The 288,358-nt window shown below is 37.5% G+C and overlaps 4 protein-coding genes and 2 long non-coding RNA genes across 8 annotated transcripts; 3 read left to right on the top strand and 3 right to left on the bottom strand.

Annotated features, from left to right (window-relative positions):
* Positions 1–1,029: 1,029 nt before the first annotated feature.
* Positions 1,030–16,525, top strand: LOC134667041 (tetraspanin-2A). The gene is made up of 5 exons (XM_063524343.1): positions 1,030–1,230; positions 10,692–10,889; positions 12,037–12,213; positions 15,400–15,585; positions 16,419–16,525. Exons 1-5 carry the CDS (start codon positions 1,126–1,128, stop codon positions 16,497–16,499), a joined length of 747 nt encoding a protein of 248 aa, XP_063380413.1. The 5' UTR covers positions 1,030–1,125; the 3' UTR covers positions 16,500–16,525.
* Positions 16,526–93,445: 76,920 nt separating this feature from the next.
* Positions 93,446–275,364, top strand: LOC134666748 (protein O-mannosyl-transferase Tmtc3). 2 transcript variants are annotated; one of them, XM_063524015.1, is made up of 13 exons: positions 93,446–94,109; positions 214,076–214,212; positions 234,840–234,921; positions 247,738–247,837; positions 249,921–250,036; positions 250,285–250,502; positions 250,876–251,080; positions 251,590–251,853; positions 252,626–253,111; positions 254,303–254,489; positions 254,924–255,204; positions 273,251–273,415; positions 273,470–275,364. In XM_063524015.1, the coding sequence occupies exons 1-13, from the start codon at positions 93,807–93,809 to the stop codon at positions 273,533–273,535; spliced, it is 2,610 nt and encodes an 869-aa protein (XP_063380085.1). In that variant the 5' UTR covers positions 93,446–93,806; the 3' UTR covers positions 273,536–275,364. The 2 variants fall into 2 exon arrangements, with proteins under 2 accessions (XP_063380085.1, XP_063380084.1); XM_063524014.1 differs by having other exon boundaries at positions 273,251–275,364.
* On the bottom strand, positions 204,237–209,011 carry LOC134666668 (uncharacterized). Its single transcript, XM_063523895.1, has 2 exons — positions 208,772–209,011; positions 204,237–208,198 (listed from the first exon to the last, which is right to left on the bottom strand). Exons 1-2 carry the CDS (start codon positions 208,906–208,908, stop codon positions 204,457–204,459), a joined length of 3,879 nt encoding a protein of 1,292 aa, XP_063379965.1. The 5' UTR covers positions 208,909–209,011; the 3' UTR covers positions 204,237–204,456.
* LOC134666859 (uncharacterized) lies at positions 256,475–266,015 on the top strand. The gene is made up of 3 exons (XR_010098557.1): positions 256,475–256,964; positions 258,687–258,846; positions 261,923–266,015. It is a non-coding gene; the product is annotated as an uncharacterized LOC134666859 (long non-coding RNA).
* On the bottom strand, positions 266,026–268,661 carry LOC134666863 (uncharacterized). Its single transcript, XR_010098562.1, has 2 exons — positions 268,167–268,661; positions 266,026–267,111 (listed from the first exon to the last, which is right to left on the bottom strand). It is a non-coding gene; the product is annotated as an uncharacterized LOC134666863 (long non-coding RNA).
* A 234-nt stretch (positions 275,365–275,598) lies between the features above and the next one.
* On the bottom strand, positions 275,599–287,275 carry LOC134666775 (high mobility group protein DSP1-like). Of its 2 annotated transcripts, none has more exons than XM_063524059.1 (6): positions 286,562–287,275; positions 283,780–284,277; positions 282,811–283,035; positions 281,904–282,067; positions 281,210–281,384; positions 275,599–280,120 (listed from the first exon to the last, which is right to left on the bottom strand). In XM_063524059.1, the coding sequence occupies exons 1-6, from the start codon at positions 286,889–286,891 to the stop codon at positions 280,019–280,021; spliced, it is 1,494 nt and encodes a 497-aa protein (XP_063380129.1). In that variant the 5' UTR covers positions 286,892–287,275; the 3' UTR covers positions 275,599–280,018. The 2 variants fall into 2 exon arrangements, with proteins under 2 accessions (XP_063380129.1, XP_063380130.1); XM_063524060.1 differs by lacking the exon at positions 286,562–287,275 and adding an exon at positions 285,497–285,609.
* Positions 287,276–288,358: the final 1,083 nt, after the last annotated feature.

The following is a 288,358-nucleotide window of genomic DNA, read 5'->3' as shown; positions in this document are numbered from 1 at the left end:
CGTCGTCGAACCCGAGCCACCTGGCGGTGGACTTAAAACGGTGGTTGATATTTGATTGCACTATTTGCACTAGTAAGATTGTGCAATGCCCCGAACACCTTATTACCCGGTGCGGTGTCGCGGCGTAAATGTTTTTAAAGCTCAAACGCCTGGGATGCTCCCCACGAATGCTGAAATTTATGCCGTTGCAACCGTAGGATTTACGAGAACGCCTCGTGCGTGGGGATTTTCTAAAACGTCGTACATCTTCCTTATTTATGTGTACAGCTTATATCGGCCGCATCCATTTCCTATATAGTTTGAATCCGTTTATCGGATTTCGAACACGTTCCGGTCGAACCAGTATCGATGGACTTGATTTATATACGTGAACCCACATAAAACTACAAGGAAGGAATTGTTGATGATCCCAAAAATTAGAGCTGGTAGTCAGTGGCTATCTGGCAGTCAATGATCCGAAAACATAAAATGTACGTAACCTACTCTAGGGTGATGGCTATATGTAGTTATTAGCCTCTCCTTGGTAATTGGGCACTCCATAGTAAACCAGAAAAAAACAAGGCAGTAGAAGTTTTGTTAAGAGCAGCAAATACTATGGAGGAGCCACTATATGTTTGGAGCAAAATCAACTAAGTATTACTTTAAAACAGTTCCGACTATTACTTACGTGTGTACCTACATATTAATTCAAAGCTGACTCAGATCTCTATCGTGAGTCATTTTACTAGTTAATCACTACAAGTATTCAATTAATTATCTGAGGATAACACTAGTTAAGTAGGGGTAAACTCAGTGGGTACATCTTGCTTGCACCCTTTTGTTTATTTAAGGTACTTAATTCAAATATGTATCTTTATTTAAATACAATTTGAATACCTACGTTTCCAGTGCAGCATACACAATTCACCTGACTTATAATGAGCAAGGGTACTAATAAAGTAAGGTGTGGCAATTCGTTATACCTTATCTTTTCGTATTTTTTATCAGAGCAAACACAGATAACCTACCTAATGTAGCGCGTTATCTCGTAGATAACAAAATAGCTAGCCAGTTACAATACGATCGAGTTTGCGAATGGACAAAGTTATTGTTAAGAAATTTTAAAAAGTGTGGTGAATTAGTACAATGGCGGTTGGACAAGGTGAAGGCAAAGGCCCGGGAGTCGGCAAATTGGAGTCACAGATCTACTGCATCAAATATACACTCTTCTGCTTCAATGTCGTACTATGGGTATGTGTCATGCATCCTGTTGACCTCATGCTTCTTTTGTTTCAAGTGTTCACTTCCAATTAAGTATACGATTGCGCATTAAACTCAATCGTAGTCGGGTAGTACTAGGGTTTCTGCTCGAGAATTCCCGAGGCGAGAAATCTCGAGAAATTTGTCCTAAGTCGAGACGGGAAAAATATATTCAATGCCTCGAGAACTCGAGAAATAAATCTCTAGTGATAAGTAAAATAAAACACGCGTATAACATATGACGTGTCTATAATGTATTTCTTTAGGTAGTTAAATAAATATGAACAATGTTTTTCTTACATTTTCAGGTAGGGTAGGAACCTACTTAAAACATTTATTACCATCCAAATAAAAAACTACCGTGATCCGTCCCCTGTCGTTCTAGCTTTAACCGATTTTCATGTTTTGAAACTTTTGAACTACATATTCATGACATTCATGTAGTGTCTTTTTTATTGAAAAATGCTTTAAAAAAATTGTCGCTTTAAAAGTCAATAAATTTGACTTGAATATTGCTGCCTGATAAAATACCATATTGTGGTTTGTTTACATTTTGTTGAATACTTAAAGAAATACACTATAGCATAACACATCGCCGGTGCGCACGCGTACACCTATAGTTCTTTTTGTTGTTGTATTTTTGATTATTAAGTGCAATTTATGGTGACTAAAAATGTACCATATGTTTGATTATTGATCTCACCTACGATTTGTAAAAAAGCAAAAAAATCAAATAACATGGTGTTTTTTGGAGCTTTCAAAATTTCTCGAGATACTCGAGAAACTCGAGAAATCTTGGTCGAGAATTCCCGTGCCTCGAGAAATTAAAAAGGTCGAGAAACCAGAAACCCTAGGTAGTACATAATCCAGTATCTGATTGACAAGCATTCAAAATTATCTTGAAATTTACTTAAAAATTTCATTCAACCCAATCTATTTTATAGATATTAAACAAAACACTAGCTAGTGGTAGTACAAGGCTTTTTAGATCAGATACTATAACCAGTAGACTGAACTAGCCTATTAATTCTTAAGGTTTCTGTCTGTTTCTTAATAACTTTATAATCTTTTGTAGTTTTATAAGGTAATTTTTAGGTTTCTACAGAGCTTCTGTTTCATGGTGATTTTGATTAGTACGATATTAAAGCTACTATTGTCTTTACTACAACCTATACTACGTTTCATTTTAAAAGTATTATATAGCTTCAATTCAACAACAATGAAATAAAACATGTAACCAAAGAATTCTCGAGGAACCACAAAACATAAAACAAATATCGCGAAAAACTTCATTGCAAACCGAATAGTAAATGCTTGGAACAAATTACCCTCAGAAGTTGTGAACTCTACAAGTGTGAATCAATTTAAAAATAGACTCGATAAACTATCTAAACAGTGAAATCGTGCTAAGTGAACTAGGATTTAGACGCACCAGCATCAGCTGCCTGTCTAAAACGAAATAATAAATAATAAATAAATTGATTGTCGATCGAGGAATTGTGAAATTTCTCAGTATCTGGTTACATCCCATAAAATAATAATTATAATATAAGCCCGCAAGCTTAAAGCGATACTGAAATTAATATTAACAGCTCGAGTTGATATCATATTCCAATTAACTAAAAAAAAAAATTGCTGCGGTCTTGACGCCGGCGCTGTCACTATCAACTGCAGTTATGCCGCCACATTAAAGGATGATTCACGTTAGACCGGGCCGTGTCCGGGCCGAAGCTTCCGGCGCTTACTTTTCTATGACATGACAGGCGATCGGAACCACCGGGTCGGACACGGCCCCGTCTAACGTGAGTCATCCTTAATGCAGCTGCAGTTGACATCCGAATGTCATCTTAATGATTTATTTTTACAGGTAGGAAAATAATATGAATATCAACACGAGCTGTTTATTTAAGTATCTCCGTGTAATGTTATCTAGCGATAAGCCCATTGTCCCCTTTCCGAGTACCGTACTGTCATAGCTGATTCATACGTTATCCTAGGAATTTAAGAACATTGTATAGTATCCAAAGATAGTATCCGTTGTATATTTTTAAATCCGTATTTTTCTTTTCACGTATACTTAGTAGATATTTTACTTTCTGAAATTCAAGCGCATTGTAATATGCCTACTTGAATAAACTATTTTTTTATCTTTTATCTTTTTTATCTTTTATCAAGTGTGTGGTAAGTTTATTTTATTTCGCTAGGAACCCGGATCACAAGCAAATAGAGTTAGACCAAGATAAGTCTGCAACGATTTTGATAGCAAAGGCAGTGTTATTTATTTTTAAAGTCAAACATTTATGAAATTACGATTTATTTATAAGCAGTTTTAAAAATATATATTTGAAGATCAGATATTTCCCGCCAGACATTGTCTGTGGAAATATAGTATTTACAAATATGTGGTAGTAGGCCATCGGCCACCTCTTTGTTTCATATGTGTTTATTGCAAAACTTATCTAGATTTAGACCAAGAAAATTCTGCAGCGATTTTGATAGCCCACGCAGTGCAATTGTTAATTATACGTCATAATTTCATAGAAGTTTGACGTTTAAAATAACACTTGCACTGCGTGGGCTATCAAAATTGCTGCATACTTTTCTTGGTCTAACTCTAGTGACCTATGTATAGAGAAGCAATAAAATAACTACTTATAGATAGTTTGCAGACACAATTTTCCAATCTAGACCAGATTTAGCCCTGTCTGCAATGTTACTAATAAAGTGTTCGCTATTTACAATATCTACATACGCCGGCGCCGGCCGTATTACCTTTGGACTATTATTACATTATTATCTTTGGACGATTCTCCTGTAAAATTGTAATTGCATTGCACTTGCTTCAGAAGGTATACTGGAGGTATCGACATAATCAGCTCCATCGATGTCACTACTCAAAAAACACTAATATTTTAATCCTACACAATTATCGTTACAAGCTAAGCCAAATACAATATTGTACCAGTGTAGCAACTATATGAAACATATAAACAAACAAGTACCTATATCTAACAAATGAAACATTTTTAACTACTACCTTCATTATGGTCGGAAAAAGCCCAACAACGGGAGTTTTGGAAAACAAGGGGAGAGGCTTTTGTCCAGCAGTGGGCCTAGTGTCCCGTGCTAGTCAAGGGCTAATATAAGAAAAAAAATTACCTATTTAGTAGATGTGACGAAGAGTTATCGTACTTATCGTACACGAGATTACGGCTATAGGGCCTCATTACATATATATGAGGCTATTTATTATGCGTGACTATGAGGTTATGGGTGCGCATGGCGCGCGTCATGTTATATTAGAGTTCCTTCGTCCTATAAGAAAGAGCGGTTTATTCTTCGATCCTGACATCAATTGAAGTGATTTTGTAGGTACATACATAACAGTAGTCTTTGTCAATAGCAATTGTTAGCTGAACCCTTGACTGTTACTTTTGAATAAATTTTCTATCTTGGCGTAAATCCAAAACTCAATTATCGAAACCGACTCCGCTGTAACTCCGACAATTATTCTCATTTGCACTGGAACACCTTAACGAACGCTCAGGTGCGGTCTGAACGACACTCGGAGCTACGTTTTTGGCGTTGTATCGTCTCTCCAATTTACGAGCTATTAGGCGTGGTTGTTTACGTTGCTTAATGAGGAGTTAAATTTGTTCTGCGCTGCATCTCGGACTAGTGATGAGAGTCTTTTAACGCTTATAAATATGACTTGACTACATTTAAGACATTTTATTAGATATATCACACACCTACACATCATGCACACACACCTACTACACACACACCACCACACCTACATACCTACACACCTACACCTATACACACACCTACACTGCACCTACTTAATCTTTCTGGTTTGACCCATTGGTTGACTGGTAGAGAATGCCTTCAGGCATTAAGTCCGCCATTTGTACCTTCATGTATTGTGCAATAAAGATTAAAATAAATAAATAAATAAATGTCAGTGTCAAATGTGACGTTTCTTCAAACAAAAATGTCACTTTTGACACTAACACATCTAATTCATATCGATTCTAGATAGGGTTTGCACGACGGATCCGAAATGTATGGGAAGATCCGTGGATCCGGATCTAGATCCAGATAATTTCATACATTTTGGATCCGGATTGCAAACCCTAATTCTAGATCTATTAATTGACGTATCTTAAAGTTCGAATCGGGCAGTAACTTTACTAAGCTGCCATGAAAAACGTGACTTAACGACCAATAAACTTACTTTTGTCTCTATAGTCCTACCTAGATTTTTTTTTAAGCCCTGTTTCCCTCCTATAATAAAAATATTAGTAGGGAAGAATGTTGTTGATAATAGTTTTATCTTGTCTTAAATTTTAATGTCCTTGTATTTTACCCATTTCGAAAACATTTCCGATTTTCCCTGAAAGGTTAATATGAAGGGACATTTGTGATAAAATCAACCGGCATTTAAGGGCACGTGCCTATGCTCCCAATCTGATTTTGATGATTACGATGAGCTGTTTGTTTTATGTCACTGTATTTACTTAATAACCGCAACGTAGCCAAGTTGCGGGCCAGCCCGGAGATTTACCGGCCGCCACGTGCCGCTAATGTGCGCTGTTTGCTGCTAACTTCCCTCTTGGTAACTAATAACTAAGCTTACAAGTTTTGTGATGACCGGGCTCTCATCATGCGACTTATTATTAGGACAGGCATGTAACATGTATCGTTTTCAAATTCTAAGTGGATGTTGAAAGACCTACAATTTAATATATTAGAAATACTTAAAATATAACTAAGAAGCGCTGGTGGCCTAGCAGGTCGCAGGTTCAAACCCCTGCTCGTACCAATGAGTTTTTCCGAACTTCTGTACGACATATCATTTGATATTTACGAGTCGTTTTTCAGTGAAGGAAAACATCGTGAGGAAACCGGACTAATCCCAACAAGACCTAGTTTCCCCTCTGGGATGAAAGGTCAGATGGTAGTTTCTTTCGGAAAAATAATGCCTACGCCAACTCTCGGGATTAGTTGCCAAGCGGACCCTAGGCTCCCATGATCCGTATGCCATAGAAGATGACCGAAAACATAACTAAGGATTGCTATTGAAGCTGACACATGAGATTTAGTTAACCACGCTTTCTCCTTAATAAACATTTTAATCAATCGCGTCTCCATTTTTGCTAAACCGGCATGGACAAGCATTTATACGTCTTGAATATAAATAGCGTCAAAATAAAAGAGGTACTCAGCAATGAAAATAATATGCTGAACTCTCGAATCCCAGTTTATTCGCTGACTCTGAGCTCTCGGCGGTGGCGTCTCATTCCATTTGCGAAATTTATTTTTCCGCAATCTTCCCCGTAAACGCTGTTACGTTAAGTCGAGGGGCAGACCCGTAAAGAAGTCAGTTTTACCTATATGATTGCAATTTATATGAAATTGCCTTCTCACGGATTTATTTTCTATTTCGGATCCGGAATCGCGGTGATTTAGCATTCGCGTGAATCTGGAAGCCGATTGTCTTAACGCACCACGCTATTCGTGTTAAGGGAATTGTTTTAGGACTTAAAATGTAGGAACGAATCCGTTTGTCCCGAATTTACGTGGAATAGATAAAACCTACTATATAAGATATTCAAATCCCTTAAGTGCACGTTGTGGTTGAATTGCGGGAAAAACTCCCATTTTGAAACGTTGTAAAACTCTTTATTATTCCAGCTTCGCAGGTGTCTCGGAGGAGATACAGCGGGAAACGGGACTGACGGCTGTTGCCGAGAAACCGGGCCACTGCGACAGAAATAATAGTTTTTGCCACTCTAAATGTTTCAATTGAATGTGGCTAAAGAGCGAAAACTAAGTGTAATATTTTCTGTAAGAAAAGCACATAAGTACCTTTATTTATAAAATCCTTAATAGCGAAGCTTTTTATGCTGTGCAGGTAAGCTTGCGCTCTCACATTGTCGGGGTGCTTATCATCACACCTACTCAGTATATTTGGTACATTGTAATCATATTATTATGTCATATTCGTAGCTCCCTTAGAGCGTCTCTTGCATGGCAAACGACCGCGGTGGGAGTTTTTACGATGCTATAAATTTTTGAACATCCCAAAAAAAGTAAATAAAAGTCTTCCTTTTGGCTCCGAAAAGGAGCAAACGTAGTTACACCGAGGCGCCCAGACGCGATTCTAAATGTGTTTTTATGATAGATATATCTATATATTTATACGACGTTTACGCTCTCATTCTTATCAAATGCATTAATTTCGTCTGGTGTAGGTATATTCTGCATTGGCTCTTTGCCCCCCATTTTCACAGCGTATATCGGGGTGTGTACTGTTTAGTCAAGCATTAATGTCGAACACGGCACGGTAGCCCGAGCATTATATGATTTTTCCACAAACTGTGCAAACGTACAAGTCAACTTTCCGCATCATTTGGCGAGCACTAATGGATTGCGAACAGCGTTGTTGCCTCGCTTTTGTACACAAAGTATAACAAAACGTAATAAAACGTAGATATCAAGCCTCTGTTAATGTCAAAAACCTTTGATTAAATTATCAATGAGCATTATTGCTACTATAGTAAAATAAATCAGTAGCAGCAATATCTCCATCATTTCACGGTTATTTTGTTTGTATCGCCTAACTTTCGGAAGGCTCAGTTGAAATCGTTAGAACACAGATTTATGATTAAATTACTAACTTGGAAAGACGTCTCATCAGAGTTTCTGGAGCACAAATAATAAGCGAAACACAAAATAATATACAGACTTGAGACGAGAGAAACAAGATAAGACCATTGAAGAAGTGTGAATAAATACCTCGCATACTTCGCATAATTAATTAAAAATTCCTGTGCGATATTCCATTTTAATATTTAAATGTAGGTACATTACCTAAAACAAATTGCGAAGATATTAAAAAATAAGTAGGTGAGCAATAAGTTTTTATCTCTCTTGATTAGGGAGTTCACAGTGGAAAAATGATTTTACTACCTTTGGGTGGAAGGTAATAAGATTTAAAGTAGGTAACTTTTTTTTTATTGAAACTCAATATATACTTCTACCTCAAGGAATTTGCTTCTATATATTTTTTACTACGCCATTTAACATTCATGTATAGTGTAGGTCCCAAATGAAAAAAAAATACGACGAACAATAATTATAATTAAACACAAAAAACAGTTTTAAATATTTACTTGTTTTTAATCAGTTATGTATTTATTCTTTGTATGGAATTCATATTATTTCCACGTTGACTGTATACTACAATAAACCGAAATATATTTAAAATTAAAAAGTAAAACACTGCGCGGTTGATTTTAATTATAAAATATTTTGCGTACTTAAATATTAATTTATTCGTAATAAAAACGAGTGTTTATTTTTACCCTATCTTCACTGTCACCTTTAAACCTTGTCGGCAAACAATCTACTGAATATTACGCTTTGCCTCAACGTGGAAAAAAACAATAGAATTACGATTTTATTATTTACGACATGGCTCACAAATTACATGTAAAAGTTGAGTTTATCCATGCGACAACCAGTAACTCTTGCGCGAGATACATCAAGACAAATTTGTTTATGACTTTGTTGTTACCAATTTACCTATTTGCTCAAGTTGAGTGCGTCCCTCGAGTCGGGGAAAACAAAGGTCTGTTACGAAGAGGGAACTGACACGGGGTTAAATATTGTGAAACTTGCCAATGTTAGATGTCGTCTCGTTTGTCAATTTATACAGCTAGGATATTTCTGACAATGCTAAAGTGGCATAAGAACCAACTATTGTCAGAGTTTGAATATAAATACTTATGTCATAGTTAAACTAATAAATATAAACATTTGTCTTTTTTAAGGGTTCAAATTGAAAATAGCATATGTCCGCAAACGGGTAATTGCCCTTGTAAATAAAGAAATATCGTGTCAGTGTCACACATTGATATTTCCTAAAAAAAATATTTCAGAATTTAACAACAAAAGTAGTGGCACAAACTTTCCACTGAAATTATAGGTACGATAGGCCTTAATATACAGACAAGACGTAAAGACGGACGAACAGACAGGCGCGGTGAATCTATATACATACTATGTAATAGGAATGAAGGTAAAAAAAATCTTTATTGCACCACATAATTAAGAAAGCAAAATCAGAAACAAGGAATGCTGTTCAGCAACTAACCAAAGTCAAACCAATTTGTGTCAGATCAATTCGTGTCATACCAATTTGCTTTTTCAGAACGGGTTTTCCTGTATCCGTAGGTGTAAACGCAACAAAATAATCCGAAGGCAGCTCATTCCACTTTTATCTCCGACGATGTATCAGGGAGGCAAAAACAAGACTATTATAAGGGTCCCAAGGATGACTGGATCTGTTGCCGCCGAATAAAAGTCGCCGCACTCACGGCATTAATGAGATTATAAAACTTTTAGCCCCCGACATCACTATTGTTCGTGTTTTATCTTGGCTTTAGTTTTATTGCTTTTAGGGTCCCTCGTTTACTGTGCGTTTTACTATAGGTAGACTAAGAGCTTACCCCGGAAAATGATTATGATAACCAGAGACTGAAGTGTTAACCCACGGACAAAGTCATTGTTGAGTTTTGCGGGGCTACGACTATGACGGGGGTATTTTATTAATAAAAAAGAGAGCAACAAAATTACTCCAATTAGTTTTCTATACTATCCTAAATATTAGATCCGGGTGTCTGGTAGCTGTTTATCGGTGGAGGTCAGAGTGAAAGGCCAGCAATTTCATTCAGTTGGAAATGCATGAAAAGCGCCAAACATGTCTCATTTATAGACGGTAGGGCGTGTCGGGTGGCGGTTCCTATATATAAATGTTAGAATAAGTCACATTGTGCATACATTAGGCGAAGAATATAAATAACGTTAGATGTCCTTGCCTGGCCTTTGTTTCCCCCAACAGAAAAGCATGAAAATGTTATTCTCAAAACGCTCTCAGAACTCTATTACATACATCTGCATCCTTGATGTGGCCTGTATTCTTTGACCTCCACCGATAAACAGTTGCCAGATCCAGTATAACAAACTAACTGTAGGGACAGTTTCTTGCTCTCATTGTCTTACCATTTTCCGGGGCTAGCTCTCCGTCTATACTGGCTATAAATACGTGCATTGCGTTGTTGTGCTCGCCAAAATTGATTTTCACTCGAGCAATGTTTTGTTATTGGTAGTTGACGCTGCGTTTTATTACTACAGTGTATGAGCGCTAAAATAACCTTTTGTAGCTATTTTTTAATAAACTTCTACTTTGCACTCGATTTTATGGGTACGGGTATTAAACTCACAATGAAAACCGCTGACTTTGTATGAAATGAGTAATGACATAAACTCACTAAGAAATAAGATGAAAGCATATCATATACTTTTATTAAAATTGAATTGGCCTCTGTTTTAGTTGCTTTTGAGTGTATTACTATTCATGTTAAAATTATTCTACTTTTCAGTTGTTCGGCATTTCAATATTCGCACTATGCCTGTGGATCTGCATAGAACCTGGCTTTAACGAATGGATGCGAGTTTTGGAGCTTCAGAAATACTTCATTGGGATCTATATAATCTTGATTGGCTCGCTGGCTATCATGGTAGTTGCGTTCCTGGGATGCGGAGCGGCGCTTATGGAAAACATCTTGTTACTTTATGCGGTAAGTATTATAACAATAGTAGGTAAGTACATTACTATTAAGTCCGGAAATAGGGACTTACTAAGAAGGACCGAGGCCGAGCGAAGCCGAGGAAAGGCCGGTAATTCCTTTCGTGGTCGAACGTATAGTGCTTTTATCAAAATATGCGTGGAAATACGACACAAAAACCAATAACAACCTAATATTCAATGTACGGCGTGGGGTTTGAGGCGCGCTCACGGTCGCATACTTAGGACGGTAGGTAATAGGTACATATTTGCATTATTCATGGATATGAAGATTTTGAAGATTCTTACACCAATCGATTTATCTTCATTTTCCGAGTGTCACTAAAGACATGACAGTACAATCATACTTAGGTACTTTACTTTTTGGTACAATCTAAATAAGATAGCGACTATTAGATGACATACTGTAAAAATGAACAAAAATAAAATCGATGTAAGGTACAGGGGGGCAATTTAGACTTTGGGATAATTTAAACTAATCGAGATATCTTTCATGTTTTACATTATTAACTAGAGTGCCAAATATGTCCAGATAGCGAAAAAGATGTGTTTCTCGGTATCTGGACATATATGGCACAATTTGAGTGTTGTGTGTGACGCTAGTTAATTATGTAAAACTTGGATGATATTTCGATGAATTTAAATTACCCCGCAGTCTAAATTGCCTCTTTGCACCTTACTAGTTATGTCGAGTGGGGTATCATTTTATAGGGATTTCAAAATCATCTTTAGTTTTTTTGGTCATTTTTAATTTTGACTAACCATTAACAATCTAAATATAACGTCTAAGTAAACTTACAGTTCGTTGTCGGTTTTTCTTTAGTTATACTTGCTACTGATGTTTCTAGCGTGGCAGGCGAGGAATTTTTCGAATTTTGACGAACAAGCTACATACAACCTTACTGGACATGGACCTAAATAATCTTCACAACATCATTTTAAATAATATGTTATAGTCGCACCAATAAAAGTCTGCAGCGGATTTGATAGCCCACGCAGTGTAAGTGTTATTTATACGTCATAATTTCATAGAAGTTTGACGTTTAAAATGACACTTGCACTGCGTGGGCTATCAAAATCGCTGCAGACTTTTTACGGTCTAACTATATGATTTAAAACACACTCCTTTTTTCATTCAGTACATAGGATCACAAATCGGCGCATTCGTGTTCGGGCTGATCGGATCGTGCGTGGTGCTAGACTACTCCACATACGACTCTAGCATCCAGCCCCTCATCAATGACGTCATCGTGCGTCTCATGAACAACCCCCAGCACGAGGGCAGCAGGGAGATTCTGAGGATGGTGCAAGAAGGGGTAATAATCACGTCATCAGCCTGTGGGCATCATTGTACAAGTTAAGCGCGACCTAAGTCGTATTTCAGTAACGTCTAACCTTTACATTCCTGACAAAATGTATGGGATTTAACATTGACCGTCAGTTTTGTAACGATTGCTAACCGGCCGTGAAAGGTGTTTAATTAAGTGAAAATGCCCGTATACAAGTTATATTTAGGGTTCCGTACCCGAAGGGTAAAAACGGGACCCCATTACTAAGACTCCTCTGTCCTTCCGTCTGTCCATCTGTCTGTCACCAGTCTCTCAATTAACCATGATAGCTAATAGACAGTTGAAATTTTCACAGATGATGTATTTCTGTTGCCCCTGTAACAATGAATACTAAAAAACAGAATAAAATAAATACCGAAGCGGGGCTCCCGTACAACAAACATAAATTTTTGCCGTTTTTTGCGTAATGGCACGGAACCCTTCGTGCGCGAGTTCGCGCTTGGCTGGTTTTTTTTTACTTTTATTATGGGACCCACCGCATAATCGCAAAAATCCGCCATTGGCAAAATCATTCAATTGTATAGCGTAATCTTAGTAGGGGACGAATCGATACCTATTATTATTGTTTCCCTTACGTGTAGGATAGGTGTTTACAATCACAGTAGGTAGCTAGGATACAGAGGGCCTACCGCGAACCACGTTCGACGTGTTGCCTCTCTATCACACTTGTAAATTCGTACTTAAGTGTGGAAGGAAGGCAACACATCGAACGTGGTTCACGGTAGGCCCTCAGATTCTATACCTACTTGCAAAGCACAATGGGAATCAGATTATACCGATTATCGCACAATGGGAGTCAGAGTACACTCGTTATACTGGGTGTGACCTGTAACATGAGCAAATAATTAAAACATATATTGTAGTCCTCAAACGGTGACACTTTTGTTCAACAACTTTTAAAAATTATAAAGTATTAACACATTCACTGCCCCCGAAGCACATGTGCGTCCACCGTCATACAAGTTTATTTCTAGGCCACGCCCCCTGGCAGTGAATACGTTAAGACTCCATATTTTTCATACAAAATAAATATTATCTTCAATGGACGCCATCGCCACGCCATATCACTGTGATTGACGTTGCTTGTCAAGCCTTAAACATAACAAAATTCGCAATAAATTGCGTCTTTGAATAACCTTTAAAGTGTATTAAAAATCAAAGTACAAGTTATTTTCAAAAGTCGCTGTTGATCAGTATGAGGAGTACAGCCTACAGTTAAAATTTTTGCTCATATTACAGGCCACACCCGGTAGAAATTAATATATGTATATTATCCTTGTAAGGCCCAATGTACATTACAATGTACACTCTGTTTCTGTCTAATTCGAACCTTTCAAAACTAGATAAAGTAGCATTTCTTTCATTTCATTGTTTTCTAAAACAAACGAAAGTGATCCCAACGTATTATACAACAAGGGTCAAATTACAATTAGGAAAACTTTGTATGGTGGGCCTTACGAGGTTATTGTTAATGTATTTAACCTGTTCAGTTTTGTTTAACCCAGTTTTGTAGGTACCAATAAAATTTTACGGAGAACATTGCTCACCGCAGCTGCCATAATAGTTTTGTCGTATTGTTTTAGTTTACCATAGCCACAATATTTTCCCTTGAATCGATAACAAGCACCAGAGCGTTTGTTAGCAAATAAAATAGCGTTTATCCATCAGTCAAGAAATCCAACAACGCCGTGATTTTTCCAGTTCCACCAACATTGCCAGTTCTACTGTAAAAAAGCATCACAAAACCGTAACACCTAACGAAGCAAACAGCAAAACACGTTTTCCAAATGACAGACAGGGCGGGAAGTGCATAGAAATCCATGACGTTTGGCATAACCGAATGTTCTCGGGATAAATTTCATTCACATGCGCATACTTCTGGTCCTAGTCTCATTAGTGTTTGACGACTATTGAAGCATTTCACCATTGTTCTCCCATGTTCAACGAGTGTTATGTACTGATACTGATATTATAGTTATGGTATATAGAAGGCTACTCAAACGGTGTATGAAATTGTGTGAAAAATTAACGAATTTATAAAAACATTCAACTACGAGCCCCGATGCATATGTTTTCGTCAGGTGACCCCATTTTTTGAAGTTCTCGCGTTTGTTCAAAAATAATGTTTTTGTTTAAAAAATACTAATATTTAATGCTTATACTAATGTAATTTAATTTTATATGGTAATATTCTGCAATAACTAAATCCAAATACAAGAAATACCGTTTGTACTGAAAGAAAAAAAATAATGATTATTTATTTATTTTTTGACGGGTAGGATTACAACATATGTGAAAAGGGCTATTACCAGGGAAAGCAATAGGGCTCTGCCAATGTACTGAAAATTTTGTTTCGAGCCCATGCATGCAGCAGTGCTGTAAGAGAGGACAATATGATTTGGACAACGTTTTCGAAAACTCCTTTTTTTCAGCAATAAAAGTCTCATGCAATTTTATTATACGATCAAAATAAACTATATTAAACATTGCTATTATGGTTCCCATTACTGGGTCATTATATGTTCATGTGTAAAATTTATTAAAATAAACAAAATTGTTGCGCGGAACTAGACGAAATCATTTGCATCGGGGCTCGTATTATTACTACGTATAGAACCGGCACAGAGAACCAGTTTTTTTGCGCCATGGGTTGTCGGCCGACAACAAACTATGGAAGCGGAGCGTTAAGGTGACAGTCCATTTCCAACGACAGCTGCATTACTGTTCAGCTTCATTACGCGTTCAGTACCGGTAGTGCAGCTGCGGTTAGAAATGGAATGTTACCATTAATCTCGTGACCTAATCGCGTAAGTGCCATGAATTTCACGGGACTTACGACGTTTTGTTTGCGTTGTTGTGATTGTTGTGATTGTGATTGCGATTGTACAGGTTGTGATTGCGACAATTTAATTGAATTAATAGGTAACTACAATTTTACGTTAGCCCCTAACCTAACCTAATTCCTCCTCAATGACCACGACTGCGCTGACAAGAGTATCCAACTAAGAAGAACTGAACAGGCACCTTCTGGGCAAGCTCGCTCCATCGTAGGCCACGTCTACGCCTCGGCTAGTCTGTAGCCATGAGTAAGCTCATTCATAATAAAAAAAAGAAGAAGAAGAAAATAGCTAACTTAAAATACAAACGTTACAGATCGGCTGCTGCGGCTCTGACGGACCAGTGGACTACATAAATATGCGCAAGCCTCTGCCAGCAGAGTGCCGCGACTCGGTCACCGGCAACGCCTATTTCCACGGCTGCGTGGACGAACTCACCTGGTACCTGGAGGGCAAGACTGGCTGGCTGGCCGGCATCGTGCTAGCTTCTTGCATGGTTGCGGTAAGCTATCGGCTTCTCGGGGTTCCCTATCCACTCTCAATATGCTTTATGCAACTGTAGTTGCAAGCTGTCACCCTTATTTTCACATAATAGTAGAGGTCACTGAAAAATATCAATTATGTGAGTGGGTTTGCCAAAGAGGTACAAAAGGAACCCTTAAGGTGCGACTCTGTCCGTCTGTCTATCCGTCCGTCTGTCACATCGTTTAATATATAGAGAACTATTTAAGCTATCGATTTGACATTTGGAATAGTCATGAACAACGCTAGCCGAAACACATCGATAGTATTTTCTTTTTTTTGATGGGTCGGAATTCTATATGCATGGATACAGTCAGCACCAAAAGTAACGGATTTGATAATAGTAAATACTTTGCGTCTAAAGGTGACAGACCATTTCCAACGACAGCTGCACTACTGTTCATTTTACTATGGAAATTGGCAATGACAGCGACGCGTTCAGTACCGGTACGAGTAGTGCAGCTGCAGTTAGAAATGGAATCTTACCATAAAGTATAAAATGTTGTCCACAGGTGAGACTACTTTTGTTTTAAAATCTGAATAACCAAAACCTTATTTGCAGTTTTTAAATTTACCTCGCCTTTAGCACAGAAACACCTTTTTTCCCACAATACATTGTATTACCAAGAATTTATACTTGTTGTTTTAATAATTTCAACCTCTTAGTTTCCAGAATTACATTTTGGGTACCGCTCAAAGCCTTAATTTAAACAGACAAATATTTACTATTGGCAATGGAAGCCGTTAGATCGTAAAAAAAATCAAAAACCAAATGAATTAGATATTGATTTATTATATCTCCTCTTTTTACAGGTAGTGAACGCTGTTATGTCTCTGGTCCTGATTCAAGCAGTGAAAAAGGAAGAAGAGGAAGTATCAGCATATAAGAATTAGTGTGTAATTCAAACATGTAATATCACGCACATGTATCTTTTAAGTGAGTAAGTTGTCATACGTAGATGACGTAAAATTACATGACAACGTAAGGAACAAGCAGAGTAGAGGGCAATATCAACCCCCTTATTCATAAACCTTTACGAAAGTTGACAAGCCGATAATAATCGTTTGTCCCTTTCCGACGTATTGGTATGATGGATAGGGACAAACGACTATTATCGGCTTGTCAACTTTAGTAAACGTTTATGAATAAGGGGGCAAGTGTTTACTCTTATTATAGCTTTATTATATGTTATATTTTCATGAGCATACTCATGCGTTTCACTAGAGCTTAAGAGGGGGCTATTCAATATAGATTCAATGTAAAAATTGTAGTCTTTATATTGAATTTACGTTTTTATTAAGTGAAAATGCTATGAAAAAATTTACTCGGAGACTAGACTATATTTGTGACGGCAGACTTTAAGAAAAACGATAAACGGTTAAAGTTGGCTCGAAAGAAAAAATCAAGAAAACATGTCTATTTTTCATTTATTTTCAATTGTATACCGTAGCCAGTATGATTTTAGTATAAAGTAGCTCATGAAATAGCCGAGGGAAAGTAATATATTTTTAGAGATATTGAGGAAAAACGTCAAATCCCACGCGAACGCGAAATCTTCCGTCGTAAGTTTCGCGCGGCGCGCCTATACTTTGTTTCTTTCTAATTTCCTTTACGCCCCCTCTCAATTATAACAAAGAGAGAATTATGTAATTTTAACAAGTATGCGCCAATATTGTACTATCAATTTACCACCGTTTTATGTTCTAATTTCTAAGACTATAAGATTGTTTTTCATTATATTATAATTGGTAGAAAATAGTTACGTTCGTTTTATTACTCCTCTAGTTCAATTTACAAAATAAAGGTATTCGCAGAATGTGTTGAATTTCAAGAGGTCCGCTGGTGGTGGAGGCTTCAGTTTGTAATAATTAAGTGCGATACCCACAGTACAGTAGCTACCTATATATATATTTAGTTTACAAACTGTTCACGTGTCGAAGCACGTTCCCAAGAACTAAGATTAAAATTTACACGATACGATATAAATAAGTTTTAAGTTTTGTAAGATATTTGTCGCAGTAAGATAGATAAAGCCGTTATATAGTTATAACCCTAGGGATATAATTATTTGTTGTAACATACTTATACGAAAACGATTCATTACTATCTTACTAGGAATATTACTATAGTACGTCTTTAGTTTAGTAATATAGTTATAGTTATATTACTGGATTAAGTTTAGTAAAATAATGAAATAGTGAAATAATTGTAGGTAAGAGTGCGGCGGTGCGGCGGAGGTATAGTTATATCCCTAGGGATATAGTTATATGCCGTATAGTACGTATTATAATCATATTCCTAGTAAGATAGTAATATCGCGAGATTTGACAGAATTTCTACGAAAATAGTGTCACTCAGTAGAAATCTTGCGCCAGCTTTCGTGAATCGACCTGAACTTTTACGTAATATTGCTAAAAAGTATTGCAACTAATTGCAACCAACAAAGTTGATTTTGTAATCAAAATAAAAACGAATATACTTACTGTTTTCTTTGATTCCCTGGCAGATTTAAAACCATTTAACCACATTAGTTTAGTCAAATACCGTATTATAATCATATTCCTAGTAAGATCATCATCATCATCATCATCATATCAGCCCTTTATCGCCCACTGCTGAGCATAGGCCTCTCTTCTAGTACGCCACTTGTCCCGGTCCTGAGCTAATCTCATCCAGCAGTGACCCGCAATTTTCCGGATGTCGTCCACCCAACGAGCCAACGGACGCCAGGCGCTTCTTTCATTTGAAAGCGGCCACCATTCTGTTAACATTTTAGTCCACCTGCCATCACTCTGCCTAGCAACATGTCCTGCCCAATTCCATTTTAGTAAGATAGTAATATCTTACTAATGAAAAGAAGGAAAAAATGTAATGAGTTTAGGTCAATTTCGCCAAAAAAAATATGTTTGTTTGTTTGTTTTTTTTTAAATTTTTAGAATATATTTGTACATAAAAAGTAAATGTTATTGGTAAAATTGTCAGTTAAAATGGATTTTTACTTTTTTTCGTATAACTTAGTTTTTGCAAAGTAAGTAAGTAAATATTCTTTATTGCACCAATAATCATACATCTTATATACATGTAAAATTACAAAGAAATTTTAGTGGAACAATAGAACCCGGTAACAACAGGCGGTCTTATCGCTAAAAAGCGATCTCTTCCAGACAACCTTTGGGTAGCAGGAAATGTATAACTCAAACAAAAGTCAACAGGTAGTGCATGGAGTGAAATATGGAGACTAATAATAAACACAAACACACATTACATACTACTTATATAACTATTACAACAAAACCTAATACACAAATAAATATACAATATACATAATATATATTTTATACTTACATATATACAATATATAAAATGGCAACTTAAGGCAGAGATAAAAAGTATACTTTCAGCTGATTTTTGAAAATGGGGAGAGATTTAGCTAATCTTAATTCTACTGGCAAAGCATTCCACAACCGAACAGCCCGGAAGGTAAACGAGGTGTTATAAAATTTTGAAGTAGATGAAGGAGGAGCAAGAATATGAGTCCGAGAACATCGGATAGAAGAGAGATACTTGAAACGCTCTTTGAGATAAGGTGTTACCTACTTGTCACTTTTTGGCATCTATCAATAAGGATATTTATACTACGTCCCATATTAGCAACATCGCCATCAAAAAGGCGTTTTGCACTATGTAACAATAAAAACTTGTTTTTGTTTTAAGACTGCATCGAGCAAAATCAGCGAAAAAGGCAGTCACCGTTTAGTCGCTAGCGTTCACATCTGTTGATAATTTTTTTTATAATAAATGTCATTATTATCCCAAAGAGTGTGTTTACAACGAATCACCCTTGAAAATCTGAAATCTTTTACAATATAATAAATACACTTATGCAAAGTTGTACCTAAAATGAGATGAGCGAGTGTCAGCGTTTAGTAAAATTTATATAAAAAAATCGATGCTCAAGCTATAAAATCGAGTGATATCGAAAGCCAGATAACTGGACTACAACGAATCAGGCTTTTCCTATTTTTCCTCTTAAAGGCAACAGAGAAATTCAATCGTAAACGTAAACTTTCGTAAAATTTCCATACATCCGCCATATCTGTCAAATTCTCCTTTTAATCAGATGCCCGCTGGGGCTCAATGGAGGTGGACGCGTACTTCTTCGTTCCGGGTTGACATTTGGTTTTGGAATATATATTGACAGAAATTCATGTCCGTATACGAATGATGATACCAGTGAAAAACTGTGTTCAAAATAAATAGGGTAAATAAATAACGTCACACGGAGATCTAGACTCATTAAAACTTCGATTTATTTTTATTCACAAGTCATAATACTTATAAAATATAACAAATTATTTAATAAAATATATGAATACAACCAAATCAGTGCAATTAGCTTCTTCCTAATTCACTTGAAATCAAAAAGTTTGAAGATTTGTTATTTCTTATTGGAATAAATTTTCATTGTGCTGGTATTCATAATACGTCATTTTAAAAACATATATGACATAATGTCAATATACTAGATAGACAATTTATCAACAAAATTCTTCACATTTTAACGTAAACAATATAAATGATTAAAATTTTATTTATCAAGACGAAGCAATGTTGTTCACATAATTTCAGCAGTAAAATTCTTAGTTTCAACCAGTTTTGTTGCTATTCTAAGAGCTATCACGTGCTTTGAAAGTTAACTCAATGATATATCATCAAGAAATTGAAATTAAGACGACCTGCAGTCTCAGCGAGTTTTTGTGGCTATATTATCAGTTGAAAGAACGATATTTAAGGGTCTGGTTTACGAGTACCTATATTGGTTTCATGTGACACTTTTATATAAATGTATCTATCAAATAACAACGTGCTTTTATTTCATTCCTATTCGGTGCAAAACCATAACTCGCTAACAAAATGGAATTATCAGAAATGTTTTGGGTTTTTTCAGTGAACGTTTATATTTATGAGGTCGGCTTTGGCTATTGGTCATTTTTGTAATGCTTTGTAATACGGTAGGTGAGGTATCTATATCCCTAATTGTAATAACCTTTTTTTGAATGAATTACAATTTAATTATTTAGATTATAAAGTAGTCCACAAAAATACACATCCACTCGGTCCGCTTAAATAATGTAAGTGCCCTGTGTAAGTTTGTAAACATATGATTCGGTTAAATTGTGTTCTAATGTATGGGGAAGACAAACTAATTATAGCCAGCCTTTTATGAATGTAGTATGATACCTTAGGGTATAGTGCTTTACGCACACTAGCGTCCCTTTCCCTCCCCCTGCCGCAACCCCCCCCCCCCCCTTTTTGCATGAAATATGTCCCGGTTCACAGTTTTTTTTACATATTTTGAGGAAAGTATACATTTTAGGGAAAAAGTGTCAATGAAAGAAATAATCCTTAATAAATTATTAATAAAAAAGGTCATATTCATTTTTTTATATGATGCACCATCATCATCTCAGCCTATATACGTCCCACTGCTGGGCACAGGCCTCCTCTCGAGCGCGAGAGGGCTTGGGCTATAGTCCCCACGCTAGCCCAATGCGGATTGGGGACTTCACATACACCTTTGAATTTCTTCGCAGATGTATGCAGGTTTCCTCACGATGTTTTCCTTCACCGAAAAGCGACTGGTAAATATCAAATGATATTTCGTACATAAGTTCCGAAAAACTCATTGGTACGAGCCGGGGTTTGAACCCGCGACCTCCGGATTGCAAGTCGCACGCTCTTACCGCTAGGCCACCAGCGCTCAGCTGCCAATGATGCACCATATTCATGTATTAGCTTGTCAAAATTCGAAATAACTAGAGTTAGGAATTTTGGTGGCATTGGGTGAACATAGAGCAATGGAGTCGTTATTATATATTTTTTGATTGAATGAATGAATGAATAAATGATTGATAAATGATAAGATAAATCAATAATGCATAATAAAATTTATTAGTTACATACAACTTGTAGCCTAACTTGTATGTATAATTTATATTACAAACCTATTTCTTCTTTTTGGTTGACCAAAAAGTCCCGGCAACCAACTCTTGTATCATTGACGTTATGTTTCTGTCAAGTTCGACAAATCAGAAATATTTTCATTAATTTGTGAGAAGTAACGCAATTTCGTTTTATCTTCAACATAATTTACATAACGAAATAGAATGAGTTCTCCGCAAACTGAAACAATTCTGCGATGGATTGAACTATACCAAGAACTTACTTATAGCGAAGAGAGCAATTCTATCTTTTGTTCGGCATGTAACGTACGTCTCACGCAGATGAAAAAGTACAATATACTAAAACATATTAACAGCAATCACCATAGACTGAACTGCGGCGACCAAGATGGCTTTGTTTATGACTTGTGCATATTTCTGATTGCGTGCAATATTCCGTGGAATAGGGTAAATCACCCGGAGTTTCGGAAGTTTTTCGATAAATATATTTGCTGCAAATGCACAAATAACAAAAAGTTACCCGAACAAAGTCTTTTGAGAAAAGTATATTTGTCAAGAATATACGCGACTATAGTTAACAAAATAAGATTCACATTTTTCAATTGCAATTTATGGTTAACTATAGATGAAACACTTGACGCTCTTGGGAATCCTGTCGTAAATGTAATTGTGAAATCTTTGGAAGACAATTTACAAAAACCTTATTTGTTAGCTTGTAAAGTTGTGACCCTAGTTAATGCCAATACAATTGCTTCTATAGTTGACGAAAGTTTAAGGTTTTTATGGGAAGATAACTACACAGTTAATATAAATAAATTCTTGATCTTTTGCATAGACAGTGCCGCATATATGATTGCCGCTGGTAAAATTTTAAAGAAGACATATTTGAACGTTAAACATGTAACTTGTTTAGCTCACGGTCTACATAGAGTCGCGGAGCAAATTCGATCGGAAAACAGTTTAGTAAATACTTTGATATCAAATGTCAAAAAAATATTTTTGAAATCCCCTCATCGCTTCCGAACTTTTAGGCAATATGCTCCGAACATACCGTTACCACCAGAACCAGTGGTTACTAGATGGGGCACCTGGTTAGAAGCTAGTTTTTATTATGCTACCTACTTTGAAGATATAAAACGCATTGTAATGCGGTTAAATAGTAGGGATGCTATGGCAATCAGAGAGGTTCAAGCTTTATTTGGCCATAGAAATTTAAAAAACAAGTACACATATTCCAATCCATGAATCGTTCCTAATAACTGACATCGTAAGGAGTACATTGGCATTGCATGGAACTGAAACTGTACGAAATAAGTTAGAACTTGTATTAAATAGAAGTCCGGACTTTGACGTAGTGAGAGACATGGTTGATTTTGGCAATCATGCTCAAATTCTGAGGAATGCTACGTTAACATCGGTGGACGTAGAGAGATCTTTCTCGACACACAAATGGATTTTTCACAAGTTGAGAAATCGTATAACGCCAGGGAATATGGAACAAATTGCCATAGTGTATGCTTTTCATAATCTTGACAACCATTTCACATCAGACGAAGATAACATGCAAGATTTTGAAACTTTAATTCCAGTTGCAAGTTGTTGAAGGTCTTGAATACATAATCATTTTAGTTAAATAGTAAAATTTATTTACATGTAATATTTTGAAATCTACATAATATATGGCTTTATCATTCAGTTATTCATTAATTCAAATAAAAAAAATACAATGGCGACTCCACTGCACTACTTGTGCTAAAAATGCCACCAGAATCCTAACCCTAGAAATAACATAGTTTTTACTTAGGGTTCGAAACTCATTTATTATACACGGTGTAACATAAGGAAACCGAATAATTATAAGATTTTAACAGCGTATTCCTGATGATATTTAGAGACAAAAATGTCCTGTAACCTTTTTTGAAATCCGCCTAGTTACAGAGTAATACCAATTAAAAAAATATATTGTTCCATAGTGCAAAACGCCTTTTTGATGACGATGTTGCTACTATGGGATTTAGTCTAAATATCTTTATTGATAGATGTATAAAAGTGATAAGTAACACTTTGCAAAAACTAAGTTTTACGAAAAAAAAGTAATAATCCATTTTAAGTGACAAGTTCACCAATAGTATTTACTTTTTATGTACCTAGAAATACATTCAAAAAATTAAAAAAAAACAACCAAAATAATTTTTTTTTTTGCGAAATTGACCTAACTCATATTACATCTTTTCCTTCTTTTGACCTCGTGCATACATTTTAGGAAAAAAGTGTCAATGAAAGAAATAATCCTTTATTAAATTCTTAATAAAAAAAGGTTATATTCATTTTATAACACTTATTATACAAGGTGTTCTCAAGAAATGCGAAAGATTTTATTTCTGAGGTCAAAAGAAAGAAAATATTAATATGAGTTTAACTCAATTTCACCAAAAAAATTTTTTTTTGTTTTTTTTTTTTTCAATTTTTGAATATATTTACATACATACATAAAAAGTAAATGTTATTGGTTAACTTGTCAGTTAAAATGGATTTTTACTTTTTTTTTCGTAAAACTTAGTTTTTGCAAAGTGTTATTGTCACTTCTTGACATCTATCAATAAGGATATTTAGACTACGTCCCATAGTAGCAACATCGCCATCAAAAAGGCGTTATGTACTATGTTCGTTTTTTTTTAGCATTAGAAAGAACTCCACAGAAGCAAGCATGCAGTTTTTATCGGGACATATAATTTACTTCAAATTATTACCGCTAAAAGTGGCGATTTGGAACCACAAGGTTACTTCTGCGAAGTTCTTTCTAATGCTAAAAAAAATGAACTATATGTAACAATAAAAACTTGTTTTGTTTTTTAAATTGGTATCAACTTTGAAACTAGCCGAATTTCAAAATAGTTTATAGGACATTTTTGTCTCTAAATATGATCAGGAATACGCTGTTAAAATTATTCAGTTTCCTCATGTTACACCGTGTATAATAAATGAGTTTCGAACCCTGAGTAAAAACTATGTTATATCGAATTTTAACAAGCTAATACATGAATATGGTGCATCATATAAAAAAATTAATATGACCTTTTTTATTAAGAATTTATTAATAACTAGCTGTGCCCGCGGCTCCGCCCGCGTGGAATTCGGTCTGTTCTATTTCTCCCCCTCTCCCCTGGAGGCGGAACTTGATGTAAAGTTGACAGATGGATATGCTAGAGGACTGTAGTCCAGATAAAATATTTTACAATTAGGTACCACTAAATAAACCTACACTCCAAAATTAATAGCTTTTTTCGCCCTTATTCAAATTTTATACGTGATTTAAACGACAGAGTAGTAGGTGTATATCGGACGATACAGTAAGGTATACGCGCGCGAGCAAAAGCGAAGCGGCTTGCCTGGCTAAAGCGCCACTCACTGTGGTCTTCTTCAGACTCCTGACGAAAACCGTGTGCCCTTTGTAACCTCGATTGTTTTGGGGAAGGCATGGTAATGCGCAAAAAATGCGAGTCCCAAATCGTTTGACTCCGCAAACGACCAGTGCCGGATTAAGATATTTTGATGCCCTAAGCATTTCTAGACCATGGTGCCCCCTCTCCCTAGGGTCGTCAAGATTATATTGAATTTTTTTTTGGTCAATTGAGTGACGTTCATTGCCGCATTACAGCTGGATATGGAAATCAGTCACATCATTTTTGCACAAAAATTGACAGTGCTGCAATAGTAACGTTGCAACACAGTAATGCTGCTGCAGTTGCCACCCGAATATCACCTTTATCACATCTTAGAATGTTATTGAAAACGCGAGCGAAGCGAGCGCGAAAATTTTTCGATATAAAAACGCAATTTGATAGACAGTTGTACATTTTTACTTTTAGTATAGAAATCAGACACATCATTTTATCACGAAAATTGACAGTGCTGCAGCAGTAACGTTGCAACAGAGTACTATTTTCGATATAAAAAAACGCAATTTGATAGACAGTTGTACATTTTTACTTTTAGTCCCAACCAGGCGCGAATCCAGGATTTCATACAGAGGAGGAATGTGACAGTTTTCTATCAGCCTAGCTTCATACAGAAAAGATGCAAGAAAGCAGAGCTTGGAATTGACCAAGTGAATTGTATTGGCGAAATGTGAGCAAGGCAGAAGGCCCAGCTGCGAAAGAGGAAAGCTTGGATTTGGATCCACGCCCAAGTGTAATTAAGGCAGAAGATCAACTTTGCCGTAAGGGGGCATGCCTTGCATAAGACCTCACGCCGAACTGCAAAAGAGTGGCTTGAAATCGAATCTATGCATGTAATCACGACTCTTCTATTGCTCGCTCTTTGGCTTCACTCGAAAGCGCTACTTGATAGGATGCTTTTAGTTTTCGGCTTTCACGGGGCCCCTGAGACCTAACTGCCAAAGTGGTATCACTTTGACAGTTAGGTCTCAGGATCGCGGCTAAGTAGCAACTCGCCTTGGCCGACAAATCTGCCGTGCAAGAGAGCAAAATTCGCTATAAAATCGGTAACCTATGTCGAAAAAATCGGCTAGCCGCAAGCCCGAAAGCAAGATTTTTCCATGACTTTAAGGGCGTCCGCGTAAGGTCAAATCGAATGCCTACGTTGGAAATGTTCATACGTACCCTCACTCTCTTACTTTTAGTATGGAAATCAGTCACATCATTTTATGACGAAAACACTGTCATCGCAGCAGTAACGTTGCAACAGAGTAATGCTGTTGCAGTTGCCAACCGAATATCACCTTTATCATATCATAGAATGGTTTTGAAAACGCGAGCGAAGCGAGCGCGAAAATTTTTCGATATATAAACGCAATTTGATAGACAGTTGTACTTTTTTACTTTTAGTATGGAAATCAGTCACATCATTTTATCACGAAAATTGACAGTGCTGCAGCAGTAACGTTGCAACAGAGTAATGCTGCTGCAGTTGCCACCTGAATATCATCCTTATCATACCGCAGAATGTTATTGAAAACGCGAGCGAAGCGAGCCCGAAAATTTTTCGATATAAAAAACGCCATTTGATAGACAGTTGTACATTTTTAGGGTTCCGTACCCAAAGGGTAAAACGGGACCCTATTACTAAGATTCTGCTGTCCATCCGTCCGTCTGTCACCCGGCTGTATCTCACGAGCCGTGATAGCTAGACAGTTGAAATTTTCACAGATGATGTATTTCTGTTGCCGCTATAACAACAAATACTAAAAACTAAATAAAATAAAGATTTAAGTGGGGCTCCCATACAACAAACGTGATTTTAGACCGTAGTTAAGCAACGTCGGGCGGGGTCAAGTACTTGGATGGGTGACCCGTTTTATTTTTGCCTGTTTTTGCATTATAGTACGGAATCCTTCGTGCGCGAGTCCAACTCGCACTTGCCCGGTTTTTTTACTTTTATAGTTCGTTTTTTTTAGCATTAGAAAGAACTCCACAGAAGCAAGCGTGCAGTTTTTATCAGGCTCGTTATTTGTTAATAATTATTGAATTATCTAATGTAGCATGGTCAATACATATAATTTACCTCAAATTATTACCGCTAAAAGTGCCGGATTTGGAACCACAAGCTTACTTCTGCGAACTTCTTTCTAATGCTAAAAAAAACGGACTGTAGTCCCAACCAGGCGCGAAAAAGTTTGCCCCTCCTTCCTAAGTAGCGCCATAAGATTCAGGGGCAAACTTAAATCAAGCGAGTATTGTGGCTACCCCCCCCCCTTATATGGGTTGAATTTTTATAGCCTATAACCTGGCCGGAGATTTTCTCGACAGATTAGTAAAGTTTTCATCAAAATCCGTTCAGCCGTTTTCACGTGATGCGCGTTCAAATAAACAGACAAACAGATAAACAGATAAACAGACAAACAGACAAAAATTCTAAAAACTGTTGGAACGTGTTCTGTTATCGATTCTAAGTATCCCCAGCCAACTTTTTTTCAAATATCTTCCATGTACAGATAAGACTTTCGACCGTCTACAGCTTTATTATATGTATAGATTATTTCTTTCATTGACACTTTTTTCCTAAAATGTATACTATCCTCAAATAATGTAAAAAAACTGTGAACCGGGACATATTTCATGCAAAAAGGGGGGGTTACGTCAGGGGGAGAGGATGGGACGCTAGTATGCCTAAATCACCATACCCTAAGGTATCATGTTACATTCATAAAAGGCTGGATCTAATTAGTTTGTCTTCCCCATACATTAGAACACAATTTAACCGAATCATATGTTTACAAACCGCATACCATCGCCCACCACCACCCTGTTAACTGACAGTTCGTAAACCTTATTACAAAAGGCATAAGGTCCACCGATGAACAGTTAAGAGCGTCGCCGTTTGTACCTATCTTAATACAAAAGTCAACAACGAAAATAATTCATTATTCTAATACGTCACATACGTATGACATGACATGAACAAACAAGGAAAGCTATATATAAAAAGTGTTTTTTCTCTGTATTCTCACAAAAGAGTTTAAATTCCTCATTAACACTAAACTCGAAACAGCACCTTTAAAAAACATTAGGGGTCACTGACCTGTCTCAGTAAATTGAGGTAGTGTGCGTGAGCTGCGTTTGTGTGTAAAATGGGGTAATTTGACAGAATCTGAAAATTTACCCTCCTCTACGCCCTCTTAATTGGTATTATTAACTCTTAAACTAGCCGAATTTCAAAAAAGTTTATAGAACATTTTTGTTTCTAAATATTATCAGGAATACGCTGTTAAAATTATTCGATTTCCTCGTGTTACACCGTGTATAATAAATGAGTTTCGAACCCTAAGTACAAACTATGTTATTTCGAATTTTAACAAGCTAATACGTGAATATGGTGCATCATATAAAAAAAATGAATATGACCTTTTTTATTAAGAATTTATTAAGGATTATTTCTTTCATTGACACTTTTTTCCTAAAATGTATACTTTCCTCAAAAAATGTAAAAAACTGTGAACCGGGACATATTTCATGCAAAAAGGGGGGGTTGCGTCAGGGGGAGGGGAAGGGACGTTAGTGTGCGTAAAGCACCATACCCTAAGGTATCATACTACATTCATAAAAAGCTGGCTATAATTAGTTTGTCTTCCCCATACATTAGAACACAATTTAACCGAATCAATTCACTGGCTAGTGAGAGCGACGCTCGTGAGCTCTCAGGTGGCTGACGTAGCCTATTTTTGCGCTGAATGTACGACGTACGTCCACACAGTTTAAACAGGATCGTATAGTATAAAGGGCACCACGGTATAAGTAGTTATTGGGACTCCTCTCGGTGTCTCGGTGCACCTGACGTTTGGACAGACTTGATCTCTGGCCTATATCATAGGACCAACATAAGGTTTTTTGCGATTTTGGGGTTGGTCTCAGTAAAAGTTGATCAGTATTTAACCTATATATTCACCTCGGGTTCATAGAACAGCTTGTATATTACTATTTAATAAGACCTATTAACAACACAACGCGATCATTTCATAAAAACAAATCCTATTTAAATAACTCTATCGCGTAGGTACCTACAATATAATAAATGTGATTTCAAAAGCTTTTCATAGTTCTATATTCCCACATATGAACATTACCAAGGCCACGAAAACCAGACTCGTTTACTGCCTAATATTCCCCATTTTCCTTTATGCGTCGGAGACATGGACCCTTCGTGAAACCGAGAAGAAGAGAGTTGACGCGTTGGAGATGTGGTGCTGGAGACGGATGCTCGGAGTATCGTGGACAGAGTTTCGTACAAATGACTCCATATTAAAAGAACTTGGCATCAGACAGCGCCTATCAACCACAGTGGAGTCACGCATTCTGACCTTCTTCGGCCATATTTCTCGTCGTGGTAATGACTCCATAGAGCGCCTCGTAGTGCAGGGAAAGGTCGAAGGCACCAGGCCACGTGGTAGATCACCAATGAGATGGACAGACCAGATAAAGGCCGCAACTAAGTGCTCAGTTTACGAATGTACCCGGAAAGCTGCAGTCCGCGACGAATGGCGCCGTATTAGCAAGATCATCACTCATCGAGATTTACAATGATGACCACGACCACTCTGGCAAGAGTGTACCGACTAAGAAGAAGAAGAATATTCCCACATAAACAAAATAAACATAATATTGGGGGATTTATGTTTCATGATAAATGCTATTAGCATGAAACTTCATTTTAATGAGTAATACAAACGGAGTTAAAAGCTTTTTGCCTTGTTTAAACAATACGTCATTTTTGACTAGTCAACAAAGAGGGAAGGTTCAATAACCAACGATACTCGTAGTAAAAGCTACGTTATGGATGTTTATCTGCAGTATAGCCCAGCTCATTTTCCTGACTTTCAAAATATTTTATTTACCATAGTTGCCGTTAAAGAAAGTTTCTAGGATTTATACTTTTTGAATTATGTGTGGCCCAAATTGTAACTCTGACTAGATATGTTTTTCTATCGTATTGACGCTGTAGGGGTAGTACGGGCGACGTGCGAGACTTCTCTCCTTTTTATAGTAAAATCATTGCTCGTCAAAATTTGCACCCCGCATAGTTTTAAAACTATAATTTCTAAGAACATACATTTAAAGAACACTTTTAGAGATTAAATAAATGCTAAAAAATGCTCTTTATTACCAGCTTTTCGTTACTTCAATGTCTTCAACTGTTTTTCTAATACCAAGTGGGTAAAATCCCACGCGTCCTTTGTCGCCTGCAAGACTGTGCTGGACAAGCTCCTTCTAAAAACGCTGCTGCTAGAATATCAGGGCTAACACAGGTTGAACGTGCAGCAGGTATTCTTTATGCAGGTCAAAACCTGGAACATCTGGAAAGCTGCTGGATGTTACGGATATGAGGTAACACTCGATCAACATACAGCAAGTAGAGCATGCTCTATGCAGATCAACTTCTGCATGACCTGGAACACCTGGAGTATTGCTGAATGTATATTATTAAAGATAAAGCTTGCTGGACGTGCAAAGAAAATAATTTGATTTATGCAAATCAACTCGTGCAAGACGTGGCGCCTGCACTGCAAGGCTGTGCTGGGCAAGTTCCTTCTGGAAATCCTGCTGCACCACATGGCTAACAATTAAAAGCAGATTGGATACAAAATAAGCTACCCAAATTACTAATTCCACGCAGACGAAGTCGTGAATAAAACCTACTTAGTTGACATCTAAAAATACGTCAGAGAGACTTAATGTCTAATATCCTAGGTAGTAGGTATAAAAACTTAAGTACTATTTAAAGCGCTTTTGTAAAACCTTAATTTAGCAATCACAAGTAATAAGCATAGAAAATGAAGAAGTAAGTATGGCCCAGGACGCCGACCGACTACCTGGATGGGGACCATTTCCAAAGACATGAATACGACGGATTTAAAACCAGAAATGACACAGAAACGTCCAGAGTGGCGTTTTCGGACTAGGAGGGCCGACCCCAAGAGACATGGGAAATAGGCTCAGGAGAAGAAGAAGAAGATAGAAAATGAAGAAGTCCTTTAATTAAAATTAATGGATTTCGGTAAGTTACTTTAAATTAGATAAAAAACTGCTAATCTTATAAAGTGCTAAAACACTTTTGGGTGGGCGGGCCTTCATAAGGATAATTAATTTCACAGTTAATGGAAATCGCAAATTAAATGTCTGTTTTAGCCTTAACAAGGTAATCAAATTTAACATTATACCTACATATATATACCTACATAATAGTCAATGTGAACTACAGGGTATTATGGCAGGTGGTAGGTCCAAGAGGACCTACCTAGGAATAGGAAGTTTGGATACATAATATGACTGAGTTATTGCTTCTTAGCAAGTTTCCAATAGTAGTAGTATCTAAACAAATAGGTCTGTCTTTCTATTCAATTTATTATACATTAGGCTCAAGCGCCGGTTCTCGGATATCTACAACTACAGATGTACCTAGTGCATAATTTTTTTCCTTCGTATTTTCACGGAAACGTACGACTACGAACCTGTCTTGCTATTTCAGTTAGTCTTAGTACAAAAAGTACTGATAACCTCAGTACTGCCAGTCAAAAAGTACTGAGGTTAACTGAAGTAACATTTGTTCGAAACGTTAGAAACGGTCGTATTTATCATACGAACGTTTCTGAGAAAATACGATGGGGAACAATTACGCACTATATCTGTAGGTATACCTATATTATTGTATCAGTGAATGTGTTCCAGTAGGTATTCTGACATGACATTAATGTTCTCCTAACAGCCTCTGAGTGTTACATCGGGCTTGAAATACCCAAAAATTATGGACATGATTAACTAATATGCTAAGTAGCTGTCCCATTATGGAAACGGATTATAAATGCCAGTGTTTTGGGATAATAGAAAAATATTACATTATGAGGGTATACATATTACAAACCGCAAAATATTAGACACTGTAACTTTGGCATCCAAAGACTTCCTTTGTTTCATGTGCTGCCCGAATCTGTTTTACCTAAAGTTAGTTTACGTGCAGCACAATGAAAACAACGCTAACGACAAAACACAAAGTCTACACTCTGACTTTTCCGTTTGGGAATCCATTTCCGCGACGTAACAACGAACGGCACAGCGGAAGGCGCCCGTGGCTTGTATGAATTTTCCTTCATCGGCATGAGGACTAACGACCAACTAATCCCGACCTATCCCGCCCCTGCAAAACCATTCGCTTAAACTAATCTGAAGGGAAAAATAACACGCACGCAGAGTTCAAAGTATACCAGCGGCTTTGATAAAGAAACATATAAGTCAGATATCGGTTCATTTGCTACAGTAATAAGTTGTGATCCGTCGACGTCTGATAGGTTTTGTTATTGAAGGAAATATTGTCATTAGTCACAATACTTCTGTTTTCTGCAATGGAAATCATTTGTTACAATTCCTCTGACACGCGATCAGAAAAGTATCGGGAATATATGGGCTATTGAAAAATATACAGGTGCAATTAGTATCGAAGATTATTGTTTTTAGGGCAGCGTAGGTGCCCGAACTGTACCTAATGGAACCCCGTTAATATGTTGGCTTGTCAGTCTGTGTGTTCGTTAGCAGGTGGTATTTAATGTACGGTAATAGGCAGATAGTAGAAATTTACTTTTCACAAGTGTATTGTATATAACCGCTGCTTTCCTCCTCCTCCGTCCCTAACAGACCTCACTTCCTCCAAGCAGGTTCCACGCTGCTAATGCTGAGGATTCGGGCCTTGATCGAAGCGATTGTGAGGTTTCTCTACTTAATGCGATCTTTAGCTTGATGGTGGACTTGTGTCATCAACATCAGTAATTTTTTGGACACCTGGCCGGAACAGCGCGTGAAACTTGACGTTTATTATCACCTCTATTACTGTCAGTAGGTACCTTAACGTGGTAGACGATACTTATACATATATTCTGTGGATGATTATTCTTGTGAGTTTAACCAAAGCTTCTTCAGGATCGAGAGGTTACTGCGATGTACTATTCTGGGAATACTTTCTTCCCACCACCGAGTTTAGTGTCCAGTCCTCAAAAGTTAAGAAAAAATCTTTCTGTCAACGGGCATCGTTGAAAATATGGTATCCTAAGTAACTGCCAGCTGAAATCTTCATGAGTTTGTATTTTAATAAATACGAGGAACCTGATTTATGGATGTTATTTTTTAAACATCAAAGATACCGAACCCTTTGCGTGGTGTGAAACGCACTTGGCAGATTTTTTGTTTTCCAAATTTATGGACAGCGGCAATATTTAATATAAATAGTACGAACTAATTATCGCAGCCGAGAAGTTAATATAATCGGCAGTGTAATTAAATCGGCAATCAGTTGGATAGAAAGTAAGAAAAGCCGGATTCCCGGGCGTATTCCTCCACACATCCGGGCACGAGCTAATTTCCGGTGAGGAATGTTTATAGTCGACAATCGACTCAACGCAAACATACGCTCATTCTACTCACTAAATTGCAATATAGCTCACAATGAGGACTGCCGTTATTTACGTAGAGATAGAATTTATGGATTCCTTTTATAAAAACACAATTAGAATTTATACATTTTTATTTATTTTAGTCAAGTTATAAATAAACACAAACGGTAGAAGATTGTCGATTTTGGGCCCCATCGCATATATTTTAAATACTTATTATAAAATGCGCATTTTACTGCCGGACTAGATGTTATATTGGGTGTAAATTAAACGGAAAAACATAATAAAACTAACATTTCACGAGCAATTCCAATGACAGATAAATGATATCATTCCAATATGATTCAAATATCAGTTGTTAGATGTCAGTTGCACGTTTGAATTAATTAGCCTCTATCTGCCGTATTCGAACTTCAAGATATTCACAAGAGACGACACGTACTAGATCCATTCTAGATACGTTATAATTTAGATATAACCTAGTTCTCTTTTCCAGCGCAATTCGGGCAACCAATGTCACCTTTACGTTAAATAGAGTAAGATATTTATTAGGTGTGAATTGGATCTCTATGTCATATCCTGTGGAAATCGTTCAAGAGTACCTCCAGAATCGCGCAAATGTCAAATTTGACAGGTTAGATCTTAAACGTATCTTGTTGATGTCTAAAAGATATCTATTTCAAAATCCGAATCGAGCCCTAAATTCCGAATCGAGCCCTAAATTGCAAATTGCATTCCAATATGATTCAAATATCAGTTGTTAGATGTCAGTTGCACGTTTTAATTAATTACCCTATTGGACTAGGTGCATCTTACTACACATGTACTTAACGTTAATGTACAACAAGAAAATAATGTATAATATAATAGCCCTATACTTGTGAACCATTGCTTTGTACATATATAGCCCCTATAGTTTTGATGCTCTGCGCCGAGGGTGGAATTCCAACTGTCCAATTTATTTGTCCAATGTATAGGTATTTTGCCTCACATTTGGCTTAAATGAGAGCGTGAGACGCAATGACGTTGAACCAATATATTGGATAGATGGAATACCACCCGAACTTACTTAATAAGGACATGCTTCGTAACTTATAAGTCGTAAGCCTATATTTTCTAAGCTTCAGTCTTTGGCCCATCGGCGGAAAGTCGCCAGCCTGTCGGTATTCTACAGGTTGCACTTCGGGGAGTGTGCCCAAGAGCTACACGAGCTTATTCCACCGTCCCCATTCTACCATCGGACTTTTAGACGCACGGCCGGTTTCCATCCTTACTTGGTAGATATTCCACCAATTCGCACGAAGCGCTTTGCTTCTACTTTCCTTATGCGCACTGCCAAGGAATGGAATTCCTTGCCGGCGTCTATATTTCAACCTTCAAATCAAGAGTGAGCAGGCACCTTCTGGGCGAGCTCGCTCCATCGTAGGCCACGTCTACGCCTCGGCTAGTCTGTGGCCATGAGTAAGCCCAGTCATAATAAAAAAAAAATAGCCTATAGATAGGTCAGCAACCAACGGTCTAGTGCATTCAATAGCATTGCATGTGATTCGAGACGGCTCCGTGTAGCCATTAGATCAGTGAGGAATCCTATTAGTGCCCGTAAATCCTAATGGAAGCCAAGGCGCTGATAAATGGAGCCACAAACTGATAATAATGCCGGATACGGCCCTGGTACAGGAGTTACGGGTTTTTAATTACGTCACTGACATAGTTACAACCTAAGAAATTTATCAGTCAAATATTTATTGAAAGTCAAGTTAAATAAACTTTACAGTACACTATAGTGCGGGAAACAGCACTTTCCGTGCGTATGCACAGAATAAATAATAGTACTAGGTACAGAAGACTCACTCTCTAACAAAACGCATCTGTCACGATCAGCACAGATATGGCCGCTAGGTGGCGACAGCGCCACACGCGGCTTATGGCAAACCCCAAAATTGGGGTCGAACGAATGTACTTTTAGCTACCTGTAGCAAAGCGACGATATCGTGGAGTGAGCCACGCCTGGCGTATGTCAAGAGTTTAAAGGGTCATATGTACTCTAAAAGGCTGTACTTATACGTATAACGTTGCACGATAGAATAGAATAGAATAGTTTTTTATTCGTAAACACACAGACAATAGACATACATAGAAAAAACATAGTGAAAAATGAAGTGTCACAAAATGGCCCCATCTCTGCATGTTGCTGGCGACTTCCAGCGCTAATCTTCCGATGAATAAGTAATTCGCAACTCGTGTCGGTTTAAAACACTCCCTTCGGTCGTGTTTTAATCTATCGCCAATCATTTCGAATTTCGTCTTTCCGCACTTGTATCGTAAATAACTATTATATAAGTTTTGCTAGTTTTTCATTTTTTTGTTATACAAAATACTAATGAATAGATGACTGCATTACTTAGCAAAATTAAGTATTTAGTAGTTGCATAAAAGTATAGTCATGAGTGCCAATTAAACTATTGTACACAATTGCTACGGCATCAGTAGTGCCAAAACCAACCTTATTGCCTTTCATTTTGCCTTTCAGTCATATTTACCGCTCGTACCATCGCCCACACTGTTAACTTTCCAAAGTTGGATCTTATGCTTTTTGCAATAAGGTCCACCGACGTACAATTAAGAGTGTTGCTGTTTGTATTTACCACAAATCCCGTGTGAACAATGTCACATGTTCGTCACGATGTATATTTTCACGTATCATGTATACCGGGTGTGGCCTGTAACATGAGCAAATCATTAAATACATAGATTGTACTCCTCAAACGGTGACACTTTTGTTCTACTTTAAAAATTATGAAGTATTTTGACTCTCTATTTTTCATACAAAATAATATCATATCATATCTTCAATGGACGCCATCGCCACGCCATATTATTGTGATTAACGTTGCTTGTCACGCCTTAAACATAACAAATTCGCAATACATTGCGTCTTAGAATAAACTTTAGAGTGTATTAAAAATCAAACCACAAGTTATTTTTGAAAGTCGCTGAACAAATGTTGGTCAGTATCAGGAGTACAGCCTACAGTTTAATTTTTTGCTCATATTACAGGCCACATCCGGTATAGTGATATATAGTAGTGATAGCCGGAATATTTATGAATTATGCAGGCAATTCGAACGTACGCTGATATCAGAATGATGCCTGAATGATGTCATTTAGTTATTGTCCGTTTCGCTCGCGGCAATGCCGTGCTCACAACATATGCAGTAATCGCAGTTGAAAAGTCATGCGATTGCTTATCTTGTTCTCTTTGAATACTGAATGATGAAACGATACTCATAACATACAAACAAACAAGCGTTAACTATCAAACATTCATGTAAGCGTCTTTAATCTCTTTATTATTGGGAAATTACCATATCGACTTAGTTTGAAATGCACAATCAATAATTTAACTTTACCTAAATGATATACATAATGATTTAATAAGAAGGGCATCAATTACCCTACTTTCGGGAAATTACCCTATTCAAATTACTGGTCACACTCCAGTTTGACCAAGCACTGCACATACGATAAGCAGGGCAGATTATTACTGAGCGACCCGGATTAATAGTACTTATATTTATACTTTACATCATTATTACATCTTATAAAACAAAGTCCCCCGCCGCGTCTGTCCGTTTGTGCATATGTATGTTCGCGAGAAACTAAAAAACTACTGAACGGATTTTCATGCGGTTTTTACCTACCAATACAGTGATTCTTGAGGAAGGTTTAGGTGTAAGTATATTTTTTAAAGGTTTGTGTAACCCGTGCGAAGCCGGGGCGGGTCGCTAGTTCGCAATAAAACATCGCCTACCCCTTTAGGTTCCTCTCCCGTATTGTAATATACCTAATAATTATTAAATAAATAAATATCTATTTGCGGAAATTCTTACACAGGTGCTGAGACTCATCACTCACAGCACCGGGTCGACAAGTGATTTTTAGGGTTCCGTACCCAAAGGGTAAAACGGGACCCTATTACTAAGACTTCGCTGTCCGTCCGTCCGTCCGTCCGTCCGTCTGTCACCAGGCTGTATCTCACGAACCGTGATAGCTAGATAGTTGAAATTTTCACAGATGATGTATTTCTGTTGCCGCTATAACAACAAATACTAAAAACAGAATAAAATAAAGATTTAAATGGGGCTCCCATACAACAAACGTGATTTTTGACCAAAGTTAAGCAACGTCGGGAGTGGTCAGTACTTGGATGGGTGACCGTTTTTTTTTACACGACTGCCCAAACAAAAAGAGTGTAAGTTGTGTATTGTTTTCAGGGTTCATGTTTGTATGTGAGTTTCTTTATTCCACCATAACTTCTGAATGCCTTAACCGATTTAGATAAATGATATATCATTAGAATCCTTACGTCATCCCGACTAACATAGGCTATGTGACGTCATAATAAAATCAATATGGCGGACATAATACATGATATTGCGTGATGTTTAGAAAAAAAATCTTGCAAACCTATCGAGTGGGGCCTCAAAATGAAGAGCTTTGAAAGACGATTTAAATTATATAGGCAACATACGCGTTCAAGTCTTATTTTGGTAGAATAAGAATTCACAAAATGTGCTAAGAAAAATAAATCCTTCTATCTTATTTAGTGAGCTATCAAATGTAAGGGTTTTTACCGCTGATCATAAAAATATATATAAATCATATGGTATACCTAAGGTAAATACAGGAACTAAACACAAACATGTTCTAAATCGCGCTATTGAAATCTAAACGTGTGAAATTCTATTTAAGCGATGGGCTTCGAATAATTTCTGGCTTATTGGATTCTTATATTTCTTGTGAATAAAATTATCCTTGCCTACTAAACCTAATTAACCCGCCTGCGAAAAAAATTGGTTTTGTTTTAACACGTGCGTAGGTACTAAACTAATTTTCATAATAGTATCCTGCAATGTTCTGCCGAATATGCAAGAGTGATAGCGAAATTTCGATTTTCTTATTTCGCGGTAGAGCCCGAGATTGTGATGGAGTGTAGTAATGGTGCCCCCTAAGCAGAGTTTCGCGTAATATTCCCTATTGTAAGAAGTATCTATGTGACAATGTTTATACATATTATGTCTCTTCCTTCCTTCTCAAATGCTTCGAACCTTCCTTTATTCATTCCTAACCTAACTAGTAGTAGTAGACATTTGTCTTAATTCAAAAGCCGAAATGTGAGCTCCGCGTAGGGTCCAAGGGCCAGAGCGCGCGCTTTTCGCAACTTTCCCCTAAGTAATATCTTAATTGTGAAGGCCAAAGGCCGAGCTGCAAGAGTGTTGTGTTTGAAAGGCCAAAGGCCGAGCTGCAAGAGTGTTGTGTTCAAACACAGACCAAAAGAAGTGTCTAGATGCACAGTGCCAAAGTCCGCGCTGGGGTAGGGTCGAAGGCCAGGATCATCTGACAGGTGGAACTCACTTACTGCAATTTCCCCTAGTATAGTTGCAATCTCCCCTTTTATAGCAATAAAAAAGCCAATGGCCCGAATCGTCCGAAAAAGGTGCGTCTTTAGTAATCAAACAACAACAACATACCATAATATAGACAATAATACAAGTATCTAAATACGAAGGCCGAAGGTCGCGAACCTCGCGTAGGGCTGAATGCCCGAAGCGTCCGAGAGAGGCGTAGCTTTAGTATTTAAACACAGAACAATGCAATGTTACAAGTGTCTAATGCGAAGCCCGTAGACCGAACTCCGCGTAAAGCCGAAGGTCCGGAGCGTCGGACAGGTACATGCGCTATCCTCAATTTCCCCTAGTATCTTAATTGGGAAGGCGCGATTCCACGCGACGCCGAAGACTGACCTGCGGGAGTTTAGTACTCGTGGAACTCGGTCAGATATTTGAAGAAATTGTACCCGTGGGCCTTACGCAGAGCTCGGTCTTCATTCTACGTATTTTGACACATGTACAATGGTTCTGTGTTTCACCTCTAACGTCCCGCAGCATGGCTTTAAGCCTCGCGTAGAAGCGTGCTTCTCTTGAACGTTTTGGGCGTTCGGCCCTACGCAGAGCTCGGCCCTCAGCCATCTAGTCTGTCGGGGCTAATAGCTACCTATATTCGCCAGTTCATCATTTGTAAGTAGGTAGTAATTACTGCCACATAAAGATGTTAGCGTCGCGTAGACTGAATAATGAAATACAATCAGACGCATATGATTGTTGTTCGATTTGTTGCTAACAACGTGCTATTTAGCCTAGGGCCATGTGCGTCCTGCTAAAGTCGCATCGAAGGTAATCGAGTCAATAAGTAACTTTTTTAGTGGGAGTTAAAGTTATGAGTCTTTACTGTGGACCTTCAAACCCTCATGGACATGTTAAAACTTCTACTTCTTTTTAAGAAGCTATATGGGAAAATGTCAAATGTCCCATATCGTGAACACATCCACATATTATCCACAGAAAAGACGCCGGTATTCCGGAACTGTGAGTTTAATTAAAAGGTCCCAGTCCCAGGAGCTAATATCCACATAAAGAGAACTTTGTGGACGAACTAAATGCCCGGGTAATCTTTATAAATAATAGTTTTAGTTCGTTTTGTCACTAAAATGTGTAAAATAAAATAAATTAATTAAAAAATTAAAAACACGACTGCTGAATTTTAAAGCAAACTGAAAAGCTAAAAATAATGTTAATATGTTAGTTACATAAGGGGTCATGCACATTTATGACCGTGACTGTAGGTAGGTACGTGTGCATTTAGTTTCGATTGCAGTCGGGGGACCTTTTAAATGAAATAATGCAGTAGGTTAATGAAGGTCCCCTGACTGTAATCGAAACTAAATGCACACGTACCTACCTACAGTCACGGTCATAAATGTGCATGACCCCTTATGTAACTAACATATTAACATTATTTTTAGCTTTTCAGTTTGCTTTAAAATTCAGCAGTCGTGTTTTTAATTTTTTAATTAATTTATTTTTTTGCTTTTTTTTCAGTTTTTTTTTTGCATTATGGTACGGAACCCTTCGTGCGCGAGTCCGACTCGCACTTGCCCGGTTTTATTAAAAGCATTTTCAGGTTTTCGTTCCAAGTATCTTACCCATAAGTTAAGAAAGTTTAAATCCATTTGACTAAAGTATTAATTTCAATAGAAACCTCCGTAGCGCCGAGCTCGATTCCATAGAATTTGCAACATCATTCGTACCGTAAAATGGGGTTAGTAGGGATTACGAGGGCAGTTGAGTTATTAACGGGGTGAAGAGGGATGGTAGGGAGTGAGATGGTATTTTTAGACCAGAGTTATCACATTGTTACCTTAATACTTTATTCTTTTGAGAAGTCAAGCTATTGTAATATTGTGTAAATTCTAGCAATTATCCCATCTCACTCAATTCCTATCCCTCCTAACCCCGACTACAGGGTGAGCTGGGATTTCCTACTATTTTGTGTTAGACGTTGAATTTATGAAATTACACTACAGATTTCAAACAAAATTAAACTCAGACAAAACTAAAGTTGATACTACCGGAACTGTTACTACCTAATCTCTATGTAACTTAGTAATACCTACATAATATGTATGTTTAATTCTAAAGATTAAGTTTTTGAGATTTAATTCGAAAAGTGTGTAATACAATAAGTGTACTAATTTTATGATACTGACAACATATGTACCTATTAACAGTATAAGTGCCGGGGCTGGAGCTGTAAACTTGTACTTAGTGTTTACCTGAATAAAGAATAAAGAACAATTTTCAAGTAGGTATATAAATCAACGTGCCACATATAAAAATAAACTTTATCGCGGTTTGAACTTCGGATTTGTCCCAACTCACCCCATTTTACGGTAATACGAATCCGATTAGCCAGAATGAAATCTTCGGATCAATTTGCGGTTCAAGAGTTCTCGACACCGTGAAATTTATTCAAAAACTTCATTGGTCCTTTTACGACAGGGCCCTACAATTTTTAAAAGGTCGTTAGCCACATAGCCACTCTGCCCCGGTTAGCCGCGCCGGATTGCTCTTTGGTTCATATCATATTGCCTTTGCCTTTTTGATATCATTAGGCTATATTATTAATCCTTCAGTTTTTCTTTTTGTTCAGACACAAGTTTTGTTTGGGCGAGGCGAATCGGGATATTTTTTTTGACGGTAAATAATATGAGACTTCATAAACAACTATACTTAAATTATAAATCTCGATACCTATATATTACATTTACATACATGTAGCATAAAAAAATTAAGAAACATCCTATAACTTAATTCTCCTCAAAGTAGGCAAATTGGGTCAAACGAAATAGTAGGTAAATATATTTTGAGAACTACAATTGTTAGAGTAATTTGTGTCAGAGTTTTGTAAAACATTCCACTTTGTCGATTCTATAGTTTCCGAGAACTTTATTGAAGAATCAAACTCTCAATGTAGGTAATATTTAATTATCACATAGTCGGACCGCTACAGGATGAGTCACGCCATATCGGGCCGGACCTTCCGGCACTTCGTTTTCTATGGAAAGCACCACGTGATCACCGATTAGCCGTCATAGAAAATTACATGTCGGACCCTGCCCGGGCACCGCCCGGTCTAGCATGAGGCATCCTTTCAGCGGATCGCCACCACAGAATAAATAATAGTACTATGTACAGAAAACTCACTCTCTAACAAAACGCGTCTGTTTCGATTAGGACAGATATGGCCGCTAGGTGGCGGCAGCGCCACGCACGGCTTATGGCAAACCCCAAAATTGGGGTCGAACGGATGTACTTTTAGCTACCTGTAGCAAAGCGACGAAATCGCGGAGTGAGACACACCTGTCGCCACTAACTGCATCCAAAAACTCAGCCCATTTCTCAAGCTATAAACCACGTCTCATTTACTTACCATGTACAAGGTAGTGTCGAATTTATCGCTCGAACATTCACAGTGCAACAGTCAAGCGACCCGGTCGTAGGTTAGTAATTACAACTTTATTGTGTGCTCGACGGTGCTTAGCCGAGGATCCGTGTGCTCCGGTACGTATTAACCGGCGGCGTACTGCTGACTCGGAATAGTGTGGCGTGCAGGAAAATGGTACTCTGTAATAATTATATTGTGGCTGACATGTTTTATTACGGTTTCACTTTTACAGAGTATCTACGTAATGAATATAGAGTTAGATCAGAAGAATCTGCAACGATTTTGAATAATTTTTGATATCCCACGCAGTACAAGTGTTATTTATACGTCATAATTTCATAGAAGTTTGACGTTTCTAAATCTGTGCAGAATGTTCTTGGTCTAACTCTAGATATGCTTTAGTAGCTATTGGTGGAGATTTCACTCTAATATTATAAGAAAAATATTTAAAAAAAGCGTTGTGTGCGATGGCCAAGTCATTATATTTATATGTATCGAAATAATAAAGATATTTAACCGACTTGGTTTAACATTTGTGTAAAGGATGTTCAAAATTATTATTTCGTTCATTGAAAATGTATACTGAATGGAATGCTACAACTTTTAAACACTTGTTAAACTCTTTTTTCCTACGTACCATTTCTGTCAAAATGAAATGTATGTTTCATACCCATCACATATAAAAAAAATAGATTTCACTCTAATAACAAAAACATAAAAGCGTTGTGTGCGTAAAATAACTTCCCTAGTCAGTTTTAATGCACGCCAATGTACCTGCACCTGGATATTAATTAAAATTAGACGTCTCGCTTCTGCCAGTTCTGAGGAAGCTTGTCTTGAGTTTTCCCTGGTATATTTTTAAGCCACATGGTGTAAAGGTAGCGTAATGACTTTGTCAGATGTAATCAGACAGCGTAATGTGTCCGTAACGCATTGCATCTGGTTATTCTCCGTTGTTATCACCAATTTGTTACCAATGGTAACAGTTGGGTGACACGAGTTAAAAACGCCTATGTAACGAACTGCATGCACCAAAGAGTGATAAGTGTTAGAGGAAGACAGGGAAGGCCCTTGCCCAGCAATGGGATACAAAATAGGCTATTAAAAAAATAGGTACTAACTAAACTATATAGCCGCTCAATTTCATAAATATGAATTTTATAGTTTCGGCGTGCCTGTGCCATAATATATATGAATCATACACACTCTGTCATTGCAAAGTTTATCCTTAACAATAGGTAGCTTTTCGGACCAAATTTTGTAAAATCTTTCCCTTGACTCCCAATTTGAGGATTGTGTGCGAAAGGTACACAGCCTTTCGAAAACTTTAGATTTTCTGAAAGGCTGATCTGAGAGGACATGCCTACTAAAAGCCATGTAAATTCAGGAGTAAAGACATAAATAAATAACTCCTATTCTTGCTCATTCTAAGAGGAATAAAAGCACGAGTTTTAATATCATAAAAGCCAAGAATCTTTACAAAGTGATCCAGGCTTATTCAACATAAACTCGTTTCAACATTCAAATAGCATCGCTACAAACTGAAAAGTACCTAAAGTTACATAACGTATAAGCAAAGTTGTCTCTGTCGTTTCTTTGTCAGCCCAATCACATTAGCTCTTTATCTGCTACGAGTATCTCGAGTCAGCGGAGCAAACAACTTTCTGACACTACGCAAAAGGCTTAACATATCTGTGTTAGGGGTTCTGTTTTCCGTACAAAGAAAGGTGAGACTGAGACACATAAAGCCAATCGTTTCGTTCTAAAATGTACATAATGCAAAGTGCTAAGTATGTAAGAATTTTATGATCCCAATGATTTCAATTGTAACGTGACCCGATAATGGCAATAATTATGTGTACAAACACGAGAGTTAGTGTTACATTATAATCATGACAAATGTTTATTCTACATTGAATTCGAATTAAAGTAGTTTTGCGACTAAAGAAACAGAAATAGGCTTCTTTAAATCAATGAGTTAAATCCTGCCGCTCGAATAGACGAAGATTTATCACCACACTGAAGAGTAATGAAGCTGTATTGCACTCCTGCGTCGTTAATGTAGACGATAAATAACAATCCTGGCTAATATTTTACAGTGTCGGTTGAACAGGTCGAATCAAAAGCCATTAATGTCAGGTGAGCTTAATGCAAAGTTTCCCTAAAACACCTGCCTGCCTGGAAGATTTGAATTTAAATTTTCAATCTTTTTTGCTGAATCTCAAGTCAAAATAATTTATAAGATAAGTTAGATAAGATAAAAGATCTTTCATGTACAGACAACAACAGAAACTCATCAGTCATCATCATCATGACTAATTAATAATTACTAATTTATTGGTTTTATTCTTACATTCTTTATTATCCTTTTGTTTCCTTATTGGTATTGTATTTATCTGCATAATATAGAGGTATGTATGTAACATATACCTACATATAAACTGCAGGTACCTACTTTAAAGGTTCGTCGATTTATGAATTGAAAACTCGATAACACTCAGGTATAGGTACGTAGGTATAGGTTACATATTTAGATAAGGAAATCCTCGTTAACAAGAGTCTTAAGGCTACTTCCATGCATGCGAAGGACCACTAGAGCAAGACTAAACGAAGTAAGTACATTTAAAAGATTCGCAATAAGTATAAGGCAAACTAGAACAATTAACTCTGTCACCGTCATTGTCCGCTAAAGGTGACATTCATTTGTTTGTTACTGTACATTTACTGTAAACTACGAGTCTGTGAGGTATGCAATAAAGAGTATTGTATTATATTCCGATATCAACTGCAGCTGCAATACTGTTGCGGCAATAGGTACCTACTGCTACGGCCTTCTCTAGAACGATGTATCAATTTTCTTGCTAAAATGAGTGACTTTTTCAAAAGTGGACAAAGAATTACTGTTAAAATTAAAATGGTTGACGTTTTCCGCCGCATTGCTGCCGCGATTATGCCATTCAATGCGTCAACACAACAAAACAACTTTAAACAAGTTTTAAACACTTACCTAGCTTTAAACTTGTTAACAGTTGTTGTTTGTGTCAGTATTCAGTAATTAATATTCTATCGTGGTATGTTCAATAATTCTCCTTAAGTGTGTATAGTCAAATACTGTATCAGGAAATGAACAGCAAAAATACGCATCCATAATTATATCTTAAAAGTATTGAGGTGTAGGTATAGTCGGCCTCAAAGATATGTTTACAATTTTGCATCTTACTCCCTTGTAATAAGGCAAAAAACTGTAAACATATCTTTGACGTCGACTGTACATTTATTTAAATAACACAACTAAGAAAAAAGCATTTATTTTTATATGAACACAATACAGATACCTACTGTGCAAACCAGTAGAGGTTCTATAGAATTTCACAAATCAAACGTTTGTCGAAGAGCTTTCCGAGCCATGTATTCACTCCACAAAATCCGGTTGGGTTTCATGACAACAAAATAAATGCTTACCGATATAGCCGTCATCATGAACAGAGCTGTTACGAATTTCATACTCCATACCAATATAACTTGACTAAACTTTGTCACAAGAACGGGGAAATACAAAAGAAATCCAGTGACAAAAAATGCCAATGTGGAAAAAAGTACTTTTTGGCATATATACTTTTTACTGCTGCTTCCAGATTTTAATTTTCGCAACGAAATTAAAACTCTTATGTACATCACAAAATTAATAATTGTTTCAACTGTAGTTAAATATGCGGGAGGAAAATTAAGGTACACGAACAAGACCGTGACTATCACTGGAATTAACCAAGCAAATACGGTCGACACCCAGAACTTGTGTTTAAAACTATGGTTAAAAACTTTCACGAGATCCATGTAAAACGTGATAGTAGCCACTACCAGCCAGTGTATAAAAACGTTAATAATATACGTGAAAATTATTCCAAACACACTACCGACCTTTTTATCTGTAGTAAAGTACACGTGGAGTGGGCATGTCGTGTATATAAGGCAGCAGAAAATTATATTTTGAAATACGTAGTTCCTAAAATGCTGCCATTTAGGTATCAGGAACCATGATACCAGTCCCAAGATGAACGCTACTAGAGAGAGCACGGCTCCGCACCAACACAGCCCCAATATGACACGATTAATCACGAACAGGATTTCATATTCCATTTCACTGTGTGGATATCTTTCTGTGGTCGCAGTTATATTGTGTTCTTCGCTCGCGTTTGCAGACTCTGCCATTATTTTGTATCAGTTTTGGCACAGTAAAAGCATATTACCAATTATAAATTTGGTTAGGTACCTACTTTTAAATTTTTTTAATAATTGATATGTTATTTGTGTGTTATTCTTTACACATGACATGTCTGTGCCTCCAGTGTAAAAGGGTTAAACTCGAGTTTGTCCAAATTACAAATTTTGCCAGTACAAGGTTTATTACATGAAACTACATCTTTTGTGCTGACACCCACGGCCCTACGACTTCTAATTGCTGAGATATCGATTGTGCAAAAGGGTTTAAGTTTGCCAAAAATCTTAACCATTATGTTCAAAACGATTTATTTTTATATAATCTCGTTTAAAAAATTGGTACTTAAGAATCGTGTTACGAACGATAGTTAAAGTAAAGTTTAATCTTAATGAATAAACTACATTTCAAGAAACATTCGGTGTAAAGAAATCAAAATTCACTTAGATCTATTTCAACTACCGAGTCTAGTTCGTGAATGACGGTAAAACTTAATTTTTTTTATTATTCACAAACATTTTTTAAGACGTCATGATGTGTAAAGGGGTATAAATAATTTACTTTGACCGTTTTTCACCATCTAGTTTTGCTAAATTTAGTTAATGATTATGGTTAATGTTCACTTAGATTCCTTTCCATATAATTTTTTTTTGTTGGTCAATGTTGGGCAAAACGGTGGAAGTCAAATATCAAAAAGAAAGTCCTGTAGAAGAAAAGACATCTAAAAGGCTGATTATGAAATAATAGTGCAACAAAAACAAAAATTAAAAAAACAAAGATGGGGAAGTAAGACAAACAAGTACAACTGCCCTGTTGTCAGTACAACACTACTACAGTACTACAGTACAACATTACTCTGTTCAGTAACCATTCACAATTTCAACAGAGTAATTAAATATATTAAGTCACTCTTTAATTACATTGATATTATTCTCTTTGGTTTGTTTTTTGTACCATCAATCTAAAAAAAATGCAATATTTAGTTCCCAAAATGGTTTCTTTACACAACACAAAAGTTCAAAAAGATTTTAGCAACACTAGAGAAAGTGCAGTTTAACCTTTTCACACATTCATTATTTTTGTGAAAAGGGATATAAGTTGTTTTTGAAAGCCAATATTTCCGTTACTTTCACATAAGTCAGGTTAATTTAAATGACAAGTTATAATTCATGACTTAAACTATCTAAACTAAAAACAAAAACCTAATTTTTTTAGAAACAATGCAGAGAAAACACAGTTTGAAACGTTTTTCGGCCATACTGAAAAATTACATTTTTTGAGTTTAACCCTTTTACACTGGAGGCACAGATGTATCCTTGACGTTTAAAATGGGACTAAGTGTGTGCATAAGACACAGCGAAAAGGGTTATTCTTATTTTATTAGGTACCCTTTTTGTGTGACTTATAAGCAGTGATCGTAAATTTTCCAGCAATTTTGGTGCAGCAGAATGGTGTTAACGGAATTGGTATAGATAATTTCAACTGAAATGGTAAATTAAGGTTAATATTAACGTAATTAACTCTAATTAATCATTAGGGTTGACATTATTTATACCAATTCCGTTAACACCAATTCGTGCACCATTAATGCTGGAAAATGTACGATCACTGCTTATAAGACTAGCAATGTTATGTAAGAAAATCAGTATAGTGTATATTAATTGATCTTATTAAAACTTTAACGCACAATAAAATACTAATAGCGGACATTAAAAAATAATTTAGAGTTTAAGGATTCATCATCATCATTCATCATTTCAGTCTATATACGTCCCACTGCTGAGCACAGGCCTCCTCTCATGCGCGAGAGGGTTAGTATTTACTAAAAATAATACTTAATTTTAGAATTACCCTTAAACGCAAACTCGGGTTTTCCTGTTAATAAACCGTATTGGTAACTACGCTTCTTTCATCTTAAAACTGCAGTGTCACCGCGTAAATTTGAATTCTAAACCAATGTTAATAACGCACAAAATCATATAGATCTTAAATAAAGTATTGAAATAAATTTTCCTTGAACTTATTAGTTATTTCCAAGTATTACACCGTATAACATTCATTTATATATTACTGAGGAGCGAAGAAGACGAGTAAATTTTAGTCACCCAAGTCAAAAGTTCTTATAGAAGTTAGCGAAACATTTACACTGTCAAGGGCGTTGGTCAAGGGATGTAAATCATCACTGATTTGTTAAATATTTATGCATAGTACACTAAGACTATCAAATAAAATCGCTTTTAATCTCAGCTTGTCACACTGCTGCGGACGGATCTGTGCGCCGTTTCGATTTGTGAACGAAACATCGGAGCTGGTGTTGATCCGTATCCAATTTGCAGGCCGCCTATATGCTTAGTAAATTAGGCACATTAACATCAATTCCGCTAAGTAACAGCGAGGATGTTTAATTACTAAATATTGAATCCTAATATCCGACATTTAATTTTACGGTACGGTACCATTATTACTTTCGGGTGAACGTTAATCAAATTAACACATTTGATTACTCGGGTTGGTAATTAAATCTCTTTGGTATTCGAGTCCATCGTAAAACAAGCGGTAGCGCTACCGCCGAACAATTTAATAACATCGTAACGGCCGGTGGAAATGCTCGTCGTTGTATTTAATTAACCCCAGACCTTCGTCGACGTATTACAATTTTATTGCTTGTTATTGTTTAAAGCGAAGTAGCTATATTATGTATTATAATGTACAGGATTAAGCTATGGTTACAACCATTAAGCAAACTTCGTGAAGATGGGATTATGACGGAATATGGTCGTGTGTCTGTCTGTCTTGCGCCTTCGTGAAGGTCTGGCGTGCCTGGCGTGACATGCAACAGATAATGCTAATATAAACTTATGGCAAACGATGACCATCGCCCAAAAGAATTGGGCAGCCAAAAACTAGGTTTTCTATAGAATTAAGATGAATTTGACGTTCTGATAAAACTTTGCTAATATTGCAATACCATAAATCGGTATGAAAAGACATCCGTAACCGTAACAACCTACAGAAGGTCGGTTAATAATAACAGACCCGTACCTACAGGAAATAAGAACAAAGGTGCCTAAGCGACAGAGCGGAGCCGGAAGCCCTGTGTGCTGTAAACAAATACTTGTTACCGGCGTCTGTCAACTCTCTCGTGTTAATTTAATTGTGACTTGGAGCTACAAGGCTGAGGAAATGGTTTAAGAAGTAAGTACCTATTTTATACAATTGATATTTCTATTTTTTGGCCATGTACAACATACATACCTAATTACCGTGAGCCGTATTACCTACATGTACAATAGGCTATTTGACTAGTAGTCAAATCAGTTTCATTTTTCTAACTGTCAAAACGATTTTGCTACTATGGAATTTATATGAAATACTAGCATGTAACGTCGCAATCCAATTACCTACTCTTTATTGTTTTAAAATAGAAATCGTGTCTAAAAATACCTGCGCTCTACGTTTCATTATTAATATTCTGTTTTTTTATTTCATTCCTGGTGTAAAATCATTTATTTTAAATACAGTCAACACGTCGACAAGCATTAAAAATGTTCAGTTTGGGGCCTTCATGAATTTGTTCATGTTTCTGAACCAATCGAAAAAAAATAGTATACTAAAAGAAAACAGATTTTTTGGAATATTAAAACCTGTAATGACCTCAACTTTACTGTAATGGGTGTCATCGGACTTTTGGGATGATACCCTTGGATGGAAAGCATGAATATTATTCATGCGAAAATTTTCGTATCCTGTAAACTGGGATAGCGGGTACCTACGAGCATTATAGGCAGTGTTGGCAAAATATCAATTCGAATTGACGATTGACGATTGAGGATTGACCGATCAATTCGAATTGACGATTGACGATTGACGAAACTAATTCTAAATCTACTGATTGAAGATTGACGATTACTAATCGTTAATTCGAATTGACCGGTCAATCCTCAATCCTCAATCGTCAATTCGGATTGACGATTACTGTCTACTGTATGTACACCTAATGTCCTTTTTATTTAGGCCATTTTTTGAAACTGACCAAATGCGTTCCGAAGCGGTGTCCGAGTTTACCAAAGGTTCCGAAACATGTTTCTGACGGCATTATGAAGGATGTCCTTTTAGGAACATTTTCGGGACTTTCCTTGAAATTAACCGATAGCGTTCAAAATCGATATCTGAGGTGCCCAAAGGTTTCGAAACTTGTTTCCGAGGGAAATATTGAGAGATGCCCTTTTTTGGGACATTTCTAGAAATTACCCGATTGCGTTTAAAATCGATATCTGAGGTAGCCAGAGGTTTCTAAACATCTTTTCGACTGCAATATTGAAAGGTGTCCTCTTTCGGGACATTTTAGTGACATTTTTTGAAAGTGACTGCTTGCATTCAAAATCGATATCTAAGGTGAAAACAGCCTCCAGCATAAACAAGTTTTTTTGCCGTTCCTCTGTTTATCTTTATATCTACCTGTGTGGTGTGTTCTTATTATATTATAAATAAAATAATTAAAATAAATAAAGTAAAAGAAATAAATAATGTAAATAAAATAAATAAAATAAATAAAGTAAATAAAATAAATAAAATAAATAAAATAAATAAAATAAATAAAATAAATAAAATAAATAAAATAAATAAAATAAATAAAATAAATAAAATAAATAAAATAAATAAAATAAATAAAATAAATAAAATAAATAAAATAAATAAAATAAATAAAATAAATAAAATAAATAAAATAAATAAAATAAATAAAATAAATAAAATAAATAAAATAAATAAAATAAATAAAATAAATAAAATAAATAAAATAAATAAAATAAATAAAATAAATAAAATAAATAAAATAAATAAAATAAATAAAATAAATAAAATAAATAAAATAAATAAAATAAATAAAATAAATAAAATAAATAAAATAAATAAAATAAATAAAATAAATAAAATAAAAAAAATAAAAAAAATAAATAAAATAAATAAAATAAATAAAATAAATAAAATAAATAAAATAAATAAAATAAATAAAATAAATAAAATAAATAAAATAAATAAAATAAATAAAATAAATAAAATAAATAAAATAAATAAAATAAATAAAATAAATAAAATAAATAAAATAAATAAAATAAATAAAATAAATAAAATAAATAAAATAAATAAAATAAATAAAATAAATAAAATAAATAAAATAAATAAAATAAATAAAATAAATAAAATAAATAAAATAAATAAAATAAATAAAATAAATAAAATAAATAAAATAAATAAAATAAATAAAATAAATAAAATAAATAAAATAAATAAAATAAATAAAATAAATAAAATAAATAAAATAAATAAAATAAATAAAATAAATAAAATAAATAAAATAAATAAAATAAATAAAATAAATAAAATAAATAAAATAAATAAAATAAATAAAATAAATAAAATAAGTAAAATAAATAAAATAAATCAATACTGACATCAGGAACATGTTTTTGAACCTCTGGGAACCTCAGATATCGAATTTAAGTCCAGTAAGTAAGTCCCAAAAACTTACACCTTTGAAAAGTAATCTTAGGGACTATGGTTAATCTAGATTGAGAATTGATTTAATCCGAATTGAGGATTGATGCGTTAATTCAAATTGATTCAATCGGATTGACGCGTCAATCAGAATTGATTCAATTCGAATTGATCAATCCGGATTGATCAATTCGGATTGACGCGTCAATTCGATTGATCAATCCGGATTGATTTAGTTCAGATTGATGCCAACACTGATTATAGGATTATCTTCACATGGTCATTCCATTTAATTAGAGTACGAATATATTGCCATGGACTGTAAACACATTTAAGAGTAAAATGGTAAATCGAAAAGTCGTCTGTCATACGCTCCGGATAGAACTATAAATAAATCTCTCAGGTACCTACAACTAAAAAGGAATGGGGCCCAATTTCTTGGACATATTTTTATTTTATTTAGTATTAGTTTTATTTTATAGATAAGTTAGTTATAAACTTTTATTTATCTTTCGTCTTAAGTTAGGTTGTTTATAACATAAATAAGTTAGTTTATTTTTATTTTTAATGTTTGTTTCTACCTTATAAATAAAAAGTGGCGATTAAAAAAGGAATGTTTAACCAAAAACTTCAAAAATGTAAGGGATATTTCTTGTGTAGCGTAATGCTACAATACACTACAACTTAATCCTAATACATATTAATATTAAATTAGTACTTAGTCGATATTTACGAATAAATACTAGACGGTTAAACTAACAAGTCGAATTGGTTCTCTCTATAGATAATATTTTGTTTACAGCGCATTTTCACTATTCTACAAGAAAATGTCACATTAAGGATGACTCACGCTAGACCGGGCCGAGGCGTCCGACATGTCATTTTCTATGACGGCTGATCCATGATGCTCTCCATACAAAACGAAGCGCTGAAGGCTCCGACCCGGCCCCGGTCCGGTCTACCTTGAGTTCTCCCTTAAGAGCCAACAGGAGTGGTCATTTCTCCATACAAACGTACTCGACTGTTTCCTCCGTGGTGTTTGATGCTAGAGCAATTATTTTTTCAAATCAGATTAATATTGTCAATATCTGTGTCGGACCGTTTTGCTTTTTTCGATATTTTTTTAAGGCGCTAGAGCCCTTCAAAAATGGCCAAAATGGCCTAATTGACTATGCCGCAATGAGAGGCGTAGTAATCAAAACTGATATCACTTAACCAAAAAACCAAAACGGTCCGACACAGATAATTTCATAATTATTTAGATTTCCAAGTTTGGTTAGGATTGGTTAAGTTTTGGAGGAGGAGGAAACAGTCGAGTACGAAACCTCGATTTTTGAGATTTTTACGCAGGATTTTTCGCCTGTCCTTATCGCACTAGTTTCGGAGCCGCTTCCGTTAGCGAGACGGGTATATTTACCAAAAATATTTAAAACTCAGCTCCTGTTTCGTCTTAACCGCAATTGCCTCGGACTAGGTAAAGTACGAGTAATTTTATTAACGCGTAAGTAGGCAGGTTCCAGCGCGCGTTAACGCTTAAGTAACCAGTTCGATTTGCTGAACCGACAAAATCTGCAAAAGAAGCCGTATTGCGTAATATTCAGTGAAGTGGCTGAAGCCGATGAATGGGAAATCTTTCGGGAATCACTTAGCGCAGTTACGTAAGTGAAGGTCGATTAGCTTAATCGAATAAGACATGGAGCGGAGCCTTTGTAGGTAAAGCCAGATTAGTGCTGTGTCGTTGTAATGTAAATATTTCGAGTTTGAACTAGAAAAGTGTGCAACGATTTTGATAGCATATGCACTGCAAGCGTTATTTATACGTCATAATTTCATAGAAGATTGACGTGTAAAATAACAAAATCGTTGCAGACTTATCTAGCTATAATGATATATGTTTCCGGGATAAATTAATTTAATTCGTAACACACGGCCGTTGCGTCGTCGCCAGTTCTCGTCTTTTGAAAATGGTTTGACACGCTGCCGCGTATCTAGATATTTTTTTTTATACTTATTTTTTTATACCTACCCGAAAGTTAAGAATACTGATTTGGATCCTAATATCATGGGCGTACTAAGTACATGTCCAAACGATGGTTTTTAGATATGTATCAAAATTGTAGGTAAGTACCTTGTATCACTAATATTCTTAGTATTCGAGAGCAAAAAACAAATGAACACACTACTGAATCCGTAGTCAAAGAATCAGTTGAACAAATCCTGTGCTCCCGAGATTTTCCCATCCCTAATCTAGAATCAACATGTTCGAGTCTTCGTCCATTTGGTTTAGGTATAGGTGTAGACTGTACCCATTAGTTTATTTGGTTAATTAACCAAGATGGCATTTGTTTTTGGAGCTTCGAAGAAGGTTATCAATTGTCTGGGTAATAGTTATATCCTGTAATGTAAAATGGAGCCTCGGTATTCTACATTAAATACCCCGACAATATTAAAACTGTGACATCTGTGAAACCAAAGTCGTTAGCTAAGTAATAATGTAGGTACGTTAATTAATTATTTAAATAATAATGTACGTTATTTCCATGTACAGGTTTTATTAAAACGAAAAAAGGAATATTAAGAGCGCTCTTACAAGAAAAGTCGAAATAATGCAAAATTGATGATACTAGTCGACGAAATTCAGGACTTTGTGCTCATTATTAGAAACAATGAGTACTTGTTCCAGTAAAAGCGTCTTCTTATCTTTTTAAATATCGTTGTAAATATTAGAAATAGTACATTATTGTCGAGGCTCGGAAGTAGCTACTTGCAGGCTGAGGATTCGGTTTAAACGGACGACCTTGGGAGTCCGTTTAATTGAATCCGAAGCCAGCAAGTAGCCTTCCAGCCGAGTCATATATAGTGCTTTTCTCAAAAATGGTGCAAGAAACATAAATATCATAGAAATATTTTACAAAAACAACGTTCTTACGTATATATCTTCACAGAGAAAAGCCCTTGCCGCCTTTTTATTTTTTTTAATAAAAAATAGAAGTGTATTTTTCTGCCGAAAATACGCCAAACTATTTGAGACAGCTAAATAGTCGCGGTACTAATCATCTGTTTGGCTGTTTAATGGGCCTGTGCCTTCATTTGATATGGCCAATTGAACTTTTAAAAAGTTTGGAACTCGACAAATAATGGAATTTGTATGCAACATTGCAGTCCCAAAATCGAGACTGCAATGTTTTTAACTTTTTAATTTTTGACTGACCATAAACTCCGCGCTTCGCGACCTATTTTTTAGACGGCAAAGTCGACTTTGCCGTCCATTTTTGAGAAAAAGGACTTATTAAATTAGTAATGATTTTTTTTCTGATGGTCGTTTCCGAAAAACCCCGTGAAGCACTGAACGGCAAGCTCTTATTTGGAAATGTTGAGAAGTTAACTCTGCTAAACCTAGCTATTTTGTATTACTAATACCCTGTACTTTAGGCATATCAAACGATATTTTTCCTACATACCTTTGAGAAAGAGAAAATCAAAGTAAAACGAACTCAATTTTCTCTCCGAAACAAGTGTCAATTTCTACGAAAATCTACTTAGTATCGAAGTCATTTTCATACTCAAGCAATCTGCAACGTTTGCTAATACTGTTGGTATACATTAGTGTTTATGAAATTCTACTATAATTTTTTGGCAATTTTTTGAAAACTACTCTATATTACCGATGACGCGCGCTCGCCAGCTCAGTGCCGCGGCAGAGCTTGTACAGGTAGGACGTGTGTCGGTCGGCTCCGCACATTTTCAACGGCGACGACGAGGTTTTTTATCATTGTGTGCGGCGGGCGCCGTGTAAAACGCTATACTGTGTGCGTGTAAACCGCAACGAGAAACTTTGATCCTAGCACTGTTTTTATAGTATTATAATTTATAATGGTACAGTTTAATAAACTACCGGACCAGGTTTAAAAATATTTGAAACGACCTGACATTCTATATGTATTTATTTGACTCAAGATAGTACTCAGGGTCTGATGATGCAGCCGGAAGGTGGTCACCGGTACCAATCAACCATGCAACTAAACCACTTTGTGTTTAGGCTCGTTTTATTCATCTCAACAAGATCTTTGACTTAAGATAGTACTCAGGGTCTGATGATGGAGCCGGAAGGTGGTCACCAGTACCAATCAACCATGCAACTAAACCACTTCGTGTTTAGGCTCGTTTTATTCGTCTCAACAAGATCTTTGACACAAGATAGTACTCAGGGTCTGATGATGGAGCCGGAATGTGGTCACCGGTACTAATCAACCATGCAACTAAACCATTTCGTGTTTGGGCTCGTTTTATTCGTCTCAACAAGATCTTTGACACAAGATAGTATTCAGGGTCTGATGATGGAGCCGGAAGGTGGTCACCGGTACCAATCAACCATGCAACTAAACCACTTCGTGTTTGGGCTCGTTTGATTCGTCTCAACAAGATCTTTGACACAAGATAGTACTCAGGGTCTGATGATGGAGCCGCAAGGTGGTCACCGGTACCAATCAACCATGCAACTAAACCACTTCGTGTTTAGGCTCGTTTTTTTCGTCTTAACAAGATCTTTGACACAAAACAGTACTCAGGGTCTGATGATGGAGCCGGAAGGTGGTCACCGGTACCAATCAACCATGCAACTAAACCACTTCGTGTTTGGGCTCGTTTGATTCGGCTCAACAAGATCTTTGACTGAAGATAGTACTCAGGGTCTGATGATGGAGCCGGAAGGTGGTCACCAGTACCAATCAACCATGCAACTAAACCACTTCGTGTTTAGGCTCGTTTTATTCGTCTCAACAAGATCTTTGACACAAGATAGTACTCAGGGTCTGATGATGGAGCCGGAATGTGGTCACCGGTACTAATCAACCATGCAACTAAACCATTTCGTGTTTGGGCTCGTTTAATTCGTCTCAACAAGATCTTTGACACAAGATAGTACTCAGGGTCTGATGATGGAGCCGGAAGGTGGTCACCGGTACCAATCAACCATGCAACTAAACCACTTCGTGTTTGGGCTCGTTTGATTCGTCTCAACAAGATCTTTGACACAAGATAGTACTCAGGGTCTGATGATGGAGCCGGAAGGTGGTCACCGGTACCAATCAACCATGCAACTAAACCACTTCGTGTTTAGGCTCGTTTTATTTGTCTCAACAAGATCTTTGACACAAGATAGTACTCAGGGTCTGATGATGGAGCCGGAAGGTGGTCACCGGTACCAATCAACCGTGCAACGAAACCACTTCGTGTTTAGGTTCGTTTTATTCGTCTCAACAAGATCTTTGACACAAGATAGTACTCAGGGTCTGATGATGGAGCCGGAAGGTGGTCACCGGTACCAATCAACCATGCAACTAAACCACTTCGTGTTTGGGCTCGTTTGATTAGTCTCAACAAGATCTTTGACACTGAAGATACACAAGGTTTGATTATGGAGCTGAAAGGTGGCCACGGGTACCAGTCTATCATGTAACTGAACCACTTCGTGTTTAGGCACGTTTTATTCATCTCAACAAGATCTTTGACACAAGATAGTACTCAGGATCTGATGATGGAGCTCGAAGGTGGCGACGGGTACCTGTCTATCATGCAGTGTTGGCATCAATTTGAACTAAATCAATCCGGATTGATCAATCGAATTGACGCGTCAATCCGAATTGATCAATCCGAATTGATCAATCGAATTGACGCGTCAATCCGAATTGATCAATCCGAATTGATCAATCGAATTGACGCGTCAATCCGAGTTGATCAATTCGACTTGATTTAATTCTGATTGACGCGTCAATCCGATTGAATCAATTGGAATTAACGCATCAATCCTCAATTCGGATTAAATCAATTCTCAATCTAGATTAACCTAGGGTCCCTTTCCCTTCCCTAAGATTAGTTTTCAAAGGTGTCCTTTTTAGGGAGTTACTTACTGGACTTAAAGTCGATATCTGAGGTTCCCAGAGGTTCGAAAACATGTTCCTGATGTCAGTATTGACTGATGTCCCTTTTAGGGACATTTTTCGAAATTGGCCAATTACGTTCATATTCGTAATCGATGTCGACCATAGGTCCCGAAAAATGTTTCTGACGTCAGTATTGAAGGATGTCCCTTCCATGTCAGGACATTTTTTTAAATTGATCGTTGGCACTTTAAAACGATGTCTGCGATTTCCAAAGGTTCCGTAACATGTTTCCGACGGCAATACAGACGGAGTTTCCTTTTTTTCTGGACATTTATGGGACATTTCTTCCAATTAACCGATTGCGTTCAAAATCGATATCTGAGGTGCCCAAAGGTTTTGAAACATGTTTCTGACGGCAATACCGAGAAATGACCTTTTTTCAGCAGGGTGGCGTAATGCAGGTAGTAAAGTAAGTACGCGGCTAAAGTGTAGAATCTAAATATTGCCGTTGAAACCATATTTTGCACCTCAGATATCGATTTTGAATGCAATCAGTCACTTTCAAAGAATGTCACTAAAATGTCCCAAAACAGGACACCTTTCAATATTGCAGTTGAAAAAATGTTTAGAAACCTCTGTTTACCTCAGATATCGATTTTAAACGCAATCGGGTAATTTCTAGAAATGTCCCAAAAAAGGACATCTCTCAATATTTCCCTCGGAAACAAGTTTCGAAACCTTTGGGCATCTCAGATATCGATTTTGAACGCTATCGGTTAATTTCAAGGAAAGTCCCGAAAATGTTCCAAAAAGGACATCCTTTATATAGCCGTCGGAAACATGTTTCGGAACCTTTGGTAAACTCAGACACCGCTTTTGAACGCATTTGGTCAGTTTCACAAAAATGGCCTAAATAAAAAGCACATTAGGTAGGTACATACAAAGTAATCGTCAATCCGAATTGACGATTGAGGATTGACCGATCAATTCAAATTAACGATTAGTAATCGTCAATCTTCAATCAGTAGATTTAGAATTAGTTTCGTCAATCGTCAATTCGAATTGATTTTTTGCCAACACTGCTATCATGTAACTGAACCACTTCATGTTTGGGCTCGTTTGATTCGTCTCAACAAGATCTTTGACACAAGATAGTACTCAGGATCTGATGATGGAGCTCGAAGGTGGCGACGGGTACCTGTCTATCATGCAGTGTTGGCATCAATTTGAACTAAATCAATCCGGATTGATCAATCGAATTGACGCGTCAATCCGAATTGATCAATCCGAATTGATCAATCGAATTGACGCGTCAATCCGAATTGATCAATCCGAATTGATCAATCGAATTGACGCGTCAATCCGAGTTGATCAATTCGACTTGATTTAATTCTGATTGACGCGTCAATCCGATTGAATCAATTGGAATTAACGCATCAATCCTCAATTCGGATTAAATCAATTCTCAATCTAGATTAACCTAGGGTCCCTTTCCCTTCCCTAAGATTAGTTTTCAAAGGTGTCCTTTTTAGGGAGTTACTTACTGGACTTAAAGTCGATATCTGAGGTTCCCAGAGGTTCGAAAACATGTTCCTGATGTCAGTATTGACTGATGTCCCTTTTAGGGACATTTTTCGAAATTGGCCAATTACGTTCATATTCGTAATCGATGTCGACCATAGGTCCCGAAAAATGTTTCTGACGTCAGTATTGAAGGATGTCCCTTCCATGTCAGGACATTTTTTTAAATTGATCGTTGGCACTTTAAAACGATGTCTGCGATTTCCAAAGGTTCCGTAACATGTTTCCGACGGCAATACAGACGGAGTTTCCTTTTTTTCTGGACATTTATGGGACATTTCTTCCAATTAACCGATTGCGTTCAAAATCGATATCTGAGGTGCCCAAAGGTTTTGAAACATGTTTCTGACGGCAATACCGAGAAATGACCTTTTTTCAGCAGGGTGGCGTAATGCAGGTAGTAAAGTAAGTACGCGGCTAAAGTGTAGAATCTAAATATTGCCGTTGAAACCATATTTTGCACCTCAGATATCGATTTTGAATGCAATCAGTCACTTTCAAAGAATGTCACTAAAATGTCCCAAAACAGGACACCTTTCAATATTGCAGTTGAAAAAATGTTTAGAAACCTCTGTTTACCTCAGATATCGATTTTAAACGCAATCGGGTAATTTCTAGAAATGTCCCAAAAAAGGACATCTCTCAATATTTCCCTCGGAAACAAGTTTCGAAACCTTTGGGCATCTCAGATATCGATTTTGAACGCTATCGGTTAATTTCAAGGAAAGTCCCGAAAATGTTCCAAAAAGGACATCCTTTATATAGCCGTCGGAAACATGTTTCGGAACCTTTGGTAAACTCAGACACCGCTTTTGAACGCATTTGGTCAGTTTCACAAAAATGGCCTAAATAAAAAGCACATTAGGTAGGTACATACAAAGTAATCGTCAATCCGAATTGACGATTGAGGATTGACCGATCAATTCAAATTAACGATTAGTAATCGTCAATCTTCAATCAGTAGATTTAGAATTAGTTTCGTCAATCGTCAATTCGAATTGATTTTTTGCCAACACTGCTATCATGTAACTGAACCACTTCATGTTTGGGCTCGTTTGATTCGTCTCAACAAGACCTTGGACACAAGTTAGTACTCAGGGTCTGATGATGGAGCTGGACTGTGGCCACGGGTACCAGTCTACCATGTAACTGAACCACTTCGTGTTTGGGCTCGTTTGATTCGTCGCAACAAGATCTTTGACACAAGATACTACTCAGGGTCTGATGATGGAGCTCGAAGGTGGCGACGGGTACCAGTCTATCACATAACTGAACCACTTCGTGTTTGGGCTTCGTGTTTGGTTTATCACCTAGTGTCAAAGATCTTGACCCTGAGTACTTTCTTGTGTCAAAGATCTTGTTGAGACGAATCAAACGAGCCCAAACACGAAATTGTTTAGTTACATGAGAGACTGGTACCCGTGGCTACCTTCCAGCTCCATCATCAGACCCTGTGTATCTTCAGTGTCAAAGATCTTGTTGAGACGAATCAAACGAGCCCAAACACGAAGTGGTTTAGTTACATGATAGACTGGTACCCGTGGCCACCTTCCAGCTCCATCATCAGACCCTGTGTATCTTCAGTTTCTTGTAACTTGTTTCTTGTAAATAAGCGAGTACCTATAATTTCTTTCGAGTAATATACGTTCATAAGTACGAGTATGGGGCTATTCATAAATTACGTCGTTTCAAATGGGAGGAGGGGGGGGGGGGGTCTGGACATCGGATGATGGTAGCATGACGTAGGAGGAAACAGAGTCATCCGAAGCATGATTTATGGATGATTTGAGGGATGGGGGGGGTCAAAAATAGATGACGTAATTTATGAACAGCCCCTATGTACATTTGCACTGCATTTAGTATTTTCGTACTTACCAAATAACAGTTTTAGGACTTTATAAGTTAAGTACAGTTAGTGTTGTTATGGTTGGTTTCAATATGCTTCGCGAAGGATCAAGAATGTTTAATCCATCATTGTAGTGCGAGTGTGGTAGAAGGGATCGGAATACTGAGCTCGCACGGCCTGCCGCAGCGCGTAAAATACCTAAACTCGCTCAACCCCGAAATGTAATAGCACTCTTAACGAATTATACATTAGCGGTAACAGTAAATGTAGCTAAATATTAGTTCATTTTGGGATTTAAAAATTATTCAGAAAATAGAATAACCGAGTTGGACATTTTCTTAAAGGAAGAATTTATTTTTCGTTTTCAATGTTATGTCTTAATAGACATAACATTGAAAACGTTAATACGTAGGTCTCTCATTTGAATCTCCAATGCAACAACTTAGGGGATGGAATTCAAAATTCTTTTTTTAAAGATCGCTTATGCTAAAATAGGTATGAAAAATTCAGCTTTCTAAGTTAAAAGGTTTGTGCTGGGCGTTGATTTGAGGCATTCAGTCGCATTTTATTTTAATATAATAAGAAAAATAAATAAAAAAAGTTTTTTTTCGATTAAAGTTTTAAAGTTCGTCCTTACTTCAAGCTTGAAGCTTGACGTATCGCCTTCTGAAATGGACTCGAACTGCTGAAAGTTTTAGAATGATTGCACCGTTGGAAAAGTTTTAACGAGACGCTATTGACTCTGAGCGTGTCGCAAGATAAGCAACTTGTAAATCCTTATTTAAACAACAAAACTTTCAATAATGTGTCGCTAAACTATCAGAACTTTCAATGTGACTCGTGATCTTTTCCCCTTTGGCGCTAAACTTGGCTTGTAAGTTATGGCAATCATGTACTTATAAATACTTATTATCAACACGTACTTATTGTTCAATATGTGAATTTTTTTTGTTTGTTTTGTTTTTATCGTCTTTGTTTTCTTGTATGTGTGTGGCAATAAATAATTCTTATTCTTATTCTTATTCTTAAATGTAAATATTTTTTTAAACTGTTGACAGTTGAAACCTTTAGGTTTTTCACTAAAGCGGTACTTAATCGCGTATAAATAAGTTTGAAAATAACGCGTGATCTTTAAAACGACATTGTCTTTGTGGTACCAAAGAAGGACTCGGAGACTTAAATATTTAAGTCTGTGGAAGTCTGTGGTATATTTAAGTCTGTGGAAGGACTAGCATCTCTGACATCACCATCTATTAGTCGCAGCGCAAGTTTATCGATCTAGGTACCTGTACAGCTAAACCTCAAAGAAACAGATCAGACTTCGCCTCAAAAGTACTTTTTCTAAAAGGTAGCTTAACAAAAATAAGTCCCTCTATATCTGTATACAGGACTGTGACAGATACTTTAGACCGCAAGCTGTAGAGATATATCTCTATTTAGTTAAGAAATCCAGGATGGCAGGTAACTTTTGGAGTACTTGGTCTGGTTTAACATTGGAGGTAATTACGAGGTTTATTATGTGTTCTAACTATTGTGTTTATATAAAATTTGGCTAAGAATTGAACACTCTAGACAGGTGGTGTTGATATCATTCGACGTGACTATATTAAATATTTACAGGTGCCATGTAAGCACGAACGAATGACGCCGGAGTAAGGATAGTTTAAGTAAGAGTGGCGTTACTAAGTTGGCGGGATGTTTTACTAGAACACCGTACAGTGCGTACGTTGTTATTTATTTATTTATTTTAAACTTTATTGCACATACAAGAAGTACAACAGGCGGACTTAATGCCGTACGTGACGTGCGTGTTGTTCAGTACTAAGTTTTATTACTTTTCTTACCTATTCAGAGAAATGTAATTAATTATAATTCTATTAGTAAGTGGCCACCTGTGGTCATCACGTATAATTACGTCGGAGGGATGCTGACCTCCAGCGAATGTGGCCGCACATTTGCTGCAGATTGGCGACATCAGTCACCTGAGAGCGCACCAGCGATGCTCTCAGCTGTAGCATAGCAGTCGCTGTAGCCGAAAACGGAGGAGATGATGAAATTAGTAAGTGCCTACAGTTCAACGTCAATATTACCGGATATAACAACGCGCCTAAAATATCTGCCACCACCTAGCAAATAGTTCCATTTCAATATTTCTACACTTTGCGTCAAGATTATTTGTGACAATCGCATTATTCTGAAAATAGAAACGTACATGTTTTTATAAAGGTGACAGTCCATTTCCAACGACAGCTGCATTACTGTTCATTTTAGTATGAAAATTGACAATGACAGCGACGCGTTCAGTACCGGGTGTGCAGCTGCGGTTAGAAATGGAATGTTACCTTAAAGCTACTTGACGCGGGGTTTCATCCGCTACATTTAATGCTGACTGTACCTTAAATCATAGTATGTATCAATAATTTTGTCAGGCGAAGAAAGTCGCTGTCAGTAATTACTTGCGCAACAAGAGAGTAAAGTTTGTTTTTAATCCGAATGCTATTTTAAATCCCGGGCCAAATAATGATTCTAACTTACAAATCTTGAGCACGAGATATATTAATACATAATAACTAAAAGACTTGTATCCAGTATCACAAGGTTAAAAAAATAACAAGGTAAAACAGGATGAAAGGGATAATCCATCCTTTTTGTAAATATTAAAACGGCGTATTTGAAGTAAATCTAATCGGACAAAATAAAAAGGGTACGGTTTACAAAATTTTGCTATAGGGTGACTGCTATAGTTATCGGCCACTACATAGTAATTGGCCTTTCCTAACAAATCAGAAAGAAACAAGCTATTCGAAGCCTTATTGGGGATCACTGTACTGTTAATTTCTGAAATAAATATATATTTTGAATTTGAATTTATTGTTACGAGTGGCCAAAAACTATGTCATCATCATCATCATCATCTCAGCCATAAGACGTCCACTGCTGAACATAGGCCTCCCCCTTGGATCTCTATACGTGCCGGTTGGAAGCGACCCGCATCCAGCGTCTTCCGGCTACTATGTAGTGGCCAATAACTATTTATTTATTTATTTGTTTAAAGTTTATTGCACAAAAGAAAACTTATCGTACAAAAGGCGGACTTAATGCCAAAAGCATTCTCTACCAGTCAACCTTAACTATAGCAGTCACCCTTATTTTGTTCGTGATCAGTGTACACGGTATAGTGTGGTGAGCGACTGCGGGGCGGGGCGGGCGAGTATTAGGGGCGATTAGGACCAGTCGTCTGCCGAAGCCAAGCTGTAGCGCTACCTAAGTTCTAACGCGAAAAGGCTTTGCCAACCGACGGCGGGTTTTGATCAATATTCGGCGTGTGATTCGTAGCTAGGTAAGATTAGGGTACCTACTTTGTAGTATTATAGGTAAATGTGGTACCTGTGATCAAAATGGCGGAGGGTTTTATTTCCACTTTTAAATTAAAAAAACATGTTACACTTGCAGTTTTGAATGATTCACGGTTGGTTAATAATATATTGAGAGCTCGAAAACAATACAAAAGGTAATCACGGTCCATATGTTAGACGATGCAAGACTAAAGTCTATTTTTTTATTCGATAGACTAAAATGACATTTCATAGTATGAAATGACATTTTATCTTCATACTATGAAATGTCATTTTAGTCTACCGAATAAAAAAATAGACTTTAATGTTATTACACTTGCGAAGATACTATGCCAAGTATTCATTTAATAATACTTGATCGCACAAAGGAAAAACTTAGTGTACGAAAAAGGAACTAAATGCCATGAGGCATTCTCTACCAGTTAACCTTAGCACAAAGCAGAAAAGATTGTAGGCGGTGCATTATTACTATTATTAGAGAAACAAGATACTATAAAACCAAGACCGAAGTGATCCTATAAATCGCATAGATCCCATTAGTGATCCGTGAACAAAGTTTTGTACGGAAACTAATAAGATCATCGTACGTCACAAATTACATAATATTTCCCAAATACATACCATTCTCAAATAAATATACTTTTTATACGAATATGTACAAATAGGTGCAAATACAAAAGTGCTTTCCTAATGACAGTATTTGTTATTTTAATAGGTTACCTAAAAACAAAATATATGCACAACTTTTCCCCCTTTTCAATACGGCCACGATTATTTAATCCAAAAGATTACCGAAAAAAACACGCAATTTCAACGAAGACAAAACAACCCCATTGAAATACTGCTGAAATGAGAGCCTAACAAAAGCAGATATTTATCTCAAACAAATAAAACTCTATGACAGTTCACTACCTTATCAACACAACTTTATGGCTACTATTAAAGTCTTTGGGGCAACAATGGCCGACTCAGGGAAATATTTGTTTCAAAAAATTCGAGCCGCATAACGTTTAGAGAACAATGTTACATAAGCGAAGCAAAGGTAGGTAGGTATGAAAAGAATTCAGAAGTGCTGAGTGCAATTCCCTTATGGGGCGAGCGCTGAACATCGCAAATCGCCCATTCAGCACTTCAGCTGGTTTAGAATATTCAAACGGCAACATTATATTTTATGTCGCCGGCGTCGAGCAATAAGTTCGAATATTACCATAATGCTTTGCCGAACCCGAGTATGAATGCCTGAGCACGAGCATTGTTCGAACAGTTTTATTCTATTACACGACTAAAACTTTAAAGAGGACTGTCTGCCGACTGGGACAGCTATAAGCACTAAATCAAAACTTTACCGTTAGGGGCGCGTCCCACGTCGAGTAGTGTTCACGGAACACGCCTGGGAAATGGGTGGGCTTGCCCAATTGTCTATTTTCCATATCGCCCGCATTGAAGAACTGTATGGAGACCTGACTGGCTTAATTACGGCATGACCTACTTGTTTATAAGGGCATTTTCATTCTAACTTGTAATTTAAAGCCCGACTTAAGTCGTGTTTCAGGTAACGTCTAACCGTTACATTCCTGACAAAATGTATGGGATTTTACATTGACCATCAGTTTTGTACGATTGCTGACCGGCCGTTAAAATGGTACACAATTAAGTGAAAATGCCCATAGGTGCGCCGTGCGCCTAATTTTTGACAAAAACGCAATTTAGGGATAGTAATTTGGAAGACGAAAGACGATTACTTGAGACAAATTTTATTTACCTATTTTAACTTTAAAGGTGTACACACTTATAAAATAGCGCATGTGAATAATTAGGAAACTTGTTGGTGTGTCGGGCGACCTGCGAGCACGGACATATTTCGCCGAAAGGCTTATTAGCCATTTAGCGGGGAAATGCGGCCAGTGTCTTGCGGACATTAGGTTTCGTCGACGACTTAATATGACTTTAAATGAATAATAGTTAAGTTTATCAATTTGTACATTATAATTATAATAATGAACAGTTAATGTACCTACACTTTTTATCTGACTATATTAAGGCCTGATTCGAAACAAATTTGACAAATTCAGAGTGATTTTTCTTGGATATTTTCTAGCTTACTTTATATATACACTACGACATTATAATTATCAGAATCACAAAATTATTATACCAAAAAAATTTTTTTTAATCAATTCTAAGATGATCAAAAAAATCAAATAAACGCCGCCGTCTTTTTAATTAGGCGCCAAATTGCTGTCAAAAACTTGATAAGTATGGAAGAAACTTGCACATAACTAATTTCCAACATAACCTGTTACCTAATATTATACCAATACTGAAAGGTAATTTCATTGCAATATCCATGAAACAATGAGGATCTAGACATATCTTCAAATATCTGGCGTATCAGGAATTTCGTCGATGTGGTGTCAGTTACCGGGCATTGGTTACTTTTCGACAGAGAAATCGACACCAACATCACTAAAAGAAACGGTTCGCAGCTTTAGTTTAATAATGCGGATTTCCAATATTACTTTGATAATATTTGGAGATGATCCACGATGTTTATGAGGCAATCAGCATGCTTAAGCCAGTACCCTCGAAATCGGACCAAAAAACTTGATTCAACAAAGTCCCACAGTATTGACCTATTGAACGGTATGGAGTGGAGTGTCCAAGGAATTAGTTCGTTAAAACAACACCAAACAACAAAAACTATATGCAATATAATATTTCAAAATAAACATTGTTCTTGATAGGACTCAAACTAAGAAACTGTCAAAAAACACTGTCGGATGTATGATGGAGGGCATACAACAAAACTAACGACAGGAGCGGGAAGAAATGGAAAATGATGAATTTACTTATAAATAACAATTTTTAAACAAATTTTCAATAAATTATGGAAAAACAAATCTTGATTCAGCTAGCTTCAGTACCATTAATAGGGTTTTCAATTTGGCAGATTGAATTCGAATCAGGCCTTAGGTACATTGCGAAATTTTACGGGTCACGCGGGTTGCCAGACGCTGAAAAAACTCACTGTATTTTTAAAGAAATTAATTAAATAGAAGTCAGGGTTATTCCAAGGACTCAATGTCATTGTTTCCAAATGTAATTCATATAACTTTTAACAAGTTGGTGTCAAAGTATTCCTATGATTTATTATTAATATAAAAATAAGCTGAAATTAGACCTAAAAGCAAATTAAAACTAAGAAAAATAAATTAATAAGTTGGTTAGTAAAAATCGCGTTGATTTGAGAACCTCCTACTTCGGAATATAGATGTCGGTTAAAAACTATGATACTTCGACATTTGGAAGTCTTAAAAAAAGGAGTTAAAAAGTAAAATTGTTAAATTGGTTTTGTTGTTCCTTAACACGTTCGCGAACACTTAGTCACACCCGTTTGACACGTAAATTTTTATGGAAATTTTGGGACTGTTGACTGGACTACATAGCTATCCATTAGGGTTTGTGTATGACATTAAATTCTATGCAAGTCGATTGCTTTGCAATCGTCGTCAATATTTTTTTTTATAAGTTAGGGGAGGGGGGCCTAGAGCGAGCACCTTAAGAGGAACTGCGAAAAAAGTATGAAAAAAATATCAGTAACACTTAACTTGAATGCTGTTTAAAGCTGAATTTATCGTAGTTTAATTATGCATACTTCAATATACTGCAAATTTTAGGAAAACTAATAAAAATAACGAATTACGAAAACTTTACTTTTGCCTGCTTTGCCCGAGGCGGGGCCTAAAGCGGGCACAGGTTTTGACTAAGACTACTTTAGACTAGTCAAAACGTAAGAAATTTAACAATAAATGGTACGTCTTACCAAACATAGAACATTAAATTGTCACAGACTTGACAAAAATTCTTCTTCTTCTTAAAAACAAACTTTTCATCAAACAAACATTTATTTTATATTATATCTCTTGAAAATGAGTCACAGTAAAATGATTCAATAACAATATAGGTAAGTTGTGCAGTTTTCAAGTGCCTACAACTTGCAGTATGTGGGCACATGCTCACTTTGCCCTGCCCGCTTTGCCTTTTCGACCAAACCCACATTGTACTCAAACGTAACGTTCAAATATTTCGCGCACATTCAATCATTCATGAATATTTTACCTAAACAGAAAGCTAAATAACTGTCAATCCATACTACAATTAACGTTTTTCAACAACGTCCTCACAAATCCACAAAACACTCGATACATACCTTGTATTTTTCATATCTGAACTTATCAAATCGTAATTTTGGTCACTATGACGCGCACGGTCACTAACAGTGGCGGTGGCCAATTGTGGCAGACAGAGCATGGCGGGGCGGATCTCTCCACGCAGTTACACCGCTATTGCTGTTATATTTTCAAGGTGAGCACCAGTGCTCGCTTTGAGCAGTATGCTCGCTTTGGGCCCCCGTCCCCTAAGTATTATAGTGCTGATTGCGTCAATTACAACATAATTGTAAGAAGTCGTTTCACTGCAAACAAAGAGATATAATAACAATAACATTACACATAAATAATAATGAAACAAGTAAATAGGTAAAACCTAATACATCTCTAATAAAACACAAATACATTGTCTTGTATGGGGAATTGAGGACCTACCGTGAACCCCTTCTACCGTTCGACCCTCTGTTCTCTCTACCCTTCGAATATGCAAGAGCGATAGAGAGGCTGATAACTACATTTCGATTTTCGCAATAGGACCTTTGATCGCCAAGCCGTGCCAATTAATAATCGTGTCCGAAGCACGTCACACGCCAGTAGCGCGTCGTTAGGTTGATGTCCACCGTAAATCATATAATGCCAATGCTCTGTCTCACCATTCAACCATCAAAAACGATAATTACGTGTCTGTTATAGGCGCTATAGAAATAATTGGCCAAGCACGAAGTCAAGACTACGGTGTTCAGAGCACCGTACGACACATCCCTAGGTGGTTTTAAGTTTGGATACTAATACAAATTTATCCCATAAGTACATTTTATTGACTAGGAAATAAGAAGGTAATGTCTGGGAGCTCTGGGACCTTGGAGTTTGGACTTTTATTAAAGTCCTCTGGGCTAGTATAGGTAATGTAGAAGTTACAAAGCTTCTACCTTAGATATATTTTTAGAGATTAAAATTTTTTTTTACCACCTTGTCGGGTTGATTGTATATCCATACCAAATTACAGCTTTCTAACACTAACAATCAACCTCATCTTGGAGGTGAAAAGAGGAAAAATCGTAAGTCCCATTTCGGCCAACCGAAATCAAGAACGTTTATATAATATAGGCCTAATACCGTTTATCTAAAACGTTTGGTGAAAGCACATTTCTAGTAGAAACAAATTATTATGAATTTCTCTGTAATTTGTACAAACCATTTCGTAAACTGACATTCCGCTAAACTGTTGTTTTTACATCTTACTAGCATCCATAACATATTGAAGTATGATATTCTTCCACTTGTCTGAACATTTTCATTATTATTGATTCTTTTTTGTGAGAATGAAAGAGCATATAATCACTACGTTTTAAGAGTCGGCACTCTCGAACAATCCTCGAACCGAATTATGAACGTACATATCCCAACACACCAAATACAGGCTTAAAGATCTCGCATCCAGACCATAATTGTTAAAAAAAGAAAAACCACACAATACTAACACAAAAAAAACAACGCTAGGGCTCGACACTTCCAGTACCTACTGTTTATCGATATCGATAAATGTGCGATACGTGCTGCTGTATTTACCTACTGTACTACCTATTAATAAAATAAAAGAACATTATATATATATAAACAATTTTATTTTACATGATAAAAATAACATAGTTTATTATTCAAGTAGGCATATTACAATATGCTGAATTCGCGCGCATTCTTTTTTAATCTGGTCCCTTTTTATTGAAGGCACTGGATGGAGAATGATTTCCACAAATGAACTTGTTTCCATTCAGCTTTTGAATAGGTAAATAAATACGCCAAATCCTCATTTCCTTTTCCTCAGCTTTGCCCATAATCGACATCTGAAATAAAGAGATTATCGATAAAATTGGTCGTACACTATTCGTGTCATAGGTTACTTAGTTTTTTACTTAAAAATACTTTATTCACAAAATATTTTCGTTTTAATCATGGATTGTACACGACTAAAACTAATTAAATTAGTAACTGTTAACGACTCAAAGTAAAAAATGAAAATATTGCATACAAACATCAGTTTACCGACCTGTTCGGATCAAGTTGGAAATTTGGCCAAAAATGCGTCAGTAGTTAGTCTTCTTACACACCCACTACAAACTTCACATTTCCTTAAAGATTTGGCCCCCATTTAAATAACAGCTAAAGTTATTTTACCAATTACAATAAAAAATAACCACGTATTTTCACGTTCACGACAATTCAAATGACGTTTGACGTTTTATTACCAATCATACCAACCTAAAGAAAAGTAAGTATAATACGTCTATGTTAAAAGCAAGTATGGTATGTGCCACCAAAATGCAACAGCAGTCATTTTAATTCGATAAGATTATTTCTATGCCTCAATGTTGGTAACAAGGGCTTTCATAATTTATCAAAGTATGGGGTGTCGATGGGCTGGTGAGAATGGCTTTTCCTGCCACGGCACTTTGCCAATTATTGATTCTTTAAAACATCAAAATAGTTGACAATTTAATATACGTCAGAGTTGACAGGCAACTTCGAGCATGAAAAACTAAATCCGTCAAAAATACTGAGTATACATACAACCTCATAATCTTTGATATAGTCGCAATTGTTGTATTTTAAACTTGTAGACTGGGCAGGCACGACTCAAAAAGGAATAATATTACAATTAAGTCTGTGATTCGGCATTTCTCGGTTTTTGACGTTAGGCTTGTTTCTGACTCAAAATATAATTAACGTAAAGTATTAATCAATTTGCTCATGTTTCATATAAGTCACAGAAATAAGTACCTAATAATAAATGTCTAAGTTTTAGTACAAGTAGGGTAACTGCGTCAGGTTGCCGTCCAGTACCTGTTTCCGTCCACTTGGCGGAGTTGCTACAAAGAATTGCGTATAATTTGAATATAAACCTAACTTACCGGACAATTTTGGACTTATTGTACATCAGTTTTTAAAAGCAAAAATATTTTAGTAGAACTGGAATTCATGAGTACTAAATCTTAACTGACATGTTTGTCACTCAAACAAGTTTGATCAAGATCGGCTTACTTTATATTTCGTCAACTTTACCTTTGTTTCCAAAAACTGTGAATTGTGAATTTTAATTTTTTTTTCGTAACAGAACAGTATCTAGTTGCTGCTCTCACCGATCGGTTCAAAAATATACATACTTTATACAATTAATACATAAATGTAATGGTACTTAATGAAAAGGAATAGGTACTGTTTCGACGAATCAGATACTCTCATTCTACTACTTACTAAAATCTATAGGTAGATGACGCCATAGCTGTTAATAAATATTGAATGACTTTATTATCTCTATTCTATCGCTTTACTAACTCTATGTGCTCTAATGTGAAAAAAAAAACACAACGACAGTGAAGAACGGAATTCTTAATTTAAATTTGAACTGATAAACTCCAATAATAAATATGATTCTTACTGAGCACACTGCGATAGTCCATTGGTTGGAAAGCCCGTTCGAAATTTAAACTTATTTGCTTTATAATAAGGTTGCATTTTGCAGATCTTTTACTCTCTCATACTTATAGTAGGCTATTCAGAAAAGAAAAAGAAATATCTCACAAAAGTAAGTAAGTAGAATTAAACTTTGTATCAAAGACATAAGTCATAAATTTCAATGTCAAAGTTTTAAGTAAGGATCTTTCTTACTAAATTACTTCTTAATATGAATGACCAGTGTAAGCATCAGTTAGCTAGCCCTAAGCAACCAAAGATCAGGCTGCAGTTTAAAAACTAATAAAGTTAGAGTTAACCTGATAATTTTCCCGCCGTCTCCATACTCGTTTTAGTTGGTTATTGACTGGTCAGCTGCCTGTTAGCTATAGTTTTCCCGAAAATCGCCAGGACAGAGGTGAAAATTTTTGTATGAAAACTTGCAACTTTAAATGCATTTTTTATCGAAACTATTGCATTCTAAAATGAAGTCAAAAGCAGTCCATCGACTCAATTTTTTGCAAGCTTTCTAATGGTACCTCACACGATTCTTACAATTGAAAATAAAATTCAGCCTACCCCTCTTAATCCCTAAATTTCCCCCTAAAATCAGAAATAAGCAGTTTCGATTTATTCACAGTGTTAGTGATGGTACTTGCCATAACTATTCCAAATTTCAGGTACCTACATCAAACGGTCTTTGAGAAAAACGCATTTAACCGATTTGCAAGACCGAAGTGATCCCATAAGAGCACCGTGAACAAAGTTTTGTACGGTGCTCTAAAAAATTACTGCCGTGGGCGCTGTCTCTGATCAAGTTTATATCTCGTACTTTTGAGTCCCATGCCACGCTCATGACGATAAAAGTGACATTCCATTTCCAACTGCAGCTGCAATACTGTTCATTTTCTATGGAAATTGACAATGACAGCGACGCGTTTCCATAGTAAAATGAACAGTATTGCAGCTGCAGTTGGAAATGGAATGTCACTCTAATTATAATCTTTCACTTGCTTAAGACAGGCGTGGCTCACTCCGCGATTTCGATTAGATCGACTACTAGGACCTAGTACTAGTTATTATTTATTCTGTGCTTAGGACTCAAAATTAGCACTCGAACATACATCTAACTTTGCTGTCTTGTTGCAAAAATAACTATTCTCAGTGGTGTGCATCTTCACGGAGTTGGCAATCCGTTATTTGTTTACTTATAGTTTGAGCTTTGAACAATGTTCCTGGAAAATACGTATTTTTAGTTCGATGTAAAATATATCCGGTCTGCGAAGTTGCAAATAGATCTCGGGAACAAGACAGACGCCCGTTGAAGTTCTCCGGAACCTCGGATAAAATCTCTTATACTTAGATTTCCAAGTATATTTTTACGCTTGTTACTTGGGTAGTAGTGATACTAATCTAATACCGGACGTGGCCCGTAACACGAGCAAATAATTATATTTAAGAACTTTATTCTCAAAAAGAATTTACAAAATTTGCTTACTTGAGAATACAATTTTTATAATATACATGGTGTAACATGAGGAAACTGAATAATTTTAACCACGCATTTCTGAGGTCAAAAGAAGGAAAAAATGTAATATGAGTTTAGGTCAATTTCGCCAAAAAAAATTTATGTATCTTAGGACTAACGTGCAGACAATGTAAAATACGAGTAAATAAATAATACTCGTATACCGAAGTGTCAAAACTATTTGCATTTTGTAGCCATGACGAAATTGTGACCCAACAAGCGCTGAGTGTGAGTGGCGAGTTGAGGCAACGGCCTTAACAGCATTTAATACAAGATCTCAAACTGTTCTAGACCCTTTGAAGATCTCATTATAGTTTACAACTCGGTATTCCAAAGTTGTTGAATTAATAGAGTACTCTATCGGTTTCTGTGGACTGATGTTTGGGTCAGGTGGGGTACGAGTCGAGGGAGATTGTCAAGTGTTCTTCTCGCCCCGGTGTGTCTCTTATCAAACTATTTAATATATATTGCGTAAATACATAAGGTTTGTCTAAATACTTTATTTAAATGCTAGAGTTTTACGAAAACAAATAGCAGGTAATTTCTTAAAGCAAAATTATTATAAATGTGTTTTTATCTATTTATGGAGTAAGCACTCTAACTTATTTTTCTATGGTTTTGGTTTGTAAAATTTGCTTTCCTCGAATTCAAAATGAAAAGTAGACTACCTAATTAACTCATAGATGATATCTAGGTAACCGATTTCACCCGCATACAAGAGATGAAATCGGATTAGTTAAATTTGTAATACAATTGTTATTGTATTTTTGAAGAACTGAATGACATCAAATAATTACTTAAGCGAAGTACCTAATTATTTGATGTCATTCAGTTCTTTTTTTATTTATATTGATATATTATTGAGCCAATGTAATTACTTAATTTTACACAAAAGTTTTGCATTAAAGGCGGGTCATTTTCATACAGTTACTTTTTTGCAGCTTTATGGCGTATTTGATAACTCGATAAGTTATTAATATTTCTCAGTTATTAATTTTTCAAGGCCAATCACATTTAATTACATTATTCCCTTCAACTTGCTAAAATTTGCAGATTAATCATGCTGTGTTGTGTACAAAATTAAACAAAATAAAATTAACTAATAACTATGCACATTATTTACATATAGTACTGACGAAAAATATGACCATGGGTGATCAAAATAATACAGACAAAATAATAATAGGTAAGTATATGAAAACGTTTTAAACGTTCCCCAAATTCGCCAAAAAGCTGCCGAAACTTCAATATGGTAATTTACCAGCGCATATCCACCTTAAAGCGAAATACTTACTTATTCGAAAACAACAATATTTCTTTTTTATTACTGCTAAAAATAATATCAGAACAGAACAGTCATCAATTATGCCAAACATGGGATATTCCAATCAGATTGCGCAATTATCCGACAGTCACAGTCGTTACGGTGAAATTTTAATTTCGCTCACGATTTAGTATCTCAATTGATTCGATCTGAACATGCTATAAATACAGTAGAGAGGGGTAGAACTCGTACATATACGTATATTAGATACACCTTATTTATCGTATTCAAACATTCAAACGTGACTGTAATATGAACTGTATTCGGCTCAATGTAAAGTAGGTTTATAATAGTACGCAATTAGGATGAGATGCAGAATTAAGGAGGTAAATATATATCACATGTTGCTCGGTACGGTGTCGAGCTACACACAACTGTCGGTAGTGATTGATGGGCTGTATATTAAATAAACCGTCCCAATATAGCGTTTCAAACACATCGTTTTCTATTACAAAACAGAGATTGATCGATCGCCGTGGAAGAAACGAGTCACATCACGCAGAATACGTACAGTCTCCTTACAAGGTTTTCAGTAAGGCCCGTTGCCATCAATCAAGTGTTTTAAAAACCCATTACGCAATTTGAATGATGAGTACATCAAGGAGATATATTGTCGGTAACGCAAAGTTCTGGATTCTGGAATTTCCCTAACGACGCGGCAAGCGCTTGATGAGAAACTTCTGATTTGTAAGGTCGCGTCGCCCACTGTGGATCCAGAAAACAAAGAAATATTTCACTCGTGTAATGGATTGAAGTGAGCTTCAAACTTTTCACATTCAGCAAGTTTTCGAACAAATTTATCCCTTGAGAAGCGAGTGCTATACATCAAACTCAGAGCAATTTCAGACACTTGTTTCATGAGACGTTTACAAGTCGTTGAAATTAATCCTATTGTTATTACTGGGTTTCGGATCCCCGGCATACTCGTACTTAGTGTCAGCGGTTTGTTTGGGTTCCGCAGGTAACCACAGCGTTACCAATGAAATTCCCTTAAGTTTGTCCGGTCTCTCGTAGTAAATTGTCGACGAACTACTTAACTACTCGTATTACGTTTTGTACAAAATTCTATAAATCGAGCGGCCCTGAAGATAAATTGTTTTCTAGTAGGTCAACGGTCTGTGGAAGGGTCATTCTATTTCTCGATGCCTAAAATCGGTCTCGTACTTACCGATAGTAATACAACTATTACTGTTATTAAAAATGAGGCAATAAATATTTTTTCGTCATCTAAAACGTTTAAGGGAATCAAAATTGATACGGTGCTTGCCAACACCTATAACTATGAAATTTGACAAGTGATCTCACACTAATAGCGCAGGGAAAAATCTGAAAACTATAGATTTGTAAAAAATAAATTAAAACATAAGTTAAATTTGTACGGTACTCTCTCTCGGTGGGCGAGTCCGACTCGAATTTGTCCGGATTTTTCTACTTTATACAATACCTACATGCTATTTTTTTCGTGCATTTTATTCTCAAGTTTTTGGCAACACAGTTACGAACTTAAGTTTAATTTTTATACTTTTAGGTAAGTACCTAGTATACATTAGGTCTAAGATCTAAGATCTACCTTAATAGCCCAGAAACGAAGCAATCACGTACAATTTGTACGGTACAAATATTAATATTTGGGTAGGTAACATACAAGGAGAGTTCTGTGTCACTCCCAAATTATAGTGTCCTACTTTTACTAATTAAATACCTATACCTAAGAAAAGACGATAATTTTAAGAAAGAAATCAGAAACTATTTTACAATATCACTTTTATTTGTTATTGAACTATTATGACTTCGACTTAATATACATTTATTAGTTTCCGAGTAAAATGGCTTTGACATACGAATGGTTATACCGCGCTAAGGTGAGTGGACTTATTTATAAAGTAGCTTCAAGTCTTTCTAACTCCGAGGTAAACCGGTATTACAAGCATCTTCATGAGAATCATGAGTAGGTAAATACCTAACAAACTAATTCCACGTACCGCGCACTTATATCAACAACATAATACTTCGCAATGGGTTGAAGTTATAAAACTTTCAAAACAATAACTCGGGTGAAGTGAAGTGAAGTTAGAATAGTTGATCCCGAGGTGTCGCGGTCGCCCGTTGTTTTAATGGCAAAGTTTTGATTTATCGCCCCCCGACGGATCAGCTCTGATGCTTTTAATCAAATTGAATATTCGAATGGTTGACTTTAAAGTAAATGTTGTAGTGTTTGCCGCGAAACTACACAGTGCAAAAACTAGGACAGATTACGGAGGTACCTAGTTGACTATAGATGCGCCACTTTAAAAAAAATTAGAATTGGTCAAAGTAATAAACAAATTAGTTTTATAGGTGTAGTTCATAATAAAACATGCGTTGATGTTACAACTATGCTAGGTAATGATTGAAGGCTTTGAGATGTGGCCATGGAGAAGAATGGAGGGAATAAGTTGGACAAAGAGAAAGATGGGCGAGGAAGTATTGCGAATTGTTGGAGAGAAAATCTACTGAGGACCATTGAAAATAGACGAGGCAAAATGATAGGTCACTTGATAAGACACGACAGAAGAGAAAAAGCAAATCAGTTGTGACTCACAGTAGGGACCTAAATAGCTAAAGAACTTGGTTAAGGACCTCGAAAACTGGCGTCTTCTAAACCGACAAGTGTCAGGCTCTTACATTGTGATGATGATGATAAATTTTAATACGAAATGTAATGATAAAATTTCGTTGTGAGAAAACGTAAGCACCTTATTTTAACCACTTGCGTATATATCTGCTGCAGTAATGTGTAATCTATGGGCCAGGCCAGGCCCCGAGGACCGCTCCAACTTGATTATTTAGTATTTAGTGCACCGGCGGGGCCTTGTTGTTGCTGCTGCGGCTGCCCGGCATTAGAAGTTGCTGCGCCACTGCACTGGAAATTACGTAAATATAACTTTTTATAAGAAATTCTAATGTATAGGAGTTAGTATTAAATTCAAATTCAAAAGGTACATCCCATGAAGCTGTGATTTTTCGTGTAATTTTTTCTGACGTTTTTCAATTGAAATCTCCTGGTCGCTCGACCAACCTATCAATGAACGGTGATGGTGGATTGAAAACTGGCGAGAAACGGCACAGGACCGGTATCAGTGGTGAGCAGTCGTGTGGGAGACCAAGACACACTTTGGGTCGCTGCGCCAGAGGACTAATAGTAGTAGTATTATATCACTTTTCATAGAGGCATATCCTCTACACGAAAAATTTGCTCTTTGTATAAGGTATACGGGACAACAATTTAGTTGAGTCATCAGCAAATATACGCATAATAATAATAATGCAATGCAAATCGCATGCACCTGTCGAGTCCCAGTTGCCGCGACTGGGTCAGATTACCCCTTTCCGCACACAAATTGCTTTGCCAATTCAAAGTGTTTGAGCACCCCCTTGTAGTTGAGATAAGATTACAAAACTTGGCATATTTAGTCAACAGAACAAGTGTAACAAAATGAGAGAATGCCGCTTCTTCTAGCTAGAGTTTGAATTTTTCCCATACAAACGTGAACCACCCTGTGCCATATATGCTCTTAAATTGTGACAATAAAGATAAATTTTAAAATGTTTCCCTTATTCACAACACTAAAACAAAGAGGTAAGTGTTACGTTGTGAGAAAACGTAAGCGCCTTATTTTCAGCCATTTGCGTATCTATCTACTAATGTGTAATCTATGGGCCAGGCCAGGCCCCGAGGACCGCTCCGACTTGATTATTTAGTATTTAGTGCTCCGGTGGGGCCTTGTTGCTGCTGTGGCTGCCCGGCATTAGAAGTTGCTGCGCCACTGCACTGGAAATTACGTAAATATTGCTTTTTATAAGAAATTCAAATGTAGGTATACTAGTTCCCATTACTCCATTACTCAAGGCAGGATTGAAAAGACAAGAGAAGAAGGGAGACCTAGAATCACTTATCTCAGCCAAATAAAAAATAATGCGTCGTATGTGGAAATTAAAAGACTGGCACAAGAAAGAAATGATTGGCGATTGCTCCACCGACAAGAGCAAAGCTCTTAAGTTATGATGATGATGATGATGATGTATACTAGTTAGTATTATATTCACGTTTTTGGCATTGGGTACCTACCTATTAATGAACAAAATTACCTTTGTAGTTAGATTCAATACTGAACTTAACCCAAATGGAACATCCCATGAAGCTGCGTGATTTGTGGTGTAATTTTTTCTAACCTTTTCAAATTAAAATCTCCGGTCCAATTTCACCACGGCTACAATTGTCAGTGACATATGTCGAGCGACAATTATCAAGCGACAGGTGACATATTACAATTTTATAAAATATTTTCTATAGAAATACTTACAAACATGACAGGCAATTCGCTACAATTGTATGTATTACAGTTATGTTGTGAAACAAGAATTATTTTTTCTAGTCGACATATTTGTAGAATTGTCGGTGAATCTTGATAGAAAATGAGGTATATGTCTGAATTTCGTTACAATTGTAGTGTTTCTTGTGACAATTGTCATAAACTTAGCAAGAGAAATATCTGTTTTTTCCGATATTATAAAGTTTTTTTTTAATAATTCAATGATGGTGGCAAACAGGAATACGGCCCGCCCGATGGTAAGCGGTAACCGTATGGATGCCTGTGACGTCAGCAACAGTGATGTTTTACAATTGTCGCACCTGTCACCCTGGTGAAATTGGGGCGTCGGTCGACCAACCTATCAAATGGACGGTGGTGGTGGATTGAAAACTGGCGAGAAACGGCACAGGACCGGTATCAGTGGTGAGCAGTCGTGTTGGAGGCCAAGTAGTAGTATTAGTTTTAAATCTCTTTTCATAGATTCAGCTTCTCTACACGAAAAATTTGCTATTACCTATACGGGACATCAACATAGTCGTGCAATCAGCAAATATACGCATAATCATAATGCAATGCAAATCGCATGCACCTGTCGAGTCCCAGTTGCCGCGACTGGGTCAGATTACCCCTTTCCGCACACAAATTGCTTTGCCAATTGTACCACTAAGACCAGTATAGTTTGGCATCTGTCTCTGCCTCGACAATTCTCGGACGCCTTCGAAGTACACGCAGGAAGGGGGTCAAGTTAGGTTGGCGTTAGTATGTATCGCATCGAGCGAGTAAGTCCACATCCGTACGTGACGATGTTATTGCAATAGTTTATCTCCAGCTGACCATTGCCTGAGGCGTCCAGTATAAGTCTGACCTCAAATTATTAGTAGTTTCTAGTAATCTCGACACTGGTTTGGGAGAGCGAACACTCGACGCTGCTCGATCGATGTAGGAATACAAGGCTTGGAATGACTCGATACGTGCATAGCTTGCATACGTGAGTATATCGCTTGTTACTGAAACACGTTGCGAATAATTATTTTCATTTATTTTCCATTAGTGCCTCTTTGTGGCTGTTTTAATTATGTTTCAGTTTATTTAATATTGGTTTGTTAGCGTACGCTACGGGCTAATTGGGAATTATGTTGAAAATAAGAATTATTCTTTAATATGTATAATATCGATATACTGGACGGGTATATGGCCGCCTCACGCGACCATCGAGTGCGAAGATGGGTCACCCGCTGCCCACCGTCGGTCGCGGGCATACACCGGCGTGGCCGTGGGGTAATCCCCTCTAAATCGCCAAAGTTAATCACTGCTGATTTGCTGACCACTTGAACATGAAATCAAACACGAAATTAAGATGTCTTATTCGTGATTATGAGCAGCAGTACCTAAGAACTACTAACTTGTTTTATTATATTTTAACACAATACCACTTTTTTTACGTGAAGGCTATATCATAACGCACCCTGAAAGAACGACTCATAAATAACAAACCTGTGGACGCATACCTAATCATAATTCGTAATTATTTTCGGACCTGATTGTTTCATTATAATTTAATTTTGTGTCTGTTGTTGTTTGTCGTATAATGAATTCTTCGAATAGGAAATGTCCAAAGCAATTTTTCAATAACAAAATTATTATTATCTTTCAATTTAATAAAAATTGTTTAGGATTTAATTTCAAAGAAATATCGTTCGTTATAATTGTAAGTTTTCTGTGAATTGAATGATGTTATTTTAGAATTATACTTACCTACATAAAATCGCTACGATCTCATTCGTCATTTTGTGACTATTTTTATAACGTGGAAAGGGGCACTTGACATACAGGACTCCCAAAATCTTGCATAAACATTTATAACCTCGACCCGAAGCACAATAAAAGTAGCAAAAAACTCTAAATAAATGCTGACCGGAACAATTCAGGAATAAATTTAAACCCAGATAAAACTTCTAATTCAGTACGAACCGTCCTAAATCTACAAGGCGCCAATCACGCTCCTCCAGTGTATTTGGGATTGTTGAGGATAAAAAAATGGGTCCACCTGAGAGCCTGCAGGCGACGTGACGGTCTGTTTAGGCTCTTATGGCAGGGTTCCCATCAATCACGGCCGTTTTTCTGGCCGATCGGGCCCAAAGGACGAGAGATGCAGGCGACGTCCCTCGACGAACGTCCGAACACATTCCGTTTGGGATTCGCAAACGCGATAAACATACAGCGGTCTTGACGTTGTTTTGCGGTTTCTTTATGCGTAAAGTACCGCTCCGTGAAAGGTTCTGCTAAAGCGAAGATACCTTCGTCAATTTAACTGAAAAAGGCAGGATTTGTCCATGTGTGTGTGTAAAAACACATCTTTTCACATAGGTACTAATAGTGCACGCAACGAATATATTTCTATAAGATATTACAGAGGCTATGAAAAGAACTGTCGTGCTGATCTCCATACAACATCGTGTGTCATGTTAATTGCAGGTTTCAACCTTCGCCGCGCCTCGCATCGACGTTGATAAAATTCTTCGCCTGAGGGACTAGGAAAGTCAAGAGCGCTCTGCTCTAGATCTGGAATGTCATCCGATGGTCTGTGCCCTACCACACAAAGCGAGATGACATTCAGTGCCCATACATACGCCTTTGGACGTAGTTTAAGGCTACACCCGATAATAAATGTACAAGATAATAGTATATGCATTTATATTGTCGGGATTAAATGCTAAACTCAAAATAAATTTGGCTAATACAGACAAGGGCGTTGTGACAAAACATTGCCTTTATAATACGATAAAAGGTCCACTCAAAAAGGACTAACATTAACAATAGGTAGGTATACATTTGAAGTTGCCCCGTACTTAATTTATCCTAAAGGAGATTGCCAAAAAAGTAAAAACGAAGCACAGCGATTTTATGCGTACATTTTGTATTTAACTGACTTCTACCTACTTACGTGTATTTATTTTAGAATTCGTTTTCAGCGTATATATTAACATTTATTGAAGTAAAAATCATTGAAGCTGAAAAACTTCATCTGATATATAATTATTTCACTGATATAAATTATATTTCTCATCCTCAGAAATATTTATTTATCAAAGCAGCTGGCCTGCTTTTAATGTATAGTTTGGAACATTTTATATTGTTACTAAAAGGCGCGATTTTCAAAATGTTATACAGGGTGATTCATGAGACGTGAGCAGGACTAATCCTGCACACTCAGTAACTGATAATTGACCGATCACCGTCGTATTTAGGTGAAATAACCACAATTTTTCCTATTTTTTAACTTTTTGGTGAGGGCAAATTTAATTTTCTACAATCATGGTTACCCTGCAAGACCCAATTAATAACCATAAAACCTCTTTAACCGTAATGACAGCATTTGATTACGAAGAAATAAACTGTCAAACTTGAGTGAGATACGAGTTTTCAAAAGTAACCAGACCGTGATGACAGTGATGACAATCAATTTGACACAGAATACCAGTAGTTTAGTATTCTAATTGTAGGGTGACCATGCGTGTCGTAAATAAATTTATTAATTTTTTTTTCAACACGAGTAGAAAATTAACGTTAATCTCACTAATACTGATACGAAACAGTTGCTTATAATTTACAAAAGGCGCAGTCTTAGTCCTGCTCACGTCTCCTGAATCACCCTGTATACCTAATTACCTATTATGTCATTGGCATCTACCTACTTAAATAGTATAACTTCAACCTTGCGCCATTATTTCTCTAATTTGTCAGCGTTTTCTACAGACATAATTAATTGGCTTGCCAGACATTTAAAACGCCTACGACTGGTCAAGTGAAAAACGTTTCTTAGGTATTTTTTTTTTACTTTAAAATTTCATGACAAAGCATAAATGCAGAGATGGGGCCCGATTCGGATTTTCTCTATCTAGACATCTATTATAGATATATTTTAGACATCACCAAGATACGATAACGATATGTTTAAGATCTAACCTGTCAATTGCGCGATTATGGAGATACTCTTGAATGATTTCCACAGGATATCACTTAGAGATCTAATTCACATCTAAATTTTTCCGAATTGCGCTGCAAAAGAGAACTAGTTGATTTGATATATAAACTATAACGTATCTAGAATGGATCTAGTGCGTGTTGTCTCTTGTGAATATCTTGAAGTTCGAATACGGCAGATGGTCAATTGCTGTCAAGTCTAATAAGTAGTTATCGGTAACAACGTTTTAATTTAATTGCAGCGTAGTCGAGTTAAAGTAAAGGGAAGTAACAATTTTGAAGGAGGCGGTCAATAAAGGTTCTTATAAAGGTTCAGCTGAGTTTTACTTTGCAGGTTCCCTTCACTTGACAATGCTGCCATGAAATAATACAACCAGAGGCAACCAATTAATATAAATAAAGTTTGAACCCTATTTTTACTAGGTATATAAATATGGATCATGAAAGCTTCAGGATTATATTATAGTCATTATAGATATTTCATTGAATGTGATAATTATTAGGTATAAACTGTACACATTAGGTATAAACACTATATATAAACTGTATTCAGGCGTCAGCCTATAATTAGGTAACGATCAGAAAACGATGATCAGACCATTCAGACATCACCTTAATTAAGATTTACTATTGTTTATACGACAACGGTTTCACTCACTTGAATTTTTAGTCGCTATTGACGACATGTTTGGGGCCCGGCGATCAGTGCACGAGTTGCAGTCGCCGCGAGCACTCGAGCCTGAGGAAGGACCCCCGACGGGCCCGAAACATGTCGGCAATAGCGACTAAAAATTCAAGTGAGTGAAACCGTTGTCGTATAAACAATTTAAAATATGTCTCACGAAAGTTTAATATCGATTAAGATTTACTAATTAGAAAATGTATCTGGCGCAATCGGAAAATTTAAATTTGAAAAGAGCATTCGAAAGAATTACATTTTTTTAAATAGTAATTACTCTTCCGAAAGTTCTTTGTGGACCTGTTCCTTGAGATGTCTCCTTTCAAGGAAATAATTACCGCGATTGAACGAAGGCACCTTTTTAACCTTAAAGGATACAAAAGGATCTAATCCGCCGGTGAATCGTCTGTAATGGGGAAAATCGTTCAATTTGAAAAATAAATTTAATGTATTTTCGAAGGAACAGTAAGTATAGGTGTACCTTATCGTTAAATTAGTTAGTGCAAATATGATGGAAGATTTATCACAAAATGTTTGCGGTAGGTAAGGTTAACCGAGCAAAAGTTCGATTCGGTCTTCGTTTTCTATAGAAAACACCACGTGATCACCGATCAGCCGTCATAGAAAATGTCGAGCGCCACGGCCCGGGCACGCGTCGACGACGCGATGCGACGCGTCCCGGTCTAGCGTGAATCATCCTTAAAGGTCTCGCGTCAGGGGTCAAAATATTTTCAATAATGTTAATATCCAGAGGAAAATGAGGACTACGTTTATGTATGAAGACGATTTCGCGCTGCTACTCCTCTTTCATCTAATTATAATTATTATACAAGTATAATAATAATAAAATTATAACGAAGTAGCAGACAGTAATTAATTTTATAGCGGGCGTGGGTATAGTAATAGTCGGCACTGAAGTTAAAAGCAGTTTATTAAACTTAAAGTACACGGATTACGATACAACACAGTCCACTACACATTAAAATACTAAAACTGTTACAATTGAACAAATCTATGATCGGTCGTAGGGTCGGATACGCGCATACGTTTTTACACAAAGGTGTCGGCTACCGAACTAACTCGCGCGCAGCGCCCTCAGCGATCACGCGATACAACATGGCGGCACACGCGCCTATCAGAAGTTGACCCGCGGCTTAATCTGTTAAGAAGCGAGCCGGGGGTCGACCGCGATTGGTTGACTCTTAGGAAGACGCTCACAAGGCGTGATATCCCTTTCTAACGCACGCGTGGGCGTGCTGTCCCTGTCACACGCTATAATTTGTATTATGTTACAAATTAATTACCTCCTCAAACAAAACTTACTGTTGGATAATTAGGTCGTCGTTTAAAACTAGCTTTCCTGAGGCAATTTTTAATTAGATGAGAAGAACAGGCACCTTTAAGTGTAAAAGTATGCAACATAAACTTTCAGAGATGTGAAAAATACTTTATAAAAAGTATTTAAATACAAAATAAAAATACTTCCTTGATAATACTATTTCAAATGCAAAATACAAAATAGTTTTTGAATTTGTATTTAAATACAAAATACGAAATAGGTATTTTCAAAATACTTTTTAAAAATACAAATACTTTGCGATAAAAGGTACTTACTCTGACTGAGTAGTGAATTAAAAAGTATTACTCGGAATTTCCGAGTTGAAAAGACTCTCTTTATTCTTTGAAATCAATCCTCTATCTAAAGTGCAAATTTCTAGTTGTTTGCTCATATTAACCGGTAGGATAGGTATGGATGATGGTTTTTAACGGCCAACTTTTAAAGCATTAATTTGTAACGTTTTACAGCTAGTATAATGCCTCTCGTTAGCGTGATGAAAACGTTTCGTTTGTGTTTCACCAGGGCAGGAAAGTTTGTTCTCCTCTCTTGCCTTGAAACCCTCGCAACACTCAAAATTCCACTTTTTTAACCACTCGCTACGCTTGTGGTCATGTGCGACGTTACTAAACAGATTCAACAGTTCCATGTTAAAAGAATGAGAGAGTTGCCAGGATTGTAACATCAGAAGAGATTGTAACACCTTCCTACTATAAAGTATTTTGAAAATAGATAATTTTTAAGAAAAAAAAACCGAATTCTATGGGGCCCGGTGAAAGATTATGGTAGATGGTGCACTATGTAGAAAAGGAGGTAAAACGAGTACTTTCTAGTAGCATTTCGTTTCCGTAAGGGTCGTAGTTCTAGCCTAACCTAACCCACTTCTCTGATAGCAGTTCGGTTCTGTGAGGATCGCAGTTCGAACCTAATCAAACCCACTTTTCTAGTAGCATTTCGTTTCTGTAAGACTCGCAGTTCTAACCAAACCTAACCCACTTTTGTTCGGTTCTGTGAGGATCGCAGTTCAAACCTAACCTAACCCACTTAACGGCGCATGCGGTGCGGTGTACGGGAGTTTGAGCGGGAGGGGTTTGGCATCATCATACCCACATTTTATGGTAGGTAATCATAGTGGTTTATTTAGTTTAGGTATCATAGTGGTTTTCCGGGTCAAGGTCCGGGTCTCTGAGTCAGAGTCCGGGTCCGAGTCCCGGTCCGAGTCCGGGTCCGAGTCCGGGTCCGAGTCCGGGTCCGAGTCCGGGTCCGAGTCCGGGTCCGAGTCCGGATCCGAGTCCGGGTCCGAGTCCGGGTCCGAGTCCGAGTCCGAGTCCGGGTCCGAACCAGATCCGGGTATGAGTCCGGGTCCCAGTCCAAGTCAAAACCGAAATTCGAAATCACCAAACATGTACTATGCGTCGTTGAAGAGTTCTGTTCTGATCATCATCAGCAGTTCCACTTCATCAAATGCGACAGTTTTTAATGTAAATGCTTGATTTTATGATGAAAATACAAAAAATTCTATACGTATGCCTTTAAGATTTGAGGAGTTCCCTCGATTCCTTATGGATCCCAACATCAGAACTCGAGCTTGACAGAAATGTGGCTTAAAAACTAAACTTGCTTAGCAAACATAACGAAGAGGACAAATCGCCAAACGTGAACTATGCGTCGTTGAAGAGTTCCGTTCTGATCATCATCAGCAGTTCCACTTCATCAAATGCGACAGTTTTTAATGAAAATGCTTGATTTTCTGATGAAAATACAAAAATCTCTATACGCATGCCTTTAAAATTTGAGGAGTTCCCTCGATTTCTCATGGATCCCATCATCAGAACTCGAGCTTGACAGAAATGTGGCTTAAAAACTAAACTTGCTTAACAAACATAACGAAGAGGACAAATCGCCAAACGTGAACTATGCGTCGTTGAAGAGTTCTGTTCTGATCATCATCAGCAGTTCCACTTCATCAAATGCGACAGTTTTTAATGTAAATGCTTGATTTTATGATGAAAATACAAAAAATTCTATACGTATGCCTTTAAGATTTGAGGAGTTCCCTCGATTCCTTATGGATCCCATCATCAGAACTCGAGCTTGACAGAAATGTGGCTTAAAAACTAAACTTGCTTAACAAACATAACGAAGAGGACAAATCGCCAAACGTGAACTATGCGTCGTTGAAGAGTTCCGTTCTGATCATCATCAGCAGTTCCACTTCATCAAATGCGAGAGTTTTTAATGAAAATGCTTGATTTTCTGATGTAAATACAAAAATCTCTATACGCATGCCTTTAAGATTTGAAGAGTTCCCTCGATTCCTCATGGATCCCATCATCAGAACTCGAGCTTGATAAAAATGTGGCTTAAAAACTTAACTTGCTTAACAAACATAACGAAGAGGACAAATCGCCAAACGTGAACTATGCGTCATTGAAGAGTTCCGTTCTGATCATCATCAGCAGTTCCACTTCATCATATGTCACTTTTTTGGATGTATATGCTTGATTTGTTGATAAAAACCCAAAAATCACTATATGTATGCCTTTAAGATTTGAGGAGTTCCCTCGATTCCTCATGGATCCCATCATCAGAACTGGGTTTTGACAAAAACGGAACCAATCTGTATGCATATACATTCAATCAAAAAAAGAATTTTCAAAATCGGTCCAGTAATAAGGGAGATATGGAGTAACAAACATAAAAAATAAAAAAAATAAAAAAAATAAAAAACATAAAAAAAATAAAAAAAATAAACATACAACCGAATTGATAACCTCCTCCTTTGGGATTTGGAAGTCGGTTAAAAATAGGTCCCAAAAACTATTTCAAATAAAATACAAAATAGTTTTCTACAAAAGGTATTTAAATACAAAATACAAAATAGGTATTTTGCATTTTGTATTTGCATTTTAAATACAAGTATTTAAAATAAGTCACATCTCTGTAAACTTTTGCCGCAAGTGCTGACCCTACCTGCCCTAGTTTACAGGAAAGTACTTCTGAACACCTAAACAATATTTTCAAGATGCTTTTACTTGGCTTTCGCGCTTTGTGGTTTAATAATTTATTTATATGTATGTTTAAGTAGCCAATGATGACAATAAATGTATCTAAATAAAATAAATAAATGTGTTTCATTAATTCAAACGTAAAAAAATAATTAAATTAACTAAATAATACTAAAACTGTGTTTATCTATATCCCAGATACTAAAATGATAGCTCAATCGAAAAATGTAGGTACCTAAAGCCCAATCTCTGGTTTAAGCTTTTATAAGGTAGAGGGAATATATTTCCCACCTGATTTTGAACTTTATTTCAAAGTGATAGGGTTCAATTTTGCATAGTTCCTGAGACGATTATGCCTTATAAAGGGTTAATACAAGTATAAATTTACAAGTTTACGATTCAACATAACCAACATATAATATCTATCACATCGGGTAAGGTGGGGTAAGACGAAAATAGTTTATTTTACTCGGAGCAAGGCAAATAGTATAAGGATTCCATACAAGTGTTTGTCTTGCCCTGGTGATATTCTTACTCCACGTTTCCTTACATTTAACATGCTACATAAAAAATGCAGCATGTAAGTAATATAAAAGTATCCCGTGATAAACTGTTCCATCCCATGAAAAATCGTCATTTTTTTAAATAGATTCTCAACCTCTGAAATCTGCTGACACATCGCACTTTATTGGAAAAGCTGGCGAAAAGCGTCGAAGAAGGTATTATAAAAAGGCTCATGTTCAAAATCTTCATATTTATTATATAAAGTGTGTTATTTCTTAACTTGTATAACTTTTAAACGGTGGTTAGCATAGGACCTAAGAGTATATTGAGATAAGTATTGCTTAGACATATAATAAAAAAATTATATAAAAATAATTCGGCCCGCAATGTAAAGCAACACACAGGTTACGAGATAAAAGTTAGTATAAAAAGCTCGTAATGTCGATGACATGACATTACGAGATACGAGCTTCATGTTATGTTTCGTAATGTTTGCAGTAGGTACATTGTTGCTCGGTAAATTTTTTAATAATAATTACGGAGTCATAATTAAGTGTAACTTCAATAAACTTCTTAATTCATAATTACAATACCAATGGTAAGTTATAGGCACGAGTATGGTTTGATTTATTGCCCGTAGGCCTTATTGTATTTACACACTGTATAACCACACTAGCAGTTACCCAACTTGCCCGCGCTGGGATTGAATTTATAAAATAGTAGTTTTGGTTACGATACATGAATTTGAATAACCTACTCGTTTTATAGGTATTAATTTAGTAGAATTTATTGACTGTACGTTAATTATTTTAAGCCAGCCAGGACTTTGGTCTTTATAAACCCAATGTCCAAATTAGAATCCATCATCATCATCATCATCGCACATAAACGCGCTACAAAGCTCAACTAGACTAACTAGAGGCATACTAAGAGCCACCCCATGACCCCACACTTGGCCGTTATATTAAAATCGTTTGTCTTATTGTCATTTTGGATTATGTAGGTTGTAGGTACATATTTGTAAGAAAAGGGACAAAATATAAATTAACTGATTGATAGTACGGGTCATAAGGTGCAAATTTCACCAAAATTTGCACGTCTCATACATTGGATTGGGTGACACTACTTCCCGCACTATGAGGCTTATTAAGTTTTATGAATAAGGGAGTTATGAGACTTATGAGTTATGACTATACTATAGGTAGGTTACCTATATCTACATAAAACATATTAAAATATATCACGTTTTATTTATATATTTAAAAGCGAATAGGTATTTTACATAATATATAATATTTACTTTATACATTTTAATTTAAAAAAAAATCTTCTTTCATACTTTATAGAGCGTGATATTTCAGTAGCCAGATCCCAGTTTTTTTAACTTATTTTTTTATTGTTATAAATAAAAACTGTAGTAAAATTTACGAAAAAGTTTAACGCTTCTGAAAACAGAGCTTTTCCATTTACCGCAAACATTCAAATATAAATTCAACTTGAATGATTCCGCGAAGTCAGAATTTATCTTATAATAAAATTTGTGATTTAAAGCAAACGAACCCAATGAATGACAGCGAAAATCTTTTAACGGGGGCTTATTGACACGGAATCGAGAGCGGGCTCGACTAGACAGTATCAAGAGCGGAGGCAATACAAGTTGTTAACTGTTCGGAATTATACGAAACTATAGTTGCGGGCAACAGGGATCTTCGCGTAACAGAAGTCGAAGATTCCCGATCCGGTCGACACCCGGAGTCCCGACTCTCCCCGACTCCCCCGACCAAATGTCGTCATCAACATTCACTCTCCCCCCGCCCCGCCCCGACCCCTCCAGACATGCGCTCCCGAACACGTGGGGTCAACCTAATCAAATTACGGTGTACCCCTGCACTCAACTAACGGTGCTGATTGTAGTTTTATTTTATTTGATAGTGGACCGGTATTTCATTCATTTATCGAATGTTATTTTGCCGTTTGTCAATCACCTATCTAAGTCAACATGCAACGTGGTAGTTGTTCGCCATTCGATTGGATTTAATAGGAATTATTTATTTTTGTTTGATTAACAAATATCTGTGTTATTTGTTATTATTGCCAGCCATCACTTTGGCTAATAAACTAGCTAGAGGTACTAAAGGGGCCAACAGATTACCAGTACGCCGGACGATATCAGCCTGTCAGTTGTTCGAAGTTGTCAAATTTTGCGTTTAACTGACTGGCTGATATCGTCCGGCGAACCGGTAGTGGGCCCCTTTATAGTGGTGGTAACGTATCGTGATAGCAAGTTTTAAGGAATCTTAATAAAATAGTTTAGGTACTTATGGTATAGGTTTTAAAAGACTTCAAAAAAAGGAGGAGGTTATCAACTTGGCCTTTGTTAATTATGGACCAATGTACCTACTACCCTGATAATTACAGCATACTTATAAACTATCTGTTAGTAATAATCCCACCAAAAACATAAATGTAAAAAAGGAGAGCCAAGTTCAATACAAAAATTATGCTTGGCTGTGGAGCTCGCCGCAAAAAGAATGGAGATCTAAATGAGTGCCACTGCCAAGTTCTATGCAAAATCCAAATATGTATTTATAGGAACAAAATAACATTATAAACAAGTATTAAACTCTATTTCTTTGCTTTATTGGATACCTATAACAATTGCTGTTATTTAAAAAAATATGAGATCTTAAAGTAGGTTAGATTTGACTTGGCCAGTTTTCATTATATCAATCATTTTATATATATTGTAATTCTGATAAAACCTGGCCAAGCCAAATCTAACCTACTTTAAGATCTCATATTTTTTTAAATAACAGCAATTGTTATAGGTATCCAATAAAGCAAAGAAATAGAGTTTAATACTTGTTTATAATGTTATTTTGTTCCTATAAATACATATTTGGATTTTGCATAGAACTTGGCAGTGGCACTCATTTAGATCTCCATTCTTTTTGCGGCGAGCTCCACAGCCAAGCATAATTTTTGTATTGAACTTGGCTCTCCTTTTTTACATTTATGTTTTTGGTGGGATATCAATACTTTTTGTAAAGAAAACTAGGCAGGTATTGAGATTTAATGTTTTTTCTTGTGTTTCCGCTGTATGGTTTTTACTTCTGTTCTTTGTATAATTATGTGGTACCGCGCGCCGCCGACGACACACCGTTGGCCGGTTGTTTAGAGCGTATTAAAAGTTTTTTGTATGGGGACACCACTTATTTTTTGACTAAACTTTATTTTAATATAGCAAATATAATAATACATATATTGGGGTAGTTTCAAATATCTGCTTGTAACGGTTCCAACGCTACAATAAAAAAATATTATTTTGTATGGGGACCCCCCCTATTTTTTACCTTTTTTTTATTTTTAGATTTTTTCCTACGCTTACACACAATAACCGAGCTGGATTCCAAATTTCATCCTTCTAGGTCATCTGGAAGTAGGTTAGGTTTAGGTACTTATATCAGTCCCAATAAAAAATGGTTTTTTTGTATGGGGACCCCCCCTATTTTTAAACTTTATTTTATTTTTAGATTTTTTCCTACGGTTACACACAATAACCGAGCTGGATTCCAAATTTCATCCTTCTAGGTCATCTGGAAGTAGGTTAGGTTTAGGTACTTATATCAGTCCCAATAAAAAGTGGTTTTTTGTATGGGGACCCCCCCTATTTTTAAACTTTATTTTATTTTTAGATTTTTTCCTACGGTTACACACAGTAACCGAGCTGGATTCCAAATTTCATCCTTCTAGGTCATCTGGAAGTAGGTTAGGTTTAGGTACTTATATGTCAGTCCCAATAAAAAGTGGTTTTTTTGTATGGGGACCCCCCCTATTTTTTAACTTTATTTTATTTTTAGATTTTTTCCTACGGTTACACACAATAACCAAGCTGGATTCCAAATTTCATCCTGCTAGGTCATCTGGAAGTAGGTTAGGTTTAGGTACTATAAGTCATAAGTCAGTCTTAAAATTTACGACTTTTTGACCTTCATACCTTTATAACCGTTTGAGCTAGCTTCATGAAATTTGGGCTTCTAGATATCCTTATGGATATAATTAAACACACGTAGTTTTATGTGTTTACGTCAAAGATGTTTTGAGTTATAGAAGGGTCAAAAGTGGCACCAAGTGGTTCGTGTAATATTACACTCGGCGCTGGCTAGCCAGTTCCTTTGCTTGAACTTGGCTTGACACGCTGCCGCGTGTCTAGATAAAATAGGTACGTATTAGAAGTGTTATACTTCTAATTTCTATTAAGGAGTCGAACTCGTTATTATTGTTGTCTTGCGACAATTTTGCCGCCAGCCAGGCAGGGTGGCAGGGCCAACGGAGTTCACAGAGTTCGCGAGACGCATGCGCCATCTCAAAACGACCCGCAGTAAAACGACTGGTCACGTGACTCGTCGCAGCATTCGCTCGTCGCCTTTCGGCAGTTGTCGGCGGACCGGCCGGGCGAGCGAGCGTGTTCACGTCGGTCGCGTCGTTGCGATCACTTAAATGTCAAATCCAATGATTCCGAAAGTCAGTTTGACATGTGCACCGCGACATCGTAAATATTAATAATGTAGCGCGTTTAAAGTGCTGGTTACATTAGATCGGCTAATATTTAGCGTTTTCCAATGAGAATTCCCGTATAAACAGACTCGTTTTCGTTTGTCGTGTTTTGCCAATCCGCACCTAATGTGCCGCGGTGCGAACGTTTCAGATTCGGTTCGATGGACTATGGCAGGATCTGATGCTGCGGTGTTGTGGAGGTACTTAAGATAGGATGTCAAAGTGATTCACGATGGACCGCGTGAGTGGAGTGTGTCGGTTCGGCGGAGTGGTGTCTGCGGTGAGCAGGAGGAGCGGGCGCAGCCGCCGTCGGCTGGCGAGCTCGGCCCCGGCGCCCGACTGCAGGCCGGAGACCCCGCGCCGAGGGCTCGGCGCCGTGCTCATCCTCACCTGCATCGTCGTCTACCACAACTGCCTCTACTGCGGTTTCGTGTTCGATGATATCAATGCTATAAAAGAAAATAGAGACTTGAGACCTCAGACACCAATTTCCAACATCTTCCTGAACGACTTCTGGGGAACACCCATACATAAGGTAAGTACCTAGGTATTTTAAAGATTAATACTATTTGATTAATCTGACATTATCAAATCGTGCAAAAATTAATCACAATTAAGGCCAGTCCAGACGGGATGAGATCTTGGCGTCAACTTGGTGACAGAAAAGAAATTGGCGTCAGTATCCAATTTAATCATAATCACCTATTACTTGTATGTAGATAGATTATGGTGATAATTCAACGCTCTAAATAAATAAAAATCGCCCCAAACGCGAATACTAAGGTCATGAATTGGTATTCTTGCGTCCGCGCCTTCATATTTTTATCGGTAATATCGCTCATTCATAATCGGCGGTCGAAATCGGCGAACCAAATTGGCGTTTGAGCTCACACCATGGCCTTTACTAGGTAGGTACACCGATGGATTGAATTTGACACTAAGTTTAAATACAATTACACAGTAGACTGTCTTCAAAGTTCAGTCGAGACTTTCTTGTTCAAGGGCCCATTTCTTGAACGATATTAATTTAGTCTAATATTATTAGTGTGTTGTCATAACAACCCATACGATTTGACAGTTCGTGAACTAATAATATTGGACTAATATCGGTCGAGAATTGGGCCCCTGACCTACGAATAGACCACCAGGCTGGAGCCCATTTCTCGAACGGTATTAGACTAATATTATTAGTCCACGAACTGTCAAATCGTATGGGTTGCCATGACAACACACTAATAATATTAGACTAATATCGTTCGAGAAATGGGCCCCAGGTTGTAAAAAACAACTTTTTTTGCTTGTACCTAGTGTCCTTTATCTGTCCGTCTTCTGTCTGTAGCCATTTTAAAACTTTCAATTTCTTTTGTCAATATCTTTTTTTCTATTCCAGCACTTCTATCTGTCTGCCATTGATATCTAAATCAACTTCATTAGAAGCGCGGCGCTTGGGCGGGCCGACGCTACGGCTATAAAATAGGACCATAATAGCAGTGTTTTATTATGCATATTACCACAACCTGTTGTATTTTTAAAGGGGAAAAATTAGTGGTCATTTTTCCAACATATTTTTTTTTCTCAACATTTTCGTCTCTGGATTTTGGCCCTAGATGATTGTTTTGTAGATAATGAGTTCAATATTACCGATAGTACCTGTACCTGTCTCTGAACGTTGCTTTTTTGATATTCTTGTTTTTATAAGAACTAGGTTATTCAAACAGCGCTAAAAACAGCAAAATAAAACAGACGCCTAGCATACAAAATCGGCAACCATAAACGCAAAAATCAAACGGTTAGACATAGATAATTTCATACTTATTCCGTTTCCAAAATTTCATCACGATTGGTTAAATTTTGGAGGAGGAAAATGAAATGGAGGAGAAGAAAACCTCGATTACTGAGATTTTTATGCAGGATTTTTTGCCGACGCTTTAGTTGTCCTTATCGCACTTACTTGAGGAGCCGCCCCCGTCAGCGCGACGGAGATATTTGTTTACCTAAAATTATCAAACCTGTAAAGGGGCTCAGCTAATCTTTCTTCTTAAAGCTGACGTCTAGACAAAGATCTACAAACCAAATTGATTTAGTCTTGTACCTATAGGTTTATATATATCATCTTTAAGGTGTTGCTGCTGTTTTACAATACATTGTGCAACATGGGGCGTAAGTTGAATATTGCAAACGAGAGTAAATTAAATCGCGACGGCTTGCCAGAGCGATTTATAGACTCGAGTTTGCAATATTATTACGCCCCGAGTTACACACAATGTTTTTCATCACAGGTGCGATACAAAAATTAAGTATAAAGACAAAAAATTGTTAAGTATGGCACTAGAAACTTCATAACTCCCTAGGGAGAACGCATTTTCTATAACTCCCTCTAAACCTGCGTGCAATTCCACATTTACTGAGCGAGTGTGATGAAAAAATATTAACACGACTTTGTCTGTAGTTTCGGCCCTTGAACTTTAAGAGCCTTTATATGTACCTGCTGTACAAAATACTCATATTAGTAATAATTGTAGGACACATGTTTCAGGCCAGAAAACAAATACATATGCCGTGATTCCCACGAGACAGTTGCTTGTTGACCTTTTTGTTAACGAATAATTAGGCACCTAACAGGTAATAATAGGTATTTCAATTCTTACCGACTTAAAAAATTCTTAATAATTGAGAATCACAGAAGGTCACATTCGTCGAGATATTTTTTTTTTCATTAATACCTATGTAGATTACGAGAAATCTTTTTTAGTTATGAAAATATATATACTTCGGTACCTAATATGTTACGTAGCTTGTAATTTATACTAAGTACGATATCGCCTTATTAAACTTCTGTGATTCGCCCTTCGTGATTACACTATACTTCACTTGTAGTAGCACGCGAATGTGCTGCCATCGTACACAATTTAGAGTAACATTTTTTAAGAAAAAATATCTCACCTAAATTGGGGGTATTTCATACACGTTTTGTGTGGCGGCCATCGTGCACGTACTTTTTCTTTGCTAGTGAAATATTTTGTGTTTTAGCAAGTTTGTAATAGTGTTTAGTGTTTTTGGATAAAATGGGAAAACGCAAACATCGTGAGGAAGACGAGGAAGATTACTTGGAAAGGAAAATCCGAAGCCTCGAGAGGAAAAAATCGAAGATTCGTCGTAGGCGCCGTCACCGTAGTTATAGCCCCAGTACGTCCTCCTATACAGATAATGAATACGAATGTATGGACCAAGATATAGGCGAACCCGATCCCTTGCTAGAGGATTCGCAATATGAAGGTAAGTTATTCAGTTACCGTCGCCTAATCATTTGACGAAATATGTCTTATGTACATGGAGCTTTGTTTTATTACGTTGTGCAATGAGTATAGTCTGTAAGGCTATTACCGACCCTAATTTATACCTCAGTTCAATCCGTGAGGTTGAACGCTGTGTAAACGGGAAGCACATTATATTCCTAGAGTATAGTCCGAGAGGCTATGCCGGAATACATTATACTTAAAATACTTTGTTCCAATGAATGGAAATTGCTATCAGTCTAGACTACAGCCCGTGAGACTGTATCACGACTGTGTTTTACAAGTAATAATTAGAACTTTCGTATACCTTCGTACGTAGTTATTCTATACTTACTTGTACATCATTATGTACATTCACAAGCGAGCAAGTAGGCAGTTAAAACCCTACCCACAGATCATAATAACCCTACCCTACCAAATATCGGGCAACTCATAAAGTTTACCGAACCGCTTATACGGTCTGACCAATATAGGTGTTGATCTCTGATTGAAAACATTCAGTACCTAGATGAGGGTCAGCCTGAATATATGAACTTATATTTTTTTATTACTGAATATAAAGCAGTATTGTGAAGAGATCGACCGTAATGTTACAGAATCCCCATTGATCAACGACACCGTATACGACTTAACTGACGATGAGGCCGGAGCCTCAACGTCGGGTGGGCTGCTTGCTGCCGGCGGGTTACGATCGGTGGTCGTGCAGAATGGTAGCGCCGGGCCCCGCGCGGTGGACGCGCTGGCTCCCGCCCCCGCTCCCGCGCCCGCCCCCGCCGCCGCGCCCGCGGCCGCGTCCACGACGCCAGCCGCACCCGCGCCCGCGCCTACACCCGCAGCCGCAATCGCACGGGTTACTAATGAAACACTTGATGTACAAGAATCTGCGCCGATTATTCCCGCACTTGATCCCGGTTTATTATGTTTGTTGGGCGACGAGCCCGTAAAAGAAGAAACATTTGGTCCTTGCATTCACGATGATATCTCGACGAGATGGTCAGATATTTTGGTTAATGGAATGAAGGATGATATCAAGAATGAGATTTTAAAACGTTACGAAATTCCAGAGAATTTAAAATTAGCACAAGCCCCTATAATTAATCCCGAGATCAAGGCCGCGTGTAACGATAATGTTATAAGACGGGATAATATTCTAAGTGACAAACAAAAACTGCTCGCGACTATTATAACAGGAGTTGCCAATACATTATCGAACTTATTGACAACAGATTCCATTTCAGACAATAGCAAACATGTGACCATAAAGTCGCTCAGCGATACAGGACGACTCTTATGTCACTTACATTTCTCAGAGACTCAGAGCAGGCGTAATTTCTTAATGCCTAGTCTAAATAAGGAGATCAAGGACAACATTAAGGACTTGAAGCGCGACAATTTACTTTTTGGTAAGGACTTACAAGAAAGCCTGAAGTCAATAAAAGCAGTGACAAAAACCGGAGCAGAACTAAGGCCGACTGTCGCAAAGCCTAAATGGACGCCCAAGCATCAGCAGGCAGGACCGTCGACATCGAAGTCTTTAAACTGGAGGGGCCAGCCGTCGTCGGCGGTGCGGCCGCCGCCTCGCCAGACGTCAGCGAGGACGAGCTTCACGCGTGGTGGGCGCAGACCGCCGCCGCCGTCCCGCTCCCGCCGCACGAGCGACCGCGACCGCCGAGCGCCGCGGCCGCACGGCCGGAGTTCGCGCCGCTAATACCGGATGCCGATGTCCAACCTCAGGCTGGTAGACTTAAATTTTTTTATGAACAATGGTTAGGCATAACCAAGGATCCTACAATATTGTCTTGGGTCCGTGGTGTGCGTATTCCTATATCGGACTGTATATCTCAATCGAACATTCCTGTTAACAAACCCGAGTCCGTATCGCAGGAGACGAGTATGAACGAGGAGGTTGAAAAACTTATTAGTTGTGGTGCCATACAAGAATGTGAACCATGCCAGGGTCAATTCTTGTCGAGTATTTTTCTTATTAAGAAGAGTAATGGAAAAAATAGATTTATTCTAAATTTAAAGTCATTGAATAAGTTTATATATACCCCTCACTTCAAACTCGAAGATTATAGGACAGCAATGAGACTTTTATCAAAAAACGCTTATATGTGTACAATAGATTTGAAAGATGCGTATTTTGCTATAAATATCGATACAGAATATAGAAAATATTTACGTTTCCTTTGGCAAGGCAAAACATACGAATTCCAGGTGTGTCCCTTTGGGCTAAATATTGCTCCCTACATATTCACGAAGTTAATGCGTCCTGTTGTGCAATTCCTGCGCAATAAAGGTTTTTTATCAGTCATTTACTTAGACGACTTGTTACTTTTCGGTGACACATATTCTAACTGCTTACGTAATTTTAATGTAACAAAAGACTTGTTAGAATCATTAGGTTTCACAATAAATGTTGATAAATCGGTAGATACACCGAGTCGTACGGCAAATTTTCTTGGGTTTAACTTCAATTCTGCAGATTTTACAATTAACATTCCATGCGAGAAGCGACAAAGGATTAAAAACGAGCTTTTATACTTTAAATCCATTAAAAGATGTAAGCTTCGTAATTTCGCACACTTGATAGGATTATTAGTTTCCATTTGTCCAGCAGTACCGTACGGCTGGGTGTATACGAAGAGACTTGAAAGAACCAAGTTTCTTTATTTAAATAAAAATGATGATTATGATCAGTATATTAATATTCCAGATAGCTTAAATGCTGATTTAGATTGGTGGCTAGGTAACATAGACACTTGTAGCAATCCGATACGGTCAGGAAGTTATCAGTTAGAGATATTTTCCGATGCATCCCGTACAGGCTGGGGAGCACGTTGCTCTGATATGAGAGCCAGTGGTCAGTGGTCTACTGATGAACTTGATCAACACATTAACAGTCTAGAATTACATGCCGCGTTTTTTGGTTTAAAGATATTTGCTAAGGATTACAGAAACTGTGAGATTTTATTAAGAATAGACAATACCACTGCGATTTCATATATCAATCACATGGGTGGAGTTCGATTCCCACATCTGAGCGATTTAAGTCGACGAATATGGCAGTGGTGCGAGGACCGTGGCTTATATATATTTGCTTCGTATGTTAGTTCAGGAGACAACTATATAGCAGATGCAGAATCGCGCCGAAAGCATGCAGATATAGAGTGGGAGTTAGCTGATAGTGCCTTTCGGAAAATTTGTAATATGTTTAAGAGGATTCCAGAGATTGACCTTTTTGCTAGCCGAGTAAACAAAAAATGTCCCAAATTTGTTTCGTGGCATCGTGACCCTGACGCGTACAAGATCGATGCGTTTACTATATCCTGGTCGACGTATTATTTTTACGCTTTTCCACCATTTTGTCTAATACTCAGGGTGTTGCAAAAGATTATAATGGATAAGGCGGAGGGCATTGTTGTTGTGCCACTGTGGCCTACACAACCCTGGTTTCCCCTTTTTGAGAGATTGTTGATTTCTGAACGAATAGAATTCCTACCTAAACCAAATTTACTGTCCTCCCCTTACAGTGTCGAACACAAGATGCACAGGAGTCTTACCCTGGTTGCCGGAGTGTTGTCCGGGCGGCGTTCATGAGGCAAGGTACTCCTCCAGGTGCGGCAGATATCATGTTAGCGTCACTCACAGAAACTACTCTTAAACAGTATAATTGTTATTTAAAAAGATGGTATTTATTTTGTAATGATAAAAGTTACAATATTTTTGATGTCAGTACAGCAGAAATATTAGATTTTTTTATGTTACTTTTTAATCAAGGTAGTCAATTTGGCTCCATTAATACTGCGAAAGCAGCATTGTCACTAATACTGAATAGTAATGTTATAAATAATCCAACTATTAAACGATTTATGACGGGAGTATACAAACTCCGGGCTCCAAATCCACGATATGATTGGACTTGGGATCCTTCAATCGTTCTTAATTATTTAAGTTCTTGGTATCCAAACGAAAGTCTTTCTTACGAGCATCTTTCTAGGAAGTTAACAACTCTTTTGGCTTTAGTTACAGCACACCGTGTGCAAACCTTATCGTTGATTAAACTTAGCAATATTCATAAATGTAACCAAAAATATATTATTGACATTACGGATAAAATTAAGACATCAGCGGTTAATCGCTTGCAGCCAAAATTGAACCTGCCTTATTTTGATGAAAATCACTCCATTTGTCCTGCAAGGACTTTAGAATGTTATCTAGATATATCATCTGCCAAACGCTCAAGCGATTGTGATTTTCTTTTAATAAGTTTTAAGAAACCATTTAAAAAAGTTTGTTCACAGACCTTGAGTCGATGGATCAAAACCACGTTGCTAGAGAGTGGTATTGATACATCGATCTTTGGTTCTCATAGTACGAGACACGCAAGCACGTCAGCAGCCAACCGGCTCGGGGTGAATATAGAACTGATTAAAAAGACCGCTGGTTGGTCAGATAATTCCTTAACATTCGCTAGGTTCTATAATAGAGATGTTCTTGCGGACTCGTCTGAAGTGTTTGCTCGTACAATATTACAAAATGCTAACAATAACTGAGGAGTCTGTTGATTATACATAGTTAAACTAACAGAAGCTCTTGTTTTGTTTTATTTTTCATGTTACCAATATAACATACATGTTTCAATTCCTTTGCTATTTCGTGTCACTCTAAACATCTACAAGTGAAGTATAGTGTAATCACGAAGGGCGAATCACAGAAGTTTAATAGATAATCAAACGAACTTACCTGTAAGTGATGTTCGATGACTATTAAACGATGTGATTCGCCCGAGTGATTACAACCCTCCCTAACCCGTACTGGTGAAGCTCCAGATTCTACCCATTAGGACACGAAATAGCACACCTATTTGATGGCCTTCTTTGTAAGAAACGTGTATGAAATACCCCCAATTTAGGTGAGATATTTTTTCTTAAAAAATGTTACTCTAAATTGTGTACGATGGCAGCACATTCGCGTGCTACTACAAGTGAAGTATAGTGTAATCACTCGGGCGAATCACATCGTTTAATAGTCATCGAACATCACTTACAGGTAAGTTCGTTTGATTATCTATAAATCGTTAGTCTAATAAAGACTTCGAAGCATTAGAGGTGACAACTCAATGGATATTCGGTGGCTGACTCACTGTTGGATATTACAGCCTATTCCAGAGACTTAGGGGTCATCCATTAATTACGTCACACGTTGGGGGAGGGAGGGGGTCAAGAAAATGTGACATATTGTGACATGGGGGAGGAGGGAGACACAAACTTTGTGACGTCACTTTAACTTCATCAGTAACCGAAAATTTATTTAAATTATTTAGTTCGCTGTACATTTAAATAACAAGTTTTTAAAGCGAAAATAGTTTTTAATCGTTTAATTTTCTTTCCTAAGCAGTTTTGGGTTATAAAATTACTAATATTTATATCGTCAAAAATATTTTGATAAAATATTAATAATACTTAGGTATTTACTTAATTCGATTTGGCGATTTCGTAGAAAACATGTGACGTCACACTAGGGGGGGAGGGGTTTGCCAAATGTGACCAAGTGTGACAAGAGGGGGGAGGGGTTAAAAAACCTAGAAATTGGTGTGACGTAATTAATGGATGACCCCTTACCTGGATTAATTAAGAGTATGAATGGCAGGCGTTCGTGATGTCATCCTAGGGGCCGGGATTAAAGCGCATTGAGGACCCCCAAAGCACGTTGAGTTGAGCCTCTACTCACTATACTGGCAAATTGACACTGTGGTGAATCTATAGTGATTGGTAGGGGTAGCGCGTATTAACTATTATGTATTTAATATTAAGTAGATGCTGATACACCGCAATATCAGAAAAATCAAGGGAATTTTTACGGTTCAAATTTTTGCAACCTCATATCTAGACACGCGGCAGCGTGTCAAGCCAAGTTCAAGCAAAGGAACTGGCTAGCCAGCGCCGAGTGTAATATTACACGAACCACTTGGTGCCACTTTTGACCCTTATATAACTCAAAACATCTTTGACGTAAACACATAAAACTACGTGTGTTTAATTATATCCATAAGGATATCTAGAAGCCCAAATTTCATGAAGCTAGCTCAAACGGTTAGAAAGGTATGAATGTCAAAAAGTCGTAAATTTTAAGACTGACTTATGACTTATAGTACCTAAACCTAACCTACTTCCAGATGACCTAGAAGGATGAAATTTGGAATCCAGCTTGGTTATTGTGTGTAACCGTAGGAAAAAATCTAAAAATGAAATAAAGTTAAAAAATAGGGGGGGGTCCCCATACAAAAAAACCACTTTTTATTGGGACTGACATATAAGTACCTAAACCTAACCTACTTCCAGATGACCTAGAAGGATGAAATTTGGAATCCAGCTCGGTTATTGTGTGTAACCGTAGGAAAAAATCTAAAAATAAAATAAAGTTTAAAAATAGGGGGGGTCCCCATACAAAAAAACCATTTTTTATTGGGACTGATATAAGTACCTAAACCTAACCTACTCCCAGATGACCTAGAAGGATGAAATTTGGAATCCAGCTCAGTTATTGTGTGTAAGCGTAGGAAAAAATCTAAAAATAAAAAAAAGTTAAAAAATAGGGGGGGTCCCCATACAAAAAAACCATTTTTTATTGGGACTGATATAAGTACCTAAACCTAACCTACTTCCAGATGACCTAGAAGAATGAAATTTGGAATCCAGCTCGGTTATTGTGTGTAACCGTAGGAAAAAATCTAAAAATAAAATAAAGTTCAAAAATAGGGGGGGTCCCCATACAAAAAAACCATTTTTTATTGGGACTGATATAAGTACCTAAACCTAACCTACTTCCAGATGACCTAGAAGGATGAAATTTGGAATCCAGCTCGGTTATTGTGTGTAAGCGTAGGAAAAAATCTAAAAATAAAAAAAAAGTTAAAAAATAGGGGGGGTCCCCATACAAAAAATTTTTTTTTTATTGTAGCGTTGGAACCGTTACAAGCAGATATTTGAAACTACCCCAATATATGTATTATTATATTTGCTATATTAAAATAAAGTTTAGTCAAAAAATAAGTGGTGTCCCCATACAAAAAACTTTTAATACGCTCTAAACAACCGGCCAACGGTGTGTAGTCGGTGGCGCGCGGTACCACATAATTATACAAAGAACAGAAGTAAAAACCATACAGCGGAAACACAAGAAAAAACATTAAATCTCAATACCTGCCTAGTTTTCTTTACAAAAAGTATTGATATCCCACCAAAAACATAAATGTAAAAAAGGAGAGCCAAGTTCAATACAAAAATTATGCTTGGCTTTGGGGCTCGCCGCAAAAAGAATGGAGATCTAAATGAGTGCCACTGCCAAGTTCTATGCAAAATCCAAATATGTATTTATAGGAACAAAATAACATTATAAACAAGTATTAAACTTTATTTCTTTGCTTTATTGGATACCTATAACAATTGCTGTTATTTAAAAAAATATGAGATCTTAAAGTAGCTTAGATTTGGCTTGGCCAGGTTTTATCAGAATTACAATATATATAAAATGATTGATATAATGAAAACTGGCCAAGTCAAATCTAACCTACTTTAAGATCTCACATTTTTTTAAATAACAGCAATTGTTATAGGTATCCAAAAAAGCAAAGAAATAAAGTTTAATACTTGTTTATAATGTTATTTTGTTCCTATAAATACATATTTGGATTTTGCATAGAACTTGGCAGTGGCACTCATTTAGATCTCCATTCTTTTTGCGGCGAGCCCCAAAGCCAAGCATAATTTTTGTATTGAACTTGGCTCTCCTTTTTTACATTTATGTTTTTGGTGGTATGTATTTACGTAACCCAACCTGCAGAAGTGTAACTCAGCGGACTAAATAATAAAGTGACTAAGCCTTGAGCGACTAGTCGCTAAGTTAGTATTTTAGGTTTCTCGTCTTATTATAATTAAGAATTTTAACGTGGTTCTTAGCTACGTACTTCAACGTCATTAGGTAATAGCGCGTTTTGAAGTCGAATCCCTATACTCACAGTTTTTGCTGCTTATTATACTTTTAAGTACCTACAGATACGAGTAGAGCCAAATGTATCACAGCTCTTTTTTTAATTGCTGACCTCAGCATTTAGGCTTGGCCACACGCACAATATGCATACGCTATTGCTATAGAACCCTGTCAGCGCTGCGTGTGAATTCTCATTTCAATATATAAATTAAACTACTACAGTATTAAAGACTCACAGAGGAAACAAATACGAACAACTACGTGAAAGTCACCAATAATCTAATTTGGTTTTAATCCACCCATTGAGTATAATATAATACCCTGAGACGCTTTTCACGTCAGTTTGTATACAAAATTGACTCTTTTTCCGACGCAAACAAAGGGGATGATTTATGTACAGTCAGCAGCAAAAAGTAACATATGCGGGCGAGATATTCAAAATGATCCGCCCACGCTTTTAACTTTTGTTTACATCGGAGATTAATAAATAAAAAAAATTAAAAAGTCTCTTTATTTCTTTAATTATGCATCATTCCATAATCATAGTTTGGTGTACAATATTATAATTTGAATTTAAATGTCGGTGAAAGTACTTAACTCTAGTTTGATCGTTTGAAAACAATTCATGTCCCATACATCGGATATCAAAAGCGAATAAATGCGTCACAATAGCTAATCAATTTTGTAAAATTGTTTTTCAATCACGACCTTGACTGTGACTATTTTTTGAACGTTCTTTTTTGGTAATTTAAAACCCGTACGCTTTGCCAGTTTACCTTCCGCTTACAAAATGGCCGTTGGCGCGTTTGCTGTTCGCATCCATCAATGTCATGGAACAAGTTTTTCGCCACGTCCCAACTGAAGCTTCGGTATACAGTTTTTGTTGACTAACTTTTAGTACTTTCAGTACTGACAACGACCAGCGACAAGTTTTTTTATCGTGAAGCTAAGAGGCTGTTTTGTAGTGCAAGTTTCAAGCTCTCGATATAATATTATCAAGGAAGCAAGTTTGTCGGAAGTTCTTAAAGAAGGGGTAATAATTTTTAGTGCGCCAGACGCTGAATTCGTTGTAAGTTTCTATTCTGAACAAAGACTAAATATAAATAAATAATTGAATGGAATTTTTCATGATATGATGGGCAAAGCTTAAGCTTCGCCGTAGGTATAGGTACGTATAAAGCCATCGATGCAAAACCGCTTATCTGACGATGTAAGCTGTCCGTGCGAATATATCCAATATGTCGGATGTCGTCCAATAAATAATTCAGAAACGAAAAAAAAATATGATTAGGTATTCCACATGTTGAAACACAAAGGTCTCCTTACCCATTTTTTACATGGCGCGTCGCGTCTGTTTAGCGCGCTCAATCAATGTTTGGTGTGAATGTCGAAAGATATATATACCTACTTATTTCAACGATTCTCCCATTTTCGCGTTCGTGTCAAACTACGTTAATTGCTGAATTCGGCTCTGACGTTTCCCGGACGACAGAGTTGAATAATTTGAACGTTGTAACTAGGGTTTGCAATCCGGATCCGAAATGTATGAAATTATCCGGATCTGGATCCGGATCCGCGGATCTTCCCATACATTTCGGATCCGTCGTGCAAACCCTAGTTGTAACCAAGACTGTTAATAATGGAAAGAGTAAATAAGTACAAAGAGTTCGGGCGCTCGCGTGACCGGACTCTCACGTGAACTTCTAATTTCCACGACCTTTTCAAGAAATTCATTTGTACGCGAGTTATTTATGAGCCTTCGTAGACGTTACACCCCCCTATAAAGCGGTTTAAATTGTTTATTAACGTAATGAAAATAGCACATTCAACTACTAAATTCACTAAAAATATGGATGCGAGCCTCTTGTTTTATATTTGATATTTTAACAGATAATGATAAGTGAATGATATGGTAAGTAGGTGAATTTGTTGTTTCTTTTGATAATTTGGAATTATTTACAACGTTACACGTTCGTGACCTAGCGGTTTTAACTTGATTTGAACCAATTCCAATTTCCAATCAGTCGCTTTTTGGTAAAGGAAAACAGCGCAAGGAAACCAGACTAGTCCAAATAAGGCCTAGGCCTCAGCTCTGAGTTTGAAGATGACAGTATTTTAGTAGGTAGGTTCGGGCTACTCCAACTCCAACTCCAGTGAGCCGTGGCAAAAATATCGAGGCCCAGCACTAGGAAGATGATGATAATTATTGTTGACAAACACATGCGAAAGCTTACATTCGTATGACAATAACAATATTGTTACACAGGACCAAACATAAACTAAAAGACTACACGTAAGACAACTCAGCGCCTTATGACACTGGCTATTTGCGGACGAGTTGAAACCGAGGCAAGCGCACAGCAAGTTCACCGCGAGCGCGCAGTGAGTGCGCCGCGAACGCGTACCGCGTAACGATCTCGCCGCGAGGGCCTATATAAAGCCATCATTTCACTGTCTGCGAAAATCGACTCCACACTCGCATTCGCGGCTTCGCCCGCGATTCACGCGCATAGTCTGAAGGGGGCTTGACAAGTTCGTCGCGAGCGCGCAAAGCGTACTATGATACTGGGAGAATACGTTGCGCGCAAATCGCCAGAGCGCTCACAAGACGTCCTACGTTTCTCAGAAGGGACTTGCACATCATAAAATATTCCTTAATAATCCTTGGGTAGCCGAAAAATCCTATAAGATCAGGGAACCCCATTTAGGTTGTATATCAAATCCATTTGTCGATTCGTTCGTCCCTTTCCACTTTTATTCCGAGGCCGTTACGATTTTCTTTATAAACAAATGCGGTGGAGCAAACTGCAACATCTGTTAGATACCCATCGGTTTTACAGCGTTCGTAAATACAGAAGATTCACTTATTTTATATAATATTAGATCAAATAAACGTGCTTTGGATGCAAGGAGATCGTTATATGTATGATACGGGGTCAAAAAAAATTCACACGCAGTTTACACTATGCTCGTTCTTCTGCTGCAGTCTGCGTGTTGCCGGAAAAGTTGTCACTAATCTATATTAAATATATGTGTCCGCGGCCGGCAAAACGTCCCACTTTGTTGCTTGTCATAAAGACGCTTTGACAGGTTATTGACAGGTTATTCGTATAAAGATACAAGAAAATCTCGTCCTTATGGTAAGCCACTAAGTGGGATCTTTGACTACACTTCGGCACATATATCGATACTGCAGAATTAACCTTTTTTAAATAAACAAAACATTTCAATTTTGATTCGCCTATTTGACGACCTGTCTGGTCTTGTATACAAGACTATAGTGATCTTGTAATAGTGGTTTGGGTTCAAACCCTGGTAAAGGCATGGCATTTACTTGTGCGATGGAATCGGATATTTTTTCGTGAGTAATAGCCACTGAAGTGTTATATACATTAAATAACTTATTTATATATTATTTACAGTAGTCCCTCTGTGCCAGTATATCCGTGCTCCTATCGACCGGTCGCCGGAGTCTTGGGCCACCCTAGAGATCTCACGCCCGGTGCCGATAGCGATCTGGGTCAAGGGAACCGAACCGAACTTCACCAGAGGGTTCATAGATATATGGCATTGCGGTAATTAATAAACGTCATGACCATGGTTAAAATATAGGATAAATTCGCTGAGAACTGCGTTTCGTAGCACACTTATTTCCACGTATTGATGCGCGACACGCACACATATAAAACTGAAGGCGAGCGGTGAACCTGCTCGCTCAAACCCGATAACTGAGTAGACATGTATATGTCGCAGTCAAAAGTGTGAACTGGTCAAAAGAACTTTTAACCGACAAAAACAGGCAAAACTGCTTTTGACTGAGCATGTTGGTCAAAAGTAGTTTTACCTGAAAATCATTGGTTAATAGTAATTGTGACTGTTACTATCAGTCAAAAGTACTCGCAGAGATAGGTAGGTTAGGATTTTTTTTTTTTGCTACGCCCTAAAAACGAAACTGCTGCTAGAAATAGGTATGATTTTCAGGTAAAACTACTTTTGACCAACATGCTCAGTCAAAAGCAGTTTTGCCTGTTTTTGTCGGTTAAAAGTTCTTTTGACCAGTTCACACTTTTGACTGCAACATATACACACATGTATGCAAGATCGGCTTGTCATGAAGTTACAGTATTATCCTCGCAACGGTTTTTGGTGTGGGAATGATTTCCTGTAAGTGTTTATAACTTCGGTTATTGTAAAATAGTTACCAAACTATGAATAGTATGAATTAATATAGGTAAAACTATGTTGTTGTTAATTAAATATAAATAGGTAGTATGGTTCAAATGTAAAAACGGGACCCTATTACTAAGAATCTACTGGCTGTATCTCATGAACCGTGATAAAAAATTTCAAGTGTCTAAGAGACACTTGAAATTTTCACAAATGATGTATTTCTGTTACCGCTAATAACAAATACTAAAAACAGAATAAAATTAATATTCAAATGGGGCTCCCATACAACAAACGTGATTTTTTTGCCTTCTTTTTGCGTAATAGTACGGAACCGGAAAGGAACTTGTTTAAAGAATATGTCTAGTGTACCGTTGAGCAACTTTACTATACCTATTTGCAAGTTACCGCCATCGGAAATTTCATCGAGTAATTTGTAGCCAACACTAGCTATCCTTATCTTCGATATCCCGGGATTCGGGATGAACCGGGGCAGGACAAACAAACTGAGACATAAATCAACGTCAGCGCAAAGTTTATCGCATTCGAGGTCGCTCCTGGACGGCGTGGATCCCGTGTGTCGTTGCAATTACTTGGTACGCCGCCGCCGGTACGAATGAACGGTAAAGCTCTGAGGGCCTACCGCAAACCACTTTCGACGTGTTTCCTCTCTGTCGCTCATGTAGATTCGTACGTAAGTATGACAGAGAGGCAACACGTCGAACGTGGTTCGCGGTATGCCCTCTATTTTCAGAGGATAGCGGTGCCGTCATATTGTCATATAGCGGTCGTCTTCTACAAAATAATAAGGTAATATATGGATGTATTATATAGTAGTATTTTGTATCGAGACAGCCGCTATATGACGGCACCGCTATCCTAGGAAACCGTAGCTTAAGCTAATTCTATCTGTGCCATCGAGCGCAGTGGCCGCAGTGTACGAACCCGTCAGTCAGTATAGTACCAGGTACAAATATGTCAGTGTTTGCGCTGTCAGTGACTCGTGGTAAGGGTAAAGGTTTACACTTAATTGAAAGCGCTGAAATATGTTTGATCTTATTTTTTTCTGTATTCTTTCTTAAATTTTATTTGAAATCGAGAGTGCAACGATCTCGCCGCGAGGGCGCAACGATTTTGTTGCATACTGTCATACTAGAATAGGAGCGAAGTCTTTGCGTGCACGCGGCGAGATCGTTGCGCGCTCGCGGCGAGCTCGTTGCGCGCTAGCCTCGCTTTCAACTCACTCGCAAACCGCCGCCAGTGTGATAGGGCCTTATTACTTAATAATATGTGTATCTTTTGAACTTTGTTTGACATGCTGCCGCGTGTCTAGATATCGTAAACTCTACCATCTTTATCCTATAACGTCCTAGATAAATGATATCTATAATACTTATATATTGTACAAAAAGCCACCGGTCGTTACGGACGCAACGCCAGTTCGCACGTGAAAGCTTTTTTCAGTTCACAATGATTACTCTCTCATTGTTTAAACGCATGGCGCCATTGTGCCATGTTCAATCAAGTCGCAATGTTGGCTCTGGCAGTGTACAATGATATCTAATAGACAAGCTGCCGCGTGGCTAGATATCGTAAACTCTACCATCTTTATCCTAAAGCGTAACGTCCTAGATAAATGATATCTATAATACGTATATATTGTACAAAAAACCACCGGTCGTTACGGACGCAACGCCAGTTCGCACGTGAAAGCTTGTTTCAGTTCACAATGATTACTCTCGCATTGTTTAAACGCATGGCGCCATTGTGCCATGTTCAATCAAGTCGCAATGTTGGCTCTGGCTGTGTACACACGGAAGGTACTTATTGTTTAAACCTCTCCGCAGTTTTATTGTTCGCCCTGTTTACTTTTACCCATCGATTATATACGGCTGCCCGGCAAATAGACACTACGTATTTATGTGGAATATTTAAACTATGCATTGGGACAAATAGCTTTTGCAATATTGCGTTTGATGTTTTTTTGTGCCTTTTTTAAACGGTTTTGTTTTATAAATTGTATAGTTACGATCTGCAGTTTGCGTGTGGCATCGAATCTGATTTGACGAAGCCTGCGTTTTTCGTTCCTCTAAAGGCCTGTGCACACCGGCTTGCGTGTGCGTGACGTGCACGTGTGCGTGCGCTAAAATGTTGGAGCCGCTCACGCACACGTCACGCAAGCGGTGTGCCGCCTCTCATAAGGATCTGTATACTACAACGCCGCACGCGCACGTGCACGTCACGCAGCTGGTGTGCACAGGCCTTAAATGTGACGTTATTAATGAAAAGGGACCTTATTGTCGAAGACGCTTACGCCATTATTAACGATACTCCGATATAAACACATTGCCGCGCGACGCTTTGCAGCGTAAGCGCCATCGACAATAGGTCCCTTTTCATAGATAATGCCCCAAATTGGTCCTTCGCCTGCCTAGGTAAATTGTACACCCCTTTAAGGGATGATTTCCTGAAAAACTATTCTATTTACTTTCCCAAGAATCAGAAGATCTCTATATCACATTTAAATCGGTGCAGCGGCTTAAGGGTTAAGAGGCTACAAACAGACAGACACTTGCTTGGAGCATTCCACGGGCTGTCCCTGTCCATTTTATTTCCTGTGTTGCGACTTTTTTTTCGGCATTTAAAGCAGGCGATTATTTTTCTGTGTATATTTTTGACCATTTGTCATAAAAAAGGAAACTGTCATATCTGCAAATCTTCAGAAAATCGCGTTTATACGGGACAAACGGTAGACAATTTCATGGAATGCTCCATCGCATGTGTAATATGGACGGATACATGTTTAATATGGACATATGTCCACGATACAACACGTTAATTTTGAAATAAATAAGTAGGTAATTTTAATTACATACCTACCTATGGAACTGTGAATTAAAATTTAAACTAAAATGCAACCCCATAGAATGAATGTTCAATTTAATCGTCCCAAAAACGCCGTCCCAAAAATATATTCAGTATGATGCCTGGTTTTTAATACCAATTAAGTAGATAACGAATCAGAAAATATCTGAATATTATTTATTAATATCTAAATTTATACTAAAATGGTCATGTGCAACTCCCTTAATAGCCTTATAATATGTAGGTATCTCCGTTTTCGTGTATGTAGAAAACTAATATAATTATTTCAATCCTATTCAGCGATAAACTCCTTACGTTTACATGAATGAACTGAAGCTAGAAATCAATTGTTGAGCGCTTAAGCTAAATCGATCTAGCACTTAACCTGCACTTACTGGCTACGTAGTTAGTTAGTAATACGGAGAAGATGTGCTCTCTATTGTCTAGTATTGTTAGGTCTAGGGGGAGAGGGGACTTAGGGAGACAAGGCAAACAATGAATCACCTCTTTGAACTAAAAGTGGAATAATTCTATTCAGATTGGTTCAGTGTTCATTATAAAAAACTTTGTCATTTACATGTTCAAGTTGCCAATCGAAATTATCCTTGATAAAAATATGAGTGATGGCTTGAATGTTCGAATCGAGACAGTACAGTCAGCAGCAGACATTGCTTAGTGGGCGAGGTGTTCAAAATTACCTTGGCGCGCTCTTATTCTCTTAACAAAAAAGTCGCGTCAAGATCATTTTGAACACCTGGCCCGCTTAGCAACTTCTGCTGCTGACGTTCCTAAAGCGGGTAAGAGCGGCACTCATTTTATAAAGGAAATTGACAGTAACAGCGCCCGCGTCAGGGACGTAGCATTACTGACAAAACAGTAATACACCTGTACCTAAATAGTTAGAGTTAGGCCAAGAAAAGTCTGCAACAATTTCGATAGCACACGCAGTACAAGTGTTAAAGATCATTATTTCATAGAAGTTTGACGTTTAAAATAACACTTCCACTGCGTGGGCTATCAAAATCGCTGCAGACTTTTTTTGGTTTATCTCTAGTTGCCATCGGAACGTCACCTTTATAGTGCTTAAGCACTATAAAGATGGCGGCGGGTTCCGATGGCGTAATTAATTACGCATCCCCCTCGCTATTTCAACGATAGCATAAATCGGGGCATCTATGCGTTATTTGCCGCGGGTAGGATATTACAGGCATGCCAATATAGATGGGGTAAATCGTAGTTCTTGGCTCGGGCACAATAAAACAGGCGAGGGAGCCAAGGCGCGGTGCCAAGCAAGTTCCGAACCCGGCGCCCATGTCTCGACTAGGAGTATTTAAACAGGGCCTGTTCGTAGAAATCTCTAGGCCCGAGCTTGGCTAGTTTTTGCTGCAGGCGTATTATGGATGGCGTGATAAAATAGCTGTCACTTTTTAACGCGGGATAGAAAGTGACGTATACCGTTTTATCACGCTGTCACGCAGATAAGAACGACCATCATATCCGTGCTGGTCGTTTTATCTTGCCAATATTATAACGCTTTACAGGTAGACAAAAGACGCCCGTCAGCTTGTCAAACTTGTAGGATAAAGGAAACAGGCGTTAAGCCCCATTTAGACTAACTACAGACAAACTGCTAACTACAGAGTATAATGAATTTCAGTCGAACGACCAAATACCTACCGCAACGAATCGAAAATCGCATGCAAGTTCTTGACACGTCTAAATGGGGCTTTACACCAAGTTGTGTATTTTTGTTAAGGTTAGGTGGGGTAAGCGAAACTATGGGGCCATTGAAACACTTGTAGGGATAATAAGCAGTTAGAGATACTTAAAGATAAAAGCTAAATTTAAACGATAATACTAAAAATAAAACTAATTCTTAAATTTGTGTAATTAAATTAAAAAGTAGAAAGACTTTCCTCATACGGTTAGGGCCTGACTTGCCTAATAAAATTAAATTTACGGTGTATAAAATTACTTGTCCGGTACGTAAATTAATAAATGTATACCAAAAAAATATGAACATTTATTAAAACATTTATCACCGTTTAGAGTCGTCGAACGAGCCCAAACTAAATGAGTTAAAGTACCTACGTCAAAATTATCTTGCGAGATTTAAAAACAAACAAACAGATGATGGAACAGCCAATAAAATCTTTTTTCACCACACCAGCTCGGAAAGACTTACTTTGCACTTCAAAAACCGATAGCAAAGTTGCATTTTATTCACATGTGAGACAAAGTAATCAAATGCAAATTTTGAGTTGTTTACTTATGTTTGCTGGTAGAATTGACTTTTAAATGATGATTTTGGATGGTAAATATTTAATAACATGCATTTTGATTTGGTTTGATTTTGTTTGATTTACATTTAATATTTGCTTCGGGTTGGTGTGGTGAAAAATTTTGTGTTTCACTCGGGGGCAAATTTTGTTTAACCCTCGTGCTTTGAAACCCTCGCAACGCTCAAGATTCCATTTTTCGAACCACTCGCTACGCTCGTGGTTCAATTTTGGAATCTTTCGCTTGCTCGGGTATCAATATTAGCACGAGCGGTTTAAAATACGCAGATTATTAAAAGACAGAATGCTTGATTACAAAATCGTCATCTAGTCGCATACAGGAACGGTTACGAATAGGTAAATATGTCGTTTATTACAAGTGTCGCGTTGAACGAATTTACTGGAATTTCAAGAACTGGCGATGCAGCTGCGTTTTAGATTTATTGCCGCAATACTATCACGTCTCGTGAGAAGAGACGATAAAACCAAATGCTATCTTACTTCAGCACGAAAAATGGATAAACAAGGGTGGCCCTTCAAACGCTGTTAAAATATTCTTAAACTAGCGACAATATCGATAAGTAAAATTGAAAGAAAGTAAACGTACAATAAAATTACCTAAAATTACGGTATATTTAATGAAAGACTGTTTTCAATAGGGATATATGTACATTTATTGTGTACTTACGTTGTAGAGCAGTAAGTTATTTTTTACCCTGGAGAGTTAATATTTCCATGGATTAATAATTTTATTGATAAAAACAAAAAAAGAAATAAACACACATAATAAATGGTAATAAGAGTTGAAAAACCTACTTCCAAAACCTCATTATTTAAACGTAATATAATGACTACATAAGTATGTTATGCTTTTACGGTTATGGAACAAACGAATAATATATGTTCTTATGTTATGCCATTACGCTATTTGGTAGAGTAATTTGAAATGTTATAAAATTGATTATGGAGAGTTTTAAAACAGACATATATTATGTACCTACTACCTACATACGAGTACATACATAGTTGAATTTTGCAGAAGAAAATCATTAAATGCTGGTAAAAGTGTTGAACTTGTGAACCATATTTTTAGTAAGTATTGGACTATATTCGGGTGGGTTTACGGTAAAGTCAGATATATCCGAGCAGCCAAGGTTCTCACAAATATCTGCACGCCTCTATTGTCAATGCGTTAGAGTGTGTGTTCAGATGTTTTTGAGCACCTCGGCCGCTCCGATATATTTAATGGCGACTTCAGTAACACAATATCCTGGCGGTATATCTTTTTTTGGGACACTCAATTAATATTTCCCTTATTTTTTTTTTTTTTTTTTATTATGCATGGGTTTACTCATGGCCACAGACTAGCCGAGGCGTAGACGTGGCCTACGATGGAGCGAGCTCGCCCAGAAGGTGCCTGTTCACTCTTGATTTGAAGGTTGCCGGGTTATAAGAGCACGGAAATATAGACGCCGGCAAGGAATTCCATTCCTTGGCAGTGCGCATAAGGAAAGTAGAAGCAAAGCGCTTAGTGCGAATTGGCGGAATATCTACCAAGAACAATATAGAACAATTTGTTAAGAACAGTAACATAAGATAATAAAGAGCTAGATTTTAATGAGTGTTCTCAACAACAGTTAGCAGACCACCGCGCGTTTAATATTTTATTGTTTACCGACCACAAAATAATGGTTTGTGCTAGTTGTGAATAAATGAACATTCACATAATAAAACTTACAAACTTACAGATAAAAAATTTGGCCCAGATCGCCGTCAACGGGCAAGGTGCCCAGAAGGCTGGCCGTGTTTCCCCGCTGTATGGCGATACTACTTAATTTGCTGGGCAAAATAGTGGCCAGCCCTCTGGTCACCAGAAGCCTCTATAAGGCGCGCCGACAAGTCTCTGAGAAATCATGGACAAGAACACATAATACCTCTAGATAAAAACTGGATAGGTACTTAAATATTGAAAAAGGCCTTTTAGCGCAGTCCCATTGGCTGCGTGATTTAATTTACCTCCATTCCAAGCCTAAGTTTGGCAGTTTCACGGTACCTAGAACTGGCGCTCGTGATTTCGGCGAACAATGCTGAAAAGTATTCAAAACTTCCAAGTATTTACAATATTTTACCCAATTTTGTTTTATGAATATTTTATAATCGATACGTTAAACAAAAGCAGACAAAAGGCAGAAACAGGTACCGTGAACAGAATTTAAGCATTGTAACAAAAGTGAACTGGAGTCTTTCTTGAGCTTATTTATCTCTTTAGTGAAACAGTAGCCAGCACCACTGCAGTAGGTACTAACAGCGGTAGTAGGTACTAACAGCAGCAGTAGTTAGTAGTACATTACCATACAACACTTTTTTACAAACATCCGTTTATTCAGTTTTGGTTTTGTATAGTAAAGCAAATAATATTTAAAAAGCTCTCTTTAACTTCTTTTAATATCAGCCTGGTCTCATTCTTACTCTTCGTCGATCTCTAGTTTGACTCTAGTACCTGGTCTAAGCAGCTCGGACCTGTACCTACAATTTTTACTTATTATACAAAGCAACTTTTGCGCAGTTTGGTATATCACAACCTATTTTTAAAACTGCACGTTATTTATTTTAATACAGTCTGATGATAGCGGCTTTATATGGAGTGTCGATTAAACATTCATGATTTTGTTGTGAGGCTTTCCTATAAATCACGTTGTTGCAAAGAGAGGCATCGGAGATTGAAATAAAATAAATCTTTTATTTGTGTTGTTTCAGGTAATTTTCAGCCCGTCAACACGAAGCGAAGCAGAACTTTTTACAAAGAGAAATTATAATAAGTTTGCTATGCGCAACGATTTCTCCTGTCCTGAGGGCTTACCGCGACCGCGAACCATGTTCAACGTGTTGCCTCCCTGTCACACTTACGTACCAATCTACAAGAGCGACAGAGAGGCAACACTTCGAACGTGGATCGCGGTAGGCCCTTCTGCCCTCTGTCTTGGACGGTGACGGGACGAACAAATCACGTTATGTGCGTTAATTTAGTTACCGTCTACACATAATAACAAGCTATTCTTCTCTAATGGTATCAACGATTTGTTGAAACTTACGTTGTAAGTTTGAAATATTACTTAATCGTCTGACTTCAACTCGACTGCACCAACTCCATTAATCGTCTTTAAATGATCGTCAATCAGACATTAAAATCAAGTCTTTCTGAGACAAGTACTTACTCTTTAGAGAAAATCAAAATTCTACTAAATGCGCATGGCACAAAGTCCTTTTAACTAAAACTATCCCCTGACTTGTCAAAAACGTTAACGTTCCTCTTCGCCGATTTTAATTTGCTTTATAAAGCATTGCGAAACTACTATCAGCGCACTAGCTTAACTCGAGAACAGCTAGACAAGTACTAATGACTAAACATTAATCTATGTTGCTAGTTTCTTTAAACTGATACCGACCCACACCTCCACAGAGACTCCCCGAAGGTTCAGATTCAGAACAACATTTTCACTAACAAGAATTCCTATTTTGTCTAACTTTGTATCAAAATTCCTTTTGTGGCAAAGTTAAAGTGGGCGGCATTGTGTCACTGTCTCAGAACTGAGTTAGTACAATGAAAGGAACTTCAGTCCTTTTCAGTGGCACGTTCGAAAATTGCACATTTGGTGGCGACGGGCGTGGGTCGTCGGATCGAGCACTCGTCGCATCAGTCATTGTCAACAAAGTTTATCGCCTCGACTCACACCCGAACAGAATCGGCCAAATGTGTTTGTTGTGGTCTCAGAACGAACTAGCATTACTAGCAACCCACGCTACATGTCGACTTTGAGAAATAAAAATGCGATTTCCAACTTATGCACTTCCTTCGGGCGCAGCCGTTACACACATTTCCGAATGTTGGCGCGGGGCGCCGAGTCTATTTGCAAGCCTATTTCCTATGTTAATTTTATTACCATATTAAAAAGTTGCTACAAGCATTAACCTTTTTTGAAAATAATGTTAATTTCGCCAATAAGTCCAATAACCCGTGTCAACTTCAAGCGGATCCGACATCTTTCGAGTTTCGAGCCTCCATATATAACGTTAACCTAAATATACAAGAGGCATTATGTCATGTCTATACTAAATCTGGTATGTTGTATCAATAGGGTATCAGATATTAAGTGTCAATCAAAGGATACACAATATCAACTCTTATTAAATAGATATTGAAAGACTATTGACAAAAGAAAGTTGGAACCTGTTGCCAAAAGCTTGCGTTGCTATTTTGCGTTCCTAAGCCATGAGTATTCTTGAGTATATTTATTCTTATTGTTATAGTATAGGTAAATATAATGATTTTAATCTGTAGGTCTCTTTTGTTCGAATTCCCTTTGTCTTGATGAAACTCAACACTACTTAGTTATTTCCAATTACGCGTCGTAGAAAATAGTAGCTGGAGCTCTGGCAATGGCCGACCCAAAAAGTTTTGGGCACTCGGAATATTTACTGCCGAGCTTTAAACGACTCACTCAAACCGGTGCTAGCACTCAAGCGAGTTTAATTTAAGTATATGGATTTGACTTGTTCCAATAAATACTACAATTATATCCTCTAGCCGCCCAGACGTCCAAACGTGCCAAGGAATATGCAATTTTGATTTGTCAAAACAAAGATTCAAATTAGAATGGAACAGGAGACCTATAGCTCTCTGGGCGGCTAAAGGATATAGCATAATATTCGTTAATTGGCCGATAAGAAATAATGCAAGCGAGTAGCTCAAGACGTGTGACTAAAACGCAATTAGAGAGAGAGCTCTCGTTACAAAACCAAACAGACTTGCCCCATCCTTAAATTAATGCAGGGTTGCTAAGAGATTAAACGGATGATAGTAATCTGCTTCTAAATGCGGCCACGAATCCGTGTCGTGCTCTAATCCCAGAGATGGAGTGCTTGGCTGCCACCTCCTGTGCACCTAGGAGTCTTTATTGATGGCGAATGACGCTACAAACCAGCCTTAACCAGAATTAGTGGAGAATTTGCAGACAAAATCTGTTCGCTTCGCAGTTTCGTTTAAATTTTACTTGCGTTGATAACAACACTTATTCACAAATCGTCAACGTCAGGTGATACCCATAACCCATTTATCATCAAGTTCAGAGCCACAGAGAGTCTTAGTAGTACCAAAACAAGGTTGAAAAACAATCGAATTGGAATTAGTCCAAAACCACATAATCCCCTATCAGTTGATGAATGCGATAGGATGGAATCCATATCCCTTTACAGGAATATCAAATTACTGTGGTTCGAATAAAACCCGTGGAACGTGTACATTAATCATATTCCTGTAATCGTAGCCGGTTTCGGCTTCAGCTTTTGAATTTCCAATTCTTTCGTAATTGCAATAACAGGGTCAAAGTAAAATTTATTGACGAGCTATCAGCAAAATGTTCATTACTTAATATGACGTATTTTTGCAAGCCTTCGTTTTTCCTCATCCTAATAAAGGGGGACGCGCACCGCATTCGAACGACATTATTTGTACCACTCCCTCCCATTACAAAATAGATTACGTGGAGGCCACTTACAAACTTGTTATTGAACCAGCTTTGCACCTTCAAATTTATGTTTTATTATTAAACACGTAATTTTGGATGCCATAAAATTGAGTGAGAATAGTCTTAGGTAAATTAATTTCATCTCACGTCGTAATCGCTTTAATTTCTAGATTAAGAAATATACTTATAGTGAATTACAATGTCGTAGTAATTACTGAAATCAAGTAAATTCGTTTCACGGGAAACGCCAATTAGCAATGAGGCGGGTAAGTGGTAATTTCTTCAAACGCGAATCAGGCGTTGCGTGAGGCCTAAGGACCGTTTACATTAACGTCCAATGGAAACAATTTAATGGTTCGTACCTACCCTTCAATTTAACTGTCATAATTTTACATTTACACGTGATGTTACCTTCTAGATTTAACATTTATCAACAAAGCCTGTTGTTTCGTTACATAAACAAGACCGAAGTGATCCCATAAGTGTTCCGTGAACTAAGTTTTGTACGGAACACTAAAAAGCGAGAAATGTATGTTTACAATTCTAATCAATATTTATGTTCAAATAGACCCTATACGAGCAGTTCGGGGTCTGTTATGTTAGTAATAGAACGCGGACGTAAATATGTGCATTGTGCACACGATTAATAAGATAGTGTGTAGATATATTTGGGCCTTTATTCGTATTGGTAATTTGGACCATGATTTTATTTACTGTACCTAATTATCAAACCCCGAAAACATTTCCATTCTAATGGAATGGAATAGATTAGAATCACTTACCTGGTAAATTGATACCAAAGTCCTTGTAAATTCCAGCTAAAAACGTTTTTGTGCAAGCAAACTTAATTACTGACACTGTATACGCAACATCGCAAGCGCACAGAACTCAATTACGCCGTAATAGCCGGGTAAGTTAATACCTCCGCAGCATGCAAATGGCATTAAATATCGGTAGGAACACCAATTAAAGTCGTAAACTTTAATTGATATTCATGGACTCGTAATGGGGGATGTAGATTGTAACGCTGGAAAACTTTCCGAGCGAACTCTGTGTCTAATTGTGCTTCAAACTAGTGGGTAAACTTCTTTTACGAACATCGAGTTCGCAGTTTGAGTTGGATTTGGGTAAAAACAAGGGGTCAGCCCAACTTTTTCGCCAGGCTAAGATTTTTTTTGCCTTGCCTTCACATTTGAAATGCTATTTAATTTATCTGTCCACGCAGATGCATCGGTATAGGTAGGCTCACCGTCGAGCCGTCAGTTAAGTACCTACCTACCTAGTGATTAGTACGAGAAAAGTATGTCTGAAGATTTAGAAATTTAGTGGCCTGAGACGAACTACTACTACTGAAAGAGCGATATCCAATCACGCAAAATTCTGATTGAAATATGTATGAGGGAAAAATACGTCGACGCGTGGGCAGGCGTCGGCCGATGCGAGTCGAGCCGAACAACGACTTTTTCGCTCTTATTGCGCAGACATAAAGCTTTTTTCTTTCGGCTTTTGTCGATTCCGCGTTGGTATATCTGGGGAGACCGTCACGGTTACACTGGGCCATCCCAATTGTATGATCTGTTTTTGTTTTTCAAAGAACGAAGGGAGCTGGCAAAATTAATAAGCAAAAGACTCCATTAATTTAGCTAATTTCAAGACATTGAAATTTGAAATCTGCGAAACTTCTGAATAGACTGAACCTTCCATTGTTGTTGTTAAAGTTAGTAATTTCAGTTGTTCATCGGAACATAATGCTTAAAATATACAGTTAAGTGTGCAGCTGAATGATGGACTTTTACGCAATGCATGGAAAATCGTTCGGCCTGAGTAACTTTTTTTTACAGAACCGTTTGCGACCTAAAGCGGTGAAGGAAAATATTGTGAGGAGACCCGAATCCCAATAAGGCCTAGTTTTGTCTGTAGATCTTACTCCAATTCTTTGGATTATTAGTTAAGTACCTGTAGGCGAAGAAATTCAAAGGTGAAAGAAATTCAGATATGTCTAAAGAGAAATTCTAATGTCGAAAGAGCTTTTATTAGTATTGAATATTTTATTGGTAACAGTAAACTGCCTTAACTGCCTGCGACTTGGCAGTGTAAAACTCACGAATTGCACTCCGATTTTAAATATTTTACCCCCTTTTTTGCTATGGTTTCTTGGATGGTTCATTCATATAGGTACTTCTAAAAGGCGCTTAATATTTTTTAAACGTCTTTTGCTTAATTATAAGTTTCGGATAAAATTAAATAATACGAAATTATACGTTAATAGAGGGATATAATTCCGTACCTATTTGGCCCAATTACACTCTTGTGAATATTTTATATATGTAACATACTAACGTAGTAGGGTGACCTGTAGGTATTCGGTTCAACAGTCACAAAATAAGCTGTTATTATCCTTAATTAAAATGTTATTTACGTTTTGGAGAAAACGAGGGGAGGCCTTTGCCCAGCAGTGGGTCACCAAAGTAGGCTAATAAAAAAATGGGTAATGAAGAACACCATTTTTCATGGCCGAGGCATAAACATGTAAACAGAAAAGGAGGCCAATTCGAACTTAAATTTTGATATCAAAATTATGTACTTAATGTTTTTATAATACGCGCGTGCATTTCGCTCGAACTTGTTCGCTCATATATTAGCGCGAGCGGGACTGACGGACGTATGGTAAAAACTATCAATTTTTTTGACGTAGAAATGTAAGATCGAATCCGCCTCAATCACTTTCAATTAGGTTAAAGTTTAATTTCGCTTGGTAAGGAGGAAGTAAGAATCTAATTTAGGTACTTTATTTAATTTATTCACTTTACCTATTCTACTTTTAGCTTTTAGGCCACTTTACATCCAAGTATAAACCGTGATTTGACATTTAGCGTGCCGTCGTCGGCGCCGGCGTCGAATATAAACCTAATTCTATTAGCTAACGTGTGAACGAAATAATTGGATACCGATTTAGAAATATAGTAGAATGGGAGCAGGTGGGGTGAAATGGAATAGCCATTAAAGATCGTCGATGGCACTCAGCCGCTTTATCGGAAATAGACTTAGCGGTGACTTTTCGAGCCTCAGACTACATGAATATTTATGGGCCGTCGTTCTTTTCCGCCTTGCAGACAAACTTGACTTTCGCGACTGATGGAGTTCTTTCTATTCGCCGCCTTTTTTATCCAATTAGCAGTTTTGAAGTAATAAATTACATCATTTCATACCTTTAGGGTGCTTTGAGGAAGGCCTGATCATAAGTTGAGCAGCCCTGGGCAAGTTTTATAATACCTACTTAATAAGAGTAATAAGTCAGTTCAATTTAATCAACATGCCATCTGTCTTTAAAGCTGATATTGTATACCTATACAGTGAATCTTGTTGTAAAGAATGAGTTCATAACAGAATTATTTTAGATACACCGTTAGCTGCAAAGACATCTTATAGGTACCCAGTTCGAAACTAGTTTGTATTTAGGTTCAGGGGGTTCAGGTTTTGCAACGGACCAGTTATTTGGCCTACAATAAATTTGGCGTAACTACAAATTAAATAGGTAGTTACATATTAGGTGTACATATTTTCTACTTGTTTGAGGGAGTATATTTATTTATCTTGTCAAGGTTGCAGGCTTTCTAACACGGGCACGAGTTGCAGGCTTTATGTAAGTACTTGTAAAATGTTATTAATTATTACGATCTCAGCGTCGGTGTTGATAGTACCTTGCCGGTTATTAGGGGTCATCCATTAATTACATCACACGTTTAGGGGAGGGAGGGGGGTCAAGAAAATGTGACATATTGTGACATGGGGGAGGGGGGAGACGCCAACTTTGTGACGTCACTTTAACTTCATCAGTAACCGAAAATTTATTTGAATTATTTTATTCGCTGAACATTTAAATAACAAGTTTTTAAAACGATAATCGTGTTTATTCGTTTAATTTTCTTTCCTAAGCAGTTTTGGGTTATAAAATTACTAATATTTATATCGTCAAAAATATTAATAATACTTACGTACTTACTTTATTCAATTTGGCGATTTCGTAGAAAAAATGTGACGTCACACTAGGGGGGGAGGGGTTTGCCAAATGTGACCAAGTGTGACAAGGAGGGGGGGAGGGGTCAAAAAACCTAGAAATTCGTGTGACGTAATTAATGGATGATCCCTTATGAACAACTTTTAATTTCCTTCTTATTCTTGTATCCCTTTATTGATAAGCGACAAAGTGATAACTTTTATTTTTTAAATTTAGTGTTCATTTCGCCTGTCTCGGAAATAAAGGTCATTCCAGCTGGAAAGCCTATACGAAGCCTGAGCAAAGCCCTCTTCTCAACTGACCTGCTAACTAATACTTTAGCAAACAATTGTAGTACAAATTACACATGAAACTTGAACACTACGGCCAGTATCCAGTTTAACAAACGAAACTATATAACAGAACGTGTATGTGTTATTGCCAGAGCGTAATTTAATTGTTCTCTATACCTGCATGAGTAAATACTTGCATCGGAAAGCCGTATTATTGTGACGTGTATATCATACAAATTAGAAAAAGAAAACTCAATACAGTATACTTAATTACTTATTATATGATAATCATCATTACTTTTTTTTTGCTCTTTGTTGACGTTAAATCACTCGTGCGATTTGGCAGTGGCACATTACCATTATGGTAATAATTTTTTTTTTGTATTAATTTGTGCAATATGAAGTCTTCTCGTTCCTATTGCATTAAGTATTATAACACTGTTACGTGTACAGAGTTATAAAATAGTTTCACCTTCGTACCTGCTATTCGGTATCGCGCGCATTGAAACACGAGGAATACCTACCTTTCGCTGCGAAATTTGTCCCAGACAGTTGGGAAAAGGAACTGCGCAGCAGACTTATGTTAACTATTTTGAGAAAAATACGTCGCCTCTATTTCAGTCTTTTATTTCATCTTTTGTAATAATGTTAATGACACTATACAGCACTTTTTTAATATTGCGCACTTAAATATGTAGGTAATTAAATTGCTAAACCGACTCCGACTTTAACTTTTTTAAATTAAGTGACACTAATACCATCACCTCTCACACTTCTTAAACCTTATTGAAAAGGCATAAGGTCCACAGACGGCCAGTTAAATGTGTTTCATTTAGTGCCTAATATAGTTTAGATCTCTAAGCTGGGATCAAAATAATTGAATTTCGCGTCAATGTCAAGTTGCAGCTATATTCTGCGACTTGTCGCGTGCATTCGAAATGGTCGACCACTCACTGCTCGTAAAAAAATTGGAGTGCTACGGTGTTGAAGGCAGTCTTCTCCAAACAATAGCATCATTTCTACGTAACCGAACGCAATGTACTTATGTGCTTAATTCCAGATCTGGCTTTGAATCATTGCCAGGTTGTGCCGTTCCCAAAGGATCGACAATGGGAAATTACTTATTTCTATTACTGGTAAATGACATCACGGCGGCTAGTACTGACCCGGAATATGTAATGTTCGCCGATGATACATGTATAATAGTAAACGCCGATACTGTATCTAACTTAAAACACAAATTAAAAGAGGCAGTCGATAACATTACGTCATGGTTTAAGGCCAACGGGATGCTCCTCAACGTCGAAAAAACTCATATAATGCATTTTCAGCTGAGGAACTCTAAAAATGAGAAACTTAATATATTGTCAAACAATATACTCATACCCCAAGTCGAACAGGTAAAATACCTTGGGTTTTGTATTGACACAGGTCTCACGTGGTCGCCCCATATAGATGCCATCTGCGGCAAGCTAAGCTCAGCTTCTTATGCGCTATCGAGGCTAGCTCCTACCCTATCCGCTGATAACATTAAAAAGGCTTACTACGGCTACTTCCACTCCATCCTGATATATGGCATCGACCTGTGGGCAACAGCGGCTGATCGTGAAAAGGTGTTTAAAATCCAAAAGCGCGCCGTTCGAATAATTGCTAACAAACCGCACGATCATCCCGCTCGGAGCCTATTCAAAGAGCTGAAAATACTTACCCTACCTAGCGTATTCATTCTTGAAGCCTGTCTACACGTCCGGTACAACCTCGGGTCGTATCCAACTCGCGCCCAGCACCATGCCCCCGGCAGGAGCACGCGCGGTCAGCACCTTCTAGTCGTGCCGTCGCGGAGGCTAGCGAAGGTTCGAGGAACACTCGGTGTACTGGGGCCTAAAATTTACAACTGTCTTCCAGCTGACATACTAAACGCGCCCAGCGATACAGTTTTTAAAAACAAGCTTAAGAATCGGTTACTAGTTTTGGCTTGTTACACAATTGACGAATACTTTGAAATGATATCATTGGCCCACTCATAAATATTGTAGTACTTAGTCAATATTAAACTGGCAATGGTTGTGAAAATATCTTACAATTAAACTTAAACTGATAACTGTGTGTTAAGAAAGATATATAATTTAAAAATGTGACATATTAGTTATAATATATTTTTATGCCTGACATGTAAAATTCTATGACTTTTACCAATAAAATTCTGATTCTGATTCGGATTCTGAATGGATATCCAGCAAGCTTCAAAAATGTCAGTATGTCACCTTCCACCAGAACACATTCAATAAAATTATAGCTTGTCCAGCCTACTATTATTTTGGTCAATAAAAGCTTTATGACTACGCACATAGGAATATCTAAGTGGGAAATAACAATTACATCCGTGGCCATCAACTATACAATCACGTGAAGGGCTGTCACCGGTGAGCGGGCGTGACTGGTTGCATAAATGCAAACTAGCGTGGATAAAAAATTTCGCGACAGTAATTGAGAAGATACAACTTGCCCGACAACGTATGGTTCGACGTATGGCCCGGCTCCATCCAGTAAATCTTCAAGTTAATGTAATTAAAAAGGTGGTTCTTAACGTTTTAAGTCTACCCATCATAATTTACCTACCGGTAAGGCTAAGAAAAAGCATCGCTGTTTGGCCTAAACCTGTTTAGTAGACATTTCACCTGTAAGCCGTATTTGAGTTTTTTTTGAAAGCCAAGCCGATCAGTATATTATATTGGAAAGCCAAGTCTCCTCAATTTGTATGTAAATTTCCACATAAAGTGATAATTGCTCTTGAATACCTACACTAAAATATATTCAACAGGATCTCCGAGTTCGTTCTTGTTTGCCGTGTCAATGTTTTGTCTGTCTTACCCTTAACCTCTTGGAAACAGTTTAAAGGTGTTTGAAGATGCTAATTTGATTCCGTATCTAGTTAACGTCTTTATAAGACTCTGCATTGAACGTTCCAGAAACTTCACTATATCATTACTATTGACACGATGTTTGCCGCAAATTTGAAACTAAGTAATGTGTTAAATAGTTCGCTTCTTAGTTTATATAACTATGTAGGTATACAAGTACATATACTTACCTCCTAATTACAGTCAAGAGCAAAATTTGCCAATGTAATCATTTCTACATTTCTAGGAATTATATTATGTCCCGATGATATATGTATTCCGTTATTTCCATAGCGCACATACTGATTTTGAAAATTTGTTATGTTGCAACGTAACAAATTTTCAACAACATGTTGTTGATATGGCTTTGAAGATCGTCTTGGTGATTGGTGCGCATATATGCACGACTTTCATTGCATATTCGTATCAAATAGTAACAAATGGTTGAATCAGAATCGGCCTCCAGTAAAGGTATATTATAATATTTATTACGTAGGTACCTATCTGGCTCTATTAGCACTAAATACATTACCTTTACGTAATGACATATTATTAAAAGTTAAATGACAAGGAATGACATAGTTCATGTCATTCTTATAACCGACTGTTAGTCATGGATGTAAGTAAAATAAGGTCATTGCTGTTAGTGCTATAATTATACATAATTATAGTATACATACTGACAGTTGAAAAAGGCCTATGCGAGGTATAATCAAAAAATCCAACTGCCTCTTTTTTGTGTCCTCGCCAAAATCAAATACTCAGTCCATATTTACCGCCATACCTGACCTGCTAGCATGAGTTGCGTCCTCGCGCGCGACTCCATACATCTTGAATATCTTGATTCTTGTGCGACTTCAGGTATGGACTCGCGCGCGAGAACGTAATTCATGCTGGTCTGGTAGGTATAAAAATACAGCTGCCCAATCAATATGCTTCAAAAACACATTAGAACCTTAAAAGTCAAATAATGTAAAGTGACTAATGAAAATTCCGCACCCAAATCTGTATTTTTTGAATTCTTTCATCAGTAATTGTTTTAAATTTCCATTTGTACATTAAGAACTTATTAAGGTCCCGTGTTACCGCAAAAAGTGATCAGCATTTGTTAGGGATGTAAATTTATTCGTACGAACAAAGAACTCCGGTCTAGGGGAACACAAAAACTCTATGAGGTTAATGGTAGAGAAACGTGTCCTCGCTGGGTAATCAAGAATTTGCGAGACCCCGACTAATTTCCTGACATTTGTCAGAACCTTTTTGTACACTTAGGATAGTGTCGGTAGTTTTACAATCTCGGTGAGAATGGCGGGCTATTTGTAAACGAATCAGGAGAGACGCGAATCTAGGGCAATGTTTATGTACCAACTTATTACTTGTTGTGTGATACTCGCAAATAATGATGCTAGCAGAAGGAAATAATGTAGAGATTGATATCTATATCTAAGCAACTTGATTACTTGATTAGCTACTTACCATTGGATCTAATAATAATTTCACCTAAAATGACATCTATGTACCTGTTAATAAAATTAGAGTTCGATTGCAATATCCGGCTTTTGAAAAAACAATAAAGACCTGTCGAAAAAATGGGACTAATTTATTTTAATAGGATATTTCATTTAATTAAAATCGATTGAGAAATGACGGAGTTCTGAGGTAACAAACATGAAAAAAAACATAACCGAATTGAATCTCTGCTTTTATGAATTTTGAAAGCTTAAAAAAACTTTATGTTTACCCTATAATAGGATTAGATTATACTAACACACAACCTAAGCCTTTTAAAATAGTAGCGTTTTTTTGAGAATATCGAAAAAAAATTAGATTTTGTTGAGCTTAAAATAGAATTATTGTAATTCTTTCTATCCCCAAAAAATGCTTTAGAAAGTTTGTAATATACGCAGATGAATTCTCAGTCGAATGCTAGTATTTGCAAACGTGGAAGGTTTCTATTTTACTAGAACGTCGATTTTACTTTAGTTTCCTTTCCTTTCTTCCGTTCCTTTTTAGTGCCAGTTGCACCAACCACATTTGACAGACTGATAATCGTCAGCCGGCGCGCCCCGCGCCTTTACTATGAAACTATCCATACATAAAAATTTAGCGAACTCTTTAACGTTCGTAACAGTTTGGTGCAACCGACCCTTAGTGTAGTAAGATGTTTAATGACATAGTCTAAACAACATTAAATTAGTACCTATAAATACAGTATAATAAATCAAATAAAGGACCCAATCATAAAAAAAATGTTATGTCCAACAGTTCGGCCTGCGGCATGGACTTTACACTGGCGGCGTTACCTCTCTGTACCGCTAGGGCGATAATTATATGTTTATCTAAATTTTATTCCAAAAAAAATACAGTGACAAAGGCGGATTTAATGCTAAACCACATTCTCTACCAGTGAACCTTTAGGCCAAATAGAGAAGCATATTTGGTGCAGGGTATCTAAAGAACACTAAAACTTGACGCTTCAAATTAGTAGGCTTAAAATAATCTTCCCAACCCCATTGTTTTGGGTACGCTTTCCAACATTTTGCCTTGCCGTCAGCGAGGTCTGCCAATGACAGTGTAATAATAACTCGGCTCTTCGTATCTACTCCCAAATCGTTATTGATCCGTACCGGGATAACGTTTGCGGGTTTGAGATGGCAAAAAACAAAATATTTATCGCTGGAAGTAGGTATATTCAACATAGCAAAGGGTGAAAATATCAATCGCTATAAATACTGCAGTTAAATAAATAGAAAGCGTAGATGGTAAACAATACTCCTTGAAAACGCCTTACGATGACACACACACCGTCTCAAGTAAAAACTAAGTACCGTGCACTTACCGATTTGCTTCAGTGAAATTTTCCAATTGGTTTATTTTCTCATAACAGTTTTTTGCTAGTTTCTCAATTTGTCATAGTATTAGACTACATTACTACCACGAATGTAATCGATCGAATCGAATAATAGGTGCACAGCATGAGAATACAATAATAATATCACCCAATATTTAAACATTTCGTCTTAACATTAAATATTTCTTGGATATTATTGCGCGAGAGTATGGTAAATATATCACTTCTTTTGGGTGAGAGTTGTATCCACAGGAAAACTCCTCGAATCCTAGACACCTTCGCAAGAACAGGGGATCATCTCGCAGATATTTACTTGAAAAAGGTGCTGATTAGTAATAACAAGCTAGTTTTTTCTGCAGCAATAAAAGATCTCATCGTCTTATCACCGCCATACCACATGCTCATAAATATAGGTATTGTGTTTTCAAAGCATTGTTTATGTAAAGGTATCAAATTCTTTCTCTTTGTCGAAAATGTTATTATACATGCAAAAGATAATGATTTAATGATCCCCATTATGTCTTGTCTAACAATGAAAGTGATGCGGCATAGAATCCGCGCCAACATCTTCATTACGTTTCATAAACAAAGCATAAGCATGCATAAGCGAAGGTATCTCGCTTCGCAAAGGAGCCCCTATGTCATGTTGGTGTTTCCATTCGTAATGTTTTGTCTTTTGTTTCTTGCTAGCAACATCCGCTGTCTAAAGCCCAGCGTTTGCGGCACATGCAAATATTTACCTAGCCGAGGTTTCGCTTTGACGTTCCCACATAATTTCCTGACTTCGCGACCCACGTAAGTTTAAGTCAACGGATTTGGGCCATACCTACTTAAAAATATGTACGCGGCAGACCTTTTCACTCATTTCGATTTCATAACGTCTTCGCTTTGTTACGTATCGTTTATTAGCCTTTTTCAGCAGAAGTAGGTATTTAAAGTATAGATAATTACTTTTTCAATTTATTATCTGTTCAAAAAAATATTACAAATTATCTAGAGAATAATGGATAAATCTCTCAAGAACACGCAATACGTACCTACTTCGTAGATGCCAATATTGTATCTACTCAGGAACTATTTTCATTCATGTCCTGTCGAAGTTTCTCCACAAAATTTCTCATCAATATTCGACGTCCCCCTCGCAGTAAATAGACGAACATACTAAAACAAATGCCTTATAAACCGAACCTCTCACAGAGATGAATTTCTGGGTCAGGCCCTTGCCCCAGTAAAGTGATCAAATATCCCCGTGCTTATACTTATACGCAGAACGTAGGCAAACTCCATATACAATACGGCGAAATATGATGGATAATATGTATTTGCATGATAAACTGCCCCACATGGAATAAGGATGAGGGATAGAATTAAAAGTAATGCGAGACAAGGTTAATTGTGTAAAACAGTCCAATTTTTTTGAACTTCTTGAATTAGAACCGAAAAGAAGACTCATATTTTAAACTTCGAACAATCTAGTTAGACAAACCATAAAGATTTTAACTTTTTTTTAAATGTCCTGTACGGATATGATGGTCGTTCTTTTCTACGTCCATAATAAGCAGTGATCGGCACGACCCGTGACGCACCGCGGGATTCAAAGAGGAAATAATAATATGGACATGACATGATTCGCAAAAATTAAGAGTTATGTATTTGTAAATAGAAGTCAGAATATTTAATAAATTAATAAAATGTATCATTTTTCATTAAAGAAAAATAAACGTTGGTTTTATTTTATACTGCGTAAAATATTACGTGCACTCATATAAAATATGTACCTAAGTGTTAAAATATTAATCATTTGAAGTGGATAAAAACCCTTTTCCCTACCTGGCTACTACTACCTGGCATGTCAAAGGTCGCTATCGTGTTTTCTATTGTTTGCGTTTATGACCTATCCCGGGGAATATCCATATTAACATAATGATTGAGGTCATTGACACCATGCGGCACGGGTCGTGCCGATCACTGATAATAAGGCTGTGGTTTTTAATTCTTGATTTGAAACTGTTATAGTTATAGATTTGATATGACAGCTCAGCTGTCAACAATTTTAATACTATTCAGATTAAACTAAGAATCGGACTCCTGGTCTTTCAATTTATTTCACAGCATGTAGCTTCCACTCCGGTGCAAGAGACGAATAATGTATCTGCCCCTTGCAGCTGGTAGAGCACTCACGGCGCGGCGGTGTGAAAAATATACTATTTTCTAAACTAAATATAGCAGCGAATCAGTATCTACGGTTTTATAAATATTTTTGTATTGATTCTTACAGTGACTAGTTATCTGAAGGTTTTCCTCAGCTGTTGTGAGAGAAATGACAAAGTCTGCTCGTGCCCTATCGACACCCGGTATTCCTTTTTGTCTCCCAATGATTGATGGGTATTGTCGCCGTCGTCGCCTGCTGTCGCCTCTCAGATGACAGTATTGACGTGACGCGAGATTCTTTTCTTATCCGCAACTCTGTCTCTGTCGGCGCCTATAGATAATGCATTGGTTATTTTGTGATCAATTTTTCGTTGACATCCGCCGAGTGGAAGATATTAAATATCGAGAAAAAACCTAACACAAAATAGCTAGAGCTTTGTTATGGGTAACATTAATAAGATTTTATAAAAAAAGGAAACTCTGTACACTAATCAGTGAACCTATCCACACTTAAATAAGTACAGTATAAACAAACGTACTTTGGCGTTCTTTTAATAGATTAGCTTAGCGTATAAATATTGTATTTTTATTAAATAAAAAACCGTTTACATAGCTCAACAATGGCATTTTATTTAACTTGATTTGTTTCTTAATTTATCTGATTCGGTTTAATTGGCTATTCGGTAATTCACTAATATTAGTGCAGCCCTAGCTGTCAAGGTATGCATCGATGTCTATCTACTCAACTTGTGATTGCATTGGAATCCGGGAATACGCCAGTATTCTAGAATGGAGTCGGGGCTCTATTCTGGAACGCTGGCTTATTGATTGGAATCATGTTGTTTCGTGCATCTCATTTCCCTTTATTGGTATTAATTGTGTCAGAGCGTAGTATTGATACAAGATAGGTAGGGAGTAAGGGGAGTATATTGAAATGACTCATGATGAAGAATACGCCAATGTGTCTTTACGTAACGTTTCTTTGTTTAGAAAAACGTCAATTTACGTGCAAAACAAAGAGACCGCAACTTAAAATTGTTTTTGACGAATGAAAACTGTTTTACTTTTCGATAACAATGGAGGTTTGGTGTGATGTTGTAGCTGGGCGGCGTCAAACGATGCTTTGTGTGGCGTGAAATGGCTGGCACGTTCCGAACGCGAGCCAGCACCACAATCACGCCAACCTCGCTATTATTGAGTTAGGGCCGTTCAAAGGAACAAACGTACGAACGTAATGATATTAAAGTAATGTAAGTATTCAAATTTGCTCCCAAATTCTACAACTATGGTCACTATGCGACGTGCTATATTAATATAATGAAGTAAGTAATAAATATAAATCGGGCGAAGAAGTGAGTTGGTTTCGCTCTCCAATGGTTCTGTACCATTACGAATTTCATCTTTCTTTTTATGATTTGTTGTTATGGCAAATATTTTCTAAATTGTAACATAATCTTGTGTATTGAAATTGAATTACTCTTCTAAAAAATATCTACATAATACATAGTTAGATCATTATAATACCCTAACATCATTATAAATTATCTAATCTATTTATAGAACGCCATCAGCCGACTGCACCGAATGTCACTGCTGCGGTTTTGGTATATCAGAATGAATGGTATCACTAGGCGAGCCAAACACAATACAGCATTCCGAAATTTCAACCCTAAAACGAGGACTCGAGAGTATAATTTCAATTACCTAATTGGATAGCCGGCCTTTTGAACCGTGTGATATTAATATTGAGTAACAGTTATAGCAAAGCATCGCGGTTCAGCTCCCAACGAAAGCATTAATAGTGCAAACTCAGTGCTCATTTGAATAACTGTATCGTCGACAGGAAATATATCCCTAAGCTTTTAAACTAAAGGAAAACAGACGCAGCTGGGTCTGCGATTCTCAGTCCTATTTTATTTGCAACGCGGATTACGAGAGTCGACAAATAGATCTATGTAAATAGGGTACCTAGTAAACATATGTAATAAAGACTTCCATGGAACGTATGACCTATCCCAATAATAGTAAATAACTATACTAAAGAGTTCATTATGAATAGGACTAACAATAACTGTTTTGTAATCATTTTATTATTAGGTACTATTAATTACTGGGGACGGTCGGTGGCATAAAATGAAAAATGCTTGCGTTTTATAAATTGCTTAATCGCTAAATAAAAGCATCGCTCGCCAAACTACTACACTTAGTCGAGCATATTTATGGCTAATGTTGGTGACTAATAATAATTCGTTAGGACCCACCAAGTTGACCCAACCGGCAGTAAATCTATGAGGTGCAACGAGCAAACTTTGCGTTTTGGCTTAGGTACCTTCACCAAATTACCTATCAATACCAACAACATACGGTGAAATTCACGATTTCCTCTGGATTCATACCATTTTTTTAGGAAGAACATAACTATGTAGGTATTCGTAGATAAATAATAATACCTCCCGTTAATTACGAGTGTAGAAAAAAAATTAAGAAATTCCGTAGTGATACTACGCAAGCAATAGTGTCGTTGACTGTTCAAGAAAAGTACAGTCGGCGATAAAATCGTCTGCAGTCACTATCGTTAAATTAACCAGGTATTCTCGCAACATCTCCCTTATTGCACAAAGTAGGAATTTCTAATATAAAGTTCAAATTACTTGTTCACCTGAGTTTAAACGACTCTGCGCTCGTGAGAGTAGGTAATGTTACTCGATTGAAATTATAGACATAAATTGCTACTTGAAACTGCCGAACATTTGATAGTTCGCGTGATAAGCATTAATATGAAAATAATGTAGTCATTATTCTGCTAGAGGTTGGTTGCAAGTCTTTAATAGGAAAACTTTTTGCGCAGTCGAGCATTTGTGCCTCCGCCCATCGAAGGAATCCGGCCTTATTCGGTGCCTTGTAACATAAATATGATTATAAATTCTTGCCTAGAAGCCTACACAAAAATCTATACAGCCAATAAGTACCTAAGTATGTGGATTTTTTTGTTGTGGAAGCGCGTAAGTATTTTTGGAATAACATTTTTATTATATACATTACTTACTTAGTCTTGATGATGGTATAGTAATAAATGTGAATTGATAAAAACTATCCTGATGTCCTTTATCGGGCTTCAAACTATCTCCATACCTTCATCTTAATCGGTTCAGCGTTACAAGCGTGAAGAGCAAACAGACACACATTCGTATTATAATATTAGTTGGGATAGGGACTAGCTGTAGGCTTAAGGTGACAGTCCATTTCCAACGACAGCTGCATTACTGTTCATTTTACTATGGAAATTGACAATGACAGCGACGCGTTCAGTACCGGTATAGTGCAGCTGCAGTCAGAAATGGAATGTTACCATTAGTTTGTTTATTTTCAGTTATTATGTGTGCCTCACGCAGTCAGTCACATGCAGCAAAGCCTTCAATTCAATTAGTGCTATTACCGCTTCAGTACCATTCAAAGTCACGTCAATATAACTCTATATTCAAATAGGCCTAGCAACAAGCACTTCTAAATTGTCTAGTTTTACAAATATGTATCATCTTAAGACCTGTGCACACGGCTTGCGTGTGCGTGACGTGGACTTGCGCGTGCGCTAAAATGTTGGAGCCGCACACGTCACGCAAGCGGTGAGCCGTATCTCATTAAGGTCTGTATACTACAACGCGTCACGCACACGCGGCCGGTGTGCACACTTGCACAGGCCTTTCATCCTACACTTGTGACTAACTTATAATTTCAAATTCCTCATGATCCAAAATAGATGCCCAAAATATTTTAGGTGCGATCTAATAAAATCTAATTTAAATTCTTTTCATAATCTAATTTAAAGGGTTATGAAATTCCTATACCCAAATGTAAAATTATTAAGGCGATACACCTTTTCGTAAATATCACAGCAAAATATTATAAATATCTCCAGTTTCCTTTCACAAAATATTTACCGCAGAATCTGTCTCTGACTCGCTCGTAGCTTGTACGGAATAAATTCTTGTTGAAAATATTTGCTTTTCATAAATAATAAAAAGTTGGGACAAAGTCGAACTCGTTTGTCAAGTGGAAAAGTTTTATTTATTAACAGGTACAACACATGTCTATTATCCTAGTTGTTATAAACTATTAATTGCTTAAACGTGTTGAGATACTTGAAATATCTATATTATAATTCATTATCAATTCATTGATTGTGTTTTACATTAAATATATAATATGACGACCGGTCTGGCCTAGTGGGTAGTGACCCTGCCTACGAAGCCGATGGTCCTGGGTGCGAATCCCAGTAAGGGCATTTATTTGTATGATGATACAGATATTTGTTCCTGAGTCATGGGTGTTTTCTATGTATTTGTATATTATATATATCGTTGTCTGAGTACCCACAACACAAGCCTTCTTGAGCTTACTGTGGGACTTAGTCAATCTGTGTTAGACGTGTGCGCCGCGCCGGCGCGCCGCCGCCGCCGGGCTTTTTGACCACGCCGCCGCCGCCGATAAATGATCGGCGTGAAATCGGCGTGACCTTGAGTGTTGTTAATTAGCTATTCCAAGTTGGTTTTTGGATTACAATATGGATTTTTTGTATTATTTATGTTATAGTTATCAAATATACATCAATTATTAATTCAATGAGACTGGATAGCCAGTTTGCAAAAACTATTTGACATTTAAAGTAACTGAGTATACTTAGGATTATAATCCTAAGTATTTACCGTCAACGTTAACGAACAAACGAAGACTGTTGCTAGTGCTGCTTATACCTTGGACAGCTAGAAGAATAAACCCCTCCATTCTCATAGAGCTCTATATAACCACTCATCTCTTCCCAACATGCCATGGGTGAGCCCTTAGATTCTTCGGACATATTATCCAACGCACGTTTTCCATTCATTCGGCTTAAATTCATGTGAAGAAACACATGAATTTAAGCCGAATGAATAGCAAACGTGCTCGAGTTGGAGCATGTGTGAGATGGTCAAACGCTATGAAGAGGTCGGCTCGCAGCAGTCTGCACAGTTCAGTCCATACGGTTTATGACCGCACGGAATGGAGACAAATTACATGTGGTCGCGAGCCTCAGCAATGAGAAAACGAGAAAGAAGATACGTCGCAGTGAGCCTGGTGCTGCATAGCAGTCCACTATGTCTAGCAAATGTCAAGGATATTTGGAGTTCTCTTTTGTTAAAGTACGTCATTTTTAATAGGATAATAAGCCATGGAAAGCTTGAGAAAACGGAGAGTTACAGATCGGATCGAAGGTCATTGGAACCAGGTAACCTCTTAATGCAAGCCAGTTACTAGGGAAATCAAGTTATTATATCTATCCTATATTCATTTACAAACCCTATCTTACTCATAGCATATTCAAACTATACGTAGTTCACTGACCAGCAACCTGCATTGATCAAATTTTCAAGAAAAACAACAAATTAATGACTTTTCTTAAGAAAAGTGAAAATCAAGGTCACGCCGATTTCACGCCGAAAACACGCCGCCGCCGCCGATTTTTTGGCAAACGCCGCCGCCGATCATTTTTTAATCGGCGCACACGTCTAATCTGTGTAAGAATGTCCTATAATATTTATTTATTATACACAAAATAACCAAGGAATACGAACAATACCTATACATATATACATACCTTTATTTTTTTTGTGTACCTAATCGTATTTATATATTATGGCTCCTCTACACGATGGGCCAGCGCCGGCCACTCCAAGGGACGCATTTATGCGTTAGAGGGACCAAGTGATATTGCTATCTCATTCTACCGCATGTCTGCGTCCGGCCGGTTGGAATGGCCGGCGCTGGCCCATCGTGTATAGGAGCCATTAAATAAATAAATAAACAAAGATATAAACGCCTTATTAGCTGTTGAAGTCACAGGTTCAGAGAGATGTGACGGAACCACACAATTACACAGGTTTTACCCCGCACCAGAAACCATCCCAGACTTCGATCGTCGCAAAAGTTTACTTAATATTAAATTATTAAGATTAAATTGAATAACTAAATAAAAAATAGAAAATGTGTCTGATTGCTTAAAACTTCAAAACTTGTAATTATATTTTCGCGCTGAAAACAAAAGCATAAAACGTTGCTTATCATGAACAGTGGTACAACTAAAAATGAAATGCTATCGCATTTAATATTCTATCTTTTACTGGTAAGATTTAAAGTCGAATGGCATTTCATTTTGTTTTGTGTCACTATTCATGATAAGCGTCGAAAATAGAAATGAATTTAAAGAATGCCCTGTAGTATTCAGTCCGCCTTTTGTAGGTACGTTTGTATTTTATTTGTGCAATAAAGATTAAATAAATAGATCAAAGCAACGGAACCGGTGTAATAAATAAAACAATGAGCTAATCATCGTCATTATGAAGAAGCATGTGAAAACATTTTTCCAACTAATGTCGTGTCTTAAGAATAGTGAATGAGCGCACACTAACCCTAATGAAGGTAAAGGCTCTCTCGAAGGATTCCCTAATGGCGGCGATGATGGTGGTATAAAATCTAATGGGGCCTGAAATACATGCCCAGTTATTCATACAAAACAAATGTTTAGTCCAGAAAGAGCAGATCAGTTAGGAAACTTACCTACTTAATAATAAAGTGTTTCTACATGACATTATAGGATCACTCAAGTTAGACCGGGCCGTGTCCGGGCCGGAGCTACTGGCGCATCATTTTCTATGGAAAGCATCACGTGATCGCCTGTCATGTCATAGAAAAGTGAGCGCCGGAAGCTCCGGCCCGGACACGGCCCGGTCTAACGTGAGTCATCCTTAAAGCTCTCCAAAAGGCCTATACGTGTTGGAATACGTAGAGGCCCACGCCACGGCCCACGCATTTCTATTAAAAGAACAGGATTTGTAGGCCCGTGAAATCAAAGGAGATACAATAAAAGTGTTTAGATTATATTGAGCAACTCATCCGCATAACAAATCCTGACTGTCCATACCTATACTATTATTCGTAGGAACGCGCACAACACATTGCCGTGGACATTCAATTATAATACGAGTAAGGTGTATTCGGGTAATACCGAATGTCGGATAATTCCGAAATTCAGATGAAAATCACCCTTAATTCCATCATAATAAAAGTCTCATTTCGGAATTATCCGACAGTTTTCGACATTCGGAAATACCCGAGTAAACCTTCCATATTACATACGAGTATTTAGCTACATTTCTGCTAAGCATTTACCCCTTTTTAGGGTTCCGTACCCAAAGGCAAAAACGGGACCCTATTACTAAGACTTCGCTGTCCGTCGCCGTCTGTCCGTCTGTCCGCCCGTCTGTCACCAATTGAAATTCTCACAGATGATGTATTTCTGGCGCCGCTATAACAACAAATACTAAAAAAACTTAAAATAAATATTTAAGTGGTGCTCCCATATAACAAACGTGATTTTTTTGCCGTTTTTTGTGTAATGGTACGGAACCCTTCGTGCGCGAGTCCGACTTGCACTTGGCCGATTTTTATCAGCATGTTATTAACGGTTGGCATAAAGAAATGGAAGCGGTATGCTCTTATACGCTCTTTAAGCTTACGCTTTGATTACTTATAGTCCGTTTCTTTTAGCATTAGAAAGAACTTCGCAGAAGTTCACTTGTGGTTCTAAATTTGGCACATTTAGCGGTAACAATTTGAAGTAAATTATATGTATTAACCATGCTACATTAGATAATTCAATAATTATTACCAATTAACGAGCCTGATAAAAACTGCACGCTTACTTCTGCGGAGTTCTTTCTAATGCTAAAAAAAACGAACTATAGGGCCGCTGTAAGTAGGTACCGTAAAACACTAATAACATTGCCCTTTCAACATAACTTTGCCCACCGCGCCACAGTTCAGTAATACCAAAATAACTTAAAAGTAGTTACAGATACACTTTCTTCAGAAACTACTGTGTAAAACACTATAACATTGCCCTTTTAACATAAGTTTGCCCACCGCGTCACAGTTCAGTACCTAAAATCTAAATAACTTAAAAGTAGTTACAGATACACTTTCTTCAGAAACTACTGTGTAAAACACTATAACATAAGTAACTTAAAAGTAGTTACAGATAACTACTTTTAAGTTATTTCGGTTTTACTGAACTGTGACGCGGTGGGCAAACTTATGTTGAAAGGGCAATGTTTTAGTGTTTTACGGTACCATGCAACCTTTCAGTGTCCCCTGTTAAGAAAATAGTGCAACATTTCCAGTCGGTAACTGTTTAAAGGAGTTTAATGAGAGACCAACGTCGCCTCCGGTGCACAGAGCGCTTATCTAATTATCTAGCAGCTGGCTCTTTTCTAGCAGTTTGCAGAAAAATTAAACTTGAAATATAAGAAGCTTGCCCGCGTGTTTATTTGCTTAATGACCTCGATGTTACCTATAACTTTTTTGTATGCAGGGAGTGTGTCTCTGCATTTTTGTTTATATTTTATACTTCAACTTTCACAACATTAACTTACCATGTTTTGATTATTATGTATCAACCTTTTAATTAATGGCACACGCTGCATTTGCTCGTATAAGTAGTAGAACTAATTGACTTACTGTGGGTTACGTTATAGCGTAGCACTTTATACCAAAATTGGCCCGTTCAGTCAATTATCGGATCGAGGTCCAATCCAATCTATGAATATACACACAAATATTACACGCCTTTTACGCCGTATATTAGCATACTTAGCTACATCATTTACCTACTTTTAATGTCGCCGCTGTATCTGTGAATTTCCTTGATGAAATGAGTGACGTTCGCCGCCACATTACTGTCGCGATAAGAACGCTCAATACATCAAAAATTGTATCAAGGAACAGTAGGTACAGCACAGCGTCATAAATGTAACGGCTCGGCCACGATATTACGCGACTGGCGACGGTGGCGGCGGCAACCACAGGTTGGAGCGATCGGACCTTTCGTACCCGCCTATAGTTGCCGCCGCCACCGTCACCAGTCGCGCAATGTCCTGGCTGAGCCATAATACAGCTGCAATTGCCATCCTAAAGTTACCTTTAGGTATCGGATAAACCATGGGAAATCGCAACATAAGTGAGGCCGGCACTAAACACTTTAATAACCCAACGACACCAGAACACCCCATGCCTACAAACAATAAATCAAAACGTGTAAACCTTGTATTTTCTTACGTCCTTTCCCTTACAACCCGGCAGCTGAATGACTCTGTGCTACCAGGAAATCACTTAATCCTGGAAGTGGAGTCGACAAACAAACTCAGCCTCGCCGGATTCCCGACAAATGTCAATATCCCCCTTTTAAAACCAACCTCTTCGCCACGGAAATTGCACTTACAACTAAATACCACTGGCAACTTAAAAAGATGAACCAAGCCAAGCGTAGTTTGAATTTAATTCCATTAGCCATTGGCGATACCGCATCTCAAACTACCTCTTTCATTTAACTTTACGATATAAAAACTGGCCAGAAATGCGACTTTACAAATTGTCCGAACTTTTCGTAATAATATTAAACCGTGGGGACTCTGTGAGCAATACGCCGACTAAAGTTGCAGTAGATAGTTGCTAATGAACTTTTTGTTAAAAGAAGAATACAATGAAGTGGCACAGTCCGCAACTTGTTACTTAAACTCGCATATACAAGTTTTAAATTTGGCTACACTAAAAGCGATGAAATGCAATTTTCAAGATATTATTTTACACTCGTAAATGCTAAAACGGTCATAAACAAATCTAAAAAAATTATATATTTTTCCTTTTTATTGCATTTGACCGGCAATCCAAGGATGTTGGTTCAAGTCCCACGTTGGCCAGAGTTAATGATCCTTGAATATTTCATCGTGATTGACATCTGTATTTACAATTTAAATCCAATCTTCTGCCTAATTGTGATAATACCGCATGGGTTGCAATATTCTCGATCAAACTAAACCATCTCCAACTCGCAAACAGATCGATAAAATCCTTGACGTCTGTAATTGAAGCGTGCATTGGTTAATTGACCCCCGGGGTAAGGCTGTTTGCACTGGCGCGCCTGCTAGGTTTGCCCACCTAATGGTAGCAAAGCTCTTCCAACTAAAAATATACTAGTTAGTCAGTTCATATATCTCTAGTTCCCGGTTGGGAAGTTTGGATTTGGGGTCCCTTTGTTTCACATAAAGCTTTAAATCATAATGTATGTTTATCATATCATTAGTCTAAAACTGAAACCGTTAACTTTTCAGGATTTTTGTAAGGTTATTTTTGTTAGGTTTTGTTGGTTAGGTCTATAGATAAGTTAGGTTAGATTTGTTTTATGGCAATCCTGAAAAGTTACGCGTTTCTGAACCAAGCAAATTATGACTAACGAAAATGCGGACAAACAATAATTATTATGATAATTAATTATACAATTATGACTTTTTGGGAAACAATAACAATCCTTGGGATTTACATTGTTTAGTTAAATTATATCGCTAATTATTGATTTTATTTTAGGAAAAATATGCTGTCTAATTTTCTCGTCACGAAAAAGCATAGTGGTGATAAAAATAGTGTGAATGTAGAAACAAAAGAAATGGTACACCGCAATGGAGCTCGGAATAAATTCTCAGCTTACGCTTAAATTGCGGAAAGGCGTCAATTCAGAGGATGTAGGTAAGAAGATATTTTTTCCTCGCTGCGCTATATTAAGTATTTTCTACCACTTTGCGATATCGCACCTAATGCACCAGTTATTTATATACATAGTTAGGTTATTGGTGACATTAGTGTCTTGAGTGCGGGGATGGCTTTTAATATAGGTACATACTTATATAATGACATATTTATCACATACTTTCTGTGCCTACTGTAAATGTAAATTTTTACAACGTAGCTTCGCAACATGTTTTACGTAAGCAATTTCATTAGACATCCAGACGCGTTAATATCGTCGCCATCCGACTTAATGTATACTCAGAGACGTGCCGTATATTCTCAAAGTGTTTCCGACTCCAGAACTATGTCACAATTTCGACAGGTGGGCGCAAAATTGCCGCAAACACATTAAAGTGACGGTACTCCCAACGGCGTTAATGCAGATAAAACATTAATATGTATGAGGCTAGCTTGTTTGCGGCGGAGCTTAGATTTCGCCCTCTCGATGAATAAAGAACGTCAGGTCAGTGGTAGTTAAGCATTGCGTGACTCTAAGTGCGATGGTATCGACTACCTGCGCTTATCAGCCGAGTGGCTTTAAGACAGGAAATAAACCATTCTGGACGGTAGTAATTGTCGAAGACAGGGTGAACGAGCCGACCGATTGTTGCCGGGCCACTGGCTTTAATATTGAAGCCATGGCCTCGTTCTAAGATTTATATTTCAAGGTTGTCTAATGACTATGCTCGCCACAACCTACAGTATTAAATAAATATAACTTTAGGTATGCGGTTTTCTAATACTCTATTATTTATTATATCATAATGTGCACTCTTTGTTCATTAAGCACAGGTGTATTTAATTAAAGTTAGGAAATTTCAATATAAATTACTTATAGTCTGTAAGTATAGATCTTGTTTTTTTATGTAAGTAAATTCCAACGTTTCTTGTAAATATAATAAAAAACCATTAAAACTGGAGATAGCTATCACCATATAAGCTTTTACATATCATCAATTTCCCTTCATGACTCTCATAATTATTAAGTTTTAGGTAGTAGGTACAAAAGGTACTATCACTCATTATTTCAGTAAGTACATGATTTAAAAAAAAAATACTAGAACACTTTTAGTTTTCAACGCAACGTTCACTTTAACCAAGGAGTCATGAAATGACTAATGTCACATATTAGCCGCAATGCTTAATGAAATGAAACCATACAATCATTATGTATGTACCTATTTAAGAACTTGAGACTGAAACCGATATAATACCTTAATACCATACCTACCTTAACCTCCTAACCTAACCTCTTAACCTGTAATACCTTATTAGCTTATTACCGATAAATGATGTCTATGTCTATGTCGGTATAAAATTGAACGAAAATGTCCAGAAGATTGTCAGACTGTATACTTTGAATACATCATCATCATCATCTCAGCCATAAGACGTCCACTGCTGAACATAGGCCTCCCCCTTAAATTTCTTTGAATACATAGGTACTTAGATTTTATTACATACACTTTCAAATGTTTACTCGCATCAGCCAGCGCCTTCCCTCCCATTGCATTCTTCAGATACGAGCTTGTAGAATATACCGGGTGTGGCCTGTAATATGAGCAAAAAATTAAACTGTAGCCTGTACTCCTCATACTGACCAACATTTGTTCAGCTACTTACTTTTCAAAATAACTTGTGGATTGATTTTTAATACACTTTAAAGTTTATTCTAAGACGCAATGTATTGCGAATTTTGTTATGTTTAAGGCGTGACAAGCAACGTCAATCACAATGATATGGCGTGGCGATGGCGTCTATTGAAGATAATATTTATTTTGTATGAAAAATAGGGAGTCTAAATAATTAAATTGTTTATACGACAACGGTTTCACTCACTTGAATTTTTTTTTAGTCGCTAATTCAAGTGAGTGAAACCGTTGTCGTATAAACAATTTAAAATATGTCTCACGAAAGTTTAATATCGATTAGTCTAAATATTTCATGATTTTTAAAAGTTGTTGAACAAAAGTGTCACCGTGTGAGGAGTACAATCTATGTTTTAATTATTTGCTCGTGTTACAGGCCGCACCCGGTATATGGCATGTGCAATAATACCAAATGAGCTTCACCGTCCATCTTAACGCCAAATTGAATTCGAATGGTTAAGTCTCGTTTGAGGGGTAAATAGCGACAACGTAAATTGGTAAGGGGACGTGGAAAACATTTTGGAAACTCAATCCACCCTTTTGCTTTTCTGCAAATTAAATGAGAATATACTTAGTTCCCGACACGGGCCGCATTTTAGTTTATCCTTTTGCGCTCAAAGTGTCTGGAAACAGCAATATCGCTGGCAACCCTAATTAAAACCTGGAAAAAGTTAAAACTTGAAATTTATTCATGTGCAAGTTGCTCACTTGAGCCAGGTAGCGTGTCAAGCACGTTTTATTGTAAAACTGTGTAACGCCCGTATATTTTTTTACTAAACAGTTACTATTATTTACCTTTAGCCTGCGGTAATAAAAGGCTGGTTTTATAGGTTCATCGTGTTGTTTCTGTGTGATTGTGGCATCGTAGCGCCCATTCGAACAAATCAACTACAACTAATACTATAAAGTTTGCGAAAGTAATTGCCAGTCTATCTGTATCTTTACCAAAATCCATACAAAGTCAGTATTTAAATTTTAAGCTCCTAACTCTTATAATAACGAATAAAATCAAACTAAGGATACATTGATAAGAATGATAAGTATACATCAAACTATGTAAAAATATTTTCAATAATGTTAATATACAAGGAGGAAAATGAGGACTACGTTTGTATGGAAAAGCGATTTCGCGCATTCGTCCACTTTCGTCTTAAACAGCTGAAATTTAGTATAGTATCGTCACTTCACGTAGGCGAAGTCACGGGCAGAAGCGTATACCGGGTGTGGCCTGTAACATGAGCAAAAAATTAAACTGTAGGCTGTACTCCTCATATTGACCAACATTTGTTCAGCGACTTTTAAAAATAACTTGTGGTTTGATTTTTAATACGCTTTAAAGTTTATTGTAAGACGCAATGTATTGCGAATTTTGTTACGTTTAAGGCGTGACAAGCAACGTCAATCACAATGATATGGCGTGGCGATGGCGTCCATTGCAGATAATATTTATTTTGTATGAAAAATAAGGAGTCTAAATACTTCATCATTTTTAAAAGTTGTTGAACAAAAGTGTCACCGTTTGAGGAGTACAATCTATGTTTTAATTATTTGCTCGTGTTACAGGCCACACCCGGTATAGAGCTGAATTGATCGACTTAAAATCGATCGATGCAAACAGTCGAACAATCGATTTTAATCGGGGAATGCATTTCTGTCGGCTTACTTATGGGTTCTCACACAAAATGTCTTACCTCAATAGATTTACGTAAATAATTGAATTTCAGTGCTACATGCACAGCTATAGGTATAGGCAAAACAAATTAAATTGCCTTGATTTTATAAGGACACTTGACAAATTGAATCACCATGGAAACGTCGCTATCTATGTATAATTACGACTAATTATACTGGTCTGATAAACACGAGAATACATTAATATTGATTATTCAGTATGACAAAGGATTGTATAAGGACTGTTCATTTTATTAAGCGGACACACAAAAAAGTATAAATTACATTTTTCTAATTCTGGAATCGCTTTATTTAGATAAATATAATAAAAACGGAAACCAACACAAAACATTTTAATGTAAATATAGTATAATATAATAACATCGGTAAGATTTTCGTACTTTTACACGGTTGCGCCGTTCAAGTGCCTGCACATAAATTTTTGACACTTTTTGACAAGTTGTAAACAACATTCGTTTGAATTCTTTCAATGTTTTAGCTTCTCATCTACCCTTTTTTAAGTGCATCTTCACATTGGTCTAGTGCCACTCGATGGAGTGGAGCTCCGGGCAATTAGATGAGTTGACTTGTTTTTGAACGAAATCAATGTTTTTCAAATTCAGTAGCTTCACTTTCTGACCAGCATAGTGGGCACTTGCCAAATCAGGCCGAAATGAAGAGGTGACATTATGCGTCTGATAGACGGAAAGTACTCGTTATTAGATGCATTATTTTCTGTAAATGTCGCAACCAAAGTTCATGTCGCAAAATAGAACAAACTTTTTAAGGCCACAGGAACCAATTGCCTGCCAGACAAGGACTTTCTTCATGAATTGGTCAATTTTGATGTTACTCTCCTCGTCGAATATATGATCTTCTACAACGGCATGGTAGCATCAGGGCCATTGGTAACGTACTACAGCAACATTTTACGCATTTTCCGTTGTCCATTAAAATGCTACGAAATTTATCTTAATGTAAAATGTAGTACAGTTTGACGCTTCTTTTGTTCGATTGCTTTCGCTGCTCTGTAATTCTTTTGTCCATTTTTTTCTTTCTATGGGTCCATTTATTGTACATACTTCTTATTTTTTAATCTGTGCCTACTCTAACGCCTGCTGTCTTAGGAATTTCGCGAACCGATAAGTAATTTATTGATTTTAACAGCCGCATGACAATACTTTTGTTTCTGGATTGGCCGGGCCGCTTCTGTGCCGGGATTTTGTAAAATCTTCAAGCATATGATGCCCTGCAAATGTTTTAATAATTTTATTCACGTTTAACTTGGAAAATTTGTACATATTTACGATTTTTCGCAGTGAATACTAGCCTGTGCATCCTTATTGCAGAACTAACTTGCTATGTTCCAAATTTGTTCGGTCCTTCGGGAAAAATATTTGACTATTATGGGAACAAATATGTAGCAATTGATAAATAAGGGATTGTTAATTATATTGTTATGAGCTGTACGTCAATTGATTTTAAATTCGCCGATTAAAAGAGGTGTAAGAGTGTCCGCTTAGTAAACTGAACAGTCCTTATTTGTTGCCAGGGAAGCGAAATATCTTTTTGGGGGATTTAGGGAGTTTACGTAAATAACACGCAAGTGTTTATTGTGATAAGAACATTTGGTAAGGTAATCCATTATGACACTTATGACAAGCTAAGAAAGACTATAAAAGAAAATTTTACATGCGCCCTCTATTTCATAAAAGACAAAAACGGAATATTAGATATGAAATACATTTATTGGGGAAAACGCGTTTTCATTAGTTATAGTTAATGTATGTATTTTTCACCAAGGCAATTGCGAAAATTAGTTTTGACAAAAAAATTGTTAAAACTAGTTTTCACCGAGGCCTTATGGAAAACTAGTTTTAACTAGCTAACCCGTTTTCACTGAGGCGATACGAAAAAAATGTTTTGACTAGGAATACGGCGTTTTCACTTAAAACGGGGTTTTACGGTCTCTTCCAAAGAAGTAAATAAGACTATTACTTTCGTTCCTACTTTTGCTCTTTAATGCGAAAAATCTTGCGTCTACGGTAAATTCAATGCATTCGCAAGACTTCAGCCGTCGGAAAACGGCGTTTCTGACTGAATAAACAGAATTGTTTCCGTACCAAATGATGCAGAGGTAACATGTCTAACAATCGCAACGCCTAGATATTTTGTTATGCTCACTCGTAGACGTATCTCGTATTCTAGACGATTTTTCTTAAATATAGTTATATAATAGGTATACTTATATTCATAAAAGACATCCATAACTCGGGAACAAATATTTTTGCCACGGCTCATGGCAGCCTGGGGTTGCCAAACGGCAACTATTAGTTCACAAGTTTTGGCGCAGGTTTTTACGAAAGCGCCTTTCATCTGACCTTCCAATTCCAACCCAGTGGGGAAACTAGGCCTTATTGGGATTAGTCCAATTAAAACAAATCAAAAATTTCTTCTGTAAGGAGGCCTGCTTTCAAAGGTTTTTTCAAAAGTCAATACAACATTTACAATTACATGTGAAATATACGGCATCATTTAGGTATATAGCCAATACTCGGGTACTTCAATTTGGTGATGTAAAAGGCTCCCAATGTCAGAGAAAATGTTAATCACTGTAAATATGATATGGAGGTTGAAAGGAGCTTTAAGCTCCATAGATACACCCCCGTTACGTATTAAACTGCGTGTATTTAACCCTCCTAAAATAGCATCTTATACACAGTCTAAGAAATGTATAATTTTAAGCCTATATTACAGAATTTACAGATACAGTAACAAATTAAAGGGATGTATGTGATGATAAAGTAGTATTTGAACCACACCAATACATGGCTTTTCAGAATCCTTGATGTTTACATGAATTTTTACGAAATTCAACTAACTTAACATGAACATGTCAAAATCATTTGTCTGCACCTTCTTTTTTTCTGGCAATGGCAGGGCAATGTCGATGTTTTTGAAAGTATGAACTTCTACTAATACAGATTTACTATCGTATTGTCAACAGCTTTGTAGAATGGAGCAATAAAACTATTGTATTTGCCAACTTACGATAATGGCCTACATTTCACTCGAAACAGCGACAGAAAAATACAAGATACACAATATGGCACAATCCACCTCTACATTTCGTTTTATATCTTGCAGCGAGCCGACATCGTTCAGAAACACTGCAGATGTGCTAGTCATTTCGTACAAATGCTGCACAATATCGTGTCTCCATTGACTGGAATTCAACTTCGAGCACATAAAGGGCATCGACGACAAAGCGCTCGTATTCCAACCCGGACCGAGTTCAAAATCATAAAAATTAAATTCTGTATCTTGGAGGAAGTTTCCCGTTTCGGAGATGGCGCCACCCGCTTTGTGCCAACAGACAATACCCGCCAAATAGCGACTTCACTCATATTTCATTCGAATAACAATGAACGGTCTTTCGCTTTATCCAATATTCAATACTTGACCGGCGAAGCAAAATATTTCCAAAGCCGAAATTAACAAAGTGAAAACCGATAGTGATCTGAATGGGCGAATACAATGTACATACACGTCCCGTCTGCTCCGTCAAATACATATTGTAAACCCAAACGAATTTTTCTATAAACACTCATTTATAAATTCGAATCTACAATATTAAAATAAAGATGTGCGTACGGCTGCGGCCAGCGCGGCGGTGGCCGAACGTCGTTATTCGTTCGTCACTGGACAACAATGCGACAAGGGTCTGCTCGTCAGATTGCAAATTAAATTAGGACGTCCCAGCGATCCTGTTTACGCTCCCCTTTTAAATGTGCAAGTTTTAAAGGGATGCTTAATTCATGAACCTATTCTAAGTTAGACCATTCAATTTACATTTTCAAACTCATGCATGGCTCAAGAGCGATTTGCATTTCCTGTCTGCGTGTTGCATCGTCGCAAACTGCGCGGATGAGCCTTTGCGCTGAATACAAACCAACGATTGTTGGGATTGAGATAAAAATATGGAGGTATTTATCAAGCTGAGCTCGATCCATTGCTGTTTACCAGCGGCGTCCATTGCCCCTCGTAAATCGTTTAAAGGTTGGGCGTTCTCCATCCTTAAGATGAATGCCCTTGTCGGGCTGATTTATTTACTGTCCGCCACATGGTCTCCACTCCCACTCTCCTGAACATGTATCGCTAGTGCCACTAATAGAAATAGACGCCATGAATAATAAACGCTAGACTGGTTTCTTAATTTGCCGAACGTACGTACATTTTCTGGATGATATAGTAATCTTTCGTGATGTTTTACTTACTTTTAGGCACGCGCTGGACATAAAAAATAGCAGACGTTAACAAGTAACTGTTTACACTGATCTATTAGAAACCTACCCAGCCTAGCGGGTAACATACGTAAAGTGTGGTATGGCATATTACCCATTTTTCATCTAAATCGTGTGACTTTTGCCCGTTGGCGCGCGTAATGTAGCGCACTTTATCGTCAGTAATCCTGCCGTAACGGCTCTTCTTCTCGGCGTTTTCAGAGACTGGAAGAGGAATCAAGTAGCAGTTTTGTTAGCGTGTTAAACGCAATAAAATCTCATGCATTCGCCATTAAGCGAGCTTTTTAAACCGATACAATTTCATTTACACGAAGTATTATTATTAGGAACAAAAGGGACGTAGGTTGTATACAGGTGTGTGTCGTGAACATAATGTGCATAGTTCACTATGTAAATATGCAACATTTTTGTGCTTAATCGTGTGTTCTTTACTCAATAAGCGAGCGTAGTGAACGGTTCATTTGAAGAATCTCTTTGAAGTGTCAGCTCGGCTGCTTTAGACGTGACGATAGAACCGAGCGGACGCCCCGCTCAATCCAAGAAGCCTTTATCTTTTTCACACAATACTCTATAACTCGACGTACTTATTTAATTAAAAACTTGTGTTACCTATCCTCACATTTTGTTCTTACGTTTGGCACTTTTCGAAACTTAATTACCTTACTTTAATAGTGAATGAGAACTGATACGTGCTTTATTTTCGATATAAAGTTTGCTCAAATAAACTAAGGCAGCTTAAGGCATTTACGTTATTATATTACAGTTATAAAATAAATTTCTTAATGTTAAATAACTTTCTCTTCTAAATTCTTCTTAAATAAATTAAGCCGATAGATAACTAAGGTACCTAAAGCCTAAACCCTCTGACGCATTGCCAGCTAGGTCTGGTTGAATAAATGCATAAATCAAGACATAGGTTGTATTTCAAGCTGTAATTTATTTGTTCGGGATTCTGACCTCATTAATGGTATTTTGGGAATATGCCAAATGAATCTATAGTATTATTTCATGCACATACATTACATGGCTTGTGGACTGAAAGTTATCATTATTTTAGCTGTTTAAATTATCTATTTTTTGTTTAATAAATAGCTTGTTTCATGTTAGTTGCCTCTTAACCGTTCATTTTACAAATGATTCCACTGATGTAAGTGTACCTAAATAGAGAAAAAAGTAATTATTTGTAAACAATCTCTGTTTACCTTCATTACTTGAAGTTGGTTGAATTCAAGAAAACAAAAGAAAATGCTACTGGATCAATGTCAAAATACAAATATCAATCATCAGAGAGGTCTCTCTAAGAATTAGAGGAACGAGAAGAAGGATAGAAAGATTTGGATCTGAAGACGGTTGTGGAATACCCATCCTTGAAGATTAGATTTCTCTTCTTTCTACCGCACAACTGTTTTTTAAATACGTTTAAAATTGTATTATTTAACGTAATAAATGTGTTACCAAAAGAAAATGGCGATCAAATTATTTACAAGAATGCAGGTTTTGTTTAAGAAGTCTAAATAATAATTACTCGTAAAATTGTCCGCCCCAACCTTCACTTGATCATGTTTTGTTCGTGCACGGCAATTTCTTATAATTAATATGTCAGTCGCAAAGACTGCTAGTCCTGGTCTTTCCGCGATTTCCTTTGACCGAGCCTCTTGTGAGAGAAGCATGCTCCTCTTGCTTATAAAAAAAGTATACCTACGTTACTGCCATACAAAAAAGTTGTATGAGTAATTATTTACATATTAATAATATATGTCTCATAATGTACGAGTTTCTAGTTAGAATTAATAGGAAACCAATAATGAAAAAGAGTATTTGTATTCTAAAGAATACCATTTTTCATTTCTATATTGAGTGTATATTTAATAGGTATTAGGGACAAATTTCACCCATGAATCTCACAGTTCATTTTTATTTTTTGGTCAATCCGTGACACCGACGTGGGCAATAGTAGCAGCTGCATATGCTGCATATTGTTGCATTGGTAACGAAAAATATCCTAAATACACTGAACACAGATCTTACTAAAAAAACTCAAACTTTTCGTTTCTTATAATCAGGTAACTTTAGTCCACTAACTTACAACTATGGTCCAAATTCAAGTACCAGTAAAATATGTATACCTAAGTATTTTTAAAATTATTTATTTATTTAAACTTTATTGCACAAAACATAAAAATAATGTACAAATGGCGAACATAATGCCTAATGGCATTCTCTACCAGTCAACCATCGGGCCAAACAGAGACATGGAAAATGGTGCAAGGAGAACAGAGGCATTTATTAGAACATTGGAAAACAACTGAACAACGAACAACTAATAATTCTGATAAACTACATATAGAATTCACAAATAAATATACTAGAATATATATAATTAATATACTACTACATATTTCATACATACTCATAATATATAATGTTGGACACTACTCGAACTCTTGTTGGTCTCGAATTATGTTGAGTATCTAATACGGAAAAAACATTAGAATATCTAAGCTCTAAAATAAATGTATCGAGTAAAAATAAAAAACGCGTGTTACTAATCAACGTTAAAAACTGGACCATAGTTGTATAATTATAGGACTACAGTTTTCCGAGTTTACGGTATTTGCTTCTGAAACGGCATTGTCATTGCGAAGCCCCAGTTTTAAAGCGCAGGAATAACACAGCTTGTTCTCAGTAAAAACAAATGAAAACAACTTAGTTCGGAACTGCAGCGCGCTGACCCCCCGTTTTTATTTCAACTTTGTTATTTGCAGTTAGCTTTTCACCACGCAAGAAACAACATGCGGCACGCGACACATTTTCTAATTTATTGAGCGAAATACACGTTAAGAAGTTGTTCTTACTTTTCGTTAAATTTAATACGAGCCATTTGATGAGTTACTAACTAGTGGCATAGTTAGAAATATTATATTATAGCGTACCTACCTAACAGCTGGTATAAATTTATACTCACTAATATGTATATAGGTATATATTCCTTAATTAACACATATATCCTCATTAAATTGAATCTATAAAAGTACCTTACTCGTAGCTTCTATTGTTACAATGCTCTAACAATAGCTTTTAAATCTGGTAAACTGGAGTTCTAGTTATAGAAACATTTAACATACAAGGCTTAAATGTAAATTCGATATAAATAATTAACATATTACAAGGATAAGTACTCGTATAATCTTTTTAAAACAATACCGGACTTATACAGCTTAAAACTTGGCGTGTTATGATTTTATTAATCTATTTTGATTAAGGTTGCAGCTCGGGCAAGCCTTAGATACAAAGCACGACCCTTGTCAGCCGTGTGTCACACGTCAAATTTAATTCTATCCCAGTGCGGTGTAAGTAGGAATTGCAGGTTCAAGATTTTAAGACTAATACTATAGGGAAACGAAGAGACTGACGCTTAATGCCGACCTCGTCCCACAAGCGCTGAACGAACAGCTTTTCTGGCACCGGCGCACCTGGGTTCAGCCCCTCCCAGGCCAACAGCGCATCAGGCTAAGAGTAACATTCCATTTCTGACCGCAGCTGCACTACTGGTACTGAACGCGTCGGTGTTATTGTCAATTTCCATAGTAAAATGAACAGTTAGTGCAGCTGTCGTTGGACTGTCACCTTAAGGATAAAATCTTACTGACAAAAACACTACCCCTTGCCTCCGACGCCAGGGAGGCCGGATTTAAGGCACACATCCCGCACGCGCCGTATGCCCAGTCCGCCACTCCGTAAAGCAACGAAGCCAGGTCCCACTGGTCCGAATTCAAAGCGATATTCAGCACATTCCTTCACCATAAGGTCGAACGATGAGATGACGAGCGACAGAGGTATGGAAGAAAAACACAGCCGCGCGCGGACCCCCAAGTGAACGGGACAAGGGCAAGCGAGTGATGAGAAGGTCGAACGATTCAATGTGGCAGGGGTGCAGCCAGGCAGGTACCGTACGCAAAAAGTACGCCACCTTGGGAACTGCATGCAAGGTGAGTGCTACAATGAGCCGAGAGCTTTTTAGCCTCTCACCATCGGATCTAAGAAGCTGCTCTCTCACCTTGAAAGCTGTAAATATCTAAGTATATTTTATCTTAGTTTCTTTACGGCTTAATATTCTGAGCTTTTTTTTAGGTTTAAGATTCTTTATTCTCATTAAGAATTTGACAATTCACTTATATGAGAACTTAAAACTACACAAATACATTTATTTTGCATGAAATTAGCGAAAGAACTAATAACTTTTTTATATTTAGATACGTAGAGCAACATCTGCCAACCGTCATTTCCTCTAGCTATCAACATTGAGGGAAGGAATTTAGTCGAATGACGTTGTAATAAATTTTCTCTCTCATATGATCCATAAAGCTAAGGAATGACCCAGCCCGGACCTTCGAGATATGCCGTAATAAGGGCCTCCGCAATCCGCAAATTATGTAACCTACGTTTTTACAGACTGACGGACGCAAGAGAATACATATGTAGTAGTATAATATTGCAGCCAAATGAATTGATCCCCTCCACGACAAAATTGGGAAATATTTTGTATGGATTTTTCTACAATACGTTTTTTACCTAATGTAATGACGGATTCTGATCCTCGCGGCAAATTGATAATGAATTGTCTGATGAAAAATCGTTAAATTAAATAAAAACTGGTCAAAAAACGCATCAACACAAGAAAAAAAAATGTTGAAAACTTCTTGATTTACCTAAAAATAAATTGATAGTAGACATTTTACAGTTTCAATATGCCAAATGCATATTGATATTAATTTATGATGTTGGTTTATCAAGCACTAAATAAACTTGCTAATTTATTTATAGAATAAAACTTTAATTATTATTAAGAGTTATTTTATATGCATAATACCTATTATTCAACAATAATTGTCTTATAATTTAATGTACCTATTTGTACTTAATCATCTTTACTAGCTGATGCAAACTGTAACTACAATATTTAACTAAAGTGTCATTCTATGGAACTTGCTTACTATGTAAACAAAAGTCACTAGTAAGGGGTTGTGCACAAATCACGCGAGGTTCGATAGGGGGGGGGGGGTCAGGAAAAAATCACGATAGATCACGTTGGGGGAGGGGGGGTATAAGGAAACCTCACGTGTATTTTTCTACAGTGAACGAAACTAAGAAAAAAAATCCTACCACATGATTAGATAATATTTCTCGATTACGTTAAACATAAATCTTCACTCTGCACTTCAAAATAGCGAGTCTATTTAACGAAAATAGAAAAATAAACAAGATTTTCTATATACAATACTCTTTATCTTAAAATTAGTTCAATGAAAAATTTTTAAAAAAATACACGTGAGGTTGTGTGGGGGTAGGGGGGTTGCCAAAAACCTCACCAAATATCACCAAGGGGGAGGGGGGCTCAAAAAGTAGCCGAAAATACCTCGCTTGATTTGTGCACAACCCCTAAATTCATCATTTTTGACAAATTCAATATGGCGGTTTGTTTACATAGTTCGCAAGTTCCATAGAATGACACTATACATAAAAGTAATGATTACACATTAATTATAGCAGTTAAGCCGATTTTGGGTGTTCACCTTTTGTAAACGGTATTTATTGCATTCAAAATAAACATTTAAGTATATTATTAAAATTAAACATCAAATTAAACTGTTATGAAACATTTTACCTACATAATAGTGCTCTTGGCAAACTTATACGAGCACTAAAAGGAAGAGTTCCATATAATTGCAAGCGCCGACACTCCATCGCCATAATCGTAACAGTGAAACGACGCGTTAATAGTTTTGCTCTTTTGTATCCCTTTCTTACCCTTTTCCATCCCTTTCACTCGTTTCATCAAAATAACATTAAGACAGTTCATACACACTGAGAAACTAACCCCCTCATTCATAACGTAAACGTTTACTAAAGTTGACAAGCCGATAATATAAAGCCGAAAATAAAAGGGACAAACGATTATGAATAAGGGGGTAAGAACATAATACTTAAAACACACATTTTTCGAAATCTACCTGAATGTTCTTCTTAACCTGCTCGAAATACATTGATTATTGCTTATGGCATTAAAATACTTGTGCATTTAAGAAACGGCACGAACAAAATTTCTTCAGTTTTTTCGCTGCCACTGTAGGAGAACTGAAAAATGCAATAACGTCGTTTAATATTTTAGCACTTTAACCAAAACCAAAGCTTTTAAAACCCGCGCAAATGAAACGACAATTAAATAAACATTTGTTCGTTCGAATACATTTAAAAACAGTCCTGTTTGATGCAACTGTCCGCGGAAACGGTGATTGAATTAGATAGATCTGTACATTACATACAAACACATTCGAGCGAGAAATAATACCGCTATACGATACACTGTTTCCACGGCGCACAATATTTGCTTTTAACCAAATTGGATTAGGTCGCCCAATAACTTTGGGTATTTTCTAGTTTTGCAGCATACATGTGAAGTTCGGATAATAACCGTAGCGGTAGTACGATTAGTTATTCTGTGCCGCAGCTGCATTACTGTTGACGAGGGCGATGTTAATTCTGTATTTTTTTTTTTGATAAAATGAATGAGTGACGGATTGGACTTTATAATTGCGGCAGTAATGCGGCTACAAACATTGCCATCCGAATGACTATTTAAAGATGACGTTTACTTACTGTAGTTAACTACATATTTTACAACTTAATTCAAGGGAAATAAGCTTCAAAAGTTGGAATCGTAACTTATCTTTACACTGGTATCTTTGACACTGGTTGTACGAAAATTAATATTTTTATTTTTTCCATTTATAATTAATTAGTTCAACGTGAACCTCAAACCCATGGAAAGCCAGCCAACTGATTTCTAAATACAAATCTCTGAGGTATAAAAATGTAATATTTGCATTTAAATTCCTAAACACCGCTCGGCGTAGATAGGATGGCATTTCGAGGAATGCCCGAGAGAGCGGTTGAGTATACTTACTTAATTTATAGGTAGAAAGCGCTAAACACTCGTGAAATGAGAAATAAATAGAAGGTATGCAGGTATTTTATTACATTCCCGTATTTCTTTATCATGACCGGTTGTTTGGTTACAATGCTTACTGCTGAAAGGTGGCTGGTGTTACAAAATTTTAAATACGACTAAAATGAGCTTTCTCGTTAATTGTATTCCATATTTTTTCGTTATAAAAAATATCCGAGAGCAAAATTCTGTAGATAATTTTAAGCTAGACGACGCTTCCCCCTTTCCATAACAAATTGTTGCGGCGATTTCTTGCGGCCGGCAAGGGGTTCGGTCGCCAATTTATTTTTCGCTCTCGTTCCAATTATTTTCGGCACGTCCTAGAGCATAAATCTGAGCGATGGCCTAAACCTGCACGCGTCTGAACACAGACTTATAATACTATACAAGACACGCCACTTTGGAAAAATAATCTATTTTCAATACATTATGTACCTACGACCCGGTTGGATTCCATCGCTCCTGCCAGTCCTGCGATACATTTTTTTATTTTATTATTATGAATGGGCTTACTCATGGCCACAGACTAGCCGAGGCGTAGACGTGGCCTACATAATGTATAATAGGCACATTGAAAGTGCGCTCCGGTGCGGTCCGACTCCAATCGGTCGGTAGGAGTCGTACATTAAGGTATCGCCTTTTGCGCGTATCATGCGCTTATCAGTAAAAAAAACGAGATTGGAAATATCGTTGGCTTTACAAATGGCACAATTTGGTAAAGTTACGATACTCACCTACCAAGTTAGTTCGTTCGACTTCTTAATATTCAATATTCATGATTGATTTGCTGAAGCTGTTCACCAAATTTTATATCCCACTACACAAGTCACAACAAATAACTCTAGTCAAGTCTCAACAATAATGTATTTTTTTCGCACGAGACGAATTGATGAACCGTAAACGACAATGCTAATGAGGTTTGTTGTTAATTGGTGTCAAATGTTTGGTAGTTGCATATTATTATAATATAATCTATGACCTTAGGGCCTACCGCGAACTACGTTCGGCGTGTTGCACCTGTCACACTTCGTACAAATTTACAAGTGCGACAGAGAGGCACCACGTCGAATGTGGTTCGCGATAGGCCCCTCTTATGCATAGTTTGGAGTTCAGTGCCTGACTAATGCGATTCTCTACGAGATTTATGTTGCTTCACAAAAAATTGACAGAAGGCAACCCAACAAATGGAGGTGCTCGAGCTCAAGACTCGCTTAGGAAAAGAGGCGGCGGCAGTGTGAGCCCATAATCCCTACTAAAATATGTAAATATTTCATTTTTATTTCATCTGAACTTTGATCTGATGTAGAAACGTTGAATCAACGCTAAAAAGGATTTCAAAGAAAAAAGACGAGCGGTAAATTTCCAAGGAAATGAGCATACGAATAGGTAATATAATCACTACGAAAACACGTCTACTAAAACGAAAATGAAATAAACACCCTAAGCGTACTATTACGTAAAAATAATTAATAAAACAAAAGCGCAATGATCCGACCATAACCCCATTATCCAATTTTAACATTTAGTAGTTATACTTTTATTAAGCTGTGATGATTACCATAAAGTAGTGCTAACAGAAATTAGCTCATGTGCTCCAGATTCAAGCCGCCCGCCTACATTAACGTTAAAATCATAGTCGTCCCAGATTCTAGGCTTAAAAGCACCGCGACTTACCGCGAGCATTCCAAAGAGTTTCTTACATATCTCGACATACTTTCCGCGGTGCCGAGGCAAGTTTGCGGGGATATTTGTCAGTAGGTAATCAAACAGAACCAAGCAAAATCGACACGGCTTTCCTTACTCGAACCCACATCACTCATCACAAACATCATCATATGAATCTTGACAGTAAAATAACAGGTTTTGACATAAATAACTATGGGTTTTAACGATTTTTAGATAAGTACCAACATGACTTATTTTTGTTACAGGTAATGGCGACGTACATTTGTAAGAAGATGGATGCGGAAGCCACTGAGTTTGTCTGATAAGTACAAGGAAAAATTTTTCGTTTACAGAACGAATGTCGTAATTCTTAAGGCCCAGTAGGTTCGTGTTCTTCTCTCACTTTCTCTTAGCGTAAGCGTGAGCGGATGTGCGTGCTCGGGACCGAGAAAATCATGTTTGTGATTTTTAATATTTTGTGTATTTTATTTAATAATAAAAAAAGGAATGGCTAAGATCAAGCATAATATTGCTCATTTTTACAAATAATTTTCATACCGGTTTCCTCACGATGTTTTCCTTCACTGAAAAGCGACTGGTAAAAGTCGAATGATATTTTGTAAAATAAGTTCCGGAAAACTCATTGACGAGCCTCGCCGCGAGGCACGCGCTTACCGCTTCGCCACCAGCGGTTTTTCGCCAGACCACCAGCGCTTTTTTAGCACCTGGAACTGGTGGACGTACAAACAACGAAGTTTTTTCTCTCTTTAATGTTGCACAACAGTTATTTGTTATACGAGTGCAAAATCTGTATAGAATTCCAAACATGTGTAGAGATGGTAAAACATGAGCAAACGCGAATGTTTTACGACACAAGTTGGGAAATATATCTTTGAAACTTAGCTCTTTCACACCACTCATCTCCTTATTAATAATTTAATCCTTGCTTAGCTTAAAATTTCCTTTAGCATCGAAAGGCCCAGTCAGTAAATAGTCAACCTCGATCAAAATGTCTGAGCCTTAAATTATTTACACTGACTTTCGGGTAAATTCTATTCATTTAACTTAATTACGGACTAATGGACTTTATGGGGCCCATTATTAATCTTGCGACTTGGATAGCTGCAACTTAGGCAACCCTTCGCTGGCGGCTTTCTATCCTACTTTTCTACTATGTACTTTCTTTCCGGCTTTGTATTATGTATACTATGTTTTTCCCTCCATGGAACCAAAGTAGTTAAGTGCAGTTGTTCAGAGCTTTCAAATTTTGCGTTTAACTGACAGGCCGATATCGTCTGGCGGACTGGTAATCAGTGGACCCCTTAAGTAAGTATTAACTATCATTGTCATAAAACTTATTCGGGAGGGGGCGTAAAGCCAAAAAATAGAACAAACAAAAGATACGGCGCGCCGCGCGTAACTTGCAACAGAAGATTTGGCGATTACGTGGCTAACGTTAACATTTTACCTCAATAACTCTGAAAATATACTTCTGATTCAAATTTTGCTAGACAAATCCCCCTATCACTCGCTATTTGATACTAACGGCTCGATTCGAACAATGCTTCTAAGGGTCACTTGCACCATCCCACTAACCCGGGGTTAAGTCGTTAAACCGTTTACCTAGTGTCAAATTGTACTGGTAACCAGGTTTAACTGGTTAACCCCGGATTAGTGAATGGTGCAAGTAGCCATAAGAGATCACTGCGGTACAATACCGATCTGTCAAAAGTGACGTTTATGGTTGAAGAAATGTCACTTTACACTGATACCTATATCTAATCCGTATCGTATATCTGGACGTAATATTTGACGTATTTTAAAGTTCGAATCGGGCCGTAAGTACCTCACTCAAGCCGAGCGAATTAGTCTATACTCCAACAATTTTGATTAACCAAAGCCACTCCCTCAAAAAACGTCTATAAAGTTAATTAGAATGTAATGACCCCATTCGGTATAAATCTTCTTTAGCGAACGCTTGGGCGAACACACCGGTCATAGCTTCCAGGCCCTCGCCGGCCATGCCATTAATACCCTTCACAGTTTTATTACGCAACTAATTATCTATTTATCCACGTTCCTGTGGAAATAAAAGAGTTAATTTGAGGTTTGAGAATGTGATATAAGATATAAGTCTATATATGTCTACATATACATAAGACACGAAGCAAGCGGTCGAAATGATCGAAGAAAATATTTTCATCTTTATTTGTACCTACTCCACAGTACACTCTTCTTCAAACATTTTAAATATTTTTTCGCTACGGAACGATTTCGATATTGAACTCTTTTTAGACTGGGAAAGTAATTGCGTACTGGCAGCTACATCGGTTGAATCAATGACTGACGGGCATAGATAATGCCTTCAACAAATGTACTGTGCAGTTCGTTGAACACGTATTATACACGGTGTAACATGAGGAAACCGAATAATTTTAACAGCGTATTCCTGATCATATTTAGAGACAAAAATGTCCTGTAAACTTTTTTGAAATTCGCCTATTTTCAGATATAATATTAATTTAAAAATAAACAAGTTTTTGTTGTTACATAGTGTAAAAGGCCTTTTTGATGGTAATGTTGCTGCTATGGGACGTAGTCTAAATATCCTTATTGATAGATGTCAAAAAGTGACAAGTAACACTTTGCAAAAAGGTTTTACGAAAAAAAATGTAAAAATAGTAGTTTATGTGACTGCTACATAATGAAAGGCATTAAAATACGAGTGTGGGTTTATGTAACGAATGAAATGAGTTTCATAATAGTATCACACGAGTGTTTTAATGCCTAATTATGTACAGTTACATACACTGCTTTATCTACACACATATTATAAACTTTCTATGATATATTCACTAACTTCATACTACAGCCGACTTTGCTCTCTGGCGGCACTCGCGGATATGAGATGGCGTCTCCGAAATATCTTTATCGCACATTTTACACGAAACATTTGTTATAGTTCCTTTAAAAACAACAAAACAAATTATTTTTTACTTATAAACTAATTAAAAGATAAACTGTACGTCAAATGGCGGCAAATGAAAACTTGTTTCACGCACGTCACGCATCCGTAGTTTTTTTTTAATTCAGAGACAAACTAGAGTCGGGGTCGATTACCATATCGTCCGATACCAACTTACATGCGAGATTTGTCAATATTGTATGCAATTGTCATTTGATTTCGAATAAAACGTCATCTCAACTGATATTAGATTAGGGGTCAAATCAAATTGCTTTTTTTTTCAGAGATGTTCGAAATTTGAAATGCATTACCAAATCGATTTTGATATAGTAATGAAGCTATTACCACATTTTCACAGATAAGAAATTTGCTGTAACAAAATAGTTTATCGTAATGTGGGCCATTATTTACGAATTTTGAAGGCATCATAGACAGTTTATGATATGTGTGTAGATAAACTAATTTAAGTAACAAGTTTACCAATAACACGGTAGTACTATTAGTTATTCTGTGCCAATAACATTTATTTTTTATGTACAAATACATTCAAAAAGTTTAAAAAACAAAATAAAATAAAATAATTTTTTTTCGCTAAATTGACCTGAACCCATATTACATTTTTTCCTTCTTTTGTCCTCAGAAATGCGTGGTTAATATTATTCGGTTTCCTCATGTTACACCGTGTAGACATGACAATACATGATTACTACCGGTACTACGCTACTCATTACTACCGCTCAGAATAGAGATATTGATGTACCTATCTCTGCTATTTCATGTGCGATAAATATAAGCATAATACGACTTTAGATTCAATGTAAACTCGTAAATAAACACAAAAGCGCAGGAAGAGTTCAACGCTTTCATTTAGTTTGTTTCGTTAATCTGAGCATACAAAGCACTTGCATTTTCTTTTTATTATTGTTGCCTCAGTATTTGGCGGACAAACCACCATTTCGTAACTAAAATAAGTTGAACTGCATTTTTTAAAGGAATGGCAGAAATGTAGGTACGATTTTAAGCTAACTAAGTATATAATCATGTGAATACTTTACTTTGTGGTGCTATTAGCAGTTTAACCTGCCTATGTCGAAAATTTATAGGCTATACAGCGGCGCCCGAATAGGTTTGGTGATATTTGGCTTCTTTCCCTCCAAAATTCAGCGAAGGTTTGAACTTGGTTGTTTTGTGCTATTGTATTTTAATGTAACTTACTTTAAAAATATTTAAATTTAATTGAGTTTTGGTTAGCAAGAGTGTCTAACCACATGTTTTTTCTGGCACAGTCAGTACCTACTGTTGTATTTCACTTCCATGTCATTTTACGGTACTAGGTTGATTTAGGGAAGAAAATCCACTGTTTACATTTATTTTTTTAGTTGTATTTATTTTAAGGACTCTTTACATCCACTTTTATTTTTATGAAAACATTATTTCCACTGTGTTTAATGTTATTTCATATTACTTGTTGACTCTTTAAGAGTGTGCTATACCTAAACTGGTGAACTTAAACTTGTTGTTGGTCGATAACGCTATAACATTCTTAAACTTATAAACTAGGTAATTATTTCTTTTCGGGGAAAAATATAAGGAAAATACATTTAATATTTAATAGTGATAACCTTTACTACTGTAACAATGGCGAATGAGACCGCTTTGGAGGAGCGTCCAATAGCTTTTAATCTCTTAAAAAAAGATGAACTCGAGTATGAAGTGACGGTGCGCCTCGGGGTACCACTGACTACAGTGATGGAGCTCCGGAGCCAGCTCCGGAAGTTGAATCAGGAGATTCCCACTGACGAGGTCGCGGATTACAATGGTGACGTCAAGGAAGAACTGGACATAATATCTGCAAAAATGGACGACCTTCGTGACCAACTACAGTCACCAACACAGCGTCGTACTTCCTTGAAGCTTCTTAACCGCGTACAGGCGGTTGCACACCATCTTTACCACCGTCTAACCCGCCTAACACCAGCTGAATCAGAGGCCTCAAGGCATTGTGAATTAAGTGATCAGTTGGATAAACTACTATCTCGCCTTGACAATGTGTTGATTAATTTTAGAAGTGCATTGTCAAGGGATGTCGCACTCGAGGTTGACAAACCGAATCCTACGGCCTTACCAGCATGCACAAAACACCATAATTTGGTGCAAAAATTAAATTTAAAATATGATGGCAAGACCTGTGTCAAAGCTTTCTTACGTAAGTTAGAGCAAGTGCGTGTGTCACGTGACATACCGGATTCAACCTTATTTCGCTCCGCCTGCGAACTATTCACGGACGAGGCATCCTCGTGGTTTAACGGAATCTGTGATCAAGTACACTGCTGGACGGACCTGAAGGCTGTGATGATCCGTGATTACCTCCCATTAGATTATAATGTCCGACTTATGAGGGAAATACGTGCTAGGACGCAGGGTTTTGATGAGTCAATAGTTAACTATGTCAGCGTAATGCTTAATTATTTTTCCCGTTTAGAGACACCCTTACCAGAGGCCGAGAAATTGAGTATATTGGTACAAAACGTCAGACCATTCTATTCTAAACAATTGGCATTATTTAAAATAGAATCTATAGGTGAACTTAAAGATCGTTGTCGGCAGCTAGAGGCCGCCACTCAAAGCGCCAAACGTTTTGCCGAGCCTGACAGAGATTTAAGTAAGTCACTGGCCCATGATTTGGTTTATAAGCCACTCACAACAAAAACTGTCTCGGCAGTGCAAGCATCGGCTGACTTTTGTGTGCGGTGCCGCGTGGACGGTCACACCTTGAAAACTTGTAAAGCAGCTCCTAAACTCGTTTGTTATCGCTGCGGCGAGAACGACGTAACAGCCCGTACTTGCCCTAAATGTGCGTCCACACCTAGTACCTCAAAAAACTAATAACGCCGAGTCAGGGTATGGCTGATCCGGTTTCCACAAAAAATACTAAAAAATATAAAAGTAGAATATTTATTCGCACGCCTATATTTAGTAATCCCAGAAAGCCCACTCTAGAAAACCATACACAACTCAATAGTTATTTTAATAACAAATACCCTAGCTCTTCAGCACCCATTACCCTACTTAACCATCACTTACTTGCACCTAATGCTGTATCAACTTCATTGACAACAAAAGGCCAATGCCGCCCATTACATACCATATCGATGCCAATTAATAAAGCTAACACCCTTAACCCGCTCACTACCGCTGTTATACCCACGAACATAACTCCACCCGCTTCACTTCCCTATCCTACCCCTACTAACCTCACTAACACCCTTAACCCGCTTACTAATGCTTTTACCCCCACTAACATAACTCCATCCGCTTCACTTCCCTATCCTACCCTTACTAACCACACTAACACCCTTAACCCGCTTACTAACGCTTTTACCCCCACTAACATAACCCCACCTACTTCACTTCCCTATCCTGCCCTTACTAACCTCACTAACACTCTAAACCCGCTTACTAACGCTTTTGACCCCTCTAACAACATTACCCCTCCCGCATTATTTCCCCATCCGGCCTTTACTAACCTAACTAACCCCTTAAACCTCCTTACTAACGCTTTTGTCCCCACTAACTACATAACCTTACCCGTTTTACCCCCCACAATCCCTATTTCGCAAAATAACTTGACTTACCCACTTAACAAAATTTACCATAATGTAAATTACTGTGTAGAAGCACTACCTAAAGCCCCCACAGCCCATATTTGGCAAAATAACGTAACTTACCCAAATTATGAAATTTACCCAAATGCTAATTATTGTGTAGAGGAACCGACTCAATCCTCCACGACACGTATTTATCAAAATAACGAAACTTACCCACATAACCAAATTTACCCCAATGCAAATTCTTATATAGAAGCACCGTATGTGCCTTCCACGACCCATATTTGTCAAAATAACGAAACTTACCCACATAATGAAATTTACCCTAAGGCAGATTTTAGTGTGGAAGGACCTTCTGGACCCTCTCCAACCCCTATTTGGCAAAATAACGTAACTTACCCACATAACCAAATTTACCCTAATGCAAATTATTATACAGAAGCACCGTCTGCACCCTCCACGGCCCATATTTGTCAAAATAACGAAACTTACCCACATAATGAAATTTACCCTAAGGCAGATTCTAGTGTAGAAGGACCTTCTGTACCCTCTCCAACCCCTATTTGGCAAAATAACGTAACTTACCCACATAACCAAATTTACCCTAATGCAAATTATTATACAGAAACACCGTCTGCACCCTCCACGACCCATATTTGTCAAAATAACGAAACTTACCCACATAATGAAATTTACCCTAAGGCAGATTTTGGTGTAGAAGGACCAACTGTACCCTCTCCAACCCCTATTTGGCAAAATAATGTAACTTACACGCATAACGAAATTTACCCTGAGGCAACTAACAGTATGGAGAAATCGTCTACATTCCCCATAACACCTTTATCACAAAATAACGTAGTTTATCCACAGAACGAAACTTACCAGGATACAAATCCTTATTTGGATACATTCCCCGCTAATTCTTATAATGGAGCCTTACAGGATACAATCGGTCCGTGCAGCAATGTACGCGAATCACAGATCTCTCATGCCGACGACCAAGCATCTAAGTTCGATCGAGAGGAATGGCACTCTTGGTTGTCATTTGTTACTTTTGTTTTTGAGTCTTGCCATAGTTTGAAGTTACTAGATTCGATAAACGAAGCTGATGAACACGGCTTGCGACCATACCTTAAAGTAAAAATTTATGGCATGTCCTATTCTGGCCTAATGGATTCTGGCTCGGAGTTGACAATTTTGGGTGGTGACACCTTTGACAAGTACTTTGAGGGTCGAGTTACTCTGCATCCGCCGCACGGTTTAACTCATATAATCTCGGCGAACAAAGTCCGTTCGCCCATCAAGGGCCATGTATTCTTGCCCGTATTTGTAGGTAACAACACGCAAGTCGTAAAGTTTCATGTGATACCGGAGGTCCACACTAAACTTATTTTCGGTCTTAACTTTTGGATAGCCTTCGGCTTCGGACGGGATATCCTCGCGCTACTAAAGAATGGAACCTGTTCCTTATCAAACGAAGAACATAACAACATCGTCTCTGAGGTCAGGTACATACACGGCTTGGAGTCTCTTTCGACGGAGGAACAACGTGAGGCAGATACTATTATTAAAGAATTTTCATCAATATCCGCCGAGGAGAAGGGGTTGGGAAGAACGCATCTGCTAACGCATTCGATTGATACAGGAGATGCGAAGCCGATCAAACAGCGGTATTACATGTTATCTCCGTACAAACTTGCAGAGCTCAATAAACAGCTAGATGAGATGCTCCAGCTGGATGTCGTCGAGCCAAGCAGCAGTCCATGGAATAACCCGGTGACAATGGCCCCGAAATCAGATGGCTCCTTTCGATTCTGCCTGGACAGCCGAAAACTAAATGAAGTTTCCAAACACGACGCTTACCCCCTACCACTAATTAATCAAATTCTTAATCAACTAGGGAACGCGAAGTATTTGTCATCCTTGGACCTTAAATCAGCCTTTTGGCAAATAGGCTTAGATTCCAAGGAATCCATGGAAAAGACCGCCTTTACGGTCCCTGGCCGCGGTTTGTTCCATTTTAAAGTAATGTGTTTCGGCCTTACCTCAGCCCCAGCAACTCAGCAACGCTTGATGGACATTTTGTTTGGTCCAGAATACAACGGCCGTATTTTTATATACTTAGACGACATAATAATTGTCTCTGAAACGTTTACACAACATCTAACCCTACTCCGCCACGTACTAGAACGACTTCGATATGCTAACCTTACAATAAACCTATCTAAATGTAAATTCTTTCGTAGGCAACTAAGGTACCTAGGTTTTCTTGTAGACGAGTACGGCTTACGCACGGACCCTGACAAAGTCAAAGCGGTGGTAGACTTCCCCATACCGAAGAGTCGGAAAGATGTTAAACGCTTCCTAGGTACGGCGTCGTATTACCGCCGATTTATTAAAAATTTCAGCAACATTGCTGGACCTCTCAATCAGTTAACGTCCACGCGAAAAGGCGCTCCACCTTTTCGTTGGTCCCCAGAAGCGGATCAAGCTTTTAATGAGTTAAAAGTAGCAATGACCACGGCCCCAGTTCTAGCCTGCCCAGACTTCTCCAAATCATTCTCGGTTCACTGTGACGCTTCAGATTTCGGCATCGGGGGAACTCTGACACAAATATTTGAAGGAGAGGAACACCCACTGGCCTATTACAGTCGATCCCTCACGCCTCAAGAAAGAAATTATTCCGCCACTGAGAGAGAAGCTTTGGCGGTGGTCAATGTTGTAGAACACTTCAGACCATACCTGGAAGGAAGTCGTCAATTTAGGATTGTTACAGACCACGCCAGTTTGAAGTGGTTCCTTAATCTCAAAAACCCCACGGGGCGCCTCGAAAGATGGGGTTGTCGTCTCTCACCTTATAACTTCACAATCGAGCACCGGAGAGGCTCAGAACATATCGTACCGGACGCCTTATCAAGGGCAGTTCCCATCTGTTTAATTGATACAAACACCACTAATAATGACCCTTGGTATTCGCAGATCTATAACAAATGTGAATCCAACCCAGGATCGGTACCTAATTATCAATTGTTAAATGGTCGCCTTTATCGCTACACCAAATCAAAGAATGCCTTAACTACCGATTTCGAGTGGAAAGAGGTGATACCAGTGGAATTTCGTGAAGAAATCATGCATGCTAACCATGCAGTCCCCACTGCTGCACATTTAGGTACCGCTAAAACGTATAACAGGTTAAAACTTCGTTACTCCTGGCCACGGATGTATGAAGATGTAGTCCGATACGTCGCCAATTGCTCGGTGTGTGCCGCTTATAAACACAGCCAACAACCGACTCCAGGCTTCATGGGAAGTGCGAAAGTTTGCAGTCGGCCCTTTCAGTGCCTCAGTATAGACCTGGTTGGACCGCTACCACCCTCAAGGAAACTAAACACTTATATATTGGTAGTAGTATGTTGTTTTACTAAATACTGTATGTTGTTTCCCTTGAGACGTGCAACCGGGGCTGTAATTTCCCAGAGATTAGAAGATCATGTATTCATGATCCATGGCATCCCCCAAACAATTATTGCGGATAATGCATCCTACTTCACCGGCGGGGACGTTCAGAAGTTGTTCGCCAACTACAATATCCCACAACTACACTACACCCCCGTTTACTGTCCCCAGGTCAACACCGTAGAGCGTTACAACAAGACCCTAGTAACAGCAATATCAACGTTCGTTGAATCGGATCATCGCTCGTGGGACGTGAATATTTCTCGTATACAGTTCGCTTTAAATACCTCAGTCAATGAAACAACATCATATACTCCGTTCCTGCTCGTGCATGGACGCCAAGCAGTACCGGATGGCACAATTTACGACGACCCCGAGGAGGTCGACGAAATCGTTTTTTCCCCCCGGGGAGAGTACCTCGACAAGATTAAGACCCTTAGGGCCATTTACCCGACCGTGAAGGAATTATTACAGAAAGCTCATGACCGCAACATCAAGTATTACAATGATAAACGTCGTGATATAGAATTCAACGTCGGAGACGAAGTGTGGAAACGCACCTTCAAGCAGAGCAACGCCGGTAAATACTTCTCGGCGAAGCTAGCACCCAAATATGACAAATGTCGCGTCATTCGGAAAATATCCCGTTTAGTCTACGAGTTGGAAGATGAGAATGGGAAGCGTCTGGGTAAATGGCACATAAAAGACTGCAAGCCAAGTTCTGTCCACACCACTTGACTCCTGTAACGAGACGTACCAATACTCCACAATCCGGGTAGTCTATTATCTTTTGGGAAAGCGCTTTATTTATTTATTTTTTTATTTTGTTTGTCCATTGAAGCGACGTTGGCTTCAATTTTTTTTTTGTTTTCTCTTTGTTTTGTCCCGTAGGCCTAGATGCGATTGTTTCCAGCGACGGCCCCGCGGACTCAATTGATGCCAAGGGACAAATCGACGTGCGATTGTGGGCCGTAATCCACGTCCTAGGGAAGTCCTTAGATTCCCTTCTCCTTACACCGTTCGGCTGGTGACACAGCTCGAGGGCGAGCTGGAATTTTACTCCTTCGTCTTTTGCCTCTGTCGTAAAATTCTCCTGGTTAGGGGGGTGTGTAATGGAAAAATATTTAGATAACAAAATACTTCTATCAAGCCGGACGGGCGATTAAATCTGTGTCTCGAATAGTGTCGATGGACTGTCAAGTTGGCAGCGATTCCGTGTTGCCAGGGAGATAGGTCTGAATCCCTTCGAAACCAGTTCGATCGACAACTAGTTCTTACCAAAATAATTATTATCATTCTCCATGAACGGGTAGGAATGTATAGATTGTCGAGTCTTCCTTTCCCTTTCTTAAAAAATATCATACCGTGCTTGTCCAGCAGCGTTTACCACGCTCTGTTCTAATTTCCGTATTTAGAATTTCACGTCAGTTTTGTTAAATGCCTTGGGATTGTAACCCTGGCAACATCGAGGAGGAGGCACCGAGGGGAGAGTGATTCGGCCATTTTGGGACTTGGATTTTCTTCCCCGACCTAGCCGGGCTCGGCTTTATATTAAATAATTGGGACAACGTTCTCATCTTTGGTAAGTAATCTTACATTCGTTTGTGAAGACCGTGAAATTCGGAATCTGTTGTTGGATTATGCGATTATTGACGTGAACCGTTTATTTCAGCCTGCCCTCAGGTGTACCTTGAGGTTAACCCGTTTCCCGAAAGGGCGAACCAGGAGCGTCCTGGGCACTTCGGAGTTGATATTCGATCACTCATAAACCCCGGCAAGACGATTTTCCTCCGACAGGTAAGGCGTCGTTCATATACTTTTGTCAGAAATTGTATGGCGTGCCATGCGGCCACATAAAAGTATCCCGCGTAGCGCTGAATTCTATACTGTAATATAACCCCAAAGGGTTACGCATGGAAACCCTTGTTCCTATGTGAAACGGACTCTCCCGTGGCACGGACCACAGATTCTTGGCGTGACCTGAGCCAGTGGAACTAATCCCGTACCCGGAATTTTCCAGGAGGTGTCTACTAGGGGCGCGGCCTTTGGTAGGCCAGATTCTGTGCCAGTCGACCTGTGCAGCTGGCCCCGCCAGAGTCGGAGCTATTGGAACCTCCGGCCATCTGGTCGAGAGAGAGCCGTCGACTGTCGCTACAGTGCAGCTAAGCCTTTCACTACTTTTTCCTAAACTGCGATTTTGGACTATTCACCTTTTAGTATTAACTATCCAATAGCGCAATCGACCAAGTATCACCAACAATAATTAAAACCCGGTTAGATAAATATAAATTTAGTTTACTATCAATAAGTCGTTAAGTAGTGTTTAAGCTCCAAAGTGTAAACTTAACCAGGCCGGCAATTAAATTGTACCTGTCCACTATCGGGTTGTTTGTTTTATCCCCTTCAGGACCCTTAGTTTAAAAAAAAAAGTATTACAGTACCTACTGTAAACCGTACGATACACGTGCTCGCGAATAAACACTCATTTATAAAGTACCTAGTAAGTATAGTATGTGCCGAAATAATGAAACCTGGTCTTCACTTTTTTAAAACAGCAAAGAGTTCACCTTTATGTGCCGCCTGCTTCTACAGTTATCGCAAATATAATAAGAACAAGACTGCCTTTTTAGGCTGCAGAGCATCTATACGTGTTAGTTTATAATTCACCTACATGCCTACTTTATTTCCATCTGCAATGGGTAAAATACTCGTACGTTGAGTTTTTATTGGAATAGCTTGTTAGCAATGGGATAAAAGTGAGTGCAGTCAATAGTACTCGACATGATTTTGAGCGCTCGGGTGCTAACAAGTGCACAATGCATTATACCTATCGAAGGGAACTGATAACTTTCCTCGATTTCAACGCTATAAACCGGTTTTTAGACTTTGTCGAATTGTTTTGTGGCTGGCTTGCATATCGTAATGCCATTTGCCATTTAACTTAGTTACATGATTCTAACGAACGAAATTGCTTAGTTCTTTTGAAACATTATTAGGGCTGTTGAGAAAAGACTAAAATAAAAAGGCCTGTAAAAAATGTGTAACAATTTCATCGGACTGTTTGAATATTTAAACCGAATGGAATTTTTTGCTGTCAAGTAATCGAAGTGTTTCTTACCCCAAATCTTGTGTTCAAATAATACTCAAGGTACCAACATCCACCATATATTAAAGACATAAATATTTAACTCTGGTGACTACAGCCATTTTACGTACCTCTAAAATATATAACACTCTGCACATTACAGAATAGGTCTGCGTTCCGTCAGAAGCAGAACTAAGTAGATTAAAGTTAATTTTCTACTTCAAGTCATCTCTCTGTGTCATCATGTTTTCATATCAGTCATTGGCTAACATGTTATTATGTACGTCCAAATACATATTATTGCTCATTCTAGAATAGCACTATGGAACAAATATATCAATATACCTATCGTTATTATTATAGTCGAAACCTCCCAATTTCTGCCGCCACTCCGATTTCGACATCTACGATTCGGGATTCTGTCTAACATGCGAGATGAGTCGGGCATCAATATCGTCGCATCCTATCATCCGTCACGCTAACAAGCGTGCTCACCCGGCTTGCCATTTGTGATGCCCAAATGTGGCAAGGAAGATGAGCAACATTTCCCAAAATTTCCTGTGACAGTGCCGAGCACACGTGAACGTCGGTACAAGTTTTATGAGCCGGCCCGCTTCACTGTCCCTAACTTGTTTCTATTTTTTTTTCTTTTTACAGCGCTCAGTGGAAAGCGACGAAATCCCATTTTTGGCCCGCCATTTTCCGTATCCACGTCGGGTTAGAGGTATAAAGATTTTAAACTCGCATTTCGCAACATGCTAAAATTAAATTATTCAAAACATTGTGTTGTAGGGATGCCAATTTGGGAGGGATGAATTAAACGTTAGAAACATCACATTATCAACTAAGAACTGTTACAGTTCACTTATACAACACGTATTCCTTCAAGGGGGTAATGTACATGTACAGTACGAATACACACTTACACACTTATAAACACTTATTTATACGTCGGAATATTACCTACATGTATGTAATATTCGTCCTGTAGGTAGGTACATTACCTCTTTGAAGGAATACGTCGCGTCGAACTAAAAGTCAGGCTGTAAGGTAAGTATATGTATCTGGATTCCTGTTTTGTACCTACTCGTACCTAAATAAATTTTCACTAATCAGAAAGATTTGTTTATATGGGAAAATTTATCTTTTTGGCATCCAAGGAAAAAACATACGGAAATGTATAAGTAAAGTTCACGTAGTACCTACTTGTTATTATGCATTCCACGATTACCCGTCCCCTGATGTTTACCCACTCTGCTGTTGTCAGTTTCCTCAGAATTCAGATCAAAATGTTTACGAGCCGCGCACACACACATAGGCACACGAGATAAGATTCAGGAGTGATTCACGGTGTGTGCTTCCATATTATTTTATTTTTGCTCTTTGATATATCAATGGTGCAAATTTTTAAAAATAAAGCTCAACCTGATATGTATGATATCAGGACGTGGAATAAATTCGATAAATTACGCGCAACAAAACGCACGTGTATGAAAAAAAGTAGGACGAAATAAATTATAAAAGCCTTTCCAAGTTAATTTCACTGAAGCCGACCTCTTACCACCAGGGGTAAAATTGTTCAAAGTTTCATGCGATAATTTGATTTATTGCTACTAAAATGACCAAATAATTTTATAGAAGTAATCGAAACTCTTGCCGGTTTGACCAAGTATGGCCCAAATGGATAGTATGTAGATGAATACATTAATTTAAGGCCGTTTATTGAAAGTTAACATACTGTATTCCATAGGAAACCTATATCCTATATGACGAATTATTTTGTTTATCTCCTTCCCAGAACTGCGTCTAAAGAATAATCCTGCAGATTTTAACAGAATACAGAGGCTCATAAAAGCATGCAACGAATACTAAAACAACGCAAATTTATAACTTTGCAAATCCTCCTTCATAAATGCTTATTCCCCACCTGTTCCAATTTCACGCACAATAAGAGTGTTGGAATCCTCTGTTTTCAGATGAAAGATGCACGTGGAATGGCATTGTGCATTGAAAAGCATACCTCCCATTGTGACCGCAGTCATTGCCGGTCCTGCCGGCTAGGAGACTATTCCCGTTGCCTACTGAGTGCAAATTAGTCGAACGTTTGATGCACAATCAGTCACCACAAGATCTGCAATGACTACGCATATTCAGAGAGTGCACTCTATACACTCTGGGTCGGTCGATCTATCGTTTCGTCTACTCTCTAAAATCTATTGCAATAACATCCCCGCCGCTTTCATTGCAGCCACAATGGGAAATCTTATCTACAATCTAGCTTTATTCCGCTAGGTTGATTTAATCAGAGTGAAAAAAAACAATAGGACTTTTGTCCAAGTTTCTTTCATATAACTTGAATGTAATTGTGAGTTACACATAGGATTAGTTTCAAAATGCTCCGACATGCTTTTGGCGGCTTTTTTGTTGAAAATTACAGAAACAACAATGATGGCAGTTGCCCGGGCATGCACAGCTAACCGCTCGGGCGACCTAAACTCACGGCGCCTCGCCTTAAGCTCCGAAAAAATATTATAATAAATATGTAGATACAACCCACATTTTTTACTAATCCAATTACAGGCAATGATATTTTTTTTTAATTAATTTAGCTGTTAAGTATATAATTTTCTTCTAAGTAAATCGACAGGCTGAAAAAATTAAACAGTAAAAACGAAGCAATTACCGATTGGTAGGCGAGAGTAAACTTTGTTTTACTGGCACGGAATTAATATTCATTAAAAATCTTTCTCGGCATCATTCTGTTGAAACTTTGTAATCAGCCCATGTCAGGGGGCCGGGGAGCGCGGGGGGGATTTGAGTCTGCAAATTTAAGAGTTTAATGACTTAGCAAATGGATTTTGCCTGCTGCTGTAATTCGAGCAACCTGCAGGCCTGCCGGCGACTGCATAGCTCGCCATTTCTTGCGGATTATTTATTTTTTGTCGGCGCCGCTTTCGGGTATTTAAACTTTTTTACGTTAAGTTCCATCAACAAGTAATTTTCGTAAACAGTACATATTTACACTACCTACTGGTAGTATCTACTACTACCTACTGGTACTGGTAGTATTACAGTACTCGTTCATATATTCTTCGTGGAGCTTACATTTATGCTGTTACAATTATTAAATAGACAGTGCAAGCTATTGGGGGATTCTTCGTGTTAGTATTTTGTGCCAAAGTTTAAACTCTACTCAATGTGCTATTTTATGTTCGGTCCGAACTCTAGCTGTAAACAAGCCATTTTTGGCTTAGCAGTTAAGAAACATGAAAGTCTGCGATTAATTTAATGTATAAAACTTTAGCAAATAAAAAAAAAGTTACAAATTAATAATATGAATAACTTTTCCTAAACTAAAGGGATACATGCATGGCAAATGGAAAGGTATCCGACTACCTACATATAAATCTACACTCAAACGACGCTAGTTTTTACCAAAACAAAATATCAATAAATCAAGCGGACAAATAAAAACAAAGCTGGAAAAACAGCAAATAAGAAGGGAATTCAGAATTCGTTGCGAACGGAAGCACACAACACTCAAAAGATAATTATTATAATAGACAATCGCCCATAGCCGCATCCCTACGGCCGTTGGCGACTGCCAACTGAATAATCTTTTATATTGCCCATACAGGTAGGTACTTGAAATTACTGCAAAGAAGGGTTGAAACATCGACGGTCGGAATCGCAAACAGTATATAAAGATCCGGCAATCTCACGGTTTTTGTGTATTAAGCCGTGGGTCGGACCCTTCGCGACGAATTTACCCACTTCCCCGTAGAGCGGACTGAGCCCGTGACGATATTAAGTGATTTCAGCAAAACAAATTCACGGCTTAACTGAGATTTTAAGCGGTCCTGTGTCATTTTATGTTTCAATTTTAATTTATTCTGTGAAGAGTAGAAATTTTCATAGATATTTTATTTAACATCGATGTCACCATTTTTTTTATTTCAAAGGGTTCGCTTTGCTTGAGTAACATATTAAAGGTTTTCGTTGTTATTAGGTAGGTATACCTATCGTGAACCTGTGGGTACCATGAAACTCCCTGTCTTTAAAAACAGTGTTTCTCCAACAACAGATGTCTCTATCTAAATCCCCATAATGGATTAAAAGAAACCATTATGAGAATCAATGTTGAGAAAGTTTACGGTGTTGTTGTAGACTCTTTGAAGGCTTTATATGTACTTCTTTCTATTATAAATTCAAAAAGAAACTGATATAGTCTGTGCGGTAAGGGAGTCCATACATTCTACGACTCTTCTCTTTCCGCACAGACCCTATTAATAGGTGTTCAGTTTTTATTGATAGGTCATGTCACATTGTAAATAAGTACTAATAGAGTTAGACCAAGAAAAGTCTGCAGAGATTTTGATAGCCCACGTAGTGCAAGTGTTATTTATTCGTCATAATTTCATAGAAGGCCTATCAAAATCTCTGTAGACTTTGCCCAGTGAAGCTGTGGAATGAGCTGCCTGTTTCGCTCAGGCAGGCACAATCGGTTGCGTCGTTCAAGGAGAGGTTAAAGAAGCTATGGTTATCTGATCTGACTGATTAATTTGTCTATGTTTCTATTGTATACTTGCTTTATGTCGTTCTAATTCTTTCCAATTTTTAACCGACTTCCAAATCCCAAAGGAGGAGGTTATCAATTCGGTTGTATGTTTTTTATTTTTTTTATTTTTTTTATTTTTTTTATTTTTTTTTTTATTTTTTATGTTTGTTACTCCATATCTCCGTCATTACTGGACCGATTTTGAAAATTATTTTTTTGATTGTATGTATATGCATACAGATTGGTCCCGTTTTTGTCAAAATCCAGTTCTGATGATGGGATCCATGAGGAATCGACGGAACTCCTCAAATCTTAAAGGCATACATATGGTGATTTTTGTGTTTTTATCAACAAATCAAGCATATACATTCAAAAACGTGACATTTGATGAAGTGGAACTGCTGATGATGATCAGAACGGAACTCTTCAACGACGCATAGTTCACCTTTGGCGATTTGTCCTCTTCGTTATGTTTGTTAAGCAAGTTAAGTTTTTAAGCCACAATTTTATCAAGCTTGAGTTCTGATGATGGGATCCATGAGAAATCGAGGGAACTCCTCAAATTTTAAAGGCATGCGTATAGAGATTTTTGTATTTTCATCAGAAAATCAAGCATTTTCATTAAAAACTGTCGCATTTGATGAAGTGGAACTGCTGATGATGATCAGAACGGAACTCTTCAACGACGCATAGTTCACGTTTGGCGATTTGTCCTCTTCGTTATGTTTGTTAAGCAAGTTTAGTTTTTAAGCCACATTTCTGTCAAGCTCGAGTTCTGATGATGGGATCCATAAGGAATCGAGGGAACTCCTCAAATCTTAAAGGCATACGTATAGAATTTTTTGTATTTTCATCATAAAATCAAGCATTTACATTAAAAACTGTCGCATTTGATGAAGTGGAACTGCTGATGATGATCAGAACAGAACTCTTCAACGACGCATAGTACATGTTTGGTGATTTCGAATTTCGATTTTGACTTGGACTGGGACCCGGACTCATACCCGGATCCGGTTCGGACCCGGACTCGGACTCGGACTCGGACTCGGACCCGGACTCGGACCCGGACTCGGACCCGGACTCGGACCCGGACCCGGACTTGGACCGGGACTCGGACCCGGACTCTGACTCAGAGACCCGGACCTTGACCCGGAAAACCACTATGATACCTAAACTAAATAAACCATTATGATTACCTACCATAAAATGTGGGTATGATGATGCCAAACCCCTCCCGCTCAAACTCCCGTACACCGCACCGCATGCGCCGTTAAGTGGGTTAGGTTAGGTTTGAACTGCGATCCTCACAGAACCGAACAAAAGTGGGTTAGGTTTGGTTAGAACTGCGAGTCTTACAGAAACGAAATGCTACTAGAAAAGTGGGTTTGATTAGGTTCGAACTGCGATCCTCACAGAACCGAACTGCTATCAGAGAAGTGGGTTAGGTTAGGCTAGATAACTACGACCCTTACGGAAACGAAATGCTACTAGAAAGTAGGTACTGGTTTTACCTCCTTTTCTACATAGTGCACCATCTACCATAATCTTTCACCGGGCCCCATAGAAGTCGGTTTTTTTTTCTTAAAAATTATTATGACATAGGTATCCCGAATTCGAGGAAAAGGTGGATGGACTGTGTGAGAGATGATATGAAACGAGCGCAAGTGAATGATGAGATGACGGGTGACAGAGAGGTGTGGAAGAGAAAGACATGCTGCGCCGACCCCAAGTGAATGGGAAAAGGGCAAGAGAATGATGAGGTATCCCGAATTCCCGATCTAAAACATTGAGGGCCTGAATAAACATTTATTTAAAGAATGGAAGACGTTAAAACGAATATAAAAATAGACCACACAGTCTTAAGCCAATAATAAGACTTTATTCATAGGTTTATTTTTAACCGACTTCCAAATCCCAAAGGAGGAGGTTATCAATTCGGTTGTATGTTTTTTTTTTTTAATTTTTTTTTTTTTTTATGTTTGTTACTCCATATCTCCGTCATTACTGGACCGATTTTAAAAATTCTTTTTTTGATTGCATGTATATGCATACAGATTGGTCCCGTTTTTGTCAAAATCCAGTTCTGATGATGGGATCCATGAGGAATCGTCGGAACTCCTCAAATCTTAAAGGCATACATATAGTGATTTTTGTGTTTTTATCAACAAATCAAGCATATACATTCAAAAACGTGACATTTGATGAAGTGGAACTGCTGATGATGATCAGAACGGAACTCTTCAACGACGCATAGTTCACCTTTGGCGATTTGTCCTCTTCCTTATGTTTGTTAAGCAAGTTAAGTTTTTAAGCAATGTTTTTGTCAAGCTTGAGTTCTGATGATGGGATCCATGAGAAATCGAGGGAACTCCTCAAATTTTAAAGGCATGCGTATAGAGGTTTTTGTATTTTCATCAGAAAATCAAGCATTTTCATTCAAAATTGTCGCATTTGATGGAGTGGAACTGCTGATGATTATCAGAACGGAACTCTTCAACGACGCATAGTTCACGTTTGGCGATTTGTCCTCTTCGTTATGTTTGTTAAGCAAGTTTAGTTTTTAAGCCACATTTCTGTCAAGCTCGAGTTCTGATGATGGGATCCATAAGGAATCGAGGGAACTCCTCAAATCTTAAAGGCATACGTATAGAATTTTCTGTATTTTCATCATAAAATCAAGCATTTACATTAAAAACTGTCGCATTTGATGAAGTGGAACTGCTGATGATGATCAGAACAGAACTCTTCAACGACGCATAGTACACGTTTGGTGATTTCGAATTTCGATTTTGACTTGGACTGGGACCCGGACTCGTACCCGGATCCGGTTCGGAACCGGACCTGGACTCGGACTCGGACTTGGACCCGGACTCGGACCCGGACTCGGACCCGGACTCTGACCCGGACTCGGACCCGGACTCGGACCCGGACTCGGACCCGGACTCGGACCCGGACTCGGACCCGGACTCGGACCCGGACTCGGACCCAGACTCGGACCCGGACTCGGACTCAGAGACCTGGACCTTGACCCGGAAAATCACTATGATACCTAAACTAAATAAACCGCTATGATTACCTACCATAAAATGTAGGTATATAGTATGATGATGCCAAACCCCTCCAGCTCAAAGCCCCGTACACCGCACAGCATGCGCCGTTAAGTAGGTTAGGTTAGGTTTGAACTGCGATCCTCACAGACCAAACAAAAGTGGGTTAGGTTTGGTTAGAACTGCGGGCTTTACAGAAACGAAATGCTACTAGAAAAGTGGGTTTGATTACGTTCGAACTACGATCCTCACAGAACCGAACTGCAATCAGAGAAGTGGGTTAGGTTAGGCTAGAACTACGACCCTTAAGGAAACGAAATTCTACTAGAAAGTACTGGTTTTACCTCCTTTTCTACATAGTGCACCATCTACCATAATCTTTCACCGGGCCCCATAGAAGTCGGTTTTTTTTTCTTAAAAATTATTAGTGTACTATTTTCCCCATTCCTTTTTCTGTAATATATGTATGTTTATCCTATAAATTTTGTATGTATTTATATCTTATCTTTCTGGTACCTTGTTGTACATTTTGCGGCATTTGTCACCCTCGTTTCATTCTCTCCTCTCATCTACTTAAAGGTTAACTGGAAGAGATCCCTCAAAGGGATAAGTTCGCCTTTGTACTTCTTACTAATTGTATGTTATTTTTAATGTCTTTTTGTACAATAAAGAGTTTACTACTACTACTACTACTACTACTACTACTACTACTACTACTTTTCTTAGTCTAACTCTACATAATTAAATAAACTTAATATCGAAGGTTAAAATTGCCCTTTTCATCCACATACAGTCCACCAATCCATCTTATCTTTTTATGTGTATTAAAATCCAGAACCCTTAAATCACCGGTAAATTTTCCCGGGAACTGCTAATCTTAAAGCAAGCCAAACAGAAAAACGAACAGCAAACTTACAATTGAATACCTAATATACAAGGCTACGCATTGTCCGTCTGGAAGCAAGCCAACTATGCCAGCGTCCTGCAAAGAACTTGTGCGCGTCTCGTAATGAAAATTGCCGAGTCTGGAATTAATTCCCCTCCCAAGTTTCGAGATGCAGCTATTTGTCGTACTTTGAGGGACATCCTTTGGTTATAGCGATCGTTGTATGCACATGTCTCTTGGCAACTTTCTAGAAGTAGATACGAGCAATAAGGTTTTGTTTTTTAAGTTAAACATTGTTCAGGAATCTAATTTACTGTCGTTATAGGGGAAGAGTGGTATGATTATATCAAATTCTAAATAAATCAAACAAAATAGGTTTGAAATGTAATCAATCTGAGAACGTTTCATGAACCACTTAGATAATTTGGCACTGTCCAAAATACTGTACAAAACCTTTGACCTTCTTTTTGTATTTCTTTGCGCTGAGGAGGTTTGAAGCCACGTCCATCATTGGGATGTTTACTATACGATAATATACGTGGGCAGGCTTTCGGTCAGAGAAGGGTCCTTTTGCAAATGAAGCATAAGGACCCTTCTCTGGAAAGGCACATATAACGAACTATACATATAGATATAGTGCTGAGATCGTAGTCTCGTAGTATTTATCATAAGTGCCGCGCGCCCCGTTTCCAGTAAAAAATGAACACACATATACATGTTCTTGGCAGTGAAAGTGTCCAGTTGAAAATGTATGATGAGTGACCTTTGGTTTACATGTATACATATAAATAATCGGGGCCCACTTGTGTCCCCGGCCCCCCCTGGCTCGTGTCGAACGATTTACGACAAGCACCCGCGTAATGTTACGCCTCGGGCGAAACTGACAACTTCCTTCTCCGACATCTCTTATCTGGTTGTCTCCTCAACTACGCGCAGGAATAAATTGTGCCGGGAAATACATTTAATGGATCCATTACGCATTTAATTTCGGTACGTTTTAGTTTTGTACAACGTACCAATGCAGCTATGTATGTATGTGAGAATAGACTAGTTTAAGTTTAATGATGAGATTTCGTATGACAAATATTTAGTAGTGTTCATTTGGATTCAAACATTACAAATGTTTTTCCTCGCATTGGTGTAGTAAAAAAAATTGTGCGGTAGCAAAGTTTGTTTAACCCTCGTGCCTTGAATTGAAACCCTCCCAACGCTCAAAATACAACTATTCGAACCACTCGCTACACTCGTGTTCAATTTTAGAATAACTCGCTGGCTTGGTTAGGTTACCAATATATTAGCACCAGAAGTTAAACTATTTAAAACAAATATAACACTTATTTTCTTTCTTGATATTTATATTAGGTACTTAATGTAATTTGTTTTTACCAAAGGCCAGTACCAAAAGTAAGTAGGAATAAATTATTCTAAATAAAAACGAGTACGGACGTCAAAGTTTCCCATATCGGGGTAATTTCACAACGAGTGCTTAGCTCCGGTAATGTTCTGCCGGAGGCGATGCCTGACAACTTTATCGGAACACGAGTTTGTCTCTGTACGATGCCCTGTTTAAACGTTCGAGTAACTGACTACAATTTTTTGCCTGTGATTCATTGGTTGAAATAATAAATTGTAAAAATTCAAACTAGATGACGCTGATGTACAGCGCCTTCTTTAACCTATCACATTAGGAGCGATCGTTGAAATAATTAAAAAGTAGTTGGGGGTATGTGCCTACTTTTTCTAAAAGTGAAAAAAAACATGTATGTATGTATGTAAACACTTTATTGTACATAAGACAGGTTAAATTACAATGGAACAAAAAATATATATACTTAGTGTACAAAGGCGAACTTATCACTGTAAGAGATATCTTCCAGTCAACCTTTGAGCAATTGAGAATAAAAATGACATTAATACTCAAAAAATATTTGTAAATTAAAATTATTAGTGACATTTACTAATTATTTTTTTATGTTACATAGTAAGGTTATGAAAAGTGTGGTTATGAAGAAAGCCATCTTTTTTTAATATTTTGCCTCATTACCCGCCTGTTTCTTAATCTCGTTTATTAGGTACTTAGTTTTAGACGCTAAGGGGTTCAGTTATTACTAAATACCCGCAGGCTTGTTTTACCTCTTTTTCTATCATTAAGTAAAAAGAATACTGTCCTCGTGGATTAAATCATCCGAACATGGGATTAAACAAACCCCGACGATGGTAGTTATTACCAGGAGATAGGGTGGGGTGATCCATGTAATATTTTAGTGCCCCGGGTAAGCAATTCTGGTGTATTTGAACTTGTACCATATTTAGAATATATTTTAATGGATGTTTGCTTAATACATTGTATTTTTTTTGTAAATTAAACTACATAATTATTGCGTCGGCTAAAGTTGCAAACCTCTTATCTCCCCCAAAGGAATTGAAAGGATTTAGATATTGTTAGCTAAAGTTGCAAACCTTAGTCATTATTACATTAAAATAATAATACATTTCATTTCAAATACGCTTTACATATTTAGTTACGTCGCAGAAATTGATTCATTTTACCAAAAATAAAACAGAATTGTGCCAGTTTTTTGTTACAATATCAAATTGAGACACGAAATGCGAATGAACGATCTATTACGTAATAAGTTACGAGAGGCCAATTTATTTGTATTGGCTCTTTGAGCCCTCCCATCCCTTTATTAAATACCTACGAGCGTAAAAATAATAAACAAGGAAACCCAGATAAGATAACTGTGATAAAATAACATTGAACCTATAGGTATAAAAACATGAATGTTGTTTTTATTAATTTTCTGATATTTGGCCCCGACTACGTCTTCATAGATTCCGGAGACGTATTAGCGTAGCAATTTGCAACCTATTTTCATCCCCTTGAAACTATTTAAGGAACAATGATAACCCTAAATGCTTATCTAAATTATAAACTATATGTGTGGCAACTAGACTTATATCGAACGGTATAGGAACCGTGATTACCTTTTGTATTGTTTTCGAGCCCCCGATATTTCGACGCAGTTACACGCATCTTGTTCACGGCAGAGCTCGGATAGGGTGAGCTATTTGCCTTATAATTTGACATGTCTTATGTCATATATAAGGCAAATAGCTCACCCTATCCGAGCTCTGGTTCACGGGTAGCTGATGATAGCGGGTCAATCATTCAAAACTGTTATAAAATATGTGTGGCAAATTTAACCAAAATTGAGGCGCTTTTGGCTGTAAATATATAGTAGCGGTGTTATAGTGTGTAGCTTTCAAATAGAGCCCGATGGCTAATCCTATTGTCTATTGTTAAGTAAAACCGCTCGTGCCACGTGCCACAACCACCTGCATAAAATACGTACTTCGGTTACTAAGTGCCGGCGAGTCGAACACTACAGAACCAGTCTAAAATGTGTCATCGAGATGCGTAACAAAGGCGCATTATCGGAGAGCGCGCCTACACTGGTTTTTTGAGCGTTGGACTAGCCCGCGGTCCGGTGCCAAATATAATAATGAAGAGCCTTTTTTGCAGGTAAGTAGCACGTGCGGTTTTACATAACAATAGACAATAGGATTAGCAATCGGGCTCTATTTGAAAGCTACACACTATATTAAAAACGTATAATTAAACTAGTAAGCCGCAATAACTCCGTTCGTACCTCCACGCCGCACGATCCACAATTATTAACTTGCTATCTCCAGTATAAAACTGTAAGCCAGGGTAAGCCTGCATTGTAATCCTCACAATAAATACGACAGAGCCCCGCCGCCGGCAATACGGCAATAACTCTCAGAATGATCAGATATCATCTTCAGTCTGCGAATCCCCACAACTTAGTTTAGATATCTTCCATGTGTTTATTAGTTTCGACTTCATATGGAGCTTGCATTTTGTCAATATTTAATGTCACTCTGTAATCGATTCCCGGTACCGGATTAATGAGATCGGAAACATGACGTTAATCACACATTATGCATATCAATTAACTACGTATTTTGTCATTTTACTCATCAACAAATATTTAAGTATATATTTGTCGTTCTATGTTACAGATGTAGTGCATAATTATTTACCATCGTATTTTCACGGAAACTTTCGAAGTCATGCTATTTCAGTCAGTCTCTACAAAAATTACTGATATCGACTGAAGTAGCATGACAAATACGAACTTTTCCGAGAAAATGCGATGGAAAACAATTATTACATCTGTAATTTGATGATATTTGTTAGTTGAATAAAGCCTACTTTATCTAATTATTGAATTAATCTGTATCATTGTTACAATACAATACAATACAAATACTCTTTATTGCACACCTCATTACAGAAAACATTGTTATTGTCATTGTTAGTATTGTTCCAAGAAAAAAATATGCAAAAAATTGCGTGGTGGGATAAAATACTCGTAATAATATCGTAACTTATTATAAGGTAAACGTACTGGGGCTTGACGCGGTCCCAGTACATGTCATCTTGAAACTTTAAGTCATTGTCAATAGAGGTGACAGCAGGGTGTCATCTATTGGGCATTAGCATGTCGAGCACTAGTACGTTTACCTTAATAACTTAAAAAAAAAATCCCGAGTGTTTTGCTTCCTTCCCATTCCATGTGATGGTTTATTAAAAAAGTTTTACTTTTCAAAACTTGTGTTTACCAGGAAACAACAGTTTCCCCCTTTATTTATACTGGAGCCCGTTGCGTTCGTTTTAAGTCTTCGACTGACAATTATCTTTTATTTATCACACCTCTTTGCAGCTCCTCTCTAGTTTCTAGTTACGGGTTCATTTTTGTTACACGAAATTCAGGTGATTTTTGTGTACATGTGTGCGGAAATTGTTTACAACACAAAATTTATGGCTCCGAAACGTGGTCTTTCACTATCGGCCTCATCTCAAAATTAAAAGTCGCTCAAAGAGCTCTGGGAAATGAAGAGATCCGTAGACGAACTAAAGTCACTGACATAGCCCACCGGATTAGCAAGCTGAAGTGGCAATGGGCAGGCCACATTACGCGCAGAGAAGATGGCCGATGGAGTCGAAAAGTGCTCGAGTGAAGACCACGGACTAGCAAGCGCAGCGTAGGACGTCCACCCACAAGATGGACGGACGACCTTGTTCAGGCCGCCGGAAGACGCTGGATGCGGGTCGCTTCCAACCGGTACGAATGGAGGTCCAAGGGGGAGGCCTATGTTCAGCAGTGGACGTCTTATGGCTGAGATGATGATGATGATGATGATACAAAATTTTGCTGAGGGGAATTGTTTGGTGTGATGCTGGCTTCTAACCGCTTCCTTCGCACCGCTCGTACCGCTCGCCATCTCCAAACTCTGCAACCTAAATGGTTACGCGGGTTTTGTTTTACTGTTACCTGCCCAAATTGATAGTGTAGAGATAAGGTACTAATAGTGCTCGGATTGTGACAAGGATCAAATTTGAATACAGAAAAATCTTCGCCGTTCAAATTTAGCCTATATTACTTTGACATAATGTGCCCATATCGAATACTAGTGCAGCGTCGAGCACTAATACTTCTACCTTAAACCATTTTTAAACTACGCGTCCCTCAAGCACATACGCTCACATCTAGAGAATGATCGCACATAAACACGAAAGTCAGTAGGTATAGACTGAACATAGGATTAAAAGTACTTTAGATAATAACGTAGGGTGCTAAATATGATTAGGGCAGCCCAGTATTAAAATGATTTATCTCTACGTTGTGCTCAAGCAATTTGTTATATTTAGCTATTTTTCTAAACGTCGACATTAACTGCGAAACTGTGGGTGATTATTTAATATTGCCGAGGCGTAAATATTATGATTAAATTATATTTAAAGCGTACACCACTGTTATACCTAAGTTACTAACCTCAAGTTTACTTAGTTTCTGTAAATACAGACATAACCATGATATCATGCCTCAGCTCAAATTATTATAATTGTTAGGCAACTCCTTGGGGAGGAGATACGATCAGCGATTGGCAACCCGTTTATTCGGCGAGCGTATACGGCACTATCTCTTTCGTTAATGGGCTATCTGGGGCCATTCTTACTTACTCTATCGTTTAGTCCTCGATCCGGGGCCATCAAACGTCGTATTCAAATTTACGGCTATTAGCAAAAAGGAATGTTAAGATTCATTCACTGTTTACGCATGAGGCTTTCAGTATTTGTGTATGGTATAGTTAGATAACAGTTAGCACATCTACTTGTACAAGTGTCGTGTCAGCTCAGATCTTTTAAATCGACTGGTATATAGTCGATTTAAAAGATCTTATCTCTATATATAAAGATCTATTCTTAAATAAAAACCAGCTTAATATTTCGGAGCTTTTCGTGTGAAGCATATATTATGTGATGCCTGCTGACGTTATTTAAAGTCGCGCTAGACGAATTAAGCCTATTTTTGTTAAATTTAGCAATGTCAACGTCGGACCGTGTTGACTGGATCTAAAAGCATGATGTCATAAAATTTGGATATTTTCCGTATTTTGTGATATACCAACAATGAACAAAATTTCAAACTGACGGGCTGTCTAAAGTCAGCGTACAGTTGATAGCATTAATATATCGATTTTAATTTCGTACTATTTTTTCTGTTTAAAAACACTTACGTTAGTAAATTCTTTGCAACCACGCAGTATAGATACTCAGCGTTATCTCAAAAAGTTAATCGCGATCTCGGACCTCGTATAGCGGCAGAATTGCCGGCCATTTCATTTATATGCTAATATAGTAAGAAAGGCGCTCTTAACACTGCAAGCGCTGAAATTAAACGGTTGAACTTCAACTAGTGGAAGTTGCGTCAAAAGATTACCAACTTTCGACTCGCCGTACACTCGGAGAAAATTTCACGGTAAATATTCAACTCTTACTACACTTATTCAAACAGTTTCATGCTGCGAATGACTTGCAAATTGTTAAAAGACTACCGGACGTCTCGTATAAACTTCCTATTGTTTAAGGGGAAGTAAAGTTAGTTAGGAAGAACACTTAACTGCGAATAGATGACGAAAATAGTCTGCATACTACTAGTTTAGTTTAGTGTTGACATTCTAGGATTTTGACGTGAAGGAAAAATAGAAATCGCATACAATTGTAAATTGTAGGTACCTATTGGTGGCGATAAATTACCAACCGTACGAAATTTTATAGAATTTTTATCTCATTCGTCGGCAATTATTACATTTTAACGCCGCGCTTTGATTACCTTCCCTTATCTTCAAATGATGTGAATTATTTAGTAATTCCAATGTCTTAGAAAAATTATACTATAATTAATGCCGCTGATGTCTGACTATTGACTAACATACATTTGATGACGTGTCTAATCCTCTCTGTAAGCCTCTGAGGGCCACTTGCACCATTTCACTAACCCGGGATTAACCGGTTAAATATGGAGTTACCATGGTTACCAGTACAATTTGACACATGGTTAGCGGTTTAACCGCTTAACCCCGGGTTAGTGGGATGGTGCAAGTGGCCCTGAGTCGTCGTCTTATACCTCGGACATGCCTGCCTAGATCCACGACAACAGTGTTAAATTAAATATACAAGTATTCTTTTAATTTACTTTGAGTAAGTAGTTTGAGTATTAGTATTAACTTATTATTAGTACCTAGTACCTGGGAGGCCGAGATTTGCTCGGAAAACAAATTATTAATAATCAAAAATGCGCATTTTCCCAGAGATAAGACCTAGCTAGAGCGATTGTTCACCTCCGAAAACCCCCATATACCTCGTTTAAAGGTATAAGACTTAAATTTTATCAAATCTCAGTCTCACTAATTAAACTTGATTACTTGCTTTCCAGTTCAATACAAATTCTACACGTGTTATTTCCACGTGGCTAAATATCTCACACAAGTATAACTGTTTCTTCATCTTCTGCCGTTACCATGCCATTTTACTCGATATTAAAGGCTTTCAATTGGGATAATTATACTTTGTAAAATTTAAGTGTCTATCTATACGAAAGCCGTAAACATTAAAAGATAAATCTCATGTTTGTATTATAATTTGGTAGGAGGGTCAATTTTTGAAGAGGGTGTTTTTTCGACATTTGTATGGCAATTTTTTATTTTTGAATAATCTGATTTATAATTATCGTTTTAGGAAGGGTTCTTAACAACAAAAAATATACTGTAGGAGGCACCTCTGTACTTTTTATAGTTAGCTAGATATGGACGTTTAAAGATCGACATTTGTATGACACTATTTAGCCATTTGTAAGGCGCTTTTGACATTTATACGGCATTTTTTCTACATTATATGGCAGTATCAACATGTATATGCCACTATTTATTATTTTTGTTGCATTTATAAGACCCTGACGACATATGTATAACACCTTCTCGACATCTGTATGGCACTATGTCGACATTTGTATGCCACAATCGACATTTATACGGTCAAAATAGCCGTATAAATGTCGCCATACAAATGTCGCGACATGTCGCCAATAATATTTTTTAGCGATATTTCCTACACAATACAACAGATTCACTTATTTATTTTACTATATATTTTAACACTATATTTGCAACTATTATTATAAAAGAAACATTTTTATTCCAACTATGTACCAACGTATTCAGAGTCCATACAAATGTCGTTGTAGTCGTACCAAAATATATCGAAAGAGATTTTTATCTGTTTTTAAATAAATTAAAATGTTTCCGGGTTTACATTTGATGTTAATCGATGCCCAACTAACCGCACTATTGCGTTGTAAATTTAATCTAACCGTTATTCAATAGACAAAGAAGATTAAAGGGGGTATATTTAAGTCATAACAAAACAGGTGCCGCGCGGGACAGCGATAAAAAGGCTTCCCTTGTTTTATTAAATAACGCATTAATTTATCAATATGATTAAATCAATTCTCTAGAAAATGCTCTTTATATAAATACAAAGTTGTTTATAATACGTTGCCTACATCCAAAGTTATGATTTTTTTTTATTGCGCGGTGCCGCCACTGGGACACGCGAAAAACGGCAAATTTCGCCATTTTTGGAACTTCAAATGCGATTTTGTCAGGACCAAATAATATTTTTGGTACAGTTGTCCATGATTTTTAAAGCTAATAGTACACTGAATGAAAATATATACATACCCAGTCTTTTAGTCCTATGGACTTCGAGTTTTAGCCGTGGGACAGCAAAAAATGCCTATTTGAAAATTGACCCAGGAAATTAAGTAAGACGCCGCCGGCGCCCCGTTTTATCACGGTTATTGATTACGTTTTAAGAGCCTGCTCGCGGCAGAGTTACTTATTTAATGCTCCTAACATTAACACACATCGTGTTAAAGTAAGCGTTTTAATTGTTTTCCTTATTGCCGAGGTGAGTTTCATGCCTGTAATAATACTGTTTTTTTCGGATAGGTACTTAATATAATACTTAATTTAATACGTTCCGGTACATCCGGTTGGCGTGTATCGTTCTTCTAATAAATCCTCCTAATTTCTTAGCTTTAGACACCGCCACTTGCACCATCCCACTAACCCTGGGTTGACCGGTTAAACCGGTAACCCAGTGTCAAATCGTACCGGTAACCATAGTAACTCGAGGTTTAGACGGTTAACCCCGGTTAGTGTATGGTGCAAGGTGCCCTAAGTAACAAACTTATCTGTTTGAGATTATTTTACATACCCACCATTACCAATTTTTTATTAGGTTTGTAAACAAACTGCTTCTTTAATTTTTGCAATGTAATAGTAAATAATATTTTAACTTAATGTCATATAAACGTGATGAAATGTCGCCCATTCAAAGTTTACGCACATAGCTCACTGATCGTTTTGTAGTTATTGATCGTATTTTAAACGGCGTATGCCACTTTTTTTAAATGTCATTCACTCATCCGTTCACGGCCCCCAGATAGGGTTCAATCAATATTCATTTTATATGACTCAATTCGTATAATTGTGTGTAAAAGACGAAAGATGGCAGTTAAAATTAGACAACATTTTAATTATAATTAAGGCCTAAGCAGGGCTTAAGCGATTAAATCGTTAACCCAGTGTCAAATTGTACTGGTAACCATGGTAACTCCAAGTTTAACCGGTTAACCCGGGTTAGTGGAATGGTGCAAGTTGCGATAATAGTCTGGAGACACATTAATTTTATACACACAGCTTCCAATATTACATTTATATGGTTCAAACGTGACACATGTAGCGCTGTAGTTACCTGCTTAATCAAATATTTATTATAACCAATTTTCGCTCACTCGTACATTTTACATTTTTCAAACACTCCTCCATTGACTCTGTTACGTGAATTCTTGTTTTTGCTGAGAATGTGTCATCAAAACAAGGAAAATATTTAATGTCTGTCTTAATTTTGTATCTACACATCGCGGAAAAAGGCGATACTTCCAACGGATTCAATTATGCTTCGTCGTATCGTACAAAAAAATGTCGCAGGCATCTGACTTTCCTTATTTCAAATTATTAGAATGTTCTCGACTTGAGTATTAAGTATTTAATAACACAAGCGCAATCGTGTCATGTTATTAAGGGTTGTAATTTTTATAACGTATCAAATAACAAAAATACCGTAGGTATTTTTAATGTGTTCTTAATCTCATAGACAGTCTATGTTTATAGAGATGAACTCTCAATTATTGTTTATTCGTAACTATAATTGTTTATTAGGTATGTTATTTTCTAAAAGGAAAACCTATCATAATGTCAAGTGCTTATTATTCTACACATTTTGTGCGCAAGATGAGAAAACTTCATTCCATTGTACATAAGTCGTAACATAACTATATGTAACACATTTTGATTGCTTGACATTCTCATCTAGGTACCCAAAGTTATAGTGTTCAAGCTTCAAGCGACCTAGATTTAAGCCATTTTTCGGATCATAATTATTTCTTTCCGCCTATCGCACATCCAAAGAAGTAATCAAAACATCAGCTGTTCTTTGACTTTCGACGGATCCATGAAGACGGAATTTTAAATTGTACATTGAGATTATTTTGACAAATCTGAAGAATACTCTTCAATAAAGTAACCCATACCTAATTCAATTATTTTCCAGCAACACGATTAACGATAACGACTGCCGTTATTTCCTAAACATCCACTCAACGCGTTCACTCGCTGGGTAGCTGGCACGCGTAGGTATATTAGGTACGCGTACTTCAGAGCAGAGTTGTTGCGGATGCAGATTTGTTGACATCTGAGGATGCGGATATTAAAGGCCCACATCCGCGCATGCGGATGTCAAGATTAGGTACTTAGAAAACGTCACATACTACATTTTAGTATTTTTTATTGAATAAAAAACGAAACGTTAAGTATTTGAGCAAGAATATAGATGCGTTGTAACTTGGCCGACATTTCTGGATTTAGTCGATTTCGTTGTAGGTAATGACGAAATTACCTAGCACTTAAATTGACATTCCATTTCCAACTGCAGCTGCAATACTGTTCATTTTACTATGGAAACGCGTCGCTGTCATTGTCAATTTCCATAGTAAAATCAACAGTATTGCAGCTGCAGTTGGAAATGGAATGTCACTCTTATGCCGCCGCTAAGACGTTCCTCTACCGATTTGGTCGACATCCGCATCCGCATAAGCTCCGCATCGATTTTATGCGGATACAGATGTGGATGTTGAAAATAATGCGGATGTTCCGCGGATGCGGATGTTCCGCGGATGCAACATCTCTGCTTCAGAGATATACCCTCGGTTGTCAATAAGGGAATAAAATTTCCGTAGCCAGTTACGGCGGCGCGACTGACACATCATTACGTGACTGAACCTTTTCACCCTCTGACATCACAATGTATCGGGGGCATATAGAGGAGGGTCGCCTAAAGCTGGTAAGATAACGGAAAAGGCCTAAAGGCATAGTTTTTCTTTGATTATACTATCGATTTTAATTCCAATCAACAGAAGAATTATCGAATTTTATTTTTTAACCAATCATTAACCTTCATTAATTGTTCTGTTTCATTATTACTAAGATTTTTAATCCAAGAAATAACTTTTCTTTTTACTTCACCTTCCTGCAGTACTGTTTAATATTGCTATCTTTATTTACTTTGTTGTAATACCTAAGTATATGTGGCTAAAGAAATTTTGAAATCTATTTGCGAAAACAATCTTTGTCCTGGGGGCAGGTAACTTAGAAATACGCTTCGCTTTAGGCGAGGTCCCGCATTAATCTCCTCTCCCCTACGATTTGAAATTGTGAAACGTATCTTTGACAAAGTATTCTTTGAAATGAGACATACGAAAATACGTACTCTACTTATCCATTTGAACGCGTTCTGTTTGAAAAGAATTGGCAGTTTGTTTTCATTCTGTTGCCAAAAAGCAAAAATTCTTAGGATTTTTACCTTACCGTGAAATGAATCGGCAAACATTTGTTTTTATTTTTCTCATATAAACAACGTGGTTTCATTACAATGCAACCATAAAACCCCAATTTCACCCCCTGGGGGGGGGGAGGAGGGAGATCACAGAATAAAATGTATCCTATGCAAAGACTTTATAAATTATAAAAAAAAAGTAAAAAATATACAAATCCTTACACACAGAAATCTTTACAGAGAAATCTTAGTTGCCCTCATCAGGTACTAGTAAAATAAACTGAAAATAGGTAATAGTTCTTACATCTAGAGCTTTCTTACCTGTGTGTAAGTAATAAATAATAATATTATTAACAGTTTTGAATGATTCACGGTTAGTTTCACTAGACTTATTAATTATATCGACCGGGATATGAACCGCGATTACCTTTTGTATTTCGAGGTTTCGAGCTCCCGATATTTCGACGCAGAAGGTCTACCGCGAACCACGTTCGACGTGTTGTCTCCCTGTCACACTTACGTACGAATTTACAAGTGCGACAGAAAGGCAACACGTCGAACGTGGTTCGCGGTAAGCCCTCAGTTACATGCAACTTGTTCACGGGTAACTGAAGAAAGCAAGAAAAAAAAAGTGGTACTTATTAGAAAGTTAATTACGGTTCATATTCCGGTCGATATAAGTCTACTTTAAATAAATACTATCTGTCTATACAATCTGTCTATAGTAGTTAGGTAATATTTATTTATTTACGAATTACTTGAATGGAACCCTGAGCTCTGCCGGCGACATATTTAGACTACCCGTCCCTCTTTTATTAACATAGGTAGTCTATCTCGCCACGAGATACTAACGCGCCAATCATGTGCTGGGCCTACTGGGCGTTTAGCAGCCTATTTCTTTGCGAGTGGGTCGTGCTCGTGCGCCGGTGGGTGGGTCGGTAACATTTATTCGCATTATAAAGCAAAACACGTAGGTAAACAAAAGGAGTGGATTATTTTGAGTATTTTTGTAAACTCTACCTACTAAAATAGCAATATCTGAATGGCTAGTAGATTAAACTGTGGGTTGGTTTTATTTTCAAGAAATTCCGGATAAGATGATGCTCTCAGGTCGGTAGACGGAAACCTAGTTAGTTAAGTAGGTATTAAAATTAGTTTGACCCGAGAAATAGCTGCATAGAGACTCACTGGATATTTACTCTTGTGTAGTTAAATTAATTACCAGCATAACTCAAAACGTACTTAGGTACAATTTGCATAAACAATTGAAAACTTAAAGAACAAAAGTCTTAGTGATTCCACTCTGGTTTACGCCTCCAGTTCTCGTGAATTCAGTTTTATTAATCCCGCCGTGCGTATAAAGAAATCATTTGTTTTTATTTTACCCAATTAAAGGGAGAGAAGGGGGAACAAGCCAACGTGGGTGGGAAACAAATCCGAACGACGTCTTTACTTAACGCTTTCACTCCTTCACCCACCCCGTTATTGCTTGGCTACCTGAAAGTATACCTTATATGTTACGTGTAAGAGTTAACTTTACAACGAACGCGGCTGCTGCATCGAAGCAACTTAATATTATTAATCTTCGGGGTAAATACAAATAACAACAGTTTGTGGGTGTCATTTCGTACAAACCAAAGAGAATAGATAGTATAGAGGGGTCCTGTCATAGTAAATTTTGTAGTCACTGTAAAATTACTGCCATCTATCGACACACGACTAAAACTCAAAATAAAGACGTATAAAATTATCAAAAAAATGTGTATATATGCATAAATTATTTTATTATTTTTATATCATTTTGACCCATGTTCATTCCCGGATATCTCACGTCACGCCATCTAGCCGAGAATAGGCCAAAGGTGTGTGCGCCATCTATCCGAGAATGACTTTTTTTGATTTCCGAGGTACGTTTTTTTCTTAGATTTTATTCATCTTATACGAAGTTATATATGTCTTTGGTACGGACAAATCCGGCGCATTGATCTTAATAAAGGACAGTAGCCCCACAATACTTACGGGACGTTCAAATCGGATTGAGGTGCAATATTACGTCGTCGGCGGGCCCGTATGCCCAGTTTTATATATTTATAGAGGTCGTATTGTCGATTATTGTACGTTTGGAAAAGTTGGCTTTCCGGAAGCTTCTTATCCGGAAAAAAGCCTCTTAGTAAAATTAATTAAAGAGTTCTAGTACCTCTGGAGCATTGTATGTCTAATAAAAAAAAATGTACATATTATGTTTTTGGTATTCGGTTCTTTGTTATTTCTATAAACTTTGACATATTCGTTTAAACATGCGTTTTACCGCCGCGTGTTCATTGTCTCGCTGTTTAACCACTCTTCAGTTTCAATCGATTACAGGCGATTATTTTTACTTTGTGAACTCAAGCAATGCATGACTGTCCATACGTATGAATCTCAAATAATCTGACATTCAAAGCGTTCTATTCATGCTCCAAATATTATAAACTTGTACCTATATTATGAATTTAATCATACATATGCTCGTATATTATATGTACCTATATTTAATTAAGAATATGATTCCAGACGTTTAACTCAATAAATCGCTCACTGGTTTAAACAAAATACTAATTGGAAATGAAGCGGCCCAGAAATCTTACTAAAGTCGCATTACTTAGGCTTCCTACGTTATATTTGCTGCGCAAACTCCCCACATAGATACCTAATCATAAGCTTTTCTTTGATCCGATCCGTACGGATACTCTAACCAGGTCATATTAGAAGCAAAATTATTTTATCAACCATAGTAGGAAATATATATACTTAGAATAAATAACACGTTTATTTACGAAGTAGTACAACAAGTACGAATACCTTTTGTCTGTTTTTTTATGTTTAATGTAATGTTAGTCTTAAGAGTAGAAAGTATTCCCCGATTCTGGCCCCGCCTCTCAGTGGTCCCCGATCCTGACCCCAAGGCCGAGCCACCGCCCCTGCTGAACCTAAAAAAAAAAAAAAAAAAAAAAAAAAAAAAAAAAAAAAAAAAAAAAAAAAAAAAAAACAAATAGCCCCCCATTTGAATTGATTGCGCTAGGTCTCAGCAGTGCCCGGCGCCTCCTTCAGGGACTTACGAAATACGCTAATTAAACAATACACCTTGTTCACCACGGTAACAATAGGCTTATCGACCCTTTTCTATTGTTCGATCTCGACTCGGGCGCGCTATTGTGTTACCGAGCATACTACCTGCCTGGACCCTTTCCTTAACCCACCGACGTCTCCATTCATGCCTTCTTTATGTGTGTATACTGTAGGTGTTTGTGATAGGTATTTTGCAATAGGTATTAGCGACAGCTATTTGCAATAGGTATTAGCGATAGGTACTTATTTGTGATGCATAGGTACTCTAACTATCAACTCTAATAACCCGCATTATCTTATTACCTCTTGGAGCTATTTCGATTTATAAGGAATACAGTTCTAACCTTCTTCTGACGTAGAATTTACACTAGTAATCCTTTGGCAGCCTAAACTAACCTTAACCTTTTACCAAACCTAACTTATTCTTCGAAAACCTAACCTAAACCTAACTTGACCAAACCTAACTAAAATCAACCTAACTCATTTCAAACTAACCTGCTTTCACCTAGTCTTCCGATATAAAGTAAACTCGTAGTTACTTGTTTCTTTCTATTATTTAAAAAAATAACGAGGCGTGTGAGGCATTTCTTGTGCACTTGTGTTCATTGTTATAATAGCTTAATTGTTTTATTGATAGACGTCTATTATATTTTATACTGACAATGGATTTATTGTTTCCTATACCTATTCTTTTATAATTTGGGTTTGAGTAAAGAGAACGTCTGTTTAGATGAACTTGTTGATACATGTTACTTTGTGTGATTTAAAAAAAAGAACGAGACATGTCAACTGGTTTCAACATGATTTAGTCTAATACATCAACATTTCTTGTGCGTTGCTATTCATTGTTATAACAGCATAATTGCTTTATTAATAGACGTCTATTATATTTTATGCTGACAATGGATTTATTGTTTCCTATACCTATTCTTTTATAATTTGGGTTTGAGTAAAGAGAACGTCTGTTTAGATGAACTTGTTGAGACATGTTACTTTGTGTGATTAAAAAAAGGAACGAGACGTGTCAACTGGTTTCAACATGATTTAGTCTAATACGTCAACATTTCTTGTGCGTTGCTATTCATTGTTATAACAGCATAATTGCTTTATTGGTAGACATCTATTATATTTTATACCGACAATGGATTTATTGTTTCCTATTATGCTTTTGAATTTGGGTTTTAGTAAAGAGAGCGTATGTATTAGATGAACTTGTTGAGACATGATTTTAACGGTACTGTACCCTGGTCATAGTGACACAGTATAAAAGCCGAAGAGAAATGAGTTTGAGTAAGTATTACCGTCGTGGCAGTCCACTGTATCAGAGCTCCTTGTATCTATTGCAGTATATAGAAATATAGTGTTAATTCAACAGTGAAGTGTTTAAGTGTTTATAGAAAGACCCAACAATGGATGTAAGTATGTCTTTTATTACCGTAACTTACTTTGTTTTGTTTTCACTTGTGTTCTTTGTGTTTTAATTATCAAGATTGTAGACAGTGTGTAAATTATTGTTTTATATTGTTTCAGTTCACTGAAAATACTTTCAAGAACTATTACTACCCGGATAATAATAAAGACGAATCAAGCGATGAAGAGGGTACGCTTGGTTTCAAAGTTAAACAAGCCATCGCAAAGAAACGTTCAGGAAACAATATCGATAGTTTCTTTGAACGACCTAAAAAGCAACCCAAAATTGTGAAACGGTCTTCGAATGTGAGCAAAAGTTCACCAGACGGTGTTGCAAACTTATCATCCGGACAAGACGACGGGGCGTATGCATCACATTTGATTAAAATCGAGATATATGATATGCAAACAATTAAAAACGTCCCACCCATGGAACACTGGAAGCATGCGGACTTCAGATTGAAATATTTTGCGTTGGAAGACGATTTGGAGCTACAAAATACGCGAAATATTATTTATAACATAACAAAGCAATTAGCTTCTAAGGACAGTAGTGTGAAATATTTTATAGATAATAAGAAACAGTGATAGTTATAATTATTAATGATAGTAGTAGCTTAATGATTGTGTTAACGTATTTCTCATTTTTTACCTCTCCTTAAGTACATTTTCCATGTAACAGATTTTTTTGTGTCGTCTCGTTTTTAAGTAACAAAGAATGTTAAGAAATATTTTGTAAATAATAAAATTTAAAAAAAAAAGTATAGTTTAGAATGGTCTTTGTATTATATGAAAAAATAAAAAATCTTATTTAAGTACACGTATTATTTTATTTCACAAAAAATGTTTTAAACATATTCCTTAATATAAGGTCATTACATACAGAATTATCAGAAAACAAACTTAGCATATCTTTCATAGTTTTTCCATGATATTTAAAATACAAATAAACTAAACAATATTCACCACAAACTGAAGTAAAATGGTTTTGAAGAGGTTTATTGTTATAAAACCACTGTCTGGTGTTTCTTTTTAAAAATAAGTTATGGTAACCTGAAGGCTTCTTTCCGAAGGAATCAAAATATTCTCCTATACCAGTAACATCAATGTGTATGGCAACCCAGTGGGAGCCTGGTTTCGTGTCAGGGTCCAAATTACTAACAATAAAGACAGGTAGATCGACCCAAATAGGTATTTTGTTAGCAGCAAAAACATTTGTTTCAAAAAGTGGGTTTAATTTCTTCATACAAAATTGTATCTCATTAGTATCCATAATTACTTAATTAATAACAATTTTGTCTTGATGATGCTGCAAACAATGTCTACAACAAAATAAAGTAAACGAAAGAAAACATTGTATTTATATAATTATGTTTTTCAACTATTATAATCTACAGATACATCACGGTTTTTGTTTATTTCAATAATGTTATCAAATTCTGCATAAACGATACAATTAATGGTGCTAGTTAGAGCCGAATCAAAGCGTACTTCTATCCGAACACTTCCATGTCTAACAAGATTCCAATGTGAAGTTGAACTAGCAGATAAATCAGGGGTTAAATCAAAACATAACAAACAATAACCTCCACCATAATCTGTTCTACTTATTCCATTACCTTCGTTGTGAAAATGAATACCAGTTCCGGAAAATAAGGTGTGATATGCCGCCGCTATTAAACCAGAACTAAATGACGGTTGTAATGTTTTAGAAGGAATTTCATGACCATCTACAAACAAACTAAATGAATTCATATTATAGTTTTGAAAATTAAATGGATTCAAAGCTAAATTTCCATTAAAACCTGAATTTGATACAAATCCAATAATACACCGTTTAGGAATTTGTCCGAGAAATATATTATCCAATGTTTTACCCTGGACTCCTGATGGTATTGTGAGAACCTTAACTTCTGCTCTCGTAATGGGGTACTTCGCAGTCGTTGTTGCCAATACTTTTTGATGGGCTAACAAAACGCTAGGATTAATTTTTGTTCTTCTAACAATGAGACTAGCATCTGTTATTTGTACTTTAAATTTTTTATCTTGATGACAAATTAAATTAAACGATTCTTTTGATCGGACTAACTTAATACGCAATTCAACGCCATTTATCAAGAATTTCTCTTGGTTAAATATATCGCCATGCAAATGTCCAATCATTTCCACTTGCTTACTCTCTTTGATAAATTCTAGTCTTTTCTGAAATCCTTTGTTGTTGGCGTCAACGGTATCCATAAAATCTGGGGTATCCTCATACCATAACCCACAAGTAAGATGGGTTTTTTTGGCTGCCGGTCCATAGTTGAGAAGATTTTCCATATAAGCACGGTAAGCATATGTATTGTTTGGGGGTGATATGAGTTTTTGATTTAAATATACATCAAGTTGGTTGAAAAGGGAATGTAGCCAGTTATTGGTGGGTCCAACTCCGGCATCTGCTTTTAATTTTGTCCCATCTTGATTCAACACTTTAGCAGTAATATGTAACATTGTGTGTGATAGATCAATGTAGTCATCTCCTGATCCAGGTACTTGAAATTCAATGGGGCCATCATCACTTAAAGATGAAATTGGTTTGTAATGAATCCAATGTCCGCTTTCAATACTTGTTTGAGTTGATGGAAGGGCAAATATATCTAATTCTGATTTTGCACATTCACATGAATGATTGTGTAGAAATGACATTATTTAACTTGAAAATATATCGTTATTTTTATTATTATTTTTACTTCCTCTTCGTCGCGATGCTTTTCGAGTAATGAGCGGTTCTCTTCTTTTATTCGACATTTTATACCCAGATCCTGACATGAGAGAATCAATTTTTTCATCAGCCTTTCTTTTTAGGTTAGCGCTCGCTTCCTTAAATCGTGATCGAATGGAACTATCCATAGGACGAGAATTTACCATATCAGATAACAGACCAACCCCTGCCCCTAAGGTTTCTTTTCCAATGGTTTTTAAACCGCTAGATAACAAAGGGAGCACTGATCTAAATAGTCCACCCAAAAAACTGCCTATACCATGTCCTCGTTGGTATGGAACTCCCTTATAGACAATACCTATCCCAGAGCCGGCTTGGTGTGAATAATAATGTTCGTAAGGACAAGAGACTGACGATCTGTTGTAAATCATTTTACTCGTTGAAAGTGTAGCTTCACGCAAGAAGATCCAAATTGAAATGGTACTCTGACACCAGTCGTTGTTCTTATATCTATTTCAATTGTATCGAACTCTCTTCGTAAAACTGGTACATAATGAGCGGGTGAGAAGATGTGAGTTTTATAAGCTCCATAAATGAACTTAGTTGGATCTAAAGGTATTATTCTGAGTAATGAAGTAATAACATCTCCGACTACTTGTGGATGTATTATATCAGTATAAACAAATATTTGAGATGGTAAACCTAAATATAAATTTGCAGGGTTTTTTCCTAATGTATTTTGTTTTAAATTTGTTCTCGGTTTAAAACCCAATTGCAGACTTAGTATCGGAGTTGTTATGATAGATGTTATTTCTTTATTTGTTGTTGCTATTCCAACCAGTTTTGTTAATCCATCATATCGAAACTTTACGTTATTTTTTAACTGTGGGTTTTCATTAAACGCTTGAAGAAAATGATCTATATTATCATATGTAGTGGCTGGTATATGAGTTTTTATATCCACTATTTTTGTAGTTTTATCGGTGGGTGATAACACCGTTTTCTTTAAATAAATGATGTTTTCGTGCTCTTGAACATTATACATGGAACAAGGGTATTGAAATTCCACCAACCCAACTACCCATTCTCCATCCAATTTAATGGTCTTTGGTAATTTAGTTAAGAAATGTGCAGTCGTGTTATCCGTGTAGTAATCTGATGAACTATTACTTAACAAAGTTAGATAAAAACTATTTTCACTCATATTTTCTTTAAGTTTGATTCAGGTATCCAAGAATTAAATTTATTAGGATAACCTTGCCACTTAACTAGTATTTCCTTTCTGCCAGCAACTCGACGCGAGCGTATTATTTTATCAATTTTATACTCGTTGGAGGGGAGGTAAGTTACTTTTTGTAATTCTTTAGAATAAAATGTACCAATGATGGGTTCACCTTCTAAATCCTTTATTGTATAAACAACTCGTGGCGATCTATTAATAATCGAATCAATAATAAATATTTCATCACTCCAATTACTTTCATAACCTTTTTGAAACACATGCTTATATTTAGTGATTCTAACATGATCACCTACATTTAGTTTTTTAGTTTCTGATGAAATTTGCCTATCTTTTTTGCGATCATATAAATTACACCAAACAGTCATAATATTATTAGAGCTAACATCAACTGGGCGCATTTTAATGCTAGAATGATAGCTATGGTTGTAAGAATGTAAAAGATCTTGTAATATATTTGTGTAGTTATATGTATTCTTATGAGTGAAGTAACGCCACATTTTCATTTTAAGTGTTCTTTGAAACCTTTCTACTATACTTGCTTTAATGTCGGGGTTATTAGTGGTATAATAATTAATATTTTTGCTCTTAAAGTAATCTCTAACCGCCCTTGAAACAAATTCTGTACCTTTATCAGATTGGATGTGACGGGGAACAGAGTTGGCTTCAGTAAATATGCTTTCAAAACATTGTTTAACAGTTGCTGAATCCTTCTTCTTCATGGCTCTTGCAAAAGCATATTTACTGAATACATCAATAACACAAAGAATATATTTGTACCCATCATTATATTGACTATAAGTACTCATATCACTTAAATCGGCTTGCCAAAGTTCATTAAAGTTCGAGAGAATGTATTTATTTCTAGTAAATCGTCTATGAGTAGGTTTATGCAGCGTGTACGTATCTTGAGATTGTAACCATTTTTTCACTTCCTCTTTGTTCATTTGACCTTTCATTTCCTTTGATAAATTATTTAAACTGCTATAGCCAGCTGGATTAGAGACATCATAGTAGATTCTGTTAATGTCTAATAAGGAGTCCATCTTTCCCACTCTATTTTCTTTCCGGATCTCTTTTGCTCCCGTGTAGCAAGAGGTGTAGAAGTATTATTATCTTTATCTGTTGAGGCTCTCGTCTTCACAGATGTGGAGGGGGTAAAGGGTTCAATCAAAGGAGTACCTTTAATAAATGCTAAATTTGTAGGATTACCTATGCATGACCTAGGAACTTCGATATCTTTTAAAAGTAAAGCAAACACTTCCCATCCAATTGGCTTAGGACGTTTAAGACATCTAACGGTGTCGCTTACCAAATCAGTAATATTACTATTTTGAATGGTTTGGTTATTTATAACAACTTCACCAGTCTGTTTCCACCAAATTTTCGGTTTACTTGAAACAATGTAATCTAACAACGTTCGAGCTTTTCTTTCATAAGATTTAGGTAATATGTTTATAATTTTTGATGGACTGATTGGCATTAGTTCTTGATTTATTTCACCAGGTGGTGTATTAAACGATGACGGTGTGGCTGCTTCAGTTATATTATCTGTAACTGACTCATTATTTTCATTCTCCTCCTTTTTGTTCACTTTTGTTTTTATAATATCATTACTTTCGTTGATGACTTGATCTAGCCCCTCCATCACGATGGGTATTCTAAACGGTTTTCGATCTGTTTCAATAAAATGTAGAAATCTTTGTAATGCTTGAGAATATAACGTCCACTTTTCGCGATCATTCATTTTACTTTTAAGGATCTTTTGCATCTCTCCATCTAGCCGAGATGAGGAATTTTCGGGTGGACTCTCATTCCGTTTCAGTCTTTCAATAAAATCTGATTCTACTAATAACATTTTTTTTGTGTTTTCCATTTTGCTTATGATAAAGAGTTCACTAAAGCACTTAAAACTGCACCTAAAATAATAGGTAGAAATGCGCCTCCTTTTTGAACTATAACAGTTTTTCTTATTTTATGTTTCCCTTTCGAAACTAATTTTCTTAAAATATCTTTATATTTTTTTAGTTTCGTCTTTTCTTTTGTTTCTAATGGAATTTTCCCATTTAGGACGTTATAAATACACTCACAAATAATGTTGATCTCTTCATCGTCACAAGATTTAAGTAACGCAGTACGATATTTGGGTTTAAGCAACTGCAATGCTTCAAGTAAATGTTTATATGTGTTTACTCTTGCATGCATCATGTAGAACTGACTAAAATATGCTGATTTTTATCATATTTAAACCCCTTTTTAGGTACATACACTGTGCAATGCCCATCGAACGGAAATATTTTTGTTTTGAAACGGCATATGTCATTTGTATTTTGTTTCAGGTCAATCATGAGGTAACCATGAGCCTCCTTTGTAGCATCTTTGTAGGCTTCGTCCACAAACTTTGAGTTTTCTGGGTAAACTTGTCGTGACAGGTAGCGTATTTGAGTTTTATCCCTGGGATTTTTAAAAAATACAATGTAGCTTGTATTCAATGAAATATCACGTTGACCTCGACCTTGATGAAATATGTTTTGTGTAATATAAAAAACACTTAAGTTTCTATGATGACTACCTTTCGTAAAAATGTCAACGATTCGTCCATCTGATTCTCTCATCAAATCATCTATAATAAGAAGTTTAGGTTTCTTCCCATCAAAAATTGAAAAATCTGGTATTCCTTGACTATAATTTACATTTTCCAGATTGTAGAGAGGTTGCATTTCATCATAACACCAAATAATTTCATCAAATTCAACATTACATATCTCTTTGGAGTTATTCAAAAAGTTTGTGACAAATTGAGTTTTACCACAGCCACTAGGACCTGCGACAATGGTGGTGAAAGGATGATAAAAGTGAATCATTATTAAATATCGTAATCTATGTCTATGTGTGTGTGTGTGGGTGAGTGTTGATATGTTAACGGATGGACTTTAAATGGTAATATTCAGAAAGAAGATTACTATTTAAACAACTCAGATATAGTAGAAAAAAACAAAAGGATTACGTAAAAAAATAAATTTATTATATATGATCACACTTTTAACATTAATTTTTTTGTTTCTTATTTACAAAACTTCCTTAAAAGATATAATAAAATAAAATTCATACATTTTTTTTTTACATGTTTACAAGTAATATCTTAAAAATATACAATGTACAAACAATAATTTGGAATTCGAATGTTCTGTGTGATTAAATTACAACTTAAAAAACTTTTTAATTATTGCGGTATTTTATAATGACCCCACGCAAGAGTGTCAGAAGAGTTTTCTAATAAGTATCGTTTTGTATCTTCATGCGATAATGATATTTTATTTATTTTTTGAGTGAATATTATATGTTTTATAGACTTAAATCTTAGCATTTGAGCGCGTTGCAAATTTTTATTAAATAAACACGTTTTGTAATTGTCAAGAGTAAATTTTTTTGTAACACATTTATTGACTCCTTTGGCTTTTGATAAAACACCGTATTTTTCAGTTTTCTCATCATTCTCGTCATATTTTTCAACATCTAAGGTATACATTTTAGATCTCAGACCTACGAATTCTTTTAAAATTCTACCATTATTTTCATCTTTGAAAAACCCTAATCGCTTTTTATTAATTAACGGCAAATCATATTTATTGTTAGGAGGATAGTCAGATGTATCAAAATATAAATTAAGGTCTGATTTTATATCTGCGTAATAATTTTCCGTGAAAATTTGATATACTAAGCTATCAGTATCTGTATAAAGAAGCTTAAGATTGTCTGGATATTTGGTTTTCATGTAGCTGTAGTGAAAGTCATACATCAAAGTTTTTGATATATCTAATACGCAAAATCCCAAATAAATCGGTTTATTATAAAATATTCTAGTTTTATTCAACTGAACGGCCACTAAATTCTCAGAGAATATGGATAAACTATGGAACTCGGGTTTCGCTATCAAAGATTGAACCCCCTGCGTTTTTCCTCGATTTTCCCAGTTATTTAATAATTTGACATTTACACGTTTTGCAACATTTTCCATGGTCTTACCGAACACTGAATTATTCATTAGTTTAAAGAAATCTTTTTCAAAATCGGATGATGCCTGTGATCGCATGTGGGTGTTCAAATCTATGTAACTTTTTAACCACATAGACTGCTGAAATTTAAGAATGCGATGGATTTTACTCAATTTCAAACCATTTTTTAAACACTGTTTTAGATTTCTATAGTGAATGACATAATTCGTTTTTTTATTTAAATTAGGAATTAATTTTTTTGCTTTGGAATTACCCAAACAAACGTTTTCAGGACAGAATGGCAAATCTGAATGAGAGTCATGCAACTCGTTAGGGTATTCGAGATCAACTTCTAAAATTAAACCATGATCAGCGTCATCAGATATATTAAAGTCAGTATCTGTATTTACCCATTCAAATTTACCGGTAGGAAGACATTGAGACATAGCCCACCCGTAAAGGTTATTTGCATCAAAGTACATAAGAAATGACGATGGGATATTTTGATTATAATCTGACAAAAAAATATTATTAGCCTTCGCATATCTATTACTACATTGTGATATGCCACCTCGAATATTTTTCGCTATAAAAGCTATTTTATCGATATCAGTTAGGAGTTCTAGTTTTATTTTTGTAGTTCTTAACATTGCATCCCAACTTAATCCCGGAGCAGTATAATAATGAGCGGGGTCTAATCCATACGTCTTAAGACAAAGGTTTCTAAAATTTTCAAATATATCAGTTAGTAATAAAACATCAGTTTTTAAATATAAATCAGAATAATCACCCATATTTTTGCATTGAAAATGAGACCAAACATCTTTTGCGTGATCATAATCCTCCTCTGAGATGTGACTATCAGACAAGGAACTAAAGAAATCATCTTTAGAGGGAAGAGCTGTTAAGTTTAAAGAATCGTATGATGACATGTGTTCATAGGGATATACACCCTTTCGTAATAAGCGTTTAAAATCCTCCTCGCATGAAAAATTCAATTTTAATTCATGAAATTGTTCAGGCAACAAGTTTTTTGCCAATTTGTCAAGACTACTGGACATAAATTTAAGTGAATCAACAAATCTCAATTTAACTGTGCGATTATTTATTTGCAAGTTCTTAGAAAATGAAATGTATTTCTCTTTGTTCTCTGGAATCAGTTCAATGTCGCCTTCCATCAAACCAAGCCCATGCACTATAAAATGACTATCATAGTTACACAAATTATGGAAAAATACAGGTACAAAATTAGGTGCCCTGTATTTTTCAGAACAAAATTTATGTGCCACTCCTTCATAAAGACCAGTATGGTAATTATAGGAAATGACTGAATCCTCGTTTAAATTTTTATCACAAATATAACATGTACTACTCTGAGAAATATGCACATTATTTGCATTAGATAAAGGCAATGGAGTTTTTACAAAAGTATTTCTCCTACAAATGGCCTTTAAGTCTTGTTCCATATACTTCATAAATTCCTGGGTGCAATTTTTGCCTTTATATGTTCTGTACACTGACAATTTATCATTATAAGAACATTTAATATAGTATCCAAAACTATATACCTCATGTTTTTGTATATTTGTTGTTGAGGATGTAGTAGGATTAATTTTACCTGTTTGAATCGGGTTTAGAAAGGCCTCGAAATCAGCATAAATAACAAAAGGTACCCTTAATTTACGTTCATAATTATCGAAAGTAAGTATATTGGAGGAAACGTTTTCATTGAACCAGTTTTTCTTTTTATCCTGTTCTGAAGGTAAATGTGTACAAACATGGAAACAATCGTTTCTTTGATGATTCATTAAATTGTCACGAGTTGTAAAGTTCGACAAACAACCATCACAAATATGTGCGGCATGCTGTGTATTTGATAATTGTTTGGATACTAACCTAGATAAATTTTTGATATAGCAATAATGCCCCTTACTGTCTTTGGATATGTACAATAAGTTCAAGTGGGTAGCTTTTTTGCACTTTGTTAAGTGTAATGGGCCTACTACATCATGTATTTTACTTTTCGAATTGTATTCAAGACCAAAAACGTTTATACTTATATCATTCATTTTTTCAAATTTCTGAATATCTCCAACTTTAAGTGGGAAAGTTAAATTTCCAAAATTTAATTTATTTTTATGCGCTATATACGATTTCGTAGTGTTTGAACGATGACTTGTAGGTGGATACAAGCCTGACAATACAGCCCATCTAAAACATTCATGATCACTATTTTTTACATTAATAACTGCTTTTCTGTTCTGAATATCACGTGGTAATTCGATATAGGAAGAACCACGCAATGGATTAAATTTGTTTACATTGACATCTAGATAGTTAAATTTTACTAAACTCCATCCACTATCTTTTCTCTCAAAGTTAAATAATTTTGTTAATATATCTTTAACAACTGACTCGAAAATCTCATCTTTGTCGCTGCTAACATCAACTACATTGTTACATAATTGGAAATCAAATGTATTATTTACTTGTTTGCTCTCTTGAGTAAAATCCGCATTTAAAATAAAGTTTACTTTTAAAGCATGGTGATCAGTGAGGGAACGATCCAATAATGCAAAGATTTTATCTTTATTTCCTAGTAAAATAGATTCGGGAGTAAATGGTTGGTGAACATTTTCATTTAATAGTATTCTGTAAGTGGCCACCCTATTCTTAAAAGCATTTTCAATTAACTGAACATTAACCCATTCAATGTCAGCCCTTAAAACATTATTTTTGTGAAGATTACTATTTAAATGATTTTTAAAATATCTTTTAGAGACAAACTTATTACACACAGAACATTCAATTTCATGATTATTATTTGTACTCACAATGACATCGGGAACTGGTTCGGGTGATGTTGATGTGACAGGTTCAGCAGCTGCTGGACGGTTTTTCTTCAACAAGAATTCTTCAGTCTCCAAAACTGCAGCTGTCCTTTTTACTCCCCGTCCTATTTGAGAAGATCTATAACAATACAAAATAAACATAAATATCTTAATGTGAGATAAAATAAAAATAATTACTAAAATGGTTGGTTGTATATACTAACGTAAGTCTTTTCGACACTGCTGACAATAGGCCTGCATCATCAAAACTCCATCAATCACATCTGATGACTCAGTATTCCCCTTGGAATTTTTTATATGCCCATCACATGGTGTATAATACGGTATAATATCAGAATCTTCCAGTAACGTGTGAGGTAATTTGTTTGAAATGTACCACATTCGAATATTTCTATGAAAATATGATACAATAAATTCTTTACTTAATTCCTCAATCTTATCACGAGGTAAGGTGAGACCAATATGATAATAAGTAAACACCATTATGGAAAAGGATATCACAATACAAGCACGGCACCAAAACACTGAATGATATGAACTCGAGATACCCCGCTTATATAACCAGTCCTCTCCCACCCCACGTTTATCCTAACAATTAGTTCAGGTCACAACAAGTTACGGACCCATCCTTTGTTAAACAGGTACCGGTTAAGAGTTATAAACATGTATGAACAGGAATATTTTTACTTACGCCTCTCGATGAAGTTGGCTCACAAGACGGGCAGCCTCGCATAGATCTTCATTTTCTTCTATTTCTTCACAGAGTCTGATAAGTTCAAGATCGTAGACATCACAGCTCAAAGAGTCCATTATGAAATGAGAAATCATACAGTGCTTTCTTTCATTTAAATAGTTGACTACACGTATAAGATTTCTAAGAGTGGGGACTGTGACCTTTACAAGTGAGAAGTTTAAATTAAAACTTGTTGTAATGTTATACAATACAAATAATCTGTTACATGGAAAATGTACTTAAGGAGAGGTAAAAAATGAGAAATACGTTAACACAATCATTAAGCTACTACTATCATTAATAATTATAACTATCACTGTTTCTTATTATCTATAAAATATTTCACACTACTGTCCTTAGAAGCTAATTGCTTTGTTATGTTATAAATAATATTTCGCGTATTTTGTAGCTCCAAATCGTCTTCCAACGCAAAATATTTCAATCTGAAGTCCGCATGCTTCCAGTGTTCCATGGGTGGGACGTTTTTAATTGTTTGCATATCATATATCTCGATTTTAATCAAATGTGATGCATACGCCCCGTCGTCTTGTCCGGATGATAAGTTTGCAACACCGTCTGGTGAACTTTTGCTCACATTCGAAGACCGTTTCACAATTTTGGGTTGCTTTTTAGGTCGTTCAAAGAAACTATCGATATTGTTTCCTGAACGTTTCTTTGCGATGGCTTGTTTAACTTTGAAACCAAGCGTACCCTCTTCATCGCTTGATTCGTCTTTATTATTATCCGGGTAGTAATAGTTCTTGAAAGTATTTTCAGTGAACTGAAACAATATAAAACAATAATTTACACACTGTCTACAATCTTGATAATTAAAACACAAAGAACACAAGTGAAAACAAAACAAAGTAAGTTACGGTAATAAAAGACATACTTACATCCATTGTTGGGTCTTTCTATAAACACTTAAACACTTCACTGTTGAATTAACACTATATTTCTATATACTGCAATAGATACAAGGAGCTCTGATACAGTGGACTGCCACGACGGTAATACTTACTCAAACTCATTTCTCTTCGGCTTTTATACTGTGTCACTATGACCAGGGTACAGTACCGTTAAAATCATGTCTCAACAAGTTCATCTAATACATACGCTCTCTTTACTAAAACCCAAATTCAAAAGCATAATAGGAAACAATAAATCCATTGTCGGTATAAAATATAATAGATGTCTACCAATAAAGCAATTATGCTGTTATAACAATGAATAGCAACGCACAAGAAATGTTGACGTATTAGACTAAATCATGTTGAAACCAGTTGACACGTCTCGTTCCTTTTTTTAATCACACAAAGTAACATGTCTCAACAAGTTCATCTAAACAGACGTTCTCTTTACTCAAACCCAAATTATAAAAGAATAGGTATAGGAAACAATAAATCCATTGTCAGCATAAAATATAATAGACGTCTATTAATAAAGCAATTATGCTGTTATAACAATGAATAGCAACGCACAAGAAATGTTGATGTATTAGACTAAATCATGTTGAAACCAGTTGACATGTCTCGTTCTTTTTTTTAAATCACACAAAGTAACATGTATCAACAAGTTCATCTAAACAGACGTTCTCTTTACTCAAACCCAAATTATAAAAGAATAGGTATAGGAAACAATAAATCCATTGTCAGTATAAAATATAATAGACGTCTATCAATAAAACAATTAAGCTATTATAACAATGAACACAAGTGCACAAGAAATGCCTCACACGCCTCGTTATTTTTTTAAATAATAGAAAGAAACAAGTAACTACGAGTTTACTTTATATCGGAAGACTAGGTGAAAGCAGGTTAGTTTGAAATGAGTTAGGTTGATTTTAGTTAGGTTTGGTCAAGTTAGGTTTAGGTTAGGTTTTCGAAGAATAAGTTAGGTTTGGTAAAAGGTTAAGGTTAGTTTAGGCTGCCAAAGGATTACTAGTGTAAATTCTACGTCAGAAGAAGGTTAGAACTGTATTCCTTATAAATCGAAATAGCTCCAAGAGGTAATAAGATAATGCGGGTTATTAGAGTTGATAGTTAGAGTACCTATGCATCACAAATAAGTACCTATCGCTAATACCTATTGCAAATAGCTGTCGCTAATACCTATTGCAAAATACCTATCACAAACACCTACAGTATACACACATAAAGAAGGCATGAATGGAGACGTCGGTGGGTTAAGGAAAGGGTCCAGGCAGGTAGTATGCTCGGTAACACAATAGCGCGCCCGAGTCGAGATCGAACAATAGAAAAGGGTCGATAAGCCTATTGTTACCGTGGTGAACAAGGTGTATTGTTTAATTAGCGTATTTCGTAAGTCCCTGAAGGAGGCGCCGGGCACTGCTGAGACCTAGCGCAATCAATTCAAATGGGGGGCTATTTGTTTTTTTTTTTTTTTTTTTAGGTTCAGCAGGGGCGGTGGCTCGGCCTTGGGGTCAGGATCGGGGACCACTGAGAGGCGGGGCCAGAATCGGGGAATACTTTCTACTTAAGTTAGTTATAAGTTAGGTCCCAACCGAAAATCAGTGTTGCGGCTTGCCGTGGCATTACGCTGAGTAGGGGTTCTTTTTTTCTGCCGCTTTTCCATCCATATTTCGCATTTATATACATATGTTAACCAACTATGATGTTGATGAGACGTAAATAATTCTATTCTATTTTATCAATTTAAATACTATAACTTATTTTTTAATTAACAATCTAACACTAAGTAGCTTTGATAAACGTATCCACAATTAATACAGAAACTGTTTTGTCGTTCCTTCCGCCAGCTGTCGTGGCTACCAAAGGCCCGGCAGGCGGACGCCGCGCGCATAAACGGTCTTGTAATGATTTCCGCACTGACGGCAGGACGCCTACACGACATACACGACTGCCATGATTTATTTACTCCGTGACGATGCGAGGATATTGAATTAAGTGACATGTCCTTCCTTTAATTTTGACGTAAAGATTTTCGTCGCTCCTTTCCTATCTCGCTGTTTACTGGTCAGTTCTGAAAATATAAGTTGTGTTAAGTTGTGTTTGGGTGTCTTGAAAATTTATTACGTGTGCAACTCTTACTGGTATCCCGTTTGAGTCTGTTAAATGAAAGAAAATCATTTACTTAAAATACTAGATTCTAATCTATTCTTGAATTAGAAGCTAGGCGAAGGGGTGCATCGCTAAGTTGCAAATGTACATAAAATCATAAAGATCCTTTAAAAAGAACTATCTTAATTATTAATTATCTGCGCCCTTGAATGCATTTCTTACTCATAACTTAGTAATATCAGATTATTAGTAAAAATGTTAATTGATGTCACACAACAAAATATAATATCTAGTGATATGAAGCGAATCAAAATTTACAATTTAATGTACTTACTATTTTCATATAACTTATGTAACGTAATGCTGCATGAACTGTTAGCTATTTACCGTTAAATATTTCATTTTATGATGTACGAATTTAATATAATAATAACCTTTACCTTGTCAATGCCTTCCGGAGCCTTACGCTCCAGAGGTATAAGCTCCGAATAATCAAAGTACCTACCTAATTATAATAAGTGGTGAACGGTGTTGGTCACACATACTGTATATAGTGTTAAAAATACTTTATATTTAAGCCTTTCTTGTAGTGACTGTTTGTTTACCTAAATAAAGTAAAAAAAAAATTACCGTATCATGTAAATTTCCGTGCAACAAAAATCATGCCTGACGCAACTGTAATTCACTAGACTGTGCCGAACAGAACATAAATACTTCAATTTGTTCACTCCAGCTGATGTATGTGGCGATACTACAACTCCAAGCGGCTTAAACGGATCACAAAGTTATAACAATATTTATCACTCCTATATTGTAGCCAGTGATAAATGTTCGCCATTATGGGCCAGCTACCTGTCTGACATGGAATTTCATTTAAAGAAGCCCTATATTGCCGTTCCGCTTGCTAATTTTGTATGTCTATGAATCATGTTTATGAGACAGGGACATTTTTGAGCGCGTGCATGCATTGTTGGAAACTGTTAGAAAACTCGTTTTAGAAGCATTTGCCAGGTTAAGTACCCGAGTGTGTGGAGTAGAAAATATCACGTACCTACCTAAAAGATTCCAGAAAAGTTTTATGCTGACAATAAGTATGGCGTTGCTCAACGAACTTTAAGTACAGAGCTATGCTCAGAGTTTCTCTTTAGTGATCAAATCCCAAACGAGGTTATTTGCCAGAGAATCAAGGTTACCGACAGCGACATAGGCAATAAGACAGGCCACATATTCTATAGAACCAATTGCCGATGATGGTATGGTCTCCGTAGTCTCGGAGAAGATTGGCTAACGTTGACATCAACATCTTAAAACTTATTTATATGCGATTAAATCCCGTTTTTATAAATAATAATGTGTAATAGTCGTTATCGTGAAAGTAGGTATAAAGTAAAGTTGAATGAAGCTGCATGATAAAAAATATATTATGTATATTTACTACATATATAAAGCAGTCGTAATAGTGCCGGGACGGCAGTTACCCTAGCACTTTAGTTGAGTACTGATATGAATATTCGACAAACATTATATCGTTGATCGTCAAAGTCAATGTTGTCATATCTCTGCATATTAATGCTATTTTATGATGTTTGCCCAAGGAAATACCTTATATAGTGCCGATTCGTGAGATTTAAACTTGTAGCATAAATAATAGCTGTTTATATATATTGTGTCCTTAATATTATTTACCAACGACACTTTGTTAATTTATTTATTCACTTTAAATTTGAATACAGTTTTTTTACATGCATGCCAGTATTGGAAACCTCTAGGGTTTATGTAATAGTCCGTATGTAATAGGTCCTATCCGCGTTTGCTTAAAACTATTATTACATGCTTAGTTGTGTTTTCGGTTGTTATCAATCCGGTTTGTATGCGTCACCCTTTTTTTTTAAATAGCTCAGTCCCTGCACGTTATCCAAAGTTGGTGTCATACAATAAATTAATGCTATGTGTAAGCCCTTTCAAACGAGATATGTCTCAATAGTATACATCCATGGGACAAATTGCCCATTCTCCTTTAAATTAATCTATAAACATCAAAATCTCTGCTTGTATTTTATAGTGGTAACTCCAGGTTTAACCGATTAACCTCGGGTTAGTCATTGGTGCAAGTGGCCCTTAGAAAAATACGAATAGGTGATCGTATCGCGGCGCTCTCGTGCGAAGGTTTTCCCACTCGACTCGCGATTCTAACCGTGTTTTTTTTTTTCAATTGTTTCAGGAGCAGTCACATAAATCGTACCGCCCTCTGACGGTGCTCACGTTCCGATGGAACTACGCAGTGCACGGTCTGCACCCGGCGGGGTACCACCTCGTAAACCTGCTGCTCCATGCCCTCGTCTCACTCTTGTACTACAAGTAAGCTAAACTTAGCCTACTAAAACTGCCTACAAATCGCCTTTAAGAATGACACACGTTAGACCGGGCCGGAGCTTCCAGCGCTTCGCTTTCTATGGAAAGCGCCACGTGTTCATCGATCAGCCGTCATAGAAAATGACATGTCGGACGCCTCGGCCCGGGCCCGGTCCGGTCTGGCGTGAGTCATCCTTTACTCGAAGACGAAGTGTTCAAATGCATATTTACTAGTAAAAGTGTATAAAAGAAATCATGTTTCGAGACGTTCTTTTATCCAAGAGATAACGGATTAATATTGAATGTTCCATTTTTCAAAGGAATTCTAGAAAGCCCGTTGTGCCGTCGAGATTTCTCGTTTAAATGGTGATAGCGTTAAATCGTTCTAGGACTGACTTATGGTAACATTCTGTTTCTGACCGCAGCTGCACTACTAGTACTGAACGCGTCGGTGTTATTGTCAATTTCCATAGTAAAATGAACAGTAGTGCAGCTGTCGTTGGAAATGGACTGTCACCTTTATTGTCATACTTACAACCACTGGCAGGGTAAAATTACTTTTTAAATACGCGAAAGTATCAATCATCGCCGTTATCGATTCTTGACTTAATAATCGCCTCATGTGAATCTTTAATTCAAACGGACTATTCTGTCATTCAAGCTATTTAATCGATTTTCATATTAATTATATAATCTATTTATTTAATCTGACGAAGGCCCGTGTGATTACTTCCAATATCTTATAATATAGATAGAGAATTGACGGTGCCGCGGTAGGATAATGCCACCAGCTTTTTTGGCACGTTTGCGCCGGGTACTTATCGTCCCGAGGTTTAGTTGCGAGATACTTTTGGTTAGATAGTTACTTTGGTACTTAAAGCTCGTGGCATATTGTTGTAGGCACCTGGACGTATATTTTTGACGAATCATGTAGATAGCTGAATAGGTATTCGTGAAATATGTAGACGGAGTTAGTTACCGATCCTCGTTTTGCACTTTGGACAAAACCTACTTTGTGAATTTATTATTATAATTTTTTTATTTAACGTCTTTAACGAAGATGATAACACATTAATTACATTAAATAATACAATTTTAAACGTATTTAAAAAACAGTTGTGCGGTAGAAAGAAGAAAAATCAAATCTTCAAGAATGGGTATCTAATATTACTAACGTATTTAATATTACTTAGTGGCAATACCAATGTGTGGTTTGGCAATGTGTGTGTAGTTAAGCCAATAAATAAGCTTAACTATTTCAAACAAGTGTTCCCTATGCACCGTTTTAACATCGGCCGATGTTGCATTCATTTCCAGTATACAGTATACAGTAGCATCAGGGTACAATATAATGATGCATATCGTATCCTGATGCACAAGCCTAGATACTGTAGTGCATCAGACATGTTTGCGGCGGCCAGAGTACCTGACTTCTTCGCTATCCTCAGAGCCAGAGTAGCCTCCTTTTGGGAAGCTATTAGAAGCTCCAAAAACGAAATTTTGAGGACGATAAGTGAGAATCCAAATAGTCATGTTTTTAGGCACTGGCTATCTGTTCACCAGAGCGAGAACCGGAAATAATATTGAATTTTATTTTAATACTTATTATTAGAATTTTAGTTAAAGTTAAGCTAGTCTATAGTTAATTTTGTAAGATGTGTATGGGTTTTTTTAATGCCTGCAATAAAACATTTTATTATTATTATTATTATTATTTCCATCTACTGAGTACCTAATATATCCGTTACCCCTAATGGCGCAAGCCACTTACACCCCCGTAAATATCTAACTGCAGTGAATTATTCCTACATCTGACATAAAAGCTCGAGCGGGACAAAAATAAGATAGGTTTAAAAAACTGTTGACTCGTTAAAGGGGACGTATACGTTTCTATCCCATTAAAACTGCAAGGGGATAGGGATACCTATCTCTTTGTGTCGTGCGGATGTCGACTAGAGGGCTCTTATCATTCGAATAAACAAGCCGGGACGCCCACGGCTCTCCTAGTGATTACAGGGACATTACGTCTTCTATGACAAGATTACTACTAAGTTGATACACGGTAATGAAAAGCGAAACAGCCCGGCCTAAGCCTCAGACCTGACAACGCTAAAAGGTAGCAGCAGGCAAATAAGATTAGGGAACAAGGGGAATCGTAATTGGATGAGAAAATTACATAACAATAGTCGCTAGAGAGTCGTTTTAGTTTCACGAAACACGGGAAATGTTATAACTTAATGAAAGCTCTGAATTGTTTTAAAACTCGTTTAATAACGGAGTAATGGGATATCAGAGATACGGCGCGATTCGGGAAATGAATTAAAGATTCATTAGGTATGAAATAGTAAAGATATGTGACGTACCACGGCAAAAGACGGCTAATAGCGCTTAGGCTATTATTAACGCCGCTCCAATATTCAGCCGAGGCAATGGTACCTTTTGCCGTGGAACGTCACATATCTTTACTATTTCATATCTAGTGAATCTAAATCATTTCCAAAATCGCTCGGATAGACAGTTTCGCAAAAAGCAGTTGCTTTTACATTACCGAAGCCAAATTGAAGTCGAATCAAAACCAACTGCATCGCACCATTAATTGGCAGGAATCGATAATCCTGTAGGGCCATTTCAATACGAGGACGCCATGACGCCGCGTAATAATTTATTATTACTTATTCTCCCTATAAGATGTTCACAATACTGCCTTTAACGGTTATTCCGGGGAAGAGCGCCTTACTAAAGAATGGAATTAATTATGGGGAAGCCCAACCATAATACGGGAACATATTGATCTCCCGTAATCTTATCTTTGTAGTGGGATTCCTTATTCCAGGTCGGCCCTCACACACTCGAGGGTATTATACCGGTCACTTTATTAGCAAGCATCAAGAGTAGCGTATGATTATGAAATAACGCGCCAAAATATGCCGCCCTCGATCGATTACTCTTCGAAATATCTGTATAGGGAAAAAAACCGATCAAGTGTGAGTCGGGCTCGCGTTCACAGGGTACCCGTACATTACCCAATTTTGAGCAATGTATTTTTTTATGTGGAACATGACTGAAATGTCTTTAAAAACCCCGTAGGGGTCGGTGCAAAAACTAAGTAATTATGTGATTGGTTTCTAATAGGTTTTCCTGTCCTCTGTAGGTAACGAACTATTTTGTGTATTTTTTAGAAATTTTAGGCCCAGTATAGTTTCGGAGATATAGGGGGGATGGTCGGACAGACAGACGCACGAGTGATCCTATAAAGTATAAGGGTTCCGTTTTGCCTTTTGAGGTACGGAACCATAAAAACTGATTACATTTTAAATGTACGCATAGCCCTTCGGTTACGAACTACGACGTAGCGCTAAGCTTACATAAGCCATACAACCTTACTTTGTATAAACACGTACCTATTAGTACTAAAACAATAACTACTGCCCAGTTACGAGTTTAAGTCCGGCTAGCGGCCGGCAAAGCCAGTTTTAATCAGGCCGCCGGCCGATCCCCTTAGTTACTGCTAATTACCGCTAGTTGCCCGTGTCCACCGCGACCTTAGCCCGGCTTATGCTCAATATCCAATTTGTCAGCATAATCCTATTAACGATTTTACCTCTCATTATCATCCGGGTCCGGAAATACTGCCCTTAGAGCACAGTTTGTCTGACCGCTTCGTTAGTGCAAATTAGTACCTACAACAATTGAAATGCGGATTTAGTTGTAATTGTAACCCATTTTAATTCAAATGTGAACGGGCATATTGTAGGATAGGATTAGGTATTTACTTAAGTATGTATATATTGTTTGCCATTTAATCGTGTTTTGTATAAGGGGCAATTCATAAATGACGTCATTTCAAATTAGGGGCTGCTTAACCCCCAAAACCACCAAAACTACCAAACCCCCCCCCCCCCCTGGGTCTGGTCGAAGTATGATTTTTGGATGATTTTAGGGAGGGGGATCTATTAAATGTGAATTGGATCTCTAAGTCATATCCTGTGGAAATCGTTCAAGAGTATCTCCAAAATCGCGCAAATGTCAAATTTGACAGGATAGATCTTAAACATATCGTTACCGTATCTTGGTGATGTCTAAAAGATATCTAATAGATGTCTATTTCAAAATCCGAATCGGGCCCTAAATATCTCAGCTTCGTTACACAAAATATCTGGTCCTATTTTAGTTTACGGTCTAGTTAAAGTAGCGGTAAAACCGAAATAAACCAGTTGGAACCGGCTTGTTAAGCTTCGTCTGCATCATTTTTAGCATCTCTTTTCAGACATTAACCAGTTTTAAATGCCAGTGTTTTAGTTTTATTGACCGATAAACAGCTTTAGGTATTTATATAAACACAAGTTTTTAAAGAATTTTGATTTAAAAAAAACGCGTAAAATTTAACTGATTTGCAAGACCAAAGTGATCCCATAAGTGTTCTGTGCACAAAGATTTGCACGGAAATCTTTGTGCACACTGTGCGTCTGTTTATTCCACACATCTCGGACCCGTTGTAATTATTGTAGTAGCATTTAGTTTTTTTCCTATCCAGCATGACAATATTTTTTAACAGCCATTAACAGAAAAAGCCACAGCTACCTATAGGTATCCATATCGGTAAACATATTTCAACTAATACCTACTTAAAGGCTTGGCCACACACAGAGCGCGACGCAGCGCCGCGTCCGCGCCGCGTGATGCCTGGTCAAACAGGGCGCGCGCCGATCGCGCCGGCCTCACGCTCTCAACACGCCCTCATCGCGCGCGTGAACGCGGCCCGGCCGTGCGGGAACGCGGCGCACCGCTCGCTGCCTAACGTCCGATCCTACTGATGTGACCTTGCGCGACGCGGCGGGCCGCCGCGTTCGCTCGGCGCAGCGCTGCGCACGCGCCGCGCGGACGCAAGGGGCCGCGCGGCGCGGGGCGCGACAGAAGCGGGGCGTGATACCGGCGGGACGCAGTCTGTTTGACGTCGGTAACCTGTTAGCATGTGCCGCGGTCGCGCGGCGTGGACGCGGCGCGGACGCGGCGCTGCGTCGCGCTCTGTGTGTGGCCAAGCCTTAAATGTAAACACACGCTCAGAATACGTACGGTCCCGCGAGAGTACCAGGACTTTGCATTAGGGAAGGGTTATTCACATTCATTTAGCTCGCTTATGGATGATTCCGCCGACGTAACACGTGGAGTCATAAATGCTTTAAAAATATGATCATAATTCCATAAAAATGTCATTGAATTCCATATAAAAGTACATAAGCGAAATTACCACCTTTTTTATTTATTTTAAGACAAAAAATATTGTATGTACACAACTTGTAATGTGGCAATCCTGAAAGTTAACTGCTTAAGGAAACTCTGCCGTATTCAAGATATTCACAAGAGACGACACGTACTAGATCCATTTTAGATACGTTATTGTTTAGATAATCAACTAATTAGTTCTCTTTTGCAGCGCAATTCGGGCAAACAATGTCACTTTTACGTTAGATAGAGTAAGATATCTATTAGATATGAATTGGATCTCTAAGTCATATCCTGTGGAAATCGTTCAAGAGTTTCTCCAGAATCGCGCAAATGTCAAATTTTACAGTTTAAATCTTAAACATATCGTTATCGTATCTTGGTGATGTCTAAAAGATATCTAATAGATGTCTATTTCAAAATCCGAATCGGGCCCACTGTAGCTTGAATTAAAAAGTTTTGCTGGTTAACCGGAAGGTAATTGGTTTAACTCCAACAGTTTGATTCAAATTCAATTCGATTTGCGCCTTTACACGTTTCGTCTCGCACCAATCCAAACTTACCTTGCCCTTGCCAAACTTATCCCATTATAAGTCAAATTCATTGTCTTGCAGGAACAAGATAGTTCGTTGCAAAACGCGTGCTATCATTAAGTTTCCACCTCCCACATTATTTGGAAGTTGTGAAATTTGCAGGAAACTTCAAACTTATAATGGAATTACTTTTAAATTCATACCAACGAGAGCACGGGAGCTGCTCGCACGTCCCAAATAGCCTTATGATATAATACTGGCAGTTTCAAACTAGCACAATATTTAATAATAGGATGCACCTGCAATTTCATGAGCAAGTCCGATATAAAATTGAAAATCACGATTACACAATCAGAGATCATGTTTCCCATCGCATGTTACATAATATGATTGTGTGCCTTTTAATGGTGTAAACAACGTTGTATATACATATATCTCTATACCATCCCAGCAAACATTTTTGGTCAATATTCCGAAAAAGGCACCTATTCTAGGTCGCACAATTTAGGGGATAAAATTGAGGCACGTCGAATCGACGTCGTGGGCACGTCGAGTCGACATAAATGGGGAAAAAACGCACGTGCCGGCGACGTATTTATTGACGGTAAATTAGTGATTACAACCATTAGGTCAACACTAGGTCATGTTTCCAACGTCGATTCGACTTCGCCACGACGTGCCGCGTAGTTGAAATGTACTAATTTGGTAATCTTTACCACCTTGAGACGTGATGGTGACATATTTTTATCCATATAATTACTCTGCGAGGCAATATTTAGATGAGACGCGATGAAGAGAAAAAGAGACACAAACATTACGCTTATATATTCTTTTCACTCAGAAACAAAATGTCTAACAAGATAACAACTTTAAGTTGTGCAATGATAATGGCGGCCACTAAGTCATGTTAAATAATTTAGGCCGATTACGCAGATGAAGAACGATGAAATCTAGTGCAAAGAAAATTTTTTCGTGCAATATGTTAGGTTTAAATATAAAACTATCGATGGGCTTTTGAAATATTTAAGTTTACAACATTTTATAAAATCAAAATGCATATATTTGCTTGTAATTGAGTGTTGTAATTGAATATTTGTGTGTGTGAGTATATTGACTCGATCAAAAATATTGTTTTATTTTGAATATTAGCACAATGAAGTACCGTGCGATGGCACCATTCAAGATATAACAACTTAAATTATGCAATTTCATATTTAGCATCTCGTTATAATGAAAGAAAATGGCGGGTCAACCTTATGGTATTGATAGTACTTTACAAGTGATTTTAACTATATGGTCGCAATTTGGTATCTATTTTAAGTAACATTTACCTAAAATTAGTAGCTAAATCGACATAAAGTCGACGACCTAAAGGTCTCCGTATAAGAAATAATTACGTCGCAAATACACCTAAAATGTCTTATTAGTACATTTGACCTATTGGTCGCACTTTTCAGTTAATTTTACCTAATATTTCGACTTATTTTCAACCATTAAGTCCCTGACTTCATGGTCCCCGTATTAGAAATAATTACGTCGCATATACACCTAAAATGCCTTATTAGTACATTTGACCTATTTGTCAGGGTTCGAAGTTAATTTTACCTAATATTTCGACTGATTTTCAACCATTAAGTCCCTGACTTCATGGTCTCCGTATAAGAAATAATTACGTCGCATATACACTTAAAAGGCCTTATTAGTAAATTTGACCTATCGGTCAGGGTACGAAGTTAATTTTACCTAGTAATTCGACTTATTTTCAACCATTAAGTCCGTGACTTCATAGTCCCCGTATAAGTAATAATTACGTCGCAAATACACCTAAAATACCTTATTAGTAGATTTGACTTATTGGTCAGGGTTTAAGGTTAATTTTACCTAATATTTCGCCTTATTTTCAACCCCAAAGTCCCTGACTTCATAGTGTATTTATGAAGTGAAATTTACGTTTTACTGTCCCTATATTTTGACTTGGAAGTAAAAGTGTACAATACGTAAAATAATTGGTGACTTAGGACGTAATTTTTACTTAAATTGGTAAAATCTTCTTCGAGCCTAGGAAATAATACTTAAAATGTTTGCTGGGATATGTAATTATGTACGTCGCTTGAAAACGAAATAATATACTTACTTATTTATAATTTTGGTAGCGACTCACAAATATGATAAGTATGATAACTTTGTAACAATATATCAACACTGGATATTATGACACGGGCCACGCATTTTACTCACCCTTTACAGCTAAAATCGGTAAATCGTATAACGATACGAAGCGAGTTTTAATTAACGAATGGCTTAATTATTTCGCATCGACAATGCCGCCATTATGAGTAAATTAATTACGTAACGTAATTAATTACTCGCATACGAAGATAAGACAAAGGGCCGCGGCAATTTGGGCGGTTTTATGACGTCGGTGAAAAACTGAGGGCCCGATTCGGATTTGGAAATAGACATCTATTAGACATCTTTTAGACATCACCAAGATACGATAACGATATGTAACGATCTAACCTGTCAAATATGACATTTGCGCGATTCTGGAGATACTCTTGTACGATTTCTACAGGATATGACTTAGAGATCTAATTCACATCTAATAGATATCTCTATCTAACGTAAAAGTGACATTGGTTGCCCGAATTGCGCTGCAAAAGAGAACTAGTTGATATCTAAACTATAACGTATCTAGAATGGATCTAGTACCTACGTGTCGTCTCTTGTGAATATCTTGATGTTCGAATACCGCATTGAGGCTCGCGCGTCTAACCAGTAAACCAGGGGTTTTAGACGTAGAACTGCCTTCACAAGTCTCTAATTATTTTAGGTAATCTAAATGATACGAGTATCTGCATTTGCAAATCGAATGTTGGTCGTTAATACAATGGTATTAACTACATGACATAGGTTAGACTAGGAAGGGTTAAGTTACCTAGTAAGTATAATATGCAACAACTGCATAAGAGAAGTCAAAAAGGCGAGTGCTACGTTTTAGCCTTAGTCGAAGGCGAATTTGATGCCTGAGAGTAACTTTTTATTAGTAATTTTAATTTTTAACAAGCAGAAACGTCTGCGAACGATCTGGAGTATCGATCCAGAGGCCGTGAGTTCAAATTTCACCCAGGACAGTAAGTTTTCCACGTTTAAATTGGATTATCCACAGATGGTCTAGAACGCAAAATGACTAAGTAGTGTGTTGTTTTGCCTAAATCGCCATTAGTCTACATCGCAAATGGTCTAGAACGCAAAATGCCCACTTATTATATCACCACATTTTACATAGGTAGGTTAGGTTCGTTAGGTATCTTCAAATGGCCGAAGGCCAAACAGCACAGAATAGGAGCCCCGCGGAAGCGGGGCTCCGTCGACATCGCTATAAAGTTAAGATAAAACGGAAAAAATAATTCGGGTATTTTGCGTTCTAGACCGTTTACGATGTAAACTAATTGCGATTGAGGCAAAACAACACACTAGTCATTTTGCGTTCTAGACCATCTGCGGATAACCCTTTAAATTTATTCTAAGCTTATGTATTAGTAAGCCTCAGTCTCGTATAATCGACCTGTTGGGCACCACACCTTCGTAATCACCTACTTCGTTATTGTGAAGACTACCAATAAAATAATAACACGTCAAAATACCATTAGTTTCACATTAAACATCGATGTTTAGGCTGGTATGCTTACTTACTCTAACAAAGAAGTAAAGAATGAAATCATTTACTTGTACATAGATATTAGCTTTTATAAATAAAACACATAAAACCTTACCGGACTGATTTAGTCAAATTATGTTTTATCGCTTTCTTACAAATATTTAAGTCAAAATGACAGATAAGGACAAACGATTATTAGCTAATTGAGGTTTGTAGCACGTTTATGAATAAGGGGGGTACACTTATTAAATTGTACAACGGGACTTAAACGCGTATTTAATGGCTCCTCTACACGATGGGCCAACGCCGGCCACTCCTAGTAGGGACGCAGCCATGCGGTAGAATGAGATAGCAATACACTCACTTGTTGGTCTCATCGGAAGATCAGCGCTGGAAGCCACCAGCAACATGCTGAGATGGGGCCATTTCGTGGCACTTTAATCTTATTTTGTGTTTTCTTTTATGCTATGTACTGTTCCGATTGTTTGTGCTTACGAATAAATCTATTCTATTCTATTTTATTATATTCAATATCACTTGCTCCCTCTAACGCATAAATGTGTCCCTTGGAGTGGCCGGCGTTGGCCCATCGTGTAGAGGAGCCATAAGTTTTACAATTACCTCGTTTGTACAGTTTAATAATGTGTAAAAATCGTGAAAGGGCAGGGGGCTACAATATTTAACATAATTAGGTACACACATTAGGTTAGGTTAGGTATGGACATACGGCTCGATTCGGAAAATGAATTAGATATCTATTAGACATCAAGAAGTTACGATATTGATAATTTAAAGATATTTGTAAGGTAGATATGTCAAATTTGACGTTTCCGCGATTCTGGACGTCCTCTTGAACGATTTCCACAAGTTATGACTTAATATCCAATCACATCTAGTCGATATCTAATGTAGATCTAGTTGATCTCTAAATCGTCTCTAGATCTTGTGATTATCTCGAAATCTAATAGGCCTGCTTATCTGTTTTAAATAACTATAATCGGCTTATGGGCTTATTGTTTAGGTACGTTCATAAAATGTAATTATTCTAAACCACCACACGTTCAGTATAATTCTATTTGATAGCGGAAACCCGCCCGAAAGGCTGGAGCCTCGCCAAAGCGGTACTCGTCCTGAAAATGGACTAATGCAACCCAGATGATGTCAGATTTATGCGCTTTGTTCCGCTGCTAAACAAAGCTGGCGAACACTGATTATTAATCCGACTTTTGCATTATTTAGGGTTCCGTAATATCTAAAAGGGGAGAGAAACCTTGTGGGCGCAAACCTTCTGTCCTGTTTAGAGGAACATGGGTAACTATATACAGCCGGCGTATTATGGATAGCTTTACTCGTATCCGCGTGATAAAATAACTGTCACTTTTTAACACCGTTGGATAGAAAGTGACCGACATCGTTTTATCACGCTGTCACGTAGACATGAACGACCGTCATCGTCATAACCTCTTCTTCTAGATCGGGACACTCTTGACAGATCGGTTGTGGTCATCATTGGAAGTCTCCCTTTGTGACGCGTTTGACGGCTCGCCTCCACTCCTCCCTGACGGCTGCGCGTTTAGCGCATTCATGCAAGGGGCTGACCATTGCTGCCTTTATTTCGTCCGTCCACCTCATGAGCGACCTTCCTCGCGCTCGGCTACCTTCTACTCTGCCCTGCACCACCAGTCATAACCTAACATGATGTATTTCAACGGATGTACTCGTATTTTGCCTTATTCTTCAAGTGAATATACATATTAAGTTAACGGCGTCCAAGCCTAGTTGGAATCTGTTCGTGGTTCATTCTGTGTGAGATTGTCGCCTGATATTGAATATTAAAAAAATACCCATCCCCGTACTCGCGTAAAAGAGCTGTCTCATAGAAAACATCTGCATCAGTTGAAATGTCAAAGTTACCTTTTAACATTTCAACGTAAGTGAAATAAACATTAACAAGTTAATAATGTCGAAACAAATGAAAAGATCAAAGTAATTGTACATCCAGACAGCATTCTTCTAGGCTCTCATCGTCTCAGGATAAAAAAATCTTTGAAATATTTTATATAAGTTGTCATAAGAATAATGATTTAGACGGCGCTGAGTTACATTGAGGACTACTGGTTGCATCTAATTCAGCCGCCAATCAAATACCGCAATGTAATGAAACTCGCATGCGAGTTCTCGCACCGTCTAAATCAGCCTTAAACGCTGTGAAGATAGGCACAGTTTTAAATATATATTTCTTCAAACCTAATTCTGAACCTTAAATTTCAATGCGAAATTTTAGCTGAAATTATTCACTATCACCAATAATGCTTTCTAATCCTGAATGAAGTCTGAGCGGAAAGAGAAGAGTCATAGAATGTATTGGTTCCCTTACATTCCAAGAATCTTTCTCTTTCTGCACAGACTACGAACCCGATTCGGATTTTAAAATAGACATCTATTAGATATCTTTTAAACATCACCAAGATACGATAACGATATGTTTAAGATCTAACCTGTCAAATTTGACATTAGCGCGATTCTGGAGATACTCTTGAACGATTTCCACAGGATATGACTTAGAGATCCAATTCACATCTAATAAATATCTTACTCTAAGGTACCTGCACCTAATAAGGCCCAGTTTTAAAGCTTGCTCAATTTTAAAATTTCATATTTTTATAAGTGTAAATGAGTTTAAATTTCTCGCCCATGTTTGGTTAGTACCATAGACAAAATTGCAAGTTCATATCAAAAATAAAAAAAATAAAAAAATAAATTAATAGTGGGCCTTATTAGGCGCAAGTACCTTATCTAATAACGTAAAAGTGACATTGGTTGCCCGAATTGCGCTGCAAAAGAGAACTAGTTGATATCTAAACTATAACGTATCTAGAATGGATCTAGTACGTGTCGTCTCTTGTGAATATCTTGAAGTTCGAATACGGCAGATAGAACGTGTGCACAGACTACGTTCCTTTACGATGAAACACTTCCGTGCTATTTTCTAGCGAATTTTATGTGTTAAAGCGAGCCGTGTGCTCTGGGCGTGGCGGCATTCATTTGTCTTCTTTGACGCATCTTCCTTTGTTATCTTATCATCCTAACAATACATTATTTTCTTGGAATGTGCACGCGTTATTTCTTTGTAAAACTAGATATGTCTCCTTGCCGTTATATGAACTGGGCTATAACCGCGAAAATCGAAGTTCGCAAATTGCGGGGATTTTTCTGTCACTCTAGAAATTACGCCTTCGTTGGAGTAAAAGAGAAAGATCCCCGCAATTTGCGAATTTCGATTTTCGCGGTAGCCGCTCTGATGAAAGTTCTTATTCTAGCACGCCATTAGGTACAATAACATTCGCGGTGAACCACCTTCAGGGCATTACCTGTTTTTACCATTTTCATTTATGAAGGCAAAGAATCCTAAATGCATCGTGATTGGTTATCTCTATGGGAGGCGGAGTTTAGCTCGCTCGTAAGGATAGAGGTAATTTTTTTCTGCAGTGGTTCACCAGGAATGTCCCCGATTGTACATATATCAAAGTAGACAAGGTACTTTTTAACCCACTGCCGTATTCGAACTTCAAGATATTCACAAGAGACGACACGTACTAGATCCATTCTAGATACTTTATAGTTTAGATATCAACTAGTTCTCTTTTGCAGCGCAATTCGGGCAACCAATGTCACTTTTACGTTAGATAGAGTAAGATATCTATTAGATGTGAATTGGATCTCTAAGTCATATCCTGTGGAAATCGTTCAAGAGTATCTCCAAAATCGCGCAAATGTCAAATTTGACAGGTTAGATCTTAAACATATCGTTATCGTATCTTGGTGATGTCTAAAATATATCTAATAGGTGTCTATTTCAAAATCCGAATCGGGCCCGTAGTTAGTATCTTCTTAGTAGTTTGTGGCGCTCTAACTGTCCGGAAACTGTGCGCTACGCGCTAAATGCTACGACGCGTAGCGCGTAGCTACCGCCTGCTTCGTTTGTTGGGTATCTACGGCCCCATTCGAACAATAAGCACCGTCGTACCGCAGTGATCTCCTAGAAGTATTGTTTGAATACGGCCGATACACATTTCGGTTCACGTCATACCGATTATACAACCTAATTTTCTGGTTCAAACTCCTTTCTAGATAGGGTGCTTCCTGTTGACCTAGAACTATGAAATTTGGCAAATAATATCGTCTTTACATTACGGGAAAAACTGTAAATTTGAAAAAAAAATGAAAAATTGTTAAATTTGTACGGAACCCTCGGTGGACCTGGCCGGTTTTTTGATACAGCGCCAATCAGCGTTACGAGTAACTATTTAGCTCGCGCTGATTGGTGGTCACAAAATAAATCAGGAGCCGTTGGGCATACCTATCGCTCGCACTTTTTGGTGCGCGTGACATGCCTGATTGTGACATAATAAATATAAAAAAAACGGGTTCCACTCCGGGAGTGCCGACAGAAGTGAAAACTCAGTGACTAGTCCAAAATGTGTGCAGCACTATGTATAATTGATCCATCCTCCTTTCTATTGAAAAACATTAGTTCCGCAATTGCTGGTCAGTGAACTTGTTTCAAATTCGAAATTCAAATTTGTAGCGTTAATTGTTTAAAATTCGAATAGAAATTGTAAAGTTACCTTGCAAACCTCGCATCTAAATATATTTGGTCATGATATTTTGTGTTTTATTCACCAGTATTAGAGTTCACTTTTATTGGCGATTTCATCAAGATGTAGCTTTATTGAATTATATTTGAGTGATATAAAGTTAGAATGTAACTGTGAGATCCTCGTATTTCAACCCGTACAAAATTAGAACCTTTTTCATGTAATGTCATTGAATTTTTCTTTATTGATGTAAATGCCATCTAAATGAGTGGCTAACTAAACCTTACGGTCACGTGATCGCCTTACGCTGTCTCGAGTTTATCATTTTTTCCCCACCTCAAAAAGTGCCCAGCCCCGCTAAAGAAGTTTTCACTTCAAAAACAAGTCAAGGTCGTGTCAAAATTAGATGAAATCCATATCAATTTGTTTAGTTAGATTCTGTTTCTCTCCTCTATTAGGTAGGTAATTAATTCTCGTGCTTTCATGTTGGGATACAAGTTACAACGCACTCGATATCAATCTCAATTTGAATTTTATTAGTACATACGTATGGAATGGTTATTTATACGTGCTCTTTTTAGGGTTCCGTACCCAAAGGGTAAAAACGGGACCCGATTACTAATACTAAGACTCTGCTGTCCGTCTGTCTGTCTGTCCCCAGGCTGTATCTCATGAACCGTGATAGTTAGGCAGTTGAATTTTTTACAGATGATGTATTTATGTTGCCGCTATAGCAACAAATACTAAAAACAGAATAAAATTAATATTTAAGTTGGGCTCCCATACATCAAATGTGATTTTTTTGCCGTTTTTTGCGTAATGGTACGGAACCCTTCGTGCGCGAGTCCGACTCGCACTTGGCCGGTTTTTAATTATTATTAGAACAATGCTGTATTGCGTAAACAAGCTCCGCGACGACAAATAAATAAATACCATTCTGATTTTGACATAACTTTTTCTATTATCGCTTTCTTTCATTACCTTTGAGTTTCTCGTAAAAATGGGACAAACAAATTATACAACAAATACAATATTTGAATGGAAATTTTAATTAAAACCGGCTAAGGGCGAGTATTAAGAAACCTGACAAATGCGAGACAGACTCGCCCACCGAGGATTCCGTACTTTTTAGTATCTGTTGTTATAGCGGCAAAAGAAAATTACATCATCTGTGAAGATTTCCACTGTCTAACTATCACGGTTTATGATGACTGACTGACAGACGGACAGTCGAGTCTTAGTAAAAGCGTCCCGTTTTTACCCATTGGGTATTACGGAACCCTAAATAATAATTCATAATTTGAAATTTAAAAGTAGAATCTAATGAAGCTCATTTTACCGGAGTTTTTATTTTTTATTCTAAATGCATGAAGGCTCCTCAGCGCGCATACATTGTTCGCAGTAATCGCGTAGCGTCTGTGACGTAATTGGTGACCGAAGAGCTGGCGGCTACCTCGCACAACGTATCAGCATTGCGATACAGCGAGGAAATGCCGCCAGCATCCTTGGTACAATGCCTCAAGGCCAGGGCCTATTTTAGATTTAGTAGTAGTAGTAAAACACTTTATTGTACAAAAATCAAAACAAAACAGGAAAAATAACATTGGTCATTAGTACAAAGGCGAACTTATCCCTTTAAGGGATCTCTTCCAGTTAACCTTTGAGATTTAAGCTAGTCATTAAATTCTTTGAGTAATACCTGTATAATATCTTGTTTGTAAAGAAATTGACTAATGCATGAAACAAGTTTTAGTAAGTTTCAATAAACGTAACGTAATGTTACGCGTTGTCAAAAACAATGCAGAATTTCGGTCCCGTTATATATTGTTGTGGTGCCCTATAGGGGAGACCCCTTCAAGTGGCGGAGTATTTTGAACGTCCCCCTCTACTGAAGTATTGCCGGCCTTCTGGGGATAGGGGAACTTACCTAAAGATTACACTGCATTGATCCGGTGTAATGGCGATATTAGGTTGTATATGGAAATCATTTATTTACATACAACATAAATATACAATGGTACTACTAAACGAAATTAATAACTAGCTTAAATCTAAAATAGGCCCCCGAGGAATTGTACCAAGGATGCTGGCGGCATTTCCTCGCTGATACGTTGTGCGAGGTAGCCACCAGCTCTTCGGCCACCAGTTACGTCAACCAGACGCTTCGCGATTTCTGCGAACAACTTATGCGCGCTGGGACCCCATGGACCTAGAGCTTCAACTCCAAATGGTACAAAATGGTACTCTTTACCGAGGCTTTTATATTTGTTACGTTTTAAAATTTCGGCGCTTTCCGCCGCCCCGCCCGCTTTTACGGTTGTATATTATTTTTTTGGTACGAAATACTACGCATTAAATTATATTTAACTAGATTACATGCCTCCCTGACACATTTAGCTTGGCGCTAGTGAGAACCAATATGATTATTGCCTATTCAATTTCACTATGATTAATAGCGATGTGAGCTCTATCGACATCAACTAGCTAATATTAATGACAGCTTGGTTTCTTAACCCATTTTCACATTCATTGGTAACTACAAAATAAACACAAATGACTTATTAATTACATTATTATTTTTTTTTTTTTTTTTTATATTATAGGACATTCTTACACAGATTGACTAAGTCCCACAGTAAGCTCAAGAAGGCTTGTGTTGTGGGTACTCAGACAACGATATATATAATATACAAATACTTAAATACATAGAAAACACCCATGACTCAGGAACAAATATCTGTATCATCATACAAATAAATGCCCTTACTGGGATTCGAACCCAGGACCATCGGCTTCGCAGGCAGGGTCACTACCCACTAGGCCAGACCGGTCGACAAATTATATACATTATATGCTACAGGATTGTCATAGCGCTACGAAAACAATAGCTTAGTAGTGAATGGGTTATATTAAAATATAGTGTTGCTAAGCTCTAACGTTTCTAACGTTCTTTCTTGTCCCATAGGACGTAAGTGTTAAAAATATATATACCTACATGCTTATTACCAACCCTTCAGAGCTAAGAATAGCTATTGTTAGTCTGGAATTACCTCAGGACCCCTTGCGTGTACAGTCGACGTCAAAGATATGTTTACACTTTTGCACTTTACTCCTTTGTAATAAGGCGAAAAATGTAAACATCTTTGACGTCGACTGTACAGCCCCACGCCCTGCCTCGCAGCACTCAAAGCAGCAAAGTTTCCATAGTAAAGAAATATACATAAGTCGTCACGGGAAGGCGGCCCGCCCGGAAACGCTCGTTACACCCGCGAACTCCAAAACAAACTACCTATAAATGTTTTTTCGCCAACTTCTCAAGAGATTTCGCTAGTCTCGCAAAAAGTCGCTAACGAGTGCCTTAATTCCGGTCGAAGTCGACCGGCGGAGCACCTTGCGGAGTTAGTCTCAATTACCCACGGCCCGAGTGAGAAACGCCGGGCGCCCGGACCATATCGCCCTACGTTTTTACTTTACCTACACTTCCTTGAGTGGCAGTATAACAGCCGTATTCGAACAATGACATACGTCAAATACTAGATATTGAAACGATATGGATTAGATATGTCAGTGTCAAACAAGTGTCTAAATTGACATTTCTTCAAAATTAAACGTCACTTTTGACACTTGTTTGACACTGATATATCTATTCCATATCTTTTCAATATCTAGTATTTGACGTATCTCATTGTTAAGGCGATATTAATATTTTTTTCGGCATTTTATTTTTAGTGTTCCGTACAAAACTTTGTTTACGGAACACTTATTATTTAATCATATGCAAATTTTGTGTTAGATCCTTGTGTTGTCTGGTAGAATTGACTTTTCAATTATGACTTTGAATGATAAATATTTTTATAAAATTCATTTTGAATTGATGGTTTGATTTTGTTTGATATTTTACAGTTAGTACTTTCCTCATGTTTATTTGTTAACCCTCGTGCCTTGAAACTCGCTACGCTCAAGATTCTACTTTTCGAAACAATCGTAGTTCAATTTTGGAATCTTTGGCTTGCTCGGGTATCGATTATTAGCACGAGATTTTAAACAATTACTTTGCCCCGTGTAAAATAAATTACTTTTAAAGACATATCGTGATGTCTCGCTACTGTTGTTAGAAGAACTGTCACTGGAAAGATTATTATTCATTTAAAGCCTTCAACGCTCATAATACCTATATCCCACGTTCACTACCGAACTTCTGCATAGTAAAATAATGATACATCGCATTTTTAAAAGTTGTTGAACAAAAGTGTCACCATTTGAGGAGTACAATCTATGTTTTAATTATTTGCTCGTATTACAGGCCACACCCGGTACCTATGGCCTAGATTTAAATACACATATCCTAAGTCTAACAAAATTCCGCGATCGCTTCCAACTTAAGTCATGTTATTTCCAATTAGTTGATGTTATTTAAACAAAACACTGCTACACTCCTACACTGTATTTATGGTAAGAGGTTGGAATGAGGTCGTCCCGCGCTCTCTAGCGCCTTGAGTCGATGCTGCTCTCAATCAGGGATGTTGCGAATATTCGCTTCCGCATCCGCGGAACATCCGCATTATTTTCAACATCCGCATCTGCATCCGCATCCGCATAAAATCGATGCGGAGCATCCGCATGATGCGGATGTCGACCAAGTCGGTAACAGGAACGTATTAGCGGCGGCGCCGGCGGCATACGTGCTAGGTAATTTCGTCATTAACTCATTATATATAACGAAATCGTCTAGATCCCAAAAAGTGGGCCCAGTTGCTGTTTATTAAATAAAACGCACCTATATTCTTGCTCAAATACTAAACGTTTCGTTTTTTTAATAAAAAATGCTAAAAATAAAATATTTGACGTTCTTTAAGTACCAAATCTTGACATCCGCATCCGCGGATGTGAGGCTTTAAATATCCGCATCCGCGGATGTCAAATAATCTGCATCCGCAACATCCCTACTCTCAATTAGTTAGTGTTTCAGTTCGACCAGCCACGCCCCGCCGTGTCGCCACTCCGCAAACTTGCCCAATTATTGTCACTGGACGTCGTAAACGCCCTCACATACCACGATCCCTCCTATAATATTCGAACGCGAAACTTTTAATTATTACTGTGCGCTAACAAACGGTGCGACTATAGACTACTATAGAGGTCATGGAATATTATAATTATAACATAAATATTCACATGTGACACGTACCTATAGTTATTTGGTAACACTAAAAATAAGGTCCTCCGGAACTTTTCAAGTACAGTCTTTTCAGATTATTTTAAATATGTAGATTCCATACAAAAGATAATTTTCATTTAACCTGATTAAGGCAACATTTCAGTGAAAATAGAATTATGCAACGAAACTCAAAGTAGATTCCTAAAACAAATACACGTTGAAGTAATTATAACTTTGCTAAATAGAAGACGAAAATTGTTTAAGTATGAAGGAAGACGTATCTGAGTAGCGTTACAAACTTTGCCATTAAGATTTTATAAGTTGGGTACTGATCAAGCATACTGAGTCGCTTAAGTTACTTACTTATTATTCAAAGAAACCGCCAATTTTAGCCGCTATCGGTGCATCCATCCATATTGAAGCGCTAACTCGGACTTAGTTCAAAGTGCAGTTTAATCCTGCCGTGTGAGTTGGGAAACTATGCGTATTAAACAATAGTATTTTATGCAACCGTTGTATAAGAAGGGTAAAAAAATTGCGTGCGGGCGTGGGTTACTATGTGAGCCACAATGCGGCTACGGCTCGCCTTTTACAACGGTTGCATAAAATACTATTATCTACGTATGTGACATACTTATACATATATATATTGAATTAAAAAGTACGAGTTATAGTGCAATGTAGAAACTACCATGCTAAATCCGCGCGACATAAATTCGTATATTAAAAACTATTCATTCGCAAAACAGGGTACACGGGCAACGTGTGAGTAAATGAAGTCGCCAACTTTTCACATTAGCGTCGACCTCGCCGCATCCTACCCACTTCAATGGCACACTTTTTACAATAGAAATTGTATGTGTAGTTGTGTACATACCTCTATACAGAGTTGTAATCTCTGCTGGCACAGATCTCTCTCGGTTCTCGGATCCCGCTTTGTAGCCTTTAAATTCAAACTAAAATTTAAATTAAAACTCGAAGGTTCCGTTGACCGATAATAAGGCCGATGAAATCGGCAAAGTTCACAACAAAACCGGTGCCTTCTCAAAGGATCTATATCTGAATCCCTAGTCTTTTCTCCTATCTTTGCATTCCCTAATATTGTTTGTCATATTGATCAGTTTGTCCTAACACTAAAAACCCTATTTTTGGTTTCCCTAATTATTGATTCTTATCCGAATGTTATTAAACATATTTTCTTTTTTGCGGCAGCAAGTTCTAAAACCTAACCATTTTTCAAAATCTTACATTAGGGTACATAATCGTTATGACAATTGATCGTTAGGGCATGTGCCCATTAGGACAAACCAGTTAGGGCAAGTGACTTTAGGACAAACGTTGTTAGGGATTCAGAATGAACACCCCCTCCTCGAAACAGTACGGCAGCTCGATCATTTTGACTTTAAGCCAAACTGCTTTAGTGTCATTATTCAGCCAGTGACCCAGTTGTGTTGTTGCAGGGTGTGCGCAATGTTCCTGCCGGAGTTTGCAAGTTTCGTGGCGGCCATGCTGTTTGCTGTTCACCCGATACACACCGAGGCGGTAAGTACAGACAGGGTTTGCATTTTGCTACTACTTAGTAAAAACTAACCGAATTTATGGGGCGTCTTTGCCAAATGTGCGAAGCGATGACGGCGGTGAATTGTTTTTGTGAAATAGGCTTTTTACAGTTCCGTATTCAAAGTGCAGCATCTCCTTCGTAGCCTATACTGCATATACGAGTAGGTATATTGATGAAGCGGAATGTACATATTGTACATACCTATATTAGAGTGGCCATTTTTTACCTATTTCCCTAAATAGTTTAGAACATCTTAAAATTAAAAATTTAAACATTTTTTATATTTTTTTGTATTTACCCCCCTAAAGTGACTCCTACACTACGACAGTCGTATAGATTTAGACAAACCACAGAAAAGATGTACTTACGACACGAGTGCCGCGCTTTTTCTTTTGAGGTTTCTTAAACCCTTAGAATGAAAAATAAAGAAGCACTAAAAAACTAATTTTGCACACGCTAAACTTCTACTTAAAGTAGCTCTTTTTCAACTTTCAACTGTATTTAAAAAACCGGACAAGTGCGAGTCGAACTCGGGCGAGAGTTCCGTACTTTTTAGTATTTGTTGTTATAGCGGCAACAGAAATACGTCATCCGTGAAAAATGTATTGTCTATCACGATTCATGAGATACAGCCTAAGACACTAAGACTAAGAGACTAAGGGTAACATTCCATTTCCAACGACATCTGCACTACTGTCAATTTTACTATGCAAATTGACAATGACAGCGACGCATTCAGTACCGGTAGTGCAGCTGCGGTTAGAAATGGAATGTTACCATAATAGTGACAGACGGGTACGGAACCCTTAAAATACGGTTTTAGTCGGCTGTAAATCGATTTCGCACAGCTCGGTGCTTTTTGGAATGCTCAATACAGAACGTAAAACAGAAGAACCAACATAACGCTCGTGTTGTATAAGCGTATTTCGCAGTTCGCTCTGTTTGCATTCAGCGGCAATCGTCGAAAAATGACCTACGATCCAGGAATTTGATTTCTATACCATATTGTTCATTTATACCTCGTCATAGTGTATGGATAAATTGCCATCTAAAATTTCAAATTCCAGCGCTAATGGTTAAGAATAGTTCTTGTTGGAAATTATTGAACGAGGTCTTTGTATGTATTATAAATACTGTTTTGATGGTCATCATACTATATTAATAACAACATGTAATTGTATGCTTTGTATAAGGGCTAGAAACATGATATATCGCATGTACGGCGTAAAGGTCGTTGTTTATTTAACAAATATAAATATGGTTTGATATTGTCTGTAGGTATCTAACAGAATTCTACTTTACAATTCGAAATTCAACGAAAGCAAGCAACAGCTTAGTTTAATTGGAACAGCAAGGAATAAAAGTGTTAATAGGTAATCATACTTGTATAAACCCGAAACTATAGCTACCTACCGTTTTTATACCTAGGTAATATTTGCTTAATGTCAAGCGTGAAAAGGTCAGATATCGCCGTTCGGATAGTTTCACCCACCGGTATCTGTTTTGACCTTAATTTGCTATTTTATACTTAATACTACATATATATATACATATTTATTTACAGTAAGATCCTTATTTATTAATAAGATTTGACAGGCAACTCGATATTAATGTATTGTTTCACACCCGTCGCATCGTGTGAGACCTGTGTTTTAGGGTTCCGTCCCCAAAGGGTAACAAAGGAACTAATCCTCCACTAGCAGTCTGTATATCAGTCACAAGGAAATATCTCAAGACATAATAGATCGGCTGTAATGTAATACCTATTTATACATTTGTATTGCTGCTATTACGACAAATAATATAATAAAAATTAAGGTAATCTCCAAATCTCCACACTAGAAACGTATTTTATTGTGTTTTTTATAACTTTATAATGGTTTAAGATATTTGTATCTCACCTATAAATTCGGTATGATAACGAAGAAAAATGTATTGCATGAAAGAAAACAAATCATTAAAACGGGCCAAGCGTGAGTTGGAAGGGAAAAAACTGCGGTGGTGATGGTACGGAACCCTTGGATCGCGAGTCCGACTCGCTATTGGTCGGTTTATTGTAATCATGAGTAAATCAAAAAGGAGAGCTTGCAATGATTTCGCGTCGAATCCGCCATTCGGTTAATACTCGTAGCGAAATTAAACGGCTTGTATCGGAAACAACGGCCGTTCGCCAATTCCCTCGTTACATTTTTAATCTCGGCCGATTTTTTGCATACCACCGTTAACATCCTGACGGGCAATATTTCACATTTCATTACCTGTGAGACTATTATCCGACATTATTTTGGAATGCTTCCAGTTTTTGTTTGACGATATAATCGAAATATCATGCGAGTTTTTCTTGGATTGTGGTTAACAATTTGTTGATTTATTAGCTGAACATTTATCTACATTTATATGTAAATGAATTAATGAGGTTTACAAATTGTCAGTTAGGTAACAATGTACAATACACACAGTACACACACATACATACATACATACATATACATATATGTACAATACAATCATGTGCCCTGTCACGAGTTCAATCGGTCTCTTTATCATGCGATATCTAAATAAGGTAGGTATCTTCTTTTAAAAAATGGCTCCCATCAAATATATGATGATTTCCCCAATATCAAAAGTGTACTCGTAGACCATGACGCTGTTCGGTAGTTGCTTTTAGTGAAATGATAGTTGGAATTTACAAATAGCCACGATGGATTGCCGGGTGTTAACTAAAGAATGGCTTAAGGGGCTCCCCCACGCCAATGACCTTTGATCTGAATCCCTTAGTTTTCTAATGTTTTTTGTAGCTTATTATATTAACAGCAACGGCTTTAAGCAATATAGTATCCCACATTTACTTCAAAGTTCATTGTCTTCGAGATATGTATTTGGCATGATAGTTGAACAATTTTAGGCTAAAAAACTGGTTTTCTGGTCATAACTTTTGTGTTAATTAGTTTAAAATCAAAACCTTGGACACGTTTTTCGGGACGTCAAAGACGAACCCATATTAGTAGATTTCGTACATGTTTTAAGATATTTCACTGCAAACTAGATACGAAAAAGTGTTATTTTTAGACAATGTTTAAAAAAATCATTGAAAAATAAGTAATCATTTTTTTCAAAATCAGGTGGACAAAACCGGAGATAAAAGATTGAAAAACAGATATCCGTTTGTCTTATAATTCTATCTGTAGTGCAAAAAAAGGAGATACGATTCAAAACTTGTCAAAAATCGATGAAAGCCGGTATCCCCTTCAGGTATCCACTTAATGTATTTGTAAGCAAGGGATAAAAAAACATCATTTAACTAATAACAAAATAAAACATAATTTAATAAATCAGGCCGGTAATATTTTATGAATAAGGGGGTTATTCTTTATTCTGGAGATGACTACTTCGTCATTTTGAAGTTCAACCTAATGCTAAGAAGAATTTGACAGTCCGTTTGTCTCCTCTATTGCTTGGAATTTAAAGGTGACAACTATTGGGACAGCGTCAAGCACTACGACATTTACTTTACACCTAGAATTGCAGATTTACCAATCATACTCTTACCCTTTTATTTCGTTACCGTAAAACGGGGTGAGTAGGTTTCACGGGGAGATAAGAGTTGGGTTATGAATGGGGAGAGAAGGTTTGAGAGGGGGGTGAGAAGGGATTTTAAGGCTACTGCTACAAAAATAATGTATTACGCATAATAAAAAAAAATCTATCCAACAATCTTCCAAAATCACCTTTGTATGAAAAACCCTCTCACCCCAAATACGAGGCACTACGGGGTGAGGTGGGTTTTCCTCTTTATCGTCAAAGTTATGAAATGGATCTACCTAAAATAAAATACAAACTAAAATACAAACGTCCGAACCACTTATTATATATACACCATTCAGTTTTCAGATGTAAAAATAAAATTTTATCGAGGTTTGAAAGTCAAACCCACCCCATTCACCCCAGCCCAACTCACCCCATTTTACGGTACGGTCTTTTTTGTAATGATATCCATTAGAAAAATTGAGCAGAGAGAGTGAAGCCTCCTTGGCTTAAGGGGCTACCCGAGGTTTTCATCTATTTTTGACAAGTTTTGAATCGTATCTCCTTTTTTTGCACTATAGATAGAATTATAAGACAAACGGTTATCGATTCTTCAATCTTTTGTCTCCGGTTTTGTCCAACGGATTTTGAAAAAAATTAATGCTTATTTTTTTATGAATTTTTTAAGCATTGTCTAAAAACACACTTTTTTCGTATCTAGTTTGCAGTGAAGGGTCTTACATGTACGAAGTCTACATATTTGGGTTCGTCTTTGAAGTCTCGAAAATCGTGTCCAAGGTTTTAATTTTAAACTAATTAACACAAAAGTTATGGCCAGAAAACCTGTTTTTTAGCCTAAAATTGTTCAACTTTGATGCCAAATATCTCGAAGACAATGAACTTTAAAGTAAATATGGGATACTATATTGCTTAAAGCCGTTGCTGTTAATATGATAGGCTATAAAAAACATTAGAAAACTAAGGGATTCAGATCGAAGGTCATTGGCATGGGGGAGCCCCTTAAACTCACTACGCGGCTATTATAGTACGTAATATCGTGAATGACTCAATTTATTGGAGGTTAAAAGTAAAAAATCATTGAACGTTCTAATTACGTTATAAACAGATAAGGTGACAGTATTCATATGAAGGGTACACGGAAAGAACATGTCTAGTCCATTTTTTTGAAAAATGAGATTTTAATCTCAAAATGTAGAGCTCCCAATGAACTATTAGTAACAACTTCGGTAACCTGTGTGGTCATAAATATAACTCCTTTTTTTCTTACTTTAAAAACACCTATACACGAAATTAATATGGTTAATTATGTACATCGTTCCTTTCAAACCGCGATAACTCAAAATGCTGTCAGAGTGACTAGGCATGTTCTTTCCGTGTACCCTTCATATGCAAATGACTAAAATAAGTCCTATACCGATTGTGTCTTCTTGGCTACGGCCCTAGACCGCGTAGCCAACGTGCTAATCGTTAACGCTCCGAAGCATATCGTAGCCATCTCTCTCTACCACTCTTCCATATAAGTGCGACAGTGACAGTTGCGTTTCGTTCGCTACGAAGCGTTAACGATTACACGTTGGCTATGCGCCCAGGTCAGACAATTTCAAAAGCAAATAATTTTATTGTAAGATATCAGATCTGCCGTGATTTAGCTAACCAGTCTATCCACTGTTCAGCGGCATTCGAGCAGCGCTTTCGACTTCGACTGACCGCTTTAGTGATCAATTTCCGACGCTGCGCTGTAAACCGTAACAAGTCAATTTGATTAATAACTACTAGCTTGCTAATTATCCATTCCTACGCTATGCATATATAATTGTATACCTATTACGTATCCTATCCTACCTTATTATTGTGTCCAATCTCTCAAAGCTTAATGAAGATGTCACCATAAAAGTTTACAACGTTTAATTGGCCAATTTCTTAAGTTCAGCTAACTCCATTTCTCACAGCATAATAACCGAGGGCGGTCAACCCGGCTTTTATTTTATATCGTGGCAGCGACTCAATGCACTTTATGACACGTGCTCCTGCGCCCGACGTTGCATTTTTACGTCCACTCTACTATAAACTTGATGATCTTTCCACTTTACTGTTGTTTTTCCAATTAGAAACACTCTTGTTTATGGGCTGTATATTTTTTAAAGGATATTTTGTTTACATTGTTAAGCAGAGGTTGGTGAAGCCATGAAAAACCTTTTATTACACGAAGTTTATTCAATGATGAATAAATACAAAATCTGTTTATGTTTGTGTTTGTGGTTAGCGAGCACATTGGTTATTGCAATGCGATATTAAAGTTACGTTTATTTGACTTACATGGAAGCGATTCAATATATTTAAACGTATTATATTTTTACTAGTTTACTTGTATATTATATATGTATTTTTAAATTGAAAAGAAGGCTGAGTATTAAGCTTGGAATACCTTTTAATGGTAACTATAAATCGCTAAGCCATAAATTATAATTGATTTATTTGCTAAGCCAGAATCTATAATTTTGTTTTGCCAATAAACGTTAAGGCTATGGCACTGTTAGGTATCGATATAGGTACTCTATCTTAAAGTACAAAAAAATCAAATCTGCCTTCCTAGGGTTTCTCTCGAAACTGAATTTCACGACCCCCCCTGGGGGCTGAGCCCCACACTTTGAAAAACAATGCGATTGAGGTAACAGTGCAATATAATTTTACATATTTTGGTATGATTTCAAAAATAGTATACAAATTATATTAATACCTACACGTTGTTATGTATAGCTTTTCGATTTTGTAGAAATTAAGAATGACTCGCACATTTAATGTAGGTACGAGAAAATTACTAAATGACAAGTACTTATATCAAGAGGGATATTCCAACGCTCTACGAAATGAGGTAGGCAAAATGCGAAAAGTGCCATAAGCTCGACTGGCGGCCAAAACAACACCGTCAGCCAAAGTTACGCCACTGCACCGCTTTCGAACTCTCTAAACCCTAATTAAACTAACTTTGCCGACAATTCAACTTGCATTTTACGATAACTTGCGAGCGATTAAGCTAATCAATAAGTTTCTAAACAAAATAGCGATGCTTTCATTCGCTGTAAATCAGTAGATACAAATATATAAACCGTTAACATCGTGCGAAGCTTGCGAACAAAATAAATCGCTTATAGATTTTCTCTTCGCTTAAATGCTGGAACGCTCACTTTGTTATAGCGCAAGTAATTGATACTGTTCGATACCTCTGTTCCCACTATCAGAAATGGATTATTTGAAAGTAACGTAGCGTAGCGGAAAGAGCGGTCCGGTCGTATCGGTCTCAAGGGAACACGAATATCTGTATTTTCCAATTTACTTCCACCAGAATGTTACCGAGCCATTCAGTTGTATTCAAATACAACACTAAACCAAAAATTGCTTATTACGTCAAAGTAAACTGTTGTACTCGTATCTGAATGCACTTTTGTATCAAATGTTTTTGGCTTTCAGCCATTTTATTGCAAATCTCGGAACAAATCTTTAGCAAACTGCAAAATGTCAACATTCCAAAGAGATAGAGATTTATTGGAAACGTTTTCAGAATGTATTCCATGACGTTTATGAAAAGGAATGGAACTATATTTAATATCATTTCAGAACTTCAGTCCGCATAAATAGCTGGTTGCTTTTAAATCTTGACAGTCCGTTTAAAACATGGGAGTACCAACTCGTACTAAGGGGTCATCCATTAATTACGTCACACGAATTTCTAGGTTTTTTGATCCCTCCCCCCCTCCTTGTCACACTTGGTCACATTTGGCAAACCCCTCCCCCCTAGTGTGACGTCACATTTTTTCTACGAAATCGCCAAATCGAATTAAGTAATGTAACGTAGACATTTTCTTAGATTTTAAATTAATATTTTTGGGTTGAATTCCTTTTCTTATTTCAACGATTTTAACAATATCCCAAACTAACTCGATTGATTGCACTTCTTTGCATAATCTGTTGCATTCAGATGCACCTTTTGATGCTTATCTGTTGTCGGGGTTGTCATATGAGTAAAAATAATTAAAACTTGAGATATTTATGTTGTCACTCCAGGAAAACTTTGTATGATTTAGGTATGATTTTTATAGATAGAAAATAATATTGATGTAAAACAAAACATAGAAATTACAGACTGACAAAGTGGCTCTGAAATGAAACATTATTAGATTTAATGATAAAATATATTTCTTAGGCTCAAGAAAGATTTCTCTAGATAAATCAGTTCAGAATTTTCGAAGGATTTGTGTCTTCAGGGATTGGCACCCTACTTTTGTTTTAGGCCTTTTGTTCTCAAGATATGAGGAGGTCATTCTGAGGTGACATGCACTTTTGATGTGTGAACCCCTCCGGGGACGCACGCTCGCATGAGCCCTATTTTGTGGTAAGACCACACATTCCACATGGTGGTCAAAATGGTGGAAGCAGTTCGAGTCCTTCGGTGTGTTCCACTGAGTAAGTATAAATGGAATTTAGTTGTGATCAATTCCACAATGGCGCGAAACATTGTGGGTTTGTTCTTAACCAAGTTTTGGTTCTTTACAGAGTTGACTCCTGCTCGAGGGAAGGGAGCGCTCCGCCAGAAGTCCTAACAGCTTCCAGTGCGGTGAGCTAAATTTCGAATTGTTTCATTTTTTCTCTAGCGGCCATAAAGGGCATCGGCTAATATTTCCTTTTCTCGCTTTGCAGGAGCCGGGATGTTTCTAGAATGTTTCTAGATGTTTCTAGAAGCTTTTGATGTTTATAGAAGTTTCAAGATGTTTCGAATTTGAAGTTTTAAAATGATGCTGTGGGATCTGTCCCACGTCATCTGCACTGGCCGGCTCCAACCAGGTTAGCAGTCAGCTTCCCGGGGATAAGCGAGGTCACTCCCCGCCGCTCCAGGTCCGGTAGCAGTTTTTGAGGTCGGTCCGATGCATCTTTAATTTTTAAATTGCGTCTCCGCTCGGCTACAAATTTAAAATGTGATTTAGAGCAATAGTTATTTTAATTTAAAGTTTTGAAAGTTCTGGTGCATAAAACTTAGGTATTTCAGAATTTAGTTTTTAGTATTTAGTTAATTGGAGTAAACCCTCATAACATGAACCTGTGAAGCGACCCAGCTATACCACTGAGCTTTTGTACTATCTAATGTTTAGGAATAAAGTTTGTTAGATATAAATCTGTTTAATTGTTTCTCCTCTTAGCTTTCCCACAGCAAGGTTTCCATTTAGTTTATTTTATTTTGATTTAATTTTATTTTGTTAACATGGCTGTTTCCATTTTAGGCAAGCCGGAGCTTTTCAATCATTTATTTTACCCCCTTTCAAAACACCCGTGTTACAGTAAGTACCTAAGTATTATTAATATTTTATTAATATATTTTTGACGCTATAAATATTAGTAATTTTATAACCCAAAACTGCATAGGAAAGAAAATTAAACGAATAAAAACGATTATCGTTTTAAAAACTTGTTATTTAAATGTACAGCGAATAAAAAAAATTAAATAAATTTTTGGGTTACTGATGAAGTTAAAGTGACGTCACAAAGTTTCTGTCTCCCCCCTCCCCCATGTCACAATATGTCACATTTTCTTGACCCCCTCCCTCCCCCTAAACGTGTGATGTAATTAATGGATGACCCCTAAAGTAAAAAAACACAGATGTTAATAAATTATCTCCCATATTAATAAGGTTTTGGGCTTTGCCAATAAATTAAATTTAAACGGAAGGTACCTATCTAGTTTTTTTTTGTGGCAATTCTTTGTCCATAGGACACAATTTTAAATAAATTGCCACTGCCCAGGCCAGTGGGTCTAACGTTCCCCTCTTTATTTATGCTTCATTCCTAAATACATATAAAAATAAATCCCTTATCTATAATACTCTCGAACACAGCCACAGAGGACGTTCAAACGCATAATATTAAAAGCTTTAAAAGATGGTTTCTCCTAATATTTTCTCATAAAGTCACAGTGGAAATTGTGGACTTTGTAGAGCCCTGGCTTTTCTGCCGCTAACTATGTTTGCTGTTTTTATAGACGCAGCGGTCATCCTTTCTTAGTTACTTTATGTGGCTGCCAATGCCGTACGGTAACTTCGTTGAAATTTTCTCGTAACGCCATTCCGTTTCAACGTGAGTTTGCTTTTTATTCGACGTCCTATTTTGTTTATATTTGAAAAGAATATTTAACAGTTGAGTAAATAAGTAACTTAAACAATAACTACAATAGAACCAGTCCGTGTAGAGATGGATCTTCAATAATATGTAAATGCTATAAATATCTAATATCGGACTTTTAAAACAAGCGGTTCAATGGAATAGATTGCCATAGGTTGAAATGAACGAAGGTGTTCGTGGAACCCCACAAAAAGCATCGAAGTGGGTATCACGGAACTGTATTTTAGTAGTACCTGCAATAAGAGAGTTACGGGCAAACATTTTAACGAGATTCAACAGAAATCCGATGCTCGAAGCGATGAAGGAATCCACGTCCCTGTTTTGAAAGTAAAATCATTTATAAAATCTTGATTTTTAAATGAATATTTGACTTAAACCTTCTTGATTCATTTTAGGTACTTAGTGACATAATTGAACCAAAAAAAATATTACTCCCTAGGGAAAAACAATACACTCTTTTTGTTTGGGCAGTCGTGTAAAAAAATTAACAAATGAACCGTACACTATAAAATACATTATAAAAGAAGACACACTCGATTCGTTTATCAAATACACAAAATATATAATTGACACCTTAAAAATATTTAATAAGATTGCTTACCTGACATACACCATGAAACCGCCAATCCCGGCGAAGACCTGGAAACTTAGGACAAGGCCACCCGTATTCGCTGCGGGGACCTGTCTCAACAAATCTGTAATATCCACCTACTAGACACATCACATAATGATGATGATGAGACACATCACATATAGCTTCTATCCGACAAAGACCAACCGGCCGTCCGTATTTCTAGCGAGGACAGATTGACTCACACAAATAATACAACATAGAAAAAAACCTAACTCCCGCTAAACCGTGTGCTTTATGAACATAAAGCATAATATTTCGCTTTTTCGTCATCATCATCATCATCATCTCAGCCATAAGACGTCCACTGCTGAACATAGGCCTCCCACTTGGACCTCCATGCGTGCCGGATGGGGGGTGAATGCCATAATCGCCACGCTTGGCAGGCGGGTTGGCGATCGCAGTCGAGTACACCGAATTTGAGGGACGCTGCTGCCCGTCCACCGGTGGTCTTGGACGTAGTTTAAGGACATACCCGGGTCTTTTTCGTCAGGAGAAGACAAACTCCCTAATATTAGCTCCAGGCGTCACAAAACAATAAAAGTAAAATCTGCAACAGGCTTCGTCAATTTACCCTAAAAGTATACCAAAAAAAAGTCCTACAAATAAAAACACGCCCTCTAATTCGCCGCCAGCGGGCAGTGTGCCCAAAAGGCCGGCCGCATTGCCCCGTTGAATGGCGATGCTTATTCTCTGGGCGAAATAGGTAACTCAAATTCAGTTGATTTAGATATCACTGTCTGTTACTTAATTGGGTCAAAATTCTTTTCGTTGTGTTGTCTCTGACCGCTCTGTCATGCTTCTATTTTTAGGGTTCCGTACCCAAAGGGTAAAACGGGACCCTATTACTAAGACTTCGCTGTCGGTCCGTCCGTCCGTCCGTCCGTCTGTCACCAGGCTGTATCTCACGAACCGTGACAGTTGAAATTTACGTTTACGGCTTGACGTCGAATTCTGGAACACCCTGTATATATAAATAAATATTGGGAACAACTTACACAGATCGACCTAGCCCCAAACTAAACATAGCTTGTACTATGGGTACTAGGCGACGATATAAACATAAGAGGTCGTAAGAGTACCTTCCTTACTTTTTAAAAAAAGCTCATTGTCAGTGACAAAATCGTCATTTTTAGGGTTCCGTACCCAAAGGGTAAAACGGTAAAACTATTACTAAGACTTCGCTGTCCGTCCGTCCGTCCGTCCGTCCGTCCGTCCGTCTGTCACCAGGCTGTATCTCACGAACCGTGATAGCTAGACAGTTGTAATATTCACAGATGATGTATTTCTGTTGCCGCTATAACAACAAATACTAAAAACAGAATAAAATAAAGATTTAAGTGGGGCTCCCATACAGCAAACGTGATTTTTAACCAAAGTTTAGCAACGTCGGGCGTGGTCAGTACTTGGATGGGTGACCGTTTTCCTTTTTTTTTTGCTTTATGGTACGGAACCCTTCGTGCGCGAGTCCGACTCGCACTTGCCCGGTTTTTATGTTTTATCAAACAAATAAAAAAATAATCGTTGGTTGCCGGTATAAGAGCGTGCGACTTTCAACCCGGAGATCGCGGGTTGAAGTGGCCGAAATATCATTTGATATTTATCAGTCGCTTTTCGGTGAAGGTAAACATCGTGAGGAAACCGTACTAATCCCAATAAGAACTAGTTTACCCTCTGGGTTGGAAAGTCAGATGGCAATCCCTTTCGTAAAAACCCCTACGCCAATTCTTGGGATAAGTTGCCAAGCGGACCCCAGGCTCCCATGAGCCGTGGCAAAACGCCGAAACAACGCAAGGAAGATGATGACAAGAAGCTCCACTCCGTCCCATTTTTTGGGGACAAAAAACAATACAGCGAAAAGATTTTTCACTCAATTGACAGATTGAAGTGATGAAGCACAGAGAACCAGTATTTTGTGCCATGAGTTGTTGTTGTTTTGGCGACAAACCGGGATAGAAGCGGAGCGTGAATCTGTCGACCTCAACGCGTAAGCGCCATAAATTTTACGGTGCTTACGACGTTTTGGTCGCGTGGTACAGGTTACGATTGCGATAGTTTCTTTGATTCAAATGGCTTCTTTATAGTAATAATAACTCAATAGCGTGCGCTCGTCGCTGACGCCGACCGCATCTGTTTAACCCTTTGACCACCATGCCTATCGTGTGCGGCGCGTCATTTATTTATTAGTCAAATAAGTAACACAGCATTACAGTAAAACCAAGGCACGGTGAAACTACAAAATAAAATACAATAAAAAGAAACTACAAATAAAAACAAAGACAAATTAAACATTCGATTTGGTCGAACCACAGACAGACAGTCAACGAACAGTTGACGTCTTTCGCGTAATGTATGACGATCGGAGTCAGCATCCAGCCTGTGATCTGGCCGAGGCGTTATAGAATATCCACACATTAATTTAACACAACATTAACCAATAAACTGTTTACAGGTGACGGGCGTGGTGGGTCGAGCTGAGATGCTATCCTCCGTGTTCTTCCTCGGAGCTCTGCTGTGTTACGCTCGGGCTGCTAGCAGGAGGAGATGTACAGGTAAGTTATCATTAGGCACTTGCTAATTTAACCACAGACAATAGGTGCCCCTTTAAAAATCCTATTTTTAAGAAAAAATAGACGTGAAATAGTTATTGGTCTTTAGAAGGAACAACGTTACTAGAATATTTGAACAAATTGAAGTATTTTCAGAAAAATATTTTAATTTGTTTCTATTTCAGCCTGGGGCACTGGAGGCCTTGGTCACTTTTTCTTAGTATATGACATTTATTTCAGGGAACAACGTTGTTGTTTAACCCCTCTAGACAATATTGAGACCCAAGCAAATGAATCCAATTTAATGCTATTAAATATTTATCATTCGAAATCGTCACTGTAAAGTCCATCCTATTAACTATAACGTGAAGAAACACCTCAAAATTTTCATTTTGAAGGATAAATAGAAAAGAATAATGAAAACCTTTCCTAGCCGGTGTGGTGAACACATATATTATTTATACAACAACATAGGCCAATCAAATTAGATTTTTTCCAGGAATGAATTCCCAGCAAGCTGGAAATTGTCTTAATACCTTAATTTGGTTCTAAATTAGTGTAATCCGAGTTTGCTCCATTCCAGGAGTTGTGGAAATATTTTTGCTCTTTTTCAGTTTTTTGTTTGTAGTTCAAAAACGGTACTATTGACGGAAAATGTGCTCTGATCATGATAAAAATGGACATCTGAGGATCCGAAAGATACCTTTATATGAATTCTTAGTCAAAGATTGTAAAAAATGGCCGCCACTTTGAATTTTTTTGGTATAATCGTGTCAAATTCCGAATTTTTTTTCACCAGTGTCTAATCCACCACAACATTGTAATTGATACTGAGTTTACTGAGTTTCTTCTACATCGAGTGGTTTTTTTCAATCCAAGGTAAAATTTATCCTCACCTCCTGGAATGGAGAAAACTCGGATTATACGCATTTAGGACCAAATGAAGGTATTAAAATGATTTCCGGCCGAAATTAATTCCTCAAAACGCTTTTTTTTATCTAATTTGATTGGCCTAACAATAATAGCTAAGTAAGAGCACCTACGTCTCGCATTATAATTCCAACCACGTCAAGGCTACCCGCATTATACCAGTTTATTTACCTTTTAACTAAACAAATACGAAGCGGGTGACAAATGACCGGTTGCCATGACAACTAATTCACCAGGGACCGGTGTTTGCGCCATTACTCTGTTTGCCTTAGCTTAGGCTAACTCGCTTACGAATCAATAAACATAACATAACATTGTTGAAAAAAAGCAGTACAGTCAAAGAATTTAATTTCCGTTCCATTTCGTACCTTGTCACAATGACTATAGCAGGTATGTTGACCGTATAGGTACTAGAAAATGTTCCCAGTAATCGTTTTGACCCTATCCTGGAGTTCCTGTATACATTCACACGAGTAAAAGAATATAAAATATCATTAATATCGGAAGCTCCGGCCCGGTCAAGCGTGGGTGAAGTATCATCAATACGATACTGTGGATTTCAAAAACGCAACCTCATCGACTCGAACACGAGGCTCATGCCAAGTTTCGTGTAATTTCAGCATGTCGTTTTAAAATGAGAGCGTACTTCCATTGAATGGTTTTCATGACTTCTTACGTAGAAATACAAATAATTTATTGAGAAAAGTATAGTACAGTAGGCCAAGCACATGATTGGTGCGACAGTATCTCGCGGCGAGATAGACTACCCGTCTTTTTCTATGTTAACAAAAGACGGGTAGTCTATCTCGCCGCGAGATACTGTCGCGCCAATTTTGACGACCGGTCTGGCCTAGTGGGTAGTGACCCTGCCTATGAAGCCGATGGTCCCGGGTTCGAATCCTGGCAAGGGCATTTATTTGTATGATGATACAGATATTTGTTCCCGAGTCATGGTTGTTTTCTATGTATTTAAGTATTTATATATATTATATATCGTTGTCTGAGTACCCACAACCCTTCAACAAGCCTTCTTGAGTTTACCGTGGGGCTTAGTCAATTAGTATAAAAATGTCCTATAATATTTATTTATTTATGTGCTAGCCCGGCAGTGGTGGTGGTGGTAATGAATAAAGAGTGCAACAATGTGTCGTTTCAGACTGGCGCTACGTGGCCGCGTGCGCAGTGTGCGTGGGCGTGGCCATGTTGTGCAAGGAGCAGGGCATCACCGCCACCGGCGTGTGCGTCGTGTACGAGCTCTTCGTGGCGCAGAAGGTGAGCCTATACCTACTTGTGATACACTAGTTACCACCAAGTTGTTATCAGTGGTAACTACTGGGATTTTTTTACCACTGGTATTAAAGTATTTTTAAAGGGGGTTAAACAGGTTTTAATAGACTAGTATTAATAAAAAAAATAGAACGTCAGTGGAGGATCCATGCAATCCTCCATACTTTTACTGTTGAAAGCACCTGTAACTTTCTCTTCTTGATTTTTTATATAACATTCGCATTTTCTTCCAGCGCCGTGGAACCAGCGGTGGCAATCGTTGGTCGTGGCTGGAGGCGTGGGGCAAAGGCTCGGGTTGGGGCTACGCGTGCGGCGAGGCCGCTCGGCGCGTCGTCACCCTGTGCTGCGCCAGCCTCGCCCTGCTGGCGGCCAGGCTGCACGTGATGGGCGCTCAGCTGCCAGTGTTCACGAGATTTGATAATCCAGCCGGAGCCACTACTGGACCTGCCAAGTGAGTTGTTGCGTAAGGCCAGGCTTCACACAAGTCGGCCAGATGAATTAGTAGGTACACAGATATTCCTTCCTTCCTTGTCGTATCCTCATGGCTGAGGGACGTGACGAATGTGGACACTTCACCAGTGCCCTCCAAGCCGCTCTGTCTTGGGCCCATTGCATGCCCTTGCAGGTCTTGGGCCCAGATATTATCAATTATAAAGATCCTGGTGGAAACGTGAGGCGTGAGGCATCACAGTACGTCACCGTATAGCGTGCTAGTGTGCTCTCAACCACATTCAATCCTGTTAGCACGGTGGATCAACATCTAGATAGTCTGGAGAGAATAAAGATCGACCAACAATGTTGCCAATGCGATTTTCTTTTTCCAGGCATTTGACATTCGCTTACCTGCCCGCGCTGAACGCGTGGCTCCTCGCACTGCCCGAGGCTCTGTGCTGCGATTGGACGATGGGTACGGTGGCGTTGCTCCAATCGTGGCAAGACCCCAGGAATCTGGCCACTGCGGCCCTGTTCGTTGGCTTGTTGGTCGCCGCGATCCACGCGCTGCGGACACGGTGTACTGCTTTGTCTATGGTTAGTATCTATATAAGTATACTCAACTAAGCAGACATTGTAATTAATTTTCTTATGTAGATATTCAAATGTTTTCACTAATATTTATTGTGTCAAGGGAGGTAAAATTACACCTATATAATTTGCTTCAGTCCGTTTCTTTAATTGAGTTTTTACCATTGGCTACGGAAGAAAATTAAGTTTCGTTTCACGATTGATTGTGTAACTGTAAATATTAGTAATAATTTCCGTTGTTTTAATAATCGTTACAAAAGGTTACAAATTGTTAACTTACTTTCTTTAATGAGACTGATATTGTTTGCTTTGTATTCGCCGTCAAATTACCTTTCTGAACATTAGTGATAAATCGACCAGATTAAGTTACCGGGAAGATAATTATTAATTACTTACGCCTTACGCCTTTAACACTAGTAACTTAGTAACATACTTAGACACACTTTAAGAATATTGATAGCTTTGTTCAATAATGGAAAATCATGTAGACAATGAAAATCTAATTTTAATTTCAGGGTCTAGCGCTCCTGGTTCTGCCCTTCTTGCCAGCGTCCAATCTTTTCTTCCCGGTGGGGTTTGTGGTGGCCGAGCGCATCCTCTACATGCCCTCGATGGGCTGGTGCATGCTGGTCGCCCACGGGTGGCGTCTGGCCGCCAAGAAGCACGCCAAGACAGCCGTGGCTGCACTCATATTTATACTCTTCGCCTTTAGTATCAAGACTTACGTCAGGAACTGGGATTGGAAGACTGAATATTCTATTTTCGCTTCGGGGTTAAGGGTAAGTGTGAATTGAACTAATAAATAATAAAAATATCCCCAATTCCCCATGGTCTAGGTGTTATAGTGGGTCAAACCGATTTGTCAGTCAGTAAGATCCAAGAAAACTATACTCATCCTTTTACATTTGGGTGCTTGTACTAGAGTAAGACAAAGATAGTATCTCTGTGATTGAAATGAGACAGTCCTATGACAAACAAGGTATAACTGCGAGCAGCGCAATTGCATCTGTCGGTCTAGCATGAGTTGCGTTCTCGCGCGCAACTGCATACATCTATCGCGACTTCAAGTATGGAGGCGCGCGCAAGAACGCAACTTATGCTATAGTTCGTTTTTTTTAGCATTAGAAAGAACTTGCAAGAAGGTAAGAGATCTTGACATGTCTCTTAATTGAAAACCGCTTTTTAAAAATAAAAAATGATTACTTATGAAAGCAGAAGAATATAAATGATCGTAGTAGATTCATAATTGTTACATATTTGCCGTAACTTATTTTTAAAATGTGTTTTTCAATTAAAAGACACATCAAGATTGTTTACCTTATTTCTAATGCTAAAAAAACGAACTATAGACCGCCTAGTGCCATCGGATCGTAATATCGCCGCTGTAATTAATCGAAATGTTAAATTTAAATATATCTCGCTCTTGCATTTCCTGAAACTTTTTTTATCACGGCGACGGCTAAAACCTAACATAAACATACCTGTATATATTTTAGAACCTGACGACAAGATTAGGATTTTTGCGTATTAAAGTTATAACAAACATTCCAGGTGAATCGCAACAACGCCAAGCTGTATAACAACGTTGGCCACGCTTTAGAAGCTGACGGGCGATACACGGAAGCGCTGGAGTTCTTCAACACGGCCGTCAGCGTCCAGCCCGACGACGTCGGCGCCCACATCAACGTCGGCCGCACCTACAACCATCTCGGCAAATACCAAGAAGCCGAGGAAGCCTACATGAAAGCCAAGTCTTTACTGCCTAAAGCTAAACCCGGCGAATCCTACCAGGCCAGAATAGCCCCCAACCATCTGAGCGTGTTCCTGAACCTTGCCAGCTTGATATCCAGGAATGCCACTAGGCTGGAAGAGGCAGACATGCTGTACAGACAGGCGATCAGCATGAGGGCGGACTACACTAGGGCGTATATCAATAGGGGCGACATTTTAATAAAGTTGAATAGGACGAAAGAGGCACAGGAGGTATATGAGAAAGCGCTTCTGTATGACAGCGGCAATCCGGATATCTATTACAATGTAAGTTTGTCTGTTATGGTATTGTAATTATATAGTAGTTACATAGACTAGGAATCCTCTAGACCGAATTTAGAGCAATTATTTCATGCAACCGATGATGCCAAAAATGCGGGGTTGCGCGGGACGAGGTGAGCGAAGTCCCGTGCCGTGATTGGTCCGTTCAAAGACACGGACGTCACACAAAGACACTTTCGACTCGAACATGGAGTAAAATTACCGTATGCGTGGCAGAGGGGGTAGCGCGGCTATGCTCAGTCTGGAGGATGTTTTGTCTGTGGGTAGTTATCAATTTTTCCTCAGAAATTAGTAGGGCCGCGGGGGCAGCTTGTGGCGAGCTGACGGTGAGTGGCGACACCGCGGACCCCTATTCCAGAGGGCCCTGTCATCTGGCCCTCGCCTCTGTGCTTGGCCTTGATTGGCCGGCCAGAGTGGAGTCGCAAGAGCGGGACCTATGCTCCATAAGTGATAATTCTAAAACCATTAGCCATAGTCATTAGCCAGCCTTCTGGGTATATAATTGGAATACAATATCGTTTAAATTGCCATATTGTTTGTAACTGTCAATTCCATGTCAATTTAGAGGGGGTCGCTTAGGTTGTGTCCAGGTTCGCTGCTAACAATAGAAGAACGTAACAGTAGTTATATGACCAATAAATAATTAAATACTTCTGTTGATGAATAGGTACATAATACAATTCAAAACTTCTTCCCAGCTTCCACCAGAGACAATCTTTAATCCCAGAACTTTTTACTTTTCATATTTTTTGTATGAACGGGTGGCATATCGCGTCAGTGGAACTTAGGGCCACCTGTACCATTCACTAACCCGGGGTTAACCGGTTAAACCTGGAGTTACTATAGTCACAGAATAAATAATAGTACTAGGTACCTACAGAAGATTCACTCTAATAAAACGCGTCCGGTACGATTAGGACAGATATGACCGCTATTAATAGCCACCAAAATTGGTGTGGGACGGATGTACTTGTAGCTACTCGTTGCAACGCGACGAAATCGCGGACTGAACCACGTCGCTATGGTTACCAGTACAATTTGATACTGGGTTAAGGGTTTAACCGGTTAACCCCGGGTTAGTGGGATGGTGCAAGTGGCCCTAACTTTTCTGCCGAAGATAACGCGTCCTCGTGAGTCCAGAGGGTTAAAGGTTGATGTAAACTTGAAATGTGACAGCTGGGCGTGGTGCTGCTGGAGCAAGGCAAGGCGTCGCAGGCGCTAGCGTACCTGGACAAGGCGCTGGAGCTGGAGCCCGAGCACGAGCAAGCTCTGCTCAACTCGGCCATCCTGCTGCAGGAGCTCGGCGCCGCCGACCTGCGCCAGGTGGCGCGCCAGCGGCTGCTCAAACTGCTCGACAAGGATTGTGAGACACAACGATACTTATCTATACATATATATATATAAATAAATATTGGGAACAACTTACACAGATCGACCTAGCCCCAAATTAAGCATAGCTTGTACTATGGGTACTAGGCGACGATATAAACATAAGAGGTCTTAAGAGTACCTTCCTTACTTTTTAAAAAAAGCTCATTGTCAGTGACAAAATCGTCATTTTTGATATTTTCTGTTTATAAATTTTATAATTTATTTATTTATTCATCTATAATTTACAAGATTACCTGTCAAAAATCAAAAGTGCAACTAAAATCATAAATAATAATGTAACTGCGTAAATTATTTGCTTTTGTAACAGCATATTCAAAATATAACATCCACCGTAGGTATCTCCATAATACTGTTACTATATTCGTTGACATACTTACTTATAAATGATTACCCACTTGTCCGCAGCAACGAACGAGCGCGTGCACTTCAACCTTGGCATGGTGTGCATGGACGAGGGCGACGCGGAGTGCGCGGAGCGGTGGTTCCGCGCGGCCGTGCACCTGAAGCCGGACTTCCGCTCCGCGCTCTTCAACCTGGCGCTGCTGCTCGCCGACCGCCGCCGCCCGCTCGAGGCCGCGCCCTTCCTCAAGCAGCTGGTGCGCCACCACCCCGACCACGTCAAGGCGTTGGTGCTGCTCGGAGACATCTACATCAACTCCGTCAAGGATCTGGACGCCGCCGAGAGCGTACGTTCGGTTTCACTTTTTACTCTGTCGCGCACCGCTCGCTCGCTCGTGCCATTCGAATGACACGTAGGACACTATCCAGACTGGGGAGCCCAGGGGGTGTATTCGAGAACGGACATTTGACGTATCATGAGGATATCCAGTTGATGCGGATAAATCATGACTTGTGGAATCGCGTACAATCACCACCTGTCAGTGAACTCTATCCACACTAGAGGTGGGGGTGTTGTACTGAAATAATTTTTGGGACAGGTTTTTCCTAATGGACGACGTTTTGTTTGTCGAGTATTTAAAAGCACGGACTCTATTTTTCGAAATATAACAAATATGAAGTTGCCAACACCTCGTACCTCCATTCTTATTTTTACTTTAAGTAAAATATTTTTTTGTTAACAGACAGTCGTCTGGGTGTCTGTTGGATCAAAAAATAATGGAAATAATTTTTACATTGTTAATATGTCATTTGATTAATGGCCTTGGCTCAAAACGTCACGATACGTCAGATCAGACTAATGAAAAGTCGATATTTGCATAAATAACCCTTATTTGTAAGTCGCTTAAGTACGGTAAACACGTAAATTGCCTATTTGGGGTGGTACACGTAAAACTGGTATTTTCATAGAAACGTACTTTTGGTACGCATTTTGCCAACGTGTCCCAGCTCTAGTTAGGATCACAATGTATCGCAAGTTGTTACATTTGACAACTTGTGATCGTAACTGTCAATGAAACTAGACTTTTTTGTCGATGGGTATGGCTGCCATATTTGGATTTATGACATTCAAAAGGGGATCCTACGGCATAGAGTAAACTGCATGCTCATTTTTCTACAATACTTTGATTCTTCTACTGGACGCAAGATGGAGTTAGCAGTCAAATTTCGATCTTGGCGTTATAAAAGTAAACCGCAAGAACATGACATGCAGTTGCGTGGGTGTAGATCTATCATGAAACGAACATGTGACAATTGTCTATGATTAAAAAAATAATTGACAAATAATAATATAAAGCGATACAATACTACTTCAAAATGGCAAAAAGAAAACAGATTTATTATAAACATACTTACAAATCATATAGGTAAAAAGTATAATTTTTAAACCAATGGTCGTGGGTCCTAACCCCGGCTATTAACAATGACTTTGTTGTAACTATCTTAACCAATTGCTTTTCTGTGAAGTAAAATAATTATCATGAGGAAGATGGAGTAGCCACAATAAGGTATATATTTTTCCCCTCTGGGTTAGATGGCCGGGAGAGATAGTGGAGAAAGCGGCAAAATAAGCATTTATTGTGTTGTTAAAAGCCCTAAGCCATGAGCCAGGGTATGTGAGGTGCATGATTACTTGATTAGGGGCTAAACTCTGGAAAACCGGACCTTCGGCGACTAGCTGCCAACTTTCCCAACTCACTTTTACATCAGCTCCTTTGATTAATAAATTCAGGTAAAATTCGTAAGAACTAAGTGCCTGTGCCATTCTCTACATTGGACGCTATGCCTAATTAGTTGTTATTGATGTTGAATTTTCAGTGGCATATAAGACACCGGTCGTATAACGACTTAGAAATTTGGATGTTTTCAGTTTGAATGAATAGCAAACTGGAGAGTTTTTGATTAATTTAAAACTTATTATTTTAGGTATTTTGTGACGAAAGGTCTTCACAGACATCGACAGAAAATCGGGAAAGCCCGGCCAGATGCGTCAGACCACGCAAAATGGAGGATTCCATGCCTACTTGTCTTCTTCTACCATGTATAGGTATCCATAATAAAATTATGTCATTAAAATACCGTTTCTTCGCAGCACTACACTTCAGTCCTTTTATTAGAATATGTAAATAATTTTGTTCTGTGAAACTTATTTTGTGTTACGAGGCTTACGAGTTACTTTGACCTACTCGTATTTTGCCACCTTAATAATAGTAGCCTCGAATTGGTTGTTACGCTACGTCTTACGTAGGCGAACAACGCGCGAACGCGGCGCGGCGCGGCGCGGCGAAAGCGGCCGCCGCCGCGCCGCGCCGCGCCGCGCCGCCTGACATTCGCGTGCAAATCGCGCCGCACCGCGTTTGTGGCTTTCCATAAAATAATAAGGGTACGTCTTTATGCTTCAAATGCAATAAGGACGTTTTCATCTGAAATTCCAATAGAACTTGGAAATTCCAGAAGCCACATTTTTACAAGCTTTTATGTAGTTTCACTTTCACCTGCCCCGTTGTTTGTTTGTATCAATCAAATCTAAATACCCACTTCCCGGGTGTTCAATTAAGCTGAAAATTTGCATGCATAAGTAATCAAGTTTTCACAGGTGTTTCGAATAAATATAGTTTTTTCAAAGGTTGTCTCCTTTCAATCATAGACAGAGACAATCATACAATCTTTGTCTTACACTTTACACTAGTACTAGCACCCAAAAGAAAAGGACGACTATAGATTTCCCGGTTCTTACTGACTGACAAATTGGTTTGACCAACTACTTATATAACATTGATGGATCAAGGCGGTTTGTTTACAGCCTGCCGCGAAACCCGAAAAGCGATATTTCTTTATCTGCCACTCTATCGCTCGGATATGCAAGAGTGATAGAGTGGCAGTTAACGAATTAGGAATTTCGTGTTTCACCGTAGGCCCTTTGTTTGTGGTAATTTTTCCCAAAAGACGAATAGAAGTACGCACGATAAACGCCAAAAAGTTGCTATTTATATGCTTATCATATTAATTTAAATCGTCGTTGGTGGTTCTTGCTTGTGTGAGTTATATAGATGGTCAAGCAAATCTTTTCAGTTATAAAAGGCGCGAAATTCAAATTTTCTATGAGTCGATATCCCTTCGCGCGTACATTTTTCAAATTTGCCGCCTTTTTCTACTGACAAAATCTGCTTGATCAACTATAAATGTCACTGTACCTTCACCTGCGGACTCAACCTTCACGTTATATTTTTTTTTTCAATGTTCACGCTGTCATAGTAACGAAAATAATAAACACGTCAATCGAAGTCAAGAAATTTATATCCAAGAAAAAAATGCATATTATATAAAAAAATTATGAAAAAGGAAAATATTATACAATGTTATGTAAAGAGCTTTATTTTCATATGACCCAAGACTTAGTCGAAGATTTCAGAAACCAATATCCAGCAAGCACCGTCTGGCTCTCTGCTTGTAAGATATGGAAATACAATGCACGTACCTACATATAAATATGTGTAATCATGTGCCGAAGCATATTATTAAGAGGCAAGGGGATGTCCGGTTCTCCATACAAACGTAGTCGCAATTTTCCTCTCTGGATATTGATATTATGGAATATGGAATATCAAAAAACTGACAGTGCTCAATGCATTCTGCTACATTCTTCAAATTTAGATTTCAGCTTTCAGGTTTTGGCATTATTTTCTTCCATCAATCTCACGTTCTTCAGTGTTCATGTGTACAGATTTGTTCAGTTTCAGCACAGATTATAGTTACTTTATGGTTTCAGGAACGCATGAAAAACGAAAGTTTAAAAGATAATAAATTTACGATGGCTGTGGGAAAGCAACAATAATTTAAAGCATCGATATAAGATAATCATCTATAAACTGTTTTCGGCCATAGCGAATACGTTTACCGCTAAGAATGTCTCAAAGTAAAAAAAAGAAGTAAGTAAATATTAACTGACGTGTCTCACTCCGCGATTTCGTTGCTTTGCTACAGGTAGCTAAAAGTACGTCCGTTCGGCTCCAATTTTGGGGTTTGCCATAAGCCGCGCGTGGCGCTGTCGCCACCTAGCGGCCATATCTGTGCTGATCGTAACAGACGCGTTTTGTTAGAGAGTGAGTCTTCTGTACTTAGTACTATTATTTATTCTGTGATTAAGCTCATAAGTACACTAAGGTAGAATTGTCCGTCTATCCGTCCATATGCCACAGCAATTTTACTCAAAAACTATATTATAATGAAATTTGGAAAGTAGGTATTTTTAATTTTGTAAGCCACTACTTACTCGTAGGTTAGAATTTCAACCGGTTGGCGGTGGTGAACCGATTTGGATTTTTTTTTAAAGTATAGGTATCCCGTTTTTATCAAATCCCAGTTCTGATGATGGGTCCATCCGAACTCCTCGAATCTTATAAGTAGGCATACATATAGCGATTTTTGTGTTTTCATCAATAAAGCAAGTATTTACGTTCAAAAAAAGTGACATTTAGTGAAGTGGATCTACTCATAGGAGGTTTGTTTTTAGCGTTCCGTACGTCAAAAAGAAAAAAAACGGAGCCCTTATAGGATCACTCGTGCGTCTGTCTGTCCGTCTGTCACAGCCTATTTGCTCCAAAACTACTGGACCAATTAAGTTGAAATTTGGTACACATATGTAAATTAGTAGTAGTTTTTTTTTAATAATTTTAAAATACATTTATTCGAAGTTATTTAAGAAAATAGCCTAAAAGTTACTTTATCTCCGAAACTACTAAGTCTAAAATTTTGAAATACAAAAAATACACAAAATATAAATACATAAAATCTTCACTTGTAGATGACAGGAAAACCTATTAGAAATGTGCAGTCAAGCGTGAGTCGGACTTATGTACGGAACCCTAGAAACGCGAGTCCGACTCGCACTTGGCCGGTTTTTTTAAATTACGTGTAGGTATGTTAGTAAGTAGATTTTTTGGTACTAGAAATAATATTAGTATATATATAGGTATACATACTTAACTTAATAGTTTTTCTTTCACCTATGTAAGTAATATGTAAAAGGGACCGAAATATGTAATAAGAGGTGTAAAGTAAATACGAGTATTACTATACGATATGTCCAAACAAAGATCGCTATGATCAATACAAGTTATTTTTTTAGGTCCCGTACCTCAAAAGGAAAAAACGGGACCCTTTAAGGATCAATTCGTTATCCGTCCGTCTATCCGTCTGTCCGTCTGTCTGTCTATCCGTCCGTCTGTCTGTCTGTCAAGTCAAGGCCCTTTATCTCGGGAACGGGTGTAGGTATCGAGTTGAAGAGGAATAAAGTTAATACGATTATTACTTACTATAAAGTACTCGTATGTCTAAAGAAAGAACGCTATGATAAGCAGAAAGTAATTCTTTAGGTTTCCGTAGGTACTTCATAAGGAAAAAACAGGACACTTTTAGGATCACTTTATTGTCCGTCTGTCCGTCCGTCCGTCCGTCTGTCCGTCTATCCGTCTGTGCATCCGTCCGTCTGTCCATCTTTCTACCTATCTCTGTGAATGATCATTCCGTAAGAATTTATTCCTAACTCGTCTAATCTTACAGACATAATACATTTAAATTTGTTGTTGAATCATATGATGATCAAGCATTCAGATTAAATAAAATGAGTGATATTTAATGAAGTGGAACTGCTGATGAAGACCAGCTGGAACATCCTAACGACGCGTATTTCACGTTTGGCAATATGTCTTCTTCGTTATGTTTAATCTGCAAGTTATTTTTAAGCATCATTTTAGTCGAGACCTATTTCTGGTGATGGGTTCCAGAAAGAATAGACGAAACTTTTCAAATATTTTATATATAGGTACTTATAGTATATTTTTACATTTGCATTTAAACAGTGCTATTTGGTGAATGGAACTTTTTCATGAAGACCAGAAAGTAACTTCTCCATGACAAGTATTTAATAGGTGTTTCGGCTTAGGCTTTTAATTATTTATTATTTATACCCTCCCGGGCGGAAGAGAGGGAGGAAGAGAACTGACCACAGCGAGTATAGAATCACTCCACCTTATAAAACCAAGTCCCCCGCCGCGCTGTTTGTGTGTATGTATGTTCGCGATAGACCCAAAAACTACAGATCGGATTTTCATGCGGTTTTCATCTATCAACAGAGTGATTCTTGAGGAAGATTTAGGTGTATAATCTGTTAAGGTTTTGTGTAACCCGTGCGAAGCCGGGGCGGGTCGCGGGGTTGCATGGTACTAACCAATATGGCGTAGTGGTATCGTCTTGGGTCGTCCTATTCGTTTTTCGCCAAGTTCTTAAATTAGTCCTATTTTGCTTTCGTCACGCATTCTACATTGAAAGCCACCGACGATTGTGACGAATGTAGAATGGGTGACGAAAGCAGAATAGGACTAATTTAAGAACTTGACGAAAAACGAATGGGACAACCCAAGACGATACCGGCGTAGTTGGTGTTCATTATACGTAGGTTTAGGAACTTGTCGCTTTTTTTAAAATTTAATTTCCAAAATCTCGATCCTAGAAGAAAAATTGTGAGGACCAAACTTGTAGAGAATCAAATTTCCTACAATTTTTGTCCTCACGGTTTTACTGTAAAATCAAAAATGCCCGAGTTATTCAAGAAAAACCGTTTTTTGAATATACACAGAAGCCTGATTCAGTCTACTTTTTGAATTTATACTCCCTTGACCCCCCCGAGGGACCTACGAAAAAAAATCCAAGAACTGATTATTCACAGGTCAAAATCTATAATGACTGAACTAAGATACCTACAAAGCAGGTGTTATTGGCCCGTCTTTATACACCTGTATCCTGTATATAGTTATACATACAACCTACGGAACATTTTATTTAATTAGATGGGTGATGGGAGGATATTTGACCTTACAAATGACTGTGCCCAAACATTTCCGAAACATATCGAACGTTTTAGTTGCAGTTTTCAGTAGTGTAAAATAATTGGTATATTTATCGTACCTCGTGTTATAAATGTAAATATAATATATTATTTTTTAGGTTCAATATACTGGCATTGGTTTCACCAAGAACGATGAGCGAGAAGCGATTAGAAATATAAAACTGGAAACGAGTTGGGGCGTCCGGCTGCGACCGAAGCGAGTTTTTGAATGCGAGTTTGACGTTTTAAACACCGTATTTAAGGTTAATAAGGTCTACAAGCTTCGAGAAGGAGGTCAACCGCCGAATCCAACTTGGTTGGGCAGCGTTCGGGAAACTACGTAATGTCTTTTCGTCCGACATACCTCAGTGCCTCAAGACGAAAGTCTTTAATCAATGTGTGTTACCAGTGATGACTTACGGCTCCGAAACGTGGTCTTTCACTATCGGCCCCATCTCAAAATTCAAAGTCGCTCAACGAGCTATGGAGAGGGCTATGCTCGGAGTTTCTCTGCGTGATCGAATCAGAAATGAGGAGATCCGTAGACGAACTAAAGTCACCGACATAGCCCACCGGATTAGCAGGCTGAAGTGGCAATGGGCAGGCCACATTGCGTGCAGAGAAGATGGCCGATGGAGTCGAAAAGTGCTCGAGTGGAGACCACGGACTAGCAAACGCAGCGTAGGACGTCCACCCACAAGATGGACGGACGACCTTGTTAAGGCCGCCGGAAGACGCTGGATGCGGATCGCTTCCAACCGGTACGAGTGGAGGTCCAAGGGGGAGGCCTATGTTCAGCAGTGGACGTCTTATGGCTGAGATGATGATGATGATGATGAAGGTCTACAAGCAAATATCAGCCTTCGTGAATTAAGTATTGTAACCTTAGTCACAGAATAGTAGTACAGTGGAACCTCGATAGCACGGATCTCAAGGGAAACGCCAAAACTTCGTGTTAACGAGGTTTTATCTTATAGAGTGCATCGACTTAGAGAGGTTCTTGTAGGTTTTTGTTAGTGTCCGACCGAAACATGTTTTTTTGCCGAAACCGAAACCGAAACCGAATGTTCGGCTTTGGCTCTAGTTTCGGCCGAAACCGAAACCGAAACCGAAACTTTTGTAGAATTGATAAAATCGTTGAAAAATGTCATAAAACCGCTTTTATACACATATTATGAGGCTGTCAACACCGAATGTCCTTGAAATTGATGTTACTTAAGCAGTTTTTTTAAGAAAATTACTAAGACCAAGATAATTCTGCAACGATTTTGATAACACACGCAGTGCAAGTGTTATTTTAAACGTCAAAACTTCTATGAAATTATGACGTATCAATAACATTTGCACTAGTTGCACTGCGTATCAAAATCATTGCAGAATTTTCTTGGTCTAACTCTATTCAGTCACCAGTCAAGCTAACATGTAGATACAGGGTCAACCAAAACACCAACCAAAAACGCGAGCGCAGCGAGCGCGAAATATTTTGTTAACAATATCGCAAGGCCAGGTACCGATCTTCACCTGGGCCTAAAAGTCCGAAGTGCCCCAGTGAGGCGAACTTTCATGCGAAGTCAAAGCCGTGCTTCAGGCTTCAGGATAAGTAGTTGAGCACAGACTCCAACTAATGTCCATTGTATTAAAAAGCGAGACCGCAGTTTCGTCGACGTTCGACGTTCGACGGAGCAAAAGTTTTTCGGAACTTATTTACCTACGAAATATCATTTGATATTTACTATTTGCTTTTCGGTGAAGGAAAAACATCGTAAGGAAGCCGGACTAGATCCGATAAGGCCTAGTTAAAACTCTGGGTTTGAAGGTCTGTCTGATGGCAGTCGCTTTCGTAAAAACTAGTGCCTACACCAATTTTTGGGATTAGTTGTCTATTGGACCCCAGGCTCCCATTCCCATTGCACGGCAAAAATTCCGGGATTACGCGAGGAAGATGATGAGTTTTCTTATTATTCTCTTGCCCAGGGCCCAGTAACATGCGACAGTGCTATCTCATTCACTCCGATACAATTAGACAGTGTGCGCGTTATAAGTATTGACTAGGGCTTGCAATATCGGATGGTCTCCAATTCCGGAACTGATTTTCGATATTGGATTCGAATTCCGGAATTCCGGAACTGGTTCCGGAATTAGGGGTTATCGTATTTTACCTAATTTTTTTTGTAAAATCCAATAAAAAATGTGAAATTCTGATACTTTACGTTTATTAAAGTTAATATTGTTTAAGAGAAATTTAATTTGAAGTACTACAGATAATTTCATCTCTTTTTTACCACCTTATTAAAATGGTTACTTTTATTCAATTCTATGATACGCGGTATTTATTCGGGGAAAATTTGGTTGCTAGCAAACCATTCAATGGATAATTTTATAAAATAGTTAAATATAACAGCTCTATAATCAGCCTACTCTTCGTAACATAGTACGTAGTGGTGTTGTTTAAGAAGTTGAAGGTCGAAATTTGGCTTTTTCCTTCCTAGATCCTATTTATAATTCAGAATATCATATATTATATGCTTCTACAGGATCCGAAATCGTTGATAGAGAAAACTTTCTATCTAAATCGAAGATTCGCTCATGTAGGATTGAGACTATTCTGACTATTCTAAGCAAGTAAATCACTTTGCTTTTTTTTATGAGCCCATATTGTCCCACTGCTTTATCAAACCGAAAAGTAAAATATACCCATACTATAGGTCACTGAATGACTAAGAGGAACTTATTAACAACAAAAAACATCAGTATAGTGTAGTTTCTTAACAATTTTCAATAATAAACGTATTCAAACCTGAAAAAAGTACTTAAATCCAATTCCGGAATTTTCGATATTCAGTTGTATCAATTCCGGAATTGTAATATCGGAAAATTTGTCCGAGATTCCGGAATTTCGAGATTCCGGAATTCCGGAATGCAAGCCCTAGTATTGACAGCCTCTTAAGACTGCGTCGGCCGTCCAGTGGCGCCCTCATTAGTGGAATTGTGTTTTATAATAAACCAATTAATTTCTGTACCTATACATGAATCAGTATTTGTAGATATTAATATTGTTGTCCTACTTATTCCCCAACTTTTGGTCATTGTCCGAAGTACCATTTCGTAAGTTTCGGCCCGGCCGAAAGGTTCGGCCGTTTTTTGGCCGAAACCGAAACTACAGCCGAAACATGATTTTTTGGCCGAAACTGGCCGAAACCGAAACCGAAACCGAACCTTCGGTCGGACACTAGTTTTTGTTAGTCTTAAAAACACATTAAAATTCGTGTTAGGCAGGTGATTATACATAGACACGTAAAAATACAGTTTCTTTTTTTTTGAGTTACAGAGGTTCGTTAGTAATATCGATATAGATGTGGTAAAACAATACGACTATTTTTTCTAGTTGCATGGTCTCTCCGACCGCCAAGCGAACATCGCTTAGCGAGTACCTACCGCTAAGCGACTTTATCGTTGACAGCTTTTATCGCTGCGAGTAAAGAGTGCAAAGAGAGTCCTCGCCGGCAATGTGAACAGCCAGCGATCAACTATTAATATAGGTACCTATCTATTGTCTTTTACCGACACGGAATCTCTATCTTATCGCTTACACGCCCTTGGTGCTTGGACTAGTGCATATCCATACTTAATATTATAAAGGCGAAAGTGTGGCTGTCTGTTTGTCTGTCTTGTCTGTTACCTCTTCACGCTTAAGCCACTGAACCGATTTATTTGAAATAGGTATGGTATAGAGATTGGTATTATAGTCCCGAGGAAGGACATAGGATAGTTTTTATTCCAGAAATCATCCCTTAAAGGGGTGGAACTTTGTATGGGGACTTAACACAAACTGGACAACAAACTTTGTCAATAGGAACTGTCCCGCCCGCGCGGTGTAGCACCGGTGCTGGTGCACGATTTAGTTGGGTACATAGAGATAGTTTGAGTCCCGGGGAATGACAAAGGGTAGTTTTCATTCAAGAAATTACCTTTTAACTGATTGAATAAAATAATAGCTACCTACCTAAATTAATAATTCCACGCTGAAGATGTCGCGGGGAAAAGCTAGTATATATATAACAGAGATGAGCCACTGAAAATATTATTGATACACAATTATGTAGACACCTAACCTATTTTATATTAAGTAAGGATATATTATTATCACTGCCAAAATAAGGTTAAAGGTGCCGCCCTGTAGTAGTAGAAGGTATTGTGATAAATATTTTTCTTTCATATACCTATATACTATGGACATTCCTCGATGGCACCAAGTTGCAACCAGAAAGCGATGATCACACGGCAAATCAAATTCTGAAGACTATAGCAGCCACGTCAAAGGAAGATATACCTACCTATTCAAAGAATGTTTATTGATCCTATTTGAAAGCAATCCTACAATCATGATCATACACGCTATATTTGTTAAGATTGTTGTTATTTAATTATCCTGTGATTAATAATTTAATTTAATTTATTTAAGGCCAACTAAGGATCAATTTCGTCATTTTAATTTAAATCTTACAACAAATGTTAGTAGGATACACGCACAAACTTATTAACTAACTACATATTTACAGATGATGGTGTAATAACAACAATTTTGACAAATTTGGCGTGTATGACCATAATTGTAGGATTGCTTTCAAATAGGATGCCATATACAGGGTGGAAAGATAAGTCGGGCCCTGGAGGGAAACTACCTTAAATCCTTAAGCTGGCTCATTTTACTTAAAGGAGACATTCCTTTATTTTTAAAAAGAAACAAAACTTGGTACAAAACAAAATTTTTATGGTAGTCTCATTGCGGCCTTTGTATTAGAACAATAATAATCCAACCAAAATTTCGGGTCGACAATTGAGTCCAGGCCTGCTACCAAAACCTGATGTCCTATTTAAGGTGAGGCGGCACTAAACATAGGTCCGCTCGTGCATGGAATACTGCTGCCACTGGCTATCAAATCTGCTGCAGACTTTTTTTGGTCCGACTATCAGCTGGCAGCCCTGGACTCGATAGAGCGCCGGGCTCATATACTTTTTGGCGATGGCTGTCAAATCAAAGTTACAAAGCCTCGATCATAATATCATCGCCGACGAGTTACATGTCTATCGGTGTTCTATCGGATATATCCTAGGGAGTGCGCAAAAGAATGTGTTATTCCCACTAGTTACCACCAAGTTCTTACCAGTGGTAACTACTGGGCATTTTTTCCCACCTTTTACCACTGGTAAAAAAAATCCCACTAGTTACCACCAACTCGGCTTGGTGGTAACTACTGGGAATTTTTATTCCCAGTAGTTACCACCAAAATATTGTTAGAATTCAATACTAATAAAAACAGTATAAATAGTTTAGTATAAATGTAGCGTGCTGAAATAAATAATTATGTGTCGCTTAGTGATTCAGTAAACTGCTTTAAATGTGATCAAAAATATTAAAACTGTTTTACCGGTATCAGTTTAAAAACTAAAATAGAAGAGTCTCATTCTAGTTAACTAGAAATTAACTTATTATCCGAATAAAATGTATCTTATTAACTGTAAATTGAATTACATATTTATACAAACGAACAAACCAATCAGTCAAAAACGGACAGAACTGATTTCGTTTTATTATTTAGAGCTACTTCATTTCGTTCTATTATAAGTATTATAACACGACGCAGAGCTGGAATATGTAGGTATTCATAATTTGTAGTCAGGCTAAATAAAAGGGCATGGTTGTTATTAAAACCGCTTAGGGCGCGCTTCGGATGGGCTGACGGCTGACTGCTCGGACTAACCAGCGTAGGTTCGCATTCCAATTACGCTCGGGTACATCGCTCGGTCATGTTACGCTGGTTGGCTCGATTGCTTTTAAACACCCACGCTAGCGGGACGGTAATAACACTCTACCAGTGGGGCATCAGTAGTCAGAGGGTACACTTCTTTTTTTTTATTTAACTTTTATTCTTTTGGAAAATATGTTTATCGGAAGACCGTGTAAGTAATTAAAATCGCATAAAACAACCTTAAATTGAGTTTTGAGAATTGTACGTTTGTATAAATATGTAATTCAATTTACAGCTAATAAGATAAATTTAATCCGGATAATAAGTTAATTTCTTCTTAACTAGAATGAGACTCTTCTACTTTAGTGTTTACGCTTATACCGGTAAAACTGGTTTAATATGTTTGATCACTTTTAAAGCAGTTTACTGAATCACTAACTGATGTATAATTATTTATTACAGCACGCTACATTTATCCTTTAGTATTTATACTGTTTTTATTAGTATTGCATTCTAGCAATATTTTGGTGGTAACTACTGGGAAAAAAATTCCCACCTTTTACCAGTGGTAACTAGTGGGAATAAAAATTCCCAGTAGTTACCAGTGGTTTACCACAGGTGGGGAAAAAAATCCCAGTAGTTACCACCCGTAAGAACTTGGTGTTAACTAGTGGGAATAACCCAAAAGAATTGCACGACCTGATCCCACCTTTCCCTTTTCATCATCGGACGTCATAGAGGTACAATAATACACCGTGTTTTTTTTTATTTCCGTTAATTTCAAGGGTGCATTCCTGAGCTTAAATCAAATTACTTTCTCAAAGACACCAATATTCTAATTAACTCAATTTCGGAGATAATCAATAATTTATTTTTTTCCTATAAGGCCTCTACAAGCGTGTACACTTGCCTTAGTGCCGGTTTACATATTGATAAGTGTTTAAGAATGAGTTCATACATCTGCTATTAAACTTAAGTACAATCTCGGTCGATTTATGTTCAAAATAACATTGACATGTCACAGATTTCAATTGTTTGGTTGAGTTAAATGTAATGCCCGTGTTACTACAACGCTATGTGCTACATTTAATTACTTTTTAAAACTTAATATTTCTACAAAAAAAGGAAAAAATGATTTTTTTTTAATTATCTACGCCATTTAGTTCTCTTAAGGTGGCCACTGACGAGCCTTCCAACAGTCCAAATAGCGTGGCTGCAATCCAAAATCGGTCCGTGAATGTCAAACACGTACAATGTTTAATATTAGGATGCCTTCCATTTGGATGAATCCATTGTAACGGCATCCATTTGGAAGGCTCGTCAGTGGCCTGCTTTAAACGTACTTATCCATACCCCGAAGGTAACGGAATTCAATAAAAACACGGTGTATAGAGATGACACGGGGGTGGGGCTAAACGACCGAACCAGATGCACTTATGGCAATTTCAGTAGGAGTAGCAGAGAAAGCGGTATTATTGCTTGTCCTTGTCACAGTCTCACTTTTTGTTTGTTCCCCACCAAAATTTATTTATATGGTTTATGGTGGGCAACAAATAACCCGACCGAATTACGTAGATTGTTTTTGGTATGTTGTCAGGAATGTTAAAACGTGTTTTTAATATTGTCGCTTTGCGAATGTTTTATCCCTCACGGAGGCACGCGTATAGCTCATCTATGTACCTAATACTAGGTCTATGTGAATGTCGGACGTCCAGGCGGGAGGAGCAAAGCGACTGCACCCGTTCGTTGTTAATATTCTATAGTTGGTCAAGCAGATCTTGTCAGTAGAAAAAGGCGGCAAATTTGAAAAATGTAGGCACGAAGGGATATCGTGTCATAGAAAATTTGAATTTCGCGCCTTTTTCTACTGACAAGATTTGCTTGACCATCTATATTTGTCCGCACAAAACGATTTGCCTCATCTTTTTTGTAAGGACGATTAAGGAATGGAATGCGCTCCCGTCATCTGTGTTTCCTGGGAAATTTGACCTCGGTGCAGTGGCGTAACTAGGGGGGGGGGTTGGAGGGGGCACGTGCCCCGGGCGCCGTCCAAAGGGGGGCGCAAAAATGGGCAAAAGACTACCTCTCCGCCTTGCCAAAAGCACAGCAGCAGGGATACTTTCGTCAGTCGTATTTACCACCACTGTGAAGTGTGAAATGTGGATGGTAATCTGGCCCACAGCTCAAAAGAGAAAGCCGATCTTTTAGGTACTCCTATCAAGCAGAGGGATATTCGGCGGGAGTTACTATGCTTTCATTTTATAAGGCGAGCGGGCTGAGTGCTTCAGAGCTGTGTCCCATGTTAGCGCGTCTTTTCCGTCAGGGGTCTCCTGTCGGGAAGTTACCATCTTATGGACTGTCCAAGAGACTACCTATGCAAATGGATCGCTAGCCCTTTGTCCGGCAAGCACATATATGCCGTAGTAGACGGAACATGCTCCAATAGCAGCTGCTGCTGCGTATCTGTCGGACGACAGTAGGTACTGGGGATTCCTATACAGGGTGGCTAAAAATAACTACACTCCCGTTGCTAGGGAGGTTTTGGGATTTTACTGAGCAACTTTTACTACGGGACCAACCCCGATCTCGCGAAAAAAAAGTTTGCCTTATAAAGAAAAAAAAAGGTAAAGTACAATGAGCTGTTGTCTGAAAAATTGTTTAACATGCTGTCTAACTAGGCAACTGCCATCGGTTACAGCTTGCCATCACTGCACCGCTCGCCGTAGGCAGAGTGTTTATCCTCACACCCTAGAATCTAAATGGTCGCGCTCTGTGCGGTTTAAGAGGAATTCCCTTCACAGCGGGCGGGAGGAAATTCGTCGAGAAAAGGGAGCTCATTCACAATAAGTTAAATAAGATTCCCTTTTCTCGAGAGGCTACAGGCTATGGTGACCTCCAAAAAAGAAGTGTATACGTTTTAAAATGGTCGGCAACGCGCATGTAATATAACACCCCTGGAGTGTAGGCGTCCATATGATGCGGTGACCGCTTACCATCAGGTAGGTCGTAAGCTTGTTAGCCACCGATGTACCAAAAAAACACATACAGGGCGTCCCAAGACTATGGGACCCCAAGGGAAAGTACCTTAAATATCGTAGATAGGATATTTTGCTGAAAGAAGACATTATTTTAATTTCAAAAACAATTTAAACTGCATTCATAGATTTTTAAATAATTACATGGTTGAACCGGGAATCGAACTCGCTGCACGAGAAAAAAATCACCTGTAGTTTTATCATACCGATCAAAAGGATTCATGATAAGGATTATTTTTGGATGATTTTTTTTCTCGTGTAGCGGGTTCGATTCCCGGTTCAACCATGTAATTATTTAAAAATCTATGAATGCAGTTTAAATTGTTTTTTAAATTAAAATAATGTCTTCTTTCAGCAAAATAGATAGATAGGAATCTACGATATTTAAGGTACTTTCCCTTGATGTCCCATCCCATAGTCTTGGGACGCCCTGTATACACTGTATTTGTCTAAGTTATATGTAAGTAAACTTTAATAAGTAACAAAGTGACCCTTTCGTTAGTTCATTTAGTTTGGGGGGGGGGGGGGGGCGCAAATTTGGTGCCTCGGGCGCCATATCCTCTAGCTACGCCACTGCCTCGGTGTCTTTAAAGCAAGAGTGAATAGGCTATTATTACTTACTGAGCCGGTAAGCTCCATCATCTTAGGCTCTGTTTTCACTTTCCATCATGTGTGACTAGAGCCAATCCCCGTTTAGTTTATTATAAAAAATATATATACAAAGAGTACTATTGTATTATTTCAGTAGTTAGTGCCTATACCCAAAGTGCGACATAAAATAGTAGAAATTAAATAAACTGGAACTAAAAATCTTCGATACTAAATTGATGCCATTTTTTTAAGCATTTTACGTCAAAAAAGAGAGAGTAACGTAGAAAGTGGCGCCCTTATTTATATTCTACTGGTTTTTGTCACACTGTAATTTGAGGCAGGAAATAGGCAATATTACGCAAAACCCTGCGTTAATAGCACATCCCAGGGCCTACCGCGAAACACGTAAATCGAAATATCGTTTTCTGCCTCTATCACTCATGGCCATTCGATCGACAGAGAGGCAGATAACGAAATTTCGATTATCACGTTTTGCGGTAGCCTATCTGTAAACATAGGCACTGTAAGCAAATCACCTTGATGCATCAATGTCATAGTGAAAATTGTCAAGAAACTCGGGGGGATCAGGGCTTTGCACATAGCAAGACCGAGCCGGGCCCGCACCGTGCCATTCCCGAGCCCTGGTGATGACATAAAGGTGGCCACTGACGAACCTTCCAACAGTCCAAATAGCGTGGCTACATTCCAAAATCGGTCCGTGAATGTCAAAAACGTACAATGTTTAGTATTAGGATGCCGTCCATTTGGATGAATCCATTGTAACGGCATCCATTTGGAAGGCTGGTCAGTAGCCTGCTTAACGCTTTGCATAGAAAAGGAAGCTCCGGTAGCTCCGGCGGCCCGGCCACAGCCCGGTCTAACGTGAGTCATCCTAAACTGGAAAAAAACCGGAAAAAACGAAATTTTGTGTTGTTTTTTGTGTGTGCGATAAGCATTTGTTTTTTTCCGGGATTTTCATCCCTAATTCCACCCAGTAATAAAAACTGACTTTTCTAAATATGGTTTAATTACAGCTTGCGTGAATAGGCATTTTTGAGCGTTCATAGGTGAATGTGTGGAGCGAGCATTATTTGACGTGTAGGTGTGGGTTCAACAAAAAGAGCGCTTGTCAATAAGGCGTTCGTGTTGTTAAAATTCAATTAATAATAGCCTTTATCGACCATCAACAGTGTAGTCCCCTTTTGATTGATGGAAATTTTCACATATAGTTCCACTACTCGCCGCCGCACCATGAATAGCGCTTTAGTTCATCTATCGCTCACAAGATGTCATTAATTCCTGTAAACGTATATATTGAAAAAAAAAGCTTTACTCTATGCTATAAAATACCCTTTCGCACGTCAAAAACTCCAAGATGGTGCCCAAGCCCATGGACAAAAAAGTCTAGCGATAGTATCCATGCCTGTCAAAATTTGACATTAGCAATCCACAGTTAGGTGACAACCGAACCAAACCGACTTAACCGACCTACCCCGAGTTCAAAGTCATTATAAACCGTATAGTAGTAATAAAACAAAGTTGATTTTTTCTTACTTATTTTTCGATCACAAGTTTGCGATAGAACGCGATTCCATTGAACAATGCGATACAATCATCTGTTGATGTGATGTTGATTTGAAATGTCAGTTTTGCACAAGTGGAATAAGGCCCCAGACGCGATGACAATAGGGTATTTTCCTACTAGTCAAAGCAGTTACTTTTTTAGAACTGTTAAAACGATTTGCTAATACATATAAAACATTATATCGTGACGTCACGGTTAACTCACCTACTATTACATATATTTCTATCAGATTAATTAAATAGAACTTGTGTTTAAAAATAACTCCTATCTGTGTTTTTCCAAAAATTATCTGGTGCTTTATTTCGTGCATGGTGTAAAATTATTTTAAATATATTATGATACCCTATTGTTATTGGTCACGCCAATTTTAAAGTAAAAATGTACATAGATATATGTAACGAAAGGGCGCGTGATTATTTTTCATAAGTACACGACTATTTCAGGGGTCGGCAAACGTCTTAATAAATTGTTAATCGTGTTGTACAGTGCTACCGGCGCATCCTGGAGCTGGAGGCGGACAACGTGCAGGCGCTGCACAACCTGTGCGTGGTGGCGGTGGAGCGCGGCGCGCTGGCCGCGGCCGAGGAGTGCCTGGCGCGCGCGCAGCGGCTGGCGCCGCACGAGCACTACATCCGGCGCCACCTCGCCGTGGTGCGCGCGCGCCGCCAGCAGGCGGCGGCCCCCGCCCCGCCCGCCGCCGCCGAGGTGCGCGCGCGCTGGAACTACATCCCGCAGCAGCCGCCCGACCCGCACGAGGCCGACCCCGAGTAGAGCCCCGCCCCGCCCGTCCCGTCTCCGTGCGGAGGCGTTCCGTTGACGATCAGGGTATTGAAAATTAAAGCATGTGCCGGACGGCAGACGACCACGGTTTCTGCAAGATGATCTTGGTAGAAGCGCGGTTTGTCTACATGGTTTACGACCACTGCTTCAGCCGATGGTTACGTTGGCCGAGCACGCCTGTCTACCGAGGGCGTTTAAAGGTCATGCAGAATTTGGTTTCGACCACTTGCTACATGGCTTAAAACCATTGTTTTTCTACCAAGGTCATCTTGCAGAAACTGTGGTTGTCTGCCGTCTGGCACATGAAGGTCACTCCGCTCTCTCCGATCTGAATGTGACATTTTGCTAATGACGAGCCTTCGTCTCTCCCGAATCGTACCTCTAAAAATCTGCATTTCTCGGTATCGCTCTGTGAGGGGACGAGTCGATTAATGGACCGCTAGTGTTGGCACCCTAGTGGCCAGAGAGGATTCCGTTACTATCTTGTTATAATAAATGCGAAGTCAGGTCGATACCTTAAAAAATACAAGGCAAGACTGACTTCACTAAATAAATGTCATCTAAATAATTAGACACCCCACTTTCTTGAACATCTCTATCTGCAGACAAGCGGCCGTAAATTGTCTCGTTTCTGATGTACCGCTTCACTATTTGGAACTACTAAATTTCACCGTTGTATTCTAACTCGAAATTATTATAATCATTGCAGTATTTTGGCTGTTATTATTAGTGATTTATTGATCTCATAAAATATTAATTTTCATACGCCTTTAAATATTGTTAATATGTACTTAAAAGTTGGACAAGCTTCGTCATTAGCCCGGTATACGGTATCTGTGCGTAGATATGATTTATAATAACTGTTTATAGGCATAATAGATTGGATTTGTATCATTCCAATTATAAACTATTTAACTTTGTCTAGTCAAGATGCAATCGCATTTGATATTATTTTGGACTTATTTTTAATGCATTTACGGATAAGAAGTGATTTAAAACGATTCATTGTTGTAATATGTTGATCAACCTACGCTTGGAATAGACGTTGGGAGTAGCATTTAGATGAATGTGCCCCGCATTAAGCCAACCCATTTTAATAAGGCTATACAATAAACCTAGATATAAACAAGTTTCTGTCTCAATACTTGTGAACATGTTTAATATTAACTGCATAATAAAACGGGGAAATGATCATTAATAGGACTTCTTTTACACAGATGGAAGTAGCGAAAAGCATTCAAATGTATCTAATATAAAAAGCTACGCAATTTGATTCAATAAGTACGCGAAGGATTAAACCAGAGACAGTGATGTTAAATAGAAATTTCATTTATAATTAGACATTGGTCTAAGTTTTGGGCTTATAACCGGCGTGTGTAGCTTAGCCAGAGCTTACTTTGCGGCAGCTACGATAAGATAATAGACTCAAGTCTCTAAGGTATGGCCAAACATAGTGAGCACAGGGTCGAACTGCCAACGATCGGTTCGGCGGCCAGAATAAGGTGCGGTACAAGACGAGGTGGTAGGAAAAGCAAGAAAAGTCCTAATTAAGGTTAATTATTTTCGTAAAGGCAAATGTTACTGTGTAATGGGTAAATGAAGTGATCGACCGTTGTTAGATTTAGATGTGAAAAATGTAATGTTGTTCATGTTTTAAGATAAAAGTAACTTTTGTAAAAACTGAATTTTTTACAATGTCTTGAAACATTTCTGGTGGGAACTCTGTAGGGTGTCAATGATTTGTAAGGACCCCAATATTATAAACTATTTGTCGTCAAAACGTTTATTTTTATAAAATAAAATGATGTTTCGAACAAGTCTACAGGTTGTTTTATTTTCTATTTTATGCCGTTAATCCTATTATTAGTAGGTACCTACAAGGTACAATCGAGGACTGTTGAGTTACTTGCCACTATTAACTTATCCGTGCAATCGTCTGTACTCGTAAGAAGAAATTAGGTAAGAGAGGACGAAATTATATAGAAGCATTCTGCTAAAGAACATTGGCAAGTAACATAACAGTACACATTTGAGAAACGAAATGAAAGAACGTGTCGTGTAAAAGTTAAACTATATTGTTTTGCACATTGTACGATATTCAAAACAATATCGCCCACGGGTTTACACACAGGACTCTTACAAATAGTTAGTCTCTGGAATTGCTTAAATAGTAGGGAAAGTAAGTGCAGGGAGTAATTGAGTATGCACTTGTCTCAGGCGATGTCAGTTGGCACGATTGCTCCTGGATTGTACAAAGCAGATCTAATGCCCTACCCGTGAGATTACCTCTTGGCTACCCCTCAAAAAGGAAGGGAGGAAGGCGGATCCAGTTCGCGCTCGGTTTCTATTTACCTATAGCTATCAGGTCAGGTTGGGTTTCATTTTCGTATAAAATAGGGACGAGAAAATCATCTCTGAATTAATTAATAATTTTATAAATGAATCCATATGATCCAAGGCACAATCGTGCCAAGCGGCGTCGCCTGAAACAACATACTGATCCATACATTTATGCACTTACCTCCCACTGTTACTCTCTCTGGAGTCTAATTCCATGTTCTATACAGATGTTATCTATTGGAGATTTCTTTATACGTAGTGAGATTGATATCTCACAATAGATACATCTCACACAGAATCAGGAATTTTCCAACAAAGTATATTTTTAAAACAATACATGTTCACAGTGTTCATATTGGGACTAATCTGGTATACAAGCGAAAACAGGACGATCTAGCGTTACTCGAGAGACTTCAACAATATAAATTAAGTACTATCACGGTACACAGTCTCTATTTTCACAATTTTAATACTTGGAACATATTTGTGAACATAAAATTATCCGTTTCACTCTCCAGAATGTCAGGTTCTAGTAGAAATAATATATCTAAGTGTATAATAAAGGAATATAATTTAATTATTTACATTTTATTCTCACACATGTCCGCAGTCCGCGTCCCGATACGATAACGACTATCAACTTACAAAGGTAATTAATTTTTTACTTAAATTTAAACATTTGTTCCTGGCACTATACAATAAAGTACTGCCTTGACGCTCGCAAGTATAAGGCCACACCTTCCAATTTGACCTTTAAATTTAACGTTAACATAAAATCAACAATCAACTCATCAAAAACAATGGGTAGGGCTCAAACTCCGAATAACTTATTGACACTAAAGGTTCTAAACAACAACGCACTGGTATCGGTACTTAAAAAAAGTGATGGGGTTTCATTCTCGTAATCTTCTTACTTTTACAATCCCAAAATCTGACAAGAATAGAGTATAAACATCAGTTGGTACCGGAAATCAGGATAACAAAGCAAACATTTAGCAAACCCATGTTGCGGTTCGCTCATGCGACAGGACAAGTTATTCAGAATTAACTATACGGCCACCATCAGTTTGGCATTGACATAAACGCTATCGTGAACGTAATTTACTTTCTATGCACCTCGCTCGTACTGACATATTAGTGCGAAAGAGATATATAGAAAGTAAATTACATTCACGATAGCGTTTATGTCAATGCCAAACTGATGGTAGCCGTACTAGAGTAGGTAGACTTACGTTTGTTAGTTTGTATTTCCGCATTAAGTTTGCTAAACTAATACTGTTTATGAACTTTAAAAAAAACTTTCATTTTCGTTGTTATGTACTACTCTATGTTTAACAAAAAATGCTTTTAGTTTACGATATCAAATTCTAAACACAAAATGTTATAATCATCAAATACAGTAATGGCACTAGGCGACAAATTAACTAAATACAAAACACAACGAACAAGTTTATTATTGAACGTAATTCCGGCCATGTCGGCGAAAAACGATATGTCAAAGATGAAATATAGATACGCAGAAACATATATCATCCTGGCGGCGTAGCACGGTCGCATTTTTCTCTTGTCACCATGCCTGTTACGTTCTAACAAGTATGTAAGTGCGAAAGGGACGCGCATAGAGATAGTCGATAAAAATGGAACCTTGCTGCGCCCGCTGGAGGCTATACTTGCAGCAAAACTAGTGGCGAATCAGGTCATAATGCCATCTGTTTCACTCTTGGTTAATCTGAACAAGGGTAAAGTAAGATCTCAGTCGCCAATTGGTATTGCGTTAAGTTTAAATCAAATCAAACGTAAATTCGACATCATCGTGTGTTGACAAGTGCAAGCGAAATGCTCACGCGAATGTTAACAAAAGTACATCATTTAGATGTCAAAATGAACGTTCGTATTGGCCTCCTGGCCTTTGGGGAACTGGTAGATTTGGACGCAGGGAATTTTGCTTCAGTAAGGTGCATTGTAGTAACTTCTGTTAACATTAAATGACTTAAAATCGATTGATAGGTGATAGGTAATTCTTTTATTTGCATTTTTATATCACGTAAACACAACGTATTATAACCATTTAATCACTATAAAAAACGATTGAGATTATGTAAATTTTGCCAACAGATCAAACAATTTCTTACGTGGGACTATTTTCCAACTAACCTTTCTTGGCTTGTATTTTGTAATGACTTTCTCTAAAATGTGGTCATGGTCATTAATAACGCTAGCTTATAAGTATCTTAATAGTAAGATTGCTAATCATTTCATTGAAACTCCAATGTACAAGCGAGGTGAAAAGTACCGATACGTACAAAGGGACAAAAAATATGTGAATACTAACATTAGTGTCAAGTGAATATGTAAATACGAACTTTAAGTTTTTGCCCCGTGAGCAAGGTACCATACCTCCCACACTGTTAACTGACAGTTACCTTATTACAAAAGGCTGTTGTTTGTACTTACATAGTGTGACCTTGGTTGTACCAGAAATTGAGTTAGAAATAAAATAAATCATAAGAAACTTAGAAATCAATGTTGATTTATGACCATGACCACAGTGACATGTGATTGTATAAAAATATTCGAATAATGTATAAAAGTTTGAAGGCAAACTGGGTCAACCTTTGAAGTATAAAACCATTCATATTAACTATACATCCAGGTAAGTAGGCTCGTATGTCATCCACCGTCTCAATTCCGTGGACATACATATTTACTATCCGATAATTGGCTGAAAAATTTAATGGCTTTATGTGGGTCGATCAACTATTTCTTGTGGTTATTCTGTCCCATCAGCCAGGAGACAATAGTAGCATAGTTTCTGAGGTATGTAATTCTTATTTGGCTGTGATCCGAAATCGATGTAAATTTTAAGGATCTAACCCGACAATCTTAAGGAATATAAGTAGGTATTTATATTTTTTAACCAGAAGGAGACTACGTAAGGCGGTAGCCTGACTTGTAGGTTCAGTATCGATACATTACACTGTATTTATCCGTTTCGATTCCTTACTGCTAAGTCAGGAAATGGCCTAACGTGGTGAAAGAAAGTTTTGAGTACAAGCACTACGTCTTGACGTCTCACCTTTTGCCAAACTTTACACCATGATGGCTATAATCAATTTTTGCTCCAATGTCAATAAACTTAACTAACCTGGACGCATAGCATTTAGTGTTAGCCTAATGGTGAATTAATACTGGCATCCTGTAACCAGACAGGTACCACACAAGTATTCTGCCTAAATCAAACCATAAGGCCCTGAGCGTTCGCTCGTAAGTTGCCGCTACACAGAACTTTTACAATTACTTTCTTTTCGCCAGATGGGTAAAATGAGGGGTAAAGATGACATGTGTCCAACATTCAAATTATTAGACATGAGTATAGTAACTAAAGCAGATTAGTTAGTTAACTAAGTACCGTAAAACTTCTTAATAATAATCCAGAATAACAACCATGGTCCAATTAATCTAATACCTATGTAAATATTTTTACTAAAATCTGTTTTATTCAGATCATAAAAGTCAAACCTAAACGAAAATGTTGTGTTAAATTTAAACCGTAGGTAATTTTTATTATTGTTATAGGAACCCTCCTATTATGATTACGATTATGCTAGCCATCAACAAAAGTACTTCCATGTAACTGTGAAAGAAAAATTACGATCAGAGTATAAAAAAGTATAGTAAACAATATAGCCTCCTGAGACTAAATGTACATGGTACAGTCGCCATCAGATAAATAGGAGCAGCCAAGGTGCTCACAAATATCTGAACACGCCTCTATTGTCAAGGCGATAGAGCGCGCGTTCAGATATTGTGAACACCTTGGCCGCTCCGATATATCTGATGGCGACTGTATATATTCGTCCAATCTAATTTGAACCTTCCATAAACCACATAAAGTAGCGTTTCTTTTGTTTAATTGCTTTTTAAAACAAACGAAATTCATTCTAATTTACTTATTGAATAAGGCTCAAATTTAATTTTGAAAACTTTATATGGTGGGTCTTAGGATAGATGAATATAGACACGGCATCTCGTGGAAATGATATGAATAGTAAAGTTCTGCGCTGCGAGCGCGCCGGGCCGACAGTACCATACGCAAAGGAACAGTTCGGTACGATACAACTAGTCACTAACACTTCACTTGTACTCCTCGTCGGCCTCGAAGTCCCCGACGTCCTCGACCTCCTGCGGGGCCGCCTGGACGAGGCCTAGTGGGCCCTTTTTGTACGCCGTCATCTCCTGCGGACGATGGAAATAATCAAATGTAGAAAGGGAAAAATAAAACTGTCTGTATCTACTCTATACGTTTTTTTGAACCCTAAATGCATAACTACGGGGTGAAACTTTTTGGGTGATACATGATATACAGGGCGTTTTTTGAACAACCAGCCATATTGTGCGAGATGATTAGATAAGATAGGCCATACTGAACAATTTTTTCTATGGGACCAGAAGCCTCCTGACCCTCTTAGCAGAAGTTGCTAAGAGGGTCAGGTGTTCAAAATGACCTTGACGCGACTTTATTGTTAAGAGAATAATTAAGAGCGTGTCTAGGTAATTTTGAACACCTCGCCCGCTTAGCAACTTCTACTGCTGACTGTACTCATTACCGTGATGCAACTTTCGTTATGTGAGTAACCCTGAAATCAAGTTGTTGTATAGAATTCATTAAAATATTCCAATATCCAGGGGCATTATCCTTGAGGAAATAGCATTTTATGACGAATGTAAACGATAGAGTAGATATTTGGTTAGAGGGTCGAATGGATTTACCAGAGTTTGAAGTTAAGCAACACTATATGTGTATATACATAGTTATATATGTGTGTTCTAAATGTGAACTTTAATAGCTGTCAATAGAGTTGAATATTATATGCGCCATATAATGGCTTCGTGTGCGGTAAAGGGTTAAATAAAATACCTGTATAATTTTAGTATAACTATGTAAGTACAATTATAAGTAGCACATTAACAAATATGGACTGTATTTGTCTGAATAAAGACATTATTTATATTTTTTTTTATTATACATGGCGTGTCTGACCATGGGGCTTTAAATCCAGGGCTTGATTTTACTCGCTAAACTGAGCTACTTTTACTATGGGACCAACCCTAAAATCGGGGAAAACATTTTGGCTTTTCCATAGAAAACGTCGACATCTAATCAGCCAAAATGTATGAAAAAGTAAAAAAAATATCGGGATTTCGGGGTTGGTGCCATAATAAAAGTTGCTCAGTTTAGCGAGTAGAATCGAGCCCTGGACTTAAAGCCCCATGGTCAGACGCACCCTGTATAGTGGTTCCATTACAGTGAGTCGATCATCTTACCCTGTCATATCTCGCCTTGTCCTGCTCGGAGAGCGCCTCGTACTTGGACTTGGTCTCCGGCTCGGCGGCGGCCCAGCGCCGGCCGAGCTCCTTGGCGATGTCGCCCATCGAGTACTCGGGGTTGTTTGCCTTCACCTTCGAGCGCTCGTCGTTGCAGAACCAGAAGAACGCCGAACTGTTGGAACGACAACTTCAGTATACCACAATAACCTCTTTAAACCCCCCTCCCCCTCAATAATAGGGTATTTTCCTACTAGTCAAATCAGTTACTTTTTTAGAACTGTCAAAACGAATTGTTAATATGGAATTTATATGAAACATTGCATGGCGCGTATAGTATGGTTCCCTACCACCTTCGGCATCTATTTATTTTTCTTATTACTTGCAAGGTGGTAACACGCCTGGAAAAAATCCGAAATGAATACGTCAGCCTCTTCAAGAACCTCATAAGGAGACTGAAACGACGTTACTGAAGAACGTGCCGAAATCAAAATACATATGTAGGTACTTATTTTATCACCACTCAAATGTGACCTAACAATCCGGGCGTGGCATACATGCTAAAAAATAAATGATATTTAGGTATTTGGCGCTTTTTTAATCAAAAGTTTGTCTCCCACCTGGGCAAGTCTCCCGGATTCCCCCTACGATAAAATGTGATTATCAATAACAAGTGACGTGACCATAAACTCACAGCGATCGCTTCGGCGCGTTGGGGTCCTTGTACTGCTGGCGGCGGCGGCCGCGGCCGATCTTCACGTCCTTCGGCGGCACATAGCTTTGCATCTCCAGGTCGTAACGCCTCTTGTCCCCCTCTGCCATCTCGTGGAACCTCTGCTTCTCCTTTTCTGACATCGTCTGCCAAGGAAATTAGTTTGTTTCTCAAAGCAAGTATACTATAGAGTTGCAGCCCGTGAGGCACAGAACATACGCAATGCGACGAAATTAAAAACACGTTTTAACATTCCTAACAACGTGACAACATAACAAAAAAGACCTACGTAATTTTATCGGATTCATTGTTGCCCACCATGCCTTGGTGGAGAACAACTATACGTTTACCGATTTGACGTGTGACTTGGAACTAGGGAATGCAAATCGGTTATTTTCGGTTATTTTTTGTATAGAAACCGCGGTTATTTCCATACAAATAATAACCGATTTGCATTCCCTACTTGGAACTTTTTAGAAATATGAAGAAATGAACATTGAAACATAAAAAGGACATAGAATAAAAACGCTTTCTCTGCTATTCTTACTGAAAGTTCCAAAATACCATCTCGTTCGGTCATCTCCCATCTCTCCCCTTGTCACCTCTGTAGTATTGTTCTTCTAAAATACTTACATTCCATCGCTCCGCACACTTCTTCGGGAAGGCAGCGAACACAACATTCTCATCAGGGTGTTTCTTCATTCTTATGGTCCTCACTTCAGGTCAATATGAACATTGTGTACTTAAAACAGCTAAAATACATTCCACCACTCCGCACACTTCTTCGAGAAGGCAGCGAACACAACATTCTCATCAGGATGTTTCTTCTTAAGCTCCTTACTTGAGGTCTACATGAAGAAAGTGTACTTAGAACAGCTAAAATACTTACATTCCACCGCTCCGCACACTTCTTCGAGAAGGCAGCGAACACAACATTCTCATCAGGGTGTTTCTTCTTATGTTCCTCGCGGCAGGTTTGCACAAAGAAGGCGTACGCGGTCATGCGTCCGCGAGGCTTGTTGTATGCGCGTGCGCGCGGCATCTTAGCGGCGGTCTTGTTCGCCGACTGCGCTATTAACGCCTGCTGTTGCTGCTGGGCTTGCTGCTGCAACTCCTGGCGAATATAAAAAAAAGTTTGTTGTCAAAAAATTTAGATGGCTATGGGAGGTATAGTCGGACAAGGTAAAGCAAAGGTTTCTGAAATAATTTCTGATAGGTTGTTACATGCAGCTTCCAAGGAGGACCAATATTGACGCTTGTTGGTGTTATTATCAAAGAGTGTTCAAATAGTAATTTATTTATGCCCTGCCTATGAAGCCGATGGTCCCGGGTTCGAATCCTGGTAAGGGCATTTATTTGTATGATGATACAGATATTTGTTCCTGAGTCATGGTTGTTTTCTATGTATTTCAGTATTTATATATCATATATATCGTTGTCTGAGTACCCACAACACAAGCCTTCTTGAGCTTAACGTGGGGCTTAGTCAATTTGTGTAAAAATGTCCTATAAGATTTATTTATTTATTTATTATAGCCTTATATCAGAAATACATTTTTTATACTATCTATAGTTTCGTCTAGGATAACAGATTCTGCGTGCCTTTAGGCAAAGGCCTCCCCCAATCTCCACTCTTCCTTATTTTGCACTAATCTGGTTCATGTTTTAGTCCTCCCAGCCATGTCTTCGATTTCATGGGACCATCTTTTAAATTGCCTACCTCTGTTTCTTTTATGCCCTCTAGGGTGCCATAGTGTTACAATTTTGATCCATTTATCTCAGTTCAAATAGTTAGTTAGTTAATATGACGTTTCAAACCCTAATGTGAAAAAGAAAAGCGCAAAAAATTTACACTTACTTGTAATGATGCAGATTGCTGTTGCAATGCAGCCTGTATTTGTTGTTGCTGTACAGCCTGCAAGTGATCCTGCAGTGTTTGCTGCTGTTGCTGCAACGACTGGGCAACTTGTTGCTGCAACACAGCTTGCGCTTGCACAAGGGCCTGCGCTTGAGCTTGGCTCAAGGTCTGCTGTAAACTCTGTTGCAGCTGTTGCTGCTGTTGTTGCTGTTGCTGCTGCTGCTGCTGTTGCTGCTGCTGCTGCTGTTGTTGTTGTTGCTGTTGCAGCATCTGCTGCAACGTCTGTTGTTGATTTTGCTGCTGCTGTTGTTGCAAGGTTTGCTGCAAAGTCTGAGCTTGCTGCAACTCCTTCCGCAAGTTCAGTTGGATGAGCTGCTGTATCTGGCCCTGCTGTTGTATGGCCTGCTCCTGCGACTGCGACTGCAAGGACTGATGGTTCTGAATACCATTTGCCTGCTGTGCACTTTGCTCCGGATCCGGACTTGACTGGTTCTGGGACTGTAACAATAAATAAAATATGGTTGTCTGTAAAGTCGGTTTACAAGAGCATAATATACCAGGTGGGCCCTGTAACGTGAGCAAATAAAATAATTAAAACATATATCATATTGTACATACTCCTGAAACAGTAAAACTATTATCTAACGACTTTTAAAAATTACAACAACAATTTACAACTTTATAGAAATTGCAATTAGGGAGTGCTCCCGGTACTGGTTTCTATACAAATACAGTACCAGAACCCGGGAATTCCCGGTTCTCGCCATAAAAACTCAGTACCGGGAGCAATCCCTAATTGCAATACATTATGCATTGTATCTATAGAATGAATACATTTTAAAATATACTAAAAAACAAACCACAAGTTAATTAGGGTCCGTACCCAAAGGGTAATAACGGGACCCTATTACTTAGACTCTACTGTCGATCTGTCTGTCAGTCTCTCAGCAGGCTGTGTATTATGAACCTTGATAGTTGGGCAGTTGAAATTTCCACAGATGATGTATTTCTGTTGCCGCTATAACAAATACTAAAAAGTATGGAACCCTCAGTGGGAGAGTCCGACTCACACGTGTCTGGTTTTTTATATCGCTGAAGAAATGTTGGTCAGTTGAAGAGTATAGCCAACAGTTTAATTTATTTCACATTTGTAGGTGGAACCCAACTCTACAATGAAGATATTTTTTTTCCATTACTGATTTTCAAAAAGTAGTTGTATCTTCGAAGATCTATGGTTTGGGTGGTATTCCGTCTATCTAATATCTTGGTCCAATGTCATGGCATCTCACTCTCTCACTAGGGAAATGTGAGACAAATACACATTGGCCAAACAAATTGGACAGATGGAATACCACCCTTACCTACCTCGGTTCTAACCTATTAAATGAAAAAAAATCCTAATATCCTTCCGCCTAAGTTCCCGAAACTCCTATGACCCTCGCATTCATTCGATACTTCTTGAAATAGTAAATTAAGTACTAGAGTCTGTGCGGAAAGAGAAGATTTGTGGAATGTATTGGGCCCCATACATTCCATGACTCTTCTCTTTCCGCACAGACTCTAACAAAAATTTTTTTAACACAAAACTCGATGTTATATTAAATAAAATATTAATGTAAGTATTGCTAAATGTTCACGATGTTATAGTAGAATTCTATTAGGCAAAGTTATGGTTAGAGGGATATCAATGTCGTACACACACATGAAATACACATACCATTGTACTAATTATCAAATAAACACACGTAGTGGATGGACTATTTTCCATATCGCACACCACCTTTGCCGTTACTTGAATCCTATTTAGAATGAAAGAATTAAATAAAGTTGAGTGAATTTAGAGATTTTAGAGGGTACCTACTCAAATAATTTCCACGGCTCTGCTTTGGAGTCAGGACAGAAAAAACAGTTGGATGGAGGCAGGATTCGCTGCAGGATGTTTGATTGACATTGACAAGCTGTCTCGAGTGTCAGTGTTATTAGAAAAAAAAACACAAGTCGACATTTAAAATGAAAATTACCGTAAGTGCAAAATGTCTTTTGAGAGTGAATGGAATTGAATGACGCAAGAAATGGATATTGAGTGAATGGATAGTAAAAAACACCTGTAAAACTGTAGCTCTGTAAATAGTGACTAGATTTTACAAAAAAGATAATTTTAGATTAGTGACCTAGTAAATTCTAGTTCAAATTGAAGCGAAGGAAGGTAAGTACAGCTTATGCAGTTTATCTTAATGTTATAATTAAATTTCTCTACCACATACTTTCCTTTAATATTATCCTCCATTCCTTCCTCTAATCATCCTAATTCCTCTAATCTATTTCCCTTAATCATATTTAAAATGAAATAAAGATTACATCTGCGACTGTTCGTAATGATAAAAAGGCACAATAATGAACTTACTTAAAACCAGTCCCTACGTGTGGCCCAATGCCACTTGCAACAATAATCACAACAAATACGGGTTTCAAGTTGGTGCTTTCACTGCCTTCGTGTTTTGCAATAGAAAAATATAGTTAATAATGAATTTACTTAATTTCATTGCCAATACTACTTTTAGTTTTTTAAACATAGTAGGTATATTTCTCGATCAAACACTTGTTGTTTTGGTATTTGATGCCGAGAATTATTTTATTTTGAGATTTATTTTATTTATATAAATACATTCGACTATGTATATTTACATGAACTTAGAGTATACGAGTATTAAATTGGTTTGTAGATTTTAGAAAATCAGTCTTAACACAAAACAATTCAGTAAAATAAATGAAGATGATTTACCGCCGGAGAAGACGCTTGTTGGTGAGAATCAACTGATCCTGATGCATACCACCAAGACTGTTGAGGAGATTCTTCTCTGTTATTAGAGCCAGATACAAGGCGGTAATCATAACTAGATGTAGAGTTATCACCGCCATTATTTGAAAAACCTCCAGTCATTTTATATGTATATAACTGATGCGTTGCAGCAGCTGTGCTTCGAGCAATTTCTTCATTTATTTGTTGTTGTTGCTGTTGTTGCTGCTGCTGTAGATCCCCTGCGCTTCCAGGCCACCACGAGGCCTCATCGCGCGCACCCCAAGCGCCCCCCGTCGCGCCCCGATCCCCCATTTTACAATTGCCGCTTTAGACTGACCAGTTTCTTTATCCTTCCTTGCGGCTTCAAAATGATTATTGGGTTCTTGAAGTTCTACCAATCATGTCCCTTTTTTAATATATAAATCCTTGTACTTATACTTCACACAAATTCGTTACCAAAAGGGTCTTATGTTTTAGTGAATTCACTCTCACTTTTAACAGAAAACCTTGATTATCACAAAAACTCAATATTGCCATGAGTATCACATAAAATATAAGTCCATTTACATTGTTTAGCAGTAATATTTAACAAATTCTTGCGTGATCTTTAATCAAAAAGCTGCCGGCTTTAAGTTCTACATACAATCCACGCGCGTACGTTTTGTCTTCGTTCCTTCGTACTTTAAGTCAATACAGTTGGCAACGTCGCATAACGAGACGCTAAACAAGTGCACACTGGCGCCCCCAACGCGCAGCGGCTACACTGAAAACATTGGAATATACACGAAGAGAGACCGACTGCGCACGAAGTGGCAACGAAGCTCGTCCAGTAACCGGTCAATAAGGCGATTAGCGCAGCTACGGCGATCCGCGTCGGTACTGAAGTCCTTTTGTTTTTATTTACGTCATTAAAATTATATATTATTTTCGTAACTCCAGTCCAGTATAAGCTAAAACTTCATAAATTGTACGAATGAAATGCATTTTCAGGCCTGGGACTACATTTATTGTATTCAATGAACATACCTAAATAAAGGATATTATTATGAGTCATAAATGGAAAGGCTAATGTTGGATACAGTATCTGTATCTACATTACATAACCAGTTTGCATAAGAAGCCAATTAATGTTTTTAGTATTTATTTTCTATAGTAGTTAATACGTACATATATTTATTGTTTCATTATGTCATATGTATTTTATCATTTAAAAAAATTGTTTATAATAATATAATTGGGCATTTCTATTTAAAGTTGTACCAAAAATGCTTGTGTTAAAATTGGGAATTTTTATATTATTTCCACTCAGAATCAAGACGTCCTCAAAATTTTTGGTCCATTTGGTTACGGTTTTCAATACAACCTTCTATGACCGTAGTAACAAAACGGGCAACAAATTTTTTATGGTATTTTGTGGACACTTTTTTTCTTGTATTAGGATCTAAAGGGCTCGTGATTCTGAGTGGAAATAATATAAAAACTCCAAAATCTAAAATGCAAGTAAGTACAACTTTAATTAGAAATTACCATTTGCAGTAATAATGAAAAATGAAAAAATGCGCAAAATAGTAGAAATTAGTAGTAGAGTAGTAATTAGTTATAGTAGAAATTTTTCATCAAAGTCAAAAAGAGATTTATTAACAAAGCTAAATCGAAGCTGTTTCGAAGATAATTTCAACAATAGTTTGCGCCGTCGCATATTACTGTACTAGGTATTAAAAACAAAATGAAAACTAGTGGAATAAGCGAAACTATACCATTACCAACTGAGGACCCTGG

Source organism: Cydia fagiglandana, chromosome 8 (genome assembly GCF_963556715.1).
Source record: "Cydia fagiglandana chromosome 8, ilCydFagi1.1, whole genome shotgun sequence".
Lineage (NCBI taxonomy): Eukaryota > Metazoa > Arthropoda > Insecta > Lepidoptera > Tortricidae > Cydia > Cydia fagiglandana.
This window is presented reverse-complemented; position numbering and strand designations above follow the sequence as displayed.

Bases quoted from the DNA above. Each gene is read 5' to 3' on its own strand.
- LOC134667041 (XM_063524343.1), top strand. From the start codon at position 1,126: ATGGCGGTTGGACAAGGTGAAGGCAAAGGCCCGGGAGTCGGCAAATTG. The intron at 1,231-10,691 runs GTATGTGTCATG...TCTACTTTTCAG, and splicing joins GCTTCAATGTCGTACTATGG to TTGTTCGGCATTTCAATATT. The intron at 12,214-15,399 runs GTAATAATCACG...CAAACGTTACAG, and splicing joins TGAGGATGGTGCAAGAAGGG to ATCGGCTGCTGCGGCTCTGA.
- LOC134666748 (XM_063524014.1), top strand. From the start codon at position 93,807: ATGGACCGCGTGAGTGGAGTGTGTCGGTTCGGCGGAGTGGTGTCTGCG. The intron at 250,037-250,284 runs GTGAGCCTATAC...ATTTTCTTCCAG, and splicing joins AGCTCTTCGTGGCGCAGAAG to CGCCGTGGAACCAGCGGTGG. The intron at 250,503-250,875 runs GTGAGTTGTTGC...TTCTTTTTCCAG, and splicing joins GCCACTACTGGACCTGCCAA to GCATTTGACATTCGCTTACC.
- LOC134666668 (XM_063523895.1), bottom strand. From the start codon at position 208,908: ATGATTTCTCATTTCATAATGGACTCTTTGAGCTGTGATGTCTACGAT. The intron at 208,199-208,771 runs GTAAGTAAAAAT...GTATTGTTATAG, and splicing joins AGCCAACTTCATCGAGAGGC to ATCTTCTCAAATAGGACGGG.
- LOC134666775 (XM_063524059.1), bottom strand. From the start codon at position 286,891: ATGGGGGATCGGGGCGCGACGGGGGGCGCTTGGGGTGCGCGCGATGAG. The intron at 284,278-286,561 runs GTAAATCATCTT...TTATTGTTACAG, and splicing joins AACAAGCGTCTTCTCCGGCG to TCCCAGAACCAGTCAAGTCC. The intron at 280,121-281,209 runs GTAAGATGATCG...CATCGTCCGCAG, and splicing joins ACAAGGCGAGATATGACAGG to GAGATGACGGCGTACAAAAA.